The sequence below is a fragment of the Enoplosus armatus genome, chromosome 4, assembly GCF_043641665.1.
Source record: "Enoplosus armatus isolate fEnoArm2 chromosome 4, fEnoArm2.hap1, whole genome shotgun sequence".
NCBI classification, from domain to species: domain Eukaryota; kingdom Metazoa; phylum Chordata; class Actinopteri; order Centrarchiformes; family Enoplosidae; genus Enoplosus; species Enoplosus armatus.
This window is the reverse complement of record NC_092183.1, coordinates 18,825,741-19,039,782: the sequence shown is the minus strand read 5'-3', so window position 1 is coordinate 19,039,782 and position 214,042 is coordinate 18,825,741. Positions and strand designations below refer to the sequence as shown.

The 214,042-nt window shown below is 43.6% G+C and overlaps 4 protein-coding genes across 5 annotated transcripts; 3 read left to right on the top strand and 1 right to left on the bottom strand.

Annotated features, from left to right (window-relative positions):
• Positions 1–3,565: 3,565 nt before the first annotated feature.
• LOC139284507 (L-serine dehydratase/L-threonine deaminase-like) lies at positions 3,566–5,641 on the bottom strand. Its single transcript, XM_070904803.1, has 7 exons — positions 5,468–5,641; positions 5,300–5,339; positions 5,053–5,192; positions 4,840–4,931; positions 4,102–4,329; positions 3,861–3,985; positions 3,566–3,759 (listed from the first exon to the last, which is right to left on the bottom strand). The coding sequence occupies exons 1-7, from the start codon at positions 5,618–5,620 to the stop codon at positions 3,566–3,568; spliced, it is 972 nt and encodes a 323-aa protein (XP_070760904.1). The 5' UTR covers positions 5,621–5,641.
• Positions 5,642–11,076: 5,435 nt separating this feature from the next.
• Positions 11,077–165,712, top strand: LOC139284293 (tetratricopeptide repeat protein 28-like). Its single transcript, XM_070904515.1, has 25 exons — positions 11,077–11,106; positions 13,506–13,805; positions 103,322–103,469; positions 108,716–108,988; positions 110,484–110,614; positions 131,579–132,086; positions 141,174–141,970; positions 142,113–142,657; positions 143,922–144,445; positions 149,231–149,340; positions 152,163–152,292; positions 152,405–152,623; positions 154,496–154,655; positions 156,404–156,544; positions 159,320–159,464; positions 159,628–159,807; positions 159,997–160,541; positions 160,896–161,143; positions 161,246–161,370; positions 161,469–161,700; positions 161,927–162,003; positions 162,703–162,726; positions 163,602–163,731; positions 163,821–163,928; positions 164,103–165,712. Exons 1-25 carry the CDS (start codon positions 11,077–11,079, stop codon positions 165,710–165,712), a joined length of 7,440 nt encoding a protein of 2,479 aa, XP_070760616.1.
• A 2,253-nt stretch (positions 165,713–167,965) lies between these two features.
• Positions 167,966–182,024, top strand: LOC139283975 (phosphatidylinositol transfer protein beta isoform-like). Of its 2 annotated transcripts, none has more exons than XM_070904091.1 (11): positions 167,966–167,996; positions 170,760–170,790; positions 172,385–172,530; positions 172,750–172,841; positions 173,001–173,008; positions 173,119–173,193; positions 173,294–173,377; positions 175,928–176,005; positions 178,715–178,825; positions 179,164–179,286; positions 181,967–182,024. In XM_070904091.1, the coding sequence occupies exons 1-11, from the start codon at positions 167,977–167,979 to the stop codon at positions 182,012–182,014; spliced, it is 816 nt and encodes a 271-aa protein (XP_070760192.1). In that variant the 5' UTR covers positions 167,966–167,976; the 3' UTR covers positions 182,015–182,024. The 2 variants fall into 2 exon arrangements, with proteins under 2 accessions (XP_070760192.1, XP_070760193.1); XM_070904092.1 differs by lacking the exon at positions 181,967–182,024 and adding an exon at positions 180,299–180,346.
• An 8,023-nt stretch (positions 182,025–190,047) lies between these two features.
• mn1b (meningioma 1b) lies at positions 190,048–206,242 on the top strand. Its single transcript, XM_070904583.1, has 2 exons — positions 190,048–193,594; positions 204,730–206,242. Exons 1-2 carry the CDS (start codon positions 190,048–190,050, stop codon positions 204,954–204,956), a joined length of 3,774 nt encoding a protein of 1,257 aa, XP_070760684.1. The 3' UTR covers positions 204,957–206,242.
• Positions 206,243–214,042: the final 7,800 nt, after the last annotated feature.

The window sequence follows — 214,042 nt, the reverse complement described above, 5'->3', positions numbered from 1 at the left end:
TGTGAACAACTGCTGTACAGGAAATTATGTAGTTTACCGCCTGTTTAAAAAAAAAAATTAAAAAATGAACTGCTAATGGACAAGCTAACTTATGCCTATATAAACTGAATACATTTTATCTGAGTCTCCGAAGAGAGGGTATTTAAGTCATGTAAAAAGTCATATTAATCTATTAGTTTATGAAATCGCTCTTTTTGATTTCTCGATATCCAAGTAGCTGTGGCGGCATGGTAGGTCAGGTAGATTGGGCGATAGGAGAGGCCTGCTGGTTCTGATGCACTGCATTTCAGGTTTGTGAAACCTGTGTTGCTCGTGTGAAAACAGGAAGGAGATGATGTTCTCATGAGCTGCTCTCCCACGTTGTTTGTGTGCTACTGCTACTGAATGTGCAACAGCCCCCCCTCCCTCGCCCCCCAACATACAGAATCTACACACACACCCACACACACACACACACACACACACAGACACACACACTGGGGGAGGGGCGGCGGATTATTTTGAGTTCTGCCTTTCCATAGTTTTCTTTAATGAAAGAAGAACAGGATTCTGTTGTTCTTTTGTTTGTTCATTTTACCCATAACCAAATGTTTAGCTGTGTAAAAATGACTTAGGAAAAGAAATGTAAATAGACTGAAGTTATGTTTGATGGCAGTTTTTATTAATTGCTAATTCACTTCACCTTATATGATTTTTGTTTTTTGGTTTGCACTACTCTTCCAAGAAAAGATTCTAAAATGAGCAAACTAGGTGATGTCTGTTGGATATCCGGTTTGTTGTGTTGTCATTTTTTATGAATTTTGGAAATACCAGTAATTTTATCACCTTTGTCTTGTACTCAGATGGATTCAACTTCTTCTACTCATGGTGAAACATGTTTTCTTGTGTGAGTAAAATCGCCATTTTACTTGGATAGAACTGAAAAACACAACAGAATCGATATCGGACGCATATTGGATTGCTGAATTGCTTGCGAGTTTTGGTTTTGGTTCAGTTCTTTTGAAGGGTGATATACCGCTGCTAACAGGGACGCTCTCTCTCTCCTGCTTCCTCCTCCTCTGGGGGAGTAGGTAAGGTTATAAAAAGGACATATCCATACAAAGAGGTGTTGCGAAAAAAAATGTGTGCTGTACATTTACTTGATATTTATTACAATTATTTATGGTTGCATTAACTTAACTTTTACTGTCTTACCTCTGCACATCAGAAACTTAACATATCTAAAATGGATTATACAGATGTAAAGAATCAGATGGCATTTGAGATTTCTGTGTCACAATAAAGAAATGTCTTCATGTACAAACACTGTTTCATTGTCCTGCTTTATGCCTTTTACCCAGCTACCTCATTTTCTCTGTTGCTCAGTCAGTGTGGTTGGGAAAACAAACTTTCTTAAATGGATGTTTTTTATTTCAAAATCCCCTGTCATTTGCACACTTGACTGAACAGTGTTGGCATGGTGTGGCGGACATGCCTGTTCCATGTAGACAATGAGTGTTGACCATGATGAATGAGGCCTGTGAAGCATGTTTTGTCTCCTTTAGGACATGCTTGTTATATAATAACCCACGACCAACTCTGGTTATGTCACCGCTGCCTGTAAACCAGACACCTTTTCAAAGCAGCGAGGGCCGGGCCAGGCCAGTTCCAGCTGGATCTCTAGTCATGCTCCTCACTGACTCGCACTGTCCCCTCAGCTCCATTATATGTTCAGTGGGAACCGTTGAGAACTATAGAAGCAATGTTTGAAAAATCAGTTTCATCAGCAAAAATCTGGAGTAATTGGTCAGATATTTCTGTGTCTCATGTATATACAGTAGCTGCAGCTCCCCGGCTGAACGATACTGCGGAGTACCAGTGGTGTGTCACTCGGTCAACAGTGTGGCTCCTGCACAATGGTTGTATCCTCTCAGAAAATGATATAACAACAAAAAACATCAGTCAAACATCTTTATCAGTTGGCTTTTCCTCATATTTTTAAGTCAATTTTCCCACTTTTAATGCCAAGCCTACATGGAGTCTACCAAAGAGGAATTTTAGGAATGTCTCCAGCATGACTGGTTGGTTTCAAAGGAACCAGTCAGCTGTCCCTCACATACAGCTGTCTCCCCTCTTTCTGACATAAAGGCCCTCCACCCTTGTTTTAATGACCCCCCCACACCAATGAGCAGCTGGGAAAAGTGCCACATCCCCAATAATCCAGCCAATTGAATGCTGGGAAGTTCAGTGTATTCAAAAGGCGTGGAGACGTCATGCAGTCATGCGACATGCGACATGCGACCGACCCATTATAACAGCTTCTTTAGCAACCTAAAGGCCGTGAGAGGCCACTTGACCTGGCTGCAATACACTGCAGTGTAATAAACTCCTATTATTGGAAGTGAAACATGCTCTCTGTGTTGACTGATTCCATTTACCTCTTTGTTGAAAGTTGAAACTTTATGATTGGATGATGAAGGATCACAGCTGCTCAAGGATGCAAAGCACTTATTTTATCAGAAGTTATAGCAAAAGGCTTTACATAGTAAATGCTATACATATATACAGTATGTAGACATACAGTATACAAATCTCATATACTGAATTACTTTGGTTTTTCTTTGGATGCGTGTTTTGAAGAGTGCAATTTATTTATTTACTTAAGTCCATTTGGAGGATGAACCACTCATTAAATACTACGATACGTCTAGTCATTAAAGATATACAGTATAAACTATAGCCCAGCTGATTCTGGATTTTTGAGGCTGATACTGATATCAATATTTGGGCTTTAGAAAAATCTGACAACAATAAATCGGCCGATAGTAAAAAATTTTTAACATAAACACATAGCTGAAGCAAACAATCTTGATTCGGTTCCCTTAGATTAGCTTTTTTATCTTAAACTGTGACCACTTTACAGTGTATTACTCAACTTGCTCTCTGTTTGACAAAGTATTAAATGGTGACAGTGTTTTTAATTACCTCAGACTTTTTGGCATGTACTGCAATTTCCTGTTACTCATCAGCCGCCACACACCGATAACAATATATCTGCAATAAGCTGTTATCGGCCTGTCCTATTTATCACTCCAGCTGTAGTATAAAAACAGTGCTTACAGAAATCTCTTAAAATATATAAAGTATCCATTCACATTGTTGTATGACTGTTGGTGAAAACAGGAAGAAGAAACTGTCGAGGCAGGGAAATCATTCTTTAGGCAGGATATTCAGAAATATAATTTATTTAATTTTTAAATACATTTCAAAGTACAAAAGCAGAAAAACAACATACAAGTACAAAGCAAGCACGCTAAATACAAATGCCACCTAAATGTGTAAGAGTACTTTTTTTTCTACATTTTTTTTTTTTCTGAAAGAGGTCCCTCTAGTCAAAAACTACCTCTACCAGAGCAGCATCACAATCACAACTCACTCTCACATTTGTCCGTCTCAGTGCTCGGGAGAGTTTCACAGTCTGGAATGATTTGGTCTATGGAGCACCTGAATGATGGGGTTGATGGACTGAGACCAGCTGATGGTGGAACAGAGGAAAGGTCAGGCAGACCCGAGGTGGTTGTCCACGCTACATAATGCCAAGCTGTTTTTTCAGCCTCCTTAGCTGCTCCATGCTGATGTTGTTGCCGCCGCACACCACGATGACCACCGGGCCCAGGCGCTGTGCCAGCTTGCCCTCGTCCTGCAGCCTTTTGATAATGTCACTGTACACAGCTGCCAGGGCAGCACCGCAGGCAGGCTCCACCAGCACCTTCTCATCATCTGCAGAAAGAAGGGGCGATATAGAGAGAGATCAGTCTCACAGTTGATTTTTTTGCATTTTAGATCTGTCGAGCATCCGCTGGGGTCTAGGTTGGACTCACCTACAAAGCGCTCCACAGCTTTCACAGCCTCCTGGTCTGTGACTACTTCTGAGAAAACTGTGTGCTCGTTCACCAGTTTAAGAGTCTGTGCAGACACCCTCGTCAGGCCCAGTGTGGTTGCAACACTAGAGAGCAAAACAGAAAGGTCAGTGTTTCCCACACAAAAAAAGAGGAACTATGTGAGAAAAACGTGGGATAATGTTATCATTCGATTCTTTGATCTGTGAGTAGGTTTTTGTACCTGGTAATTTCAGGTAAGGTGACCAGCTCCCCAGCCTTCATTGCTGCATTGAGGCTATGTGCTCCCAAGGTTTCCATGGCTACCACGGGCACGTCAGCCCAGTCGGCACGACGCAGTCCCTCCACCACTCCATTCAGAAGGCCTCCGCCTCCCACCGACAGCACTATCGCTCCAGGCTTCTCCCTCAGGTCTTGTTCCAGCTCCTTCACCAGAGACGTGTGGCCTTCCCTGAACACACAAACACAATGTACCCTGTCAGTTTCCTAGATATTCAACATTTCAACAGAAGCTATTTTTATCTTTTGAAAATGTACACAGTCTGTGCATGCTCCAGCCTGATTTCTTTTTTTTCTCCTTTAAGGTAATAATTCTTCCATAAATGTGAGTGTGTTATAAAATGCTGATCATATCATAAGTAGCCCGTGATGTCAGTAATTTATGGTTGTGTTGTGACGTCCGATGTGTAAATGAATTATCTAAGAACCCCTCAAAGTTAGCACTGTGATAAGATACCGTGTATCTGAGATAACACCTCATACATGATAAGACAGATGTTACTACCAGTCATTTTCACATTTTACAAACAGCTTCATTTCCTTTAGAGTAGAGAAGAATCTGTCTGTCTTATCACGTCTCCCTCCCTATCTCCTGATGACAGATTACTGTGAGTACATAGAAATGTACATGCTGTCTCAGTCCCTGAAGGACAGACAGACAGACAGACTGAGACGGTCTTACCAGATGAGGGGATCATCAAAGGGTGAGATGAAGATCCAGCCAGGGTTGTTCGCCACCAGCTGCTGTCCGTATTCAATGCTTTCATTTAGAGCCTGAGAAAGACACAACTCCATTTATTGTGATGAAAAAATTCGATTAAAATCATTTTAAGTGACAACAACCGTTAAAAAAAATGTTCATCTCTTTGGTACAGTGTCAGTAGCATTAACTAACCTTGCCATGAATAACCACAGTGGCACCCTCGTCCTTCAGACTCTCCACTGTTGGGTTTGGTGTAACACTTGGAACAACTATGGTTGCAGGTACCCCGAGCTGACGGGCAGAATAAGCTGCTGCCATACCAGCGTTTCCTCCTGTTGGGACCAAAAGCGTCAAAGATTACACACTCAAACACACCAACAGAGGCAAAGACATCTCTTAAATTGATTTTTTTTTGTTTTGTTTTTGCTTCAGTGCTCACCTGAACAGCAGACAAACCGCTCACATCCTCGCTCGGCCCACTACAAGAAAAACCAAAAGAGGCATCACAGTCAAGAAGCTTCACAGGGTGTAAACATGTGTTAAACTGGCCTACAGTCAGCCGAACACGACAAATCACAACATCTCAGAACAGAAGAGAATTACTCACAGTTTTGCAGAGGTGCCCGATGCCCCTGATCTTAAAGGATCCCGTGGGCTGAGATGAATCCAGCTTGAGGTAAACAGAGGTCCCAGCTACTTTAGTCATGGCAAGGCTCTGCCTCACCGGAGTGGCCACGTGAAGAGGCTGCTGGGTCTTCATCTCACTGTGGAACGGACAAGCAGAGACCAAATAATTGAAAACGTCAAGCTGATAAAAAAAAAACATTTGCAAATGTGATTTCAAAACCTATTTCCTCTTTTCTCAAAGAGCCTTCATAAAAAAAAATAATAAAAAGAATGCATCAAATGGCCTTCTTTGCTTCAACTTACCAGTCTACGTTGGATGGCAGGATACCAAGCTGTGCTGGATCTCGATGATCCCAAAACTCCCTTCTATCATTGACTCCTGCATCTGAAGTGGATATATACCCCACTTGTGCTGAGGGCTTGGCAAAGGAGGCCCGCTTGCAGACCAATCAGCGTTAGGCATTCTGCCCCTTGACCCTCCCTGTGACCGCGAGGAAGAGACAGGCTGAGGATGAGTGAAATTCCGCCCATTGAATTTTCATCCCATTTTCATTGACAGCAAACAACTTTCTTGGATGTGTCAGGGTCTGTGTGAGCTGGAGTGTTCAAACAGTCAGCGCGGGAAGGACTACGCTCCAAAATAGGGGGGGGGGACACATTATTATTATGATAGATTATTATTATATAGATTACTTTTATTTACTCATAAATAAAAATGAATATTTTAATGTGTTCAAGGAAAGCCGTGTGAAAACGTGTTTCCCAGAAGCATCATTACATAATTCCACCCTTATTCTCGCCTCCTTTGCGACCCCCCCCCCCCCCCCATGACATTTTTACACGCTGTCCTCCGCATGTTCCTCTCCCCTCTAAAGGAATGGCGCACACCGCCGGCATTACCAAAAGAGTCGCTACTATTTTGGCTCCGATCTTCAACTACCAAAAGCGGGTTCCGTGAGCAGCCTCCCTCCGTGCGGACGGTTCCAACCTGAATAAGCCGGTGTCTCTGTAGCGTGAGCTGCTGTCTCAGGACGACTGCAATGAAGTGAGGTTTCTCAGTTTCAGTGTAATTAAAATGGGCCACCAAATGGGCTTGCATAACATGTAAGTGGTGCAATGCAACTAAGTACATGAGTTACTCAAGTGAACTTAAGCAGGCTGCGCTTTTGAGGTACTTGTACTTAAGTATACAACTTACGTACTGAACACTTCGGGGACATATTGTATTGAATTGCACCTGAATACATATTTATGCATCAGCAACAGCAATCCACTAATATAAAGATGCCTCTCTGCTGCATAACTAGTGCTGTTACTTTTGATAGTTTAAGAACACTTTTTTTCCGTGTAGTTTTTAGTGTAATGTCTCCCCTGATATCAATGAAGTATTTCTGATTCTGATATACCTGAGTATGATTGTTTTTCAGGACTTTTATAGAGTATCTTTAGATTGCTACTTGAGTACTTCCTCCACCACTGAATGTAGGTCAGTCAGTCAAATGAGGTTGCTCATTCTGTCAGGTGGGGGGAAAAAAAGCAACCGAGTGATCTGCTTCGATTTCAGGCACATTAATATCACTGGCTCTCTTTTATGAATCTTGTACAACCTGCTTTGTCAATACTGTACTTGAATAGGGTCATACCAGAAGAGCACATTTGAGTTTGAGAGAGAGACTAAGGATGTATAGATATAATGTAAAGTGAAAATATTGAATGGCCCTGCAACCTGTGTAGTAAATAACCCGCAATTTAGTCGACAACCAGCTTTAATAGCCAGACCTGTAGGGTGCTGTTATAATATCAAGAATGAAAACAAGCTTTACAGCAGGCTGTGGGTCAGTGGTCAACATTGTAAACGTCTTGTTTGGCTGCATTGTTGGAAGCAAAAAGCCCAATTTTGAGAACAGGTGACGCAAACACCAAAACTGTGTTTCAATTTGCAAAACAGCAAATTCATGCTCCAAAAGGTGCTGTGTTGTCAAACCTCTTCATACAGTCATCAGTACCGGTACTTTATGCACCCATAGCCAGCAGTCCATAGTTAGATATCCATTCAACCAAACTACACCAACAAACAAAGTACAATTCAATATGGTGAAAAACTGGGTTGCTGTCTTATCAGCCTCACATTCATCTAAACATCGATTGTATGTAATAACATGACAAAATGTGGGCCTAATCTTTCTTCTTCTATTGTTTTGTTTGTTCTTTACAGTGAAGAGCTGACCAAAGTGGAGAAAGCCCTGACACACCACTTCAGAAACTACAGACTCAATAGTTTGGCAGTGATTTTTGACATGATTAAACAGTGCAAAAACAGTAAATAATTCAGACAAGAGCAATTGTCTCAGATTGGCATTTAAATTGGATGTACTTACATTTTTACCTTTGAAATCAGTGCTGCATGTTGAATAATTCATATTATATTTTGTACAAAGCCCATTGCATCATTTTAAACCTTGCAAAGTGCAAAGCACTTCCTGTGCCACCCATTTTAAGATTCCACCCTAATTGAAATGGTTCTGAGGGTTTCGTGTAACACTAAATACAACCATTTAACAACCTTTGCACTCAGAAATATGCAACAGTCAAGCTAAAAGCAAGATGCTTCTTCACAGTTCTTTAGAAATCAAGAATGTGGACACTTAAAGCTTTCACTGCACAGCGTGTACACCTTGGTACTAACTCTGGGTGACAAAAAAAAAACTGCACACTACGAGGTTTTTTTCTACAGTAGACATTTTGACTTGTAGGAAAAGCGCAAGTGAAAAAAAGAAAACTGCACACTACGAGGTTTTTTTCTACAGTAGACATTTTGACTTGTAGGAAAAGCACAAGTGGAGTCTACAACATTAACAGTGGCTCCATTCCATTTAAATGTCCCAGTAAAAGCAATGCCAGTGAGTCAGCATACACAATATCAGGGGCCCTGAACTGTCACAACTAAATGCGATGCAGCCATCATTAATGATATTGATTACAACTGTGCTTTTCCTGCCTGCTATGACACATCAACGTGTCTGCTGTGAAAAAGGCTTATTACAAGACTTTAATTAGTTACTCTTTGTCAGTTTGCAGAGAGAGAATTACCATACTACTGGTGTCAAGGCCAAAGGACTGTTACACCATCTGCTGGTGAAGAGCTGCAATATTTTTTTTTTTTTATCTATTAGCAGTTGCATCAGTCGGCCTCATGTCCTGGTTTTATTAGACAGACTTCTTATTATTTGCTTATTTCTGCAAAATCTCTAATAGCTAGAAATAATTATTTATTGATACATATCTGAAGCTACCTTTGAGGCTGGAAAATGCTACAGAAATACTGAATGAACAAGACTTAATAATACCTGCATGATGATAGTGCTTTTACTACTATCACTATAGTTTTATCATGTTTTACTCTGGGATTCCCATCCCCAAGATATCCCAAAGTCTCATGAGTATCTCACTATAGTGGCCCTTCACTAGCCTTCGGTAGCCTTTCCTCTGACGCTGGCCTTAGGCCGGACTGTTCACTAACATGGTGTTTGGTGTTTGCCAGACAAATGTAATAGCGCTGAGGAACTGGTCTGGACCACAAGGACCACGGACGGACTAGTGGTAGCAACCAGTGATCCGTGTTAGCGACTACGGTCAGTGGACAGAGTGGACGGACCACTGAGTTGGCTATGACCCCAGCTGCTCATGGCAAAAATAAAGAAGGGAAACCAGATTCTTATTGTTATCAAAATTATTTAAAAAGTAGCCTTAATGATGACTTTGGCTCACTTGAGGAGTGCATGTTGATTATCTTGCAAACCAACCATATTTCTAGACTGACTCTCTAGTTGGAGAACATACTGACACGAAGCCGTATCACTAATCATCACTCACAATACTGGATGTGAAAGCCACAGAACTGTACACCTCTACTATGACTTTAAGCCTCTATGTGTAGGATTTAAAACTTTCAGACCTTGGCACCCCCCAGTGGTACCATCAAAAAGGGCACTGTGGCAGACAGCATTGCATACCACAGTGGCATGCACAGCAGGGGTGTGGGTTGGGTTGGGTTGGGCGGTGGACTGGTCTTTCCCCTTTTGGCTCTGGGTAAAGTGATACCGTTTTTTTTGTTGTTGTTGCCTTTATTTAACTATGATGTCTGTGATTGCCCATACATAATAGCCGTGAGTACAGATATTTTGAAGCACAGGAGTAATTTTGATAATTAATGATGGATCCGTTCCATTTAATCAGCTGGCTGATACCCGGGCCTTTGAACTTGTGAACCTGAATGGACTGGAGCCACGTTGTTAATTACACCTGTGCTTTTCCTCCCATGACATAACAAAATGTCTGTTGTGAAAAATGTGTCGATGTGAAAATGTGTCCTTTGCCAATTGTTTTAATGCTCCTCAGGGACACACTGCTTCAATCTGCATTTGTTTATTTGTTTGGCCACTTGGGGGCAGTGGCAGAATCTGAAAACACAACATCAACATATTATCACAATGTAAAGTTGGCCTACACTTCTTTCAGCTGTTTCGCTCTCTTTGCAGAGGGAAATATCTGGCTTCGTGTTGTAGCTGCTACATGCTCCGCTGTGTTCATCAGCTAGTCGCTTACTTTGGCTGTTGGGTGCACGGCTGATTGCAGCAGCTGGAAAAGAGTTTGATGAGGGTGGAGTTTGTGGGATGGAAACAAAACTGAGCTAAAACACGCTAAAACGGTCCTTAGAGCTGAGGGGAACTGCAGAGCCGAATTCTCTGTGGGTTCGTCACCAGGGGCAACAGCATTCACATTACACAGTCATTTGAGCCATTGTTTATCTAAAAATATATGCAGCTTTAAGGTGTGTGTGTGTGTGTGTTTGTGACCAAAATCAGCCTAAATTGTGCTGCATTCATGCAATGTCTGCAGAATGAGTGTTCATGCATTATTCCTAGATGGTTAGCATCACTGCTAGCCTTGCAGTCACCTCACTTAAACAGCCTATATTACTTAGGTACTTGAATTTGCTGTGTTATGTATTTGGAGCGATTTGTTGTTGTTGTTGTTGAGCAACATGTCATGAAGGTGGCATCACTCTGCCCAGGTGGGGCACCAACAAGAGAGGTGCCCACCTTCCCCCCAGCCCTTACAGAGTCTATGAACGCCTGCGAGCTGAAAGTTGACCAACATTTGCTTTGAATTCCACTTTGTGATGGTTTGTAACACGTCTAAAAACCAAACCAGGCATAGCCGAGAGGTGCATTCGTTAATTGTACTTTTCTTTTCCTGACTCGGGCTCCCGCAGACCTCCATGCCTCCCTCCGCACAGCGCTCAGAAGTCCGCTATGGCAACAGGGGGAAAAAAGACAAGCAAAAAAAAAGGAAAAAAGGTTTGACAACATGGCGCACTTTCCCTGAGAAAAAGTTTCTCCTGAACGCCACACGGCTCAGACTTTGCGGGTTTTCCTCGCAAATGAATCGACACTTGCGCCACGACGCGGACTTTTCGGCGGACTTTTGAACGCCTCTTGATGCACAAACGGTCGATAATAAGTCCAGACGGAGCGTGATGGGATGAGAGCGACGAGCCGTCGCACAAACCGAAGCAGTCAGACAAGGATGGAGAAGCAAGCGACTCTGAAAGAAAAGGTAAATAGATTAAAAACGAACTACTTTACACACTGTCACGCTGGCTGCCATTTTTGTGCGTAGCTGTGTGCGTTTTATTGCCCCCTGAGTAACACTTTCTACCTCGCGCCCTGCACAGGAAATACCAAATGACCATTCCTGCGAAAACCTCGTAAAAGACGTCTATCGATTTTCCAGTCATGCATACTGTACTGTGCTGCACGGAGGATGTGTGGGCTCTCCCGGCGCAGACAATGGCCAACATGAATGTGATTTAAACAGTCAATAGAAGACTATACAGATTACAAAATACTTGCACACTTATTTTGTTTTCGCATGAACGGAGAAGCCTGCGTTGCCCAGATCCCGCAGTGGCAGTAAGTTTGTGTGTATTGCCATGAGTGAATCCACATAATTCCCCCAACAAAGCTGTGAGTACGGGCACTCCAGACTATGTTTGCCTTTGGAGAGTTGAGTTAATCTCTGTCTCCTTATGATTAAGTGGGTAGGGTGTCATCTGTATTGGTGTAGGCTCTCATTATCTCTCTCTCTCTCCACCCTTCCTGCCCAGTGCTGCCCACATACAGCAGGCAGATGAGGCAGTGGACTCACAGTGGACCCTCCTGTAAAATCACTCTGATTAGTTCCCTTCTCTCTGGCTCTGCTGACCTGCTGAAATCAGCTGGTGGCGTGTTTGTCTGAAGGGGAAACCTGCATGCACCGCTGGGCCCTGGGAGCACATATGTATAGTAGATGCTTCTCTGTCAGTTGTGGTGTGAATGTCACTCCCCCGGCCTGTTTGTGTGTGTGTGTCTGAGTGATGGGTTGCCTCTCCATGGGACATACAGCAACAAACCCTGCAGTGAACACTTGTTTTAAAACCCCCGTGCACACAACCCACTGGTTTACCTTATCTGCTGGTGTTGTTGCGGCATAATTGATCTTTTACCAATCTACAGGTGTTGAATTGGCTGTTAAAGGTACAATGTAAAACACTGGTCCAGCCACGGTGGAGGAGGAAGTCGATCCTTTCCATGTTATGATGAGTTGAAAAAGATAAGTTAAAGGTTATCATACAGAGAGGAACAAGAAAAGACGGAGGTGAAAGGGTACAAGAGAGCAACTGATTGATACGGCACTGCAACTTGATCTTGAATCTACTTGATACCCAAAGCGCTCATGTCTGCTGCTTCTACTCCCTGGGCCTCTGGAAGTAATTACCAAGCCTGCCCTATCCCAGAATTCAGTCTGAGGAGGTGTGGTGAGAAAGAGGTATAATGGCAGCTGGCCTTAAAAACAGTCGACCCGAGATAAATTTCATGATTCAGTAATACTCAGCAAACCGTCCGTGTTAAATGGATGCGGCACTGATCTGCTTAATCAATCAGCCTGTATTGGTTGGACGCAGTTACAGTAAGACTTGAGTCAATATGATAATTGGTCTTGCATTCAGATGGTTTGCCTGCCGGTTGCTTCAGGAGTGTAACAAGTTTAATATTAATGAGTGCAATAATCAATTCAATCCCACATTAATGCCGATGGCCTCACTCTCAGGCAGGGATTATCTTGTTGGTGGTTGGAGATTTTATCAGTGCAATGAAGATGTCTTTGTGACTAGGTTGAACTTAACGCTATTATTGTGTGTCTAAACTGCTGCATAGAAGAATAACAGCTTATGTATCAGGCTGTGAACATCAGAATAGATTTTGGGCTTTACTTTGAACTTACAGGACGTAAAAAGGGTAAAACCTTATGTGCTAAAGACCTCAACTATTTTTAACCTTGATGGATCTGTCAAAAGTGCCATTATTCAATTAACCTTGCTATGGCTTTAACAACAACTGAAAGCTAAACGATGTTACATGCGCTGTACAGATGTGCAGGTCTGTCAGAGGTCAGAAGACAGAGCAGCTATTTCACTGTCTTTATTCCGACAAAAGCTTTGCTTGCAGAGCAATTCAAAATATCTTATTATTATAAGGATTATTTTTAATTTTAGGTCCTGATTGTTCATTTAGTCTTACATTATTATTATTTAATAATTCAGAATGGGATTTCCAGTGGACTTCATATGCTCTCAGTGTCATGCGTATCTGTAACTATGTCATTTTTTATTTTGAGACATAACCATAACTATATGGATCATATCCTCCCTGTTATGACATTGACTTGTCATAACAGGAAAAGCACAGGTGGAACAAATGACACTAACAATTTGGCATACATGCTTTGTCACACACTGTTTCAGAAACGCCCTGCTTCATATTCACACTTCACATTTTAGCTGCATGTTCTAACTACTGTGTATTTAGTTTGTTATCGAGTTTGACGCTCAAGGGCATCCCTGTCAGTCAAGCGTGATGACATGTCTCAGTTAGACTGATCATAGCTCTCTCACTCCTCTCTGTCCATTTCTCCAGTTTTCAATCTTCAGCTCTCGGACAGCGGGCCGACCTATCCGGTGTGTTTCTGGAGACGGAGGGGCCAGGTATGGTCTCAGCAAAGCAGAGTTCATGGAGAAAGTGCAGCAGAGCAACGAAGCATGTCAGCGGGGAGACTTTCAGGCGGCCGTTCATTTGTACACTAATGCCTTGCAAGCTGACCCACAGAACTGCATCCTGTATAGTAACCGCTCAGCAGCGCTTCTCAAACTGGGACAACACCAGGCGGCACTGGAAGACGCTGAAAAAGCTTGTGAGCTCAATCCCAAGTGGCCCAAGGTAAGTGTGCCTCAAGACCTTAAACTACGGATAAACTCAAATTGTAGATCTTTTGTTGCAACAGTGGGACAACGTGAGGAAGAAGGAAAGAGTTTTGCACCCTGTAAAAAAAACAAAAATTGGCTTTTCTCAAGTGTCATTGCCAAGAATTGTTTGTAAATCTCAAACATCAATCTAATTTGGGGGCTCTGATGTCCATATCATTGCCAATTTGAAATGTAATTATCAGGATTTAGCCGCATAGATTGAAATGGGGACATGCTGTTTTTGAAATGTGTGAAATATGTTTAATGAAAACTGACTGTTTTTTGTGAAAGGTGTTGTTGACAAAAGTGACATTTTGTCATTATAGTAGGTAATAACAGTACAGTAGTGGTATCAGTGCTCCACTAGAAATTATTTTGTACCATTTGTTTGTTTCTCACAAATATTAGATGATTTATCTTCAATTCAAAGTGTTTCAAATCCCACTCACATTTCCACTCCTCGGTTGCATCCTTGTGGCTGCTGATCAATACAAAGTTTTCTGGGGTCTCGTCTTTGATCTTGTCCTGGCCATGTGGACTAACCCGCGATAGATTTCACATTACTCAGCCGCAGAGATCACTGGGACACCAATTCCTCTCAGTGATAGAAATGCATTGATTTCATGATTTAGCATGGAGAGATACTTTTGTCTTTCGAGAGAGAGATTGATGATAATGTGGTAGAGTGGTATTGATGATAATTTGTCGCTACCAATGATGCATCAGCGGCCACCTCTTCTTTGATCTGAGGTCGTGTATCTGCGGAGGCTCAGGTAGGTTTCCTCCACTGTAAAATTGTGTCATTGCAGTGAGAGCTGTCACTTTTTATTACATAGATAATGTTGTGTGCTTGCTGCATTGTCCCATAGCACATGGACTTTTCAATAGTAAAAGAATAGTACAATTCTCCTGAATGAATGTCCTTCCAGCATTGTTTCATACCATTGTTTACTGTAGTTCTTCATATTTCTGTTCTTGATTATACAGTTGCTGTCCAGCTGTTTTATTTATTTTAGATTTATATATTTTTTTTAGATGTTTCAGTACACTGCTTTTTCTGTGCCATTTAAGATTACCAATTGTACAACAATAGTCTTCCCTCCTTGTTGTCACTTCTCCCTCTGTAGCGTCTGAGCATTAACAGACAGGACATCTCGCTCCTTCGGGAGAGATTTCATAACTCTCTGAGGCCAGTGAAACCAAACTATAATTGAAAATCGCTGCCAAAATCACTCTCCTTTCTCCGCTTTATATGCTATCCAAGTACAATGAACTCTTTGTGGTCTGACTGGGGGATGGTTGGCTTAATCTAGGCAGTGTAGCTCTGCTTATTCTTGGATTTACTGCCTGACAGCTTTGACTCTCATGCTGAAGTGTGTGTGTGTGTGTGTGTGTGTGTGTGTGTGTGTTAGCTGACTCGTGTCGATGTATAGCCTGACCCTTGTGTTTTACTCTGTAACAGGAGACAAAGGGATTAATGTGTTGGTGGTATTGACAATTATACAGCGGGTTGCATGCTCGTGTTTTAAGTGAAGTTACTTAAATCACCACTAGGGGTCAGACTTGTCAAACAGGACGGCTGTTAAAGAAAGCATTTTGTCTGTGCAGGACAAAAAGGCGTTCAAGCTATTTCATTTCCAAGAAGCTTTCTTTCTATCATTCAGTGGGTTCAAGGAAAGCTAAATGTTCATCATGGCTGGCTTTCATTTAAATGTAGAAATGTGTTTAAAGATGTATCAACACAGCCACCACATGCAGAATTTATGTACGCGTGATTAATGTACAGGTGGAGGCCAAGGTCACAATAAATCCATCTTCCAGTTTTTTCTCTGATACGTCAGAAGAGAAATTGCAATTTAGCTCAAATTAAATTTTGATCTTTAAAGTTTGATCATTTTAGATCAATGTGCTCTAGTGGATATGAATGGACAGTGATACGTGTTACAACTCCTGTATTCAGTTAGTGCTACCTCAAAGGATTGATTAGTAATGGTGGTCTTGACACTTATGGCGTTGGCCTCGGGGAAAGAGAGGTTTGGCGTGGTATAGTCCATCTGTTTCGCCTGGATGTTTGATGAAGGAACAGGGATTAAATCTCAGGAGTGTGCTGGCATTCAGATCCTGTGTGAGTACGTAATATCATCAATCATACCTCCCTATGACTGCATTTCTGGATTGGCCCGTCAAACAGTGACAGGCATGGGTTTTGCTGCCCCAAGCACCAGCGAGCAGCCCACCTTCCTGAAGCCCACAGCCAGCCTGTGAAGGAACCCCCTGTCTAATCTGTCAGCTTTCCCTGCTGTAAGTGCCAGAAAACACATTCTGAAAGAAGAAAGAAAATGTGTGGTTTAATGACCCAAGACAGCTTTAGGCCCTTTGTACCTCACCCTCTTACTGAATATAAAAAGCTTAAATGAGAGCAAAATAGGGTGTCATTTCATAGACAAGGGGCGCACACTTGTGTGTGTCTGTTCACATTTTGTCTCCACGAGCCAGTCTGGGAGGGAAACTGGGAGAAATGGGGGGGGGGGGGTATATAATCAAGCTTCTTTTATGTGCATGATTAATTTTTTAGGTACAAAAGAAATGATACTGCGGTAAACTCTCAAACTTAAGCCAGCACTTTTTGATAGACATAATTGTGTACCATTTGTGTAAGATCGTTTTCCAGTGAGTATTTTGTGATTCTGTGTTGCACTGCAAGTGCTTTTTAGGCATATACCGGTGACTGAGAGGACAATACCCTCTCTAGATGGATTCCCTGTCTATTCTGCGCCTCCATCTGGTCCCTCCCTCTCAACACGGCTGTTCCAGTGACATGTTAAACAAACAGCCCTTTCTGCCATCACTCCCATTCTCCTGCGTGAGTGCTGACAGGAGAGTTCCCAGGGAACCAAAAGACGACTGGCACTGCAGTGTCAGGGGAAACATCTCTGCCATTTGCATATCTTCTGATTATAGGTTATGATGGTGCCTATCAAGGGTATTCTGTCTCCTCAAATGTTTATTGCCAAAGTTGCTGCGACACCCTCATGATGATGGTTAAAACCCATCAAGCCTCGTTTCCCAGATGAAGCTATAACACATTTTATTCCAGTGGATGCCATTACTTGCATACATTTTTCTTTTTCACCAATATAAAAATGTCCATTTACTCCCAGTGGAGAGGCCTTGGGCTTAACTGAGACAATGAGTGTTTGTATTGGAAAAGGTCATGGTGTGTGGAGTGCTGAAAGGGGACTTTAATTACAGCGGCAGTATATCCAGTAATTGTGCAAGGAGTGGATGCTGACACCCCGATGAGGCATGAAGCTTCTTTTTCCTGCAGTGCCGGGTGATGACACTGGCTGTTGCTGTTACTGTATGTGGAAGAGGAAGAAAAAGAATTGTGTGTGTCATTTGAAGACCTCATCCTTTGCCAATCTCAGCGGCGCTCTGCTTTTCATGTGGATGAAAACCACTGGGGTGTAATGCTCCCCTGTTGGTATGACAGTCCGTTAAACCAGCTCTCATCTGATCTCGGTGTGTGTAAAGAATAAAGGACCCGGCTTTTGATGTCGTGTGGAGAGTGGCATAGCTCTCGTACCTTTCTTCTTGCTTTCATTCGCACCATCTGAAATATTTATCTCATAACTTCTTAGTGACCTGTCCTATTGATTTGATACATGCTGAATAAAGCACTGAAACCCGCACAGTGACGCTACTGTGAGCGGGCTAAAATATGTGTGTTTTCGTATTTGTAGAGCAGAGAACATGTTTTAGGTCGCCTGTTTGTTTTAATGATAACACTGACAATCATTTCTGTGTTTTCAGGGTAGAGTTCGTCTTCTTTTATATTGTTTTCGCTGTCTTTCAAAGTTAAAGCCGTCAACCAGTCTACATGCTTTTGAGCCGTGCTAGCAGCTACTATGAGATGGATTGCCTTGAGAGTTGGTGCAGACATTTATGGTCTCCAGGGGATGAATCCCTGACCTTTCCTCTAGCGCCACCAGCAGGTCAAAGGTTTCGCTGAGCCTGTGGAATATATATGGCACCGAATCTTGCGCAGACATTCATGGTTCCCTCACAATGTATCCTGCTGACTTTGGTGATCTCCTGGCTTTTCCTCTAGTGCCATAATCAGGTCAGAATTTTTAATTCCAATTTTTGGGCCTAAACAAAACTAACGGCCATCAGCCTCAGCCTTCATTTTCTGTCTTCCCTGTTTCCTCCTGTGCGGTTTTAGATGTCAGTGACAATAATGCAATCAGAATATAAACACTGCTGACAGCGTAGAGCCCATGTATTTCCTCAATAACTACTTGAACGAATTTAAATAAAAAAAATATAAATATAAATGAGACAAAATAAAAAATAAATGTAGAATTCTGACCTATATGTATATTGGGGCCATGCTATGTATCAGTGAATATTTATAATAATATCTCTTGATGCATATTTATGATTAGCATGATGTGGTAAACCTGCATACCTGCCCGTAGTAATGAATAGATAGTTATAAAATATGAATGCCTGCAGTTAGAGACTCATTATAATATTGTGCAGAGAAAGTTGCTCACCACATAGCATTCTCAAATCAGATGTTATGCTTCTCGCCTTTTCACGCTTGCAAATGATTGGGTTGTCGTGAAAAAATGGGGCACAGGAGCTCATCTACAACTGCATGTCCCGCTTCACAGACGAGGCATATTTGGTGATTGTAATTGTCAGAAGTAATTACAGGCGACTTTCTGAAGTTTTCAGAAGAGCTCAAACTGTTTAAGATTAAGTGGTGGGGCTGACGTAGGAGAGGAGTTCCATACATGTTTAAAAAAAACATAAAATTGTATTAATAGCAAAACACTGATCATTTACATTTAGCAAATGTTAGAAATGAGCCGGATAGAGTTCGAGGAAAATTTATTGATATATTGGACGATTGATGACTTCAAGACATTAATTTATCCAAAGTAAACTCTTTGATCCTAGGAGATCTAGTATGCTGTCCTAGTTCCAGATCCTCCCCGATTCGAGTATTAATAAAGCTGTTGTGCATGATGATTGACTTGTTATGTTCAGTGGATTAGAATAACTCTGATTTGAGAGAAGTTGGTTCATGCCTTCAGTTTTTGTTATCTGTGATCTCAGTGATTGTTGATCATGGTTTTTGTTGAGGTTTTATGGATATACACTTATCATGACAGTATGCATTCCCTGCCGTCTCCCTTCATGAAGACGTGTGCTTTGGGTTAAAACAAGGTTTCCCCTCACCCACTGCCCCGCTGCTGTTTTCCACCGTAGCGCCAGTGCTCACCATGGAGAGAGCAGAGTCATGAACCACTAATAAGAGGGTTCCGTTTTGCTTCTACCCAGCCGAGGCTTGAACTAATGAACAAATCAAATGAATGGCATGTAATTATAGGCCAGAGAGAGCGGGACGGACAGAGGGTTGGCGCTAGCGGGCACAAACCTGAAATTATTTGTCTGGAAAATCTGTGAAATGAGCGGGAGCAGTTAAATTCTGTCTTTTTCCTTTAGAAGGCCGTTGTGGCTAAGCAGTGCTGCACATATGCACGGGCCATGATGGAGGGAAAAGTGACCACACTCACACACGAGTCTGCTGTTTTGATTTCAACAGCACTTCTTGGCAGCTATGTCATCCTTCTTTACGCAGATGAGATGAAACTAATCCTGTGCTGCAGTTGTCTGTTTGCCGCTCTCTCCGAGTTTTGCTCCTTTGTGAACATGAGATTTTCTAGTTTAATGTTTTGCATCCAGTGTGCTGGTATTCAGTAATATGCAACACACATTTATTTGAGCTACTGCATTGATATGAACCTGATGGATGCATCCAATATCACATCCCCTTCTTTCAGCCTAATAACTCACTCAAAATTGAACGCATCAACATCCAACATGCACTGTTAGAATCAACGCACATTACCATTTTCTACAATGTGCTTCTGTGTCTGTTGAATTGCCAGTGAGTAATACAGCTCAGGCACAACACGTAAATTATGCCAGTAATATGACTGATAGAATTTATATCCAGAATTGCAAACTCAATATACTGTTGATGTGTTCATTATTTTTTTTTCTGACAATTTGGAACAGCTTATTACAAATCCTGCTTACCCGGGTTGCTGTGATGGTGGCCAAGTGGTTTTCCTCTCTGCCACCCAGGCGCCCCACCAAATTGTAGTGTTTAGTAAAATTCAATCTGCTTTTAAGAAACACCAGGCGCACACACATAAAGAACGAAAATTGGCCCATCTTTTCTCTTTTACAGTAACCATAAGCTCTGTACTGTATGTATCTTCGGTGCTTTGCCGGATCCCACAAAGTTCACAAAAAAAATAGGTTTTCAGTGTCGGATGATGTAATGTGGTTTGATGTGTGTGTGTGTGTGTGTGGTGACCTCACTCTCACCCCACTGCTGTCTGTCTCTAGACTGTCCTGGGGGCATGGATGAGTCAGAGCTGGGAGCTGATGTCACCCCGATTATAATCCGCCAGGCCTATCAACACCCTATCAACACCTATTGGCCAGCTCACACAGCTACGTGATCTTAGACCATATTGGGATCCAAATTCAATGTGTGTGTGTGTGTGTGTGTGTGTGTGTGTGTGTGTATGTGTGTGTGTGTGTGTGTGTGTATACGTGGGTATTTTTGTTCTGGCTAATTTGGTCAGTACTGAACTATTAGTGTGTGTTAGTTTTGCATAAATCTTTCTTTTTTTGTGATGCCATTTTGCAGATAAGCTATTCAGAAAATTAAATGCAGTGGCCTCTTCGTCCCAAAAGAAATTAAATGTGTCAAAGCCTGGGTAAGCACCTCAAACAAGAAACTTTCAATCATGTTAGAGAATGTCTGCGTCCTCAGAATGCTTTTTCCCTCCAGATACATCAATTGATTACAAGCTTAATAGCTTTTTGCTTGCTATTACATGGCAAGAAATGTCAAAGGCCCAGAGAAAGCAAGCTCATTGCCATGCTCATGGCATAACAGCCTGCCGCTGATAGTGGATCAGCTTTACAAGCCTGAGGAAATGAGGAAAACAATTGCACCCTGCTCCTAGCACATAACCCCTTGGGTTGTACAGATGCTCCTTTTTTTCTTTCAGGGGTTCATCTCCTTGTCAGCCTCATATTGTGCTGGCCCCTCCCACCTGGGAACTTGGCAAGGCTCGGGCCCCAAGACCTGGATGTCTCCAGAATTAGCACAGCCTGGCTCTGCTGCAGGGAGGAAGCACTCCCATTGGGGAAATGGGGTAGAGCAGAGAGCAACCTGCAAGAAGCCCATTAGTATACACTGCATAAGCATGGCAAGATGAATAGCAGAGCTGGGAGTTTTTTTACACACTGATCTGCTTCCTGATCCGGTTGTCTTCACCTCTGAACTTTCGGTGATTAGTGCATTCTCATTTTTCTTTTGTGTCAGTGCCAGCAGCTGTGTCAGATACACACCAATATTACAGCACTATAAAGAATTGTCATATTGTTATATCTTTCACCTCCTTAAGGAGGTGCAAGGTTTGGTGTGTGCTTACGCCTTATTGGAAAGTGTTCCTCTCTTAGCTTGTGGTCTGTTTCATGCAGCACCTATTCATGATGTAACCTCTTTCCCAGAATGAGTCATATGCCCTGGTTCCTCCCAGAGAAATAAATCGGTAGGGGTAAAGGTGCCACTAATTTTGTTTCCAGGTGGCTGACTAGCATTTTTGGAAAGAAGTACAGCAGTAGTTTGAGAAAATCAGCATCAAATCAGTTCTTACTTGAAATAAATGAAAAAGAAATGGGTCTACACCTGAATTCGGATGTGTGGCAAACCTTTTTCTGGGTTACTTCTCTGTTCATCTCCTGTTCTCAGTATTTCATTTCATTTTGTTACTGTCATCCATCCAGCGCCGTGTGACTTATTTGAATACGACTAAAACAGAAGAAATATTATTCTTTTATTCTTGATAAACCTGTAGTTACTATGTTGTACTACATTACAAAATAGTTTTACACAGTTTAAGTGGCCTGAAATAAGGCAGTAAAATGCATTGTGTGTATGTTTAGCTCCACCCAAAATATATGTTGTCACAGTAGTATCTCTCACCCCTGTAGTTTTGAAATATGCCTGTATGGACAACAGCAGCTGTGGTCTGCTTGAGTTCAGTCATTTAGTTTTTTTAACAAGAGAACAATGTATTTAAATGTCTACACAAACATCTCAGATGACTTCTGCAGCATAATATTTTCCTCTGCTGTCAGGCTGTAATCTCAGTATGTTTGAAACAGTCATAGTTTTACCAGAATATAGCTAAATACACAGCTTTAAGTCTGTGTTACTTTGGTTGTTGTACCTCCGCAATGTCTTGAAGCTCTGCCAGAAATAGCATATTTAGGTCTTGTGTGCATGCTAGTGAAGTACGATACACAATATGGGGAGCCACATTGCTCCATTATTGGTCAAAAACTCCACATAGTGAAATAAGAGTGTTATGGACATCTTTTCTCATTATTGCAAATAGAAACAGGCCACATTACTTTGCAAATGACAGTATGCACCAGTGTAAAATGTCAGTGCACATTAATAGAACACATTTGTTCAATAATATGTCACTTAAAATCTGTCACTGTTTCATTCAGAGGCAATGAACAAAAAACAAAGTCCCTATTTGTCAACGTTGCTCATGTGGAACCAGAACATGAAATGTAATCAGGCTTTAGTTTAAGTATGACCTAATTTTGTCTATTAAGTGAGTGCTGCATGGTCACAATTTTTCTGTAATTACTGACTCAACTGGCATGTCGTAAATGATTAATGATAGATTATTTCTAATAAATAATGGATGTTTGGAAGGCAGTCTGGAACAAAGAATGCAATATGCACAATATTATGTTAACTTGCTTCTGTGATAATCTCAGATTTTTTCCTAAAACGGTAAGCAGGACCATTTAATATTCAAATCCAGCCCAGAGAAAGATGGATCTTCCTTTTCTGTCTAAATGTCTTGGTGTGTAATGGCCTCCAGCCTAATTCATTCTTCTAAAGTGCTCCTTCAAGATCTCAGGGCTCGTTTTTAGGCAGCTAAATTACTCACTTGTGTCAGGTTATTACAATTAGCTGTTTGAGTGCCTGCACTGTTGTGCCTTACCTAGATACTTCCCTCTAATTCTTTCTTTCCATAATGAGTTTTATAGGGAAATGCACCCGCAACAACAACTGCAGCAGCAAAATGGAAATGCCTGGGGAGATGTATTAGCTAAAAAATCATGGAATGCAGGTGGTGTATTTATGTGTGCAAAAGCTGACAAATGACTTCCCTGGTTATGGATACAATCTCAGTATTTGACCAGAGGCTGAGCTGTTCCAGTCAGCCATTACAAATCACACACGTGTTCTCGAACACAACTCGAGTGTGTTGCTGGACAACATAAATCTTTGGTCCTGATATTAGCTGGCACACATCGTTGTGGAGAAACCTGTAGCTTCTCTTATTGAGGCAGTCAGTGTTGAATCTTACTATGCACACATTGGTGCTTTGCTCTCTTTTTAGTGTTTACGTCATCTGAAATAATCTCCATGGTGTTCAACGGGCTTGGTATCTTGGGATTGTGGTGGACAGATCATTAATATCATTTCACCTGAATATTCCTCAGATCATTCTGGAGTGATTCTTGCACCTTGACAAGGACACTATCTAGCTGAAAGTATCATCATCTTTAGAACATGATGGCCATGAATGGATAGATTAGATCCAGTATAATGATACAGGATACTCTGACACTGAGGAGTTGACACATATAATGATGAAGCCAGTGTATGACTGTTTCAATGCCCTCAAAACCATCACACATCCTGCACCGAACCTTACATTTATACAGGTATGTATGACAAACCCCTCGACCCTTGTACCTGTACACCCTGAGTGTACCATGGTGACCCTGTTCCAAGGGGGGTTAGTCAGACCAGGCAATATTACTGATGTTTCTTAGCCCACAGTAAATGTCTTCTAGTATCTGGCCTGGTCATGTGCTTGAATACTACCTTCAAGAGTGCAATTCATTGTGTGTTGGGAATTGGTTGTTCTACTCCACCTTTATGCTGTGGTGTTGACTCTCCTTTTCTTGCCACCCAAACCACCTGACGTCCCCCACATCCATCTTCTGTGGGGGGAGCCTCCTCCCACATAGCAAATACTTTGAAGCGTCTTGTATTCTGCTCCTGTCATTGAACGTCTTTAAGATTGCTGCCTTAAAGAAGCGTAGCAACTCTACGATCTTGGCGGGGCTCAAACCCGCCTCCTGGAACCCGCAATCATGCCTTTTTCAAAGTCAATTAGATCATGATTTAAGCCCATTTTTGTTAACCCATTCACATGCAAAGCAAGTGTGGAACTGGGGTTGCTGTTGTATGCACCTGTTTATGTAGCGATACATATGCTAATGGAAATACCACTTCTACTGCATTCTGATCACTTGAGTGTAGATCTTTGCATGTGTACCAAGTCTGTCTCAGAATTAAACAAAAAGGCCCGAATGGATTAACCAATACACATGATATAGAGTTGATTAGTTGATTAATAGATTAGTTGATTGATAGAAAACGTATCTACAGCTATCAGTTCTCTGGTTCCAGGTAACGACTGATTAGATAGATTGACTGATTAGTTGTTAGAATGTTGTTATGTATCCCTGCCGGTCTACAGGATGCAGTGTAGACTGCTCTGTCTTTATTCCCCTGGCCTATAATCTTCACACAATATCTAGTCCTCTCTCTGACCATCACACCGAGGCTGGCGTCAAAGGATCAGTTCACCAAAATGACTGTAAAACATAATTTCTCACTCACTTTTGATATCTAACGAAGCAGATCCAGCAATTCCAGATGTTAGGTTGGCAGGGCGTGCATTTCATATGCAAATGGAATCAAGAAGGCGGCACAAATAATGCAAATAAGATCACTGTTTATCGACCATAACACAATGGATTGTTAGAACTAACCACTGAGTCACAGCAGCTCCTTAACCATAATGACTATGTCCATCACTAGCAATTGTCCAGTTGCCCTGGGCATACCACATTTGGACCACTGTCTGCCACTTCATTTGGTCTGGTTGTCCCTATTGGCAACCACTTTTTTTGTGTTAAAAAATCCTCTGTCCCTGTTGTTTTGGATCTTCCACTTTGGCGAATGAGGGTGAAAGGGTTAAGTATAAAGTATAAAGTATAAAGAAAAACGGTACAAAAAACAAACCCACAACAACAAAAAAACCACAATTGTATAATCCATATCCAGAGAACACAGGAGATGGCAGCTAAAAAATATGAGGCAGACAGCGCTTCAGCAGTCACACAATGTCTTTCAGAAAATAAGGCTGAAGGCAAAATATTGTAATGTTCACTACATTCTTGAATACATAAAACCTCCAAATACAGATATCCTCCTCGTTTACTGCAAATCCAGATGAAAAACGGCTCTACAGGAGGTAATTACTATTAACCCTAATAATAATTACCTAGCAAATAAGTAATCTTAAATTAGTGTGCAGAAATGTGTCCATCACTTTATATGATTTTGGTTAATTAGAGAGGCAGAGTCATTTATTTTAGGGAAAATACATTTTATGTGTACCTGTGTGAGAGAGACCAGAGAACAAAAAAGAAAACATGACTTGAGTGATGTCGTAATGAGTGATTCTGTTAATGTTTCTCCTGTCTAGCTCGATACATAGATACCTTGCGTTAGTCATGGCTGAAAGAAATGAAAGGTTAAGCATCATTACCAAGGGAATCAACGCTGAATTGTCTTCCCACATCCGATTGTCACAATGTTTCCCCACTGGACCGTATCAGCAGGTGGTGAGTCAACAGTCAATAGCGCATTGACAATCAGCAAATGTCATGTTACACTGATGCCTTTTTTACTTACAAAAACATGTTATGTCGTTACTACCAAAATTGAAAGAATTGTCCAGAGGAGGGGGAGGAGGATAATGACGCTGATGTGAACATCAATTATGTCCACCTACATCTACACAGGTGGCATCCTGCAGGCGCAGCAGAGCGTCCGGGTTTCATTAAATTCGTCTTTTGAGTGTCAAACACTCAAAACGTCCATAGAAACTTCTACACTGTCCATCTGTATGCTCGGTCTTTTCCAATCAGTCCTATTTATCGATCTTAAAGTGCTACTACCATTTTAATCCTCACACACAGGTTTGTGAGCAGGTGCATACGTCAAGAGTGCCCGTCTTCATCCTCTACACTCTTTAATGTTGATCAAATCACACTAAGTCATCTGTTACAACAATTGTTTTGTGATTTATATAGGTTTCCGTAATTCAAAGCTTGTTAAAACTTAATTTGAAAGACTGCAGGAATAAATGTGTCAGATTAAGCTTGGAGAATTGTTGCATCCGTAATTGGGGTCTGGCGTTGCTCGAGCGTTTCTGTTTATTATTGATTAATGCTACTTAATTAGCGCTTGGCACCTAACTATGTTGGTTAAATGATGTAAGATTGTGAAAGACAATCTGAAAGCTGTAAAAGGAATATTATTAAAGAAACATGATTTGCTTGTTCAAGTCTTTGTAGCTGCACAAGACCTCCACACAGATGTAATTGGAGTAATACCCTGTTGCCAGTGTGTGCTTGTACTTACGGTACTAAATAGTATCAATCAGATGCTTCAACCTATTGTGATTAGGTTGTAAGAAGTAAAGTAAAGAGTTACAACCCACCAATCAGGTTATTGGGAGGAAACCAGTGCAATGCAGTTATTTTTACTCTGTGAGAGCAGAGGTGGAGCAGTCTAATCAATCACTTTAATTGTGACTGTGCAGCAGTGTGAATTTCACCCACTGCCCTTCCTATCAAATGTTTCCAGGAATTTGTCATTTGACGGAAATACCTCAGGTGATGTGAGAGCAAGGAAGAACATTTCTGCTCTTTATGCAGCAGCAACACCCTTCAATAACACCTGCATTGAACATCATTGTGTTTTAATGTTTCGGTTTGATAAGATACAGTGCAGTGTGTGAGGTTGAATCACTCCACATGAAATTCTCTGTTACATCAAAGAGCGTGTGCGAAGTGACCCATATGAAAATGAGGTCAGAGCCTTCGTAGTGCACACAGTCCTTGGGAAATTCATATCCAACAATGAGCTGAAAACAGGAAACTGGTTGGGAAGTTTGTCAACAAAGCTCGGAAATGACCTCTTTCATTTGTCAGGTTCACGGTTGTAGCTGCATTTTTACTCTTCACTTGTTAAGCCCAGACTGATGTAAACATAGACTATAATGGTTCAGCATCTAACACCGCACGGAAAAACAATGTAACTTCAGGACTCAGTTGTTAGTCATGTCAAATAATGAGTTGCGCCTGCAATGACACACGCCGTTATGGGAGATATTATGAAGACTCATCTTGCTGTAACGCGTTGTACACTGACATGTTTAAAAGGCTGATGTGGTTTAATTGCAATGTTGATCTTCAGTGAGCACACTGGAATGTAAAACTATTTATCTGATATTATGATAGTTTATGTCCCTGCCTTTCCAAAGTTTGTTTACAGATACACAGGCACTGAGTATCATTATGAAATATTGATGTATCGAGGATCAGAATGTTTCTAATTACTTCCACAGTTTCATTGACTCATAAATAGAATAAATTACGCATTTACCCTAAGCATTGGCATGTTTATTTATGATGCAGTCTCCTTTCGATTTCATCTACGTACTTCATGTAATTACACATTTGCATCCGCAGTACCACCACAGCTCTCATTTCCCCCGAGCAACACTTTTGGCACAACACATTCGTTCATGCCACATGGGATTTTACCATTACAAAGTCTGTGGTTAAACACTATTACATTATTGGGGTCTGTCTGTGGAAACATTCAGTTTTCATTTCAGGCAAAATATGGCCGCAAATGTATGTAATATGCACTATATCATGCTCCATAATGTGACATATGATGCTGCTATATTAGCACTATGGTTAAAATTATACATAAAAGCTAATGTGTATATATGCCAATGTGCATTTCATGTGATTTTATTTTTAGCATTATGTGTATGTGTTTTTGTGCACACCTGGCTGTCAGCCGTCTGGCTCCTGAAAAAAAGAATAGACATTTTAATTCCTCTGTAAGTCCTTGGCGCAGTTGATATTATACCAAAGCATAATTAAACAAGATGCTTATGTGGCCGTGCAGAGACCCCAGGGGAATTAAAATCTCTTTTGTCTGACACATTTGATGAATAAATAGGCATGTTTATTGCCAATTGAGGCTGGTGGGAGGACAGTCTGATAGGTGTGCAGAGGTTAACACACCCTCACTGCAGGACAGTACAGGCGATAGAGAGATACAGTATGCGTCTGAATATTGCCTTCACACACTGTGCTTCATTGTTTTTGGTATTTTAGTGTTGTACATGGTATGGTAGTAATGTAAGGCATATTGATTTGTAATATTCTAGCATCCTTGGTGAATTGTCAAAGGTTGTCAGTTGTGTGCCCTAAATCCTGCAGACAGCCTTTGAGCAATGCAAAGCGAAGCACTACTGATAATTCACTAGAGGTTGTGTTAAGAGTTTCCCCTTTCATTTCACTGCCATTCACTCCACAAAGAGTTCTGGAGCTCACAGTATGTGTTAATATAGTGGAAAAAACTCTTCTCTGTTCCACATCATAATGAAACTGTCTCCTTCACCTGTTGCTGAGACTCAACATTGCCTGACGTGTAATTACAAGTAGAAGTGAGTTATGAATTTATTTTATACTTGTTTGGAAGTTTCAGTGTCGTAGGACTCACGTTCTTTTCGGCACATTTAATTAAATTGTTTTTTTTCTGACCTGTTTGTCAGGCTAAAGCATTTTTGTGATAGTTGTCGTGATATTCTGATAGAAAACCTGATGTGGACGTACGGTAATTGAATCTTACGGCTTTGTTGCAGCTAAAACGGCTAGTTTTCTGTCAATACTGGCAGGGATAACAGCTCTGGCTGCGTTGCCCTCATTCTGATCATTGTTGACCTATTCCCTTGATGAAACGTAACTCATTGTTTGATTGCTCTGCCGTTTCTCATCTTTATCTCTGCTGCCCTGTTGTGGTCAATACCCTGGACCGTTTGGTGCCATTTCACAGAGACGGTTCCATTATGACGAGCAAAATGTGATCCATCTGTGTGTGTGTGTGTGTGTGTGTGTGTGTGTGTGTGTGTGTGTGTGTGTGTGTGTGTGTGTGTCTCAATGTTGAACAAAACCCATGCAGGCATAGAAGAAACCGACTTAGCTTCACTTATATATAATAAATATGCGTGTACCAGTGTACTTTTCCCCTAGTGACACCATGCAGTTGACATTTTGTGTCTATTATTGGATGGATTGCCATGAAATTTAGTACACATAGTCATGTTCCCCTTGGGATGAATTGCGGTATCTTTGTTGATCCCTTAGCGTCTCCTCTAGCAGCATCATGAGGTCAAACTTTCAATCCATCCAATACTTTGATTTATGACCACATACCTCTGAAGCTACTGACATTCCTAAAAGCCTCTGTGTGCTAAATAGCAAATGTTAGCATGCTAACACATTAAATTGAGATGGTGAACATGGTAAACATTATATGTGCTAAACATAGCATTGTCATCGTGAACATGTTTCCATGCTAGCATTAGCATTTAGCGCAAAGCATTGCTAAGCCTAAGTACAGCCACGCGGAGCTGTTAGCATGGCTGTACGCTCTCAGTCTTGTTAAAGTGCAACTAGATCATATCTTTTAGAGCATTTTTATCTGATACTGGCTTCATCATTTGGGAGTAAAGGTATTAACATTTTCTGTATATGCTAATATCTTTTTGATATTTATGTCTCCATCTTAATTCTGCTCTTGACCAAATTTTTGACCATAATCCTAAATCAGATATATTTGTTATAGCTTTGTGTAGAGTTGCATGTTGAACTCGGGGTCCGAGTTGGTGCTGGGGTGGGGGGGGGCCAACACCACCATTTTTTTTGTCTTTACCCCCCACTTCCTCTTTACATGGGCAGTAACATGGTTGGGCAGAGAAAGGCTATCACTGCATGGAAATATAGTTGTTTGTGAACACAAGTAATACTGTCTTGGTTACTGGCTGGGTGATTGGCTATCAGTACGTCTCGATGGGCTATGATATGGCTGAAGAGCGTCTGATACAGCTGTCTCCACCTCTGCTCTGATCCTTCAACGGCAGGAAGGGAGGGTGGGTTTCATTCTTTATATGAGGTGGGTTTTATTGGATGTGGCAGACTAATAAAGAGTCTCACTTTGGAGTTGAGGTGAGGGGTCAAAGCTGGTGATAAGGGCATGGATGAGGAGGGATGGGATATTTTGTGTGTCTGTGAGTGTGTGTGAGTGTGTATGTGTGTGGATGTGTCTTTTGGGCCCGGGCTCATCTTCCACAAATCCTCAGGGGACAGAGGGGAGAACTGGACCGGGATTACAGCGTCTCAACGCCTTGTTCCTGTCACTCACGGAGAAACACTTCCTGTGCTGAAAGAGTCTGAGAAGGATGTGAGACGTACCAGGAGGACCAGGGGTGATGATGAAAGAGATACCGCACTGTTAGAAAGATTTCATTTTTCAGATGACACATTATTAGAAAGATGGTACTAACCATGTCATTTTATAGAGAGACGTCACTCTTACATGACACCAATGAAATGTGAGCAAAATCTGATTCTTCAATGTTCCTTGTTCTGTTGTTTTATGAAGATACACCAAAAGCAGACCGTGTTTGCTAGACACTGTGCAGGTTGATATGTTAATCCAGGTAGTGTAACACTCGTTTTAGAGCCACTTGACTTTTGTGTTAACAGTGTGCTCATGCCATGTGCCCATTAGATTTATTTATGATTTAGGATATCAAGATGCCATATTGCTTTCAGTAAATCCATTTGTCTGGTGGCATAGGAAAATATTATTCTGGGTAAACAACTGGAGGCTCAGTTGGCCACTGGAGTAATTTTCCTTATAATAAAAAGGTAAATGAATCTTGGTGTAGCAATAATGTGCAGTAAACCCCATTTTCTTTGTGTCTTTATGAACCTTGTGGGCCTGTGTGCACATCTATATGCAACATACTGTACACGTTTCAGTATTTGGTGGAGCCGGGGCACACAGGACTTATTAGCTTCATGGCTGTGTGACACACATTTTTATGCCATAGATTGTACACCGCAGTCCTTAGTGGAGACGGTGATACATGTTCTATATCTATTTCCTGTGGTGTCAATGGTGTTGTTGTTGTTGTGGGGGCTACAGGCATGTAGGGGGTTGCACTAATTAGGACCTCTCTGCCGCTTTTGTGGCATTTCCATTCTCGCAGTTCCCTTGGCGGCCCTTTTTATAAAAAAATAAAAAACCCTTTCCATGGTCATGCATTATTCAACAACACAGGTGTCAGTCTGACCCTTGGCGACATCAGCTCACAAGACGGCAAGCTCCACCCCACCACTAGCGCCAACTCACGGCACTGAAATGGCATGTAGTAGTAGTATACATGAAGGTAGCTGTGCAAACAGATGCCTGGGGATTATGAGCTTTCTCGTAATTTTTCTCTTGTTTGGACTTCATTTCTGTCCTGTCTTGATTAAATTCCTTTCTGTTTACTCAAATGAGACAACATTCTGGTACATCATCAACCACATTTATCCGTTAAAGCACTTTAATCAGTAGATCTAGAGGTAGAAGCAGGGCCGGGACCTGGCTGTATTTCACAGCTGTCTCCTTTTTAGAGAACTCACACTGAGAGCGTGGTCATCACTGCTACAGCTGGCCGCCCAGTTACCTTTCATTTTTTCTATAATTGCTTTTTTTTTTTTGTAATTGAGTGCATAGCAGAGAGTAAAAGCAAAGGCGTCTTTCTTTATGCTTTTTTACATATTATGTTATGTCTCCTACACCTTTCTGTTTGTCTGCCTGTCTGTCGGTCTGTCCATCTGATTATGCAGACTGTCCTATTCCCATTATTCCCCTAGTGAGGTCTCACGGGGCATGTTTTTCCCGAATAAACAGCTCTCTGTGTTTGTCTAATTTCCCCTTATTAATGTGGTCACGTCTGGTGCCGAACCACTAGGTCTGGAGTATTAGGAGGCCCTAATTTGCCCTGCAGAGACATTGCTGTATGAGGATAGGGGAAGAGACGAGGGCGTCATCATTAATGTTTTATAATTTAATCATGCTTCCCACTCTAGTTTGTCTGTAAGGGGTTATGTGTGTGTTCTTGTTTACATGTGTGTAATTCTACGGGAGAAGGTGAGACAGTAAAAGTCAGGTACAGGACAAAAGATAAATTGATAGATTTGTGCAATTTAAGATCTTGGTTGTTTATCATATTTTTCAGAGGGATGAAGTCACCTCCCTCTGCCCTGACTGACCCTGAATCAGTATTGGTGGACTATCCATCACCTCGCTGTGGCGGCCTGGTCAATGGGGGTCACTTTCGAGCAGTTACCTGTTAACACAGCTAATGGAGGTCCATATTTGCATAAGCCTGAGTAAAGAGGGGACTGGAGCTGGGTAGCAGACAAGCTGGGCGGGGCCTTTCTCATTGCACAAATGAGACCATTCATCACAGCTTTGTTTGCCTGTACGCACCTTCTCATGAACAATTAATGTGCTGCAGACATTTTAGTGCTTTTCTGCTCTTCCTTTATCTTACCTTCCCTCTCTTTGTCTCACTTTCGGGGACTGTCACTGCAGCACTAACCCCTCCCGCTGATTGTAACTTTAACTCCATTTATTAATTTTGTCATTCCAGGCTGGAGGCTGGTATTGCTTTTCCTCGACAGCCAAGGGGCTTCAGCACACGAAGCATTTTGATTTTCCCTTTGTGCCTTACCTGTTTTAATGTTAACTGGCTTCTGCGTCTTGCCAGCGATGCGCTCCAGGCACTTTCTGACACCTCAGACAACATAGCAAGCTGTGTGTTACGCTGCGAGGATTCAAGCACAGGATTAAGTTCTGCCCTCTGCTGAGCAAGGTTAATCATAAAGATAATTTACACCACAGATATCAGCAACGTTTTGATGCTCCACATGATATATAGGCATTTTTGTCTGCCATTGAACATTGTTACAGTCCTTTTTTTCGCTGGAATCTGGTATTACTTAATTTGTCCATATTTTTTATCTGTGATCAATATATATTGTTGGATATTTACTTAAGCAATTTGGTTGAAGTGCCTGGCTGCCTGAGAGGTTATCGAGACTGAGGCCCACCTGGGAATAGATGCCGATATACACCGGACAAGAGTTGTCAGCATAAATCAACTGCCACTTACCAATAACAAAACACATCCATTAGGACGTTTCCATTTTTTTGTTTAAGCAGACTACTTAATGTTGTCTATTGGTTTTCGCACTGGGGAACAATTTGTCTCAGCTTCTTCAAATATTAAAGTGCAGACATGAGTTATTTCTGTGTGCATGCCGGCCATGTTTTGTTCACTGCCTTGGTTAACAGCATCATAAAAAGAGAAGTATGAATAATAAATGAAAACAGCGATAGACAACGGTTTTGTTTTGGACTCTTCATCTCTCACTGGTTACATTTACACGCATGGTGTAACCTGACTACTGGCTGCATTTTAATAAAAGTGGTAATCAGGTTAAGCTGTTTGCATAGGCTTTTGATACTGATTGAACGTCCTAGTTGTCCTGAGTAGACCAGTGAATAGGATATTACGCTTTACAGTACACACATGTATATAATAGTCCAACTTATAATTAGGAGTAGGTATCAAACATTCAGATTTGTACTCTTTTTTACTTATATGTCTAGAAAAATGTTTATATTCCTCAAAGTAAGGGTTAGATTAAAGAATAAAGTATAATTTTGGTATAATACTATTGCCAATACTGTATTGTATTGACACCAGTATTGAAAAGTGACAAAGGATACCCAGCACTACATGTAATTCAGGATTTAGAAATATATTCTCGTGTTTCAGTGGTTTAGTACTGTTGTGAAGTGAGACTACAGTAAGACATTTTACCAGAAGCTCTCAAAACTAAACTTACTGAACCTATTCGTTGCTGTATGGACATGTACAAGTACATCCATTAATCCAAAACTAGATATAAATTCTTTTTGCGTGTAGACATAGCCAGCCTGTCATGTCTCACTGCTCTGTGTGAATCTTCCTAAACGTGAAAGATCAGACCTGTATTATGTTGTTTGATCTGGAGGGATTAGTGGACGTGTCAGTAATTCATGGTAAAACTACTGGAGTCAGATACAGGCTTTCAATTCTATTTCAGGGAAAATGGTGACCATTTCACATGTGTTGTCACTGTCAACTAATGAGAGGCAAAAAAACTATTTTTGCATTATAAATCCAATAGACTACATCCAGTAGCTGCAACATGTATTAATTACAGTTGACTGTATAGCATAAATATGTGTTTGTTATATTTCTGTTGTTGATTTTCTCTCCACTACATGAAGAGGCAGCAGCAGCTTTTGTCGTTTTCTACTCAGGGTGGCAGGACCCCCCCCCTCCACAACCTCTCTGAGGCAGAGTGATAAAACATGCATTCAGAGACCTTGGGAATTCAAACACATCTGTGCCTTTTCTTTTGCACACACTGTTAAACACACTGTTTGCAGATAGAGATCTCGGGATGAAACATTAACAAACAACTGACACCCTGAGCTAGATCTCCCCGTTTGAATTTCAACACAAGGAGCATTACAGCATGAAGCTATGTTAATATTAAGACGCCATTTTTGCCATCTGGGCTGAAATACCAGAACAGATATTGAGAGATCCATTTAGTTGTTGCTGTTCCTCTGCACTGTGATAGAAACTGGTATGTTGCTTTAGGCGCAGCAGTGAAGGTGGTAATAAAGATGGATTAAATATCATAGAGTTGTTGTAAGAAAGCAATTGATTTAAATGTCAGGGTGCATCTTGCCCCTCCCCCTGCTTTGCTTTATTGGATATTGTCACTGGGATTGTGTGCGGTCTGTTCTTAGGAGACTCAGTCAAGCTTGGAGATCCTTGCAGAGAGCTGGTGTGTAAGGGACTGGGGGTGGGAGGGAGACATGGTGGTAACATCAATAATTCACAACGGTATTGCTAGGGAAACAGGATGTGAAGGTATAGGGGAGTCAGACCAATACGAATAACACATCTCTCCAAGCGCCGTGTAAATTAACCAGACCCGAGCTCCGCCATTTATTTTCATAGCATTTCACAGCGTTAGAAATGTATTGAGCCCATAAAAAGGTATAATGATTGCATTGATTTCAAAGAAGCTGTTTTTTTAGATTGTGTCCCACAAGCAGAGAGTTTAATTTACTGGTGTGTTGAGGCTGCTGGTTTTATAAACCCCATAGTTGAGAGAGGAGGTATGGGGAACCCAGAAGAGCACGGGGCTATTTCGCAGGGCTGCTTATTAAATGTCCAATCATAGCCTGTGGTGCAACGGCATTACCACCATGAAACACCTCTTTGCGATGTAGCCGTCTGGGCAGAAATTGCTATTGCTTGGTGGAAACTTGAGTGTTTCCTTAACATTGATTTCTGTCGAGATGGGAGGGAGGGAAATAGAGTTTAGGCCGTCATTAAAACAGAAACACAGAGGAATTCCTGTGAACCGCACGCATTAGCAGCAGCTTTTGTAGCCTCTACCACAGGTGCTGAGTGTGCTTTATGAAGCACTCCCTCTTGTGTTTTTGTCTGCTCATTTTCACTGCTAGGAGCCGGTCCCTGTTATGGATATAGGCTTAATCCATTATCGCGCTGATTGCCAGTGTGATTTCCGTCACACCCTTCCCCAGGCTTGGGTCAATTACAAAGCAGGCAGTAAATGCATCAGTTATTCATGGGGAGATCACGATCAGATGAAGAGTAATAAGTCAGATGATTACCTTTTTGATAAGCAGTGAATCAGATTATGATTTGGATCTATGTTGGGATGATGAAAGCGAGATTTAGTTCTTATTTCATAGTCTAACATTACACTGCTTTATCATACAGCTCACTGTACTAGTATCTAGCTGCATTTTCGTCTTATCCCCATTCCCTAGTGACTCTCTCCCTCCCTCTTGCCCCTCCACAATTTTCTCATTAGTGATTAGAGCAGAGTTTCCATTTCCAGGCTATTGACTGTGCTGTTGGAAGCTGAGAGCCCATTACATACGTTGCTCCCACTAATTGTTTCCAGTCATAATGAAGTTCCTCACAGTGGAGGAATGGTTGTTAAGGCACATTAGGTCATAGGCACGTACATTGCATTACTTTGAGTACAACCTGTCTGCTGTTTCATTCACTTCATGTTGTGTATTGATTCAGTTTTGTTAAGAGATTGTGGTAATCATTAATGGGTGTAATCATTGAGCATACCTCCTTTAAACAAAGTCGGATTAGTTTTCTCTTTCTCTTATGTATTTATTTGGAGGGCAGAACGAGGTATGTCTACCACCGACAAGGAGGTATGTAGTATATGTGCAGGTTGTTGGTGGAGCACAAGCCATGGGAGTTGAAGATTAGATTAGAGTTGTGCTGTGTGAGTCCCATTCACTGCCCATTCTATTAAAGGGTGTTAAAGGATTACCAGTCAGTACTGGCTGTTTCTCGCTCTGGATGGCTCTCCTCTGACCCACTTGCAAAAACACTATACATTTCACGAATGGCCATACAATCCATCCAACCATTTTCAAATCACTGGACATTGTCGATGTGGCAAAGGGGCAGCAGAGAGGCCCACACATTCTCTTCTGCCAGCAACTTCCTCCAGTTCCTCTTGGGGAACACCCAAAAATCAGTGTGTCCTGGATCTACCACGGTGTCTCCTCCTAGTCAGTCATGTCGGGACCACCTCCAGAGGTAGGCAGCCAAAAGGCAGTCTTGCTTGGTGCCCACATCACCTCAACTGACTTCTCTCAGTGAGTAAGTAGCAGCGGCCAATTCGATGGCCCTCCAAAAAAAAGAAATCTCAGTTTTGCTTTTCTCTGTGATCTCATTCTTTCAGTCACTATCCAAAACTGGCACCCTTGTCGAAGACCAATCGCCATAAACCTGCATAAAATGCTGAGATCAATGCACAGCTCTTAGTGAGTGTAAGGGCCTTTTTCATTTCATTTGACATAACAAGGTCATACGTTGTCCACAATAGCCTTCTATGCCAACTTTGTCTCTGATTAACAATAAATTCATCATGTATGAGGCAGTATATCAGCTGCCTTCAGGTAAACGGCACTTACGACTGTAAAAATCCATTTGAATAGATGTTCCTGTGTGCCCTAGGACTGGATGAGACGGTCTTTGTGAGTGGAAGTGTAGGTACAATTATATGCCAAATTGTAAGCCAAAATTACACTTTGTCAAACGCACTGCATAAATACGTCCCTAGCTGTTCCACTTCACCCAAAGATGAAGGCCAATAAAAAATACCTTGTTCCCGACACAACTGGCGGGAATCAATCTGCCTTATGCCAGTATGGAAATAGAGCTCACTGACTCCATAATATAATTCTGTCTTTAAACTGTTCTTTTCTGTTACTTTCTTGCCTGCATGCAAGAACACATGAATGCAGCTAAATGTGCTCATTACCCATACACTGAGCTCACTGACTTTCTCTATATTCGGTCATGCACGAGAACATCATGTTCAACCTGTCAGATCACGAGCCTCCATGTTGTTCAAACACTGAGTCGCAGCATGCCAGAATGACAGGCAGTGTGAAATGGGGAGTGATGACACCAGTACAAAGAAGGGGTCTGGTTGAGATGACCCTTAAACATGGCACACCACACTCGGCTCCAGTCAAGTGTTTAAAAAAAGCTTTTCCTACTCCATCTCAGCCTGCTGGGGAATGACTCACCCCCACACTGCTCGCTCTACTACCTGCCTTTTCAATATACTGTCGTGGCGTCTGTCCATGTCACATCTCTCTTCTGCCACTGCACTTCACTGCAGAGCAAGACACACAATACGTCTTCTGTGCAGCAGCATCATGCATCGTATTATGGCGTATGGACTTCATGATTTCATAGTACATATGTCAGAAAATAGCATGCTATTACAAAGCGTGGCTTGGCCCCAGGGTGGAAGTAGGCGAGCAGCTTGAGTCTGCTAAGAAGAATCGGTGCTTCAATGGTCCTCTAGAGCGATTAAATACAGTATTTTGTCTTGGAAATGGTCACTGTCTTATTCTTACTTGCACTGCGCTTATGCTTTTTCCTCCTTCTCTCTCTCTCTTTTTTAAATACAGCCTCAGCCATTTCTGTAGGAACGATGAACTGGTGTTAGCACCCCAGCAAAAGTAAATAACCAAGCCTATGAATTATAGATGGAGTGCAGGACCTTTTTTTTCAGGAAACCCATCTTGATTCCTTTACTTAAAGCTCTCAGTTGCAGGGCTGCCTCCTGCCTCACTTTGTGCGTGTGTGTGTGTGTGTGTGTGTGTGTGAGAACTTGTTGCGCTCATCTGCAGAATGTGTACTTGGTTCTTGTTTCTCTGAAGGATGCAGATGCAGAGTCCCTGTAGTGGATTGCATCTCATTTTAAACTGCTCTTCGGCCTGTTAGGTAGCATACACACACACACACAAACACACACACACACACACACACACACACACACACACAAATACACATATGCCTACACCAGACTACAACTTGAGTGTACCCTGTAGCCCTATGCAGCAATGTTTCATGTGTTGTCCACGTTTTGTTTGCTCTCTCGTGTGCATGCACAAGAGCACACAGGTGACACATTATTTCACTGGTCTACAGGCGGCGGTAACGCACAGAGAAATGCAGCAATGTGCCAGCAAAGGCAGAGAAGAAGAAGACCGTGCGCAAGTAAACATGGAGGTTTCAAACACTAAAAAAAAAAAAAAATCCGCTTTGCAAATGTTTTACAGTAGGAGGAAGGAAATGCATTCAGCTTATTTGTTAGACCTCAAGGATACACATAGCGTGTTTTGGTGAGTAACACTGAATGTAAACAGAAACTTTGTTTATTTACAAGAAAACTCCATCTTGAAGTCAGACTTGGACCTGGCTGCTATGAGACTGACTTCAGGCTTGAAGTCCTAAAGATTTGACTTAGATTGAAAGCAAAAACATTCAAATCTCACTTTTTACCTTTTAAGCGTTTTCATAGCAGAAATTGTGTCGCACCTTGTATTGTATAAAAGGGTGCCATGGTCTCAGCGACATGAAACATGAGTGACACGGCTTTCAAAGTAAAATGTTTAAAGCTGTCATTGTAGTGGTCAGCAGTCAGAGACCCGTAAGTGCTTTACAGTGAATAGTTGGAGCTTGGAACTTACTGACATAGTCACCACTTGCACTGTGTTGTGCGACACAGCTAATCACTGTGAGACTGTTTTCTGATTGATTTGACTGACTGATTTATTAGCTGGCATTTGGTCAAAGATGAATCTGCATCTAGCTCTAATACACACGGTAAATGTACATATTTAGCATTTTTTTCAAAACCTGTTGAACAAACAATACACACTGGTAAAGCAAACCTACCTGTCTTAAATGGATGGTGATTTTCAGCACCTGCAGTCTGATGATTCTCAGTTTTGTAAGAGCTGGGGTTAAATACTACCACTAAAAAAAACTCCAAAACACCAGCCACAATCACTGTGAAGATGCTTAACAATTTAACTGTTTTTTGACAGGATGTTCTGGGCGTTTTTATATAATAGCATCTTGTTATGTGTCCTAAGCTTCTGCCCTCTTATGATGGAAGCAGAATCCTGCACAAGGAGATGGCAACATGCTGAGACGGATGATCAAAAAGCTGATGCAAAAACGGAGTGTAATTTAGAGTCACTGAAAGAACAGTACAGTAAGAGAATAATTCTCTGCGGCTGATATCACCACGGACAATTTTGCACACTTTCATGATGCAACATAAGAATTGTTTCAGCAATAAGTTTACACTCTCCGGCATACGTAGAGAGAAGATCATGTGGACATATTTTCTCAGTGTCAAGATGAACACATCGGAGTCATTTGGTGCCTGGCTTAACCTCTTCTGGTGACTTGAGTGATTCTATCAGATGTGGTATTTACTCAATAAGGACATTTTTACATTTTGATAAATAAGAATAAACAGAATACTGCTACCACTGCTATTGTAGCATCCTGCGCTGTGTACACGCACATCATTTCCACATTTTTAACCAATTTCCTTTCAAATTTCTATCACAACATAACAAATTCAACATTTATTCAACAAATTCATTATCTATTCTCATTCAATGATATTTAATTGTTGATGAGGCATCCCACGTATTAGAGTGTGTAGAACTGCCTTAACTTCCATTCATATTCTTAATTGAATTCCATTACTAAATATAATGCATTTCACTTTAACGCATTGTGACCTCATCTGAAATTCATTATCTGCACCATAAACATTTTTTTGCATACATATTAAACTCTTTTGCACCAAGCGGCGTGCTTCCTACCGCGGGTCCTTTCAGCGCCTTGCTTCATTTGCATGTGCCTCATATTTGTTTTAGCCTGAGAGACTGTTGACGTGGGGTAATGCAATGCACGTGGAGACACGCCTGGCAGCCCCTCCATATTCATCCGTCTGTCATGTTAACGGATTTAAATGCTGGCGCTTTGCATCTCTTTCATGGTCATGGAGGCTAAAGTGTCATGTGCTGCCGCCCCGTTGTGCTGCTGCCCTAAAGCGATGTAGCACCAGAAAGTCTACTTAATTATTTAAAATATCAATGAATTAAATAGTAACTCAACGTTGGATTTTTTATGATCCAACTTGTGATTTTTATTGGTCAGTGATGTAATGTATTGGCCTCTTTGCCAGAGGACTATCTATCGCTACAGCATTTTGATTAGTCACATTAGACTGTATTACAATGATAAATTATTCAAACTTCTACTTCTCTTCTAGTCTACCCAGCATACTGTACTCCACAGAATTTCTTTCATTTCCTCCTCTACCACCAACCATTGTTTTTGGCTTCCTGTAAATGGATGGAAGGGCCTCAGTGTGTTTGCTACTCAGCCCTTTTCACTCTTTTTCACTTGTTCATTTCACACCGATTCTCACCTTCCTGCCCTTTTCCACTTATTGTTCAGCCCTTGAATGACTTAGCTACCTCTTCCAGCCTCCTGTTCCTTTACCAGCTGGTTTAGAAATAAACAGGCTAGTGGTTTCTGTGTTGGCAGTGCCACTGTGATCTGGTGGGTCGTAGGCGGCGTAGCGCTGCCTGCTGCACCAGATGCTCGAAATTACGCCGTCCACACTGCAGCCCCCTCGCTCCCCCAGACTGCTCGCAGCTGCCACTGAAAGGCTGGGATTTCATACAGCGCAGTCGGCGTTTCTTCACGGGCAGCGGGCTCAAAATTACACTACATTACTGCAGTTTCAGCACACCAGAATCCTGCTCAGTGCTCTCTTTTAAAGACTATTCCTGACACATTTGAATAAGATAATGAATGAAGCGAATGTTGGAGCACAGATGGGGTTTTGAATGTTTCAGTGCCTCATGAACACGGTCCAATTACTTAAACACAGATAAGATGTAAAAGATCCGTCACTTTTCTCTCTTACTTTGACGTTTGCTTGTGCATAAAGTCCTAGCTTTTGGTCCAGTGAGAGCGCCATTGAGGAGGTCATCTCAGCTTAGCACGCCAATTAATCCTGCCACTCATCAGGAGTTTGCTTGAGAATGGCAGTGGTTTATAGTGGAATTATGCTCTGCACTAATTAGTGGTTAGCATTGACAGTGTCAAGGAGAAATAGTGAACTGGAGCGTTACCATGTGACAGCGCGGACAGAAGAGACCGGCTGCTAATGCTGTCTTTTACACACTTATCACTCAGGGGGAGTAGACTCTGTCAATATCCTCGTTCCCCATTCTATCCATTTCTTCATTCATACATATTTCTTTACAAATCTCCTGTTTCCCGTTTGCCTTTCTCCATCCTTTTCTCCTCCACCCTTTCCTTTCTTGTCACCCAGCCAGCCCTCTGGCTGTGCGCCTCACAGTTGCCATGGTAATGATATAGTTTCTCATCTCTGTAATGTGATGTCTTATTAGGTTTCATTGGGGCGTGTGTCACTATTTTATTTCACGCGCCATTTGGTGAGCTTCGGTCTCCTGTTGAAAAACCTCGTGCCTGAGAGGTGAGCAGTGAGTGCACCGACAGCCAAGTGTAAAAGCTCCAGTGTACGTCTGTGAGGGTCCTGATGGAGAGGAAGAGGACAAGATTGAGTGAGACAGAGCGAGAGATATGTGGGGCAGTGCCTGCTGTAGCTGTATTATATTTCCTTCTTGGTTCACAGTATTAACTTGCAGAACAGATACATGAATCGTAATGTGAAAGGCATGCTTGTCCCTGGGTAGCTCTGTGTTTTCCTCTGTTCTGTGAGGCTGGCACACCAGGGAGGGGTTTCAGCTGCTACCCAGCAGGAGGCACTGTGTGTGTGCTTTCAACCGTCCACTGAGAAAGCACTTTATTTGCAATAGAGTGTGCCTACTCTATCTCCATCTGTCCTGAGAGGGTTCTGTAGATAGGTTAGTTGATGTGGACCATTGGTGATGGTGATCCAGTGGTAGGAGAACTGCTGCTGCAGTCATTACTTTACTTCCATTTTTCTCTTCATACATTTGTAGATATGCACAGTATTTTCTATAGCTGGATAATCAATGTTTGTATTTGTAATGGAGGTCTGTGTGTTTGTTGAGAACACGTCCTTTTGAGTTGTCAGTGTGCCTTGTATTGTTCTCTTCTGTGTGTGTGCGCAATTATAAGCATTGCTTTGAACAGCTGTGAAGAAAATGGTGGGGAGGGGGCTGCAGTCAATAACTGATCAATATTAGCCCAGATGCCACTGTCAAGCACTTCAATAGAGTTTCTCCAACGGTGGTTTTTATCCCCCACCATGTATTAACTGCCTTATGTCAGCCCACAGGGCTTTTAAAAATGACCCTCCTTGCTTCATCTGTCCTGTTTTTGCAGATGTGGACTTCCATAGGCAGCTTCAGCTGAGAAATGACAGCCAGGACTGTGCGATTGTGGCTATTGAACTGGTTATTGGGGTGGTAATTGCACATCACCACTGCTCTTAATTTGCACAGGATTGCGGCAGCTCAATGAAGCTGTTCTGTTTCTCACTATTTTCAATTTGAAAGTACTCCACATTTCAGTGTGTGTGTGTGTGTGTGTGTTGGGGGGGGGGTGTTAAAATGATTTTCAGCAGCCAAGATGACGTTTGTGTTTTATACTTGAAAACTGCCTATTTTCTGGTGGAGGTGCTGAAGCTGGCATCATATTATACTGTTTTTGTTGCAAGACCAGTAAAATTTAATTAGAAAAATTACACCACATATAGAGAGCCATTTAATTAAGTGTGCACAATAACAATCAAGGCAGCGTATCGTATCTCTCTCAGTGGATTTTTTTCCAATCTCATGCATCTCCGATTGATTGGCCTCTTTTTCAGTTCGTCAAATATTAGACTATACTTGTAAATGATGCTGTGAAAAGCATAACCACAAGTATGTTTTTACCTTTTTGAACTTTGTGCAGTGACCTAACTGCACATAAGGTTTAATTTACACAGTCTCCACCCACCAAACTGTGCTGAAATGCAGCTTTGAAGTTCCCTTGTAGTCCCTCTTAATAATGCTCTCAGAAACCTTCTTTTGGCTCTGTGGACGAGGAGGCAGCTGACAGAAAATACCAAATACCATCTCCCTGTATGTGTTTGTGATGAGACCCAATCACTGAAATTCCTTGTGTACAGTAAGCGTTTGGGCCTGTGTATGTAGAGCTTTGGTTAAACCATGGGTAACTAGGTGAAGCTCGTTTTGGGTTTGTTCTCTTGGGGTGCGCTTGTTTTTTATGTATCCCAGCCAGGCTCAAAGAGGAGGGACGGTGTGCTTTGGATGGCATCTGTTGTCTTTCCTTCTCCTCTGGGCTCCATGCCAGGCATGTGTTTGTCAGATGGCAGTGCTGGTAAGATGGAGGTTTCTAATATATCTTGACACATTCGCTCCGCATTCTCCTTGACTGGGTCATTTATAGTATTTTGAGACCTTGGGATATTATAATTTGTATCTATATTCATCGCGACTCAAATTAAAATGCTGCCCTCTGAGCACAAATGTGGTAGTGTTACACCAGGAGCCGGGTCTGTTTAAAGAATTTAATTAGCATTTCACCCATAATAGACCTGAACTTTATCGCTAGCTTGGGTTAATATGGTGCCCTTGAAAAGATCTGTCGCCTATTTACAAAATCAAGCAAAACAACTTAATTTACCTTTCAGGAAAATGTATCAAAATGAATGAAAAATTACATAATAAGTTTGTGATGTATAGACATCGACGTTGGACAAAGAGATGTTCAATTGCATGGAGTTGATTATTACGTAGTCTGGGACATGTCATGGATAAAAGAAAAAAACATGTGCGTGATTTAATAATTCATGCTCTCAGTTTAATAATTTGTGCACACAAATTAGTAATTTGTGCTCTCAATTTGTTATCATCTCTCCCCCTCTTGTAGAGGGCAGCAAATGCCTTTGGCACAGTGCATTCAATGAGCCAGAAGTTTGAAGAAGACGATGAAGAAGACATTTATTAAGTGCTCCAGAACCCTGAAGCTCCGTTTTTTAAAAACCTGATTGTTTTATGTAGTTTTGGATTTGAGCTCGGTCAGAGAGAGAATTAATTACACTGTGTGAAATGTGAAATTTGAAGGTGTCCAGTCTTCAGCTCTCTTCTCTGCTTGGGAGAAGCAGATTTAGGTCAGGGAGATTTGGGGGTGGCAGAGCAGCTGGGGAGCTTGTTCTGGACTGTCAAAGCTGCCCTGTATACCATCTGGATTGGCTGATAGTGCTGCAAAGCCAGTTATCCTCTTTAGAGAACTGTGTGGATCTGCATAGCAAGAAGCCTCCTATGCAACTCTACCTCTGGTGCATTGAAACCAAACTTTAGGTGATCATGGCATGCATATCACATTACTCCTCTCTTTTCTACTTCATATGTGCAGATGGGCATTCACCTGTATGCACACTAACACACCCACAAAGACACAAATGTAACCTGGCAGAGTGTTCACCAAATGTTAAACAGTCAGGACTTTGGGGATACACTAACCATTCACCCTGAGCTCCACAAAGTATTTTCTCCTTTAAATATCTAAGAACACTCTCACAGATTTCTCCCTTACCTTCAGCCCTTTGCATCAGTACAATCATGTCCAGGATGTCCAGACTGTTCCCATAGAGTCGTCCAAGCGCTCACAACTTTCATGCTCAGAAGCAGCCCTTTATGCCTCAGTAATAATCGGTACAGACTGGAAGCTTTTACAGCCAGGATTCACTTGTCAGATTTGAGAAGTGTAATGCAAGTTTTGCATTCTCAGATATCACCGTGTGACAGACAGTTCAAGTGTTGGTGTGAAAGCATCAGCTTGCCCCCCTTTCTGCGTCTGTGCAACTCACATTGCTCTCCGCTTCAGAGGGTTTCTGATAAAGCCAAACTGAACATAAATGCCTGAATAGTCAATACGGTTGATGAGAAAATCCACTTTTTTTATCCCTAAATCCACTTCTTGTTGAGATGCCATTTACTGTAGTAATCGCGCCTCAAGCACCACTTCTGCTCAGCCTGTTGTGGAGCACTCTTCCAAAGTGGAAGGTAAAAATGAACATTGCACCTCTCAATTGAAGCTGTGACGCTAGTTATCGTACCTTTGATTCCATCCCTAAGTGTTAATACATTTTGTGTCGATGTTAATGAGCATATAATCCACTCTTAATACCCTCTACGTTCGTGTGTTGTTTTTTTTTAGTCAGTGTGGGTTGTGAAGCCCAGACAGTAATTTGCACACTGTTGTACAGCTGGTAATTTTAGCGAGGCAGTGTAATTGATCAAAGATGCTCAAATCCTGATGCTAAACTATGGCTTCCCATGAATTATGAGATCTAGCTTTTCTGATCTTCTGGATTCTTTATGGAGTTTTATTCATTATTTATGTTTTCTCCCATTAGGAAAATACACACATGAATTGTCCTTTGAAAATTTTCTTGATCATTTTGTATGTTTTTGTGACTGATCTGGCCATATATCGTACACGTGTAGTGTTCAAAGTGTGGGATTATAGTTGTTTGCTCTTGTGCATTGCATCATTTTGCTTATCTCCACACGGACCACACACTGCGTGTAGTGAGCGTGATGAAAGACAATGGATGATTGATGCATACAGAGCATCCACACATCTGTTGTGCTCCTCGGGGGGAGTTTTGAGGGATGCCCAGCCCCTTTGAGAGGTGCTGGGGTGTGGGAAGATGCAGTTGGGACGCAACGTGGAAACTCTGCAACTCTCAAACTCAGCTTTCCCCAGCATTACGTCATCCCTTGGCCTTTTTCTCCAACCGCATCAAACAGTCCTGAGGCTGGGCGTGTTTACAGGGAAGGGCAGTAGATGGGCTCCACTGGGCTTTTGGTTACCCTGAAACCTGGTCTCCTAGTATTCGTGTTTTCTGGCACCTGTGAACTCAAAATCTGATCCAAACTAAATGTCATGATTGAAGTTTAAAAGACATTTGGCTATGACACAGTTGTTTAAAGTCGACAGCCTGTTGGCCAAGTGAGAACATGTTTAGATAGACAATAGCGGCCCGTCGAAAGACTTTGTTGTTGTATTAATTTCACGTCATCTCAGAGAGTCCTGACACAGACGGTTCCAGCAAAAAAAACACAACAGTTGAAACTGGCTCAACTCTTGCCACAGTGCAATGCAATGTCATCCTGCTGTGTACTGAATTATCCAATCTTGTGTGTGCATATTCCATATTATTTTATAGCATAAATGGCGTAATTACAATTATCCCGTTTTACTTTGCGATCATCAAGATGGAGCATGAAATGATTATTGCTGTGATAACTTTGCAGAGTTGTACAATCCTTCCTCATTGTACTATAAACCCACTATGCAGTGTTTTTATTGTCTGTCCGTCCCATTCTCGTGCAATGCCTTGAGGGAATTTCTTCACGTTTGGCACAAACATCCACATGGACACAAGGATGAACTGAATTCGGTGGTCAAAGGTCAAAGGTCACTGTGACCTCATAAAACACATTTTTGGCCATAACTCAATTGTTGCGGTGATAAAGGTCAATGAGGAAACAATAACTAGCACAGTACGAGCTTTCCGCCATCTCATCCATTCTGCCTTTCACTTCCTGCCTCATTCTGAATTTCGTCGTCTTAATCACGTGACTGCAAACAAACGTGTTGGAGCGTTTCTAGCTAATTGTGATCCTGTGAGTGAGTGAGTGAGTTCCACCTGCAGCTCATAGAGAGGCTTTGCATCTAAAAATGCCAGGAGAAAACAAAAGCCACACCACATTTTGTGCAGCTAAACTCTATAAGAATCCATCTTTACATAATCGATTGCGTGTGTACATGGAATCATACATATGTACAAATCTCTAACAGGGTCTAAAACCCTCTCCTCACTTACCTTTCTGACATTAGGAACAGGAGGGGTTCCGGCTGACATTTTTCAAATGGGCAACCAGGTGCAACCTCAAGAACGCCTCGGAGAAGAGACTGATCTCTATTTGTGTGGTCAATTGCATCGAGACCACAGAAGAAGAAGTGCAAAAGCCACAGAGTTCTTAAAAACAGATCAGTGTAATGGCAGTGTAATGAGGAGACTATGACAGGAGGCTTTCTGCCCCGCTGTCAAGTGTGGCCATTCAGAACAGGTAGAAACTTTTTTTGTCTTTAAACTTGGCGGGACAACACGTCTTATGACCTTGTTTGTTTCAAGCATACTGAACCCTTAACAAAGCCTCTTGTGCTGTTTTCATGCTGAACCTACCTGCTAAGATGTTTATGGTCATCGTTCAACTCGCTGTCACTCGTGAGTAGCACTTAATCATGATTCAACTCCATGTTCCATGAAGTGATGCAATTCAGCTCATAATAAATCCAGCAAATAAGCCATTGTCACATTAAGTACCACTGCATGCATCTTAATATCGCGTAGCCCTTAGTTATGAGTTGCCACAAATTTTTATTAAGTGCTCTGACAAAGGGGCATGACATAGTTATGAAATAAAATATGGCTGATTGGAGTCACTGTTTTTCTGATGTGTTGTCGGAGGGTGATGGAGATGTTGTGATGTGATGAATGCCAAATGGAGTCTGATGAAGTGATGAGTCACAGAGGAGTGTCAGCACTGAAGCCCACTGAAGGCTGCATCTGTATCTGGCCACACTGGATACTGGAGGAGGGGGGGGGGGGGGGGGGGTACAGCGCAGGGTGCGGGTGGTGATGGATGAGGACCGAGCAAGAGAAGGACGAGGCATGAAATAGAATGAGGATGAAGGACAGAGAAGTCCTGGTCGGCCCAGGGAGGGGGAAGGAGACTGTGAGACAGAGATGGAGAGACTGAGAGTGGAGAAAGAATGAGGGTCAGAGAGAGACTAACCTACTCTGAAAATTGCTGATGTTTGCTCCTCTGAGCTGCACTGTGGCTTCGCGCTTAAATTTGCATTTACTCAGACAATATCAGGTAAGTGTATCAGGTAAGAATTCTTCCTCAGCTGTCAGACCTGTGAAGGTCAACTTGTCAATGAAGAAGACACTGGAAGGGCATAAACCTTCAGTTTTCTGTTTTTGTTTTGACCCTGAACACATTCCCTTAAGACTTGGAAGCAAGTTTCTATCTCTATTAATCACAATGGCTAATTTTGTGGAAATTCACCGACAGCAGTGTAAACATAACCTCCTTTGAAAGATTAGATGAGTATTAAGTAGATGGTTAAGAGGCACTTTGCAGTCCTTTTGTGACTTAAGATACAGATTTTCTTTTACAGTTTTTTTTTTTTTAGGAATAATAAAGTTAAGTCAAGCAAAATGTATTGAAATTGTGTTTTGTGGTTCATGGCTGCATTTGATTTTCCACCTCAAAGACTTTTGTGTTTTTGAGTATTAGACTGTTGAGCCCTGATCAAAATGTAACAATTAAACATTTTGTGCATTAATATGAAAGAATGAATTATCAAATATTATGTGGTCTTTCATTTGCAGAGCACAGACATACCAGACGAAATACAGTATATTAAGACTGTGCAATTAAAAAAGTCAGAAAGTACTGTTTTTGTGCAGTATTTAACAGATTAAGAAACCATGTCTTAAATTCTCAACCAGCACCAGATCAATCAATTTCTGCGGTGAACAAAAGAACTGGGATTCAAGAGGAAGAGAATTGTATCATGCTGGGATGGAACTCAGCCGGTGGTGTGATTCATTTTTTTTCTCTCCACCTTATTTCGAGGATGATCCAAGATTAAGCACATTCATATTCTTTACAGTGTCATAGTGATGTAAATGTAATGACTCCACTGTTCACACTGTAGCCTGAAAAAGAAACCCCTCGTGTGGGCTTTTTTCACCACATTTCTAATGACCTTCCAAATGGTCATCTATACTGGAAGTCCTGCTGTGGATCTGCAAATTACTGCTGAATTGTGGGTAAATGAAGCTTTCGTTCCGGCTGTGAGCTGTCATGATGTGTTTGAGGAAAGCGGGATTGTATTCATGCGTGCACACATGCTCACATACAGTACACTCTCTCTCTCACACACACACACACACACACACACTGTGGAGGTAAAGACAGGGATTCATCAGTCATTGAGTCATGCTGAGGGTGGCAGCTTAAAGGAAGCAGTGTCCTTTCTGTCTCCTGTAGTCCTTCTTTTACTTTCTCTCTCATCCATTAGTTTATCTGTCACTCCTCCTCCCTCCTCAGTGCTGTATCCTCAGCTCTCTCTCTCTCTCTCTCTCTCGTCCTGGCCATCCTAGTGTGGCCTGACCTTCCTTGGGTTGTCTTCCTGTCTTCCGCAGGCCGGCAGGGGAGAGGGGCCGGCTGTTACCAGGCCAGCCAGATGGCGGGGTCTAGCCTGGAACTGGAGACTCGGACTGGGCCACAAACCCACTGGCCAAACTGGTGACTGTGGCAGCAGACAGGAGCTCTGTGGGAAGCAGCTTCACCACCACTGTAACTCCCCCCATGGTCAAAAATGCTAATTAGCTGTCTTTAGCGTTCAGACAGGTGGAGTGACATTCCTGTATTTGTGCTGTAGCTGTTTGTCACAGGTGCAGGTTTTTGTCTCACAGTTTCATTGCGGACTCGTAGCTGACAGGAGGCTGAGCTGGAGTGGGATGAAGATGATTGGAGTAGAAAAGTCAAACCGATGACAAGGAGGTTTGACAGCAGGGGAGGAAGCTGGTGGGGGTGAGAGGCAGCATGTGTTTGAGCTTGATAGGAAGGGACTGGAGTGTTCCTGTCCTTGGAGTGGAGTCAAACCTCCAACGACTCCCTTCTTCTGCTACATCAGCTCCTGAGCCTCTACATGATGTGTATCAATAGCACAGGCCTATTTGATTTCAGATGGAGTAGTCGTTGCACCTTGCCCGAGGATATCATTTAAGCCATGCTAACCTTTAATATCGTGAATCATAAAGTGTGCTCTACGTAACCCTTGTTTCAAAGGAAGCAGAGAGCACAGCTGTTTGACTCAGCCACTCTCAAAATACCCCCCTGCATGCAAATGAAGTCATCTTGCTGATACGTTAGAGCAGGGCCTGTTATCAGAGTGGTCAGGGTGAGGGAGGACAACTAATTCTGGTGGGGTAACAACAGCGCTACTTTTCCTCTCTCTGTATTCCACCCCATAAGTCAGGTGTTGAGATGAGAGAGAGGCCTGTCTGTGCTACATGGCTAATTTAAGGGATTAACACCTGTTCTACCAAGGCAGATTAATCCTAATCCTGCTTTAACCCCCTTTGATCTGAAGTCAGAGTGATTTAAAGAGTGGACTGGCCTAATCCCTTCACAACAGTGACCGGAAACTACAGGTACCCGATGGAGCAGCTGGCTCCATGCTGCAGTATTTACTGTACTCGATACCACAACTTTGCGTTCATTTACTTTTCCTTTCTTACTCTGCAAAGGGATGGAGTCCCTACTGAATCCTTTTGTGCATCTCTCCTCCCTCTCCACTTCGGAAGTGTTAATTCACATTTGATGCGCTCTCACAGGGTTAGATTAGTAAGGGCAGGAAGAGCTGTCATTGGCATAATAAGCCTTGAGTATTAAGGTATTATATCCTAATCATTGAAGAAAAAAAATGTTTTGTTGAAGCAAAAGCCACAGTATCTGGTCTGGCTTTGGCTCAGTCATACTTAGCTTTTATAAATCTGCATTTTAACAACCGCACTAACCAAACGAAAGGCTGCAGAGGATCTTAGAAGTAGTTAAATATTTGCACAGTTATTTGCTATTAATTGTATTCTGTTCAAGAGATCATCAGTCATAAATTGTGGCTTTAATGCTTTAATGTGCTTATTATGATTACCAGATTGTGGTGTGTGTGACTGAGTGTGCGTGTGTGTGGGTGTGTGTTTGTGATGGTAACACATGGATACATTTGATATGAGAGAGAAAGGGGGGAAAAAAAGAGACTGTGGGAGAATTTAGATAGATTTGGTGTGGTGACGATGGTGGGAAGAAAGGTAATTGAAAAAGAGAGGCATGAGTTTGGTTTTGGGGTTTTCTAAATGAGGGACTAGAGATGGGCGGGTCTGACCACAGCATGGTTTTGTGTGTTTTTTTTATGTGTGTGTGCGTGTGTGTGTATTTGTATTCGTGGAAGCAGATAGACACAAACACATTTGAATTCATTGTCCTGCTCCATCTCTATGTTTAGTATATAGACTGAGGAGGACCACACAGGATCTCTGTCTCATGCTTCAGAGTATGTGGCAACGCTGTTATTATTGATCCCTCCACAGGCGTCAAACCCCAGCGCCTATTTAACTGCCGGACTGATTTAAACAATATGCTGGAGACTGTTTCATCCATGTCCAAGACCACTGAATTATTAAACACATCTCTAAAGCAAAGGTCCCTCTCTTTGCATAATGTCTTCACACAAATCTACTGTTGAGCGACTCCAGGGGATAAACAAGCCTTTCTTCATTAGTGTAATTGGGAGAAGAAAAAGAAAGAAGAGAAAATTAGGGGATGGGACTTAAAGAGAATAAAAAGATCATAATCATATGTCTTTATCACGCTGTGTGAAGAATCATTGATTAAACACTACAGTGTCTTAAAAGAAAGAGAGCAATAGCATTTTCATTATCACACACTTTACAGAATACAGATAAGAGTGTTTATGTTTTCTCTGTGGGACTAGAGATGAGCTTTTATATGCATCAGGACACAATGGAAACATTTACACTCCAGGGGCCTCAGTAAAATTGCTTGTGAACTTTGGAGTGTATGCATGGATGTTCCTTTATGTAGATGTAAGTTATTTTTATACCTTCAACCCACAAATCACAAATTAACTCCAATTCACACATGAGACCTGGCAGTTTTGTCTTGTGATTAGCACTCTATTGCTTGGTTGTAGGAGCCAGATTTTCTTTTCAGTTTTCAGTTATTATACCATTCCTTTATTGTGAACCATTAAAACTTGTTTTTACTTCCTGTGCATTGCCAGGCTCATTCGTTACAGCAAATCTGGTGAAAACCGAGTGGCATTTTTGCTTCTACGCCTCACAGTTCAGGACCTGAATGAAAATTTGTCTCACTTTACAAATGGCAAAAATGGGAGTAACTTTCCACCAAATGTTACAAAAATATGTTAAGTAGTGTTTAAAAATATTATGCTTACTAACAAAAAGACAGACAGACAGACAAGACAGGGACATTCTCACCAGACGTAATGAAGCAGAATAAGCACAGATGATGTGGGTAATTGAATGACGTGCTTGCTGAGGCGGTGTAACTACTACAAACAAAAAACACGTAAATATGTGATTTTAATGTACTGCTGTCCTTGTCACTGTTACCGGCTTCTGGAGGGTGTGGGCAGCCGTGTGGCTCCTTTGATACACCTTCAGACCCTTATTTTAACAGGCATCTCCAACTAGTAGAACTCGCTAGTGCAGCTACGTCTCACTAACAAAAAAAGAACAGGATTGATTGTTTTGCCCCTGTTCCGCCTGTGCCCCCCACTACAGCCTGACTCCGTGTGAATTGGTGCTTCTCGATAATCTCAGTGTGGTTGAGTGTGATCATCGAAATGAGATGATCACATCACTGAGCGTGCCAACCTGCCGACCAGCAGGCTGAAGAAAGAAATGTGGGAAAAAAAAGATGTATTCTTTACACTCCAGAAAACAGCTTTTGTCATTGAAGACCAAATCATCACACTCTTTGAACTGTTTATTAAACTGCATAGTGAGTAGTGATGCCTCCAGCTGATTCATCCTGGTGTGAGTGAATGAGTGAGTGAGTGAGTGAGTGTTTTGCCTTCACTCTGTTCTGCCATGAGTCTACTCTTGAGTTGAACCGCTCTGCTCCCCGTGGGCAGGACCCAGCAAACAAATAAGATTTGGAATGGTTTTCAGGGCCCGTAACATCAGCCTTTGCTCGGGGGCACGTTGGGTGGTCAGTGCGTGTGACCTTCTCATAGCAGGGCTCCCTAACCCCCATCCATCCCTATTAGAGGACACTTATCAGGGACAGCAGCCAGAGTGACACACTCCCAGCTGGGCTTCCCTGGAGAAAATGCTGTGCAGTGCGGGGAACGATCCCCACGGCGCACTGAGGTGTGTGTGTGTGTGTGTGTGTGTGTCTGTGTCTGTGTGTGCGTGTCTTGTGAGAATGTGTGTGGAGTTGTTCTCTGAAGATAGGACCCTGTGACTCTGAGATATGCACAGGCTCATTAATTAGAGGCTCTCATTATCCCCCCTCAGGCTCCAGACACTTAATCAACACCGAGCTCCAAGTAAGACACACGCATGCATGTACTTACACACACACATACGTGCACACATCGTGCACATCCATCTCACATAGTCCACAGCAGGCTAAATTCTGACAAAACATCATCCAAGAATGGAGCACTGTAAAAGAGGTGAATGAATGAATGCTGATGAGGGTTATTTGTTTTCAGTGATGTACGGCACAACAGAGTGGGTGGGTGTCATTGCTATTTAACACTTTTATTATTATAATGTTGTTAAGCATTTCAAAACTGATTCATCCATCTGCCATGTCCTAATGTGGAAGCAATCTGTCAAACACCGTAAATTATATTCTTATGTTATGAACGTCGATGCTGGAAATATGATGAAGGATGAAGGGCCTTGCCTTTATGAATCTTGCATTTCGGTGATGGTTTTTGTAATATTTATTCTTCAGTATTGTATGTGTGCATATTGTCACAGGGGCTTGCATATTGCTATGGACACATATCTGTGCATGTGACATTAGGGCACATATCTCAGTGATCTTGCTGTGGAATTTATTGCCTTGAAACTCCAGCCCTTGTAATTAAAAGGCCGCTGTTTATTCACACAGGGGACAGATAGCGCACAGCGACACTCGAGTGTCGTGACTTAAGAGCGAGAGGCTGTGTGAAAATAGATTACCCTCAGACATTCAGGAGAGCTTTTGGAGTGTTGCTCCTCTGTGGGGCTTTTAAAAACCTTTCTGACAGTTTTTTTTTTTTTTTTTTCTTCAAACAGCCTCTTATTATCACATGGGTGATGCACTTTTTACATCATATGGACTAATAAACAGGCAAGCAGACGGATACATGCAGGCAAATGTCCAGCTGTGTACCAAACTGTATCAGCCCACATCATGGTTTTCATTTAGACATTATTCTTCACTGGTTCCACAAAGCTGTCTAATTTTTGACGATCTTAAGTGGAAATGATTTGCTATGTAAATGAAGGCTCTTTAAATTGAAAATGTGGCTGACTGAGCTGCAACTTCAAGCCACGAACGTCTGTTCATTCCAGCAGAAAATGTGTGTCTTGTTGAGAAATGTAACAGTTACAAGGAGATTTTCCTAGAAAAAAATTATGGGATATAAGTGAAGCAATGGCAGTAGCATTCCTAAAGGGTTACTGGTACCTCTAAAAACTATTACCCTTCACAGTGCTCAGTCACAAGTATTGTTAGCAAGCCACATAATAAGCCATGTTTTCCTCTTTCTGTCGGTTGTAAGTAACAATCTGTGACTGCAACATTGGAAACACGGCTCTTAGTTCTGAGCTAGGGTGATGAACTTTTTCTACTCAACATGAGTCAGTCTTTATTTTTGTCTGACTCTAAATGTCTAACATTTCTTTAAGAGCAAAACTTACATCTAGAGAGCAGTCTGACTCATCTTTATGAACCAGCCCCGGATCAGAACATTCAGAGGAGACATTTTTGAGGGCATGATTGGCAAGAACAAGAAAAGGAAGCACAAAGTTTTAAACAGCTCCAAGTTGTGGAAAATGAAAGAGGGGTTTTTTGTTTCCCTCTGAAGGCTGGAGTCTGATTTCCTGTGCGGCTCTGATTGGGAAAGCAGAGGCACGCACAGGGAGCCTGCTTCTGTATGGAGATGCCAGATGACAGGCTTCACTACGAACAGGCTGCTGCTCAACCGCACACTGAAGTGGCCTTTGATTGATCATCAAACATGCCTTTTATGGAACAATCTCTTGTGTAAACCTGTTTTAGATGGTGCGACTTAAATGTGTGAGCGTGTGAGCGCGTGGTTGAAAGAGAACAGTGCTGTGTTTCTGTACTGGACGTAGCACAGAGCCACCAGGAGTCAGTCTCTAGCTGGCCATATGATGCAAACGTGATGTAATCTATCGTCAAAATATAGATACTGTAACACCCCCCCCTCCCTCCCCCTTTGACTACAAATGTGTGCTTTGATCACAGTGCTTGACCACAGAGTGTCTGTCTGTTTGGGTGCCAGCTGTGGCTGCGGAGGTAGTGTCGAGCATTTTGTTCATGTTCATCCATGCGGATTACCAAGTGTCTCATGGACTCCCCACGCACAGCAGGAGTTTGTCCATAAGGCCATATGTCAGCTTGCCCCCCTCCTCCCTACTTGTCTTTTGTTATCTGAGTGACCCTTAGGTGCACAGCGGACCCCGCTGACCCTGTAGAGACGCCAGCTTATTGACCAACTCACAGCTCCATGGAGTCCATTACCTAAACCAATTTAAATCACAAGCTTATTCTTTTAACTGATCTCACCTCGCTTCAATATCGAGACAATTCCTCGTGAATAAACAATAATATAGTTACTGTATTCATGTTTTCACATATTCAGTGATAAATATTCTGGTTTTGTGTCGCAGCAACTGGGTTCAGCACCAGTAGATCTGTTTTAACTGTTTGATAGCAGTTCCGCTTTAAAATTGTTTTCATTCTGTGACTGTGGCAGCGATTGTGGTGAGAGGTTTCTTACCAGAATAACCAGGTCCTCTGTTTTTAATTTTATTCAGCCCACTTCCACAATTACTGATAAAAAAAAGTCTGTTTTTAAGCATGGGAAAGCCGCAGATATTTTCTCACTCTGGCCAGATGATGCCAAACAAAAAATCTTTGGCAATTGTATGCATCTGATGGCTGTGTGCGGTAAAATATTGCACAGTATACTATATGTGACAGCTGCTCTCAGAAGGAGGAAACGGGGAGAGTGTACATAAACAGGGCTTTAGTTGTCTGCAGCGTCCAAGGCTCTCCATCCTTTGTGAATTGCGTCTTTTATGCAGGAATTCAATCTACTATTCCCCTGAAAATAATCAAGGACAGTATCCTCTACTGATAGAGATCAAGGCAGCCAGATACTGCAGCAGTGGAGTGTGATGTTATGTGAATCTCCTTAGCTCATCAACACCAGTTTAAACCGTGATGAGCTTGTGTAGCATTGCAGGGTTTACATAGACACGTTTGTGATGTAATGGATCGTAGTAAAGATCTGCAGTGATTCTTTTGGAGGCGGGTATACAACAATTTTAGCAAAATGTTAAATTGTTGCGGGGATGTCATAGGAAAAATGTAATGGAGATAACTTAACGCAAATATGGGCCTTTAGATTTTGGGCCTTCGGGTGACTGTATTTGAACTATAGCATGTTTATTATATGTTGCATTATGGTCATATCACAATTCTGTTGAAAACACAGTTACATGTAAAGTACAGGCTACTGACAGTTTTCACTTTGCAACCCAATTTAGATTTGACCTAGACTCAAGGACGCTCCACCCGCCAAACCATAGGTCAGCATCCCGTCCTGCATATACAGCATGTTGGACTGGCACGGCAGGGTGAGAGACTGTTTTACAGGTTTAGTACCTGGAAAAGTGTACTTGAGCAACACACCAAAGTCCCGCCTGCTTGCTTGCTGTCCGGACGGCAGCGACAGCTCGGTGCGTGAATGCAAAGCGCAACTATTCAGCAAACAGATCTGAGGCCGGCGGCGCTATGACCCTGCTGCCTGCTGCCTCCTCAGCTCCACTTCTCCAGGTCTGCTAACTGCGAGGCTGGAGGAGCGCAGGGAAGGAAGTCATCTGAGAGCCGTAGTCCCAGTTTGTTGCTGTTGCAGGAATCAGGATATCCTTCCAGCTCCTCACAGAAATTCCAGGGATTTTTTTTTTTTTTTGTTGTGGTGGGGGGGGGTTTGGTTGAACCTCCTCCTCCCCCTGAAAAGTATTCTCCCTGCTTGTCGCGCTGCCTCCGCCGGGCTCTGTTTGACCGTTTCTCCACGAATACTTACCAAAAGTGTGTTTCGTGCCGCTGGAAAACGGGATTCGACCGCCGTGATGAATATTTCTGCGTTTTGGCACACGTTTCGTCGTCCCATCGTTTCCTCTGGATGGAAGAGCACTGGACCGATGGCGTAGCCTGCTTACACGGAGGACTTGCTTTCGAAAAAGTTTAAGAATTCATTTTTCCTCACGCACAGTCCGGATTGGTCCTGGAGGCGCCGATCCTGCTTGCCGAGTGAGGAGGGAGTGGGTTCATAACGGACTCGCACTTTGGATTTACGCACAGGAACCTTTCCACCCCCCCCCCCCCCCTCAAAACACTGTCAGTCGACACCATGTGTCTCTGATTTATTCTCCGAGCTCAACTGTGGATTTAACCGGTGTATGATTTGTGTTGACTGTGCGGTCTCCCCCCCAAAATTGCCGCAAAGCTGAGACTCGCACATCATCATGCATCGCTTCTTGGAGAAAATCTGCTGCAAAACTGAGGGAAGTCGAGAGGCAGCATGACTTGCGCTCTGGATTTCTTTGAATCTACATTCCACTCTCATATAATATCTTAATGCTGTTCAATTTTGGTTTACAAATATGATGAAATGGCAGCCCCGGAAGAAGGTGAGTCTGTCTGATATTCTTTTTTTTTTCCAATTATGGCGATAAATAGCGTTTCTCTGGTAGATCCCAAGTTGCAAAGAGGGGGCTCGGTCACAGGCTGCTGCTCTTTCTATTCGTTTACTCCAAATAGTAGAACCTTTAGATAGTAACAGCCTGGACAGTACATTACTGTACTGAACTGTACCGAACTGTATAACCCTGGAAGAGTCTAAACGATAAGTTTCTATTCTCTTTCCTCGTAGATCTTTCTCGCTATTTTTACATTTTTTGATTATGAGAGAGACAGACATCAGCTGCTGTGCACTGCACTGGATACGACCTATAATACACTTAATATACTAGTAGTGCACAGCTGGGGGTATACATGTGTTCCTGGGCCTACATTATGTATCTGGACTAACCAAGACGTCAGTGATTAATGTATCACTGTAGTGAATATCTGGAGTTTTGAACATAAAATAGTGTTGAATCCTGTGTCCTCTGTGCCAATAGAATTTGAGAATTCAATATAGAAAGTGACACATTGCACCTTAGCAAGATTTGCATCTAAAAGTTTCAAGAATGAACTGGCACCCCTCCTTCAATACCAACATCTTTTACAGGATTCTTAGAGGACTAAATCATGTGTCTTGGTTTCTTGTTTCTGCGATCAGACGTACTCTTTCTTAGAAACATTTGTATTCTGCATGCATTCTCGTATTGCTCCACTTTCGTAGCCTTGGAGTATTACAACATGGAAAATATCTGAAAATCATCTGGGGTCTATAAAAAATTGGTAGCACTAGAATGCCTATGATTAGGATTTTTACCAGCAGGGGGCACTTGTCTGACAAGAAGCAGTCTTCCTTTGCAGAAGTGGGCTTTGCACTGGTCTGGAGTCAGATAAATGACAGGATGAGCAACATTTTTCATCTATCATTTACCATTATCAACTGTTTTGCATCACTCTAAATCTTTTTTTCCCCCAAAAGACTTCGTTCAGCTGCAGCATAAACATTTGCAGGATTTTTTTCCTCCTGGCCCAGATATTTCTGTTTTCTTGGCTGTGACATGCTGTTCAGTCTTTATACCTACCCAGTACAAAGAGCAGCACCAGTAGCCACTACTACTGGCACTGGTAGTAGTTGAAACCCATTCTAGTGTGTATGATCTTAGTACCTTGCCATCTCTTTGCCTGAATTAATTTCTGTATGTAGTTTGTTCCGCATCAAGTGTCATTAATGTGGATAATCTCATCCTGAAAGATGAGATGAAAGTAAATGATCAAAACCAAGCTTCTTAATGTTGAGTTATCAACAGCGAAAATAAAAGCTGTGAGCATGTCCTAATGACTTCTACAGCTGTGCAGTGTATCTGCAGGAATCATCCGTGAGACCCCCCCTTTGAGGACTAAAAGCCTTTCCTCACTGCAGGAATTGATTCCCAGCCACACTGCACTGTCATATGTGCTCAACCTGAAAAAAAATCATAAAAGTAACACTGGCCTTCATATGTAGGTTCTCTTGTCATCCTAGGTTTTCACTAAGGTGAGCCCAGCAGAGCACTCACTTTGGTGGCTCTCATCAAGGAGGAAAATGGTTCCTCTGTTTTGTCTGATGTTGATTAATCAACCTGTTGGTGGTGTTGGATGCGAAATGCATACGTATTACATGCACTCTTAGAGCAGAAAACACAGAGCAGTGTACAACATTTTGAATTACTTGCCACCCATGTAGTGTGTGTATGACATTATGCCTTCACCCTAAACTCTACATTGTAAAGAAAGTGATTTCTTCAGGATGCAATGCTCTCTTTAGAGAGTGCAGACACTTAAATGTCACAAGTCATCCTTGAATTTCCCCATTCCGGCTTCTCGTTTATCAGCTTTTCAGTCCGTCTCTTTACTCCACTTGTAGTTTGATGGGAATCAATAGAAAGTGTAGGAGAATCAAATTGATTGAGGCTGAGTGTCCTGTCCACCTCTTCATAATGGATTACTCTAATGAGTCAAAATTCCAAATCTGTGATGTTGAAGAGAAGAGAAAGCAATTCCCTTGATGTTGTGGGCAGATAGCTTATCTGTTATGGAAAGAGGGAGTTAAGTCTTTTTTTCCCCCCAGGGGATTTGTGTGATTAACTTTATTTTCCTGCAATTTTGGCGGAGTTGCTCCCACCACCTGGGCTGATTCAGAAAGAGTGTCTATTACACAATGTTTAAATGTGGCTAACGGCTGCCATACACATAGGTTTCTAATAATGGTTGGATAAGAGTGCCTGCCCAGTGAAAATCAATGTTTTCTTTAGAGATAGCTTTTTGTGATGGGCTTAAAAGCTAAGTGCAACAATACACAGGTAACCCATTTCCTTTTAAAGTAAAGAGACACTTATGTTTTGTTTGTGAGGCTCAGGAACACTAACATGGCTCTTGCTGTGCCTGATAGCGTAAGTGGGGTAGGGTGTGTGTACAGCAGCGGCCACTGCAGTCCTCTGTGGTCGTGTTGAATTAGAGGATGGTAAGCATTAAAAAATATGGACAGCGCTATCCTGAGGGAAAGCTAACTCACTGAGTCAGGTAAGAGATGGCAGCGTGCCTAAAAGTACACGGAAATGAATGAAAGCCACCAGGTTGCAGTCAGAGAATGATGAACCTGTGGGATTGTTGGTTTTAGTACGCTGGATAACAGAGACACTGTTTTTTGTCTCTTTGGATGTTTGAGTATGTGTGTACGTGTGTGTGCAGACAAGTTGGACACAAGTGGTTTGGACATGAATTATAGACTCCAGTGGCTTGGCAAGTTTCTTTGTGACATATACCTGTCTGTATCTTGTGCCTTGTCCATGAATTTCTTTTGCAACTGCTGAAAAACATTCCATGCTTCTGTTTTTTTGCTGCCAGATGTGTTTTTAAGTCATCATCACCCCATGTTGTCTTGAGCACAATTGCCCACAACCCGTTAATATGTTGGGTGGTCTCATATTACGAAGCCAGGCTCCGCATTTAGAGTTCACATTATGCCTTGTGGCAGTGTGACCAAGTCAGAGGGAAGCGATTGTTTGTTTTTGTGGTTGTGCCAGATGTTTCTGTGGGTTCCACACAGTTGACATGAAGCCTTCTCACCTGAGAGGGACAGGACGCCCTGCTCATGTTTCTGTGGCCAGACTCGCTGGGAGCTCGGACTTTTACCCTCAGCGGGCGCACTCTTACATCTCTGACCATGTTCATTGGCTTTTCACCTCGGGGAGTTTCTCATGCTGCTTTTCCTCTTTGATTCGGTATTATTTATGAGCTCTCCGGTGGAGGGAAAGGGCTATCTCTCCCCCCAGCGCTCCATCAGTCCCTGTGACGTCTCCTGGCTTGCAGCAGCACAGCAGATTTTGGAATACATTTACAGCAGGGGAAAACCCGTCAGAATGTGAAGAGAAGCGCTAGAAGACACACATCTGAGGAGAGAAGAAAGCGGGCGAGGCTGTCAGTGGGGGAAGAAATCACTTGGGAGAAGCTGAGAGTGCTGGACAAAGATTGAGATACATCAGGGAACAAATGAATGGGGGCTAGATTGTAGGATTGTAGGAAATAAGGAGATAGATGGGTGTATAATTAGGAGAGGAAATGGCATTGCTGTAGAGCTGTGGACATTGACAGAATTTGAGATGGTTGAAATTTAATAAAGCGAGAGAAAATGGGAAAGGGTTGGAGGCTGGAGAATAAGATGGTGCAGGAGATAGAGATTTGGAGTTTAGGAGTGAGAGGCCCTAGAGTGATGCAGCCAGGATAATTAATGATAGGGAGTGATAGCACCTGCTGTTCCTGATGCTGTGCAGTATTTACGGCCCAGCATGCCGAGTGGAATGGGATGCGGCTGCGTGACCAACCCCCTGGCCCATCCTCCTGGGGCGTGAAAAGATAGGGGTAGGGGCGGGGGATTGGGTCAGGTGAGGAAGGGGGATGCGTGGGGAACAGCGACTCAGCAATACTGCTGAAATTTATGTGCTGCACTTGCTCTGTTAATCCCAGTCCACCACCTCCCATTGGGAGAGCTGGACAGAGATGGAGGACAGAAAGAAGAGCTTCCTGGAATGCAAGGCCTCCTTTGCTGTTATTGTGACGCAGTGGTCTGCAGTACGCACAAGCTGCAGGCATATGCCCAGGAAGGCACTCTTGGGAGTCCACTGTCAAAATACAACAGGAGAAACAATAGAGACAATAGTGACTGGGCCATCCCGCTCTCATCAATCCTCATTCCTGGTACCTGCGCATTCCACTGTGAGTGTGGAGATGGATTTTTTGGATAGCGAGTGGTAAATGCAAAGATTGATTTATGTGTAGAACAGTCCATTTGTAATGTTTTCCTCCAAGCCTCAGAGCACTCATTTCTGATTTGCTGCAGCTTTCCTCTACCCCCCAGTGCTTCTGTTCGAGCAAATGGAGCTATGTTTGAGTTTATTGAGGTCATTGTTCCAGGGGTGTGGTCAGCTGCTCGCAGGGCTCAGGAGGTGCCTGACTCTGGGTGCCTCCACTGGGAATAAAGTGGACCTGACTTGATGGACCACATCAATAGGAACACATTTCCTTGTTCTATGAGGTGGAACAGTCCTCTGCAGGACTTAAGCTCTATTCTTTTCATTCTTTTCATTGGTTAAGCTTCTGTATTATGTACTCAGTCTTGCATATACTGAAGAGAGCCAGTGTTTCAGACATAAGCTGGCTAAAACATGTTTTGAATAAGGGCTGTCAATGGCACTAGAGACTCATCCCTTCAGCATATGGCCTGAAAAACATGCATACTTTTCTCTGTTTCACAACATTTATCAGGGTACAGCTGCCAAAACCGCAGTCCCTGCATTCCTTTATAACTCCACACTGGACCGGTTCCAGTGGGCCGGGCATAGTATCAGCTCAGTCTTCAGGCCCTGCAGCTGTCTCCATCCAACTCAGTGCTGTATGTTGTGACAGACATTTGCTGCTAGTGTGTTCTAAAGAGGGCCTGCAATCCAGCCTGGATGGAGACGTGTGAAGAGCACCAGTAATACCACCCTGCCTCATGCTGACGCCCCTAAATCCCACTAATTCCATCTCTTCTTTTGTCAGAGATGGGATTTATAAGCCCCTCTTCGAGGGTTCAATTTTCCAGGAGTGTGTCCATGGCTTAGTTGTAGCCTTCATGTAGCCTGGACTAGACATTCCTTGGATTGACGGTCTGGTCTGGCACCTGAGTGGTCAGTATCTAGTTCTTGAGTAGATTATTGATGATTATTGACCGTGAAAAAAATGTGAGTCAATTAACCCCTGAATCTTCATGACCACTGCCCACTTGGGTAAATGGCGCATAGTGCAAGAGAGAAGCAAACAAGATTAGTCTGAGCCCCTCTTTCCCCTTCGGTCTTAAAGGAGTAGGTGCTGTGCAGTGTTTTTGCAGTCAAACAGTGTAGCAGACACACACACAAACGGCCTCAGCAGAGTGCTTCTCCAGGGGTCACAGAAACAACCGAGCCCAGAGCAGATTGTTTTAGTTCCCCTCACCGTCACTCTGGCCGATCTGGCCCTGCCTCTCCTTACTTTTCCTGCCATGCTGAATGTGGCGAGGGTAGCTAAGAAAGGCTTTTTACTGCTGGCTGTAAAATCCCGCAGGAAGGAAGGAGAAATGGTGCCGAGCACGACCCACTGAGCCTTTTCCATCTCTGTCTCTCAGGGCTTGGTTTAGCTGCTGTTCCCTCTTGTAAGTTTTAAGATTTATTTATATGAGGCTTATACTGGGATACTTATGTCAGGCATATGTTTATAGTTGCTAAGATATGTGGGCCAGGAGCGCTTCCATATACTCTGTGGGCTTGTCTCCTAAGGGAGATTCATGATTCCAGCACCCTTAACAAGGCAGACAGACAGGTGGTGACTGACAGGCACGCTGAAATAGATTCAGTAATGAGGACTACAGAACAAACCTCCGTGGTCCACCCCCCATGCTTCCCTATCTCAAATGATCTCATGCCTCATAGATTTTATGTATTTAACTAGGGCTTCTGTTGCAGTCTAATAGAGCCATAGCTACTTACAGTATAATGCTGTCTTTGCCTCCTCCCCCCTCACTGTGGCTCCTCTCTGCCCCCTCTATGTTCACCCCAACAATGTTCCCCCCCGTTGTGCATGTTCTCGTAGTTGTCTGCGTCGTAAACCCAAAAATGCTTTGTTTGTTTGTTTCTGCCACTCTCTGTAGCCTACATTTGTGGATGTGACTTGAACCTTAATGCGTACCCCACCCTCACGGCTCCAGTAAATTGCATTGGCACCTTCCTTTAAAGGATCTGTGTGTAAAAAAGATGTGAAAGATCTGTTTGTGTGTCCATGAATGGACATGAATGAATATGTGTCAACTCGTTTATCCCACATACTGCGTCTATTTGTGCATTTTAAAATGCTCTTTTTTTGTGTTTGTCTCTTGGAAAATGGTTGTCTTGACAAGTGAGCGATATCCTTGTGTCAGATAAGACATGATTTATGGAAACTGTGCAATATTATCATCCATCAGAGATACAGAAATACTGTACCTGCTCCTTCTCTCTCCCAGCCAGTTTTTCCCCTCCTCCAGTCCTCTCTCTTGATCTATATTCCTGTGACTGGGGTCAGAGGCCACATTACAGCATGTATTGTTCAGCAGTCTGGAGAGTGCTCCAGTTACCACTGTGAAATCTCAAGCATCAGCGGCTTCTTAGCTGTTTAAATATACTGTACGATGCTGAGCACTGCTACAGGGGCCGGCCAGACACTACACAATGTCTATGGTCTGGCGTTACATTATTTTAAGTAATGTCTGCCTTTATAGCCATGTAAAATGTGTTTGCCGCCTTCGCCACCTGTCTGGGTGTTCTGCGTGGTGAAATCATGCCAAAGCGAACATGTTTAGTGCTATGAATGCTACTCTGTCCTCTGCAATAAAAACCGCTATATGCACTCGTTCCAGCTGCTCCAATGAGGGCTGTAAAAAAAGATACATAATCACTCATTGGAACAAAAGACTGTAACTTGGCACACAACAGTTGGCGCAACGCTTCAGGTGTGAAATTACCCTCCCAATTTACATTTGGGAGTATGTGTTAGCCCCCTCCTCTTCTCATCTTCCTATGAACAATGTTGTCTTTTTGAAGGCTGCGACTGCTGTAATAGTATTTGCCAGGCATAATGCTGCAATAGTATCTTTGACAGAATAGTAAAGTTGAGCTGCCCCATTAGGTCTGGATGAAGCTATGGTACAGCTCAGGTGCTGAGGTGCTGACTGCAAACTGCTGAGCCTTGGTGGTGTAATGAATGGATATATTTTACTTTACAGACACTGAATGCTTCTCGTTTGTTGCTGCCGGGCAGTGCACAGTTTTACAACAGTGCCCTGGGGACATTATTTTAACATAGCCATGCTGGCTGGCATTTGGACATGTGAAATTATCCATGCCTGAGTCTGTCAGGGAACACGACTGCATGTGTCCATCAGGCTCTGACCAGCAGCAGAAGCCCTCAAACAGGCTAAGCTTCCTGCCCGGCTCCCCGTAAGACTGCACAGCTGAACTTGCACACAAACTAATTACCTAATTAACTGCATTGTGTTTTATTTTCTTCCAGACAACTGGGACATTGTATTATTTATAGCATTGCAGTGCACACAAGCTCTACACCTATCAGCTTGAAACTCGTATAAATTCATATTAGGCCCTCAAATGCACTATAGTTGGATTGAGCTAAGCTGTTGACATTTACACCAACATATCTGTTTTCCCCTAGCTTTCTATCACTCATCACTTCATCCCCTCAACCATCCATCTCTGCATCTCTGCTGTTCCTAGCTAACAGAGTAGGGCCGCAGGCAAAGCAGGTGCAGGCTGTTGTGATGGTGGCTCTTCTGACGCACACACACACACACACACACCCACACACACGCGCATGGGCACACTCAGGGGAGATGGGTTGGCTGTGGTACCACTCTCAGTGAAATGGCAGACCAGGATTGTTTGTTGGAGAGGAGGGAGAGCTCTGTGCTGGTTGTATTTTGTAAGTAGAGAGTGGGCAGGTGTTTAGAAATTAAAGCAGTTCACTGTGTGCCAACGTGCTCTTGGTCCCAAAGGAACTATTTTGATCTGGTAAAATTCTGTTCGCTGCAAATCTGTTGACAATGCTGGGTGTTTGTCTGCCAGTTGGTGCTTTGAAGTGTTTTTGGCACTGTGCTAAAAATCTAATTTAATAAGTTGGTTTGTCTCTGTTGCTGTGATTCTGCAGTTGATGAAATTACATGGTTCAAGGCCTGAAAGAAATTGACCAAATCTCTCGGCTTAGATGCATTGTTTTTGGTAAGTTAAACAATAACTCTGTGTCCATCAAGAAAGGATATTGTCGAAAACTGTATGCAAGAGGTCCTGTTATACATACATGCAGTATGGATATCGTAATGTCAAAGTAACCGTGTGGAGAAACAGTTTGACTCATAATCTCTTGTTCTTATTGTTTCAGTGTTGTTTGTCCTTTTTTTTTGTTCATGCTGTGCTTTGTTCTGAAAAATAAAAATTGACTTGACATTTGAAATGGATTTCTAATCAAAGTGAGAGACAAATGTAATGGTTGCGTGATTGAGCTGTCAGTGTGATGACTGTCTGCGAGACAGCTTTGATAAAATACTTTAGAATTCCTTATTTCTACAGCAGGAGTGATAATTAGAAACTGATGAAAAATGTTGAACAATAGGAAAATAGCTGATCAGTGTGCCACATTTAGGGTGCCGCTTTTCCTCATTGCGCAGTACATGCGACACATGTTGCCTTTGTAAATGGAGTTTGTCAGTCTTCTGAGCTCGGTGTGGCGAACAGACAGATGGACTGGCAGGTTGACAGATAATGGAGATGCGAATGCGGTGGACGGCACTCCTTCTGAGACACCCCTTTGACTGTTATCATCGCCACTTGTCCCCATTCCCATAAAGAGAGACTCATTTAATTCCCTGTCCTCATTTCCTGCGATGACGGAAACTGTCGCCCTGGCACAGGAATTGCTCATCTCAGGAAACGTACACAAAACAACACGAGACAGAAAGATGTTTTTCGACCTTTCATTCTGTTACTTCCTCAGCTATTGATGCATGTGCTTAGTTGTCTCAATCAGAGCGCGTCTTTAAGTGCTTTCCTGTTTGGGAAATTAGCGTCAAATGATCTTGTTTGAGTGCCCGTCTCTTCTTGGCTTGTGTGATGGTGAGTCCCGGGGGATTTGTGAGAGGATTCAGATCGGAGGAGGGGGGCGTCATGAAACCTGATTAGAATATGGTTTGAGTTAATTAACTAAGACTTTTTTTCTCATTCCATCTATCTATTTGTAATCTAATTACAGATGGTGGTTTTCCAGTTCCTATCAAATGAAAATGTAACTGGTCCCATGAGGAAGGGAGGGGGGTGGGGGGGGGGGGGTAGAGACAAGAAATGATACCCCTCCCAGCAGCCCCCCCACCTCCTCCTGGCCTCATCCTCTCTGCTGAGGAGTTAACAGATGTGATGTCAGAGCAATCAGAAAGCTTTGTGTCTGTCAGTCTGCAGTGCTTAGATTATTCCACCTGAAACTGCCACTGTGTCTGTCAAAGACGCTGTAGGTGTCTCACCATTTAATGGATTTAGAATAGAAATGCAGTTACGTGCTATAGAAAACAATGGTTTCTACACATGTCTTCGGGCAGCTGACATCTCCATATGTTAGGTTGCTGTCTGTAGGCAACAATGCACACACGTGACAGGTTGAACGTAAATTGCATCATGCCTTTTGTTATAAAGGAGAATGATGAGAGCATTGTGATTAGATATTGTAACAGAGCTACGGCACTACCCTTAGGAAATGGTGGGCTATAGAGCACTTCAGCTGCAGTATGGACCCCAGACATAATTGTGAACAGATGGCGGAGGACCTTTCATATTCGTTTCTGTCGTCCTTCCTTCCAGCGCCTTTGTTCTGCCTGCGTCTTCCAACTTCTTCATATCTTTCTTTCAAACTTCTCTGAGTATCGCGAACTTCTTCACGCTGACAGCCCCTTTTGTTTCTGCTTGTTGAATATCTGAGCAGCTCTTGTCATGGTAGCTGATTGGAAAGATCAAGAGCTGCTCTTCAACTCCAGTCTCTTTGTATAAGAGAAGTTAAAGGCCAAAAATGCAATTCAAGCACTTCTGTCTACCCTCAGAGATGACACTCATATTAGTGCCAACGTCTTGCTTTCCAGTCTCACATCTTTTTCTTCCTTTTTTCTCTCTGTCTAAATTCAAACCCCTCATCCCTCCCCATCTACCTCTGCATATCATCTGTACTCCATCTTTATGTCGGTGTCTCTTAGGAAGAAACAGCCTTTAGCTGTAAATTGGCCCATTTCTCACATTTCATTTCCCGAAAGTTGAGGCAGGTAGAGACGAGTGGGGGGAGAACCTGCTAGCCCAGCACATTGGTAAGAACTATGAATTCATTAGTCTCTCTGGGTTCTTGAAACAAGAGAATGAGAGTTTTTTTTCTCTGATCAGTCAGAAATTATTTTCCTTCTGTATTGCATTTCACTGTAAGCCCATCAGCAGACGTACACAAGCATCCTATATACTGGTCATGAAACGAAACAGAAGCAGGCAGTTAACACAGAACATTTCGCAGCACACCAGGCTCAGTGGCTTCCTAAGTGAAGAAAAAATATCAGGACATTTCCATTATTCTGCAAATGTGTAAGTCCGTAAAAGCATAAAATTAGATATCTGTGGAGCATAAAATTAATTCTGAGACCTCTACAAAAGGTCAAAGGATATTTTCAAACTAAACCCACGATTAGCTTCTTGTTTGACATACAATGTTAATGCTTGGTAAGAAGTTACCCAGTGTGGAATTGGTATGTCCAGTCACACATTAATCCAGCTTTGAAGTCTTTTAAGTCTTTTGTGACCTACTAAGGATTATGGATGCATTCCCCATATTGTTCTGATGCATGTACATAACGTTTCAGACATTATTGAAATTCGTGGTTTCAGAGCATTTTGCTGTTGTGGCAATCTCTTCGTGCTTGCTGTCCCATTTTTCTCCAGTCGCCACTTTCCATGGTTGGAGATTAGGGGAAGGAGAGTGTAGCTGCCAATTACAGTTATATCTTTGTCCTGCCGTAGACTCCCCACTGTCTGCAGCCCTCTCCTCAGTCAAAAGAGCACCCTCTTTTCTCTAGCAGCCCAATTTGTCAAGATCACTCATTCAGATTGGTGTCATTTTGAGTGGGGGCTGGTGTCTGCCTTTAGAGGGGAATGATTACGGCGAAGGCAGATGAAAAGGCAAAATGCAGATGATCCTTAATCCCTTTTGAGAAGTCGTACCTCCTCTTGCTTTTCTTCACCTCTTTATCTCATGATCCCATTTCCTTTTCGTTCAAGGTCTTCCCGGTGTCCCGTTGACCTCTCATTTTTCTCCTTGATTTCTCTCTCTCTTGATCTCCTCTCTACTCTATACTATTATCTCTTCTCAGTCTGATTCCGTTTCCCAATGTACCATCCTCCCCTCTTCGTCTTTTTTTTTCTCTCTCCTCTTTGCAGCAGACACATTCAATGTGTGGACGACACAGCACCGACCCATGTAAATATGTAGGCTAATCTGGGCTTTCATTAGTTTGTGTACATGAATATTGCATGACTGGTTCTCCTGTACCAGCCCAGATTAGTTCCCAGTCTTTTCCCTTGGTTAATTGAAAACCATTATAACTGACTTAGAGTCAGGAGTCGTGCTTCAAAAAGCTCCTTTCTCCGGCTACGCTGAGGCTGCTCTGATCTCCCCTACCCTCCGTACCCCTCCCGTCAAACCCAAAGCCCGCTTTTCAAATGGACACCAATCAAAAGGCTCTTCTGGGAGAGGCAGAGCAGAGTGTCGGGAAATGAGGTTAACTGTGCAGACTGACCGACCTTCAATATTGCAACGCCCTCCATATCAGAATCTGACAGCCCGTGAGAGTGTGGAAAGAAAGGGCTTGGTGGGACGAGTTGTAATTGGACTGGGATACCAGAGAGTAGATGAAGCATTTAAGGCTCCGACCAGTCTGTTTTCAGTGCATGAAGGGTATGAGATGACAGATTCACCTCTGTGTTTTTTTGACAAGAGCTTCTGTTTTCCTTCTGACTGCAATAAACAACAAAACAACATACATACACAATGCATATACTTAATCCCTAATTAATTTTGGGTGGTAGAAGCCTACAAGACAGACCGAGCATGTTGAAAATGTCAGCGCTGAGTTCATAATTTTACGCTCTGTATTTTTTTGCTGGTAGTTCAAATCTTCAGAGGAGTGTCTGTGGGGTGCTATTTTAAACAGGCCTCTCCCTTCTCTATCTGATCTTGTGTTGTTACTCGGGGATATGGGGGGTTGAGCAGAGTGTGTCGAGACTCTTTGGAAACAAGGTCCTCCATGTTGCCCCTGGACACGTTCCCCTTGTCAAGCAGCTAATTTTATGCAACCCTCATCACGCGTTTGGAACAGAGAAAGACACGGAGAGAGATATTATCTCCAGGATGGTGCCGAAATAAGATGAGGAAATTGAGTGGAAACTTTTTGCTATGCATAAAAGCAAGCGGTATATCATCATGGGAGCATGTTTTCCTGCCTCCATCCTCTTTCCTCATTTATTACTTTTCCAAAAGGGACTATCCTACTGTTGTCAGTTTGCCTCTCTGTTTAACTTTTTATGTGCTGGGAGCCTGGGAGATGTGGGCTTGTGTATGTAAGACGTTTACACTTCAGCTGAGATGGATTTGTATGTGTGTGTGTGCATCCTGAGAATGCCAGTACCTGTGGTGTTTACCCAAATGGCAAGACTCTCCCCACAATTTCATGTATCTTCCACACCATTATTTCTCTGTCAAATATCTGCTTTTTTCTGCACTTTCTTGCACCTGCGCCGGTTTGTTTAAAGAGCAACAGAATTCTATTTTCTACCTTGACCTTGATGATGTTCTGCTGACACATTTGTGTGTACGAGTCACAATATTTTTCAAGCTGAATACTCAAGCATTTTCTTCTCGCAGAAATAAAAACACGTCATTCCCCTCCTCTTTCCTTTTCCCCTCTCTCTCTAGTTCTGCCACATGACACTGCAATGCTGGCTTCAGGAATGGAAATGAGATGCATGGTGGCACTGTGTCAAAGAGCAGCAGATTGAACATTAGCCTGAATGGTCCAGCAAATGTTTGCAGATTTTTTTTATTCAAATTAGCCGAGAATATTGGCTCAGGAGCCAAGGGTGCAGAGAGAGCTCTGCAGTGGACACCTGCTCTATTAACCCCACATGATGCGTTCATGTGTTTGGGCGTGATTGCATGAATTATCACAAGTACTAGATAGAATTCAGTGTTTGTGCTATTTGTGTTTCCCTCTGAGTCTGTGCATGTGGCCCAGGAGAGCATGAAAATAGAGAACAGAAAGTTAGATTTAGCTGCCTTTAGCATCTTATTAGTTGTTATGTGAGATATGTCTGCTTTGTGTTTGTTTTCCCGAAAGCAAAGTTTTCCACTTTTAGTCTTACATTTAGTCAAACAATGAATCTAAAGCTGAGCAGAGGGAGGGCTGCCCCAGCCTGACATCAGACAGCATTATTTATGGTGTATGTGGCTGTTGTTGGTGTTTGACTTATTGCAGGGTCACAGGATGTGGGTGGATTTAGATGGTACTTTATCACTCTTACCTCGCCATTCTTAATCAAGTCACGTCCCACCCTGTCACTGCGCTGGGTCACCTCCAGTATCTGCATCTGTATCTGTGTGTGTGTGTGTGTGTGTGCTTGTGTCTGTATGTATAGTATATACTGTATACATGTGTTTGCACAACACCACTTGATACGATTGACTTGGACCACACACAGTACCTTCCTCCAGACACTGACGACATGTGTAGACCAGCAACAAAACTCATGTTGCTCTCATGTTCATGTGCAAAATTAGGCAACCAATAATTCAATGACTTCACTTCCTGACAGTCGATTTATTGCAAAACAGATTTGCAACCACTGCCCTCTGATTCAATCATGTACTTTAAAATAGAGACAGAGTGAAGTACTTCACCTATTTAGTGTTATAGTCTATAATATTGTCGGATTTAAGATAAAAAAAAAAGGATAAAAATCGATGCAGTAGATACAGAGCGATCGTCTTTTTTATTCCATGCATTCTTCTTCATCAAAACATGACGCCTAAATTACCCACCATGCAACTCAACTCAACTCATTTTCAAACTTGTAGTCTTCAGACCCAACTGACACTGACTCAAGTGACATCACGTGAGGTAATTTGTCAGATTTTGCGCTGCTCCCTCTGGAGACACAGATATACAACTTTTTTTCTCATATGCAGTAGTACTCTCCAAGACCTGTAAACATACGCAGATGTGTAAAATTGGTGGAGTTATTGGTGGAGTTCCCCTGTAACTGGGAACACTAACTCCTTGTGGTCTGTTGTATTAACAACTGTAACGTAACAGTGTCATAACAAACTCTGCCCTTGTGTGGATTTGTGATGTTATATCTTCACGGTATACATCATATCACCCTCAGCCCTCCCGCTCTGTCCTTGGTTGGTTGGTGCGCGCTGACAGCGGCTGCCCTGTCCCCCTTTTAACCTTAGCCCAAAGCCATGACTGATGGGATTCACAAGCCTCCTCCTTGCTTCACCTCTCACAGATGATATATGTTTGTACAGAAATTTACCTTTGCCAGTTTATGTGCGTGTGTGTGTGTTTTTCTTTTGTTGGAGTGTGCCTATGTGTGGGTGTGTCAGGTCCCTGACTCTGACCTACGCTCGGCAGTGTTATGGTCTGTATTTTTTGTCTTTGCCTTTGTGTAATTTAACTAGTAAGAAAACAAGTGTCTGCAGCTCTCCATCACACGTCTCTTGACTAAGTCTCGGCTGACTAGATATCATGTCAGTCGGGTATTAAATGTTTAATGCCAGTGGATGTAGAAGATTGCCTTCTACTTGTCCTGATTAAATATTTAGGGGTGTCTGAATGGTGCATTTGACATTGCTAGGTGCTGTGGGACCCTGTTCGCAGTGTGAAGTGTGGGAACATAACTGACTGCCAGCTGTCTATTTGGTTATGACTAGGGTGCAACTGGGACCCCGGCAGAGTAAAACTGGTGGCAGACACAGAATGGGAGGTGAGAGGGGAGGTTATATTTAGCCATGTCCTTCCAAACACAGCGTTGTTTCCTCTTCATACAGCACACTCCTGCCTCTGTGTGAGAACTGGCTTTGTCCTTTTGAATATAGGGGACACTAGACGAGGATAAAAGCTGGCGACTTGGGTTGGCATACAGACCTAATTTAGATGTCTGCAGACAACTGTGAGCCATGTATTTCGTAGTTTAACTTGATGGAGACTCCAAATGCTGCCAATTTAAGAAACCTGTGAAATGGAGTATACATTAACTAAAAAATTGTGTTCCCTACTACAGTAAAAGTTCTCCACAGGAAAGGTTATTTCAGTTCCCATCTGGAAAAACCAGCAAAGCGCAAGTACATAGACAGGCTTGGATTAATATCTTAAAATCAAAGAGCCGCTCACACACCAAATGGCATGATCCATTTACCTGACATCTTTGTCCACGCTGAAAGTGGAAAAGACTGGCAAAGCAGCAGTGTTTCTTTGGATTGCTGATAATGCTTTATAGTGTATGCTTGCAGAAAGTGTTTGGTATATGAATAAATTAATGTGGAATTTATTCAGATCCAGTTTTCAGTACTTTGGCTGCTTGGTAGATGAAGTGCCTTTATTTCTGCTGTGGAGATTACAGTAATGTTACACTATTTGACTTTCTAGTATTGTATTATTTCACAGCACATGAAATAGCATTTACGATACGTAGATTCACTGAGCTTTATCATAAAATGGCAGAGCAATCTCGATTGAATGGATCACTGTAGGCAATGAAGATGATGAATGATGATGATGAGGATCATGGAAATGAATGAAGATGAATCCAGAAATAGTGAATTGTGTTACAAATGACAATTTAATCAGTATGCTACTGTACTCTCTACATGGCTGCCTAGAAAATGTGCTTTTGAAGACTCTAGCGCCACAGTGTCTGAAAAATTGGACAGATGACTTTCTGTGTGTTGGGGCGTGATCTTCAGGGGCCTCTCAAGTTGCCCAGTCTGCCCGCTGATTACCATATCCTCCTTCCTTGGAAGCAGTGAGTGGTGTTAGGATATCAGAAGCATATCTTGACATGGGACCCCTGGGATCAACTCACGAGACACCTGGTCGCACCACAGACCACTTTACAGTGCTGGCTCACACTGGCTGCATTGTTCTGAGAAACTCACAATGGAGACATGTACTCTGAGACGTATTCTGCAGAGAGACATGATGCATTCCTCTGAGGTTACGATGTGCTGAGCACCCTGGTGCTTTTCCTAGCGCACACACACATCCATATTCACATCCACATGGCAGAGACAATCCAATAGTGTGTCACCCAAAACAACTGCAGTCTGCAACTGCATAGATAAAGAGAAGGGAGGCAAACTTAGTCCAGCTGGAGAGCATTCTCTCTGGTCAACAGAGGAAGACGAAAGCAAGCGAAAAGCATGTCCGACTTAGCCTGTCTGCTTGGCTGGCCTGTTGGACGACCCACAAAGGGACGCAGGGGATTGATCAGAGGAGGAGAAGACCTCCACAGGAACAGCCTGGAGGCAGGAGAAACCTTCTGCTCCACAGTCAATTCTACTTCTGAAGAGACAAGCGCTCAAAGGATAAAAGTAGACTCTATTGATGTGATCACTGCCTGAGCTCAGTAATGCCACATGATGTATGAAGATGTTTGGATCACAGTTTGGCATACGCTCCAGCAGTCTCTGCTTCAATGGTGGTTGGCTGGTGCCCTTATTTGCTGGCCACACCTTCAATGATAACTCAACAGATTGCTGCAGTTCATGGCGCTATTGAGAGACTCTCAATACTGTACTATGACAGTCCAACGAGCCAAACTCTCTAACCAACACAGAGCAGATGTGGCTTTTATGTGTTGATAGAAAAAAAGCTTCAGAACTCTGTGGGAGCTAAACTAATGATTTAAAGTGTGACTTGTTGTGGTCTCATACAAAATAAGCACATTTCATGACTGTCTGCGCCCACTGTCTATTCTTTACAATATTCAAGAGGTTTGTGGTTGGACCATAATGCTATTTTCATTGTGTGGTTCTTTGTTTGCACTGGTATCTGTTTGTTTGTTGTACCATTCTTCTTAGGAATGCTGTTGGGTGTCTGCTTTTCATTAGCTGGACTGCGTCAGGAGAATCTGACCCATGTTTAAAGGAGGCGTGGGAGGGGTAAAATCATGTAGGCTATTGTAATCCTGTCGTGCATCTCTCTCGTAACATTGGCCTGCATCACAGTTCATTAGTGTTTCTGTGATCCTGAGGCTCCGGCTCTGGCTCCAACATTTAGACTGAGGTCAGCGTTATGCAGGACTGGATGGCAGATGCAGATTCTCTCAAGAGCTGCTTGTTAATGTATTAATGTACCCACATGACTGATGGTTAACACATAGAATGATAATCTTTTAATTTCTCTGATTTTAAGTCTGATACAACACTAAGTTGGCTTTATTTTTCTGTGGTCACACTTAAAATGTCCTCTGCCCACACATGCACACACCTCAAGGCAATCAGGGATGTTGTGCCCAGTGTTTAGGGAACCTTGCTGGGTGGATCAAGGCAGGATAAGTGGTTAAGGTATGAAGGAGGCCTTATAGGCCCTGTTATGGCTGGATGGTTTAGCTATAATCCGATTGAGCACGCTGGGGAGACTTGATGCGGGCGGCATCAGGTCCTCACAGCCAGACCTACCAGTGTGCTCACACCTGCCACTCCATTTCATCTCAATGTTCTAGCTGATTACTGACAGTAATTAAAAATTCTAATTATATCTGATTCACTATCAAGCAGGATTTGTACAAATACAGATTATTAGCTTGTTTTGTTTGGGCTCAATTACCCACTTACCTCTCGTGGGAGCTGTAGCTCGTAAGCTAGATATGAGCTCTGCCGGCTCGATAGCTCCAGCAGCTCACCACGGCTCCCGCCTTAACACCTGCAAGCGTTTACAACAGGTCCGCGTTTTTGGTCAGTGGGATTGTGTAATGCTGTAGGGTAGAACAAGATGCCTTCCTGTGATGAGAGGTCCACACATTGGTGGCTCTTGTCGAAGAGAGCTAATGAATATTCGGAAGCTGCATCGCATGTAAGGAAACAGATGAACAGAGTAAAGTATTCAGAGCAGCATGTCATTGGGGTTGTTGAAGTTTAACCAATCAAACCCACAGAAAACATGAGCAGGATTCCCGAATGGTGAAAAGAAGGAAAAGACTTCTCCAGATTAAAAGCAAGAAACCTGTGGTGGAAAACATGAGTGGCAGAAGCAATCCTCTAAAGCAATCTATAGCGGCCCATCCAACCTTGAAGGAGCTTACAATAGCCTGAGCCGTTTCCTCAGCATTAGTAGTCTTGTGTGGGATGCTGTATAATCTACCTGCCAGATTAAGATGACATGGTCATTGTCTAGAAGAGAGAATTGAATTATGGTGTGTGAAGGGGGTTTAAATGAGATTATAGGGAAAGAACTCATCCAGCATGCGTGAGATGTGCAAAGTCAGGGGCTCGGCACACACCGACTACACTCTCTCTCACTCACACACACACACACACACACACACACACGCTCATGTAGTGTGAGCTACTTTGCATACACTTAAACACCAACACAAAAAAATGCGCATATACAATGCACACTTACGCATGTAAATGCGCATGTGTACGCATATACACTGCGTTGGGGCTCATTCCCTCCTGTTTTGCTGCATCCTTATAAGCAGAGAGGATGATTTTCTTTCTTTTTTTTTGGTGACAGTGCATTCTCTGTTTGTGACTATGTTGTCTGCACACTAATGTGTTTACTGCGTTGCCTTGCTAGGGTTTCCCTAACACAAGTATATGGGCTAATCCCCAGGAAGTGTGCGATTAGCTTAACAACTCTGCAGCATATTTAGTACATGTATCTGCTCTGTTTAAGCGCAGCTAATCTCCTAGCATCCCCAAACTACTGAGTTCTCATGACCCTCCCTCTCCATGTTTATCTCTTTTCATGTTTTTCCTCAGGCTCTGTGTGCGTGCATGTGTGAATGTTTTTGTACGTTTTGTAAGTTACTGTGGTGGAGGGCTTGCATGTGTGTTAGATGTTTGTCTACCTGTGTGTGTGTGTGTGTGTGTGTGTGTGTGCGCACAGGTCTGCTCTGTGATGCAGTATAAGTCCTGCGGATGCTGTTATCTCAGAGGATGTTTACCCTGCGGGACAAGAATATGTTTAGCTGCAGCAACAGCAGCTTGCCATTTATTTTATCATCATTGATCATCAGGTGATAGGACACACAAAGTCTTTATAACAATAGTGATGGTATCTATTAATCACATTTACAGTGTTGTGCTCCATCAGATGGGATGTGATCTCATCCTTCAGAACGTTGCTTATGCCACACATACGCAAATGCATGTGTGTCTGTGCCCGTACATCAATGGAGGTTGGGTGGATTAGAATTAGCAGATGGACTGTATTTGCATTAGCCACCAGGGTGCTAACACAGACGGAGTCAATCTGGTGTGCAGGGCTGAGACCAGGTTGTTGCTCACTGGGGTAGAGCCAGGCCAGGACACCCTGTCTGGGACTCTGCAGCAGCAGGGGGTCTGGGTGGGGCCAGAGTCCAGTCTGTCTGCATGTGTGGCTAATGGGAAGGAGGTCAGTGGCACAAATATTTCAGTAGCTGTGTTTGTGCAAAGATGGAAACATGTAGAAAAAAATGGACATTGACCTGTGGTGCAACTCTGCAGAGGTGAAGAGAGGAAATATGGCAGGAACATAAAAGCAGAGGAAGAGTAGGAGGTTACAAGTTGAGGAATGCAAGCACAGCGAGAGGAGGGAGGGCATGTGAGGGGAGCTCACGAACCCAAAACCCCTTGCAAGTGTTTTGGAGTCAATTAGCTTTCTTCCTGATATATTCATGCTTTTTCATTTCCCTTTGTTCTCCTTTCTCTTGCTTGGTTATCGCAGTCCCAAGCTCTCCGCAGGGAGCTGGTTACAGTGTTTTGCTAGGCGAGGCTCGTGTTTGTGTCAACCAACCATCACATTCCCTGCAGAAATGGCCAAATCTTTCTTTTTCCTCTCTGTGTTTCTCAGATATCTATTTCTCTCTGCATTCTCCCTTAATATACACGGCATGCTTTCAAGGCAACATTTTGATTCCATTACAGATGTACAATTCAGCCAAAAGTTGTGACAACACAATTTTTCCTTTTTAAGTTTTTTCCTTTTAAAGGTCTGCTGTCAATGTTTGTCATGTTTGCAAATCTCCATCCCTGTTAAAAGCAATATATGTACGCTTGCTCTAAAACCTGCCCTTTACAACAACAAGTTCTGTTATTGTTGTCTAAATGCTAACAAATGAGTCTTGGAGAGGTCAGACAAGCCAGACTGCTGTGATTATTGCTCATCAGGATCCATACAAATCGATGTGAACCACCTTTTCCGAGTTGAAAAGAGCAAATGGGAGGCACGAGGTTGTCGCAGAGCTGGTGCCACCGGCAGCCAGATGACTGTGCAGGGGGAAAATAAGTGGCCATCATTTCCTGACAAAAGCAGACAGTGAAGACTCTTTTTTTTTCAGGAGCAGCTCTTGAGTTAAGAATTAAGAAGTGATAGCAACTTGGCTGGAGCTACCCAGGGGTGCTTTGCAGTGAAAGACACAGAGGTACTGACAGATACTTAGTGGTTGTTTTAGTAGCGGTTTACAAGCATGGCAGTTGTGGAACAAAAGGAGAGATGAAGGCTACTAGTCCCCAGAGTTTTAAAGCTTTAGTGCAGGCTTCTATTTTGGGAAGAATGATTCTTTGAGAGTGGGAGAAGCAGCCTTTTTTTATTGCACCCATTACATGTCATCACTCCGAACTAATCATGTCCTGGAAATTGAGCCCGAGGAAGACTGCTGAGCTTGGACTTTACTCTGCGCTCGTTCCCCTCCTCCTTTTCTTCACTCTTTCCCTCTATCTCTCCTCTTTCTTCCTCCCACCCGTTTCGCCTCTTTATCTCAGTCCAATCTGTAAGCCCCCCTTCCTCCATCCATATCTGTGCCCTCTTTTATTACTCTCCTTCTCTTAGCTAACTTTTTATTTCTCTTTCCTCCCCTCTCTTCAGCCGTTCTTTCCCTCTCTCTGGTATTTCACTGTTAACTACTGAGTCAGGGAATAGTGCCCCAGCTCCTCTTCACTGGGTTGTTTGCTCTCAGACAAAGAAGTGGATTTTCAATTAAATTGGCTGTCATTAGAAAGACGGCGACACTCTTCCGTTCCAGGACCGTCTGCTGCACGGGCCGCCTTCACACATGCTTTGATGATGGCTCATTTTCCTCAATGTTGTTCCCTTCTCTCCCTGATCCTGTCTGAGACACTCGAGCTCCACGTCTGCGTCTGTACATCTTCGACGCAGAGCTCTTACACCAGCGGTCTGGGCTCCAGCAGACCTGCTTGTAACAGCAGCTTCAACAGTCATAAGGTGGGAGTCTGCTATGTGTTAAGATGCTGACTGAACCAGAAACCCCCTGCCTGGTAATTGCATTGGCTTAATAGTACCAAGAATGCTATCTCCACATGACAGGTGGTCACGAGATGTGGTGTGATAAATCGCTGCATAAATTACCCAGTGGTGGAATTGCAGTTTTGCTGAAAAGGGAAGTACAGGCATGTCAAGAGGAGAGGCGATAAGCAAGTGGATGGGAAATGTGATGGGAAATGGTAGAGGGGACTTAACCATGACACAGGGGAAGCAGGGCTTTGAATGGTTGAATCCTGAATGCATTGTGGGCAGTTGTTATCTTTCAATACAAAAACACAAATAATTCAGGTCTGGGTGAATGAGATTGAAGAGCAAGAACACAGGGGCCTGAGGACAGACAGCATACAGATTACATGCGTGGTCTTTCCTCCAGGGTGGGAAGAATACGCTTTTTTTCTATAACACGGTATTTTCATACATATTTGATCCTCTCCTGGCTGTGATTCCCACTCACCACATTGTCAGTCTCCATTTCTCACCACTTCCCGTCTGTCCCTCCTGTATGTGTGTGTGTGTTTGGCTTGTTTGTGTGTGTGTATATATATATGCACACATTGTGGGGAGAAGGGGGGGCGGTTATATTAGATTTGGCAGAGGCAGCACAATTTGTCTGACATGTTGAGGGAGAAGATTAGAGGGGGGAAACACAAAATGTATTCAGTATTACACTCTCATCTCACAGCTGTAGCAATTGATTTTTTAAAAGTACACATTGGAGCGCCTGGACTGCCGATAGCTGAGAGGGAGGTGTGGAGAACTGCCATTATCAGGCCAAAGACTCCAATTCACACATGTAAAAATTCAGAATGAAAAGAGGATAAACAGCAATAATCTGTTTCTGCGGACGGAAGCGTGTCTAAAGTCATTTGGGGGGGAAGCCGCTGTGTATGAGTTTCTCCACTGCTCTGGCTCATTGTCCTTTACTACATGGCTCGGCCTAAGCCTGCCCTCTGGGTCAGATTACTCACAAAATGCCTCATAGCCTTCCCAGGATTCCCCTAGTCTGAGCTTATCATTCTCGCACACATTCAGCAACTCCACTGGAAAGCGAGGGCACTGTCTTAGCGCATGTCCACATTACGCCTGCCAGTTGACCAAACACTGAATAGTATGGACAACAAAACGGGGAGAAAAATGCATTCATCAGCAGTGGACTGCTAATATGGGTCAAGCACCTGAAAAGATGCCACAGCAGCGAAAGGGCAACTGTGGCAGACAAAAGTGTGTCGAGAGAAATAGATTTAAAATATTTCTGTTCCTCTGCTAAATAAACAGAGTACATGTTAACACCCTTCCTGCTCCTTGGCAGCTGATGAGGGCGAACTTAAAATGAAAGCACCAATCAACGTCAGCCAGTTAATGCCGTCCTTTGGCAATAAATGGTTTCTTAATGGTTAGTCAAGAATGTGCGTCGTCTCATATGAAATGATTAGTGACGCATGGCTGTGTTAGGAGAGGGGAACATCAATCAAGCCTGAGAGAAAGGATGGCTAATGACACATGTGTCTGAGAGGGAGGCCCGGGGGGGGGGGGGGGTGGTTGGGTGGGGGGGGGGGTTCTCTTTCTTCTCTCTTCTTATCTCATAACTTGTAATTATTAGTTGCCCGCACAGACCTTACTTGAAAGTCTAAGTTCGCTCACCTTGGTTTGTCGTATAAAAACAAAGAATACTTTTGGACTTGTGTACATCTCAAATGCTCGCCAATAGAGCGCACAATGGATTCCCCCTAGTTTTGCGATGTCGCAGCTCCAGTCAGGTAAACATGTGTGCCTCCGAGTGCGTGTCTGTTCTGTAGCTGTTGACGTAATGCCTGTGTTGTTTTTATGAGTCCCCTCTGCTCCGTGTGTCGAGTTTCTCTGACGTCAGCATGTGGCGCGCCGTGAACCGTGAAGCCCCACATATCATGTGAGTGCAGGAACAGAAGAGACTCCACTCTCTCTTTGATCAGTCTGGAAAACTCAAACCAGCTTCCATCATACTGTGCCAGTGTGTGGGAACACTTTCACACAGTATTTACCTTGATGGGGAATTGAAACTGACTTGGTGGGGGAACGTGACCCTCATGGGGTTTAGAACAAAGTGCTTGTGTTAGTAAACAGACGCATAAATTGCATTCTTCTGAGCTGTGAGTAACAGCTCGCAGACTTGCACAGCCTGTGAGCGGGGGTGTATAATTTCAGCATCCCTCGAGCTTCCCAAGGCTTTGGTTAAACATTCCGGAAATACCATCCTGGCGATCCGTCTTTGGCCACCAAGCCGAGGAGTGGCTTCCTGCTCCTCCTCCTCTTGAGGTCTAGAGATGTGTGTACAGTTCCCTTATGGAGCGATCAGCTGGCACTTTGTGCTCCATCCATCTGCTCACACTTTTTCTAGACTTCTCTCGTTTATAACTGTTACTCAGCATATCCAATCCATGAGAGCAGCTGAGCACCAGTTTGTGTTGTTTTATCGAAGATCAGACTTTTGATTCTCTGTAATTACAGATGTTATTTTTTTTATTAAAACCCAAATGCAGAGGCTGAAAAGTTGTGCCATCGCATGAGGAAGTTATGCTATTTCTTAGATGTTGTATTATAGCACAGATTAAGATTTTATATACCCCAAAATGAGGATACCATGGAGCTTGGCATGTCAGTTTTGGTCTAATACGTAGCTTTTTGTAAATTTTTCAACAATGTAAAACAGTGAAATAGATTTTAGTTAGCTAGTCAAATGATAACTGTACTGCGTTTTCATTACATAAAATCAGGTAATGGGCTCATTACCAAATACCAAGTGTCCTCAAGCTACATGTCACACTTTATATACCTTGGTAGAAATCATAGCATGGTTTTGGCCTAATGCTAACTCAATTACGCCCCTTCCCTCTTCTGAGCCACAAGCTTAACCTTATCTTAGATGGCCATGAACCATAACTGATATAATCATAGCAGTCCCTGTGTGGATGTGTTACCAGCACATTATCAGATGTAGTAAATTAGTTTATGGATTAATCAAATTTAGCCCCTACGTCTTTAAATAGCGGCCCCCCCTCCCTCCCTTGCTCCTCCACAGCATCCCTCCTGCAGTTGAATCAGCTGAGCGCGCTGCCCATTTCCAGAGCATTCAGGTGTGGCTCCACCTCCGCACTCTGTTAATAAGGACGTAATGGCTCCATATCTGCTCCCAGGCCAAATGAATTGAATCAGTTCCACCCTGTGATTAAGAATGTGGAGCTGGTGGCCTGGGTGTCCTGCGCAAGGCAGCGCTGGTGCTCCAGCTTTGGCTGAGCCGTCCAAGTTGAGCGAAGTTCAGGGGAGAGGTCTTGGCCCATGCTCGCTAAACGCCTGAAGCACCTGCCTCCGCTCAAACACACATGATCAAAGCTGCTCAGTGGGAGACCTGACTGCTGCAGGTTCAGCAGAGTTTGGAGGGAAATACTTTTGGTGCTCAGTCTTTTTAATATGAAATGTTGTTGAACCAGTGACACTACCATTCAAGCAATGGGGTAATTACACCCATATTGTCTTGTGAGGGAATATATAATGTGAAACATAAATCTTTCATGTGGACCGTATGTATTTTTCACACCAACATAAATAGAAAACTCCTTTTTCATTCACACGTCTTTAGTATAAAAGCAACCATCACCTCACCATCTTTTTGTGTTTTAATGATAAAGCATATATACATATAAAGAACAAAGGAGGCAGACAAAGCAATTGCACAACCAGCCACCTAATTAAGAATTTCTGTAGCCAACAGCCAAAGATAATGAAGGAAGCGGGGTTTGGTGGGAATTGGTTTGACAGCCTTTTCTCTGTTTCTCCCTCCCGCAGCACCGTCCTCTTGGTCCTCTGTAAATACCATTGAGATAAATTAGCGTCACTGATAAAAACAGGCCTGCTTCACAAAAGACACCATAAGTGACGGTAATTGTCTTTCTCAGATTACATTTCTAACCTTTGCACCTCATTCCCTCCACCTCTTAGCAAGCCTCAGTTCTCTGAAGCATAGCGGCATTGAACTGACAAGTTGTGTTATTCAGATACACTGTTACTTTGTGGAACTTAAGAGGCACTCTCTCTCCTATTTCCTTGACTGGCTGTCATACACTCCAGTGCCACTGATGGAAAGAGTCGTCACTCGCTGTCAGAGCAGCCCTGCACAGTGGACAAATGTGACAAACACCTTTGGTGCTTTTATCCCGTTTGAATTGCACATCTCTGCCTCTCACTTCTGACAGTAATTCATACTATGCATCCAAAGTCTCGGCTGGCATTGATGAAGCCAGAATATCTTGTACTGATGCATGCACAAAATTCACAGGAAGCTCTAGGTTCCTAGGTTCTTTTTTTTGAGCAAAAACAAAGCTGTAGGAATGCTCATGAAGACAAAGTAAAGTGATGGATACAATAAGGCGGAGAGATGTAGAGGTGGGTGAAAAGATAAAGCAAGTGTGAGGGAGGGAGGGACTGTGAGAGAGGAGAGAGGGAGAGATGAATAACAGTTTGACAGGTGGAATGAAAAAGCCGCAGAGGGGGTTCGGAGCGGTGTGGTAGGAGTGTGTGCGGTGTGGTGTGGCGCAGCACAGCGTTTGGGTCATACATCACACTAATACAGCAGGAGGACATAGCCTAGCACAGCGCTATGCAGAGCAGGGGGAGAATAATGTGCTGCGCTTGCACACGCTCAATCTGATTGAAACACGCAGCACAGGGGCTACATTTACTCACCCCCTACATGCACACTTTATAAATCTACTCTTGGCCTGTATATTCTCCTAGATAATCCCTGAAAACAGAAACGGAAAACAGACACAAGGGTTCTCCATCATGGCGGGAGGAGGGTCTACCGCATTGTGTGTGTCTACTAGCCACACGCTGCTGCGTAGAGCTGCTTTGCCAAGGCCAGAAACATTAAAGTACAGTGACATGGTGAGTGAATTGCAAGGCGTGCAATTAAGAGAGCATTAGGTCGCCATTAAGAATGGGTTTGGCTTGCTATAAGACATTGATTAGGATTGTTTATTAATCTATAAAGAAAAAGAATTAGGGAATAGTAACAACACAGCCATTTCTCTGCGATTGCGCTCATACATGGCATGCAAATTTATCTTATCTGTACATCCCAATCTTAAATAAAGCTTTATTATTTCATATATGAGGCTTGACACATGGATATAAAGGCCCCAAATTATTGGTGGAGTCTTGGAAGCTGCTGAAACTGGACAAAAAGTCATTATTGTAGATGACGGTGGTATAAATGTTTTAGCTTTCTCAATGTATGAAATAATCCAACCTTCATTTAACTGGGCCTGGCTCTGTGCTCCTCTCTCTGCACGCCTTTGATCACTGAAGCAGGATTCAAAGCAATTCTGATGAGAGCTCAGAGTCTCTGACATTTACATTATCCAGCCCGGTCTTTCTTCAGCCCTGATAATTAGCTCCATCACTGCAGTGCTACAAAAAAAAAAAAAGTATGACGATATCACTTCTGGAAGGATGCTGTAACAGCTGCGTGTTATCAGGCAGCCTGTCACACAAACTCCGGAGCTAGGCAGGTGATGGCCCACATGCCAATCACACCTAACGACATGCAGCAGACAGGCAATGGTGATGTGATATTCATGCCACGAGTATTACACTGCAACCCCTCTGTGTGTGTATCTAATTGGCCTAGGGTTCAGGTCTCGGAGCCTGCCACCTGCTTACCCTGTCATTAGCATGGAGACTGTGCCGTTTTACATTTGTCACCTCTCACCTCCTTCAGGGAGCTGTGGTGTTAGGTGGGCTGAGTGTGGACCCTTTGCTGTTGTGCCACTCTGACCTCAGGAGGTGATTAATTAAGGTTTAGGGCCAGCCAGATGATCATACCTCCAAAAAACACACGCAGAGGTGATGATGAGGAGCGTTTAGACACCACCCGTCCGCCACTGCTGCGCTCTCTCACCTCCTGGCCATGGAGCTGATTGAATAGAGTCATCACTGATGGCAACCTCTTCCTCAGATGTGGGTGGGCTACTGGGGACCTCAAGGTCTGCCTTGGAAAGAGAATTGGATTTCCCCCACTAATAAGGACTTGCTCACCAGGGAGTTAAAAAATGGATGGAGGTTGTCTTTGAAAGGTGTGCCTGTAGGGGTTTTGTGGTTGTGTTAGAGGCTGATAGGTTGAGGTATAGAGGTGGATCCCACTGTTGACTAGGATGCTGTTTTCATTTTTGTCTTGGCCTTGTCTTGGGCTGTGTTCATTAGAGTTCAAGGGTTGGTGTGCACCAACTTTCACAGGGGTTGAAATTGGGGTTTCAAGGGGTATAAGAGGGCCCCTCAGGCGGTGAACTGGTCCTTTGGAGCGTTGTGGTATTTGACAGGGCAGCTGTAATTGCTCCTCAGAGACCAAGAAGAGTCAGCATCATCAAAACGAGCACTTCTGAAAGGGATTCACTCCCAAAAGGAAAGAAATGCAGCTTGGGAGGAGGGAGACCTTAAGAGAGTGAGGCAGGAAAAGGCGTTTATTCATTTTGTGTTAATAACTTTTATATCTGTGGAGAAATTACCTCAGATGTCTTCCTTAGGTCCTTTGGGGAGCTGAAATTTCTTGCCCCTTTACTGCCATGTCCTTTTTCTTTTTTCTTCCCTCAAATTTATTTTCTTTTCATTTGTGTCAATGGTTGTGTATTGAAAAACATGAGGGAGCGAGGCCAAGGCTCGGCGTCCCCCAGGGCCAGCACTGAGGCTCTCTTTCAGCATGCGGCATGATGTTCAAAGGCTTCTCCAGTTGAAAGCCCAGTTGAAAGCCAAGTGTTTAGGGTGATTCACAGTAATGTCCATGTCCTTTGCTGTGCTGGGTCATGAGAGTGGCTTGGGTCATGGGCGGACGAGGGGGTTTTGGACGGTGCTGTTTGAGGATAACTAGCCTCTAATAGCCATATTCACATCTGCTGCTAGGAGATAGTAGTCGTGGTCTGAGCCTTTCTGTGTGAGGTTCGTCTGGAGGTTGTGATAGATATACCTCTGTAAATGACCAGGGTGTCAGAAACCACTCACTTTTGTTTGCCTGGATTCAGTGAATGTTGGTTTATGACTGAAGGGCAGAGACAGCTGCAGGAACTGTGTGGCAGCCTCTGCTGTTGTATAACTGAGCCAGTGTGTGTGTGTGTGTGTATGAGTGTATGTGTGGTGAAGGGGAGGGGGGCATTATCCAGGTCAGATGGGTCACCACTGGAGTGATGGGTCTGTTTTTGATGAGTGACCTAACTTCCTCACCCTTTCACCTGCCACATCTCTCTTCCATCCTTCACTCTTGTTCTCTACTGAACATGATGTATTGCTGTATGCCCTGAGAGAAGAAACATGATGGTTTTATTGTATCATTTGGCAATTAGTCCACCACCTCCACCCTTTTTAATGCAGATATATTTGCATTAATAAGACCAGACCTTCATGGCTGACTGCCTACAGAAAAGATCCTGTTCCATAAACAGTAGCTGGCGTCCCCTTGGGTGGGACCCAGTTGTTGACCCATGATGAACTCCTGACCAGAGCTGCCATGTCCTCCTGACTTGGTGCAGTGACACTCTGGATTGTGACCAACAGACAGCGAGAGTGAGAGACAGACTGACAGTTTGACCCAGACACACTGGAATGCAAATAGGGGGATCTATAGAGATTATACTGCCCGCTTTTTTAAATAGCCTTGGACCTTTAGTGTGCAAGTCACCTCCCGCTAGAGAGGCCTGGTCAAAGAGATAGGTGCCGTTTTTCTTTTCATGTTGCAAAATGTAGTTTCACTGGAACTGATTTGTTGTCACAAGCAAATTATTTTCTTTCTTTTTTTTAGGCACTACTTTCGGCGGGGCTCAAACAGAGTGCAGTGGTGAAAGTTATACTGTTGGCCATAATCTTATCCTCTCTTTTGTGTGTCTGCAGTCCTAAACCAGCTGCCTCTTAACTACCTTTGCCCCTTATCTTTTCATTCTCTCTCTTTCCTTCCCTCTCCCTCACCTCCACCACTGCCACATTGAGATGGTTTAATGGAAATTATTCAGAAATGGAAAGAAGCGAAAAGTCCAGGGTTCACTGGCTCTTTGTCAAACCATATCTGTTCGAGTCAGAGAAGGCATAGTAGCAACTGGGGCACACATTTCTTAACTTTGCTGAAAGGCCATTTGTTATTTAGGCAGTGTAAGCACTGCATTTCTTTTGCTTGCAGTGAAGTTTTTTATGATTGTAGCACTTTCTTTCCCTTCAACAATGAGGCGCAGTGTCCTGAGTTCATATACTTAATTCCTTATTTTTGTTTTTTTTAAAACCTCCTTCTGACTTTGGGATCTCTGCAAACAATCTATTTAAAGTTACAGAGCTTTAGAGAGAGGAGAGGGCAGATCAAAATGCCTCAGGGCTACATTGCATTTTATCATAAGGTGCCTTCATAATCAGAATCAGAAATCTTTTATCGATCCCCTGGGGGAAATTGTACAAATCATCATGCCCATGATCATCATCTTCATGATTAACTTCAGCTACGCTGTTTGTTCTTTAAGTGACTTTAAAAGTCTATTTCAGGTCACGGTCCCAATCGAGTTTTATATACTCACAGTTATGTCAGGGCCATAGAATAAGAGCTCATGGTTAAGTGTAAAGTACCAACTGTCATTTGATACCTCAATTTTCTGTTGATATCAACATTGCCTTTAAATTCTTCAATATAAATGAATGAAGAGGTCAGAGCTTTGACAGTTCATTGGCTTTATGTAGTTACTTAATTGTGCTCATATTAGGAGCAACATGGGCAGTCCTCTATGACAGACACTTTGTACAAATGGATATTAGAGATGTCCTTGTGTATTTGCTTTGCATATTCTCTGCGGTGCGGGACATTAAAATGTCCTTCTGAAAATCCTTCCCTCCTGTTCTGCGTTGTCCCTTTTCAATCACAGGTAGCTGTGCAACATGCAACTTCTCTGTAAGCCTGGTGTCACTCTCCCAGAGCCTCAAGACAGCAAAGAGAGGAGTGGGATTTGTCTTCCTTTCCCCTTCACTTATCTCTTTTGTTTGTCCTGGTTTCCATAGATGAGCAGCAGCCCTCCATTCTCTTCTCAAGCGAAACTAAGTGCTGCCGCTACTCTCGACCTGCCAGCTCCAAATTGGCAGCCTGACCTTCTTTTTCTTCCTTGGGGCGTCTGCACAAAGCCATACCTCTACCATGGGGGAAAAATGCAATTAAGAGGTGACATAAACACTGAGCACCCGTTGTAGCTGTGCCCAGGAAGAAGGAGGGGGTAAGGCAGCTGCCATTGTGACATGCATGCATAGATACTGGTCTATTAATTGGACTTTACGCATTGCATAGTGACATTGGGGTGAACAGAATAGATAAAGAACAGCGGCTGTGACTCGGTCTCACTGAATGAGCCTTGGCAGGAGAGTGGTGTCAAACTTTGACCCGGCTGGTGTACGCATTAAGTGTGGCTGCTCTCTGACCTTGTTTTGATTTGTTGTAGGCAAATTTTCACCCAATGTTTCAGAACTCATGGCAAAGAGAATATGCAAAGTAGGCATGCAAATTAGAAGCAGTGTCCTAATTGATAATAACCCATTGAAAACGTATAAGCTACAAAAGGTTTTTCCTCAGTGAAAGCTTTGGAAATTCTTTCGTCGTATCTATCTACAATAGCTTAAATTTCACACAAAATTTAAAAGATTAAACAATAATTTTGTGCAACCGGTCTAGCTTTACTAGACCACAATAATTAGATGAGACTAAAGATGCAGGACACTTAAAACAAAACCTAATCCATATTTGTAGCAACAAAATGTGTTGCTGCTTTCAAATACCAATCAAGTAGAAAATATAATGCGCTGCCCGTATTTCCTGGTGAATGTTTCAGAATCATTGACACATTACAAAGACATCATGTCACGCTAATTGAGCTTAATAACTTGCAAATAATATATGAATTATGCTCCATAAAAGCATAATACCCTCTTTTGTAATGTAACATGAGAATGCCTCGCAGCTTTTATTTTTAGTGGAGGAAGCCCATTAAAACAGGCACTGAGGGAGACCGCTGTTTAATTGCCAGCTAAGGTGTGTGACATTTGAAGCAGCACATCGAATGTGGCCCAAAGTCCAAAAGGTGTTGTGAGGAAGTGAGTAATTGCTCAGGTCTCTCCAGGCAACGGGCTTAATAAGATGACTTAGTGATAGAAGGGGAGTGCACACATGCGCAGACACGTGCACACACCACACACTAACTCTTAGGCCCAATGGCCCTACCAGTCTGTTTTTTTGTGTGCTGCCACATGGGCTAGGGTGTCCCGTTCCTTTTGAGGATCGAGGGGTAGTGGTCATCTAGCCCTCCAAATGGCCCCCCAAACTGAGCGTTTTCAGATGCAGACTCCAAATGGAGTGGTAGAAGAAACTTCCCAGAATGCTTTGCGAACTGAGGCGGTGCAAGAAACCCATATCTTCGTAAATAATCATGCAAACATTTTTAAATGTGTTGGAATATCGTGGTTTAATGTAGATGCAAAGGAATATGTAATTGGATCGTTATAATAAGCATTTCAGGACGATCGCGATTCACATCAGTACAACTTGTCAGATTTGTGAGTGACAGTACAGTTATATCTCCATGTCCCGTGTATGAAGCTTGAAAAGTAATCCAGCAGCAAACACTTCCCCGCTCATCTGTAACACAACACCTTTCCACCGTCATCTTCCTGCAACAACTCACCTCTCGCGAGATTTCAGAGCGAGACTTCTGTTTCCGGGTTAAACAAAATGTACCTGCCATATGCTGCAATTATTACTGTATATGAACATCTCTTCATATGACCTCTCTGAGAGTGATCAGGAGTGATCTATCTGCTTGGTTAGCCTTGTAAACAGCCTGCCGCTCCACCATGTCTGTGCTTACCATGTTTGTACAGTAGATGAGTGGCTTCTTGGCCCTCTCCTCAGGGTTGTTTAGCTTTCAGACCCCTGACAGAGGAAAAGAAACTCCCTTGGGGGAACATGAAGCAGTGCAGGTTAAATGAAATTCTCTCTGAACACTCCAAAGCTCTCTTCATCTCCACAGGCTCTGGGGAAAGAAGCAGCAGAAAAATGTTTAAAACAGGATGGTTAATCCAGCAGCACCGAAAAAGCATAGTAGCACATGGAGTTTTTTTTTTTTACCCAAGAGAGAAAACACTTTAAAAGAGGCCCAGCATGATAGGCCAGCATAATGAGCCATCACTGGCTGATATTAGGAAGTTTATTCATAGAGTAGCTCTAGAAGATGGCTTAGTGCAGGATGTTATCTTAATGCCACAACATGATAAATGATGCAGGGGGATAGTGTTTGGAAATAGTTAGGAAATATGTTGTAACATATTTTCCTGCACAGAGAGCAGTAACATATTTAGCAGAAAAGAGAATATAAGCAAAAAGTGAAACTGTGTGCTCTTGTTGTGTACTGACATATAAAGACTAATATGGGCTTACAAACTGCAGGTAAACACAGTTTTAAAGTGAACTGATTTGATAGCATGAGACCCTCTGCTCATCTTTTATAATTACCACGGTAAGCATGATATAATATGCTTCAATATCTGTATTGTAGTTAAGTAATAGAACATCGCTCACACACAGTGCCATCTAACGATAAGTTATGAGCGTGAGTCCTCCTTAAATGGTCCAGAGGGTGTGTGTGTGTGTATGTGTGTAAGTTATGGCAGGGTCTCAAACAGGGGGTAGTGGCTCAATAAATGATGGCGGTAGGGTTGGCTACATCGACTGGGGTCATCACTCCCTGGGTAGTCTGATAGGTAATTCATACACCTTTGCTATATAGGGGGGGTCAGTGCCTTTTCACCATTTATCTCACCACATCTATTCCTAAAACCCCCAACCCTATTGGTTTGTGCTCAGGCAAACTGTTGCATTAATACAGAGAGGTGAGAAGTGCAGTGTGGGGAGATACAAAGCCTTGAGTATTTAGCTTTAGCCAGAGAATCATCCCTCTTATTAGTCAAACTGTGTCCTCTAGGTATTGCACCACAGAGCTGTGAGTGTAGACCAGCAGGTCCGGACAATGTGCTAATTTGAATTTGCAAGTTTTGCTGCTGTTCATTTGCAAAGTGGTGTTGCGGACCTGCACCTTGCTCGGGGTAATCATTAGCACGAGAGGAGAGAATTTAGTATGCTGCTCAGCTGAGGCACTGACATGGAGGCGTCCCTGGCTTCTGTTTCTATTAGTGTCCGGGCCTGCGGCTGCACAGCCAACACTTCAATGAGCGCTTTCTCAACGCATGGCCATTTCTCTGCTGCAGCTGCTGCCCTTCTAACTCTCTAGCTTAGGGATAGAAATATGACACTAGAGAACACCCGTAGTATTCTCATGCCCTACCCCTGTCTTTTCTTCTCTACTCCACTCACGATTTCACATCCAATTTTCCCATCGCCCGGTGACGCCCATTCCCCTAAGACCCCCAGCTACTGCGGGATCACTGGACTCCCCTGTGCGAGTGTGTGTGTGAGTGTGTGTACTCCTATTGATCATGGTTGTGTCTCTGTGGCTCTGGGCTCCTGCTGCTGTTATCACTGCAGTGTGGAGGGTGGGGAGGAGGGAGTGTGGTTCACAGCCCTGAGAGCTCCAGGGCAGTGTGTGTGTGTGTGTGTGTGTGTGTGTGTGTGTGTATGGGATCTAATGGGATTTACAGTATGCACAGCAAGTTTTCACTTTGAGCTTTTTCTCTTAGCCTTTGCAACAAGCACAACAATTGACATGAGTAACCATAATTACGCCCCATAGACCATATTCACACGGTGGCCATTTTCCTCTGACGTCACACTCAGGGTGGGAAGCTCAAATGTTGTTATCAGGCTGTACCGCTGTGTTCCAGGTTGCAAGTCATATAAACGTAGGGAATCTGACAAATCCTTATAATTTTCCCGCTTTCTGAATGATCAGCAAGTGAAAAGACAATGGATAGTGAAAATCCAGAGGGTCATCGGGCCATATTTCAACGTAAAACAACATATTTGATAACCCTTTTAGCTACCTTTTGACAACAGCTAGCGTTAGCATTCAACCACTTTGTCAGATTCCCTACGTTTATTCGACTTAAAACCTGGAACACAGCAGTACCACATGTTAACAGCATTTGAGCTTCCCACCCTGAGCGTGATGAAAATGGCCGCCGTGTGAAGATGGTCTGTTAGGTCTGACAGCTAGATAACTGTCCAGCAGCAGAAAGGTAACAAGGGAGTACAGGAGGCATTAACAGTGAGTATACACAGGATATCTAGAGCCACTGCAATCACAGTTAGGAGTAGGGTGTCTAATGTTAGAAAAACAAGACCACTTTTAGATTCCTATTTCAATTAAAAACTTTTTGTATGAGCAATTAAAATATGATGGATGAGAAAACTGGTTTTGATGACGATGCTAAAATACTCCAGTTTTCCTTCCAGAGAGAAAATAAGTGATTTAGAGAGAGGAAGAGAATGGTCATCAACACAGTGAATGTAAGGAGGAGTAAGTTACCTGCAGCAGAAGATGTAACTCCTTCATTTCACTCAGAGCAAAGTCAAGGTGAAAGAAGGTGAATTCTTATTTTCCCCCATTTCTACCTTCTTTATCCACAGTTCCCCTTTACTGTAGTTCTCTGCTCAGTGGGTGTGGATAGGACTCTCATGATGGATTGCACCTCTGGTCCTCTTGAGTGCACGCATGTGAATAAATGGGTGCAGTGTGCGCATGTTCCTCCCTTCTTCCCCTCTTTCCTCCTTCTGCCTGTTTTTTTTCCCCCTTCATCCCAAAATTGTCCTTACCACCCCGCTCCGTCCTTTTCTCACACTTCAGCTGTTTCGGACATGTGCGCAGAAATGTATGCTGGGACACGCGTATGTACTTATATTCACATATGGCTACACACACTCAGCAGAACTGGCTGGCACTCAAGGCACCATTCCTCCGTGGCCACAGTGATTAATTACTTTTAACAAAGCAAACAGGGTCTTGCTTGTCCGGATCAATCTTTTCCTCGTCTTGGTGCGAGGGGCTGTCACCAGTAATTGCCAAACTCTGTGTAGTATGAAATGAGGGCCACTTTCACCTCTCCCTGGTCCTAAGCTAACCATAGCCTCAATTTTCTACGCTTGTGCGCCTGCTGTCCAGGCTCCCATGGCTCCACTGTCCTCCTCTTCCTTTTCCCCCCCTCTTCCTCTGTATCTCCACTTTTTTTCCTTGTAATGCAACCCCTTCCTTGGGAGCTATAGTGCTTTTGAAAATAGCTGTGAGACTGGTAGTCGTGTCATCTCATTTTAACACTATGAATTTTAGTAGCTGCCATATGCTTTTATACAAAAATCAAGCATCATTCCTCTTGCCATCCATGCATACTAATTGGCATCGCTCTGCCAAGCTGATCAAACACCATTAATCTATTTGTAGTATATATTTGTTTCTAAATGAGAAAATTAATACACGCTGCTACTACAGCCAGCTGGGTGTGGTGAGCCCCATTGATTGTTGGCACCCACAGTATGACTCATAGCTCTGAGCAAGTGTTTTTATTTGGCTTGCTGTGTGTGTGCGCTTGTGTGAGTATGTGCGTGTGTGTTTTCTGGCGGTGGATTACTTTTGTGTTGAAACCAGCTGCCAGAGGAGTTTCAGTTCACATATTTACTTTTTTTTTGGGAATGTATAAAGTGTCCACAGGTGGTAAGGAAACCTGTTCACTTCATCGTATTACCGGACAGACCATCGAGTCACGCAGCATGCACAGAGATAGATATCAAAGCCAGGGAAATACAGCTAACGTGATTAGGAGGCGGACACAATTAATGATGCATGGTGATAGCCAAAGAACGCTGAGGGAACTTGCTGTTTAATGAGCTAACACAAACTGTGCAGATGTGTTACAGGATCACTCAGTGTTATCAGAGGCAGACACCTCCCTCCAGTAGAACTCGGCCAATTAGCCTTATTATGGAAGTTGACTGTCAGGATTTCAGTCTAAAATAGTGAGTACTTGTTGTTAAAATGGGCATTAGCAGCATTTTGCTTGTTAAAAAATGCAGCACTGTTCATGTTTTTTTTTTCCTTTCTGGGTGTGACATCTTCCGTGAACATGGTACTACTGTTCAGCTCAACTACATCTGGGATTGAGCGATAATTCTCAATAGGAAAGCAGCCCTGAAAACGATTCTCCTCATTAATAATGAAAAATCCACACTGGTCCACCCGTAATCGTACTTTTTTTCAGCTTCTGATATTTTCCCTGGCCCAGCAATGTGCTGGAGCATGTCATATATATGATAAGTAGAAGAGCCTGTCCGCGTGGGACTCATCACACACTTAAATTGGTGCAGCATGGAGTTCGTATTGCAGTCTGGCCGGGGGGGAATTAGCGAGTCTATATATAAACCCCCGCCGCATGTGTTGTGAATTAAAGTGCATTTATCTGGTAATCGCTGGGGAGATCTCCGTGTGCACAAGCATGGCAAAGCAGAGGCGCTGCAGCCACAACAGCCCAGTATACTGATGCTGCTGCTGCTGCTGCTGCACTGGGAGATGGGAAGGAGAAACAGGTCATACACAATAAAGAGCTCTGATAGCCTGGATGGCAGTAGACATGTACACTGCACTAGGAAGGAATAACAAGAGGCATCTGTGTGTCTCTTTCATGTGACTAACCTTTATCTCCCTCTCTCTCGCCCTCTTCCTCTGTCTTTCCGCCCTCCTCCTTGTTTTAAGTGTATGTCTAACCCCTTGGGCTACATCACCATTGTCTTTCCTTTCCCTGCCCTCTTCTTTCTCCAGTCCTCTCAGCCTCTCAACGCCTTATCTGTGATTCAGCTTGCCTTTACTCAATCATGTATGACTCCTTACCAGCAGAATCAAAAGCAGTGGGGCTCATGCCATGCTTTTCATTGGAGCTCTCCATAAAGGCTGACTGTGAGTCTTTTGAAGTGTTGCAGGGCAGCTCTGGAGAGGCCACACTGTCAGGCAGGCTGTGCTGCTGACTCTTATTTGATGAAGCAACTTCCCACTAAGGCCCGAGCAACCTAATGAACCCAACACGAGTGCTGACACTGACAAGGAGCTGTGCCTACTGTGTGACTGTGTGACAGTGTGAGGAGGGTAATGACTTGGTGGACTTTGACTCTCTTTGGGATCTTCAAACTCAGTAAGCAATGATAACCAACCCTGTAAAACACCTCAGGCTCAGAAATGTTTCTTTTACTTGGCAGCCGATTTTTCACACCTCAGAAAATGCTAGTTTGAACAACTTTCATTTTGCACAGGTTAAATAGTTTGGTTTGCGTTTACTACTACCTCAACCTTTGTCTCCCACTCGAAATTCAATACACCTGTTGAGGTGGCAGCAACATTTGAGATGTGAAGCTCCGAGTGTCATGCTTTGAAGAGGTGTCGAGAGAGGGTCAGTTGGACCTGACTACCCATCCTAATGGCTAATAGAGATGCCTGGTTTCCCGTGCTGAGAACATGTGTCTCTCAGTCAGTGTTTACTAAGAGGAGGGTATTTTTCAGCCATGCTTGAGTTCACTGTCAAAGCCAATTAAGGGAGTACAAATGAAGATGGAGGATGTGGTGCCTCGGGCCAGGACAGTACAGCACCAGGGCCAAGTAGCCTCTTCTGTGGGCACTGTGGGGCTTAACGCATCAGGGACACATATGGTCAGGGCGGCTTATTCACTTGGCATTGGCTTTGTATAATCAGTACCTATAATTTGTATTACAAAAAGTGAGTTTTAGTATTATCGTGAGCTCATTTGTCACACTTCTAAATTAGATAGGTGTTTTAATGATTGGTAAGAAGTTGAGTTGTGACAATCAACACGTGAAAGATTCAGCAAAGATTTCAGCTCCTTGCTTGATAACCCTTTTTGGTTGCAAAACAATATACTCTATAAAATCTAAGGCTTGTAGGTATTTTATAATAAAGCCTTTTATGGCCACCTCTAGTCTAGTCGTGGGTGGAAAGCACTTAGAGTAGCCTAGAGTTTGTTCTCTTTTTCGGTTCCCCATCTGGCCTTGATTGATTAAAGCTCCTTTAAGTAATTAATGCCTACTTTAATTGAGAGTCAGCCCCTGTGGCTGCGGGGTTCGTGTGCAATGCTCTGGCAGAGCAGAGCCAAGGATCTAGTTGAGAGGGGCACGGAAATCTGTTTAGCACCCTGACCCTCTCAGCCTCACATCTCAAGACTCTTAAGATGCTAATAAGAATGCAAGTATGCTCGCTGCATCCATGTGACAAATCGGGCTATAAATCATAGTGGAAGAGTGTGACTTGGTTTTTGTAACATTGGAATTAACGTGCTTGGAATGAGCTACAAACATATTGTCATTTTATCTGCTGGTTTATCACTTTCCATTGGTCTGTTTCCTTTGTGAAAACCGTCTGTTGTGGTGGACATGCACGTAGCGGAAAGAAAATTGAATTCCCTCTGCCAAACAGAGTATTGTGACAGCATGTCACTGCACGACCCCACAACTTGCCGCTATTGTGCTATTTCATCTGTTTGTGATAAAGAGCAATATCAGTTTTTCCCTTCTGTTTCACTTTGGCTGTCACAATGGATGTGCACCACATGACACTTGCCCGATCACAAGCCCTGACCTTCTTTATTGAAGGTTCTCTTTGTCTTTTGGTAATTGTTTTTAGAAAACGTTAAACCATCCCCCAGCCAGATAATGCGAGACACAGTGAATACAGAGAGCTCAGCATTGATTCCACATACCTGACTATGACCTTTTCCAATCTGAAGTCCTGCTCTGGCTGCCAGTTTGATGTGAGCCGGCTAATCGATTCCTTGCAGCCGTGGGAGAGTACTACAATATCTCTCACACTGAAGCCTCTACCCGGCAACCTGGACTTTACCTGGGTCTTATTGTCGCCACTCACTGAATAATGAAACATTTACCCTTTAATCGCCGGCTCCACAAAGAATGATCAGTTTAATTTGCTCTCATTAAAGCTATCTAATCTAATGGGCTAATTAAGGGCTTTGGATGGAACAGCAATCACCAGAGTCTACATCGCCCTTAGGGAGGAATACATCAATGGATCATAAATATTTTACTGCGTCTACCTACATGCAGATTGTAAGGTGCCTCAATTTGACTTGCATAAGTGCTTAACATGCACCTTTGATGTGCCTTATGTTGTTAACATAAAATCACTGTAGACTTGACGAGGGTTGTTCTACAAAAGCCCGTCAAGTCCGCATATAGGATGGAACAAAAAGCAACATTTTTCATCGATTAGCTGGATTAATTCAGAAATCTTTCACTCAGTGTGAGGAAAAATGAGTCTGTCACTGTTTTTTCTCACTGACACAACACACACACACACACACACACACACACAGATAAACCCACACTTGATCGATGTAGGTCAGGGGTGGTTGCTGGTTTAGGGTTTGGTCTTATTAGATTGGGGAGATGGTAATAGACAGGCAGCTGTGTCATGATTCTATCCCAGTGACCCCGGGGGCCAGAGGTTTATGTTTGGCCCGAGGCGACGAGTGTAATGCCTCCACCTCCACCTTTGCGAGGACCGACCTCAGGCCTTTTCAGTCCTGGGGGAATGAGATCTGTACCTGCAGGAAGATGGGTAGACACTCACGAACTTGGCTTCAGAAATAGATTTAATTAAGCACAGGCTCCGTTGTGTTGTACTGTGGCTTTCAGCTTGTCAAGTTGAAGGGCAGAAGGCCCAAAGCAGCAATCATTCCATTTCACTTCTTTTTTTTTTAGCTGTTCTCCCAGCTAATTTGTCATGGCCGACAGTTATCCCTGGATATTAAATTAAGCAGCTGACATTTTGTGTACCCTGCGAATCGACTTGTGTCACCTTGAAAATGTAATGGCAGAGATTTGCAAGGGATGGCGGAGGCACATGTCTGAAACCCTGGTCGACACATGACACTTCTGGGTCACAGTGGAAACTAGGCAACGACACCTAGAGTTAAAGAGCCAAGAAACGGGAGGAAGAAAGGCAACAATCCCTTTGTTCCTGTCACACCATTAGTGTTAATCTGATCCCAGCGTCCTGGCTTGTGGGGAAAGCTGATTTCAAGTAATACATGTTTGTTGGAGACAGATGGGTGGTTTTCTTGAGGAGTTATTGATGTATTTTTCTTCAGTTTGTATATGTGTGTATATTGCGTGCGAGTGTGTGTGTGTGCAGTGTATTTGCAGCCTGCTGTCCCTATTTGATGGTCTGATTTGGGTTCCATTATGTCGCCAGCGGGGGTTTCTGTTCAGAGTCGTCACATTGCCACCAACTGCCCTGTAGGCGATCAGAAACCATCTGCAGCAGGCGTATCCTAAACACACTACAGCAATGAAGGGTGTGGCACGGTCTAAACGGAGCTTACGCTGCTTTTATTGATTTCCACATTTGAGAGCATCTCTATTATTGCTGATCACCGATCAGGGCACAGCAAGCCGCACAAGGCCTTGGGCTACTGGAGCACAGCTGGAGCAGTCGGCTCAATGACAGGTTGCCTGCATTGTGGAGCGAGGAGTTATGCTGTTTGTTTAGAGAGACATCACTGTGGTTGAGATTTTACAACTCAGAATGTGTGGCAGAAAACAGCTTCGACTGTCTGTAAATAACCTGACTACAGGGGCGGGTTTCTAGCTCCAGTGCCCTCGATACAAAGCATTTACAAATTACCTTGGCAATTTGATTTCTTGCTGAAAATGACAGATTCAGGATAGGGTAAACAAATAGATTTGGCAGTCTTTAGTAAGCATTTTGTCTTGGAAGTAGTACATACACCTCATTGTACAATCTGGGGAAGATGCAGGATACATATATAGGCACTTGGAAATATGAAATGACCTACTGACTGAACAAGGTTTTCCACATCTGTGGGAGACGGTATGTTTTTGTCTGCATTCATGTTATTTTAAGATGCCAAATAAGGAACTTTGTACAATCAATTGTATCAGGCAGGATCCTGAGTGTATACATACAGTATATCCACCTTGCCTTATACCAAATAATATAAATATATCATAATAAATAAATATATCATACTCCTGTTGCTCATGGTTGGTATCCATTTGGCACAGCCGACATATATTTTCAGAAGATTCTTCCTTTAAGCCTGTTAGGCCCAGATCTTGGACAAGGATAGACAAGCGCAAACACAGACGTGCTCCCAGGGGCTGACGACACCCCAGGGGTTACAATGTACTGAAGAGGAGCCTAAGAAAGGGGCAAGGACATATGCTGAGGCATTAATCTGCTAATAGAAAAGGAGCCTCTAACAGCTGGTCTTGCGCCAAATTCCCAATCTTAATCGTGTCAACTTTCTGTTCAGCTGCTCTGACTGTGGGCCTTATTGTGAACAACAAAGCTGTCACCCAAAGAAAATTGTCCATGTTTTATTGTAAGTGTCTTGTTAGAGAAAAAGAGAGAACGAGAGCGTATGCGACTGTGGTGTGCATGAGCTTGTTTTTTCATATGTGTGCGAAGAATGTTAGTTCCCCGCAGTGAGTAGAACAGCGTACCAGTGTGAATAACTTTTTTTTTTTTTGCATCATTTCCCTCTTCCTCCTAAGCATAAAAACATGAATATTTAAAACTACATCAAACAAGCATTCATGAAATATTAAAATGTTCGAGAAACAAGAAAAGCTTTTATCCTCTCTCTTATTCGTATGTGTTTTCCAGCCTCTCTCTTTCTCTTTCTCTCTCTTTTGCTCACGCACACACTCACATCAACACACATGTACTGACACACATGCGCATTAGCACTACCAGAATTTACCCACGGGTAAGAACGACAAACCTTCCCGCTCGATCCACTCTTCTGTGGTATCAGCATATTGCTGCATTAAACAGAGGAGGCAAAGATGCAGGAAGGTTCAATAATTTACCCTGGATTGAATTTCAGGCAAAACACATTATCAGAAGTCTTGGTTTGTGGATGTCATGTTGTACAAGATGCCTAACAGATGCATCGCATTTCAGGATGGGCCTGTGTTCTGTGAGAACTTTGCCCTCGGAGGAGTCACTCTCTAATATGCATCCTGTTTAGGGAGATGGTTTTTGGCTAAAAGATTAAGCACTGACTTGTACCAGTAATACTGTATGTTGACAGGGCAAAGTTAATCTGTGGAGCCCTCTCTTTTCCTGTAATGCTCTCTCTGTCTGGCTAAGAGCTAGAGGCTGTGCTAATCACTGTAGCAGCAGCTCTAAGCAGATGCTGCTGTGTTTTTAGAATAGATCCTGTTAAGCGTGAATTTAAAAAATGTTGTGTAGGGGTAAAATCTTGCTCTTCCCTCTTCCGTAATGCTTCATGCCAACCTGTTGGTGTTATTTCTGCAACTTTTATGCCGGTGCCGCCCTTCGCTAGCGTTCAGCTGCTGTAATGTAAATTCAAGGGAACCTTGTGTTTTATGAGCAGCACTAGTGGCATTGACTTGTTGTATTATGCATAGGCTGAGGTTATATCATGTGTGTATGTCTTTGTGCAGCAACATGATGTGTTTTGAAGGCAGTGGGAGATTAATGGAAGAAAAAAAACCTATAAGGCTCTACGGCACATTGATTCTGTCATTTTTGCCGTGGCTCTTTCATTTATGCATTTATTCTCGTGCTTGTGTTTGCAATATTTTAATGCACTCTCTGTACAGTCGAGTCTTTCAGCTTTATGTAGGACAGGATAGGGTAAAATAAAAGGATTAAAGAAGATGGCAATTTTTGTTTGAAGCGAGCCTTATTTTATTCATCTCTTTTCTCGTCCTCTTTGCCTGGTCGTCTCAGTCAGGGCTCGCCGCTTAAGAGAATGGAAGAAAGATCTCTGGGTGAGCAGTCATATTGTAGGCTTAATCTAATCAAAGGGAGAAGTGCTTTCAAATGTCTTTTGTTCCCCTGGGCGAAACGTTTGTGGGCCTCTCCACTCTCGCCAATGCGTCCTGCCCAAACTCCACCGCCACTAGATGCAATTAATATTGAGCGGATACCCTGGCCTGCACTCCCCTCATATAATAACAGTGTTAGAACAAAGGTTAATGCTTTGAATCTAATCTCTGTCCTCGTCATTTTCAATGGAGTTGTGATGCAAGCAAAGGGAGGTAGAAATATTGAGGGGGGCAGCAGGTCTGGAGATTGGTAGTCAGTGGGGGGCTCGGACGGAAGCAAAATTAATTACTGGTCTCTATAAATTCGATGTCATGTCTCATTTTCCCTAATCCTCCCGCCTTCTTCGCTTCCTAACGGTGCTATCAGAGAAGCTCGGGAAGACTAATGAAAAGGCCTCTTAGATGCTAATGGCAAATTAGCCCTTGTGTCACTTTTGGAAGCTGTGAGCGGAGTGACTGCTTACTCAGTGAGGAGGTGGCCAGACGGCCGCCTGGACTGCTGCTGCTGTCCCACACACACACAAGCACAAACACACATAAACACCAGAGAAGGGAGGGTTAGGTCTCTTAACATGACAGATAGTTTTTTCAACAGATCGTGTTGTCTGTATCCCTCACACCATGCTTATCCCTCATTTTCCCCATGCTTTGCTGCTGTAATTGTGAGTTTCTGACACACAAGCCCAGATATGACTATTCTGAGAGACAGTTTGCTTTCTCTTGGGGGGATTTAGTGGTTTGGATCATGAATAATGAGCTGGATCTAGCTCCATCTTTCCTTGCTGCTGTTGTTAGACTGGAACAGAGTCAGGTTTAACAACTCACTAGGATTACTGTCTGATCAGGCCTTAGACACAAACATACTGAGCCACAAACTTGCTTGGATGAAACAACTCTTTTTTTCTGTTGGGTCCAAACAGACATGCTGACGATAAAAAACACACTTATTGATGGGGCTTTGGATACCAGAGAGAGCGTCTGTTTTAGTTTTTCAATCTGAAGAATGTTCCAAAACATTTTTAGTCTCACACAGAAAGATACAGCATGTCAGCACTTGCATGCAGTTTATGTCTCAGTGGTGCTGAATTATTATGCTCCCAACAATGTGACTTGGATGACAAATGCAGTTAGCCAGACACGTATCCAAGACATGACACAAGTACACATCTGATGTAAAAATATGGCAACAACAGACTCTGGCCAGTTTCGTCATTATTTTACAACAGCCTGACAAAGGGAATGCACAGGCTGAAGTATTTATGGATGTTCTTTAATTGAGCTTCAGACCGACTTGAGTAAGTAGCTCTCTCTCTCCTTCTCCTTTTCCTTTTCTCTTTACTTATTTTCTAACACAGCCAAAGAGAAATCCCAGTGCTCTACTTGTGTGCAGTTCACTCCCACAGCAAACAGAAGAAAAAAAAAAAATATTGAGTAGAAAAACAATAGTTGCTCCTGAGAAGGCAGCCAGCCAGAGTGTAACATGTGCATTTATGTAAAACTTATAATCCAATTAACAAGTACAAAAAACCCAGTGATCTCTCTATTATGGGAATACAAAGGAGAGAGGTGCCATGTTCAGAAAACTGCTCATGTGGAAAAAATGCAAATGGCGTGAAATGAGTGTGTCTGGTAATGTGTTTGTATAAAGCCCCATGCTGTGGCACCTAGACTGGAGCCCTGATGACTCTGTCTCTCTACAGGCATACTTCCGACAGGGTGTTGCCCTTCAGTACCTTGGTCGCCATGCCGACGCACTGGCCGCCTTCGCCTCTGGGCTGGCCCAAGACCCCAAGAGCCTGCAGCTACTGGTGGGCATGGTAGAAGCCGCCATGAAGTCGCCATTACGAGGTAAGAAATGAAGTAGCTGAACACGTCTATATGTGTGTGTGTGTGTTGACAGCGTGTTCATGTGTCTGCATGTCACTGTCTGTCTGCTTCGCCATCTCCACATGTTTTGTCCTGTAACAGCTTGGAAGCCTGTCTCTGCGATAATCCTCACTCTCTGTCAGTCGATAAGCGTGTTGGGGTGACTTTACCTGACAGTTTTTTCACCCGGTCGGCAGGCAGGCCATCTCTCTATCTGTCCGTTTTTCTGTCTTTGTGACTGACTGTTGGTGTCAAGTACTTACCTCCGGACTCTGAGGCCTGACGCCTGCAGCTTCAGCATATCTAATTGTCAGTCGGGCTGATCACACACACAGATAGCCTGTTATCTTAATGAGCATCCAACACTAATGCCATTGTCTGTGTCTGCCCCTGTGTAAGCCTTTTTCCTAGAGCTGAGTGGGTTTATAAGTAGCACATTCAAGCCAAGATTATTACTAAAATGTGTTCTCTCTGTTATGCATTATTATCTGTTGTATCAGCCGACTGCAGTGACCTGATTGTCCATGAGTAATCAGTGTGGGCCAGCTTAATGAGCCTCGAAACAAACCTGGCAACAATTTAACTTCAGATGACCACTGCGGAGGATTTAATATTCTTCAGATCTGGATGGCACCGACTGCCAGCACGGACTGAGTCATCCTGCAGTCTTGATTTGTCATCGTCTCTTTTCCAAACTGTGCTGAAAACTGCGCCTGTGAATAAATGTGGCCTTGTTTTAAAATCCAAAATTTACTGAACTGTACAATGAGATCAGCAGCTCTGAAGGGCTTTGTTCAGTGAGGAATCAGTTTTTCTTTGATTGAATACAGTGCTCCTCTGAATACTTGTGTGGAAATGCAGAAGAAAAAAAATATTGCAAAGAGAATAAAGAATGGAGAGCCCATCTGAGCGACATTGACTACATAAGCCTGTCACTGGAGCCAAAACAAGAAAAGGGTTTGGGTGCGAGCCCAGACTGGAGCATCATGGACCAAAATGGGTCCTCTCAGTAGGGGAAGACCAACATTTAGCCCAAGCCATTTAATCTTTTAATTGTTTACCCTGTTTCCCACAGTGCCAGGCAACCAGCAGAGGACCTAATCCAAGGTGTGTTGAGGAAAGGTAGCTAGGTCAAAGGATTAAGAGCAATGATCCTCTCAGAGGGGCTCCTGGCACTGGGGGACGATAATCAATGTTACGCCAGCAAACAGGGAGGATAATCAGTGTTACTCAGCCAAAGTCCCCTGATAAGTGAAAGGTATGCGAGCGTTGCTTTCTCTCCTTCAAGGAGGAAGAGTGCCACGTTTCTGTCCGACGTATTTATCGGTCTCATAGCATACAACACACTCATACCAGGATTCAGCTTGTTGATTACCTTACACCAATTTAATTGCAGTTGAGCAACACCAAAAGTTTCAGAACATTTTCTATGACACCTTGAGCCACAAATATGCCTTCTTAAGCCTCTATAAACCAAGAAGTCATTGTCCTCAACTGGCTTTCCACCTGCTTGTTTGGGGTTGTAACAACATTGTAATTACACTAAAATGTTGTAATCCCTCTGTAATTACTCTTAAATCTCTTACAGCAGTTCTGTAAACACTGCGTTATTCCCTTCTGTATATAAACTCAACGTTGCTGCCATGTTGCCAAGAAAGACCTGATTGTATCTAGCTGCGATTACAGTGTTCACTTATCTTAGTCATTTATCTTACCACAGACATCTCGACACACTGTGATGTTTACAGTCCTCCCAAAACACCTCTATGTTTATTTTTTGCCACAGAGCCAAGAGATCCATCTGATGACATCCATACCAAAATAAGCAATGATTATAAATATGATAGAGGAAGACAAATAATGGACCTCAGTGAACAATACCAAGGCATGTGTCTTCGAGGACACGGCGTGTAGTGAATTCATCAAAGCTTGATGTGTTTCTGCCGTAAATTTAATATCATATGTATAATACCCCAATTCTCGTAGTGCGTCATATACAATTCAGCCCTCTCTTCCTGACACACACACACACACACACACACACACACTCCCACACTCCCACTCCTCCTTGCATAGATCAAGGTTTCTTCTCATTATTCCAGAGTCAAACAGCTGTTGTGCTCTCATGTGACTCATACAGTATTTCCCACAACAAAGGGCTCACACACAAGTGGAAACTGGTGCAATCTCACCTCCCTCTTCTTACTGTATCTGCTTCTCCTCATCTGCCACTTCCGTTCATCCTGGCAGCAATTTCTCCTCTAATATCAGCATTGTCCATCTGTGTCATTGAACGAGCTGTGGGAAATCAGCCTCTCACAGTTTAATCTATCAGAGGCTGCGTTTTAGTAAGTGTGTATAGTAAGAATATCACATGGATGATATTCTTACTATTCATCCTGCTCCAGTTCTGTCCCCCGTTCAGCTGCTTGGGGCCAGACGGAGTGCAAAGGGTCCATTAGCTGTTAATTATTGGATTGTTTTCCACATATGCTAACTAAAAAGGGTTTTTTCTTCCACTTGAAGATCCCTCCAGATAAACCATAGAGGGGATGGCTTCACAGTGTGGCAGATATTGACCCAGGCTGGATCATTTGTCATTAAAACGATTGTCCTTTAACTGGAGAATTTGCAGCCTGTGTTCATTAGCATCTGTCCTGCTGAGGATCCTTTGAGCAAAGTGCTTTTGATTCTTAAACACAACGAGCACCAGAGGGGCTGCTGTGTAACTTACCCTGACAATCTGACCTCCCTGGAGAGGACGAGATAGGGGAGACTCTTTCGACAGAGATCAATAAAGTATCACATTATTACTTAAAGGATAATGGTGATTATATTCTATAAATCAAATAGAACCAACAATGAATTGATTCTACTAACAAGGCGCCTGAGTAGCCAAAGCCTGATATAACTTATTCCTATGTGCCATAAAGCTCATGACATGTTCCTTCATTACAAACAAAATGGGTACTGTAGCTTATTTTGAGATGATTCCACACACACCGTCCCACTGCCGTAAATATTCAGCAGCGCACCAAATCTGCACCTGAAAACAGTTTGAGTAACAGTTGCTAAAAACTACAATGCCCAACTGTTTAAAAAGATTATTAAGTATATATTTGTGACCTGTTTTTAAAAAATGACATCCGTAGTAGGAACCAGTGGACTTGGTGCTGAGTGCCATAGAGAGAGGGGGGAAGTCAGACAGACTAACACATTGCTGGTTTTGGTCTTTTCATGGGATTTGTTAACAATTACACAAATACATAATATCACCAGCCTTATCCTTGATCCTTGTCATAACCACACATGAAGACATGAAACCACGCTAGGTACATCATTTTATGATAACTGCCATTGGATAGGATGGTTATGCTCATTTTATGCAATGATATTGTTTGGTATTAATAGCTTACATAAACGCTAAGAATAACATTTTAAAAAATATTTCAGGTTTTACAGTATGTCATGTTTTTTCCCTGTCTCACTGATGATAGATCCTCAAATAGAGAAGGGGGAGTGCATATATTGTGCTTTTATTCAAAAGAGATGGCAGGCAGAATAACTATTTGGTACACTGCAGATATGTATTTCCACCCAACAAGTATACTGCCATTACAGCAAGGTGTGGCCGTGGCTGCAAAAGCAAGCTGAAAAGCCTCTCTTACAAGACAAAAGGGGAGAAAGATGGGGGCAAAATGACTCTCTGTTATGACTTTCTGTTAGCCGTGTGCATGTCAATGAGGTAGAGGTTGTAATTCTGGCTTCATATCTTGATACAAGGCTCGGTAAACACTTTAGCTTTAGAATTTGACTTTGTGGCCGTGTGTGTGCCGGCGTATGTGTGTGAAACAACACACTCGGATCTTGTCACAACTACCTGTTTATGAATGCCGCAGCCATGACACCTTTTTAAAAAAGGATTCTCTCAGTGTGATTTATGACTCAGCTCTCGGTGTCACTCTGAAGGCAATTACAAGCTATGAATGGATATTATATGCACGCATCGTCTCCGTAAGCACGACATTCTGCCAAGCGCTGGAACAGAAGCAATGCTCTTGAAAGAGCATCATCAGTTATGCTTTTGAGTCCTTGTGCTTGTGGAAGCATCTCATATTGTTTGCGTGTGTGTGTGTGTGTGTGTGTGTGTGTGTGTGCGTGTGTATGTGTGTGTGTGTGTATGCCTAGGTGAATTAGCGTCCGTGTGTGTTTCCAAGGACTATTGAGTTTGCTCAGATATTGTGACTGTGTGCTAAATGTTTGTCAAAACAAATTAAAGAAATGTTGAAATGTAAACTGCACATTCAGCCACACATAGCCAGTTTGTACAGGCACAGTAACACCACGCAGTCTTCTGTAAAGCGCTTTGACCTAATTAGTAGCAAGTCTGCTCAAAATATTTGCAAATACAGGGCCATGAGAATTAAGCATCCCCCAGATACACTCCTATACATGAATGCAAATATACACTGACACACACAAATATGTCAATAGACACAAAGACACACACACACACTTAGGCGTGCCTCCCTTGCCCCCCTTCCTGTTGTTCGATGTTGGTGTCTGCCAGAGGGCTTTGTAATCTGGAGGGGCTGTGGATCCCGAATCCCGCGCGGCCCTCCATTGATTTATGTCATTGTGTGCGTTTTCAGCCTCTTCAAAGGTCACCTTGTGTGTCTCCTTTGCTCTGCATTCATCTGCTGCCGCTGCTGTCGTGCATTAGCTGCATTACTTTCCCCATCACTCTTTAAACTCTATCTCAAAACCCACTCAGCCCTCTGTATTCTCTCAAACAACCATATCGACTGACACGAACAGAAGGCAGAAATATAATTTCGCTGTGCTTTGTAAAACACAGTTGCCCACAATAGTCTAAACTTGTGCCATTTTTATGCAGCGCTGTTGGAAATTGCCTGAGATTACCCCCAGCCAGAGTGGAGGGAGCAGACAAATGGCTCATATGTTGACTTATTGTCAAATTGTCAGTGAAAGCCGTCACTCAGCCAGGCTACAGGCTATGCTTATCCAGGCAGACAAAACACAACCGCTACCGGAGAAAAGCAGAATCTGAATTCAGACGGCAGTCACGTTTGTCAGGGTGGGAAAACACGGTTACTGCAATCAGCGTCAGATATTGTTGTCAGTCGCCATGTCAGCACAAGCTAATGTTTTGGCATATTTTGGAGTCTGTTTCTAATCTCTGTCTTACTCATGTCCTTCTTGCACAGAGTCTCTCGAGCCCACCTATCAGCAGCTGCAAAAGATGAAGCTGGACAAAAGTCCCTTTGTGGTGGTGTCTGTGATTGGTCAGGAGCTGCTGACAGCAAGCCACCACACGGCCTCTGTTGTGGTGCTGGAAGCTGCTTTGAAGATCGGCACATGCAGCCTCAAACTACGCGGCTCCGTCTTCTCGGCCCTCAGCAGCGCCCACTGGTCCCTGGGCAACACCGAGAAGAGCACTGGCTACATGCAGCAGGACTTGGAGGTGGCCAAGACCTTAGGTAAGAGGTCTGAACTGGCAAAGAAGGAATAATAAATTCGATTAGGGCTTCAACCAATTATTGTTTTTGTTATTGAGTAGCCCGTTGATTATTTTTTTGAATAATTGTTTAGTCAATGAAATGTCTGAAAGTGGGATACATTTTTTGTCATTTTACAATGATAAACATTAGAGAAAAGTAGCAAATCCGCACGAGCCAATATTTGGCACTTTTGCTTGATGAATTACTAACGACTAATAAATTATCCAAATTGTCAGCGATTCATTTTAGCCAGTGATCAATATATTTGCGCATGTTTTTGCCTCTGGTGATGGCAATGTCTGTCAGTCAGTCAGTCAGTCCACCGCTTTGTTCAAGACTGAAATATCTGACTATTGGACAGATTGCCATTACATTTTGCACAGTCCTTAATAAGGAATCCTACTGTCTTTGGTGATCCCCTGACTTTTCATCTAGTGCCGTCATAAGATCAAAATTTGATCTAATTTTGTCCAATACTTTGGTCTGTGACAAAATACCTGTAAACTAATGACTTTCCAAAAAAATTAAAAAAAATAAAATTAAAATTGTGAACACTGTGTATGTTATACCTGCTAAACATCAGCATGTTAACATTATCATTGTGAGTGTGTTAGCATGTTAATATCAGCTCAAAGCACCACTGTGCCTAAGTATAGCCTTACAGAGCAACTAGCATGGCTGTAGACTCTTAGTCTTGTGTATCTTGATGAAAGCAGAATACCAGTATATTTTTTAATTGTTAGTTTTGCCTTGCAGCAAAGGGATTAAAAAACATTTTGTTTACCTGGGACAGATTTTCTCCCTTTTTGTTTTACCCCGTTTAAGCATCACCAACATTTAAAGTAAGTTAAATCTGCAAGAAATTGACAGGAATTGACCCAGTTCTTTGCTCAAAAATAGATGTTGCTTACTGTGAGCATGGTGACGCTGTGTGGGTGTTAATATAGGAAGAGGAGAGAAGGTTTGAGAGAAAGACAGTAAGGGAAAGAAAAAACTTATGATGGTAAGATAGGAAAAAAAAATGAAAAGAGAGAGTAGCACAGACTGGCTCCACTCGTCTCACCCCCACACAGTTTGACACATGACTGGGCAGAGCAGCTGGAGATAAGGAGCTGTGGTTCTCAGGTGGAGCACAGAGACTTGCGCTTTACTTTGGCCCTGTCTGTGGGGCCTCTCTGTCAGGCAGAAATAATAAGGCTTTCCCCTCTCACCCTCTGGAGCATTGAGATCAACACCACCAGCTGTCAGGGAAGCTGCTCTACTGTGGAGAACTTATAACGACCACTTTCCCTTTTAAGGGTGCAGTGGCATGTCAGTGCCATGGATGTGGTTCATCACGTCGCTGTTCAACAGCGGCGGTGGGATGGCGTGAAATGAACACCTGTTGCTTTGTAATCACGTAGGCTGTACTGTAAATATGCTTTGTTGGCTCTTTTCATTTCTCTTCTCATCTCTTTTGGTTTTTCCTCTTCAGGTGACCAAACAGGGGAATGCCGGGCTCATGGGAATCTGGGCTCGGCATTCTTCTCCAAGGGAAACTACCGCGAAGCGCTGACCAACCATCGCAACCAGCTGGTTCTGGCCATGAAATTAAAGGACAGAGAGGTAAGAAACACACACTGAGTGGGTTTGAAAGCAGTTACAGCGTCAGAAATGGATAGAGCAAAGTAAATGTCATTGCAGAGGACAATGATAAAAAAAGGTTAAAAAGTTACTCTTTTTCTGAGTCTCTTATCATGTTGTAGGTGTGGGATTGTGCTGCGCCCAGCATTCCTCTGTTCTGTCTGTTTAGAGGGTATCTGAAGGAGGAGTCTGAAGGACACAGAGATGCTGCTGCTCACTGTCTATTTAAAAACATGGGTGTCAACTTGGTGTGGAGAACAGATGAAGGTGATGGGGGAGGAGAGAGTGAGGCAGTCGGAGAAAAGGCCAATAGGATAGCCTCAGCAGCTGGTTCACCTAATTATCAATGCAAACCATTTATGCAGATATTATGCAGATGTTTATCTGGTCCATGTAGCAGTAAGTCTGGGGCTTTGTAACATACGCCTGTTTTGGAATGTAATTTACACAGATTAAGTTGTTTGAATATGGGGCAGAGAGCGAAAAGAGAAGTGGGAGGGGAAGAAGAACATTATGGAGAGGGAGGGAAGTGAGTTAGACAGACTTCTGTCTTTACTGTTTGGTGCCCTCTTTCTCTGTCTCCTGTTTCTCTCTCTCTCTCTCTCTCTCTCTGCCCAACCTCTGTGGTCATTGTTGGGGGGGTGACAGGTGCTTGTTCCAACACAATTCCTGTCACACGAGGAGAAGAATGGCCGCCGTTTCCCCTTCATTCCTTATCCTCCCCACCAGGCTGGCAGGCCTGCTTGTTTGTGTTCCCTGATATCAGGAGACATTTAAACAGTCCAGTCAAACACAGCACAATGCGCCAGGATGAAACTAACGGTTTCTCACTGACGAATGAGGCCAGAGGTCTCTTTGACATCTCTTCCACCCACAGTTTGAGGACATATGTAGAGCAAAACTATGATTATGAGTCTACAGTCAGCAATGCCAAAAACTTCTGTCATGTAATGAGGTTAGAGAGAGAGATGGTTGAGAGACATAGAGGACACATGCAAGGTCCTTAGTGTCTGCTCAGAGGGTTTGACTGTAGCCAAATGTCTGATTAAATGTTTTGTGTATGCGTGCAAGTGTGTATATGCCCACTAGCATATCCAATGTACAGACTAGTATGAGTCTGCTCCTAGTGATCTTTAAAGACCTAGCAGTACGGTATCAGTATATCAGTATCAAGCTGCTGTAATCTTGCTGTAGTGCCCCACATTTTCAGCCACTGAGACTCATGCTGCTCACATGTTGCTTCTTAGAGGAAAACAATAGCCAGACCACACCCCCATGCTTACACACAAATGGCAATTGGACCACTCATGATTGCCAGCATGTCCTGGGGCCCGGTGGAGGTCATTGAACACCACTAATAGTTGCATCATACTGTATACAAAATGTGCAGATTGGCCCTGCATGGCCCACCCTACTGCCCCCCCCCCCCTCTCCTCTTGTTCCTCTGAAGGCCCCCTAATCAGAGTCATATGTGTGTCACACCACCTGGTCTCCCTCAGAACACACTGGAGCCTGGCGGATAGCTCATTACGGCCGGCCTGTTGTTTTTGTTTCTGATGTGGACGTTTTATCTGGCCTTTCTGAAGCTGAGGTCACTTCCTAGAGGCCAGGGACAGGATGTTGTCTCTGACTGGATTTCCAGCGTGCGGCCTACAGTCTAGGAGTGTGGAGAAGAGAGACTTAGACTAAATATGTGGCATTGATTCCAATCCTCAGCGATAAAGGAATATGTGTCATATGTGAATTGAAACAACTTTAATTAGAGTGCATTGCAGTTACTGAGAATTTCCTGGAGACTTTAATGAAATCATATACATAGTGAGATGTTTGATGTGATAAAAGGACCTGGTGGACCATGTGGCTTTGATATGACGCGGGATGTGGGTTTTGATTCTGTTGAGCTTCAGGTTTTGAACATGTGGGTAAAAAGCTTGAAAGATGATAACAAACACATTTAAATGGATTCTGTGAACTTGTTACAGTGTGTGTGTGTGTGTGTTGATGTGTGTGTGTTTGTGTGTAACTAACCCTAAGGATTAAAGGATTATTGCAACTCTTATTTGTGTTGTTTTGGCCATCGTTCCTATCAGTTATAATGAGATTGTACTCATCAAGCTAATCGCTGACATCTGGGCATGCAGTGTTATCACTGGAAGAGAAAATAAAGGTGAATTGTTACCCAAACTGTCAGCTGTAAACATCCATCACAGTTAACAGACTGACTTGACCTATGGTTCTTACCATAGCTGTGCGCACAGGCTTTTTTTTTTTTACTGTGCTATGAGGAGTAACCAACATTTCTGTTGCACTCACTTTCAGTTTTACCTCCAAATAAATTGGTTTAGATTATCTGACTCACCCATTGGCTTGTTTGCAATCATTCTGATAATTTGCAAGCTCATGTTTCTTAAAAAGAAATAATTGCCAAAAGTCACAAAATAAGAATATAATAAACTGGAATTATGATTTAAGGAATTATCACCTAATCCCTTAAAGGAGGAAATACGATACACTGTTTTTCAATGTTTTACGCAACATTTGCCTTATGTGTATGTCTGCTAATACTTATTCTTATCCCTCAAGGAATACTAAGTAGTAATGTACCTCAAAGCTCTGGTTTCCCACAACACTTGAGCTACTAGTCTCTGCTACAGGGTGAACTGTGGCCTGTGTGTGATGAAGGAGCAGAGAGAGACAAAAAACAGAGATTCCAGATGAGTGTTCTCTATAAATTAAAAGGCAGCACAGTACCTGGATCCTGTTGTATCAGTAAAGGAGCCGTGCATGGGATCTCTTTTCATCTTCTAATGACCAGGGAAGAAAATCTCTGGCGTGGCTCTGTACGGCACAATGCAGCAAAAAAGGCAAGCCTAGTGTTGGCCACTTGCCTGCAGCTGACAGGCAGACTCTGTGACAGTAATAAATCGTCCTGAATCTGACCAGGATACTCATCTATAAAGATGGAGAACTAAAGAAAAAAAAGAAAACAAAACAGAAAAGAAGGCCAAGCTGGGGAAAGGCTCAAAGAGTGAGTGCTCTGTCATCCGCGACTGGGACTGGGAGCTGCGGTCCAAACCAGTGAGGTCATAGGCTAGCGTGAAGCTAGTGTTTTTCTTTAGCTTGCTGCCTTTTGGAAATAACCTTAGCAGATTTTCAGCTGTCATATATACTGCAGATAGAACATAAACACTCTCCTTGGTCTTCCTAGCTGTATGTGTCTTTTCCAACTTTTGTTTTTGTCCCAGTTTCCACACCTGGCTTTATCAAAGGCCTGCCAGTAACCATCTTTAACAAAGGTCTTCTCTGTCATTGTAAAACAAAGCTGTTAAACTAGGTCTTTCCTCTCCGAACTCCCTTTCCCGTCCCCTCTGTTTGTCTGTGACGTTTTCATCTTAAATAGTAGTTTCAACTAAGAGGAGGTAACCCCTAATTTGGGGTGTGAGTATTTAGGAGAAACTGAGGCGGATTGGCAGTGGCGCACTCTGTAATTATGTCTTGTGTGATGTTGAAAAGAGTCTCCCCTGCTGACTCCCCCAACCCCAAGTTGAAATGGAAATCACGATCGGGAAAAAGTAAAAAGGATACAAACAATGTTTTTTTCCATCCACAGTCCTACTCGGTCTCCTACCGCCATTCTCTTTTTAGACTCTGGCTTTGTTTATCTATGCTCTCTCTCCCTCTCACTCCATCTGCAGAGAGGAATTTACTCAAACTTTGCCCCTCTCTCTGAAAGTGACATGGACTATTTCATCATGAGTGTTTCTCTTGCTGCTAGCTTGGGTCTGTATGGATCCCGCTGGACCCTACCTGGTATAATGAGGCGGAGGGCTGAGAGATGAGCCTCTAAATAAGGGGTGAGGAAGTGTGGGTGTTCCTCTTGTCAGGGTCAGGGTTTGTCAGTGTTTGTCAGCACTCTAGCAGAGGAGGGGATCATTAAGGAGTCATTAGGGTATGGACGTGTGCCTCCACCGCCTTTCTTGGGGCCCACGCTAATAGAGGATGGCAGAGGGGGGAACTTGGCACCCTTGTCTCTTTTCTTTAGTCTCCACTGCTTGCTGATTAAGAAGGAGGATTTGGGGATGATTAGAGGGGCTAATTCAGCAGAAATACTGGGCTGGGGCAGGAGGAGAACGGTGTTCGACTAAATAAAAGGCAGCACTTTTACTCTGTGCACACTTTATATGGCAAGGTCTGTGAGTACACTCAGCTGTTGATATTACTTTTCTAGTAAAACCACTGTGAGCAGTACTACCACATACAGAAGTACCTGCTTCCCCACCTCCTGTTGTGCTAGACCGAGGCACAGAGCTGGCCCTGGTGCAGCGGCTCTAACAGCATGTCCAGCCCGCTGTGCCTTAATGACACACAGGCTCTCCTCGGCCCAGTGGTTTAGAACTGCTCTACAGCAGCTCGCTTAGCCATGAATCATGAGAGATGGACGGCAGGCATCAGCCAATGGGCCATGACCAGAACTGGGAAACAAGGATTTGTGTGTGTGTGTGTGTGTGTGCGCGTGTGTGTGTGCGTGTGTGTATTAATGGGAGCACACATCTGCTTTCCCATATTCCAATGTCATGTGAATGTGTCATATCCTGTTCATGTGCATGTTTGTCTTGGAACATTTCAGTGTGTTTGCAAAGAAATATGAAGCCCATTTCTCAGAAGAATGTAGGATTGTAAAATATATTTGTGTGTAAAATTTGAGATGGTTTTCCACCTTAAAGGTTTCTTTGAACTGCCCCTGAGATGTATTGCTCTTGATTTTATTGTTGCAGCACATACACATCCTTTTAACAAATCAGCACATATGCTTATGTGGTTGCATGTGAGTGAGAGAAAGCATGTGCAAATGTGCGGGAATGTTCAACTGACGCCTGTGGCTATGATTTGTGCTTGTACAGGTTGCAGTGTAATGGTGTATGTAGTGACTTACCATGTCCCCGCAACGTACCGTTGACCCAGAACGTGGAGCTCTGTGTGTGCATGCACAGCAAAATCCAGGTCTATAAACATGTATTTCCTCTGTGTGTGTGTGTGTATACGCACATGTACGCAAACATTTGTGTGTGCGCTGTGCATTTGCTGCATTCGAGGTGACGCAGCTTTGTGTCCCCCCCAGTGGAGCATTTGGAAGCCTGTCAGAGAGATGAATGACTGCCGTTATATCGACTACTGCTCTCTGCCTCTCAGCTACCTCCTCCCTCTCTCCTTCCTCAGTGGCCCATGCTCCATTTCTCCTTTCCTCTGCCCTTCCACATCACCTCCGCTTCCTTTCTTTACTTCTCGTCCATCTCACCGCTTCCCCACACCTCCTTCCCCCCTCTCTTCATCTAATTTCTCTCCTCTCCATCCCTGTTTGTCTCATCCTTTCTCCATTTTACAGAATCTCAGACCATGTCACCGTATTATGTGGGAGAGTGGCCTTTAGAAAGAGCAGACACAATCCACTGTTAAAGGATTCTTTGCCGTCAGGGGCTTGGATTTCTAAATTGCCTCTACAAAGCTGAATGCTGTATGGACTCCTACATTTACTGATTAAAGCGTCAATACACAAGCATCACAAGCCCCTCTGCTAAAGCTACTCAAACAAGACCTTAATCTAAACACTGCAGTGGCGTGTGGTGGCTAAACTGCTCACAGTTGGGAAGTTGAGTAATTTGTCTCCAATATTACACCTTGTCTATCTTTTTTTCCCTTGCTGCTCCAATCAAGGGCAATGCAGAGGGACAGATTATATTACAAATAAACAGCGACATGGTCACAGGAGACCTCTTCGGTTGCTGATACGCTGTTGTGGTGCACAATATGATTATGGATGACAACCAACAGACACATAGATAGTGCTCATCAGAGGGAGGAGGGAATCAGGCGGGCTCCTCTGGGTTTCCGCTGCACCACAGGACACAGAGTACGCCATAAAGATTTTAATCATTAGGAAAATCAAATGTCCGATCATTAATCTTGGCAGAGGGATTTGATGTGACACAGCAAGAGGGATGAAGACAGAATGTGCCAACTCATCGTCCCTAGGTAATGGCTGACGATAAGGCATGGGGCCCGATTAAAGGCGTCAGCCAGCGGAACGTTAGTTCACATGGCTTTGATTGAAATGAATTGCATGTCAGTGTAGCCAACTGAAACACTCCCATCTCCGTTTCTTCCCAGTGTTTTGAGTGGTCCCATCATAGTTGTCACTTCCAGGAGAACCTGCAAGTAGCCCAAAGAGGCTGGCTAATGTGTTGGCTTTCAACGTTCGTGATTAACTCCATATCTGATCTCATCAGCGTAATCCTTTTTACAGAGCTGGTGAGTCATTTCCATGTAAATTCTGATCCCTGCCATCAGGACAATCTAGGTGTTATTCACCGGTGACCAAAAATGCATCACACTCCAGACTCAGAGCAGAACCTGGCACTCCCTCCTCTTCCTCCCCTCCGGCCTCAGTCCAGCCCAGCCCTCATCCAGGCTGGCTAGAGAGCCATTTAAAGCTCTGGAACGGCATCCCCTTCTTCAGCCCGATCGATAGTGGAGCTGTCAGCAAGACGAATGGAGGCTTTAGGAAGTCCATTTTAATGAAGGAGAAGGAGCAAGGGAAAGAGAGGTACTTGGGAAAAGGAGAGAGGGATAGCCACCGAAGGTAGTTATGAAGGGAAGGAAGGAAAAGGGAGAGAGAAAAGGAAAGAGAGAGGCAGAGAAGGAATGGGTGTATGTGTTTATTGAACGTGTGTGTAGAATTATGTGTGTAGTGTGTAACACTGTCTCCAGTGACAAGGGTTGGGGAGGGGTGGACTGGGTTGATTTAGCTACAGTAAGACCTATTTCTAGCTTAGCAGTGTGAAATGGCTCCTTAGCTACAGTAACTTGTAAAGCACACCCCAACACAGAAACCTATATTAGTGGACTGAGGGGATTTCATCTGGCCTGCACACCAACACCACATCAAGTCCTCTGGCTCGTGAATCATGTCAGCAGCCCTGTGGTAAAAAGATATTGTTGTGACAAGGGAGAGCAACAAATCCAAGGCAACTCCCTCCACAACTGCCCTCAACCAGCACACTGGCTCGCATCAAAAGATTTGTGTACATTTGCATTTGGAAGATGTCCTCTGGAGCAGACATTTAACTTGGGATTTTGTTGATGTTGTAGTTTGTTTGTTTTTAGCCTGTTTAATAGGCATTCTGAGCCGATACACTTTGCTTTGCGTCAATATGCAGGAAAGGCTGCATGCTAATTGGTGATTAGGAGCTGAGGTCAGAGGTTAGGCACAGCCAGTGGTGTAGACCGACAGTCTCCTCTGGGCAATGGCCCTGCCGAACCCTGCTTTCACTCATTGGAGCAATTACTGGGCCTGATTAGTCAGTGCGACTGCGGAAATGATTGTCGATTTATGCATATAGCCAAACACCTACATTAGTCAGCCAGGACTCAGTACCCTGATAAAAACCACTGAGATCAACAGATGGATAACAAGCCTGGTCCAGGGACCTGAAACAAAACACTTCTGTTTTATGAAGTAAGCAGCAATAAATGATCAAATAGATGAGTCTGAATTGTGTGTATCATTCCTGAGATGATCTTTGAATATATGTGCAATTGGTTGGCTTTGTATCCCGTTTCCTGTCACCAACGACACATGAGATAATTACATTACAAACACTCAGCAATGTCCTTCCTCCTTTCTCAGATATTTAAAGAGTGAAGTCAAAGGTAGGAACCAGATTAGTCCTCACCACCCGCCCATCTGTAAAATAGAGATGAGCCTGTCCTTAGAGATAAGGTGAAATTCAGATTCAGTGCGGTGGAGTTTCGAACCAGTCTGTGTGTGTGTGTTTGGGGAATGGTTTCTGTGTTACGAGGGAACAAGGGGTCTCCTAGTGAGAGAGAGGTCAGCGCAGCTACAAGCGTTTGATGTTTGCATTATATATAGCTGCGGCGCACACTGGGATGTAGGAGACAGCATTTTTGCAGAGTGAGGAAATGGTCTTCTGCAAGACTCCCTGACATCACGCCAAAGACAAGGATTATAGCTCCTCAGTTTGGCTCGGCTCACGCCTCCTAACAACTCCTATACACTGAGACTTGCTCTCTTTCTCTTTCTCACTCAGTCTCCCTCCGCTCTCATCTTTAGCTTTTGTCCCGAGTTACAGCAGTGTCAGCATTCTTGTCCCTGTGGCACAGTATCCAGACCTTCCCCACTCTCTCTTGGACGGGAGCCCTGTGTCTGTATGAGGAGGTGGAATGTGTCTTTGTGGAAAGCGCTCAGAGAAAGCAATAAAATGGAGAGAAAATACGAGGCCCCAAGTGAGTGAAATGAAAGTACTCCATCTTAGGAGGGGACGGAGGCCTAAGGGTTCTGCTTATACTTGACCTTGCAGCACACACAGTATGGTCTCTAAATAACGGTCGAGACAGGCCTTAGCTGGCTACACATCAACCTCAGAAAAAGCTCTTGACTGTGCTGTCTTAAACAGAGAAAGGGACCAAGTGGAATCAAGGTTGTAAAATATTCAGTAGAGGGCCCAGAGGTAAAGACTGCTCTGGTATTTTATTGTAGCCAGACTCAATTTTGAAAAGTTTGTAGCTATTGCTGGTGCTGTCAGCAGATTTAATTGTAACCATTGGCTTTTTCGCTTGTGGCAAGGTTTGGCCATCTCAGGTTGGAGTGGTGGTTCTCTTGTGGTGCCCCACGCGCACACACACACACACACACACACAAACAAACAAATAACTACAAACAACAAATTGCACACATACACTTTTATGAGATTAGTGACTGTGGGCAGGGGCGTAGGTTTTGGTTTCATAACACATATAAATTCTGTGTAACTTACTGCATTATTAATAACTAATCCAACTTAAAATCTACTTTCCTTGATCGAGGCCTGATACTTGACATACTGTGACAAATAATGTTGTATTTTCATCTTTACTACACAGAGCACAGTGCTTTACTGTCTTATCGTTGATTGATGTTCAATTCTATTGTCTTTTTAGGAGAGTATTAACTCTAAATAAAAGCATACCTTAATCAGCTTACCTGAACACCATGCAGAGGAGGTGACTAGTGCCTCTTCCTCTCAGGCTGCATAAAACCCCAACAACCTCCAGTAATAAGATATGTTGCTCAAGCTCATAAAGCTTATTTCTATGAGTGCATGATATGCACTATATGATATGCAGGATATTATGGCCAAAATGGCCGTAATTGGTTCATACAGTGTTTGGTATCAGATTTGCTTCTACTGGATTCGACTAGTCACAGCTGCTTGTGTGTATTACGTTTTGTGATGGTGGTGATGAAGAAAGTGATTGCCGTTGTGTGTGTGTGTGTGTGTGTGTGTGTGTATGTAATGAGTTGGGCATCTGTGAATATGTGCATGGGCACGTTTTTGACTTCATCGCCATTCAGAGAGGCTTAGCGTGATTAGAGTAGTGTGATCCTCTGAAGAGTTAATGATGAGAGAAGCAGTAGCTCCACAGTGGCCAATCACACACCAGCCTCTGACAGCATGTGGAGGCTTATCTTGCTCTATGCATTGTGTGTGTGTGTAAGTCTGTGTGTGTGCACCGCATGGGTTTTAATGCGTGGGAACATACAGTATATGATGTGATTTCAGCTATCATTTCTCACACGATAGTGTTTGTTATCATCTACCCTGAACACCATTAGAATATGCATGATTCTTTTGTCTGGATGTTTGACATTTGGGGGTTTATGGACATACAAAGCAGAATGTATAATCATATAGCTTCATTATGCTAGTGTCAGACATTGATCCAGCACAGGAGGGGCTCTTGGTACCTCCGGGCCTAGTTCAGGGCTAGACGGCACAGTGAAGGCCGATGGCGGTTTCCTCCTCCCCAAACTCCAGGGGACTGACTGACAGGCTTAATGACACTGTCGGGGTTACAGCACGTCTCCAACTCATTTTCGAATGTGATTGAAGTTCGCAGTGGGTAGCTTTTCATCAGTGTTGAGCAGACAAAAGGGACCTTTTCAGTGTTGTCTTTGTATGTGTGTGCAGTTTGTGTGTTTGCTCATGTACGCCTGCAGTTCTGAAGAGATTCACAAGAGAAAAATCGCTTTATGGTTATTATCCGGCTGTGTCGGAATCTCACGTTCGCAGAGATGATGAGTTTTGTATGGGCTTGTCTCTAGTGTGTACTCCGCTTGTTTATTGCAAACCATATACACACTGATGTACTTGCAGACACTGAATAGAGGAGAGCGCACACATAGGATTTTATGTCTGGGTCAGTGTGTCATTAAACCAGGTTGCCTTTGTGTAGAACCCAAATTTACAAGGAGACTTATTATGAACAGAAACTAAATGCAAAGTGAACATTGTCAGAGCCTTATTGGGCAAGTATAAGAGTAATACAATGTCCAGGAAGCGTTATGTAAGGAGTCCAGTCTTAAGTTGTCTCCAGTGTGCATAGCAGTGTGTCCATTGGCTCTACTGCTCAGCGGACTCTTGCTGGGCTCTGGTTACAGTCCACCTCAGTTTAGGCCGGAGCCATTCGCGGCTGCAGATGTGGGATGAGTCATGTAATAGTTGTTGGTGTTGGCTCAGCTGTACCTCTAACCCCCTCCTCCTTCTCACCCTTCCTTTCTCATTTCCGCTCCTTTCCTTGCTCCCTTTTTCTTAGGTCCTCTAAACTAGCCGGCTCGCCTTTGTTAAACAGCAGTTAGGCATATGTTATGGCTGTGAAGCCTGCATCCTGTCACTTAATGGCAGCGCAAAAGTGGCCTGAGATTGCTCCATCACTCCGGTGTGAAGAGGCCAATCTAACACAGACAGAAATCCACTTTGTTTGAAGCCACAGTGGTGTTTTTCCTATCATTCATGCTCTTGACTGGTGGAAGTAGAGTTCGATTGGTGCTTATGTGTCTGCTTTGAGTCAGCTGACACTCCTCAGCTCTTGCTCAGCATACAAAGTTTCCTCCACCTTGAGCACCTTCTTTTAGCTTCAGCTTGTCCTCAGTGGGGAGAGTTTAGCAGAGCCAAGTGTTCCTCCTACGCTGGCAAATCCCCCTTCTTACATTGCGTGACCTGGACACAACAGGCATTCCAGAAAAATCGGGCCTTCAAATTCCATTCCAATCCCTGCAGAGTGTTTGGTAAACATATTCCCCTCTCTGCTCTCTGTCTCTTTCTAGCTCTACCTCCTTATTCCCCGAACACTCCTTTTCCCTCCATTTTTCTTTATCCATTAGGATGTGTTGCTCTTTTTTTTTTCCCTCAGAAGGCCTTTGTTAGAGTAGCAGAGACAGATGTGAGTTTGTGTGTTTTTTGTGGGCACAGGGCGGGTTGTAGGAGCAGAAAGCAGCTCTAAGCAAACATGCATCTCGGATGGCTCGGCTGAGATGCCAACTTAATTTGTGGCTGAAGGGCTGTAACAAAAGCCAATCGCCCTTCCACTGTGGCTTGCATTCTGCCGGGGGTGAGAGATACAATCAGGGCCCCTGCTAGCAACTATTTACCCTCCCTGTCAATCAGAGTCCTGTGGCGTGTGCTCACAGCTGGAGGCATCACTGGCAGGTGGCCCAGCATCTTCCGGAAAACAAGCCTTAAAAGCAACGATTATTTCCTGATCGCCCCTTCCTGTCTCATCCGCACCACGCCCCATGCTACAACTTGGCCCACCCTCGATCTCTCATCTGCGGTCATCTTTCTGTCCGCCTGGTTCTTGGTAGTCCACATTACCTGCAAATGAATGGCATCAGTGGCGCTCTGCTGTACTGTCCCGGGGGAATATTGGACTTAAGGAAACTAACTAGGAAATTCTGGTTTTGATCCTTCTGCCTTTACACACACACACACACACACACACATTCACAATCAAGACACAGTCCCCCCCAGGAGGCAGATGTGTCTTGCATGGGACATGGAAAGGAATGTTACTGGGATTTGGTTTCCATCATGCTGCACTAAGGGAGCTTACCATCCTCATGGTCTTAAATCTCTGTCATAGTGGGAGGTAGTGTGTGCACACAGGTTTTTGTGCATTTGTGTGTATGTGTGCATATGTGCATAATGTGTTCATGGATGTAATAATACAGCCCAGCAGTGAGATCCTCTTTTTAGTCTTTATCAGTCGGACCAGTTCTGTCTGCCTGGGGCTAAAGCGAAGGACCCAGTGGTGCTGAAAGCATGGGGTTCGTCCGGTGTAGCTTGGAGGAGCCACAGGCTATGGAGCAGTGAGGTGCAGAGCTGCTTTGGAGGGACAGTCTGGTCTTTTGATCCCACCAAGTGCTGGTGTTGATGCTGTGTTCTGCAGGCCGCCCAGGCCACAGTAGCCACCCTCACCAGGCTTGTAATTACATTTTGGGAAGAAAAGCACAGAGGGAGGAAGGGATTTAAATGGTTTGTGTGCTGGGCTGGAGGTAGAACGAGGTCCTTTCGCTCTCTCAGCTGCATGTCATTGCAGATTTATTCGCCCAACACTTCAGAGCATGATGACAAATGTTTTTTATAGATGTTGACGTTCCTTTTTTGTAAAGAGGATTGAACAGAAGAAAACACTGAGCTTCACTTGGCGGGGTACACATTACATTAGGTATAGCTTGATCTGTCAACAGGGCCGTCTTTGAATGTATGAGCATGCAGAACATATTTTCTTAGACTTAAATTGTTCCCTCACAAAAGCTATGACGTTTCTTTTCCTTATTTGATCAGCTTCGACTTTAGTAAGTAATGCGTTGATAAGTATAGCTACTCAGCTTAAAAGTGAACATTGCTATGACCACCTGGGGGTAGAGGAAGAAGCTGAAAACACAACATCTGACATATCCTTAAAAAAATGTTCATGGCAAATGTTTCCTATTGACAAACTCCAGCTGACACAGAGCAACGTTAGCATTCATTTGGAGTCGTGTCTCTTGCTACCTGACAAATGTAGGTGCAATATTTACTCTCCTTTTAACTGTGTCATGGTCACCACCATGGGCCATATTATGCACGTTCTTGTTGCACTAATTTATTATTATATATATATATATTATTATGTCGGACGGCTGTTCAGCCTGTCTTTACAGGTTATTGCTCAGCAAAGATCTTTTGTTTAATTGAAGAAGAGTAGCCCATACGCTGTAATGTATTAGTAAAATTAGATTTTCACATTGAAGACCGCCGATGTCAGAGGATAAGGCGAAGGCAAATTTATTCAAACAGAATAAGTAGGGACTCCTCCGCCCCCTGCATGCCGCACACACATCTGCTAGCCTCAAACACACACCTGCGCCAATATATCGGCAATCGCCAGTGCTTGTCACAATTCCAAAACCACACACACACACACACACACACACTGACTGCCTGTGGTCCTGGACATTTTAGAGTTTTCTTATATATCATACATACAGAGGATTCAGGCAACTTATCAACACAACTTCTGTGCTTTACCAATTCTTTCTCTTTACTACTTTCAACATTGATCTACTTTAGATTCACTGTCATTTTGTGAAGCTCACCTTAACATATCACAAAAGAAAAACACTTAAAAACAAAGCAGTTGAAAGCAGCCATGCATCCTTCTATTTCACAGAAATCTGATTTGGTCTAAACCCATTAGGGCATGAGTTACTTGCTGTTGCAGATGGATTAGAGGAGAGCAGCACAAAAGCTCTGTCTCCCTTCTCAAAGAGAACGGTGAGGTGCTGAGAGTCTGGACATTTGGTTGTCACTCTTCATTTCTTTCATTGTGTCTGGCTGCTCCAGGCAACATCTCTGGCCACCTCATATTGATCTGGGTCCTCAGACCTTAACCTGTGTTCTCTTATCTCTCCTCTCCTCTCCTCTCATCTCCTCTGCCACCTAACAAATGGAATTTTTTTTTGTGTACCACTGAAAAGGGTTGGACCATGTAGTCCTATATGTCAGGCCTGATTTGTCCAGCTGTGTGGGCTGACAGGGACAGCGCCTCCCATCCCTGGGCCTCCAAAACGCCCTTGAATAACCCTGGAGTCCTGCGTCCTTGGATTGACTGCCCGGCTTCCTGCTGAACGCTCTCAGATGCAAGTGGGGGCCTGCAAGCTATGCTATATTTGGCACTGTGTCCTCAGACCCAGCATGAAGCCATAACAACAGCAAATTAGCTTATAATGGATAGGCTTTGAAAATGATGTTGTAGCATCAGACGTTGCATTCCTTTTAATCTAGCTTCAGAGTCGTAGTGTGTCGCTTTGGATCTTTATATTTTTTTTTCTGTGGCTCAAAAGATTTCTGCTGCCAACAGGTAACACGATTTTGATCAGTACAGTCATTTCTGATCACATTCAGCAATGTCACTTTAACTGCTCCTAACCCCTATTAGTGTTTAAAGGAGGATTTATCCACTCTTCACAGCATTATGCGTCTCTCTCTGCTTTGTCCCTAGCTTGAGGCCTTGCAAAGTGGCAAACCTTGATGTTTACCTCAAACCCCTCCTGGAATGACTTTCAAACACCACTGTGATTTCCCCTTCTGTCACCACAAGGTCTCTCAAGAATTGATTCCGTGCACCAGCAGGCATCACACAGCTATGCCCGTGGAGATTTGACTTTAGTACAGAAATAAACAGCAGCCCCGTGCAGCCCTTCAAGGCTTCGCTCTGATTTAGAGTACATTAAGATTCATTCACAGTGCCCCGCTTCCCTGGTGTGCCACCTCTACAATTTCCTCCTCAACCAGACTTGAGATTCATGTGTTTATATCAGAAGGCAGGAGGGCTGTTTTTGCATTTGAACAATGCTGACATCCTGTCTCAGGGGACAGGCACTGGGACTGAGGTAAGGGCTGTGGGGAAAGGTGCTCAGTCACCGTGCCGCCCTCCCTCTCTTTTCCTTACTTAACATTTGGCCATTTCTATAAACCTTGTTTTGTCTAGGTTATTGTCAGAGAGGGGGAGCTTGAAATATTAAACCCCCACACCACTTGAAGGGAACAGTCAGATTTTCCACCAACACCAATGGAGACTGTCAGATCCAATTTTATTCTGTGTCTCTTGTGTTTCTTCCTCTCGGCTGCCTGTTTGCCACCAACTCACACAATATAGCCTCAAACAAAAACACAAGCACATACTGAAGCATATATGCCCCAGTGTAAATGCACAAATACACGCAAATACAAAAATGTGCACACACACACACACACACACACACACACACACAGACAGAAACCACAACGCTCTGGGATACATTTGGTGTATTTGTGTATTACTTTGAGTCTCTGTGTAAGGATGTGTGAGTGGATGTATACTGGGTCTCTGGTGTAACCACAAATGATCCACCATTTGCCTGGCACCACTACCCACAGCTCAGACAAAAAAAAAAGAAGCTTTTTCACTGCACTGCAGTTTTCTGTATCTTTAGTTCACTTAATGTAATGCTGTATGGGTGTTAGTGTGTCTACGTGCGTGTTTCTGAGCGTACAGTATGTGTGGATGTGTGAGTGACTGTTTGAGCAGCAGACAGTCTAACAGACAGTGTAGTAGCTGTCACGAGTGCCCTTACCCGTAGCTTGACCTTTAGTGACAATCAATCCTTTGTGAACGTGTCCTGTGAAGGCTAAAGGAATTATCAAGCTACAGGCCCACTGGCGTCATTTATCTACAAGCTGGAGGTCACACAGGTCATAGAGAAACAAGTGGCTCCTCTGGTGTCTCATCACTGTTAATAGATCAGATTAGCTCGGATGATTGATTAGAGAAATTGGTAGACAGCCCACTATCTGTGTTTGTTTTCTTCTGAAATAAATAAACAGAGCCTTTTCATCAGTAGGCTTTCTAGAATAAGGTATGTTTGAGGACAGTGCCCATTTTGTATTGATTTGTGATTCTGGAAACAACAGCGCTATGTCTTTCATGAATATTATTTCAAAACTTGGAAAGGTACAGAGAAAAGGCTCTGTAATTTGGCTCTGTAGGAAGCAAAGTTGAATTTAACTATCATCCACAGTGGACTACTGAATCCTTCTGTGTGTGTGTGTGTGTGTGTGTGTGTGTGTGTGTGTGTGTGTGTGTGTCCATGTGTGCTTGTGAGTGTGTGTATGAATGAGAGCAATCAGACACAGCTGTACCTGCCCTCGCTTGGCAGAGCACTGCATTTGCCTGCTTAAAAAAAGCAGAAGGTTTTGATATGGCAGAGATGCAGTCATTTGGCTGATCTAATGGTCGCCCCCATAGGATCCGTATCTGTGTGCAAACACCGAGCGAGGAAACAGAATGGAGTATACACCCATAAAACCAGCTGAATATTTGATCATATCCATCCCCGCCCCCAGCCTCTACACTGACATCACCAGCATGCCTCCACTGTACTCCCCCCTTCTCTGTCTCATTTACGCACACATGCACATACATGTTTTTTTTTCACATGCTCACACAGACAAGAACATCCACCTCTAAAAAAGCTTCTTTCAAGCTTCTTTGAGAGCCTCTCTGACTGGTCTGTTCGTCTCTGAGTTTATTACGGTTGAGATGTTTCCTTTTTTGTCAAAATGCATCGCTGCAGGTAAATTCAGATCTAAAGACATCCTCGCCCTGGGGACGTCTCCAGCATTCTCTTCTCTCATCCTTCAAACACAATCTATCCCGTAGTCTTTTATCTGCCCCCCTCCTCCCACCCTGCTCGCCCCCACGCCCCGCTTCCTCCAGTGTTTTGCGGTTCTGTTCCCTGCCAGCCAGCTCCTGTTGCTGCCTGAGCCCAGCTCGTTAAGGGAAACACTGGTGCATGGTCCTCCTCACCTTCCCTCTGCACTGCCTTTTAATTAGACAGCTGTTTGTGTGTGCAAGTGTGTGCATGCATGTGTGCAATGGAAGATATTGATTGTGTGTGTGTGTGTGTGTGTGTGTGTGTGTGTGTGTGTGTGTGTGTGTGTGGCGTTAGTATGGTGAGCTGGAGTGTTTTCAGTCGCATGAGTCATCTTTTTGAAGTGATTGGTATCACAGTGGCTTGTTTGTTTCTCTGATGTTCACCACTGGCATTAAATAGCAGCGTGCGCTCACTACATACTTTATGTAGCTTTTAGACAAGATTATATTAGATATTATTAGATTATATTTTTTCCATTTAGCTGGTGTTTAGTGCTGAAACAACTGATTAATGAATTAGTCAATCGAACAGAAAACAATTGATAGCAGATCAAGTGTTTGATTAATTGTTTTAGTCAATTATCAAGCAGAAATTGACAAACATTTTACATGATTGGCAGAAAAGGAATATTATATTCATAATTATGTTTTTATGGCTCCAAATCCTACTGTTTTTGCTGCTTTTCTCTCTGTGTGTTATGTTACTGTAAATAGAATTTATTCGGGGTTGTTGACAGTTGGTCAGACAAAACAATCAATTCGAAGATTTGTTGGGCATTTTTCACTATTTTCTGACATTTAATTGACTAAACAATGAATTGATTAATCAAGAAAAAAACGTAAGCCTTACAAATTCATTCATACTTTGACTTTTAGTGTGACTCTTGAATATTTGTGTTTTTAAACCATGATAATAAAGATATTAAGTGAAGAGAAGTGTAACATCATACATACATATATTTATTCCAGTGAATGCATGTGTCTGCATTCGTGCAAGCAATGTTTTTTTCCAGGCTAATAGCCTAACATCTGTATTGGTACAGTGAAAGACGGGGTTGTTCCCACCTCTCCATCCCCTCTTGTCAAGAGAGTGACTCCTCTCCTCTCCCATATAATCCCATTAACAGCACTTTACTGAAGTAGTGGCTGCCATGCTCTCCTGCAGGACATGCTGTTTGGACAGAGGGCAAACTGTGGGCTCTTTAACACCTTACACCTCCCAAGCCTGTCTCTCTCTCTCTTTCATGCTCACCTTTACTTTACTTTCAGTTTCCTTCTCAGTTTCCGTGTGACCATCAGAGAATTTGTATACTTACATGTATTAAAGTGTAGTAAAACTGTTATCTTGATGTCTATTCAGGTATAATTAGTAAAACCAGTGGAGAATAGTGGCTCCAGTGAAATATAGCTTGCAAGTGCAGATCAAAGAAGCAACAGCAGAGTATTTCTTTTTATGAAAGCGGTTGATGTCAGAGCAGCAGATGCTTGTTTGTGCACTTGCCCATGTCTTTGTTTGCCTATTTCTGTCCACTCAGAAGGAGATCCCATACCCGTGTTTGTGAGCATAGTAGTGGTAGTCTCCTCTACTAGGCCTGGTGGGCCCTAATCCAACCATTTACCATCTCCATGACAACCAGGCTTGTCCCATAAGCTCTGCCAGTCTGTGATGATAGCCTTGGTTGTTTTGAGTATATCAGAGCTCATAGGTCCAAAGCAAAATAAGGTTTTTGATTTTCAAAGGCATATTCACACAGCTGCAAGGCGAGGCAGAACCACAAAGCTCAACACAGCAGTGAAGTGGTGGGCAGGACTCTGCTGTTCCAGGGTGAGATATAAAACACAGCAGGGGCTCAGAGTCACAGATCTTGCATAGCACCAAGCCCAGCTATCAAGAGCAGCTCTGCTGCATGACATAACGGGCTAATCATGCTAAGTACAATACATTACCGCTAGCGTGTGCTATGAAAGCAGCCATTTCTCTAATGTGCTGCAGAATATAAACATACTTAGTAGAGGAGGCTGACAGAGGAGAATCAGCAAGGAATCTTAAACCACTGTCCTTGTCAGTGGAAAGAAATGGAATAATGTTGTTGGAGCCAAGCATTTCTGATTAACATGTCATCTCGGCCCTCCCCTGCTGCCTCCCTTCTCCTTTTCTCGTCTCTCCCAGGCAGAACTAGTTTACCTTTCATTAGGGGACCCTTGGTGCAAAATGTGTTTGCTGATAAGAGGCAGCGGTTTATCAACAGTTTATAAAGCATGGCGTTAGGATTAATCAAATCAGCACACATCCGGAGAAGGGTTGGACTCTGTAAACACAATCAGATCTGACTCTGCAGACGGACTGAGAGAAGTGGGGGAGAGTGAGTAAGACCAGGGAGGGACGAAAGATAAGTGCAGAAAAGAAATGGAATCAAGTTAGAATGAAGTCAATTTGGCAGAAATTATGTATTTCGGGCAATTATTTCTCTCCCAGACGGAATGTTATTTTGCGATACTGGTGGGGAGTCAAAATGAGCAGTGGTGGGAGAGGGCTGCAGTCAGAAGTGAGAGAGATATGGTCCCAGTGTCTGTCCCTGAGCCAAACACAGTGCATCCTCTGTAACTGGCAAGGCTGGCTCCTCATTATCTGCCTATCTTGGCTTCCATCTGAGGCGAAAATGCAGCGTTGCAGTCTCACTTAAGAGGGACACTGATCACAAGAGCAACTCATCTCAACTGGAGAAAGATTGCGCTCCCCCCTCTCACTTTCTTTCCCTGTGTCTCCCACTGCACTCGGTTGAAGACAGACAGAGATGAGGAATCCTCTCTGTTTTCTGCTCAGAAAAGTGGAAGTTTGAGTCAGAGAGATGGAGCGAAGCTTCAAAAGGCACATGTAATTGAGCAGCCCTAGATAGGCTATCTGGGAACATGAAACAGCAACAGTTGTGACGGAGGGTAATTGCCTCCCTGGGCCTGTATAATGCCTTGTCGAGTCTTTAAACTTGAGCAAACTGCTGGAAGTCCTTATGTCAGCAGGTAATTGGTTCCAGGCATCAGCAGCTATGTGAAATGAAGGAGAGATAGGTAGGTGGGGTGTATGTGTGTGTTTAGAAGAAGAAGTATGTATGAAAGAGTCAAAGAAAAGTGTCTTTATAAACGTCTTCAGAAGTGTTCCGTCGTATTGATTTTTTTTTTTTCTCAACAATGCGCTTTGCTTTTCATTTATTCAGAGGGCTCAATAGTTTCATTATGTGGCACTAGAGTAAAGTAAAAATATCTCCTGCTCTCTATGGGCATATTTCTTCAAATTACATCTTGATGTATTTGTGGAATAATATCTATGTAAATTTCAAACTTAATGGTGCCGCCCATGCCTCCTCTAAAGCCCAATGCAAGTATCTGTGGCCAGTTTTGTAACATAAAGCTATGAAAACTGCTTTCATAAACATCTTACAGCTGAAAATACATTGAGAGGTTCCAGTTGTCTGGCTCTAAATGCCCCCAAGATGACCCAGGTCATCCCTGTTGCTGAGGCTCCAAGCTAGGCAAGATGGGCAGTGCAGTGGCCTTCACTGTCAGGGTGTCCTCTCTGCTGGCCTGCATCCAACAGCCTTCCTGGCTGGAGGATGCAGAGTGGGACCTCAGGAAGGAGATGCTTTATTAGCTGGCCCCTGCATGATTAATTGAACATCTGTTCACACAAAGACAGCTGACCCCAATTCCCAGCTGTTTACCCTCTGTATAAACAGTTAATAAGCTTGCAGTGAATGTGTCACATAGGAGGTCAAGACTGCATTCTACTGCTTTTGCACTTGTAGCCAGTGTCCAGTGTACTTTTATTTTTTTTTTTGAGAAAATGGATGATCAAGTGGATGACGATATACAGAATATTGTTCTCTCTGTTCTTAGCTTGAGAGGTCTTGCCAGCAGTCAGCCAGTTGGCCCCTACAGCTCTGGTGTGAAGCTAAAACCCCTCTCCTCTGCCTCCTGATTAGCAGCGTCTTTGTTCCATTGGTGGTGGCACACCATGAAGCGTGATTGCAGTCTGCAAACTGATGGCTTTAAAACAAGCCTGCTGCTGCGCTGATCTGATTCACAGTTTGCCCCCCCTCGTCACTTAGCAAAGACAAAATCAAATAAGGCTTTGTTTGTTGTTTGGTCTCAGAGCAGTAAGCCTCCTAAGACATTTGGGAATTTAGATTTTTCATCTTCTTTTTTTCCCATTTGATGTACAATACTTCTGGTTTAATTGTGGGTGTGATGCAAAGGCAACAAAATCACTCTCTGTTCATGGAATGTGGGTATAATTAATAATAATTTTTTCTTTGCCTACCGTCCATTACCTTGCTGTTTTTTTTTACATGCTGTCTGTCTTTCTCTCTCTATCCATAGGCTGCTTCAATGGCGCTGAGCAGCTTGGGCCATGTATATACAGCCATAGGGGACTATCCAAATGCCCTAGCCAGCCACAAGCAGTGTGTCCTGCTGGCCAAGCAGTCCAAGGATCAGCTGTCTGAGGCTCGTGAGCTGGGAAACATGGGGGCCGTCTACATCGCCATGGGAGACTTTGAAAATGCTGTGCAATGCCACGAGCAGCACCTGGGCATTGCCAAGGCCCTGGAAAATAAAAGAGAGGAAGCTCGGGCCTATAGTAACCTGGGCAGTGCCTACCACTACCACCGTAACTTTGACAAGGCCATGTCCTACCATACTCACGTTCTGGAGCTCGCCCAGGAGCTGGAGGAAAAGTCCATTGAGATGAGAGCCTACGCAGGACTGGGTCATGCTGCTCGCTGCATGCAGGACTTGGAGAGGGCCAAGCAGTACCACGAACAGCAGCTGTCTATAGCTGAGGGTTTGAAGGACAGGGCCGCAGAGGGGAGGGCCTCCTCCAATCTGGGTATGTATGCAAAATACTGAAAGATTTATAATTGTAAGAGCTGTTCAGCGACATACAGTATGCTGAATAATGATATATCTTTATCTCAAATTTGAGGAAATTATAACTACTAGTAGTTTCTAAGCAAAATTATAAATCTTAATCCAGAATATGTTTTGAATACCTCTATGGTGGTAAAATAGTAATATTGTTGGATTACTACGTGGGGAGTTTTTTTGTTGTTGCAAGATCCAATAATAGTACTGTGTTAAGTACTGCAGGTGTTGCCAGTTAGGTCATGAAATCAAGGAAGTCCAGTTTGAGTATTACATCCATACGTTTTTCAGACACCAAGACACTGCACAGTGGTTTATGATGCTATGAGATAGTTAAGAGGAAACAAAGTTATTATAACAACAATCATTTTATCCTCATTGTAGAATGATGCTGTCCATGACACAGAGTCATCTACCAGGAATGTATACTTGCATGCATTAACTGGCCAACGCAGCACCTTGCTGGATGCGTTTCTTTGCATCGTTGCAAAAGCCGGCAGACAACCTTGTCTTTTGAGTATTGATCACATGACTTTGGTATTAGTGTTCTCTATAGATTTGATAAGTGAGATCCCCCCCCCCGAAAGAAATACTGCAATCCCTTTTACAAGGATCTGGGTATCATGTCATCCACAGCATGTACGGCGCCTAGTGAACGTATGTCTTCCTTTGAGATTCCTCTTTGACAATTTCAGTTGAGGACAATGTAAAGGTTAGTGTCCAGCAGCACATACTGTATGATAAATCTATGTCTTAGCACATCCTCAGAGATGAGGAAGCACCTGGTGTTAGATAGTTAGATAGTACTGATTGTTTGGAATTTATGAGAGTTTTTTTAAAGCTACATTTGACCTAGCCTACTGAAATGAGGGATGAGAAAAAAACACAGTGTGAAAGGTATCCTGTCTGCCCTTTTATTGTTTTGGGCATACAGTATGAGAGCTTCCATATCCTGCTAGTGTTTTCACTGTGCTGCTAGCTACATTTGTTTAAAATGAGTTGTTTACTTATTGTAGTTTTCAGTGATATTTATGGAAAGTAAGACCTGAGTGCTTTTGTTGATTTTAGGCAGAGGCCAGCAGTATATTATCGTATCATCACTGTTTTATGTAAAGTTGTTTTTAGATGCAGCATTTAAGGGTTGCATTATGTTCTACAGTGTGTAATATTGTGCCCAGTACGTTATGTAAGCATAAGGTAGTGGAGTAAGTGCAGGGCTTCTGCATGGGTGCCAGGCAAGAAGATGGTGCATGGTGGAGCCAACAGTAATTTGTGAGCCCAGTAAGTTCTATGGTGAAAGAATGCCAACATATAACGTACACTGTCAGAGTATAAATAAACCCCATAAAAATGTGTAATTTTTCATGCGAAATCTCTTCCCATTTATCTGCTCTGCTCTCACCTTCACACTGGCTTGGACTTAGTCATGTCTTGAAATGACATGAAAGTGGTGAGAAGATAAATAAACGAGATGGGAGAAATTAAATATAAGATCAGGTCTTTTGATTGAAACTTAAAATGTAATTATTGTCCCCTTTACAATCCAATGTTTTACATCCATATCCTGCCAAAATGAAATGATTAACAAGGTAAGGTAACCTTGTGGAGTCTACTAATATAAGGATGAAAGGAACCTTAGGGATAAAGGTGTCCCTTTGGATATTCAATACCCCATGAGATACATGTTATGGCCAATTCTCCTGTATTTAGTCAAGCAATTACAACCTGCGCTGGGTGACTTATGATAGCCATCGAGACAGTATTAAACCTGACTCTAATGGACAACTAAGAGGCATAATAGTTTCTCCGAGATGAATTATTCTTTAACCTAATGTGTAAAAGTGTGCAAGCTGAGAGTGGGGTTAATCAACCAAACATAAATTGAAGTCGTCCTTTGACCAGCCTAATGGTCGCACATCCTGGAATGCTCTTAGCACCAACACACATCTGATTTTAAAAGTGAGCTGGTAACTGGTTGTCATAAATTAGGGGCTCTAGTGAGAACGTTTTATGATCCTACAGTACATGTGAGCTTTATTACGAGTGGGCACTATATGTCAGGCAGCAAGGATAGTCCTATCTGTGGTATGATTGCCATTACGATAGCAAGAGCCCTCTTATTCGTTATTAGTGGCAACATTGCAGTTCTTCCAGTCCATGACAGAGTAATGATAGTGTAGTTGATGCAGTGTCAAAGACCTCCAGCTGGTGACAGAGCAGAAGCTAAATGAGTGGGTGGTAGCGACGAAGCCTGTTGCTCCATGGTAACGGCCTGTGCGAGCTGAACCATCATGTGGATACAGCACCTCTTGACGCCCAGGGAAGCCTCCTGCCCGTCTCGGTGCTGCCTGATCTGTTGCTACTTCTTGTCTATTTTCTTTCTCTCCTCTTCTTTCAGTTTTTGATGCCTCCCTCTCTCACTCTCTCCGTCTCTTCCCTCACCCCTACTGATTGTAATCTGCAGCTGTCAAGCTCCCAGTAATTGAAACTGACTTGATGAATCGCTTAATTACCTTTAATAGCTGATTCAAGAGGAGCTGAATAATGAAGATAACAGAGAATGAAGTGGAGGTTGTGAAGCATCAGTCTGTAATTGCCCCATTGTTGTTGTTGTTGTTGTTGTTTTTGTTTGCGGCAGGGCAGTGTGCGTTGTTATTCCGTCATCAACGCCCGCAAACCTGCTTAGCACAAGAAGATATGGGCAAAAACTAACAGGATGTTGTTTCAGACTTCAAAAAAATGCTGCCTTTACACCGTGCACAAAGAGGGGAAGGATGATCGAGTGAAGATTAACGAGCGGTGATAAAAGCAAAAAACACTGTGTGAGCGATGGGAAGGAGAAGTTGCAGAAACAGGAAAGAACTAACTTTTATTATGCCCTCTCAGCTTGTCGTTAATGTTGCGTGTAGTGTGGGTGGAGCAGCAGCTGACATGGCTCTGAGGTACAGTTGTATAGAGATCGCCATGCTTTAATATCTAACCATGATGCCCAGCGGTACGAGCAGTCCTGGCTCAGCACACTCTGACCTATAAAGGATATGAGAATGTTGCATTCCAGACCCATTTATTATTCATTAATTGGCTAACTTCCCCCCTAGTCAGCAATATTTAATATCTGAGAGAGGACTAAAGTGGTGGGTTCCCATATAGTTCACATTTCTGGTATTCATGAAACAGAATCTAAATTGTATTATTTTCACTTCAAAGAGACTTTGAATAAGTTTGCTTGATGGCGCTTGGGTTTGGTCTTTGTTGTGCTTTTTTTTACGATTCACACCTCCGCGTTTGACCATATTGTCTCAAAGAAGTCACTTGAAGTGTTGACTCCATCAGTTAGAAGGGCTGGAGGTAACGGTCCTAATTAAGCTTTTTTTTCTCCCCCCCTCTTCTTTTTATCCAGCATCCCCAGGGAATGCTCTCTGCTGATGCTCACAAAAACAAAGCAACAGAAAGAGGAAAACAACAGGAAGAAGAGATCACAAAACAACATCGAATCAATGTGCACCTCGATGCTCTGTATTCAATATCTCATCTGTGGCATCTAAAAAAAAAACCCAAAGACGTAACTGCTGTATTTAATTAGTGTCAGACCTTTTATGCTAAACCCCTTTCGCACTTACATCTTTTTCCATTTAAGGGTCATGTGAGAATGAGCGCTGGAATCTACATTCCAGAAAATCAGTTGTGGAAATCTGCTTTGTCCAGACATCTGATTACCAGGTTTTGTAACGTGTCTGACAGTAACAGTGTCACACCAGCAGATGAAGCATTATGATTTGTATTTTTAATAGGCTGTTTGTTTGCGATTGTGTTGAATTATAGTAACACTGACACTGAGATTGAGAGCATCTAGTCGTGAAAGGAATTATGTCAGCATAGCCGTTTAAGTGACACGTCAATAGGAAGAATCATCAAATGATTAGTAGAAAAGATAAACATCCTTTATCGTGACATGATTTTACCACTACTTCGTCGTCATTATCATCATTATAACAACAACATTGGGTGCATGAACATAAATCCAGTACCTTTTTAATAACTTATTTCAGACTGCCCACAGCAGGAACAAACTACAGACAGGGACCAGACTTGCCTGGGGCACGTAGAGATTATTCAGTTTTGTACCTAAGCCTTCGGAAACAGCAGTGATTGTAGATATATTATTAGTCTGACCAGGAAAGCGAGCAGGAGAGTGCTGAATTTACAGAGGAATTTAGCGAGCCTAATGGCCCAGACAGGGTGAGTGAAAGAACAGCGAAAGAGCCCAACAAATACATAAAAAGTGCATTTATCTGAGATTGGTGACATCTTCAACTCGCCATTAATGACCGGGCAAATACCTAGAGTAAATATTAGCAGGCCTGCAAAAGGGGAGAAGGGGCGATGGGAACAGTGGTTGGAGAAGAGGTGAAGTGGTGGTGGGATAGTTAGGATGCCAGTCTTATGTTACTCTCCTGGAGATATCTTTGCTAGCTAACTGATCTTTGCAGCCTGGCCCCAAATTTCTGTTTGTTGGAAAAGCAGCAGACGCTCCCTGCCTCCCCCTGCATGGGGCCCCCTTCAATCTCCTGACAGAGGACCATGCCAGAAACTGGACTAGAGGCCCTGTGAAACAAACTCTCTTAGTCTTTGTGCTTACACTAAAGTTTAGCTTACTGCATGCAGTTATTATTCTACTCACTGTGGAGCTATTAAACGAAACTAAAGAGCTGTAGCATTCTTTTGCATAAAGCAACTGTGCCCTTTCTTCAGCACATCTGCAAATTTAGCATGAAATGTGATCTGTTCCTAAACGGAGAGGTGATTGTACCCCAAAAAAAGTCGACTTGAGACACTGAGACTGAACATAGCTGGTTTAAGTGGTAGGAGGAATCAGATGTCATGCGTGTGGACAGTACAGCGACAGTTGGTTTGGTGAGCTGAAGGAGGGGTGAGGGTCAGCAGGAGCAGAGAGGAAAGCAGCTCAGCTGGTGCTGCAAGAGCAGTCTGTCTGTGTGTTTCTGTTGGCAAACCACCCAGTCAGGACGCATCCATCTATCCATACCCTCTCTTTTTTTTTTATCTCCCTCCTTCCTGTCTCTGTGTCAGTCAGACTACAGGAGATGTCTGTGTCTGCGAGTGAGGATTTGGTACCTTAAGCCCAGACCCCCAGCTCCACCCCTTCCCTGCTCCTGCAGACCACAGCAGGATCTGCCTCAGCTCACTACTTCCCCCCACAGATCATAACATACGCTATTGTATATTGTACAATTCATAGCACTCAGTTAGGACACTTTGTATATTATAATGGAGCCATCCAACTTCCATTCACCCTTTCATTTCATCATCAGTTACTTGGTATGAGCTTTTTCAATCTGGTGTTTCTCTTTCGCTGTGCTTGATGGTGACATAAGTTTTGTTAGTCTAGTGCAAATTTAGTTGCTTTTTTCTTTTTTTTTTTACTCCCCACTGAAACCCCAAACTACACAAATGTTGAGACAGAGTCACATTTGCCATTTATAATTGTTAAGTACTGTGTGGGGGAAGAACTAAATGATCGTTTAATGAATGCTTAGAAAAAAAGAAAACAAAATCAAAGTGCATCTACTCAAAAATGGAGATTGTGAAGGGTGTTCTACCGTTATCTTTTAGTGCATATCTTCAATGATTATTCATTATTTTCAAATATATTATGTATTTTGCATTTAAGACACCATAATGTAATATGATACAGCCTTGACTTTATCAGTCAGACACATTGCATCCATTCGTGATAACCCTCAACAAAGTTGGTGCAAGCAGCTTTGTAAATACTTTCTTAGTGACAAAATTATCTTGAAATTATAAAAGGCTTTCCGAAGTACTAAACTAGTATAATACTACCCATTCTCATTGGGTCAATTCCCATCAAAGATTGACTTCTTTCTTTTGGTATTTTACTCATGTCAAATCTCTTGAGCTGAGACCTGAATAGGCATCATCCAAATTTCCACAAACACCACAATTCCAGCATCCTGTTCTGGTTTTTACTTCTCAAACATGAATGTAAATTATAATGTTGACCTCATTCTAAAATATAAATGAGGAACACACCCAAGTCATTATTTCGGGCTCAGGCGGGTCATCTCTACTCTATTTCTAGAATCAGTCCAGCCCAGTGGCAGCAACACCATTGTTGGTAAAATCCTTTTAGATAACTGGAGGCAGAAACGCTCTGGACCTCCATAGCTCCTGGAAGAATGACACAGTGATTTACTCAGAACACGACACTATCCCTCAAAGTCATCACTGTGGCATATCCCTCTATGTACAGCCAGCTGTGTAATGAAAAGTGACAACGCATTGCCATGCTTTTAATGTCTTTGGTTATGGGGGGATGGGGAGTGCTCTGGATTGATAGGACCCTGTATAAAAGTATCTGAATGATGTGGTGTGTGTGCTTTATCCTGTTTTTTCAGTCATTGTCTCAAGCTGTGCGCAAAAGAGAAATAATTGAGCCATATTATTTAATATGTTACAGTCAAGTGCATTTAGTATGCACCACAGGCTTACAATGTTGTCAACATTTGAGGTTAAATTGAATCCCAAGACTGATACTTTGTTGGGGTCATTTTGATTTAGACAACATGCCACAGTGACCACTTCAGCTAGACCCCCCTACACATTTCAGATTGTTTTATTTCAGCAGTATTTACCAGCATGTTTGCTCTGGTTTTATTTACTGTCCTGCTGGATATTATTCCCAGAGGGTCCCATAATCCTCTTACCATATGGTTGGGAGCAGAAAATATTTTCTTGCTTCAAGTGTGGCTGCAGGCATAGCCTAAGGCTTATGGCAAATTTGGCTGCAGCTTCCAAGCCCAACCTCAAACCTAGCCATACACACCCAGCCCCAGTCCCTGCCGTCTCCTCTACCCCTCCGTCCATTGCCGAGACCCAGATCCATTTTTAGCCTGCAGCATGGAACATGTTTGCTGGTAATACATCAGTAGGCATTATATCCTCGGCAAGATCAGCCTCCGCTGGGGAAAGCATAACCTTGGGAGTGACTTTGTGGCGAGAGCTGTCAGTGCTCTTCCAAGTAGCCTGTTGTGAATCTTAACATGCTTCCACTCTTAGCAAAGACTCCCAAGAAAGGCAAAGGCATAGGAAATGTCTGTGCCAGTGGAACCTTCAAATCCAAAAGGTTAAAAGCCTCATTCATTTATTTTGGCTTAAGAAAAAGACAGTTTTACTGCGTTTGTACTGTCCAAAAACCCACACAGATTTCACTCATTGTGAAAGTCTTCATTGTGAAGTTATGTCATTTGCAATCTGAATTCTTCCTCTGGTACTTGGCAGCACTGCTTCTGTCCGTGTTCGACTCTGTGGTACGCCTAGCATACCAACTCCTCAGGGCGCTGACCTGATGATTGCAAGGTCAATTCAGGTTGTATCACTTGAACCTGCGAACACAAGCAAGCAAACAAACATCAAATCAGGGTTGATTTGTCAGTTGGTGTCTGCTGCATGCTGAATCATGGTCTGAATTAAGCAGGCAGAGGATCTTTGATGATGTTTTCCCAGCAAAATCCAATCTGTCTGCAGAAAAAGCTGTTGGATTTTTTTTTGTGTGTGTGCGTTTAATTTTCAGACACCCAATTCAGGCAGGTTTAGATTGAAACTAATCCCCTCATTTAGAGTGAAATATTGATTCTACAAATTTCACTCTTGTGGTTCATGTGAATTTCTCCCATGTCCACCAAGCTACAAAAGTATGTATGTATGTATAAATATACATACCTGGTAATGTGTCAAACCAATACGCAGCCCAGTGGCTCATACTGTAGAGGCGCCAAAGCTTTTTCCATTCTCATTGGCCTAATGCGCTGCTTTTTAATTGAGCCAACATCTGAATGCACATCCACATCTATCGTATAAACTCCGCAGTTGTTTGAGCCGTCTGTTTAGTTTCAATCCCACTGTTTATGTAGCCTGTGTTCAGGCCCATAATGTGGCAGGTTTCGGATGAAATAAATGGGAAAACACACATGGCGGTAACTAATCCCGGCGGCACCATCACATACTCACCACAAGCCACAGAGCCCCTCTCCTTCCCTGGTTCCCACCCACTCTGGCTCCAGAACCGTTTCCATCCCTGGTGTCCCATCAGTGGCTGTACCCCCGTCCTAGTAGCCCATTAGTCTCCATGCTGATGCAGCAAAGCAGTGATGGCCAGGCTGTATGTTGGATTCAGTTATTTGCCTTGCAGCTGGCTTCTCTGTCTCCATCCGCCAGCCTGCAGCCATCCCGTCTTCTCTCTCAGTGAGCTTTAATATTATCAGTGCAATTATTATCACTGAAAACTGGGTGACAATTCAAAAAGAGAGACCCAGAGATTAGTAGTGAGTCTCAGAGGGAAGGAGGAGAGATACGGTAGATATGCTGTGATGTCTCTTTACTCTCTGCTGTGTATTTGTCAGTGTGTATGAGCATGTGGGTGCACTTTTGTTTGGATGTTGTGTGTGTGTGTGTGTGTGTGTGTGTGTGTGTGTGTGTGTGGGTGCCAGATGGCTGCCTGGCTGTGGGGTAAAGCTATTATTTTTCAGAGGATAGTATTTTATCAGAGATAATACGCTCAATGCACCGGGTTCTCCATTATTTATTGTTTCTCCACACTTATCTCATTTTTCTAAAGTTGTTTGCTGAGCCTTCCATCAGCTCTTCACACTCTCCCCCACTTATACGTCTTTCTTTCTTGTTCTCTCGTAACCATTTCCAACCCTGTGGAAAAGTTGTTGATTTTGGTAAAATCCCTATAAGACACAATCATCAAAGACAGCTTAGACAATCAAAAGATTCTATTTTGGTGTTATAATAACTCTGTTTGATTGCACTACATTTTAATGACCATAATTCTGTGGGAGTCGGTTGTGTAAGCAGAGAACAGATGGCTCAGAGAGCATATTTTAACAACCAAATGACTTGTTTTGTACATGAAGAGCTGACGAGGCACTTGAATTTTACTCAATTACAATTTCCCCCTGAATGGGTCTTTAACTTCATCCTCGTGCTCTCTCTCCTCTCTCCACAGGCATCATCCACCAGATGAAGGGGGACTATGAGACTGCACTGAAACTCCACAAAACACACCTGGCCATTGCTCAGGAGCTGAATGACTATGCTGCTCAGGGCCGGGCCTATGGTAACATGGGTAATGCCTACAATGCCCTGGGAGCCTTTGACCAGGCTGTTCGCTACCACCGCCAGGAGCTGCAGATCTCAATGGAGGTCAATGACCGGGCCTCGCAGGCCTCCACCCATGGAAACCTGGCTGTGGCTTACCAAGCCCTGGGAGCACATGACCGCGCTCTTCAACATTACCAGAACCACCTCAACATTGCTCGTGAGCTCAGAGATGTCCAGAGTGAGGCGCGGGCTCTGGGCAACCTCGGCAACTTCCACTGCTCTCGAGGAGAGTTCCCTCAGGCCGTGCCCTACTATGAGCAGTACCTCCGCCTGTCCCCTGACCTCCAAGACATGGAGAGCGAAGGGAAAGTTTGTCACAATCTGGGTTATGCTCACTACTGTCTGGGCAACTACCAGGATGCCGTCAAATACTATGAGCAGGACCTAGCTCTGGCTAAGGACCTTCATGACAAACTGAGTCAGGCCAAGGCATACTGTAACCTCGGTTTGGCATTTAAGGCCCTGGGAGACTTCACTAAGGCAGAGGAGTGTCAGAAATACCTGCTGTCACTGGCCCAGTCCCTTAACAATGCACAGGCTCGCTTCAGAGCTCTGGGGAACCTTGGGGACATATTTGTCTGTAAAAAAGATGTGGCTGGAGCCATTCAGTTTTACGAGCAGCAACTGGCCTTAGCTCACCAGGTATGGCCACACATAATGAATGTTCACAACATACACTAGATACAATTAATCATATAAATAGGAAATGTCATGTGGAATGTCATTTTGATAGCAGTCACTCACGTCCCTTGTGCTGATATTAGGAAATTCTGTCTTGTTTCAGGTTAAGGAGCGTAGGATGGAGGCCTGTGCCTATGCCGCCCTCGGGGCCACCTACAGACTTGTGCAGAAATATGACAAAGCTCTGGGCTACCACACCCAGGAGCTGGAGGTGTATCAAGAGCTGGGAGATGTGCCGGGAGAGTGCAAAGCCCATGGTCACCTGGCAGCTGTCTACATGGCCCTGGGGAAGTATGCCATGGCCTTCAAGAGCTACGAAGAGCAGTTGGAGCTAGGTCGGAGGCTGAAGGATCCTGTCGTGGAGGCTCAGGTTTACGGAAATATGGGCATCACTAAAATGAATGTAGGTGTGATGGAGGAAGCTATTGGCTACCTGGAGCAGCAGCTGGCCACTTTACAGCAGCTGAGTGGCAACGAGGCAGTAATGGACAGGGGCAGGGCTTATGGAAACCTGGGAGACTGCTATGAGGCTCTGGGAGACTTTGAGGAAGCCATCAAGTACTATGACCAGTATCTGTCAGTGGCTCAGAGCCTCAACCGCATGCAGGACCAGGAGAAGGCCTACAGAGGCTTAGGCAATGGACACAGGTGAGTCTGCTTTAAATGAAAGGCAACATGTTTCAAATTCACTATTTCACTTTGCTAGAAAGGTACTTTTCAGTCTTTGTATAATGCACCAGTATCAATTTCCCCTAGCTGTTGCAGTAGCAGATAATTGTATTGACTGGGTATTACTAGTAATCACAGTAATCCTGCTTTGCATATAATTTTTCTCCTTGCGCTCACTATCAAGGACCACCATAGTTTAGAGACACCTTGGATGTGAGCCTGGTGCTAGCTGTCTCAGCAGCAGCCTAGTGGCCCTGGCCTTATCTGTATGCAAAGAGGCTTTGGCACACAGGCGTCTGAAACGGAGGGAAGCACAGTTATTTCGAGGCAACCTCTTACATCTTGTGTCTCTTCTCCCTTCTATTTCTCCTTATGCGTCAAAGAGCTGATAGCATCCTAGGAGACTACACTGCAAAATAAAACACGAAAGGCTTGCTGAAATCCTCATTTCGGAGATGAATTTCTTCTTATTGTGCGTCATCAGCATGGCACCACAGCAGTATTAGCCATGCATGAGTTCAGAGGGGAATAATAGACATCAGACACAAACCCTTCTCGTCTTCTAACAGCTCTTAGTCAAGCACATACATTATCACACAACATTAATTAAGCTGAAGGCTTTTATTCTTTTAATGCTCCATTTGAACCGGCATCCGGCAATTGTTGGTGTGTCTGAGAATGTGAATAAAGTCTCTTTGAAGGCTGTGAAGGCGAATAAAATGCCGAGATGGGATGAATGCCACTCTGTCAGCACATACACAAGAGGATGGAAGCGAGGATCCTTTGACAGATGACCCATCTCGTATTAACGGATGGTAAACAGTGTTACCCTTCAAACACAGCCTAAATTTAAACTTTCCATTTGCTACTCAGCCATTTCTCATAAAGCCTTCCATACACACTTTAGTCTGTCCACATCGGCAGTGTGACTTCTAAATCTATATTTTATTTACACCAAAACTGAAATTATCTGGTGCTTTGCAGAAGAAAGTGTTCATGCAATGTGCCGTCCTTTTTGCGTTCTTGTAGTGTTCTGTTACAAGAGAATAGTATGAATCAAGATTATAGTTTCCCCTAGATATGAAATAAACAGAGAGATAGATTTATTTTGACGTCAGTATTTGTTCAGAAGATGCCAATGACAGATTTTCTTTTGGGTTGTCTTGTTGGTTTGTTATCTCACATATCTCACTCCTAATCTGCTTCGCTCTGACGCTCATTGGATTTCTGTCTTTTCCTGCAGGGCTATGGGAAACCTACAGCAGTCGCTGGTGTGTTTTGAGAAGCGGTTAGTAGTGGCTCATGAGCTGGGGGAGTGTGGAGGTAAGGCGCAGGCCTACGGTGAACTGGGCGCACTGCACAGCCAGCTGGGCAATTACGAGCAGGCTATCTCCTGTCTAGAGCGTCAGCTGGCCATTGCCCGTGACACCCAGGACAGACTACTGGAGGGTGATGCCAGCTGCGGTTTGGGTGCCGTATATCAAGCTATGGGAGAGTACGAGACAGCCCTGCGGTGCCACCAAAGTGACCTGGAGATTGCAGAGGAAGCGAGCAGCCCCACACGCCAGGCCCGCGCGTACGGGAACTTGGGCCTTACATACGAGTCACTTGGAAACTACGAGCGGGCAGTCGTGTTCCAGGAACAGCACCTGAGCGTGGCGGCTCAGACTAATGACTTGGCTGCCAAGACGCTGGCCTATGGAAGCCTGGGGAGAACACACCACGCACTGCAAAACTACTCACAGGCTGTCATGTACCTGCAGGAAGGTGAGTGAGTCAGGGGGAACAGGAGAGAGGATTGCCTTTGTTGCCTGAGCTGATAGGCTTAGAGTTTGTGAATTCATGAATATGAAATTCAGAGCCTATTTGTTGCTAAGCCTTTGCCACATTTTTATTAGGCTGGGTGTGTGTGTGTGTGTGTGTGTGTGTGTGTGTGTGTGTGTGTTTGGGCTTTTGTGCTTATGTGTTATAAGTGCACAGGGGGATTTTGTGTGCGCATTATGCGTCTGTGTTGGCTTCTGTGCTGTAAAGGTATACCAGCATTTGTGTGTGTACGTCAGCGCAAACCTATCAGGACGCACGCCAAGGCATTTTTCCTGTTTACTGCTAGCTGTTCTTCACACCTCTATATCTACTTTTCTCAGAGGGTTCTTTGCAGTGAGCTGCCAAAGGATCTTTTCACACAGTGGCTGACAGACGCCTGCCTCTCACGCTTCATTGTCCCCTACAGATTATGGTGAAATAAAAACCTGCAGCTTGGCCCCTCAGAAAATTCATTATGTCAGTGACAGTGCGGGAAGCGTTTGTCACAGAGGATGTGATAAGTGGAAGCATCCATGGATGTGAGCTGAATGTCCACGCCACCAGCCTCGCCCGTGCCCATTGACAGACCTCATGCTCAGGCACACCCACCGTGTTACGACCCAAACTCTGTTTGAATCCAAGGAAATTGCAGCGTGTGGAAGAGGACAGTTGTATATTTCAACCTGCAGGGAGTGAATGCAAAGGAATAGGAATACATCTCCTCTATCTCTCCTCTTCCTCGTCCGCTTTATTAGAGTTAGCCGGGCCTGCAATGACCCATACACCCTCAGCAGGCCTGCTTGTTGAGCTTTAATGGAAACAAAGGCGACAGGCCATTCTGTCTCCACCCTGTCCTCCTGTTGTCCCCCTCACTGTCCTTGTATTGTTCCTCGGTCTGGCTGTGAAAAAGAACAGTGCCTTCACTATTCTTGACAGCCAATTATTTCTGGCCAACCTACCCAGACCGAAAAGTTGGCAAGGTTTTTTTCCTTTCAGTTTTTCTTTTTTTTTTTTTACTCCTACTGCTAGTTTTTTTTTTATTCTTCATGCTGCACTGCTTGTTTTTTTGTTTTTGTTTACTGAAAAAGATTAATTGGAAGGAGGGATAGAAAGGCAGCTCCAAACTAGTACAGATACTGTTGACAACATGTGACCTCCAAATCAGCGCATGTGTATTTATATGTATATATGTATGTGTGTGTGTGTGTCTGATGGTTCTCTGATTCTGTGCTGTAATGCAAAATAATAGGGCTACAGTGGAAGACGCACAAAGATACCAATTAACTGCTGATAGGCAGACATATTTTCTGTCACTTCAAGTGTTCACACTTCTCCTCCTGTAATTTTACATTAAAGGACATTGCACATCGCTGTCTCAATCTGAAACAAAAGAGGCATTTCACACCAAGATGCGCTTTTCAACTATTAACACAACAGTGTCATTAAATCAATGCCGTCATTGTAGCGACTAATGGAGGTATTACAGTTTCTCCACGCTTCGTTTATGGAACAACAACTAATGGAATAACAATAGGTAGAAATGTACTTGAAAAAGTAGGCGGTACATTGATTTCAGCAGATTTCAAATTCAAAAACAGAAGTGGAATATGCAGTTTAAAAACCCTTATGGAGGAAATCCAATAGAATTGTTGTAAAATGTAGAATTTCTATCATTTGTATATGAACAGACCATTTATTGTATCTTAGCTTACATCTTTATTGCTGCTTTCATATGGATTTCAGACAAGATTATTATGTTTTGTATGTGAAAAACAAAACATATGTGGGATGATAAACAATAACTATACAAAGCACACCAGTATAGTATAAGCATAAGATTGTATGAAATCTGTATTATCTGTAAGAAAGGGGCTTTGATCATGTGTAAGACAAACTAGACAAACATTGTAGCTTCATATACAGAGCATATAAATTATGCACTTTATAACATATATGATTTTATTCAGTGTTATACATTTTTTATTTTTTAAACATTATGATAGAACTGACTCAGGAATTCTAATAAGACATTTTCAAGTTGGTAGGCCTTTGAACAGCTTGTCAGGAGGCATATAAAACTAAATGCAGTTGGATGATAAGTATCTCAGTGTGAAATGTCTGGACCTTTCATCATCATATGTAGACCCCTCACAGTTTTCCGAGTTGCTATTTTTATGCTATAAATCTTGAATGTTGGCTGCTGTTAAAGTGTCAGTAGGGGTTTGACTGGTCGCATAGTGAGCTACTGATATACTTGTTTTCAACTGTTGTAGATCTTTGTGGCTATTTTACTTCTCTATTTTTATCAACTTTTTAGGCTCAGAACAGACATAATCTTTCATCTCAACATGTATATTAGTGGTTAACATCTGAAAATCAGAAAAAAACGAATTAGCTTTCCTAGCTTTTCATTATCTCATAAATTATTGAGCAAGTGTTTAGTTCTTAACAAATGTCAACACTGTTTAAGTACCAGCGTGCATAATTGTAGACATTTGTTTATGTAGGATGATTTTGGTGTGGGTATCACAATCCCCATCATCATCAGTATTTTGACTATATTCCAGAGGTCTGTGCAAGATGTTTTTACACAGAATTGGAAGGTTTGGGTGTTAACTTCATAGTGGAGAAGAGACAGCAGTGAGAGTTCGTATCATGAAAACATCTTTTCCTTCAAGAATTGTTTATGGTACACTTACTGTATATGACACACTGTTCTTTTCCACATGTGGCCATGACCAAAGGGGTTCTGTGTTGCCGTGTGTCATGAGTGCGCATGTGCTGGGGTATTTTGTTTTGCGGCACAACCGTTGCCGTTCTGCAGTGCATGAGATTTCGTGCCCTCGTTTCAGCGCACGTGTATGTGGTGTCTGCACGTAAAGCTTGTGTCTGAAGCCAGAGGTGCGTGGGCCTCAGGGGCTGCAGAGAATCTCTCACCCAGCTGTCAAGCAGCCTTTAAAGTGTTCTCTAGTTGCTCTTCAGGGTGCAGCCAGCCACGGCCACATCCTCATGTCAGCCGCTGCTACGTGACTGTGCCTGCGGGGCGCACCAAAGGCACGCACGGTGACAGTGACAGACACTGAATGATACAGAGCGGGAGAACAGAGGGAATGAGAGAGTTAGGGAGAGAAGGAGGGATGGAGGGAAAGAAAGAGAATAGCAGGCGGGCGGAGGGGAAAGACAGAGATCGGCATGAGTCATAATTCACGTGTATTATTTCACTGTCAACTGGAGAATAAAGAAAACATAGAGTTGGTTGACATTCAGGCTTGATCATAAAGAACTATCACAGAGCAGCTCAGAGAAAGAAAGGTTTTGTGTGTGTGTGTGTGTGTGTGTGTGTGTGTATGTGTGTGTGCGTGCAGATGAAAGGCTCTGAGCTGGAGTTGAGATGAGTGAGGGGTGAGGCTGTCAGAGAATGAAAAGGATAATTTAGATCTGTTTCCTCTCTCTTGCTCCAGCGCCTAATGAGCCCTAAGCATTGCAGAGTCCCCGCAAGCACTACTACCACAGTCAAGATGAAACAGGTAGAGAGAGCAGAGGGGGGCCAGAGACACAGGCACAGAGATGAGAAAATGAATACGGGAGGTAGAGGGAGAGAGGAACACAGCAGATGCATGGGGGAAGAGGGCAGGCAGGCAGACAGAGGGAGGGTGTGTGGAAAGATAAGGCGAGAGGAGAGACTGTTGCAGGCTTCAAAGGCTGCCGGCTAGCGTGGCCATGGAGGAGCCATGAAGTCTATGGTTGCGTGGTGTGCTGGGTCTTGCGGAATAGGCTGGCTGTTTCGGGTCACGCTCTCTGTTCTTGGCTTATCTGGTCCAGCCACAGACTGTTTTTTCCAGGAATGCCGAGAAAAGCAGACTCGGACGAGGGTGGCTTGGCCCATTTTCTCCTCTCTTTGACCAAAAGCATGTTTAGACCCCTCCGTCACACAAGCGAGTGGAGAGAATAGACAAATACGGAACCGGTGTTCAGTGAGACTGTGCATGAGCAATAGCCTATTGCAAATTGCGGACTGCTTGCTGTGCATTTAACACCTCGTGGGTGATATGTGGCCGAGCAGCTGACGTTTTTTTTTTTTCATCATTGTCCTCTGTGGAGTGGCATTTTCATCTCAGTAATTGGGCAGAACCAAGTACTCGGCAGGCAGACTGAGGACACATGCAAAGATGTGACAAACGCCTCACTGCTTGAGGGATTGGAAGTGAAAAACAAACTGCGCTCTCGCCAGGTGATGCGACACAGGCACACTTACTGAACATACGCGCTTAGATACACACACACACATGCGCACGCACATTCAAACCTCCCCTGGCCTGCTCTGAAAGTCTCTCAAACACAAAATCACAAAGTAGACTGCGCTGTGAGTTTGCATACAGTCTATTATTAGCTCATCAATGTGTTTGTAGGAGTCCTCATGATATTGTGTGGCTTCTTTCACGCAAGCATTAAGCGCGTGTTTGTGTTTGCTCAGCCAGTCGATCTTCAGCATTGATTACTATGCAGTCCGATTAGTGCTCTAACAGCCTCCCTCTATGGCAGAAGTGTGTGTGTGTGTCTGTTTTAGTCCCACTGTGAGCAGTATCTTACAACTGAGGCCAAATATCCAAACCTGTTCGCTGTCAGAACATCAGTACCACGCTATGCTTACATCTGTTACTCTGAAAGATACCTAAGAGTGTGCCTGCTCTGAATAATTTTTACTCTCCTCTCCCTCTCATCTGCTCCCGTTTCCTCCACTTCTGACAGGCCTGCGGCTTGCAGAGCAGCTGGCTCGGCGTGAGGACGAGGCGAAGATCCGCCATCGTCTGGGGCTCTCTCTGTGGGCCAGTGGGAATCTGGAGGAGGCCCAACATCAGGTAAAGTATCTCCTGTTCCTTCCTCTTCTGGCCTCGACTCACCTTGACTCAGTTCTCCTCTCCTCTCCTCCGTCTGGACTCTCTTGTAGTTAAAACTGACCTCTAATAAGCACACATCTGTTGGTCGGCAAAGATCACAAATGAGACATGGAGTCTATATATATATATATATATATATATTTACGTTTTCAGCCATACCCTTATGGTGAAAGAAAGAGCTCAGAGGAGGAGAGGAGGTGGCTATAGAGCTTGAACACGGCTGCTAGCAATATGCTGGGGAGTCTGTTGAGCTGGTAAATGCTGTCATATCAGCAGACAGGCGACAGATGACTGAAGATTTTTCATATCTATGTGCATGGTCTCAGGAGTACGAAGCCTCTGCATCACACGCACACTCAGTCCTCTTCAGCCCACTGCCCACCTGGCAAGCATGGAATATCCCCTTAACATCTCTCTTTACAGTCTGTCCACACACCACAGCTCAAGCTTTTCTTAGCTTGTGTATCCACGTACAAGTCTGTGAACAGTCAGCCAACAGCAGTGGCTGTCACGTGTGTCTGCAGGGATGTTATTCAGCTGCTTTCATTTTCAAAATCTAGTCCAAAACATTTCTGTTATGATACGCGCACACTTCGTACATCTATGTGACCCAGATAGCTTTGTTTTTCTGTCCTGCATCGTACTTTTCAGAAAGTAACTTTGTCTGTTTGCAATTATCTGTAACAAGAGTTGGGAAAGAAAGACTGAACCAAGGTGGTGACTAGAGCAGAGGCTCATGAGTCATATTGAGGAATTTGTGTTCAATTAAAGCTAAATATTATTCTAACAAGCCAATGCAACATATTTTCCGCTGCATGTTTGCTTTCCAGTTTAACGCTTGACCTTGTGACCTTAGTAGTGCATTTTAACATTGTGTTGTCCTTGTTGCAACTTACAGAGATCCAGTGCTTTGCCCACATACACCACAGCAATGTTTGGTGTTTTTCCCCCTATGTCAGCTTGTAGCCCCCAGGGTGAATTGGACACTTGTCCTCAGAACATAGATCAAATGGTTATTCATGAGCTGGCCTGTTAGATGACCTTGGTAAATACCCTGACCCACTTCTTTTGGCTTGTATTGAAATTCATACAGCATCCATAGGTGTGGAATGAGTACTTGACCTCATGTTCCTTATTCTTTATATGTTTAAGCCTGATTGTAGTTGAACACCCTTGCTGCGATCCCGGTGTTCACCGTGACACACAGATTGACGTGTCCTGATTTTTATCTGCTGTTTGAGCAGCGCATGCTCCCTCTGAGAAGCGCTCACATTCATAGCTAAGGAGAGCATGAATCAATAAATTCATGTTTACTTAAATATCAGTGGTCTATTGTAGATTTTTTTCCCCCTCTGATATCATCTGTCACAGAGGATGAAAGTTCCCCAGGGACGTTATATTACAAAAATCATTTGAGGTGTGTGTGTGTGTATCAAGCTCCGCTCACGTTACCGATTCAGCGTGACATTGACATTCACTTAACATGTCAGATAAAAGCCATGTTAGTGTCAGTGACGGTAAAACATGAGTGCTATCTGAATGCATAGCAGCTGAAGAATGTGGCAGATTTTTACCTGCACCACAGCCAAGCGAGTCACTGCGGACGCAGCACATTTGGGATTGTTTCCCTTTCATGTGTGCCAGGAGGGGTCAGGCCAGAGGAAAGGCACTGTGAGAAATTAGTTTCACTCTTAAAGGGATGTCTGCAAGCCTAACAGATTCAACTAGCACTGCAGCAATCCACCCATGGCCCTATCGGCAATATCAGCGTGACTAGCAGCTCCGTCTCCTTGCACTAATGCACCAGAGCTCACAGATTCTCTGCTGATCTCTACTCTCCCTCTGCACTCCCTCTGACACACTTTTCATGACCTTGGGATATGCCTGACGAGCTACAGTGTATGCATATATGTGTGCTCACGCGAAACGCACACGCCTTTTCCCTCTTTCTTTCTCTTACCAAACCCACAGTGCTGATGGAATCCTTTTCATCCACACCAACCTTTTCTCCGCTGCAGCTCTTTGTCTTGTATGAACTATGGTCAAGCAGTGTGAGCAGAGTGCTTTACCCTCTCTGCTGGCCCCTGGACTCCTGGAGAGTGGCTCTATAGCAGCCCCAGTCATCCTACAGGGTTGCCATAGGCGCAGAAATAGGAAATCAATAAAAGCTCCCATGAATCAGCACTCCTGGCTAGCTCCACTTGGCCAATGTGCAACACTGCTTGCCGCCCCACTTCTCCATTGTCTGTCTCCCTCTCCAATGTCTGGCACTGAATAGAAAGGTCCAATAACACAGACAGGCCTATTGAGTTCGCCAAGCATTTATTTCCTCGGACGCTGTCTGTCCAAGATGCCCAGGTAATGGTTTAGCTTCTGATTGCCCTTTCCCATGTCCAGGCAAATAAGAGCTAAAGAGAGGTTTACTTGTGTTGGACGGTGATTCATCAGGCTACATTACAGTACTTTGCTCTGTTAAGAGAGAAGCAGCAGGTCTCATCGGTGATGACCAGTGAGGTGGGATGCTACCATCTAGTGGCCACAATCATTCTCCTTCTTCAAAAGTCTAATCAGACGTGCATATGATTTGGTGGACGTTTTCATCCAAAGTGTCTTACTGTATCCTGACTGCTTACACTTTAACATGGGTTACCTCAGTAGGAATCAAACTTGTAAGAAAAGAAAAGTGATGCTTCACCTATTGAGTTACATAGGACCACCCCCGAAGCCACGCGTGATGTTATAGTTTTACTTGAAAGTATCTGACTGTTGTTGTTTATCCTCAGCTCTACCGAGCATCTGCACTGTTTGAGACCATCCGCCATGAAGCCCAGCACAGCACAGACTACAAACTCTCCCTGTTTGACCTGCAAACCTCCTGCTACCAGGCACTCCAAAGGGTCCTTGTCAGCCTAGGTATGCCCATAGACACTTCTCATATCCTCACTACTTCATGCTGTCAGGTTCCAATTTGTTTAGGTTTTAGCATTTAGCATTAGCATTCAGCACTGACCTCTGATTACCGCAGGCCACCATGATGAGGCTCTGGCAGTGGCAGAGCGGGGTCGCACACGAGCCTTTGCTGACCTCTTGGTGGAGAGGCAGACAGGCCAGCAGGAGTCAGACCCCTACACCCCAGTAACAGTGGAGCACATCTTGGACACCGTCAACAGCCAGAGGGCCTTGGTGCTTTATTTCTCCATGGCCGCTGGTTACCTGTACAGCTGGCTGCTGGCTCCAGGAGCAGGTAAGGACTGACTCTCTGCCTGCTCAGATTAACCCCCAAAAAATGTTTTAATGGGGTGCTGAAACCCATTGTGTCTGTCTTCTTGTTATTGTTTTCTGCCTTAAAACATTGTCTCCATTGTCAGAGACCATATGTGCTTTGGCCAATAACTCCTGAACCTACTTATTTTTCTCACAGTCCTTTGTTTATCACATGTAAGCCACAGACCTTCTGCAATTTTCAATTTAATGCAAAACATTACATTTTTCCATTCAAGTTGTTCTATTTCCTGTGAAATATTGCACACAGCATATATACATATCCTACATAGTCAAACGCAAAATGAACACAATAGTTCCTTGATGAACACTGAATACTAAAGATCTCAGAGCTCAGATCTTTTCTGTCTGTATTGAAGCAGCTTTCTTGTACATAGTGTAAAGCTGTAACAACTACACAGGTGAAAGAACATACACAAAAATAAACACACACACTTGCTTGTTCAAATCAAAGTGGATAAAAGGTCTCGAGGCTGTAGCTTGTTTTCTGCTGCAGGGCTAAGAAGGCCAGCTTTAACACCAAGCGGCAGTGCCACCTGCCACTCTGCTGTTAGGATTTGCCCCCTGCTTCGCCTCACACCCCAGAAGGCATCTGCCAATGAACCAATGCTAATTGAAAGTGACACAGCCAAACAACATCGGCAACATCTTGGCACACGACAACAGGAAAACACTTAACTGTTGCACCAAGTCATCATTTCTCTGACTCTTTTCATCCTGTCTCCTTTGTTTTTTGTTTCTGTCTTTGCTATTCTTTTTGTTTTTCTTGAGATGTTGCTGTACTTTTGCACTTCTTTGTGTACTTCTCCGTTTCTGTCTCTTTTGTTGACACACTGAGCAACACCACCACAGGCAAAGGGATTAAGATGCAGCTTGTTTATGTGACTCGTGAAATTCCAGTTTCACAAAGAGAATAGGCAAAGCTGCGGGTGAACTGCAGTGCATGCCGTACGACTCCTGTGGCTGCCGTACTGTTAGTTGTTCTTTGGCTCTCTCCTGCTCTCTGCTGCAAAGAGAGGAAATGAGAGCCGTGACCCATGTCCCATGCCACCAAGCCCGAACATTTGATCAAATCCAGCTCCCAGGCAACCAGATGAACTTGACCCCCCAGCACTAGTCATACGGAGGGGAGGAACACTACAGGGACCAGTGGAGATCTTCAAAGCACTGAATATTGCCCCAGGCTAAGAGGGAGCCACTTGCTCACTAATCGCCTGTCTGTCACTTCCTGGCATTCCCTGGCATCCAGCTGGCACACAAACATGGCCTGCTCTAAAGAGTCTGCTGTCAGTTAAAGGGCTACTAAGGTCCTAATTACTTCAGTAGTGTAAATTCTGTGACATTTTAGAGACCTGAATGTTCACACACATAAACACTGATATGCATATATTGTCCATTCAAATGCATTTAATACAAAACATACATGCAAGCACATGCAGTTAACCAGCACTGACACACCCACAGACTCTCACACACAAGCAGCCTGTACTCCATCTCCCAGTGTGCTCTTCCCCGCCCCCCTCTGATGTTCCTGCTTGAAACTCAGCTGAGCTCTCATGGCGGGCAGCAGATGGCACAGGCAGCCTACTCTTATCTTTTATTGAACATTATTTGTTTTATTCATTTTGCTCCACAGATGCACGACTGCACGTGGCTTCACTCACAGCTTTCACTTGAAACGATCCAATATTCTTTCGTATTGCGAACGAGTAATACAAACGTATTAGACAAACAGGAATGGAGAATAGTTCCATTTATTTTATGTTATTAAACTTTCACTTCATGAGCGCCTGAAAGCGGCCAGTCATGTTTGCCCTCCCTTCTCTCTCCACAGGCATCCTGAAGTTTCATGAGGTGTACCTGGGCGAGGGCGTATCAGAAGGAGGGTCAGAGTTCCAGGAGGGAGGCAGCGGTGGGGTGATCTGCGGCTCCTCGTTGGAGCAGCACATTGCCAGTGCCCGTGAGGCTCTGGGAGTGGAGTCTTATTACAGCAGGTGAGATGAGTCTACAGCTGCCACAATGAAATGTCAATTATTTTTTGTGTTTGTTAGCTTATTATAACAAGCTTTTCAATTTTTTTGTACTTTTTTGGTGTTCAGTTCTAACAGGCCCCATGTCTTTTCCTATTACTCCATGCTTGCCTCCATTATGGTCAAATCACAGTCTGATTAACAAGTGCTCTTTGGAAAGCCCTTGTTAACCAATCATTAAAAAGAAGAATAAAAACAACACATTGATGACATATCATCAAAAATGTAGCCCAAATGAAAAAAACAAAGATTAACACTTTTATCCCTAGAGGTAGTTGAAGAAGGGTTATTTTATCATTCAGAAAGTGTGTGTCTGTGTAAAAGAGTGCTCTTCTGCCCCATTGCACCCTGTGATGACAGGCCTCCACTACCTTCCTAAAGTACTCCACTCTCTCCCCAGTGGGAATAAATGAGACGGAATAATGGCTCTTTGTATAGCCAGATTGTTGAACCCACCTAACAAACAATGAACCTGACAAGTAAAGGAAGAGAGAATGGGATTTACTGATGGTGTAAGGAAGAATGGGAAAATGGTGAAGATGCAGGGGTAAAATCAATGGCGTAAAAGTCAGAAAAACAGAGGCTGGTGGTTAAAGGCCAGACAGCAACAGGGGATGTAGCCAGAGGGACTCTGCAGGAGGAGATGGAAAATGTGACAAGATATATTGACAGCTAAAATCGGCCATTGACATTAGTGGGTCTCCACCGTGGTTAACGTTAGCATCGTTTCTCTAGTTGGTGTTTGATCCATAGTGCCCAGCTGGTCCGCCCAGTGCCATCCTCCACCACCCTAGCAGCCTGGCCCTCCTGCCCCATTACCAGCTCATTTACTACTCCAATGGGAAGCTGCACACACGCCACTGCGCCTGGATGGGCACAATATGGCACCACTTACCAGCCCATTCATTCTCCAGAGTGGAGAGAAAGGGAGGCAGCCCTCTGAAATGAGTGGAGAGGGAAAATGAATGTGATGGAGAAGAATAGGGACAGCATATGTGTGTGAAACAAAGGATGATATAGAGAGGGGAGGATGCAGCCTTCGTTGCAGTAGAAATCTAAGTATTAGCCTTTGGATTATATATACTATCATCTTTTAAAACGGCTTTATATTCTGCATCCATCATTTCTTCAGTCCACATAGGTCTGTTAGTATGTGCACCCAAGGAGAATGAATCTCAAATGCGACACATACTGCAAGGATTTCCAAAAAAATGGTGGTGGTGGTGGTGGTAGTGGGAGCATAAGATGATGAGCGATCCCATGGTGTTCACACTCTACTACTTTAAGAGCAAGAAGCTGACATAAGAGTTACATGATATGGGCGCATCAGAGGAGAGGTTCAGGCATGAAGAGAGAGATGTGGGAGAGTGGTGGCGAGGTAGTGATTGTGGGGTGGGGGTGGTTGACTCCCCACTGACTGGATCAGCATCACCAGCATTATAATGAAAGGATTTAACTCTGCTTACCATCAGGGTGTTGGACCAAGCCTGGGAAATTAGGCCAAGTGTGTGTGGGTTGAACAGTGTGTGTTTCGGGGGAAGATCGGGGGTGTGTGTAGTTGATTTATCCGCAGGGAAACAATGTAAGTCTGCGTATTGTCTACTTTGCTGAAGTGCTTTTTTCTTGGCAACATTTTGGAGGCTGTCAGTAGCTGATTTCATGTCTCTCACTCCATCTCTCTCTCTCTCTCTCTCTCTCTCTCTCTCTTTCAGAGGGTGTTCGAGCAGTGAGACAGAGAGCGAGGCAGGAGATTTGTTGGACCAACAATTTGAGGAGCTCAACAACAAGCTTAACTCAGTCACTGATCCAACAGGCTTCCTGCGCATGGTGTCCAGAAACAACCTGTTCAACAGGTAGGAGATTTGTGTAAATCACCTGGATGTTCCTGCACTCTTACTGAGAGATAGCCTTAATCAACAAGCGCTACTTAGACCCACTTTTCCACAAAAAAAAAAAAGATTAAAAATATCTGCCTGGGTAAGGAGATTCGCGGATATTGTGGCTCATTTGTGAAAGGAGTCTTTTCTCCATTGTTTGGCCAGCACAGAGGCAGCATGTGAATCCTCCTTATTAAATAGACTGAGTAGAGCCAAGCTGCTAAAGCCCTTATCAACTGCCTACTCTGATGGGGCCTTGTGTGTGTGTGTGTGTGCATACCAGACACAGACACCGATGTGGTTTTAAAATGTTTGCCCTGTTTGTGTTTGTTGTTCAGATTTATCACTGTGGATTTTTCAGTGAGTCTGCCAGAGGCTCGTTCAGAGTATTATTTAATACTACTATCCAAAGTATCATTTACATGGGGCTGATTGGTAATGTATACCAATAGAACGTGTGCATGTGTGTGCATATGCGTGTGTCTGGGTCATATTTCCCTGTCCTCGTCCACAGTTGAGCTGCTCTTTGATGGGAGGGTAATTCCAGCTTTAATTGAGTCTCGGTGCTCATTAAGCCCCTTTAATGGGCTGCCGGTAATAATCCGCTCATTCTTATGGGCCTCAAAAAACTCTGAATTCTAAAGCTCCTCATGCTTAGGAGCCTATCGTCTATTACAACGTTAAAGCAAAAGAAAATGAAGAAAACCTCATTGTCATTTCAAGTCATACATCTTGGGGTTTAATGTCAGATAATGCACATGTATGTGCTTTTCAAGGTCTCTCTTTGACTTCACTTCCCCCGATCATTTTCCCTCACATGTTAAGATTTAGGCTATTAGTGGTGTGAAGACTGGGCTATTTCTCATAATTAAGAGAAATTAGAAAAATACTAAAAACTCTAATTGAATGACATTTAAATCAAAGTAGGTACAAGAACAATATACGCATTAAAAGGTCTGTGCTTCTTGGTGTGATATCTTCATTTGGTATGATCATTGATTGCCCTATTTTAACGCTGAGATGTAATCTTCACCAGGGAGCTTGGAAGGATTACTATGAGAAGGTGATAATGAAAGTCTCCTCGTGTCTAATCCCCTCGGTGTGTAATTGAATACGTTTTTATGCACAGTGATAGCATAATGAGATTGTTTGAGCTTCTCGATGAACTTATCAGTAAAGAAGTCGTTAAAAACTGGTAGAACAGGACGCCTGCATCCAAAGAGCTGAGATGTAGCAGCAGAAGCAATCATTTATACCACAGCTAGAAATGAGATCAGTATAAAAAGCTGGTATAGAGGTTAACTGGTTTACCTTTGTATCACCTCACAGATCACACTTGAAAGTGTGTCTTTCAACTGCTGCCACTGAATGCAGTCTTCACCTTCAGCCTCACTGCTTTTAGTCTTTTCTTTTCGCTGTTTCCCCCTACACTTGACACTCACCTTCACTTGGCTTATCCCTGGCCTACTCTCTCATTCTTCCTGTCAGGCTAACAAACGATTGTTTGCTTTCCCATGGAAGCTGATGCCAAGGCCTGGGAGAGAGACAGAGTGTTGGGAGGCTGGAGGGAAGCCAGTGGCCTGGGGCTACCAGAAGGCCAGGATAGATGTCTGTTGGCTGGGGCCCGGAAGAAACTCTGGCTGGTGGAACAGATGGAGAGTAGTGACAAGTGTGGCCGTAAAGCTCGGCCCTGTGTGCCTACAGCACCAAAGGCTTCTAACCCCACTGCCACCATTAGTACAGTTCTCAGTATGTTGTGTGTCTCTGCCTGAGCAGGGTGCTGTCACACAGCAGACATGCCTCAAACACACAGGGCTGTTACCTTATTTCAGTACTCCAGTACTCTGGTCATTGGCAGTGCATTGAAGACACCCACTATATCATCTTTCGTCAACTGGAAGCTCTGACTTTTGATTTTATGTAGAGTAGGTCCCTGTAAAGATGGGATGAGCCCCTCACTCATCCCCCTCCGATGGTGATTCCGGCAAGCTTATCGCATTCAACGCTACTACTTCATGTTTCTGTAAGCTCCAGACTACCACAGTGCAATACTGCCATCTAGTGGACCTTTACGTATCGACATTCTCAGTGGTATTGCCTCATGTCATGTGAAATTATATATGTGCGTTTACAGAGCGATTACAGCACATCACAGTGGAGATCCAGTATGGCCTGCCTTCATCTGCGTCTAACACAGTGAGCCTTAGATCTGACACTGAGCATGTTAGAAAACTAAGGATGGGCCTCCATGATTGAGAGTGTTGGGTCACTCTCTTCTGCAGCAGCTTTGTACTTTTACCACACACAAACTCACAGAAACTACAGTGGCTGTGTTTGCATCTTGCTAGAGCCATATCTGATGTAACACTATGCGGCAAGCTAGACATGGACCTCGTCAGCCACATTCCCAGCACATCTGCAGAGCTCATTAATTGCAGCAGGATGGTTTGATGTTGAAGGACAGTTTGATACACAAGATACATTTTATACTCTTAGCACAGGCTATACTTTTTTTTTCTAATTGAGACTTTAATTATTATACAGTATTTTCAATTACAAACCTTCTGTTGGCCTTAAGGTTACAAAAGCAACCATAGTTTCTTAGGTTGAATTGTTGTCGATACACATAGTTTTGGCGCTTACTATAACTGCTTGATGTGGCTAAAACTGTCTTGGGTCTGCAGCATAAATGTAAGTTTGTATGAAGTACAAAACAGCATGAAAGCAGCATTATTTTGTGTTATGTTGCAGGAGTTGCCAGAGTATGACCAGCCTGTTCAGTAACACCATGTCACCTGCCAAAGATGGTAACTCTTCCCTGCCTCGTCGCTCCAGCAACCTTGGAAAGCCTCCACTCCGGGCACTTTATGATTTGCTCATCGCACCTATGGAGGGGGTGAGTACTACCTCTGTGGGTCACTGCCTGCCCGTTGATGTAGTTGTGTTGTAGAGAGATGAGAATAAGAGAATGCAATTGTGATAAATAGAAGTCAAAAGCACCACAAATTGAATGTTGTCCTGTATTTGTGTATTTTCATACTAATCCTTTTGTCTGACAGGGCTTGATGCACTCCAGTGGGCCTGTTGGCAGACACAGACAACTGGTGATGGTGCTGGAGGGAGAACTATACCTCATCCCCTTCGCCCTGCTAAAAGGAAGCTCTTCTAATGAATACCTATATGAGCGATTCAGCCTCATCGCTGTTCCCTCCATCCATGGCCTTGGATCCAGTGCAAAGGTTGAGCTTCTCATTCAGATGACTGAAAATTATATGACTGAAATATTGCCATACTTCTGTTTTAAAGTACTTGTTTTTTGCCACAGATTCTACTTTTTCAAGATACTATGGAGTCATCTTTGACATTTTACTGAACTACTGTTCTTAGATTGTAGAGCTACAGTGTAATCTTTGTTGTTGTGCTCCTAGACTCACTCCCGGCGCCCTGGACCAGCTCCATGTGGTGGTGTCTCAATGGCAGCAGTGGTGGGGAACCCTAGACTGCCCTCACCTGTGATGGACCGCTGGCTATGGGGACCCATGCCCTCTGCAGAGGAGGAGGCTCTTATGGTGGCTGAGCTGCTGGGCTGCCAACCCCTGGCTGGCACTGCTGCCACAAAGGAAAGGGTGATGAGTGCCCTCACACAGGCCGAGTGTGCCCACTTTGCCACCCACATTTCCTGGAAATTGGCCGCTCTGGTGCTCACCCCAAACCCTGAGAGTGTGCCCGGTGGGGCAAGTGCTAGTGTGGGAGTGGGAACAGTGGGGAGAGGCGCAGGGGGAAGGAGAGGCAGCAGTGGTCGAGGTAGGAAGGGCTCCATCGGAAGCGGCTACACCATCCCAGAGTCTCTCCACATGCAGGATGACAGCAGCGACGTGGAAAGCATCTGTGACAGTCCGCCCCTCCAGGAGTTCCTGCTCACAGCTGCAGATATATTGGACCTGAGGTTGCCTGTCAAGCTGGTGGTTCTGGGGTAGGTTGGCTGGTTAAGGGGAACACATTTAAATAGTGGTCTCTATGTTGATTTTGGTTCCAATATTTTATTTTTCAAAGTTGTAAGATTAAGTAATAATTAGGTTCATAATTAGGTTATTTTAAAACTAGGATCAAATTTATCACACTGTAGATGTGGATTCAGGATTAATTTGCAGACACGAAAGGCATTATATACAGTCCAGTACAAAGAGAAAATGTAGTGTAACTGATGAGAATGGGATAGCATAGCCTAGAAAGGCAATAAAAGCAAATAATGCTTGAAATGTTATGCTATAAAATATTTTATAGCTTCCTAATTCAATTATGCGCATGTGGGTCATTGTGGCTGCAGGTCGTACCAGGAGTCCAGCAGCAAAGTGACAGCAGACGGCGTCGTGGGATTGACAAGGGCCTTCCTGGCTGCTGGGGCTCAGTGTGCTCTCGTGTCCTTGTGGCCTGTCCCTGTCGCGGCCTCCAAAGTTTTTGTCCATGCCTTCTACACTGCGCTGCTTAATGGGACCAAGGCTAGTGCCGCACTGGCAGACGCCATGAAGACTGTCCAGAGCAGCAAGCAATACTCGCACCCCTCCAACTGGGCAGGTTAGAGATTATTATTCACTTATGTGTTCATTCTACATTCCCATAATAAAAAAGGATGACCTTGTAATGGAGTTCTTTTTTATTGCACTTTTTTCCGTCCAGGATACATGCTGATTGGCAATGATGTCAAGCTTAACAGCCCATCTTCCCTCATTGGCCAAGCTTTGGCAGAGATTCTGCAGTATCCAGATCGAGCGCGTGATGCTCTGAGAGTTTTACTTCACCTGGTGAGACATGGACACACACAAGGACTTACTTACTATACAAAATGTCACAACCGAGGACACACAAAAATACTGATGTGGCACTTTCCTGGTCCTTGCAGGTGGAGAAGTCTCTTCAGAGGATACAGAACGGCCAGCGCAACTCCATGTATACATCCCAGCAAAGTGTGGAGAACAAGGTGGGGGGTGTCCCTGGTTGGCAGGCCCTGTTGACAGCTGTGGGCTTCCGTCTTGACTCTGCAGGCACCGGTATCACTGCTGCCGTCTTCTTTCCTACTGCTGATCCAGGAGACAGGCTCCAGCAGTGCAGCACCACTTTACAATCACTACTGGGTATGCACCCAAGAGTTAAATAAGACTGAGAACCTGACCAGGGTTTTACTGATTTGGTGGTTGTGTATTTTATGTGTTTATGTTTTCCACATACAACATAGGCAGTTCTGTTTGTGTAACGTTTCATATCACTCCATACATCACCTGTTTAGTCATTAGTTTGGGGGTATAAAGAACGTGCCTTGTGTATGAATAATAAGGAACTTCCTTTGATCTCATCCCTCAGGTCTGCCGCCGCCAGCTCTCCAGGCTTTGTGCAAACTCATCACAGCTTCAGAAGCAGGAGAGCAGCTCATCAACCGGGTAGGCCCCCCCCCAGCTCTGAACAAATGCTTCTGGATTTTTAAATCTAATGCACCAGATAGAAACTTGTAATGGCTCAAAGGACAAATACCATTGCTATTATTTAGTGTTAAGAAGGCAGTCCCTCTCGCTTTCTCTGAAACCTTTACACGCCTTTGTACCATGAGGTTCTAGCAAGAAGAGAACATCAGGGATATATCATTGCATAACTTAGTTACGTCAGGACTGGATACACGCTAACGCACTGGCAACTCAAGCTACAGCTTAGTCTGAATTGAAATTCTGCATAGAAGCCTAACTAGCAGCCCCTCAAGTACAAAGTCTTAATTACAATCTGAGTCCTGTTCTCTTGCACCCAAGCTTGTGACACCAGAGAATTAATCTTACACAGCAGAGGTTTATCCCTGTTTACGTGTAACATGTGGCTATCACATGCTTACAGTGAAAGACTATCAGGGCAGTTGGTGATTAGCAGTTTTTCTTGCCTCGTACTGCTAATAATGGTCTCAACGCGCAGAGCATGAAATCTGCTCAACCTAATCTATGCTTCATCAAACTCTATAGTATATTAAACACTTCTGTTACCCGTTGCTGTTATCCTTCTTGTTGACTTGAACCCTTGTACCCTTTGTGAATGGCCTGTGTGCATGCAATTAAAAGCCTATTCTCTCTCCCCTCCCCCTAACGTGCGGTCTGAAGGCTGTTAAAAATATGGTGGCAATGGTAAGTGTGCCTTCACCTACCTGCACTCCATCCCATTCTACCCTGTTCCTCCACTTTCCACCTTCTGTCCTGCTAAACTTTCTCAAACACCGCATTAATGTGTAGAAGCTGCATGGCAATTTAATGATCAGTTTTGTTGTTTTCATGCTGTTTAGCATTTACATGCATAAAGTGTAGCTGAGCAAACACTCGCTGTGTTGTTTTGCTCATAATCTTTTCCATTGCTAGTTCCATTGCATCAGATCTTAGGGATTTCAAGTATTTAAGGATTTACAACCCTGGGTCATTACAGGTCAGAGGAATGTTTCAGGGTGGTAGTTGGGAGAAAGCTATGATGTAAAAACAAACCTCTCATAGTGGTGAAGAGTGAAGTGAGGAGAAGAGGCACGTTTCTTCTCTCTGCACAGTTACGTGAAGTTGACAAAGGTGTCTCTGTTCCAAGCCGAGTAATCCCCAAACAAAACAGGCAAGTGTGCTCCCAGGGCACCTGTAAACCCCCACAAAGCTGAAACTCTTTCAGCTCCGCTTCCATGCAGATGTTCTGTTGCCATGAGTACTCAAGCGTAGGACTCAAACAAGAAACAGTTTCATACCTACTCCATAAAATCTTTTTACAGTAGTTCCACAAGAAGTAGTTGCCATTATGTTAGCAACCTTAAGTAGATGAAAAGGAAATATTAATTGAGAGCAAGGGACTCTATACCTTTGCACTTGGAAGATTTCAGTTCTTGATAGAATAGAAATAGTTTGATCACACAATTTAATTTTGACCATTAATCACATCTGCAGTCGAATTCACTAGTTTATTGTGTTCTTGTACTCATTCCTAACCACTGCCTCTTTTCCCTATTTGTCTTCTCCCTCTTCTTCTCCAGCTTCACCAGGTGCTAGTCCAACTCCAGACAGGCGAGAAAGAACAGGATTTCTCCCTCATGCCCATTCAGGTGTCCATTAGTGTGCAGCTATGGAGACTGCCAGGATGCCATGAATTTCTGGCTGCTCTTGGTGAGTCAATTGTTACTTAAGAAACCTGTCGATCCACCTGTGGACGCGTTTTCACATTTAGAAGTTACAACTGTTGTGTGTGTGTGCAGGATTTGACTTATGTGAGGTCGGCCAAGAAGAAGTGGTGCTGAAGACTGGCAAGCTAGCCAACCGCCGCACCTTGCACTTTGCTCTCCAGTCTCTGCTGGCGCTGTTTGGTAAGTATACTTATTTGCTTATGTTCATTGTCCATCATTTTTGTTCATTCTGATATTTTCAGTTGCTGGAATGTGCGTTGGAATCATCCAGAATGTGAATGCAACATTTTTAGTGATGCTGTTGTTTTCATCAGGTGTCACATTTTTTTCTTTTCTGTTCTTCTCTTTCTTCAGACTCCACAGAACTGCCCAAGCGTCTGAGCCTGGACAGCTCATCTTCCCTTGAGTCTCTAGCTTCAGCCCAGTCTGTCTCCAACCCCCTGCCCATGGGGTACTCAACTCTTCCCTTCTCTCATGCTTGCCTGGACAATCAGGCATCAGATGCCATCTCTGTTTATAGCCTCAGCTCCGTAGCCTCCTCCATGAGCTTTGCTTCCAAGTCAGATTGTGATTTCCTCAGTCATCGGCAACGCGGTGGGGTCACAGCACACTACTCTGTCCACAAACACCCTCATGTTCCCCGTAGTCGCTCCTCTCCTCATGGGGCAGCTGCTGCAGTGGCAGGAGCCCGGGGGGACGAGGAGGAATATGAGGGTTTTTCCATCATCAGCAGCGAGCCACTGGGAAGTCACTGTGACTCTCTGCCTCTGCCACCAGGCCACAGCCAGCGGCACCACCGTGGAGGCAGGGGGGTTGTTGGTGGGTCCAACACAGGAGCAGGGAGAGGCTACACTGTATCAGTATCATCAAGGGGCAGTGTCAGCACCCCCACATCCCCTGTCAAAACATGCCTGGTGCCCAGTCCAAACTCACCATTCCAGAAGGTGGGTAAGGTGAGCAGCTCAGATACAGGTGAATCTGATCAGTCCAGTACCGAGACGGACAGTACTGTCAAGTCTCAGGAAGAAAAAACTGTCCCTCTGGATCCTCAGGAGCTGGCCCAGAAGATTCTGGAGGAGACTCAGAGCCATCTACGAGCTGTGGGTAGTCTTCAGCGGGCTGGGGCGGACGGGGGGACAGCTGGAGGAACCTCAGCTCGGAGCAGCGCCTTCCGCTCTTCTGAAACTAGCGCATTCAGCCGTCCTAACAGCAGTGCTAGTGGCCGAGCTCAATCTTCCCCGAGACCCAAACCTCCCTCTCGTTCCTCGTCACTGCAGAAGATAAGCTCTGGCTACAATAGTCCTGCAGTCTCAGAGTCTTCCCTCCCAAAGGAGGGCAGCCATCCTTCGCCCACTCTGGACAGCCATGCACAGTTCAAATTAAAGTACCCTAGCTCCCCATACAGTGGCCACATTTCTCGTTCCCCAAGTAATGTGTCTCCCAGTTCTGGTCACCAATCCCCGGCTGGTAGTGCTCCATCCCCTGCTCTGTCCTACTCGTCTACCGGCTCTGCCTGCTCTACATCGGCTGATGCCCCAGACTTGGACCGTCTAAGAAGAGGGGTCATTGATGAAAAAGTCCAAGCTATCCACAATCTGAAGACCTTTTGGGCTAATGCTGCAGCAGCCCAGCAACAGCAACATCTAGGTCCCGTCAGAGCCGTTCACAGCGCTTCTGGACCCCTTGCTTCTGCTAGTAGGGATGTACTGAGCCTTCTGAACCTCTCCCCACGTCGTTGCTCCCCAAATGATACCCAGGACAGCCTGGAGCTGCGGGAGCTGGGGCTGCAGTCACTAGACAGGGGCAGCAAGAACTCTTCCAATGGACACCACCCCAGAAAAATGGCCCCATCACCTACTATTTCCACAAGCAGTAGCCCTGGTGCTCGTTCTATCCGACTACCTGCTGGCAATGGATACAAGTTCCTGTCGCCTGGAAGATTTTTCCCTTCTTCCAAATGCTGAGACATTTAAAACGGTCCTAAACTTTAATCTATCATTTACTATCCTGTGTGCTGGAGGAGTAGGGCACTTTTTGAGGACCACCAAGCTTGACTGACAGCAAGTAGGATTTGATTGGTCAGTGTGTGTGTGTGATCCTACAGAGGCACATGAATGCTTTAGAGAGTGTCTTGTCCTTGTGCCCATAACACTGTAAATGGCAATGAGAAATACTCAACGACCTGATACTGTGTTTGTGTGTAACTGTGTGTCAGGTAGATGTAAATGCCATTTGGTATTTTTCCCCCAAAACTTTGCTGTTTGTGTGGGCCAAGATGCAACAGCTATGACTGATTTCCTCCATTCTATTTTTTGTTTTTAAATTTAATGGTTATTGTTATTATTGTTTGTTATTGTTATTAATATTATAATAATTATTATGTTTTGTAAATTAATTCCAGTGTTTCACAATCAGTATTAAGCGTTTTTATATTATTAAAAAGTGAACAAACCTGTACCATGTAAAGATGGATAGAGTGGAAAAAAAAGATTTAATATTTTTTATTGAAATCAAAATGGCATTTTGCCTGATTTCTTTGTGAATTGAGTGTCTGCTCTGAAGCATGGATTCTCTTGCTATTCAATGTTAAGTACCATGTATGACTTTTTAGCCCATGATTTTTTGAGATTAAACATGAAAGTTTCATGACAACCATCTGTCATTTATCAGTAAACGGTTTCAATAAAAAACATCATGTTTGCTTTCTTGTATTCCTGACTTAGATATATATATTTCAATACTAATGAAAATGATGTCTCATGCTCCCTGAACCACTCATTCACAATGTGAGCCCGATGAATCCTGGCATTGTCATCTTGGAATATGCCCGTGCCATCAGGGAAGGAAAACTCATTGATGGAAAGACCTGGTCATTTTTATATATATATTCAGGTAGTCAGCTGACCTCATTCTTTGGGCACATAACGTTGCTGAACTGATACCTGACCAACTGCAGCAACCCCAGATCATAACACTGCCCCCACAGGCTTGTGCGGTAGACACTAGGCATGATGGGTGCATCACTTCATCCGCCTCTCTTCTTACCCTGATGCGCCCATCACTCTGGAACAGGGTAAATCTGGACTCATCAGACCACATGACCTTCTGCCGTTGCTCCAGAGTCCAATATTTATGCTCCCTAGCAAATTGAATTGATTTCAAATTAGCCTCACTGCTCAGTGGTTTTCTTAGGGCTACACAGCTGTTTAGTCCCAATCCCTTGAGTTCCCTTCGCATTGTGCGTGTGGAAATGCTCTTACTTTCACTATTAAACATAGCCATGAGTTCTACTGTTGATTTCTTACGATATGATTTCACCAAACGAAGCAAAACTTAAGTGATCTCCGATTTCTTTCTCGAAGATGATGGTTCATCACTATAAAACTAGGTTTTAATAATGCGTTGGATGGTTCTTAACCCGATTTTAGTAGTTTCAGCAACCTCCTTAGTTGTTTTCTTTGCTTGATGCAGGCCAATAATTTGACCCTACTGAAACAGATTAACATCCTTTCCACGACCACAGGATATGTCTTCCGACATGGTTGTTTAAGAAATGAGAAGCTACTCACCGCATCAGCTAGAGTTAAATAAGTTGTTGCCAGCTGAAACATATTCATCACTGCAGTAATTATCCAATGGACTGGCAGTGTATATACATATATATGTGTGTGTGTGTGTGTGTGTGTATATATATATATATATGGGGGGGAGCACACGTACACCTAGCTTCATTTTAAGGGGTCACAAGCAAAAACTGTTTGGAACCACTGCTACAGGAGATGTACAGTAGATTATAGTAGATGCACACAATGCCAGACATCAGGTCTAAGGACACGTCATTGTTTGACTAAGCAAGTGGGCTTCAGGTCGTGCAGCAAATAATACAACTGAATGCTCAAAATCTTTATTATGAAAGGTATTTTTCCATTTTTTCCATTAGCCTCTTAAATAAATGATGTGGCACCGTCATAACTGGTGCGGTTTTAATGTGATGTAGCCTACTGAGTCACTGGTGCTGCTTGATCAGACCAAACGTACAGTAGGCGGGTTAAAAGCCGCCAGAAAGAGATGTTATTGGTTAATACTAATTGGCAGGTCCGACCACGTCTCCTTCTGCAAATCGCCGCTCACGAGGGAGGGACCGGGCGCCGCTCTCAGCAGCTCATGACGTTAGCAGCAATCAGCGGTCTCTAGACAGTAACGGTAGTATCGAAAGGAACAAGCTAAGATGGTCCTCATCAAGGAGTAGTAAGTCCGATTTTCTGTCCAAACGGTTCTCTTTTTGACATTTTTGAAACCGCTGCATCGTTTATTAGCGGATTCGGTTGGGCAGGGCAGTTTTTTCGGGGGTTGTACACTAATGAAAACTTTTCATCTTGCCTCAGTTGCCTGTGTCAGACACACGAGGGAAGGGTGGGATTGCTCAAGAGCTGCCCTGGCCTACCGGCTTTGACGGCGGTATGGCGCTGTGTGACAGCTGTTGTTACAGTTTCTCTGTTTCTATAGTTAGCTTCTAAACACTCAAGTCTATGTTTGTGTTATACATTTGAAAGCGAAGATTACCGGCATTTGTGCTTTTAAGCTGTAGAACTTGAACTAACTTGAGCTACGAATTAGCTTACAGTTTGCTAATGCTAGCTCGCCATCGGTATAACATGAGTGGGAAATCGCCTAGCGTTAGCGCTGCTAATGTTATCTTTGCAACATTACACATAAACTAGCAGCGCCAGCTAATCATTCCCAAGATAAGAGACTGTGATTAATAGGCGAATTCGCTGGTTGTGCTCTCGTGTCAAACCAAGCCATTTCAATCAACTAGCTTGCTAGCGGTGGTAGTATGTAGGTTACTCGAGCTAGCTAGCTGTTAGCTACCTGTGGCATGAAGTTGGACCAAAAGATGCTCATGTTGACATTTAAGCCACCGTCTGTTAAGAAAATGTGTCACACACAACTGTTGTTAGCTTTCCACTTTGCTTTTAAAACCCTTTTTCAGATTTGGGCCTGCTGGATCGGGAAATTCAAAGGATGCTAGTTTTTAACTTAGTAAAGCCATTTGTGCGTTTTGATGAAGACAGGAAGTCTCCTGTTGAATCATTCTTCCCAGCTTGTGGTACTGCGAGGTGCTGGACCCGTTATTTTCAGTTAATGTATCTTTGTCCAACATGCCCTCTTATAATGTGAGACTTAAGATTCTGCTCAGTTTCTCCTGCTCAAATGAAATGAACTCATTTGAAATCAAAAGCTAAAGTCCTGTGGCACAGGAACATGACACCAGTCTTAACAAATCAGATTTGAAGTTGTTTTGTAGTCTAACACTAATACAATCTTTAGACCTTAAATAGAAACAATACAACTCAACTCTAGAATGTAGTATTGTCAAATACCAGCAAACTTTATTAAACGGATCAGCAAAGTTTTAAAACAAGTTCCAGCTTTGGTGAATGCCTTTTCATTTTATTTGCTACAGATTAGAGTTATGTAAAACTATGTTGCCACGATGTCTTTTGCCAGGAATATTGCACACCATTATTTGTAACTTGTTTAGAAATGCACAGCACCACATGACCATAATCCCATCAAAGTTCCTGTGTGGTAAACAGGAAAAGACATTGAAATTCTGAAATTAGCATAACTAATGCAAGGGATCACTCATCAGCTGTGCTTAGTGAAGGCAGATTGTGTGTACACGTATCCAACACTATGTGCTGTACCAAATGCCATGCATCCTGTTAAAACCATTACTCTTCATATACTCACTATGCTCCTGTCCAGTTCATTTGTCAAGCTTGAGAACCGTTGTGATGTGCCCTGTGCCCTTGATTGTGTTGAAAGTCAACACCACTCATCTCAAAGCCTTACTCTGGAGTTGTCAGTGGCCTTGTTGAAGCAGCCCAGAGAAGATCAAACATCTGTCACTGAGTGTCATTGTGAAGATTAACCTCATTTCAACACAAGTTAATATAGTAGTGTTCATTCGGGACAAAATGCAAATCCTCACTGTTGTGTTTTGCCACAGCTCATCCTCAACATCAAAGAGCACATGGGTAGAAACAGTGCAGTCAGAAATAATGAAGCAAAAATGCTGCTCCAAGTGTTTATATGTCCGGGTAGAATACAGCGCTGCTTGAGATTTACGTTTTGAGAGAACTTCCTCTGCCTACTTCTTTTTCTTTTGCACTACTGTGGTTAGTGGTCATTGCCTGAAGCTTCACGTTCAACAGGGTAAATGATGCAGTTGCTTTGGCCACAGAATGCCACACCCTGAAGTAGAAGTCTGTTGAGGCATGAAGAAAAAACTTAGTATATTTTTACCAAGCAAAAAGTAAATAATGTCTTTAACGTTTGGATAGCTTATGTAATAAAGTCATTCAGATATTATTTTTTTCTTTTTCATGCAGCTGTACCTTCTGTCACTGGTCTGTGCTGCACATTTGATGTTTTTGGCCCAAAATGGGTCACTGCTTACATTTTGCTTTGCTCCTCTTCCTCTCGTGCCTCTTTTCATTGCAGTTCTCTTCATCTCTTGACCATATCCAATCTGAGCTTTACTCAGCTCTAAGTATTCCACTTTGTGGAGTGTTGGGTTCCTCTCATCTTGCTGAGTGTGTCGAACTGGGCAGAAATAGTTTTTACCTCAGGAAGAGAGGCCACGATTGGCTTCCTGTTCTTTAGCAGTGAGAAGGTTTCTGTGCATTGTGGAGGTTATTCCTCATGCCATGATGGCGTATGTGTGGCTATAGCATTACTGCTTCCTCCAGTTTTGATTCATAATGTGTGAAGATTTGATTCATTTTAAATAAATTTTTGAATGTGTTACACATTGTGTACCATGGTCCAAACTAACTAAAATGAATTGAATCATGTTTTTGTAGGTAATGTTATACTTAAGCTCGTTGTTCACTTTAAAGTAAAACTGAATTGTTAAAGTGATTGATTGATAGATTGATTGAACAATGTCTTTTACGAAACAAGTCTTGTGTGAATGTTACCACACTTCTCTCTCTTTTGCAGCCGTGTGGTTTTACCCTGTAGCGTTGAGGAGGTGAGTAATTAGTTTTAGTCTCCTTTATTATTATATTGACAAAATGTTGTAAATAGCTTTTATTTTCGTTTTAGAGCTTCTTGGTACGACCTAATTTATTGCACTCTTCAGCTATGTCTTTCCTCATTATACATCACAACAAATTAAGCTGAAGTGTAGTGACAGGAGCCGTCTACGCCAGAAAGTGCAGAGGATGTGAAATACTGGCCTTTCCCCCCCCCCCATACATTTCTATTGCAGCCTTAAAACTGGTTAACAGTCATCTTTAAATAAAGAAATACACATGAATGAATTTGTTCAATCATTATTTCATGTTTGTTTCTGTTCCACTCTGACAGACCTTTTACTCTTGCACCCCAATTCATTTCTTTTCTGTTAGTCTCACATGCAGCAGAACCTGAACCCTTATTTGGGCTTAAAATGTGTCACAGATTGGTGGTTTATAGGAATTACAGCAAGTCTCTGTAATGCACCTTTCTTATAAATAATTGCCTTATCCTCACAAAGAGTAAAGGGCAGTGAATAATGAATGCACGACTATCTTTCAACATTTCCAGTGTTTGGCTTCTGGTTGCAAGTTAAGGCAACACAGTCTTATCCAAAAAAGCATAATTTGTATCTCTTGTGATTGTTTTACAAGCGCAGGATTTGTTCCCTGTGTTTATAAAGGTTTATGTTATGAGTCCCAGACTCTCACCCTGCTGCCTTTATATGGTGATACAGTCTCTTGGCAATTAGTGCCGCATTTTAAACTTCATTCCAAATAATTGAAAAATAAGTGTTCTCTTTAGGGGAGAAACCCTAATAAGAGCTCTGGTAGCTGAAATATAAGCAAACATCCACCCTTCTGTTGCACCGTCTGTTGTTCAAACATCATAACATGAGACACTAGTTAATTTGGCCTGCAGCGTGTGGGATAGACTTCAAGTTTGAAATGCAAATAGACTGTCCAGATAATAGCTGCTCTTCATTGTGTTTTGATTTGGAAAGAACTGTAGCATAATTGAAAAAATACCCTTACTCCCGCACCACTGGTCTGACACCAGATAATTTGACTTGTGCTCTGCAGAAGTTTTTCTTGATAAATGTTATAATAGATGTTTAAAACAAGACAGAAAAATATTACTGTTACACAAAATTACATTTCCTTGTTGAATACTGCATACTTTGACCTCCTCGGACCTTCAGATGATGTCTGAAAAGGAAACATATTTTTTTGGCTGAACTTGTCACATGTCTTATCCTCAGTAAGACTGTGATGAGGTAGACATTGCTTCATTTTACAGGCCAAAAAGGGGTAGGGAACACTGAAAAGCTAAGAAACTGCACAGAAGAGAAAAACTTGGCCAACTGACATAATTGACATGGACAGTAATTCTGGTTTTATGATGCATATGCATCATGTAATAAAAAAAATACTAAATCTGCTGAATGCTATTTATGGCTGTTTCTTATTTCAGGCCATATTTAAAAAAAAAAAATAATAATAAAAATCAAGACATATCGTATACCTCATTGAACCTGTAGCATCAGCAAGTTTAGGCCGGCTTTTCTTCGTATACTGTAAGTGATTGATGTGTTTTTTGTGTTACAGTATCAGGTGGGACAGCTGTACTCAGTGGCTGTAGCCAGTAAAAATGAGACGGGTGGTGGTGAGGGCATTGAGGTACTCAAGAATGAGCCCTATGAAAAAGACGGCAAGAAAGGACAGTATACACACAAAATCTACCACCTAAAGAGGTATGTGCTTTGCTTTTGTATTTTTTTTACTTTTTCAATCAGGTTATTTGATCCCATAGTTGCCTTCTTACAGTGTAATAGCACCGTGCTGCCAGGTAGTGGCAGTGTTGTCATTTGTTGTGAAGCGTTTCAAGCTAGAACCTGTAATAATTCAGGCGCAATATATCTTCCTTCTCCACTTACATCTACTTGTTCCCATTCTCTTTCCCCACCCTACAGTAAAGTCCCTGGGTTTGTCAAGCTGTTTGCCCCTGAAGGCTCCCTGGTATTCCATGAAAAAGCCTGGAATGCCTACCCCTACTGCAGAACCAGTGAGTCCCCCTCCCCATGTCACTTTACCTTTGCTTTTCCCTGAAACTCCTCCGTGGTTAAATACACTTGTGTTACTTGCATCATGTTTGTTTTATTTTATATGGACATATAATGATGCCCCCCCCCCCCTTTTCTCCTCATGCCTATCCTTCATCCAGTTGTGACGGTAGGTAGCCATGGCTTTTGTTTTGTTGTATTTCTTAAATTATTGAGTACATGCCATTTATTTTCTGTACATTCATTTCTATAATATCCTGTCCTGACTCATCCTTCTAGAATGAGTATATGAAAGACAATTTCTTCATTAAGATTGAGACGTGGCATAAACCAGACCTTGGAACACAAGAAAATGTGAGCACTTCTGCATCTTATCAAGCAAATATCCAGTTTGAACATCAGATTAAAGTCTGTATGCTCTTGTGACACATTTTTGTTTTGTTCGGTTGTTCAGGTGCACAGACTAGACAGTTCCACGTGGCAGAATGTATCTGTTGTGCCCATTGACATTGCAGACAGAAGTCAAGTGTCCACCGCTGTAAGTAGAAACCAGTTCAAGATTAAAAACACAGTTTGGCGCCTTCATGTGGACAAGCCTGATCATTACCAAGCTATCTGCCATACCCAGTCCACTTTACATAAGGAATATTCAAATGGAGGTTATTGATTTAGCTGTGACAAGCAGTAATCTTATCGTTTAATCTACCTTTGAGCATATTTTTTAAAAAGTAATTTTCTTTACAGACACAGGAACTTCTTCATTTCAGTGTTGGTTGATTTCAGAAGAAAGGGTTACAAATACAGCTTGGACATTTTGGAGAATCAATAAATAGGAACAGAATTACTGATAAACATAAATGTTGTCATATTTAAATTGCACGTATTGAATAGATCAGCATTCAATTATGTCTGTGTTGATCACTGATTATTTTTGTAGTCTATATGTCAGAAAATGAGGACAAAAGCCCATCACAAATTCCCAGAGCCTAGGGCAACGTCATCCAATTGCAAAAAAAATTTTCAGAACAACATTTGAAAAAATAACTTAAGTATTCTATCAAGTTAGCAATATTTAAATAGTTCTTGATTAATTTTTGCCTTTGTGCTGCACTAGAACAAAAGAAAACTGAGCAAAATGAAACTCGCTGGGCAATGCGAATGAATGTTTATCCAGGCTTTGAACCCACCCATTGAACAGTGCTGGAATACTTCTTGGTACTTCTCGCATCAACCGTTTTAGTGGATCGAGTTGATCCAAGGCTGTAAATGTATTTTAGTAAACTGCATTACCAGAAGATAAAATGTAATGAAACGCACGCCTTTCTGGCTGACAGTGGACGGCAAGAAGTATTTTTTCTTAAAGAAAGTCACATTAGATAGTTAGAGTAGATAGATTAATCGTGTCTTTATGTTTTGAATAAATGTGAATTACCTAACATTTTCATCCGCATTACCAACTTTGAAATCTTTGCATTTTAAAACTATACACACCATTTAAGCATCATAAGATTGCCTCAATAATATTTCAAAATATCAATATGAATTTTCAATACTCCACTTGGAATCTCTCAAATCATCTCTCAAAGATGTTACACATCATTGCTGTTATTTGACATCACATTGCCTCATTTCACTGTGAATCTGTGTGTGCATGCATGCGTGCGTCTGTGTGGCTATTTGGCTGAGAAGCAGTGGTGTGTGTGTGTGTGTGTTTGTTTGCGGTGGGTAGTTAACGAGGCGGAGGTGTTTGCCTTGCTGGAGGAGTGTGTTGTGTCTGAGGACCCTATCAGCCCTCAGCCTCAGGCATGGCTGCAGGGCCTGGGGCGTACCGCCAGCACAGATGAGTTTGTTAGCGTAATTAAGGCTCACAGTGCTTCGTATGCCGGAACTAGACAAATACACACGCCACACAAACACACCCACACTCTAACACACACTCTTTTACTTGAGGAGTAGCTCCTTTTCGTCTACCACGGCATATCGATTCACAGACCTCATTAGTGCAGCACAGTGTATTGTTAAAGTGACGGAGTTCTCAGCATTAAAACAGCCAAATTATTGTGTGTGTGTTTGTGTAGGGTGGGTTTCTATCTCTTTCCACATGTTTGGCACCCTCCTGTTGGCCAATAGCCCTGAAAAGTAGTTCTTAGCTGCAGGCGCATCATGATTTATTTAAAATTGCTGGGCCCTTGAGCTGTTGATAATTTGAAAGCCATTTCATTTATTTGTATTACTATTTATCTAGCCTGTTTTGTGAAGTCAACTTTGTTGTGTTTGTCATGTGCTTGGAATATGTGATCAGTATCGCTCAGTATTTTTCTATATGCTTTAAAAATCTTTTTGCCATGGGACCAAGATCCTCCTGTGCAATGGGGAATAAGTGGTTAGTTCACTAAAATGAGTTTGGCAGGCCATGACTGTGTGTACTATTATATAGTACTACTATATGTAACTACTATATGTAACATGTATATAGCACACACACACAGACTTAGAAGCTATCATCAACACACATGCAGGTAGATGCGAGCAGACTTGCTTGTATGAACTGGCACCAATGTCATCCTAATTAAACAGATGTTGCTGGTGGCATCAACGCCCCATAGACAGTCTTATCTCCGAGCCACTTAAGGCTGAGTTGTGCTCTGGTCTTGCTGCGTGACATTATCTTCGGGGGGTGGCAGGTTTTGGAGAATGAGTGTGGTCCTCTTTGGCCTTTCAGTGGCAGCGGCTGCTGTGCTGCTTAGTTTAGTGTAGGACAAGCACCCGACCCATTCTGTAACCTGCTGAATGTCACAATGAAATGAAACTTTCTTTTGTTTTGTGCTTTGTTTTAGAAAAGTATAATAAAAATATAATAAAATCTCAATCTTAACATACAACATAAATCAAAACATGCAGATATCTTAAAACCTTTGTTGCCAAATAAAACAAAACATCTGTCTCTGCTTAACTCATGGTATAGCGGTATTCATGTATAAACATTTGAATTAGTAATACAGATTAGCTCAGCTTGTTGAACATTTTGTGTCAGCTAAATATGATGTGCTTTGTATTGTATTAATTTTATAAATTGTTCTCACTGTAGGACTACAAGCCAGATGAGGACCCTACCAAGTTCAAGTCAGTTAAGACCGGTAGAGGACCCCTTGGTACCACCTGGAAGGTAATGCTGTTGTGAGCCGTGGAAAAGGGATATATCACATTCACACAGAAATGGCAATTAATGTCACAGGAGACTAAACAAAGATTCAACCCATTTTTGACCCTGTGTACAGACAGAAGGGGCCGTGTACTTGGTCATGGTCATTCCCACAAGACTTGGGTCCACGGCTGTAGTTTCACACATTTTGCTGCTATAATTGCACAAGACCTTGCATAATTCTGTGCAGGAAATTTCCGTCGCATAAAATAAAGTAAGGTCATAATAAAATGGAAAGAGTATGGAACATCTGTAAATCTGTCTAGAGCAGACTGTCCTCCCCGCAGTGAGGCTTGTGCCAACTCTGAAGAAGCTACAGGGTTCAGTTGCTGGGGTGGGAGACACTCTGCATACAACAATTGTTGGAGAAACCCACAACAAACAAAAAGCAACTATTGAAAACAAAACACATGACATTTTGGCAAGTGCTGCCAGAAGGTATGTGGGAGACTCTCAAACATAGTGGAAGAGACCAAAGACTGAGCTTTTTGTGTGGTGTTAGTGGTGGCAGCATCATGCTGTGAAGATGCTCCCCTGCAGCTGGTCTTGGAAGGCTCATGGAGATAAAAAAAAAGGTGAATATTAATGCAGCAAAAAACATGGAAATCTTTGAGGAAGACCTGCTGCAGTCGACCAGAGAACTGCTACTTGGGAGAAGATTTATTTTCCAGCAAGACAACAACCCAAAAAATAAAGCCAAAGCTACTCCGGGAAATGCCTAAAAACAACAAGGTTCATGTCCTAGAGTTACAGAGTCAGAGGCCAGACCTCAATCCAATCAAGAATTTGTGGCCGGACTTGGAAAAATGCTTTTCACTCGTGGTCCCTTTGCAACGGACGGAGCGCGAGCAGAGGAATAAAAAGAAATTTCAGCATCCAGATGTGCAAAGATAATGCAGACCTATTCACACAGACCCAAGGCTGTAGACTTGAAACAAAGATATCACTACTAGATTTGACATGAAGGGGATGAATACTTACACAATCAGTTAGTATGTGTTTTTATATATTTCATTTAATGTAGATCGATGTGTAGAGACATTTAAGAGTCTTTTTCCACACCAGCACCATCGCCTGTAATCAGAAAAGCTCTGTGTACAGGACAGCGCAGAGCTGGAGGAAGAAGCGAGTGGAATGGGCAGAACTGTAAGGCTGCGATTTGATGAAGACAAATCACCTCTTTCTCAGCTCTAATTGGATGTAATAGAAATTTCTAGTCACCACGTCAGATAAAGGTTCTACTCCGAACTGCGTCTGCCAGTTTTTGTGTGTGACGGAAGACGAAGACAGAAATGGGAAAGAGACTGTGAATGGACATTGATTCTAAATTTGACAAGCAGCAATTCTGTATAAAGACCGATGTACTTTAGATAGAAAGTAATGAGTTAATAAGATGTAGCTCATCCACTCAGAGAAACTTTGTCAGGAGTTTTGTTGCGTTCCCCTCTAAACCGCGCTCTACCCCACAGCCTCACAAACGGGTCCTGCTTGCTGTTAGAGCACTAAGAATTTCTACTCTGCAGTGGAGCCCTCAAAGTTCACCATGGGAAACTTTCCTCTGCTTCAAGAATTTTCACAGAACAAAGACAGCCAAACAGCTTTAAAAAGTATGAATAAAGAAGCACAACTTTTTATTTTGTGTTTTTAATTAGATCACTTTCCCGTCCGCTGTGGACATGGAAAAAGACTGTTTTTGAAAAGGTTAAAAAAGGGAGTTATGTGACAACAGAGGCACAATTTCTGCCAGCTTCTCAGAGCAATAAAACTCTTGTCTATCTCTGCATGCACACATGCTTGCATATCTGTACCCTTTGTATTTCTGAAAACTTCTGCTCCTTTGAGTGGGGCACAGAGAGGGAGAGAAGAAATGTCACCGTAAGTGTTTTGATGTAGAATCCGTTTCATGTGAAGTTCTCCTTTAGCGATGACAACTTTTCTAAACCCACTGCAAATTTAGAAATGTTTCTCATTTCCCTCCCTCGCTCTCCGCCATGATCGTAGCATCAAACGGCAGTGGGATGAGGGTGATTGAGGCGGGTCTGTGGCATTTTCTCTTGGAATGCCGAGCCAGAATGAAGTGATTAATTAAACAGGTGTTCTCGGAGGGAGAGTGTGTGTGTGTGTGTTCTGGGGGCGAGCAGGTCCTAGGTGTTAATAATGTAACCAGCTTTGCACCGCGACGCCCTTATCGCGTCGCGAGCACCGTTTTATCTGCCTTCCGTGGCCACAAAGGCATGCCTGTCGGGAACGGTGTCGCTGTCAGGGCGGAGGCAGAGAAATGGTCCCTTCATCTGGAGTTTATCCACTTTGCTCTGCCCCAACCCCCCTCTTGCTTTTCTTTTCTTCTTCAGAGGGAGGCAGAGTGCAAGCAGCGGATGGATTTAGAAAGTGTGTTGTAGATTAGGGCACTTTTATCTGTGCACAGCACATCTTCATATTGATAATTATTTCAGCAAGCTCCATACCCAAAGCATTATGTATTAATGATTTTTAGCTTTGAATGCAGCCAAGATTAGTCTAAAATAATATTCTCTCAGCCTTCTGCTGTTTTTACGATTATTCTCTCATTGGAAAGTTTGTCAAGTTTTTACTTTGTTATTTATTCTGATACTGTGCTTTAAAAAGTGATGTGTTGTAAGTCTTGTCATTCTTTTGCTGTTCTTTTCCTAACAGAACGAGCTGTTTAGTAAGACTGACTGCCCAAGGATGTGTGCCTACAAACTGGTCACAGTCAAGTTCAAGTGGTGGGGCCTGCAGACCAAAGTGGAGAACTTCATCCATGAGGTTAGAGTGACGTGTTCACGCAGGCTGTTATCTTGGCTCACAAGTTGTATTCTGGCTCTGATACTTTGCCTCTTGACTGTCTGACTGACCAAGACTAGCGCTAGATGATAATTCACAACAGTTTTTTTCCAGTGCAAATGTATCATGATGATAGTGATGTGTTTTTGTTGTATGCCAGTGGAACACAGTTCAATGCATTAAACATCATTGTGGTTATTGTAATCTAATTTTCCATATTGTGAATATACATCTTTTAAAAGGATACTCGTATTAATATTATATAGATGTTGATTTCAACCACATCACCAGCCCTTACCAAGACTATCTGTCTCCCTCAGCAAGAGAAGAGGATCTTCACTAACTTCCACCGCCAGCTCTTCTGTTGGATTGATAGGTGGGTGGAGCTGACTATGGATGACATCCGGCAGATGGAGGCAGAGACACAGAGGGAGCTGGACGAGGTGAGTGCATAAGTAAAAATGACCCATTATTACAATGAATGTAATGTGATGTACATATCGGAGAGGGTGTACAGTCTCTGTCCTCGCATTTCTAATACTTGTCCGTGCTTCACATGAGTCAGTGCGGCACCAGTCAATTTTTTTCTCCCGTTGAATCTGTTGTCTTCCAGTCACTAGACATTAGATGAGTTGAATAGACGAGGAGCATCTAGCATGATAAAACAGGAGGCCTGCTGGAAGAAATGTTGCGGCTTAACCTCGTTTTTAAGTTGTGCCAGACATCTTGAAGTTGCTTTGACTTTTTATTACTGTATATAAGAACTCAAATTCTCTTGATTAGTAAGAGTAAGAAACTATACATTTCTTAGCTTAATACTTACGTTTGCCATTTTATAGTATGAATATCAATTTTTCCATTTTCCCCACTGCATTTGTTTGCACAGTCCTTTTGTTGTCCATTGACAATGTATCGTCCAGTCCTTTGAAATACTTGGAATTTGTGTGTTAAACCATAACTTTGTATTTACCATTCTTCTACTCCCAATGATATTTATCATTACCTCCTATTGGATTTATTTTGCAACCCAATTGAAAACATTTGGTGTATAAGAGAAAGTGAATTTATGTTCTAAAATATTAATCATGTGCTTTTCCACATTCTGATCACAATAACTACTGTGCTGATGAAATATGGAGGATTCAGAATATTGGAATGGAAGAGAAGGATGTTGACATCGACATCGATTAACATCACTGTATCACTGGCATCCCAAAGAGTAACATAACCATTTAGCATGCTTTTCCCTGTTGACATTTTGCAGTACAAATATTACTTCCATGACCCCTGATGTATTTCAGAATGCATTTTGGGGCGCATAATCAACAACAGAAAGAAACAAACTCAACATTTAATTAAACTTTTCCATGGACACCTAGTCCTAGCTGTCCCCACAGGCTTTCTAATCCTTTTTTTACCTCTTCTGTGATTTACTATATTTTCATTTTTGTCCAGATGCGTAAGCAGGGGTCTGTGCGAGGTACAAAGGCTGCAGACGAGTAGCCAGGCCAGGTGTAGGTCTGAGTGTTGCTGTGTAAGTTCTCACTGGTAGAGGCCAGTCTCTAAGATGCTTTCTCTGCTCCCTGTGGGGTTTCTGTGTTGGTGCACGTGCTTTCACTCTGTTCTCATTGGGGTTGTGAAAGGGCTTTTAGTCCACTATGTCTAATGGTGCATGTGTGTTTGTGTATGCTTTCACATGCAACTCCATAACTCACTCTGAATTAGTTAATCAATAACACCAGATTTCAGTGAAATATGACGTATGTGTTTGGTCGTTAGGTGTTTCGCTGACCTAGTGAAAATGTGTGTGTGTGTGTGTACACTTGTGGATGAAAGTGCCTTGTCCTCTGAACATATCCAGACATCTGGGCAAACTTTTCTCAGAATCACACATGCTATTTTTTAAGAGGTGGCCAGCAGTTAAAAACATACACAGAAGGCCTGCTCAAAACTAGTACCTGCAAACTAGAGCCTAGAGGAATCTAAGGCACGAGAAGACAAACAGTCCTTTTTAAATCACAGTCTAGTCACAGTCTTTAATCTCTGTGACACATTCACATTCTCTGTAAAACCCTACCACTGGTTTGCTCTTGGAACGACTCTAAATATCAGTCTGGGAGCTTTGGCCGTACAAGGAGAAAAAGGGAGGAATCCGGGCTGGACTGGCCAAAGTGGGCCAGACTCAAACATTCCTGGCTTACTCCCAACATACAGAATTTTGTGCTTAGCGCCCCCCCCACCCCCATCTCGCCCAATTCAGCATGTGTTTCCCATTTTCCCTTGGAGTTAGTATACGATGGCGGGTGCCATCAAAGAGGGCTGTGGTGAGGAGGCTGACGAGGCCTGAACCTCCAGGCTCAAAGGTCAACAGGGTCACTGTTGGACTGTATGGCACGACACAGTGGGATGGTAGCCAAAGCCTGCATATAGACACTGCCATTCAGGTTGGTGACAAGACTGCACTGGTCTACTACACTTTTTTGTGTAAACTGGTCGGGTGCTGTTGGTGTAGAAGGGGGCGGCATGAGAGAAGGAAAGGGCAAGAAGGAGGGAGGGGGTGGTGGCTTCAAGATGGCTTCTTTTTCCTCATTAACATACAAATGGAATTTTGCAGTTGAGAAGAAGTCTGTGCTGTGATTGAGAAAAAAGGGAGGGAGGACGGGGAAAAAGGATGGAGAAGTGGGAGGGTGAATCCTCGTGCCATTTCATCAGATCTGTCTATTCCTCTGTTTAGAGCCACTGTTGGTCTGAACTGTTCCATTAAGGTGTTCGGCTATCAGATTCTAACACTAATTGACTTTCCAAAGCTATCAGCCTCAGGGTGGGAGATTTTGAAAGTGATGCTCTTATCTACCTAGAAGACAAACAAGGGGCTTGATGGGGACTGTTGGAGCAGATTTTTAAGCAAAGGCTAAAGATTTCAGTTCGCAAAAGGACATTTGTTGTATTTTTAATGGCTTGTTTATGTATAACATAATGAATAAAAATGAGTCTGTCCATGCACAGTGACCAGCAACCGTTCATGAAGGGTTCCACTGACTGCAAGCATCCACTAAACCTGCTCTCATCTATTTAGCTTACATAAATCTAAGGCGTTGTTTATTTTCCTCTGTTTCCCCACAGCTTCGCAAACAAGGTGAAGTACGAGGAACCAGTGCTGCAGACGAATGAAAAGGCAAAGGATTTTAAACACCCACGATGACAGCAGTGATGGAGACTGCTAAGAGGGCTCCTTTGGTGCCACTTTTTACCTGAACTGATTCAGGCTGTGGAGGAGGGGGCTCTGCTACCTGCAATCAATAGAGCAGATCCCTGACTTGCACCCAATCATAGACATTCTATACACAGAGGAATTGATTTCTAGAAACCAACACGATCCTAGCTGATAAGACTCTGGTTAATTTTGATCTCCTGAGCAGAGGAAGGCCAGCTATCGTCATCATTTTATTGACAGGACCTAGCCTTCTGGAGATATATGAAGAGGAGCTACTTGCTGTAGAGATACATTCTTACAAAAGCAAATTCATTGGCATGATTCCACAGTGGCAGGTGTTGGACCAAATATTTCCTCTGTGTTATTTTGATTTTCCCTTTTTTGTTAAAGTTTCCAAAACATTCCTTTCAAGATGATGCCCTGTCTGACCTCTCTTTGTCTCCTATTTGGTTTTTAACTGTACACACTGTGGCTCAGTGGTTTGCATTCCCCGGCATGAGTCTGTCTTTGTCATACTCATGTTCCTTCCTGCCACAGCCTCCATTAAGAGATTACTAACACCCTTGGCGCCTTGGCCCATTGTAATCCTCCCCCCCCCCCATCACCCCACCTCACCCAAAGCACTGCATCTTATTAACACTGACAATCATGCCCGTACAGGTATTCACTCTTACTCTCATAGAGATTTAATAAAAACCCACACACGCATGCATTTAACACGTATACGTTGCACACATGAGGTTAAACATGTGAATTCACTCTCGCGCACACACACAGTCACAGGTGTGGATGCCTTTGCGGTGACTGATCTCTTAAAAGCTCAAGCTGGGCAGATCCATACAAGCTTGTTCAGTTAAAGATGTTAACCCTCCCCCCCCCCACACACACACACACACACACACATACTCCCTATTCTGAAGACATTCACACATAACATACAACACAACATTCACCTCCCTAACAGATGTCCCCAGAGAAAAAACTGCACTGAAAAACAGCCACAGATGGTGCTACACCCCTCCAGCCTCTGTCACAAGCCAAACTGCACCGCACTGCTCGCCCCACCTCACCCAGCCCACCCCTGAGGCCTGTCTCCCTCATCTGGTTCTCCGAGGTAGACCGTTCCAAAAGGCCTCTTCTTCTGCTTCACTCTAGGTGTGTTTACAGCTCCAAAACAGCCTTACCAGTGCCCAGTGGACACCAGCACCACACACTATTTGCCTTAATCTCCCGACCATTATACCTATTGTACCTCCGCTGCCAGCTATTGCTCTAGCTACCTCCTTTGTTTTCTGACTGGCAATTTTCCTAACACCCAGAGCTTAGCACTAGCTATTAGCTGCTACTTGTTAGGAGTAAATCATGGCAGACAGAGCTTTATGAGCAAAGTTGTTTGTGATGACTCTTTATTTTCTTCGGGGAATTGCTATGTGATTCCCTTTATGTTTCCTGATATGTGTTGCAGCACCTGAGCAAGTGCAATTCCTTCAGCGAGCAAACGTGTGTAAGTTGTAAGCCGGAACAGCCGGTACACTGTTGTCGCTGCAAACGGCTGCAGATTTACATCTTTGCCTCAGATCAGCCGTTTGATGGATATGCCATATTAACGACTTGACTTCTCCGCTCCATAGTGCACTTTCTCCCATTAGGCTTCAGAATCACGTGGCACTGGCTTACAGTGTTGATCATCACTAGAGTCACACACACATATATAGTACAAGTGGTTTCATCATTTCATCCTTCTTCTTTGAGTTTTTGTGTCTTCTGTGGTGTGTCAAAGTGTTACTTTTTGCAACAGGAATTGGGGGTTTTGATTTTAGAGGTCTTTCCTTTCAAGACGCAAATGTAATGAAATACTGTGGGTTCAAAGATCCTAATGTTTTTATTTTCTGCAAACTGTATGAGGGAATGTGATCACTTCCTCAGTAATGGGTTATTGGCTTGTCCAAAGAGTGTGAATGGATTTCTGATATGTTTACATGGCTTCAGCAATTGTAGGTTGGTAATATAGGAAAACTGGGAAGCAGTTGTCTGAGGCGTAGTTTTTCCTAACAACACAATCTTCTCAGGTGACCAATACGACACGAGGATCTTTTTGATATTGTTGCTCATCAGTTGCCCTAAACAATCGACTTCCTTTCATGAAACCATATCCTTTTCTGTGGGAACTATGTGGTTGTAAAATACTGTAGCCTTTTTCCCTTCTGTCACAGTATATGAGACAGCCAGTTGGTCTTTGTTACTGTTCTGGGATCATATGCATATGTGTCAAAGAGCGAAAGGTGTGAAACAATTGGTCTTCAGTGTAATCACTGTTTCCAGGTCTATTTTAATGATTCCTGCTGTCTGTTGAATAGAGAACCCAGTGACTAAAGAGAACAACCTAAATCAATGGTTTCCCATCTGTAAAGAAGTATTCACAAAGCAACTGTACAGTCTTATCCTAATTTATGAAATCTCCAATTTCCGAACTGCTACTTGCTTTTAAATGTTTCTGATCAGCTTTTGAAATTCAGGGGACATGGTAGTGAATGTATGACATTTTGTGCCTTTTCTTTCTGTAGATCTTTTTGTGTGCCATTAAGTCTACATATAATGTATCTAAATATCAAATAAATTTTGTCTGGAAAATACATTTCAGGTTGTGCTTCTGATTCTGTAGAATGCACATCAGATAGGATAAACATCCCTTCAGAAAAGTTATCGGTGACTCCGGCATGGACTACACTTTCAGTGACCCGCAGGTCAGAAGAGTCACACAATAACAGCGGAATCCGTGCTAAAGAGCAGGAAGAGCCGCCAGTCTGCTGGCTGAGATATCCGCCTTTTTTATTGTTTGTGGAGGAATGGTCACATGTGCCTGCTGCAAGGAAACCAGTCATATCTGCCCCAGAACAAGCAAATAATGCTGTTTCTAAAAGCGGAGATGGGCAGACTCGCCCACACACCTCCTGTTAAGTGGCAGCTCACAGTAGTCTACAGTAGGCATGTATCCATCCATCCATGTGTCTCCCTCCTAGAGAAGATGAAGGGACATGTCAGGAGTGAGCCCCTGTCATTTAAATAGATGAGGCAACAGATGAAGAGAAGACACGAATCTCAAAGGGAGGCTCAAGACGTGACACAGCGGGACATCCAGGCATGTTGCCGAAGAAAGACTCGATGTTCAGTGCTAAAAACACTCTGTGATAGCCAGAACGGCCCGATTATTGCTTCAATACATAAGCTGAAGTAACAATATTCTTAAATGATTGAAAATTAATTGTATTGGCCTCCAACACCACTGTTTGTTGCACCACATGGATGCATTTCCTGCTTCAAGATGCACACTGGGGCGAGAGCTTCTCTTTTTGGAGGAAGTGGCACAGTGAAGATTTAGCTCCAAGCTCGGCCCACCCCTACCATGTTTGTGTGTGCGACCTTCCCCTGGGGCCAGATGTGCTCTGGAGGCTGCGGGTTTTCTTGGCGAGGAAAGTTATTTTTGGCTTACACATTTGGGCAGTGATGTCACGAGTGCTTCCTCATCCTCCGGGCTCGGGTCAAGTTCAGCCCCAGAGATTCTCCTGAGTTTTCCTGTTGTTCTGAGAGAGGTGGAAGAGGTGTGGAGCCAACTGACGGGGAGAGGACGAGGAGGGGGAGGGAAGGGTGTCTGTCGCATCCCTCCCCTTAATACAATGGTGCTTCTCTGGTTGACAGATGCTGCTTAACCCATCCTGACCCAGGGAGTTGTGACGGCTCAGCTGAGTGACAGGCCCATAGAGGACACACAGAGGCACAGCTCCACACTGCCCCAACTGCACAGGATGCTGCCCCCCCCACCCCCCCAACAAGGGAAAGAACTGTCTCTTTGGGCAGCCCCCACGGTAATATATGTCTATCTCAGGAAAAGCTTAACACTATGAATTAAGGGTAGAGAAGGGCACCCACTTCTGCTATCTTGTCCTATTGAGTAAAATATTGAGACAAATTGAGTACTAAATCACTGCAGAGAAGAGTGGTATTGTGACAGTGCTTGAAAGCCTGTAGACTGTCCATTGTCATGTAGTCGCCTCAGCAGCAGCTCTGTGCTGCATTTATCATCACTGGGGACTCAGGGGGAAAGAGACCATGCCATCGGTTTGTCATACTTAACTTGTCTGTCTCCATTTAAGAAGACTGTAGACAGAGCTGGCAGGAACTGTATCGCAGGGGCATTAGTATTACAGTCAGATAGAACAGTATCATGATTTCTATCCCCTGCTTTTGAGCTGCTGACTACTTGTTTCTAGCGTTGATAATGAGGTTTTTGTGATACAACGGGCCTTCATCAGTTGAGAAATGAACATGAATCCTGGTAAATCTAAGGGGCTTCACGGTGCAGTGATGGCTGAAACTGTTTGATATACGCACTTGTGTGTTTGTCTGGGTAAAACTCTAATGATGCTACATCCAGCTGGCTCTCAGATATGAAGGCAGTCCTCCAGCAAGGTAAAAAAAACAACAACCTGTATTTCTTTTTAGCAACACCACACAGAACAACAGCAGCCTTCAGAACAACTGAACATGCTTCTCCTTCCTTCTCTGGAAGACAGCTACGCAACGCCATGTCTCCTTCAAAACACAACCACCGTCTATATCCCTGCCTCCTCACTCTGAGCTGCTGTCCTCTCAGCTGCAATGATTGCATATCCACATCCCCAAAAATTCCAAATATACACACATGCTCCTTCCCAGCACCTTTCAATGCCTTGTCCTGACCTGTCTCCAGCCTCAGCGCTGACACACAGCCTTCTCCTCTAGGTGCAGGGCTGGGCTTATAGCTTGCCTCTGTGAGCCAGCAGTGTGTGCCATGCAGAGCTGGTTGTTTCTTTACATGCATTACAGCTACCTCAGCTGGGAAGGAGAAGTACAGGAAACGTGGACATTAGTTAGTGATCATTTTCCCTAATGCTGCTTGCCTTTCACTGAATTCTCAGGGTTCCCTTAAAACAACAGGATTCAGTGGGACTGGCCAATATATAAATCATTTTCATTTTACAAAATAAAACAATGCACTGCTTTAACACATGATGATTTATAAACCAAAGTGTACCAAATCTCTGTTAGCCATAGATTCATGTTTTGATTTAAAATGCCTTTACAGCATTTACCAGTTTAGACCTATGTGCCTCATATGATCTAAAACTATTTTCTGAATGCTTCAGCATGAAAGTGGACAATTATCCGCCGCTCTCTCTGACGCCAGCCGCTAGGTGGCACTGTGTCTGTTTGGTAAAAGTCCTCTTGGTCCCCCCCCCCCCCCCCCCCCCCCCCAAAGGTACAGAGCTGTCTGACACCAAATTCTCTAACTGTCCACAAAGTCGGAAAGGGATAATGTTGTGTTCTCCTTTCACCAAAGAAAATATCCATGGTGGTGAAAGGAAGTACATTTTGTTCAGTATTCCCACATGTTGCCTTTATTTCAAATAATTACATTTATTTTAATCCACGTACATTTGAAATACTTTATTGTTGTTCAGTGGTTAGAAACATTGCACAGGGAAATGATCGTGACCTGAGCCATGTCACAATTCATGAGAAGAACAAAGATCCAAGGTATCCCAAAAATTCACAACTGACTAAATGAATATCCTAAAAGGCAAACAGAGAGAGAGAGAGAGAAAGACAGATGTGTGAGCTACAGACAACATTAAGACGCGTTCTGAATTACATAACAGTAAATAAAACATTTGACACATGCCTCAAAACTATATCATACAATTAAAATATATATATAAAAAAAGTCGGTTATTTGTCTTATTAACACATAATTGGGGCCAAACACATTATTTAGGTCTTCTATTGGGACTTTTGTCTCAGACTCACAGGAACATGAAAACACGCTGTTTGCAATAATTGCACGTCTTATCTTAGGTTACTGCACCACTTACCCTTGCACAGATAACCCGGCTGTTGTAGGCCCATACAGCTAATTAACCTGTGAAGTAAATTATACTAATTTGGCCTTGCAAAAATGTTCTATTTGACAGACTATATTACTAAGAGAATGCTATTGATTATCGGAACCGAAGCCCAATATCATCCACATGATTTAGTTCAGATGGTCTTTTAAGGAGGATACCCCCCCCCCCCCCCCCCCCGCTGGCACACACACACACACACACACACACACAAAGTGAGAGCGACTAACTTAATGACATTAATTGCCTCATTTATACCTTTATCCCAACATTCATTTCAGCTCAGGTCTTCAGGTCACATTTGATTTTCTGATAGGTCGTCGTTTCTCAGTGTCTGCTGTAAACAATCGACACGAGAATACGTTTAACATCCAGCTTGTGGCCTCAGCATTGGTGTTTGATGCCGACTCATCTGAAATGATGTGTGTCCAAGTTGTAAACCAAACTGGTTGCTATTGGTGTAACTACGTCCCTGTTATCCGCCAAGTTGTTGCATGTATATGTTGCAGTGGAGATGATCCAGGTCCACACTGCGTGGATCAATGGATGTAAGGGCTAAAAAAAAAAAAAAAAGGTTTGTTCATAGGTGAAGAGGTCTAAAGCAACAGAACAGCAGTGCGCAGACTTTCACTCCGAGCGCTGGAGGACATGAGAGTTGCAGGAGTGTTTCCTCTCCTCATTATGTGCTATAATGAACAAAAAAGATCATGTTATGATCATATTATTATCTGCGAGACCACATCCATAGCAGATCTGATCGTTGGTTTTAATGTGTAAAATACCGCTCTATCAGTTTTAGTCAAAACATTAGCTACAGTCTGATTTACGCACGAGCGTTTACAATCTCATTGACTCCGTGGACCACCTTAAATGCATTTGTCCCGCCCTCGAAGCCTTCTTCGGTCGCTCTGATTGGCTGAGACCTCGCGGATGGAAGCGGCTGCAGAAATGCAAAACTTGTTGCTGGCTCCTTTGGACGCGTTGATCTCACACAGCGCCGAGCGGCAGAGCAGGAGTGCGAGTGTATCTGTGAATCGCTCCCGAGCGCACTCAGACCACACCAGACAAGAGTCGGTAAACGGAGGGACGCACACATCAGGAACGGAACGCACGGAAAGGACTTAAGGCGGGACGCTTCACTGCGAGGCGCATGACCGGCAGCGGGTGAAGGATGCTGTCAAGCCGCTCCGTAGTTGCGGAGTGCGGGTAGTGCACGCCGCGCTGCTCCGGGTTCGGGTCGCGTAAACGGACCGGTTCCTCCGGTGCCTGGGTCGGGGATCCGTGTCTGTGGACTTAACATCACACTGGACTTTTGGCCACATGCCTGCACGGTTGTCGAGATTTTGAAGGACATCGGTGGGCAGTATTTATTGACAGAAATATATTTTTTTCCCCCTCAAAGAATAAGAGGCAGTTTTAACTATAGGCGACGGGCTCCAATTGGACTTTTTCCTCGTTTCCAGCATGGGACCTTACACAAAAAAAAAAAGTCGCCCTGGGACATTTGACATTGGACTGGAATAATGAATTAGCTGACTGAAATTGTCATATTCCCTGTTCGATCGCTGCAATTCGTCTGCGCTCACCTTTTAGTTTGTTAGTTTGTGCCATGTTCGCCCTGAAGAAATGCGCACAGAAAAAAACTTTGGAATATGATAGGTCAGTCATGCAGCAAGTGAAATAACAGTGTTTTATATATGTTTGCTTGATCAAAGACAAAAAGAAGAGCAGTCAAGTGCACGCATAAATACGGGAACTGGGACGCGGTTTACGTGCGTATTTGTGCACAGTCCTCTCTCTCCTCCGCGTCCTTGGAGAAGTTGAAAAACTAACAAAAAAAAACTATTGATCCACAACAATGAGAACTTATTTGGTGAGTTTTAACATTTAAAGTAGATTAAGCAGTGTAAGCTGTAGTGTGATACCAACATTTGAATAGTTTCTTGTATATCTTCTTTTTTTCCTTTTTGCTTTTGGGGACAGACGGAAAAACACACAGTGTGCGGATGTCTGGCAAACTGGCCGTCATGTGGGATTGATTGCAGGGGAGTATGTTTGGGCTGGAGCAGTTTGGTTCTCAGATTAATAGCAGAAACCCTGGCCAGTCAGAGAGAAACATAAACCAACCGAGACTTAACATGGGCTCCCATTATAAAAGCCCAGGTTTTCACGCAGGAGGCCCGCCGGGAGCCGTGGAACCCGGCATGGGGCCTCTGAGCGAGCCGCAAATGCTCGGGCTCAATATGAACATGAACGGAGAGCAGTACGGGGGCTTTCACCCGCGGGGCCACTCGGACATGCATGCAGGCGGCGGACTTCAGCAGCAGCAGCAGCAGCAGCAGCAAGGACCCATGCATGGATTTTTTAACAACCAGCAACCTCATCAAGGACATCCTCATGGCCATCAACCTCACCCCCACCAACCTCACCCTCATTTCAGTGGGAATTTTGGAGGCCCAGAGCCAGGGTCATCATGCCTGCATGGTGGCAGGCTAATGGGCTACAACAACAATGGCATGGGACCACAGCAGGGCTTTGGAGAAGGATTTGATCCTCTTGCTGAGGGACAGGCAGGAGATGGCTTTCCCCAGCAGCAGCAGCAGCAGCAGCAGCAACAGCGGCCTGGTAACATGCCTGACTTTCAACATCACGGGCCTCCCAGTAGCAGCCATGCTGTCCCTGCCCCCTGTCTACCCCTGGACCAGTCACCTAACAGAGCAGCATCCTTCCATGGACTCCCTTCCTCCTCATCCTCCTCCTCTGAGTCTCATGGTCTGGAGCCTCGGCGGATGCCCAACCAGGGAGCTGTAGAGGGATTAGAGTATAACTTCCCAAGTGAGCCTCCATCTGGACATTTTGATGTACATGTATTTTCCCCATCAGAATCAGAATCTCAGTTACCCCATTTTGGGCCAGGAAGGCCTGTTCCCAGCGGGAATTTCCCAGGGAACCCTGGCATGCCACGGACACCAGGTATGCAGGGGATCTCAAAGGGACACCAGCCGCCACCACAGCCCCAGCAGCCTCAGCACGGAGTGTTTTTTGAGCGTTTTGGAAATGGCCGGAAGGTGCCCGTGGGAATGGAGCCGGGGGTCAATGCAAGACATCCTCTCATGCAGCAGCAACAACAGGCTGGCTTGATAGCCAGACAGAACTCATGCCCCCCTGGCCTCCCCAGACCCCCTCAGGCTGAGCCTGGCTCTACTAACCCTAACATTCTGGACGGAGGGGTCATGATGCCTGGCCAACACAACCAGTTTGAATATCCCATTCACAGACTGGAAAATAGGGGTCTGCACCCCTATGGGGACCCCATGTTTAATATGCAACAGCCAGCTCCTCCTCCCTCCCAACAGCCCCCGAATCAGAGGCTGCAACACTTTGACTCTCCTTATATGAACATGGCGAAACGGCCTAGATTTGACTTTCCCAATGCACATGGCGGTGAAGGCTGGTGTGGTGGTATGGATAACCACCTCTCTCCGTCTGCCTATCCCGGCCTGCCTGGAGAGTTCACCCCACCTGTGAGTGAGGGTTTCCCACCAGGGCCCCTGCAACATCCGGGGCCTGAGCAGCAGTCTCTGCAGCAGCGCCAGAATGCAGCCATGATGATAAAACAGATGGCTTCTCGCAACCAGCAGCAAAGGATGAGGCAGCCCAGCCTGCAGCAGCTGGGTCACCACGGCGATGTACCTCCTGTCCCAATGGCTCATGGAGGCCCAGTCGGGAGCATGCCGCAGCCCAACTTTGACAGGGAGAATGGTGGCAGGATGCCCAACATTGATGGACAAAATCCTCATGTAACTCAGGAGAACTCCTGGTTCCAAGGGTCCCACCCACCAGGGGAGATGATGTCACGGCGTATGGGTGGAGCGGGTAATGAATCAGGGCCCCACGACATGGGGCTACAGCAGAACGGGGCTGGAATGATGTTTAGGCCAGGCATGGGCATGCAGGAGCCCATGAGAATACCAGGAGATGGGCATGTACAGGCTCTCCATTCCCCGGGCATGCACTCACAATTCAGCGGCAACATGGGCAACCTCTCACAAATGCAGTCTCCAGGAGCAGGGGCAGGGCATCCGAATGCACCAGCAGAGAGGCGGCCAGCTGACTTCCCTGCACCTCCAATGGGAGCACAGCCAACATTTCCCTATGGGGGGGCTAACCGTCAGGGGCCAGCCCACAGTGCTCCCCAGGGGGTGAGCACCTCACCAGGGACCTACCCTCCTCAGCCTGAGTTCCCCCCAGGCCAGCGGTCGTCTGTTAGTAAGCTTGGAGCTCTGTCCCTCGGGAACTTCAGCAAAACCAGCACTAAAGACAGTGTTTTCGGCCAGAGCTGCCTGGCGGCCCTTTCCACGGCCTGCCAGAACATGATCGCTAGCCTAGGGGCCCCCAATCTTAACGTAACATTCAACAAGAAGAACCAAAATGAGGGCAAGCGAAAACTGAGTCAGACAGAGCAGGACATTAATAGCAGCACATCTAATGGGACTGGCAGTGCTGGTCCTGAATATTTTCAGAGCAGCACTTCCCAGAACAGCCAGATGCCTGGCACCGGGAATAGCAACTCTAAGCCTGCAAGTCAAAGTCAGACGGTGCAGGGGGAAGCCAGTGCCCTCTCCCCAAATTACAACATGGACGCTACCCCTTGCAGTGAGGGGAAGGCAACAACAGGGAGTGGGAGAGGGAGAGGGAGGAGAAAAAGAGACAGTGGACATGTGAGCCCTGGAATTTTTTTTTCCTCTGACAATGGTAACCCTGTTGTAAGTCCAGGCCAGCAGACCCCCTCGGCTGGCGTTGGGGAGAGGGGTGGGGGAACGCCCCATGAGAAACACCTCCAATCACCCTCTTGGGGAAAAGGAGGCGACCTAATGTTGGGGGACCAGGCCGACCTGATGTCGTCTTTGGACAGTGGCATTCAGAGTGTCGCTAAGTCTGACAGTAGCTCACCACGAGTGGACTTTCCTGACGATGTCAGCACCCACTATGGCAACGAGGATGAGGTGTCCTCCAGCTCAGATGCAGGAGGGGCCTCGGCCACAAAGCCTAATCGCAGCCCTATGATCACCGGCTCACCCAAAATGCAGAGAAGTGATCATGGGTTGATAAATGGACAGAAGCCCCTAGGCATGGGCATTAACAATCATACTACCTCGACACCAGACAGCTATGGACTGAATGCTGGTGGGGGCACAGGGGCCAGTGGGGTGAGCCACCCGGGCACTCCTGGGGTGGAGCAGGTACGCACCCCGTCCAGCACCTCTGGCCAGGAAGAAATCCACCCTCTAGAGATTCTGCAGGCCCAGATCCAGCTACAACGGCAGCAATTCAGTATCTCTGAGGACCAGCCACTGGCCATGAAGAATGGCAAAAAGAATGGCGACTGTCCCTCACAGAACGGAGACAATGAGCTGGCAAGCTGCAGCCCGGATGCTGGGAAGGGCTCAATGGGCACTATTGACCTTGACACCCTCATGGCAGAGCAGCACGCCACCTGGTACGTGCCCAGTGACAAGGCCATGATGGACGGGTCAGAGGATGACAAGGCCATGGGACCATGGGAAAAAAACAAGAGCCAAAACAACAGTAAAGAAGGTAAATGAATTTCATTCCTTTGGTTATATTTTACACACTTTTTTATTGTCTCTTTCTCTCGCACTCACTCTCACATATGCAACACAGAGCTTCTTTAACTGATCAATTCTGCTCACAAAATGTGTGTATTGCAGCCTAATCCTTAAAATACTATTTATTTGATTTGAAATGCAGTGTGACATCAAATTCATAATCGGTAAAAATGCTCTGGTACCGCTGATGATAGAGGACCTTTTGTCCATGTCGAGCGGCCAGAAAGCAGCCGTGTCTGTTTAACCAGGGTCTTTGAATGTGAAGAGCTTTAGCCTATAGGAAGATGCATGCATACGTTTAATGGTATCGCCATTTAAGTCTCAACAAAGATAACGATTCATGCGGTATTTTTTTTTTTGTTTGTTAACTTGGGTCCGTATTGAAGAATGATTTATCAGAAGAAGTTTTAAACACCATCTGACTGAGCAAAGTAAGCCACCTTTTTTCTACAATGCATTTTTTTAGAAGGCTCTTCATTGTGGAGGCACTTCAAAAGAGCAGCTCCAGAAAAGTAAACATTTCCTGTGGTTCTTTATCTCGGTTTTCAGGGTGAACAACTACATTGAGAAGATTAATAGCTTTTTGAGGATATGCGTTTGCGCAGCGGGGTTTCCCTCGCCTTGTTACGTGTTTGTTTTTGTTATTACCATGAGACAATACCGAGCTGGGGAAAGTGGATTGATTTTAGATTGGCAGGACAGGATTTCAGGTTTGATATAGTGAAATGCATGTAGCCATTCGGATTTCATTTCGTTTTCCGTGGGAAACAGTTCATTTAGAAATGTTTTAATACTAGTTTAAAATTGTTTGTTTATTGTTAAACAATTTATTATTAGCCTATGTGTTATTGCCACTTTTAAATTATTCATTAGTATCTACCTCGATTAGAGTAAAATATATTTGGTAGTAATCTAGTTTATTACAATACAAAGTTTCTCAAGGAAAATGGAAAATCTTCTGGCCTAAAGGCACAGAGGCAGTTTTTCAACTAGACGGAGATATTACAACCTGCAGATAGGTTCATGGTTTCAAATAGTTTCACCTTCATGCGTTTGGCTCTAAATCAAACTGCAGATAAATAATTTTACTGTTACGTGGTTCAACTGCGGATTAGTTTTTCTTCTGCCTACAATATTACAAATAATAATAATAATAATATAATAATAGTAATAATAATAATGATACGCAATGTTGTTTTTTAAAATTAATATTGCGATTATATTGTTTTATTAATATTTTGTTTACTTTAACCGCAATAGAAAACACATTGTGTGCGACATTATGTATTATAATTACATAATTAGTAGGCAAGTTGTATGTATTAGAATATGTTTTATTTATTAATTTATAAATTTTTTCACGTTTCTTGTCTGTGATTTTTTTTTTTTTTGTTTAACGTTGTTGATTTCCAAATGATCTCAGGAGACAGAGTAGACAGAGGCGGTTGACGTTGCCACATAAGTGCACGTAGGAGAAGTACCGTCAGGGTGGAGAGGCCTGTGGATGTGTGGATACGTTGGAATGATGTGGATAGATGTATCTGTGGATAGATGTATCTGTGGATACCGCCGAGCGCGTCTCCAGCGCCTCTTTGTTCTGATCAGCGCGGGTGCAGAGAGGGGCGGGGGCGCGCCGAGTCTGGAGTCCAGGCGCATTGTTTATGTGAGCCTGAGCACAGGGTGTCGGGTATTAACACTAATGCCACTGCTTCGATGGAGCACTGTAACTATTTCGACTGATGTAGTTGGCTAATATCACTGATCACCCCAATCAGTCAACGGAAAAATAACAAGCAGAGCACGTATTCATTTGTGGCAGAATGATCAAAACCAGTGCGTTTCACCTCATCCAGCTATTTGTTTCCCCTCATAATTAGTCTCCACTGGTGCTCTAAAGGAACAGACACATGCCAAGATCATTGGACGTTGTGACTTTTTTTTGTTCCCATGATTTCTTCCCATGACAATTTAGAAAAAGAGGAAAGCGAGTTCTACTGATGTATAAAAAAAAAAACTGAAAACAACCAAACAATCCCAGAGCACAGGGTTGTAAGAAAAAAGAAAAAAAAAAAGGCCCACTGGTGCCAGGGAGTGGTAAGTAACATCATCACTTTTGATATTGATTAATGAGTATTCTTTTGAGTGGGAAACCTAAGACTGATAAGCAGTCAGCCACACTCGCCCTGTTGCTCTCACTGTTTTCATTTCTCTGGGGCTGATGGCACTCTTAACATTGAGCAGTTCACAAAAATCAGCAGGTATTTAAAAGCAGAATAGTCTCATTTCTGCTCTCTCTTCCTCTGCCTTCCTCTTTCTATATATCTCCTCTCTCTCGCTGTCTCCTTCCCTCTCCTCTCCCCTCCTCTCCCTCTCTCTCCTCTCCCCTCGCCTTTCAGCCCTCCCTGCATGGACACAAGGCATGCAGCTCTGGAGCGATCGATAGCTAGTTAGCACAAATCACGGCTCCTGACAGTTTCTCATTTGAGTGCTTCAGACAGCAAAGATGAAAAAAAGGGTGGAGGTGTATTTGGGAGGGGAGGGGGATTTTGAGATTGAATCTGATGCTTAGGCTACACAGAAGGGAGCAAAATAACATAATAATTTAAGATAAGTCATAGCCCACAGTGTAGTTCTATAAGAGCCAACATCCCACAGGCTTTTCACACTGCAAAAAATATCCACCTCCACCAGTCAGTCTAGTCCATAGTGTTGTGAACAAAATCCTGCCTTTGGAGAGATAATGTCAGTGACACTAATTTGAAATAAATCAGGCCTATTCATTAGTCCATTAGCATTAACTAAATGTAACTTGGTCAAGAAAATTCTTAAAAGATGATCATTTTCATTAGGATGAAATTAATTCATGTAATTCCAGTGACAGTGGAAACGATTTTCCTCCACTTGTAATAAGTTGAAATAACATTTTAATCATCGGCACAGGATGACATAACCTGTTAAGATATTTTTTGCAGTGGAAATATTCTGAACGGTTATATAAGTCTGAAATTTAGGCCATGAAAATAGTTTTCTAAAGTGGTAGATGTGATGTACTTTTTCCTCCAGGTGAAATGGTTTTTCTACCTGTCCACTTCCATCATGTCATCCCCATTTCATTTACATATATATGCATTATTTTGCTCTTTCAGGAGTGTTGTTGAATTATGCATAGATTACTACAATTTGCATTATATCAGGTTAAGTTCAGCAGTGATAAACAGGAATTAATACGTTCATTTACACACAAATACCTTATTTTAAATACCCAATTGAAAATTAAAATGTGATTGAAAATGCATTTAAATTTAAAATGTTTAGATGTATTCTAATTATAAGCAGAACTTTGAGTGCTTTCCCATGTAATGTTTTAGACAAGTTGTATATTTAGTTGTCAGGCGTTCAGCTTCACCCAGAACGTGTCTAACTATGAGATAATCGGTTTCTGGTGAGAGTTCAGGTTTTGTCCTGAGAATTCACACATGATGCGTATTTGTTGTCTTTTTAGTCTTCAGATGAATTATGGAGCTGTGTGCACTTTGGTGATGCCGAGGAGCTGATTACAGTGAAAGTAAAAGGGTCAGTTTGGTCGTATAAGGTGAATGTTTCCATCGCTCACTGTAGCTGTAAGTTGCGTGAATCTTCAGAGGGGCCCAAGGGATATTTGTATTAGTGCTGTGAGCAAGAGAGACTACATGATTCGAATAAAAGACAGTGCAGCAATTCATATTATTCTTTAGCTAACTTCCCCTGAATGTTTGACTGTGCAGACGAGTAGCCAATAAAAGTTCAACTGCGCTTATTTGTGGAGGAGCTGCTGTGTGTTCACCCAGTGCATCCCAGCTCACCTTCTCTGTGTTCCCTGTGTGCCTGTTTAAAGTGATGCGTGCTGCAGTAATGGCCCCCTTTGGACCCCATATTTGGCCTCCTCTCTGTGACAGCATGTAGCTCAGGTTTTTTCACTAAGGCACAGTTATACCTGCCGCTGTAAGCTCACGGCCTGCAAAGATTCCTGTGTGCTACACGGCATCTTACGCTCCCATGGAGGCGAGGAGCTGAGGTGAACACAAGAAACTTTCCTTGTACGGTGTCAGTTAATATTATTTCCCCTTTTTTTTTTTTTTCTTTTTCAGAATTTCTTTTATGCTCTTCCTCTTCTCTTCTCTTCCGTATATCTTAGCCAGAAGCTGACCGTTCTTTTGGAAACTCATGCATCGTCTTGATAACAGGCGTAGGAAGTGATTCAGTTATTTTTATTTTTACTTTTCACTGTTTTTGCCACATGCACTTGTGTGACTTTTTTTTTTTTTATCAGCACAGTTAAAACACTTCACAGTTGACCCTGTGGAATAGTTTCACTCCTCACTCTCAGTAATCAGCCCATAAACAGCTCTAATAATGATCAAATCTCTTTCGCTCTGACTTTGACAGGTTTGAAAAGAGGGAACTTGCATCTTATCACATCTACTAGAAAGCACTTAAATCCGCAGAAAGAGCCGTATTGATATTCCACCATAGGGAACAATCCTGTGAGACTACCTGCCTTTGACATTTCAATGCGACAACAACCCCACAAATCACACCAGTAATTTCTATTTCCTTTTTCTAAAAAAAGACGAAAGTGATTGGCATGTGCTTGAATGTGGAAAAAACAGCTCGGGGCAGTCTATGTTCTTTACCTGTCATTACAAGGTGTTTCATATTGACTTTTTTCAACAACACGCATTCACCGGGCCTCTCGCACACTCCTGTACAGCAGTAATGATAATCATTATGATAATCATCACAATTAGCCTCGGTAATATTGTTTCCAAAAGTCATAATTCATCCTCAGGCAACTCCTGTAAGTTGACTTATTGACAAGTTCATCAGGGCTACAAACAACATCTAGTTTATGTCTGTAAGTGCTGATTTCAGCAATATAAGTACATGACTTAGAACGCGCGATGTCTTAGAAACGTATGTGAACAAAATCATTCCTGAGGAGGACAAAGAAAATTACACTATATTCACTGTTATCATGTTATATTTTTGCTGTATGTTGGTGATTGTATGCATCTGTGTGTGTGTGTGTGTGTGTGTGTGTGTGTGTGTGTGTGTGTGTACGGGTATGCATGCGAGTGTGTGATGAAGAGCAGGTTTGTAGACACTGCAACTTGATAGTGTGGATTTGTCAGCTGTAGACATAAAGTTTGATTTATTTAGACTCGGTGTCAGGCTCACGGCTTCAGCCCCCGATCTCAGGTGTCTCGCTTGGTGGAACACGCTCACTTAATTCTAATGTGTTGAAAATATTTAAGAGTATTTACTTGACTTGTAAATAGTGCAGGACTGAAAAGCGCCTATCATGCATTTCAAGTGTCTGGAAGTTAAGACGGTGTTTGCGAGTGGGTGTGCATTCGTGTTTGTTTATATCCTATGTGTGTGTATGCGTGCTCTATGTTCCTGGGCTTTTGCAAGACATTGAGCACTAGTGACAGTCAAAGGAAGCCTATTAAAGAAGCATGCTTGTGACTGATGAAGAGAGGAAAAGATGAACAAAGGTGTCAGGCCTTTTGCTTTGCTGGATTTTCAACTCTTCAAAATAGCAGCTCATCCGGTGTTTTGTTTTCCCTGGGGAAGGGTGTTAGAATAAAATAAAACTTGTCTCAGCATGTGGTAAATGTTCTCCTTGGATGCAGCAGGGAATGGAAAGCGGAATTTATCGGAGAGATGCACAGAATGAGGAGTTTCAAGCCTTCGATTGTGGATGTATGTGACATGCCTCCAAATGTCCACTGTCTTGTTGAATGACTGCCAGAAGAAGAAGAAAAAATGCATAACGCACACACACATAAGTGTGTGTGCGTTTTCAGGCTTTTAGAGGTGTAGATGTTGTCACGCTGCCAGCAGCGGTTATGTTATTAGCCACACAGGTAGTCGTCAGGCGCCTTTAATTTGTATTGAGGAACTGACAAATGAGTTATGACACTGGAGCAGTTTCTCCTGGGAGACAGAAGTAGAGACTGACTGAGTGAAAGAGAAAGTAAGAGAGATAGAGAAATGGTTTTTTTTTTTTTTTTTCAGAGAACATCTGTAGTTTCGCTCATGAGGCGAGTGTCTGGGTAATAGCTACCATTTGCATTTATGGAAGAGAAAATAATTCAATTCAAAACATTTTTTCCCCTCAGTTTCATGCTCCATGACTATTGTTCGTTCTCATCTGTATTTAGAACACATTTATTTACAATATGTCCCCACTTAATAATGAAAATAGTTAACACACAATAATAAAAGTCTAAATAGACTATATCAACTTCAAATATGACCTATTTGATTACACAGATTAAAATGATCTGTTTACAATTTCTTTTAAAAATTCTTTGATCAGAATTCATAATTACCACTATTATCATTTTTATTCAAAACAAAAGGCTCTGTCATGCAGGTGCTACTGCCACTGTTGTCACGTGCGGTTGACCTTTTCCAAAAAAGGTGAAAACACAGAAAACAAAGTGAGCAGCGCTGTGCTGAGACAAAATAGAGACAGCGAACTAGATCAATATGTCACTGACTCGGATGACATGCTGGACAGGTCCTGGACATGGTTGTGAGTTATGAAGGAGGCACTAAATCACTTCCCATGTTCTGATTTGTGTCTGGTTTCCTAAGCTCGTCTTGTGGCCAGAGGGGGAGGTGTGTGTGTATGAGTTTGAGGGGTAGGAATGGGTGTGTTGCTGGAGAGAAGGTAACGAATGCTGGGGGCAATGCCTGCCTGGGCAAGTTTTTTTTTTCCCTTTATGTTGCAGACCAGAGAACAGAGAGGAAATTCAAACCAAAATAACCCCTGTGCCCTTGCCTGAGAAATGTGCCCCCGCTCCCTCCAGATATCCTCCCTGCTCTGAGGGAAAGGTCACACTACGGCAGTTAGGTGGAGTTGGGGGGGGGGGTTGCAGGGAGCCTCACATGCCCCCTACCAACCTTTGAGCAGGAGATACCTGGGACAATGCCTCTGTTAGCCCCTTATACATAATTAAGACTTTCTTAAAACGTAACTGTACTTGAGGGTTATTACTTCATTTTCCGGGTGTCTTAATTAATTGGCAGCGACTTGCACGTCCTGTCATTTCTGAGACAGTGATGAGACAGTATAGGGAGAACTTAAGTTGTGTCAGTTCAGCCGGCTAGGAAAGAAGACGTTTTTGGTTCCCCCTGGTTAAAATCAGACGTTTTCTCCCCTCTGTTTTTTGGACTGACTTTTTCTCTGTGGATTGTGATGGGTGCTTTGTGCTGACAAAGACAGAATCCTCACACAAGGCCATAGTGGTAGTTGTTATGCTAAAGGAATCTGACCTGATGTCACACACTGTCATAGGAGCGGAGGCCTTTGGGTGTTTTTGTCAGCGAGCTGAGCATTCTGATTGGGCTGGTTTGTGTTCAGAGAGGACGGGGTCGCGCCCTCGGGAGCACGAGGTTAAAGGTGAAGTGTCGTCATGGAAGTATAGAGCTTGGGATAGAAAGGGCAGAGGCCTGCCGCATGGGATTCTGGGGCCTGGGAAATCAATGTGACGGCTCTGAGGAACTTGCACCAAAAAGGAGCTTTGTAGGTTCAAATCCTCTCACGCAGACTTTATTTTTCTTCTTCTGTCATTAAAGAAATACATTCACACTCAGCTTCTTTTCTGCTCTACTTATTTTACAAACAGTCACAATATCTGTGTCAGCTTCAAAAGCAACTGTCATCATTTTTAACTGTGCAGTTGCTTTCAAGATTAATTGAAAAAATAACACTGTAACACTTATTATTAAATTGCTAGAAAATACAGTCTCCAAGCAGCCATTGTTTACCTCCCTGTGTTGCTTCGAGTGTGTTGAGTGTGTGTGGTGTGACATGTAAACCCGTGTCAGGCCGTCAGCTCTCAGACACATTGGTGTCATCCAGACAACCAGAGCTGTGCGCTGTGCTCCCAGCCTTCATGGCATTCGAAGCTCCACTCATCTCTGTAAATCGTCTCTGGCTGTGTCTATGAGACGGCTCCAAAACCCCGCTGCTATGTGTGTGTGTGTGTGTGTGTGTGTGTGTGTATGAGAGCATCATCACCAGGCACTAAATAACAAAGTACAGCACTTGGGGCAAGAGATATAGCGATATAAGTGCATCACATTAAATTCAGTATTTACTTAACACATCACTGTGGTAATCTTTTCTGGCTGTAATGTGGTTAAAGATATTTAGGTGTATTTGTGGCTCAGCGCAGCTGCTTGCGCTGTTACTGTTCCCTTTTTATTAGGTATTTTCCCCCTCGCTTGTTGATGCTAAGCACTTGTTCCCCTCAGATGAATAGGCTATTATTGAGATATTACCGTGGATATGAATTCTGAGTTAGTCAATGAACAGCCATAACAAGATAGATCGTATTATATATATAAAAAAAGATTTCCCTGCTTGTAAAATGTCATGGTGATTTGGGATTTAGACTTGTGTGATGTAGAATTTCACACTGCCGTTTCCACTTTTGAACGAATACGCCGCCATGGATAATGCTTACAATTTAAGGGTAGTGTCTTGATTTTTCCATAAAAATCACATTCCTTGAATCCCCTGTGGCTACCCTGCAATACTGGGTGATATTTTAATCCTGTGGTGGTCAAGTGTTCGGCTTATTTTAAGTGCTGGATTTTTGGCATACGCTGTTAATTGAAAAGTATATTGTAACAAATAGCAATCAGCCTTTAAAAAAATTTGTTAAAAAAAATATATATATATATATACATATAGTTTTTTCTCAAATTATATTTCTAGATGTATAAAAAGAAATCCTGTTTTTATGAGCTCATACCTGAACATGAATCCTCGGATTATACAAGCGATAAATGTGTGTGTGTGCAAGAAAAAGAGACTTATCATGTTTATTCTTTTGTCAGTGTGTTTTCCACTCTTGTCCTTGCATTGAAGCTGAGTGATGTGTCTGGTTGAGATTGAGTGTGTGTGTGTGTGTGTGTGTGTGTGTGTGTGCGCCTTTTCTGCATGCACGTCCATATGTATGCGGGCGTGTGTTTGTGCATGTGGAGCAGCAGCTGAGGGCTGGTGTGGTTATGGCAGCGGCAGCAGCGGCAGTGGTTGGCGTGTTGTGTGTTTTTGGCTGTGCGTGTTGTCAGTTTGCTGTGTGTCAGCAGTGAGCCAGGGGAACGCTTGGCTGCCTATTCAGGCCGGTGCGGACCCTGCTGTGCCCAGCTAGCATGAGCTGCCGGCGGGTGCTGGAGGGCACAGCGCTCGGAAGGAGGAGTGTGAGTGGGTGGAGGGGCGAAGTGGGGGTGGGGGTGGGGGTGAAGGGGGGTCCGCCATGCTGAGGTGTATGACTGGACCCTCTGGCAAATGTTAGATCTTGTCACCGCCACCACCAACACCGCTCTAAATCCTCATTTCTCCCTTACCCCCCGCACCCTCAGCCCCCACTTACACCATGTCTCTAGTCTTTGGGAGGGAGATGGAGAGAGAGAGAGAAATTCACAGAGACCGGCAGTCAGAGAGACAGACGAAACAGGGAACAACGGGAGGCTTGGCTGCCTGACCTTTTACCAAATCCCCCCACTTTTCCATTCCAGTGGTCGCAGCCCAGACAGGCTGGGGGGCAAGCCTGCCTCACTGCCTGCATGTCTGCCTGCCTGCCTCTCTTGGTTGTCCTAGCTGCCTGGTCTGGCCTGGCCTGGCCTGGGTTGGCCTTCTCTTCCCTGACTGTGTTTTTTGTCACTTTGTCACTGTGGCCTCAGGGTTTGTGAAAGCAGAGAGGGAGGGAGATTAAAACAGCAAGCAAAACAGGATAAAAACTATTTAAGTAGCAGAGAAAGAGGAGCTAAAAGGGGGGAGATAGGGTTGTGGATGATATGGAGGTCTGCTTCTCTTCTCTCTCAGGTGAGCAGCAGACTGACTGGAGTGTTGTGATCTGCAGCCTCTGCGCCGTTGACTGTGTCGTCTATCACAGCCTCTCCCTTCTCTGACACATGTAACTCAGCTTGTCAGAGCTGTTTTCTACCTGTCTCTACACTCAGACACCTAGTTGTCCCTGCACCTTAAAGCTCTGTGTCTTTGTGCAGCGGCACTGATCCGTTCACCATCCGCATGGAGCAAGGCAGCGGTGTGTTTTGTGTGGTGAGGAGATGGGAGAATAATCGGACTGATTTTAGCGAAGGATCCATAACGTCTTCACATACACTTCTCTGTGCTGTGGGCTTCCTTGGGGGCAAAACCCAAAGCACACGATGCAACACTAGTGTCACAACACAGTGGCAGTGTTTCTCTTTCCCCTGTTGTATTTTGTGTTTCTTCTTCAAAACTTGTCTTCATTTCTGCCCTCTTCTCCCTCAGTATGCTGCAGTCTGTATCTCAGCCGAAGAAGTGTGACACTGCGCTTTTATGAATAGTTTAGCCAAGCACTTCCTGTCCTCGTCAATCTTCCCCTTGACTAATTTTTTCGTTACACGGCACAAGTAATTTTTCCCCATATGTGAGGCGTGTATCTTAGGCGTCAGCATTAACTCCGTGGCACAGATGATTTTTTTTTATATGACTTGTCATCAACCTGTGTATGGATTTTCCCGGAAGCTTGGTGCAACCATTTAATATAAGGCTCCAAACCTTGGTGACACAGGGTCGATACCATGGCATGGTCATTATACCAGTAAATTGGGTCAAGCAGGGTTAAAGGCCAGTATTCTCCGCGCCCTTTGACCCTCTGACCGGAGGAGCGCTCCAGATTTGCACGCCTGACTGGGAGCAAATGAATGCGTGTTTGTTGGTGTTTGTGTGTGTGTGTGTGTGTGTGTGTGTGTGTGTGTGTGTGTGTGTGTGTGTGTGTTTTCACGTGTGTATATCAGGCATGAGGAGGAGGAGTGTGAGGAGAGGAAGCTTTGCTTACAGCCTCCTTTTCGGGTCGTATTGATGGGGGGGTGGAACAGTGTTGAATTAATTTCACAGTGCAGATTTAGAGTGGGATGTGAAAATGACACTGGTTTAATTAAAAGTGTGTATTTTAAATTGTTCATCTGTATCAGAGAATGCCAATTGCTTGAAGTTGTTTTTCATTTTTGCGCAGTCTTGATTAACCTTTTCCTCTCTGTACTTGTCTGCAGATTCAGAGCTGTCCCAGAGTAAGGCTGGAGCTGGGGCCCCAGGAGCCGGGGGAGGAGGAGTAGGAGGAGGTGGGAGCAGCGGAGGGAACCACCTGCAGTGCCTGTCCGTCCACTGCACAGACGAGCTGGGGGACAGTAAGGGCCGAGGGGGGCCCGTCTCGTCCTGGCGCTCTCTCCACTCTGATATCTCCAACCGATTTGGGACGTTCGTGGCGGCACTGACTTGAACAAAAAGCAGGCTCAGCAGGAAGAAGGAAAGAAGATCATCATCAAGACGAAGAAACGCTTCAGAGACAAATAATGATGATGAGGTGTCGATGAGGCAACTGCGAGCAGCTCCTGCCTGTTCAGGGACAGAAAGACTTTTACACTCATAAATGCAAACATGACCACAGACACTCACTCACTCACACACACACACTTACACACACACACACTTACACACACACACACACACACACACACACACACACACATACATACACAAATGCATATACCATGTTTTTTCTGATACATGCAGTCACACTTTAGGACACTCTCACACACTGCTGGACAATACAGCGTGGGCTCTACTCAACGATGCCCACATCTGGAAAACCTCAAATCAATATTTTTTATTTTATTTTATTTTCTTTGTTGAAGAAAAATAAAGAAATGTCAAAGGAGGAGAATACAAAACAAGAAGAAGCAGAAGAGATATTCTGTTGTCATTGACTTTGATTGTATACCAGTGTTGAGTCTTGCGGTGCGACCACGATCTCATGACTTTTACTCTGTTTCTTATCACAGCCTGCTCTCACCTCAGTTATGGTTACAGCTCTAATGTGTACATTTTAACCCCCCCCCCCTAAATTTACAGTCTCCTAATATACATTGAAATAGTGATTATTTCCCCCCCACACTCAAATGAGGCCTACTGTTTTATTAGAAGTGGACTGAACACTGAGAAGCAGAACTAGAGGAAGATGGGAAGAGGGGTGATTATGCATGAATGTAACTCAACATTTTTTTTGTGAACACAACCCTTTCCCTCATTGTCAAGGCAAATTTGAACCTTTATCATTTGCGGCTCTTAATCATTTAAGATTTGTTGTAGTTCTCTTTTTCTTTTTTTCGTCATTCTCTTCTCTTTTCTTCTACTCACCTCTGCTATCAACCTCATGAGCTCAACCACTTGTATACAATTCAGCCAATGGAAACTGGAAATGGAGGTCAAGGGATTGTTTAATAAGGGAATTGAAAAAAAAGACTATTGGTATTGCACATGTATAATAAGAGAAAATTTGCTGTGTGTTAGGCAATCTTGTAATCTTTAAATAAAGCTTCTGTTGACTTTGAATTTCTGAAACAATAGATGGAGGACTGTGACGGCAATTTACGAACTGATTTTTGTTTTTGGTTTCTTTTTTTTTAATAATATGTAAAGTGCAGTCGTCTGTTTTCCTGCATATTGTATATATCTGTATATGTTTTATTGAGTAACTAAATAACAATAAATATGACGTTAAAGGTGGCATTTGAGTTTTGTTCTTTAGTCACAGCAACAAATCAAAAATAATTGTATAGCTGCACAGTATACCACATATTCAAGGATCATCAGTGAATTACAGAGGTGCCCACGGTATATTCCTAGTGACAGATACGACAGGGAAGTTGTGGGCTGATGCACAATACCTGACAAGCATGCAGGAAGCTGGGCCATATTAAAGCCTGAAGCAGCAACATCAGGAATACTGGAAAATGTGGCTTCGTGGAGGATTAGGAAGCCAAGACGATTAATCCCATGTACACCTGCTCACAACCTGTGTGGTATTTTATCCACCCATCATTCCTGACATCTCTGCTCCAATCCTTCGTACATCTAATACATCAGCAATGACAACTGAAAAATTCACCTTCAGAATAGTCATTAGGATATTACTGCAAATAGAATATATGCATAAAACCAAAACAAACATTAAGCAAACATATTTTATTTTCTCCAATATTAAAACTGCTCTTGTTTTGCCTTCTTTCCTCATCGTCTCTGCTGTTTTTGGCGACCCTAAATCATCTTACTACCCCCTCCTCCCCCTGCAGCCACACACACACACACACACACACACCTCCCCTCTTCCCACTCCCCAGGCCCTCTTTGGCTTACCTGCTCTTTATTGGCCATCTGCATGGATGCTTAATGCTAATCAATAACTCCCCTGTGTGCCAGCTCGGAGGTGGAGATGCCAATGCTACCTAACAGGGCTAGTGATCAACCTGCATCACTGCTGCCTAGCATACACACACACACACACACACACACACACACACGCACACACACTACATACACAAACTGGAGCTCCCTGCAGGACGCTGTCTGTGTTATTCAGGTGTGTTTGTGCTTGCTGCTGTACCTGCCACCTGCTGTGTAGGATTGCAGAGCCTGTTGTGAATGTGATGCACAGAGAGCTGCAGCGTTAGCAAACAGCAGAGACTGGTTATGTGAGAGACTGTCATGTCACCTGGGAGGGCCTGTTTGGGGAGGGAGAATGGGGCAGAAAGTGAGAGACGGCAGGGGAATAAATGTTGATTACACTGCTCACTGTGAAACTGAAGCTGGAGATTCTCTGTTAGGGCTAGTCACTGAATCAGTAAGATGTTGTGTGAATACTCAAGACATTTTATGCTTTTGTGTGTACACATTTTTTTGTATGGCAATATATTTGCAAGATTTTTTAAGCACTTAATTCCAGCAAACACGTAATGCATTGGTCACAGTTGCATACAGCAATTAGATCTGTCACCTTTCTATTGTTCACACAATGTGAGGACACATTGTACAAAGGAAGAACAAGTTCACGTTCCTTGATGACACTGGTTTGACTTGTATTTGACAATAGTGTCGACACGACTGACTAGCATACGTTTAATAGATCAAAAGCAATGTCTTCTTCAGGGGTGGGTCGTGTTCAAGTGCTTCTCTATTGTTGACTGAACCTCGAGCTGAGCTTTGTGCTTTGTATTTGCTCATGCCAAGGTTCTAAATTTCCTTAAGGAGTCACCAGTCTGTATGTGCCAGGAGAGTCCTGTGATGACACACTACCTGCCTGTCTGGTTTGGCTGACCTGTTTTATGGCAGGATGAGGGCTTGTGCTCACAGGTTTCTGATGCACACAGGGTGACAGTTGAATACTTGGTTATTGTTATGTACCTGAAGCTCTGGTGACTAGTTTTGCCTTCTTGGAGACGAAACAGCTGGATGAATTACAGTCTCAAATGACGGCTCTCCCATTATCTACCTCAGTAAGAATAATGGATCTGATTGCAACAATTATTTAAGCTCCAAACTAGCAGATTCATTGTTGTGTGTCATACAAAGCAAATAAGAGTTGTTTCTCCAAACATGCCTGCTGCCTAGTCACAGCCGTGTTGGACACAGTGACAAAGAGGCCTTGGGATATTGGCTCCAGTCAAGATGTATGGTGCTGGACCTTTTCCTTCAATGGGCTCCTCTGCGTGGCAGCCATATTGGGAGGGATAGTACTGTGTGGTCGCCTGAGAACTTGTGTGTTTCCCAGCCAACGCGCATCTAAAGAATAACAATTTCACTAGCCATGAAGACCATCCATGGAGCCATGGGGGCCGTGGCCAGAAAGCTCGGCCAAACACTCTCCTCTCATGCAGCTTTCTATGTACTCCTATAAATACATCTCCTATTTGTATAGAGGCGATATGCATCTTTGGGAAAATACCACAATGTTGACATAAGAGCACCCTTTACACCCCCTTCTCCTCCTTTACTGCCCCCTCCCCTCTCTCTCTCCAAACTCTTTCTGCCCCTTGCTGAACCTTTCACTGCCTGAGAGAGAGAAAGAGAAAGAGAGAGAGAGAGGGAAAGAGAGAGAGAGAGAGAGAGAGAAGGGAAGAGGAATGAAGGGAGACTGGGAGTAAAAGAAGTGTCTCTTAGAGGCCTCCACGGTCTTTAAGCCACTATGGTATCCACCAGAGCCCTCACATACACTCGGCCTCTAAAGGGCTTTTGTCCTGTAAAGAGGGGTTTGGCTAAATTGGGGGTGCTTGTGGATTGGCGGGTGGGATTGGGCTTGGTGTAGTATATTTGGCTCCCACGTCTCCATCACTGGAATGGTGAACTTTTTTTTTAAGCTAGGGGTTTGAGAGGTGTGGAGGGGCAAAGGGGGCTCTGTTTTTTTCGGGGGAGAGAGGTTTGGAAATCTTCCAAACAGTGCCTTTTTGCTTTCAAAGAAAGCTCCACTTGTGTAAATGTGCTCTTTGTCCCTTGGCCTATTGTTTGAATAGCATTGTGGACTTTTTGTGGGAAGCTCACAGGGGCCTGGGGGGCCTAGGAGGCCAAAGAGGGACCAAGGGGGGCTCTGCCTGAATGACTTGGACCCATGACGATAGGGCTGTAAAGGTACAATTAAGAAATGTTCATACATGCATATGCACACTTAAACGTGCATCTACACAAATGCTTGCAAACACTTTAATACGTATAAACACAGACATATGAATATCAATTTAAAACTATTGACTGCACAAACATTAAAGTGTTAAAAATATTGGGCTCTAATTCCTATCACCAATCTAAAGTGAAGTAAATGTTAACAGAGACCACAGCAGAACTGTGGACTGTGGTCCTGCTGGGGACTGTCCCATTGTAGTATCCTCTGCTGATAGAAACAATATGAAAACAGTCTGCCTCCCTCCCCCTATAAAGGGATTTCTTGATAGAGCTGAGTGTCTGCAGTCCCTCGCTGCAACCAATTCATGACTTCCATCTGTCCTCACTCTCAAAAGATGCTGGCAGGTGGAAGAGAGGCACAATGCATTTGCATTATGGGGCCATTTATTCTGCCTTTACAGAGTCCCATGTTGTCATGTTATCAGTTAAAGTATATCAAAAAGACTGACTCCTGAGAATTTAATAGATCTGGGACCTACATATGGTGCAGCAGAGAGGCATAACATAATTTGTGTTGTGATAAATTCCTTATAGACACTTTTGCAGAATGCCAAAACACATCAGTATGCAATTAAACAATCCGGTTGTATACAATATTGCCGCAACAGGTGCATGTAGTTACACAGACCAGAAGTAGACTTAAATTCAAATCCAATGAGGATAATCCAGTGAGGATAAAGTAAGGCCTAGTAAATCTCCCCCTTCCATGTCAGGACAGTCTACCTCTCAAGTATCTGTTTCTCTGTCTTCTCTGTTTGTCTCTGGTAAATCCCTGTCCCAGCCGTATGGCCAAAATCTCAAACATTCCCTTCACTTCCCAGTTGGTTAGATACTCGAGTCTGTTCTGAGCTATCCTCTACTGTCATCACCAGATATCCTGTGACCTCTCTTTCCTCTGAACCCCCCAGAGCAGCACTCAGGCTTTCTGCTGGAAGGTGATTGAGCATGGCACCCTGCTCCAGCCCTGTCCTGCTTTGTCTGGGGACGTGTGCCTGTGTCAGGGACCACAATTAGTGGGGCGCGTCCCCTACCATTAATCACAGAACAGTCCTGGATCTCAGCGCGGGCTGAGCTACCCCACAGCCGCACTCACTGACAATTTGCTCAGCATCAGCATCCGCGTGTTGGCGGGCCATATAAAATCCAACACAACCATATACGATTCAGCATGTTTTTTTTGTTTTTGTTTTTGTGTCTCCAATGACGTCATGGTCATCAGTTTCTGTCACTCTATAAGCTCTCACTGTATAGATACATCATAAATGATTTTATCCAGAAGAACCAATCAGCTGTTAATACTCATCAATACACTTGCATTGTTTTCATTTAAATTGTCTTTCAATTTTGAGACCCACATGTACATTTCCAACTCAATTCATTAACTTTACTGCCAACTTTACAGAGGTTTCCATTTCATACTTTTTGGGACTTTTAAGACTCATCCAGGATCGGATCAAACTCTGCACCTTAAAAGCTATGTCCTTGACATCTAAAATAGATTCTAAGTCAATTTACCACTTCACAGCAGAACTTTGCAGCTCATCTAGACGATGCTTTACAGGGGAGATGTGGAAAACAATGCATGCATTTTGCAGAACGTACCACAGACAAAGATGAGCCTGGCCTTGTGAGAGAAAAACACATCTTCAATTCCCTTTTCACTCAGAGCATTCAGATCAATACTGTGGCAGGATGTTAAATATTTGTCATCAGACGATCACACATTGGTGAAACAAATCAATGGATGATAGGAGGGAATGAGACAAGGCGGTGTGCTTGCTTACCTAGCTCTTAGGGGATGGGGAGGGAAAAAGAGAAGGAAAGATGGAGGGAGGTGGAGATTTGTGGCTCTCAGGGGCTCAGAGATTTTTCTCTTGGGGACTATCTGTTTTTTTTTCTTCTCTTTCTGTAGATGGGGGACAACTACGAGGAAAAGGATGAGGGGACTTGGGGGTGGGAATGTGTGAGTGTGTGTCCCTCTGTGAAAATGCAGGGATGCTGTCAAATTGAACTCTTTGTACTTCATTGACTAGCTTGGCTGTCTGTTTGCCCACCATTCCTCCTCTGCCCACATGCATGAATATAACGCATAACACACGCATACAAACATAAACATATGTGCTGAAGCACAGACACACTCTATCTGTGTCTCACACACACATACACACACTACTCTGTATGCTCGCCTTTCTCTCACTGTCTTTATTTAACGCATAATGAATTGTGTGCCCGGTCTCTTTCGATCTCTCTCTCTCGGTCTCTCTCTGTCTCTCTGTTCCCCTTGCTTTATAAAAACAGAGGAATGAAAATCAGCCAGATGGTAGCTCAGGCCTAATATAAAATCAATACACTGCCTCCAAGAGAACTGAAGGGGGAGAAAAGAAGAAGAGTTGGTGAAAAAAAAGACCACAAAGGCCAAAATTGAGTTCTTTGGTCTCTCCTTTTTTCTCCTCTCTCTCTCTCTCTCTCTCTCTCTCTCACTCTCTCTCTCTCTCTCTCTCTCTCTCTCTCTCTCTCTCTCGCTCTGTCTTTTCCTCTGACACAAATACGCATACACACACACACATTGCCTCAGTGTGCTTCAACCACGCTCTCCAGCTTTGAGTAGACCTGGACCTCCGAACTTCCCCATCTACTGCCTCACAATGCACCTCTAGCGAAGACAAAAGGTGCTGCTTGTGTGTGTGTGTGTGTGTGTGTGTGTGTGTGTGTGTGTGTGTGTGTGTCACTGCAAGCACATAAGAATGTCACGACATCTCATTGGGCCGCAAATTGAGAGAGAGGAGGAGGACATGGCAGAGATAGCCTTTGAAGAGGGCCATTGAGAAGTCATTAGGGTAATGATAATTGGCGCGGTGAATAAGCAAAGAGAGAAAAGGGGGAGGAGAGTATGTGCATGTGTGTGTGTGTGTGTGGAGGGGGGGTGGGGGGTTAACAGATGCAAAGGGGTGATACGTTACAAGTTAATTTGATTGACAGCCACATGTTGGATGGTGATATGCGTGAACCTAGATGCACTTGTGAAGTTCTTGCTTATTTTACCTGTGTGTGAAAAAGAGAAAGATTGTTTATGATAGAAAGAGAGGAAGAGAGATAGTGTGTGCTGTGTGTGTTTGGGTGTCGGCAGCTCCACTCTGTGTGTGTGAGGAGCAGTAAAGCCTGTCCCCTGGTGACTGGGCCTGCTTGCTGGGTGACAGATAGCCCAGGGAGAGAGGGGACACCAGGCTGTTTAGCTGATAATTAAGGGGGTTTTATCTTAATTTGAGCTGTTACTCTCTATCCTCTCCTGTGATTTATGAGTTGCTGGCCCAGCCCTGCTCCCCTGCTCTGCCCCTTAGCATCGGGAACAAGACAAAGGAACCTCTTCCCTCTGTACACATATAGGACACACTGAGACACAGTGGTGGAGGGAAGTATTCAGATCCTTGACTGGAGTGAAAGTACCAATATCACACTGTAAAAATACTCAAATACAAGTAAATGTCCTGCATTGAAAATGTTACTTAGTAAAAGTATAATCAGGAAAAAATGTACTTAAAGTATTAAAACTAAAAGTACTCATTGCAGAAAAATGTCCCCTGTGACTGTTATACTATTACATATTATAATCATTAGATTATTACTACTCATGCATTAATGTAAAAGCAGACTTTTACTGTTGTAGTTGGTTGAGTTAGAGCAACTTTTTCACTTTGTGTAGGACTGCAACTAATGATTTCCATTATGGATTAAACTGGATTATTTGTACTTAAGTACAATACTTGAGTAAATGTACTTGGTTACATTCCATCACTACATTACACACATAAGTAAGTGGCATTAGGCATTATCACCATGCAAACTGTGAAGCATTGTCACACAAACTGATAATCATACAAGGCCCAAGGAATACATTTAACATTAGTTTTCAATGGAGCACAAAAGCTCAAAGCGCACAATCTCAGCACACTGGCTGATTGATATCTGCCTGCAGTGGTACAGCAGCTCTCACTTATGGCCTTTATTCTCCTCAGACAGGCTCTGGTGGTAATGAATCATATGAGAAAAGGGGGCTGAAGCTTTAACCTCTCGCCGGCTGGCCCAGGAGAGACACACAGAGCGGCGCAGGATTGAGTTCCTGCGAGGTGGAGTGACCGCAGGCAAGAGTTAACTCGATCTTCAGCTGGGTGGGGTACAGGGTGAAGAGGAGGCAGGGTGGAGGAGCAGGGGGGTAGTACAGGAAAACAATGCGAGCCACTGTTCTCAACCTATCACCCCCCGGGGTCATAGAGGAGAAGACATGCTAGTGCAACCTCATCTCCTTCAGTCACGTCTCACATAAAGGCCGGGGATTTCTCCAGTGCCCCGGCTCGGATGTTGTTTTTATCCAGATTGTGGGTAGGTCTTTTGGCCAGGCGTGTTTCAGGCTGCGCTGTAATAATCCCACAGGTATTTGGCTGGAGGGAGGGACCTTCACACCTCTGTCAAAAAGGCAGAGGACAAGGAGACTGTAGGCATTCTTATGAGTGTGTAAGCCAAGACGTCATTCTCTCTGTCTTTCACGTTGAGTTGTTTTTTTTTTTTTTGTCTCAACTTTTCCTGTTAGTCTACATTCAGGAGATATTTCTATCAGGTAGTACAGTCACAGTCTTTCTAGGACTTTGCCTTGCGATTGTGCTGTCTCTACAGTTGTCAAAACAAGTTTGAAACTAGTTTGAAAATAATAGAAAAGTTCCTCTGTGAAGGAATTCATAGGTGCTCTGCTCTCTGTAGACTAAAACTTCGACAAAAGGCAAGAAATAACAAAAGCCCACTTCAGTCAGAGGACATGTATGTGCATGTGTATGAGACTATGTCTGATGAGATGTACAATAG

Excerpts from the sequence above, each read along its gene's own strand:
- LOC139284507 (XM_070904803.1), bottom strand. The coding sequence starts at position 5,620 with ATGAAGACCCAGCAGCCTCTTCACGTGGCCACTCCGGTGAGGCAGAGC. Across the intron at positions 4,330-4,839 it reads TTTGATGATCCCCTCATCTG|GGAAGGCCACACGTCTCTGG; the intron begins GTAAGACCGTCT and ends TTGTGTGTTCAG. Across the intron at positions 3,986-4,101 it reads ACCTTACCTGAAATTACCAG|TGTTGCAACCACACTGGGCC; the intron begins GTACAAAAACCT and ends TTTGCTCTCTAG.
- LOC139284293 (XM_070904515.1), top strand. The coding sequence starts at position 11,077 with ATGGAGAAGCAAGCGACTCTGAAAGAAAAG. Across the intron at positions 160,542-160,895 it reads GTCAAGCTGGTGGTTCTGGG|GTCGTACCAGGAGTCCAGCA; the intron begins GTAGGTTGGCTG and ends TTGTGGCTGCAG. Across the intron at positions 161,371-161,468 it reads TGAGAGTTTTACTTCACCTG|GTGGAGAAGTCTCTTCAGAG; the intron begins GTGAGACATGGA and ends TGGTCCTTGCAG.
- LOC139283975 (XM_070904091.1), top strand. The coding sequence starts at position 167,977 with ATGGTCCTCATCAAGGAGTA. Across the intron at positions 172,531-172,749 it reads AAAATCTACCACCTAAAGAG|TAAAGTCCCTGGGTTTGTCA; the intron begins GTATGTGCTTTG and ends CCCACCCTACAG. Across the intron at positions 179,287-181,966 it reads CACAGAGGGAGCTGGACGAG|CTTCGCAAACAAGGTGAAGT; the intron begins GTGAGTGCATAA and ends GTTTCCCCACAG.
- mn1b (XM_070904583.1), top strand. The coding sequence starts at position 190,048 with ATGTTTGGGCTGGAGCAGTTTGGTTCTCAGATTAATAGCAGAAACCCT. Across the intron at positions 193,595-204,729 it reads CCAAAACAACAGTAAAGAAG|ATTCAGAGCTGTCCCAGAGT; the intron begins GTAAATGAATTT and ends ACTTGTCTGCAG.